At 38.4% G+C, this 235,600-nt stretch overlaps 2 protein-coding genes across 4 annotated transcripts; one reads left to right on the top strand and one right to left on the bottom strand.

Moving 5' to 3' along the window:
• Window positions 1-25,714: 25,714 nt before the first annotated feature.
• On the top strand, window positions 25,715-48,481 carry LOC149795681 (uncharacterized). Its single transcript, XM_089965541.1, has 9 exons — window positions 25,715-25,827; window positions 29,319-29,457; window positions 34,398-34,518; window positions 37,576-37,683; window positions 38,225-38,308; window positions 40,260-40,551; window positions 40,764-40,982; window positions 43,341-43,504; window positions 48,292-48,481. Exons 2-9 carry the CDS (start codon window positions 29,333-29,335, stop codon window positions 48,424-48,426), a joined length of 1,248 nt encoding a protein of 415 aa, XP_089821667.1. The 5' UTR covers window positions 25,715-25,827; window positions 29,319-29,332; the 3' UTR covers window positions 48,427-48,481.
• A 10,462-nt stretch (window positions 48,482-58,943) lies between these two features.
• Window positions 58,944-151,855, bottom strand: LOC149795682 (transcription elongation regulator 1-like). 3 transcript variants are annotated; one of them, XM_089965543.1, is made up of 24 exons: window positions 151,665-151,855; window positions 143,788-144,090; window positions 140,300-140,411; window positions 136,646-136,807; window positions 132,607-132,793; window positions 129,006-129,098; window positions 123,605-123,828; window positions 123,269-123,395; window positions 116,898-117,019; window positions 116,531-116,628; window positions 107,271-107,413; window positions 105,832-105,927; window positions 103,306-103,360; window positions 100,463-100,625; window positions 99,290-99,498; window positions 94,273-94,423; window positions 82,801-82,965; window positions 68,281-68,463; window positions 67,649-67,828; window positions 66,099-66,182; window positions 64,809-64,909; window positions 64,010-64,070; window positions 61,428-61,591; window positions 58,944-59,609 (listed from the first exon to the last, which is right to left on the bottom strand). In XM_089965543.1, exons 1-23 carry the CDS (start codon window positions 151,802-151,804, stop codon window positions 61,448-61,450), a joined length of 3,303 nt encoding a protein of 1,100 aa, XP_089821669.1. In that variant the 5' UTR covers window positions 151,805-151,855; the 3' UTR covers window positions 58,944-59,609; window positions 61,428-61,447. The 3 variants fall into 3 exon arrangements, with proteins under 3 accessions (XP_089821669.1, XP_089821668.1, XP_089821670.1); XM_089965542.1 differs by having other exon boundaries at window positions 123,269-123,398; XM_089965544.1 differs by lacking the exon at window positions 105,832-105,927 and having other exon boundaries at window positions 123,269-123,398.
• Window positions 151,856-235,600: the final 83,745 nt, after the last annotated feature.

A 235,600-nucleotide genomic window follows, 5' to 3' on the forward strand; every position in this document is an offset into this window, starting at 1 on the left:
TTTCTTTTTCTGTAGGCTTTTATTCTTCTGTTGCTGTTACATGTTCTTGAAACCACTGCTCTTTTTCATCTTCTGGGTCTGTCTGGCTTTTTTTGGGAGTGGCTTTTTTCTTAGGGAGGACTTTGCGGGTATTGGGATCCCATTTTAATAGACAGCGACCGATGACACCTCCTAGAGAACCGCTACCTCCAGGTTTCAAAATGATTTGCTTTTTGGTTTAAGTGTCGATGCGGAGATCGGTCATTTTCCTCAAGCCTAGTGTGTTTCTCTCAAAAAAGCGTTTGGTTTGATGTAGAATTTGAATGCCGCCTTGCAGTAATTGACGTGCTGTCACCTTAAACCATCGTAAGACTTCTTTGAGACTGGCTTCTAAGACACGAGCACGTACTTGTGGATTTATTTTGCGACTGATGCTGTACAAGACACGAATCAATTTGACGGGAAGATGAGACTGAATGGATGTAATGTTGACTCTGTGTGAGACAGACCCAAAGTGCCTGAGGTTTTTATAGATTTTTGTTGTTGCTGTTGTTCAGTCGACGATGGAGACGTGTACACGACAGGCCCTCCGTCTTATCACTAGTGATGAAACAAATGGGTACGAAATCGCAAATAATCGGGGGTAGTAGGTTTTTAATCCACGAGTAAATAGGCGTGTGGGGTTTGAGTGTCATGAGTCAGCCAAGGCGTTCCTAACTCTTTGGCTAAGACTTGCACTTGCGATTTATCTCTAAGGCTTTTAAACAAGACCACGTAATGAGCAGTGGGAATGATGTTGTGACGTGCTTTACTTTATTGAAACAAAGTTTGGGTGATGTAAATGACACTGGCATTACGATGATGTCCTTTGCGCGTAAAAAAACAGTGTAATTTCTTCTTCGTCTTCTACTAACATGTCGTCGAAGATGGCCAGATGGGTTTGAATGGGGTCAAACACGATCCCGTCATCTTCGCCATGAATGCCTTCTACAAAAACGATGGAATCGCCTTGACCTTCTCGAAGAGACTGTACGCCGATTGCCACTCTTTGTAACACCACATGATCCGTTGAGGTGGACGATCAGTCAAATGATGTTTATGTTCGATCAATCGTTTGACAAATTCCGTTTTGCCTGAACCGCTAAGTGAGGCGATTAAGATGTTAAAGGGATGGCAAAGATACAAGGCCTCCCAACTAGCATGATCTAAGTGTTCGTCAATGACTTCGAAAGTGGAGGAAGAGGGAACAGAAACAGCAGAGGTACCATAGTGCAGGGAATGTCACTTTTGACACGAATACAGACAAGACACGAGTATTTTTTAACGTTTTTCAGGACATTTCCCCTTTCCCTTCTGTGTGATTAGTATATTTTGGGTTGGTTTTTTCTTCTTCCCGTGTGTGGATAGTAGATAATGGATTTGTTTACGTGTCCGGACGTTTGTATGGATAGTAGAGTGTGTATGCATGCGTTCGCGTACGTTTGTGTGGATAGTAAATTTTGGGGTTTGTATGCGTGCGCGTACGTTCGTGTGGATAGTAGAGTGTGTGTCTGTGTGGATAGTAGATATGGTGTTAGTATGCGTTCGAGTACGTTTGTGTGGATAGTAGAGTGTGCGTTTGTGTTGACAGTAGCGTGTGTGTTTGTGTGATAGTAGAGTTTGTGTTTGTATGCGTTCGCGTACGTTTGTGAGGATATTAGATTTTGGGGTTTGTTTGCGTGCGCGTACGTTTGTGTGGATAGTAGAGTGGTTGTTTATGTGCGTAGTAGATATTATGCTTGTATGCGTTCAAGTACGTTTGTGTGGATAGTAGAGTGTGTGCATGTGTGGATAGTAGAGTGTGTGTTTGTGTGGATAGTAGATATTGTGTTTATATGCATTCGAGTACGTTTGTGTGGATAATAGAATGTGTTTGTGTGGAAAGTAGAATGTGTATTTGTATGCGTTCGCGTACGTTTGTGAGGATAGTAGATTTTGGGGTTTGTATGCGTGTTTGTACGTTTGTGTGGATACTAGAGTGTGTGTTTGTGTGGATAGTAGAATGTGTGTTTGTATGCGTGTATGTACGTTTGTGTGCATAGTATATTTGGGGTTTGTTTTCCCTCCCTTCTCTGTTGATAGTATTATTGGGGTTGTTTTTTCTTCTTTACGTGTGTGGAATGTAGATTTTGGGGTTTGTATGCGTGCGCGTACGTTTGTGTGGATAGTAGAGTGTGTGTTCGTGTGGATAATAGAGTGTGCGTTTGTATGCGTTCGAGTATGTGTGGATAGTAGATTTTGGGGTTTGTATGCGTGCGCGTGCGTTTGTGTGGATGGAATATTTGGGTTTGTTTGGATAGCATAATGTGTGTTTGTTTGCGTGCGCGTACGTTTGTGTGGATATTATATTTGTTTTATATTTTTTCCTCCTCTTCCCGTGTGTGGATAGTATATTTAGGGCTGTTTCTTCTTCTTCCCGTGCGCGGATAGTAGAGTGTGTGTGTGTGTGTTTGTATGCGTTCGCGTACGTTTGTGTGGAAAGTATATTTGTGGGTTTTTTTCTTTTTCTTACCGTGAGCTAATAGTAGAGTGTGTGTGTTTGTATGAGTTTGCGTACGTTTGTGTGGATAGTATATTTGTTGTTTGTTTTTTTTTCTTACCGTGCGTAGATAGTAGTGTGTGTTTTTTTTTTCTTCTCCTCTTCCCGTGTGTGGATAGTATATTTGGGTTTGTTCTCCGCTTCCCATTTTTGGACAGTAGAGTGTGTGTTTGTATGAGTTCGCGTACGTTCATGTGGATAGTATATTTGGGGTTTGTATGAAAATAGAAGAAACACAAAGGCCCTTTTTAAGGACCACTCATAAGCCTCGAAAAGATTTACTTTCTTGCCAAAAAAGTTTTAGTCAATTTTTTAGTTTAGGTGTCATAGATTGATGTTCATCAATCTATGCATATGTGTTATATATGTCTATGTCTATAAAAACAGTTATATGTCCCGCCCCGCCAAGCGCTGTATATTTGTATAGTTTATGAACCAGCTGAACTTGCCCGCCACCCGCTACCCACGGACCTAGCTGAACTTACCCGCTACCCTATACAACAACCCATCTTTCCTTGAATCTATACAGTCCCAATATTCCTCTTGTTAACTTCCTCTTGTCGCTAAACGTGCCCAGAGTGTGCTAAAAAGTATTGTCGCTTAACGGACCCAAGGGGGAGGGGTCTGTAATGTATTTTCTATTGTCGCTAAACAGCCCCCATATACTACTGCCGTCCCTCACTGATAGATGATGAATGGCACGACTTACTTACTTACTTAATTACTTAAATTAGAGCCTCTTTCACCCATCGGGCATGCGAGTCTGGTTTGTTCGAACTTAATTGGATGTTTAATTAATCGTAGGGAGGGAATTCGAGCCACACTCCAGAACGCATTTATGCATACATAGTATACTGTTTAATTAAGTCGAGGTTGGGGGCAATGAAGTCCCATGCGACTATTACGAGTGGGAATAGTACCCGCACACAATCGTGACTTTCTGTACATACGTTGCGTTATAAGACATCGGGTATGATTGGTCGCTTCCCTTCTGACGTCACTCCGGTTCCGTATTTGCACGCTCATCGGGGCACCTGATTTACACGTGTGGGAATCGACCCACATACTTGTCTTGAAAGTCCGTGTTAATAGCGGGAGGCGGAGAGACTCGGCCGCAGGCACCATGCGTCAAAAGAAAGGTTCATGGAACGCCTGGTATACTAAATGTCAAATTATACCCAGATTCCTTACAATCGGGAAGGACCTATTACCAAGTCTGTGTAAGCCACATTCTTAACTAGTGTCACATAGTTTAGTTTAAAAAAATTTCCTAACATTGTTTGTAAAATCCAAAGTACATAGCGTACGTATAAATGTAAAATTAAGTTTAGCAAAATATTAGCTCTAACAGACCAATATACTTTGTACATCGTAATAAGAGATTTAGTTTTTAATTGGGAACGGTGGATGAAATGGTTAAAAAGTGCTATCGAAATGGGATTCCAAGCCAAACTGGAATCTCTTTTAATCAGGCAGCTATAGTAATGAGATCTTTCCTGTGATTGAAGTAATTCTTTGGCATATTTATATCCGAAGAGCAGCTTTGCAAGTGTTTGATTAAATTATGCAATGATTGCCTGATCGCGATGTATCGCTGTGTGTCCACGTCTGATGTTAACGTGAGTAGTATATGGGGCCACCCTAGTGACAATGGGAATTAGCATTACAAAACCCCTTGGGCCACTCTAGCGACAAGGGAAATTTAACATGGAGAAAAACCCTGGGTCACTCTAGCAACAAGGGGAATTGAACATGGAAATTGAACATGGGAATGTCACCTGGGGATCAGTGGGAATTAAACATTGGTAACGTCATAGGTTTATAGGGTCAAAACCTTTTATAGGGTGAAATGTATTTGTAGGGGCAAAGGGTTGATAGGGACAAACATAGACATACAGAAACAAACAAATACACATTGAAACACATAGAAAAGAGGACAGAAATATTCTAAAGAAAGACTCACAGATAGAATAGAGACTCGATAAAGAAAAGTCTGTTGTATGGGTTCAAAACATTTATTCAAGTACATATATACATGGGCTCTCTGGCCTGTGCTTTGGTCTAAGCACTATCCATTAAATACATAAACATTTGAACATAAAAGAAACATATTTACGAGTTGTTTAGTTATTGACTCTAGTAAACTAATGTTTAAAATTAACGTTCACTCCTTTCTAAAATCACTTCATATGCAACGAATTTACATTAAATGTTCGTTTATAAGAAAAAGTTATAACAAAACAAGTAACAAACAATCAAATAAGAGAAAGTTCGTGTTTGTCTCTCTATCCGTTACACACGTTGTTTAAAATCTGGTCAGCTACCACTTGTATCCCAGCATAGATGTTTCCGATCTCGTATTCCCTGTCAGACGTAAATCTGCTGTTACGTCCATCGTGCTAGGTACACTTATCGGTAAGCAGATCAAGAGCAGTGATCGTCTTCTTCCCATGGAGGTACAACATATGCCATATGAATAGTCACTTTTCCATCGGTGATGTCAAATTTTTCTCTCACCGACCGCACGTCTTCAATAGCCCTCAAAAGTTTGGAAGAAGTTATTTCTGCAGGTGTGCTAAATCCGAGACATACAGGCGAGTTCAAACTGTCGTGATACATAGATAGGCTCAAACGACCTTCATCTTTGACTTGGCAATGACATTTGAGTTCCTCTAACAGTGAGTCAAGTAGATCCGTAATGAAACCTGATACTTCCTCGGCTGGAACGTCAGACGCGAAGTCTTTAAATTTCACCGTCTAGGTGTAAGTTGTCGTTCTAAATTTTCTCGAGGTCGCTGTCTGGGTCATTTGGATGCTAAAATACTCCTTTAGGTCTATTGAATCCTTTCCCTTCTTGAACGCACTTTGCTGTGACGGTATGGTGGTGAAAGAGGTCAATGATGTTTGTTCCTTCTCTTTTTTCTTCTGCGTAGAGTTATTCATCTTTCTCGTCGCTTGTCCTCGCAATGAAGTGTTGTTCTTGGAAGTCGTCCCTTTTTATACTGGGTGATGTCAGCATGTCCATAAGGTAAAGTTTTGTGGTCTGGAAGTTTCACTGGTTGCACGTAGTTTGTCATGGCATTAGTACATAACAACTAAGATGTGGTATTGCATTGGTGATGTGATCGTGAGGCATAGAATCACACTCGAGTTTCTCGTTGGACTTGAGTCTTACGCTCTATACTTGCTGTTTGAAAGGATTCATTTTTGTCGATTGGTCTTGGTAGTGACAATGAACTATTGGTCTTGGACGTTGTCCCTTTTTATATGCTGACCAATATTGATGTGACCGTACGGCAACGTAAAGTGATTGGGAAGTCTCACTCGCTTCTGGTACACGATTTGATAGATTTTTTCCAGGGGTCGACTGACGATGTGGTGAGTGGGTAAACGTACAATCTTGTTCGGTTGGTGAGTGGTCACTTTAAAGTTTCCATCCTCTCCCGATTGCAAGGCTTCTTTCAATACCCCAAAGTTGACCACTCGACTGGTACGATAATTCAGAGTCAGTCCTTTCACTTTGCACTCCGTGTGCACTTCTTGTTTGTCCCGGTATTGGTAGCCGTAATTTTTAGGACCGCCACTCGCGAAACTTAGAATCTTGTCGTCGGGGTGTTCGTCTGTCCAGGCTCCTAAACGGTTTTCTTCGATGTTAGGGTGTTGCTGACCCGGTCGATCGATGTAGATGCAACTGTCCGTGTCAAAGTACAGGACGCGTTCCCCTAACAGTTCTAAAGCTTCGTACAATTTTAAGCGAGCATGAGCTGTCACGTAAGCCGCAATGATGACATTTCCAAAAGGGTCGTCTTGTACAAAGTCCAGATCTTCTTCGTAATTGACCAAGATCAAATTCTCTCGAACGACGTCCACGTGTTTCATGTATTTGGTTTTGTCGTGAATCATCTGGAAGTAGCGGGAAGGTTCTGTCAAATATTCCGTCTTGGGTAAACACGGTCGTTGTGCCATTTTACCCCACAAGCAATTTAACATCACTTTGGCAAACGATCGCCTGCCTTCGTTTTTCTCGATGTGGTCTAAAGAGATGCCTTCTTGTTCATAGTATTTCTCTTTGAATTGTATTTGGTCTTCGGGAGTGTGACACCAGGAAGGATAGCCGCTGGCTTCTTGTTTCAGTTTCAAAAAGGCATCCACGTAGTCAGCGAAAATGCCTTTCTGACTGGGATCACCCTTGTGGTATTGTTGTGTCTTGGGAAAGTGGCAAATTTCGTACACTTCTAACAGTTGGTATCCCATGTCCAGAGCTTTGAACAATTCTACGCTGACCCAGGTTCCCGTCAAGGCACGTTCTTCCTGGGTGTGCTGACAAGGTTGGTCTTGGTTGCACGTTTCGACACAAGTACGGCACAATGGTAACATCAGTTTGCCTTGACAATGGTGAGGTAAGACGGGATGGTATAGGTTCGTGGGAGGCAAAACTTTACACTTGATCAAGCCTTCGTATTGTCGAATGTTTTTGAGGTCGATGTGTTCCGTTAACAATTGCGGGTGCCCTACGGGAAAGCGACAATATTTGCACACGTAGGGATACAGCGAACACACGTCCAAGTATTTGATTTCTTCTCCTTTCTCTTCGTCGGCTTGGTACAGCAAACAGGTGGCATTGGTCCTTCCTCCGTACAAACTATCCCTCGGGTTCAGCGGGTCCATGAACTGGTAACTTTCCACGAGGCGTTTAAACTCGGGATCGGTTTTCATACGGTGATCGTACTCGTGTTCCCACATTTCCACCACTTGGTATCCTTCCTGTTCCAACTTTAGGCGCCGCTGACAAGTGTCCTGGTACAAGTCTTCCATGGTTCGTTGTAAAAACTGATTTTTAGTGCTACGATCAGGGTAACAGACGGGACATCCGTGAAATAAGCAACCGTTAAACTCGTACACGATCTTGGGGTTTTCTAAGTCCCAGCCATCTACCGAATACGTTCCGATGGCCTTTTCACCCCCTCCGTTGCGGACATGCTGAATCCATTTGTTTTCCTTGTCGCACAAGTAATGTAACCAACGTAGGGCTTTGACCGAGTATTGACGTTTGACATAGTGGGTCGTTTGAGGGCTGATGACAGCCACGGTGTTTTCAGGCATGAATCGTTGTCGATACACTAAGGAACACGCTTTGGCAATGGTGCAAGCTTCTTTCAAAGGATCGACCCCTCCGTGTTCCATGAACAGTTCTCGAAATTTTCCACAGCAACGCCGTAAAATGTCCACGTCGGAACGACAATACTTTAGCATTTCTTCCTGAAAGTCGAAAGGGTCCGAGGCGTGAGCCTGGTACCAAGCGTAGAAAGCTTCTCGTTGTTCGGTACGCATGTTGTCCGGGTCGTAATAGTGAGCCTCAGGTAAATGGGGTAGAACGGCGTGTTGATTGGCTTCCGTATTGAAAAAGTGTGGAAAGTACCCTTTAGCCATTTCTGTCATTCCAAACGTTTTAGGCATTCGACTCAAAGGCATGGCCAAATAGCTCATCGAATCTTTAAACTGTACTTGTCCCACTTGCATGAAAATGATTTTGGCTCCGTTCAAAGTCACTTTAGGACGTTCGGTGCCATGTTCCGTATAGTATCTGAGAAGAAACTGTCCATCGTATCCGGAGAAATTGTGAGCCATCACCGTGGCATGACGATGACAATCTCCGTAACGTTCGATGTCCTCTTGGCTCCACGTCTTGTCGATGGGGTCTAAGACCCATCGAGCGAAATCGGCTAGCGTATTCGGTCCCCTAAAGATTTTTTCACGTCCTCCAGGAATCTTGCTGCAGTGAGGGCAATGACTGAAGATAGGTTCTTGAATGCACTTCTCGCACGCTCGATGAGCCACGCAGAAATTAGGAATGTGAATGCCAGTCTCTTGCATGCATTCGAAATCGAAAAAGATGAAATTGCTTTTCTTCTTGTGACCATCCTCTTTCTCTGGTTGGGGTTGGTATTTTTGCACGTAGCATTGGTGTTTCAAGTCCACGATGTGATGACAAATGTGACATTTTTTTTTTCCTGAACATACGTGTGCCTTGGTACTATTGGTACGTATGCCTTGTCCACACGTAGGGCACAATCTCAGGAGTTGACAAGCACATTTCTGTTGTGAACCTTGCGTCTTCAGATGTTGTTGGTAACAGGCAGGGCTGACAAACGTGCGCAGACAAGCAGGACAATGCAATGGTTTTTGCCCTTCGCTCAGACAGGGTGGAGAGGCCAAACATCCTCGGCATTTCGATCCACAATGTTTGTGTTGCTCTCGATTATTATAACCACGGTCACATTTCTCACAGTAATATCTGTATCCCAGGAATCCGGGGATGGCGGTAATGGTATCGAAATGTTCATCGTGATAATAGACATGAATGTATTTTCCGTCCTTAAAGTCTTGGCCTCGAAACAACAGAGGTCCGCGCACTTCTTGAGGGTGCACTTTCAAGGTGTATCGTGGAGCTAGGGCATCTTGCAATTTTTGCATCTCAGGAATGCCACAGGGTGTGTCTTTGGACAGTCCGGCTTGTTGTAACAGGAGTTCTGCTTCATTTCGTTGTTTGGCTCGATCGGATCGTTGAATAGTTTTCCAGGTTCTTTTCCATTCTACCGTGTCGTTCTTGTTGGCATAGGTTCGTCCCACCACGATGGCACGGGCTAAACACATCTGGTCTTGAGGGTTGTTAATTCGGACGAGACTTGTTTTGGTGTTGCGAAGGTCGTCCACCAATAAGACCTTTTTGCGCCCAGTCCCTTGAGGAGGAGAGACGTGGGCCATTTTCAGTGTGGCTTTACCATCGGTGATGTCAAACTGATCATTAGATTGTTGTACGTGTTGAATCTTGTCCATGACTTTGGAAGGGGTTAGTTCTGCGGGTCTGCTAAACTCGATCAAAACAGGGGATTTCAAGCTGTCGTGATCTATGGATAGTGTCAAGAAATCGTCTTCTTTGGGTTGACATTGTCGCTTTAGTGTGGTGAGCAAAGAATCCCACATCTCGGTGATAAACCCTTCTGCTTTCTCCAATGGTACGTCGGACTTGAAATCTTTAAACTTCACCGTGTAGGTGTAAGTCGTGGTTCTAAATTTTCTAGAGGGTCGCTTTTCCGTCTCTCGAATGTGATAGTACTTTTCAGGGTTAACTGGTGGACTTTGGTTTGGAGTGGGCTCTCTGTCTGGTCGCAGACGTGGAAGGTGTTGGTTCAGGTTTGCTCATGTCTTCGTTTTGAGCGAACACTTCTTTTCGTGTGTGAGGCGATACGTCACTTCGCTGCCTCTTACGTTCTTCTTCTCTCTCAATGAAATCGTGCGATCGTTTCATCTCGATTGCTGATTCAGAAATGATTTAACCAAGTTCATTCTCTCCATATATACCCTCTCTACCTCTTGTTGTCACAATGACTTGGTATATTTCACAAGGGCAAGTGAAAGCCAAGCATATAGGAGCCCAACGACAGCGGTGCGTCTTAAACACCTCATGCATCTTGATGACCCTTCGATTCAAACCCTACCACGAAAGAAAAAAGTTGCAAGAAAAAAACCCAGACAGTTGGTGTCTTCAAGATAGCTAGAGACGCCGGCACTGTGTCTCTGGGACACGTACGTACTCCAGAAAACTACGCCACTCGACAACGTTGTCTCCTTCTCTCAGTCACTTCTACTTTGTCGCTGAATACATTCTACCAACCCTGTTTTAACACACGTTTCTTCATCTGATATTTTTTAAAAATATACTAAACGCATTTTTAAAAGAACTACCCTTTATCGACAGCAGTGACGGCGTCTCCTCCTGCTGTTACCACTGTTGCTGCACAAAGATGATCTTTCCTTAAGATCAAAATATGAGACAGAGCAAGTAAGTTGTGAAGTTGAGCGGAGGTGTCTAAACAACAACTGTCAAGCCCCTATGTTCCATTTCTGATTGTGATAATAACTTGTGATACTTCACATTTTCTAAAGTGGAAATCTTTACAAACCGTACAAAAGTTATATGACTTTGGCTTCTGACAGTTGTACAGACTCTTCACTTTATAAGTGTCACGAGAAAATAGTGTATCCAAGTTTTACCATTTTCCAAAACACCCACACACTTGCAACGTGACCAGAATCTGTACTTCTTTATTTGTGGATATCCAACAGACCCGTCCCAGCATATATAGCTGGTTAAGAACTGTAGGAATATCACCTCATTTTTTTCAGAAATATCAAAGCTTTTATGTGTATCTTCCCTGTTCCACCCTTTATTAGTGCTTAGGTATATTCCCTAAAAAACACAAACAATTTGGAACAAAATTAAATTTTGAATTAAGGTTTCTCTCTGTTTATACATTTTTTTTCAAGTTGTTGGTACATGGCATATGACATCCAAATACTTTCTCAAACTGAGAGGCATTTCTACACATGTCATTGCCTTTGTTAAATTCGGTTTTGTTGGTTAGTCATCGTTAATCTTTAATTCTATTTTTATGATGTATTTCTTTTTTGCTAGAAGATTTAATTTATTTATGTTGTTTAGTCTGTTGCTGCAAAAAAGAAAATGAATGTATCTATAGCAAAGTGTTTAAGTTTGTTCAGTTTCTTATTTCAAGCTCTACAAAAGTACCAAGTTTGTCTTGCAAGGGGATTGAAACTTTAAGTTACGCGGACGTGAAGGAAAACATACCTTTGTTACTACAATTTGCTGTCTTTGTGTTCGTTCTAATCATGCTTGCCTTATATCTTTTTGTTTTAGGATCATATTTCTTCTGATGCAAATACATACATCAATGGATAGACAGCTTGGGTTATCATCCTTGAGGTTCACTGTACTTTTAGTTTGTTTACTTCATACAAACCCCAAAATCACTAGCTTGAAGGGAAAAAAATAACAAAAAAATGACACCTGGTACTGTAACACATCTGTCTCTGTTGATGTGAGTGTGCTTGACAAAATGTTTGAGTAAGATTAAAAATGTTTGTCAGTTTCAAAACTCGAACCAGTACTGTGGCCGTTTAATATTTCCATGTGGCAAGAAGAAATGGTACAATACGCAACAAAGGGATTGTACATTTACACTCCAATCTGTCTGCACTGCAATGGTAACAACGCTCTTGCGTTGACATTATTTTGCCACACTACCTAAGAAAAAACAATTCATCGCTCATCATAAACGATTTCATTGGCTATACATATTTTCTTACCGCTTTCGCTTCGAATTGACTTCAGTACCTTTTCGCACAGTGACAAGATCGGACGTGTTTTTTGCTTTTTTTTTTATTCTGCGGCTGGTCGCTACACTACTTGCTCTGAATTTACAACCAAACATTGTGTTACGCATTGTAAGTGACTTCATTGGGCCAACCGATATTTTACACTTCTGTCTCTATTCATGTGAGTGTGCTTGTCAAAATGTTTGAGTAAGATTAAAAATGTTTGTCAGTTTCAAAACGCGAACCAGTACTGTGGCCGTTTAGTATTTGATCTGGCAAGAAGAAATGGTACAATACGCAACAAAGGGTTTGTACGTTTACACTCTCCAATCTGTCTGCACTGCAATGGTAACAACGCTCTTGCGTTGGCATTATTTTGCCACACTACCTAAGAAAAAAACAATGCATCACTCATCATAAACGATTTCATTGGCTATACTTATTTTCTTACCGCTTTCGCTCCGAATTGACTTCAGTACCGTTTCGCACAGTGACAAGATCGGGCGTGTTTTTTTTTTTTTATTCTGCGGCTGGTCGTTACTCTACTTGCCCTGAATTTACAACCAAACAATGTGTTGCACATTGTAAGTGACTTCATTGGTCAGTCGATATTTTCCACCGCCTTAGCTTCAAATTGGTTTCACTTGTTATTCGCACCGCGAGATGATTAGACGCGTTTTTCTGTACCTGACCATTAGTCACTTCACAAACAATAAAACTAACACACAAATGATCACGCCATGGGCGACTCATGGAAATTATGTTAGTCATGTTACGAAATATATCACGACTTGTTTGGATGTACTTTTCTGTGGTCACTCTTTAATCTCTTACATAGTCTATACATCGAAATTAAAATACAGATATAAAGTAAAATCACTGAAAACATAAAAGAACATATAGAACATAACAATCACATCCATAGAAAAACTTACACCCTTTACAAAATATCACAAGAGTGAACTGAAGACGCATGTGATTAAAGAGTGACCACAGAAAAGTACATCCAAACAAGTCGTGATATATTTCGTAACATGACTAACATAATTTCCATGAGTCGCCCATGGCGTGATCATTTGTGTGTTAGTTTTATTGTTTGTGAAGTGACTAATGGTCAGGTACAGAAAAACGCGTCTGATCATCTCGCGGTGCGAATAACAAGTGAAACCAATTTGAAGCTAAGGCGGTGGAAAATATCGACTGACCAATGAAGTCACTTACAATGTGCAACACATTGTTTGGTTGTAAATTCAGGGCAAGTAGAGTAACGACCAGCCGCAGAATAAAAAAAAAACACGTCCGATCTTGTCACTGTGCGAAACGGTACTGAAGTCAATTCGGAGCGAAAGCGGTAAGAAAATAAGTATAGCCAATGAAATCGTTTATGATGAGTGATGCATTGTTTTTTTCTTAGGTAGTGTGGCAAAATAATGCCAACGCAAGAGCGTTGTTACCATTGCAGTGCAGACAGATTGGAGAGTGTAAACGTACAAACCCTTTGTTGCGTATTGTACCATTTCTTCTTGCCAGATCAAATACTAAACGGCCACAGTACTGGTTCGCACTTTGAAACTGACAAACATTTTTAATCTTACTCAAACATTTTGACAAGCACACTCACATGAATAGAGACAGAAGTGTAAAATATCGGTTGGCCCAATGAAGTCACTTACAATGCGTAACACAATGTTTGATTGTAAATTCAGAGCAAGTAGTGTAGCGACCAGCCGCAGAATAAAAAAAAAAGCAAAAAACACGTCCGATCTTGTCACTGTGCGAAAAGGTACTGAAGTCAATTCGAAGCGAAAGCGGTAAGAAAATATGTATAGCCAATGAAATCGTTTATGATGAGTGATGAATTGTTTTTTCTTAGGTAGTGTGGCAAAATAATGTCAACGCAAGAGCGTTGTTACCATTGCAGTGCAGACAGATTGGAGTGTAAATGTACAATCCCTTTGTTGCGTATTGTACCATTTCTTCTTGCCACATGGAAATATTAAACGGCCACAGTACTGGTTCGAGTTTTGAAACTGACAAACATTTTTAATCTTACTCAAACATTTTGTCAAGCACACTCACATCAACAGAGACAGATGTGTTACAGTACCAGGTGTCATTTTTTTGTTATTTTTTTCCCTTCAAGCTAGTGATTTTGGGGTTTGTATGAAGTAAACAAACTAAAAGTACAGTGAACCTCAAGGATGATAACCCAAGCTGTCTATCCATTGATGTATGTATTTGCATCAGAAGAAATATGATCCTAAAACAAAAAGATATAAGGCAAGCATGATTAGAACGAACACAAAGACAGCAAATTGTAGTAACAAAGGTATGTTTTCCTTCACGTCCGCGTAACTTAAAGTTTCAATCCCCTTGCAAGACAAACTTGGTACCTTTTGTAGAGCTTGAAATAAGAAACTGAACAAACTTAAACACTTTGCTATAGATACATGCATTTTCTTTTTTGCAGCAACAGACTAAACAACATAAATAAATTAAATCTTCTAGCAAAAAAGAAATACATCATAAAAATAGAATTAAAGATTAACGATGACTAACCAACAAAACCGAATTTAACAAAGGCAATGACATGTGTAGAAATGCCTCTCAGTTTGAGAAAGTATTTGGATGTCATATGCCATGTACCAACAACTTGAAAAAAAATGTATAAACAGAGAGAAACCTTAATTCAAAATTTAATTTTGTTCCAAATTGTTTGTGTTTTTTAGGGAATATACCTAAGCACTAATAAAGGGTGGAACAGGGAAGATACACATAAAAGCTTTGATATTTCTGAAAAAAATGAGGTGATATTCCTACAGTTCTTAACCAGCTATATATGCTGGGACGGGTCTGTTGGATATCCACAAATAAAGAAGTACAGATTCTGGTCACGTTGCAAGTGTGTGGGTGTTTTGGAAAATGGTAAAACTTGGATACACTATTTTCTCGTGACACTTATAAAGTGAAGAGTCTGTACAACTGTCAGAAGCCAAAGTCATATAACTTTTGTACGGTTTGTAAAGATTTCCACTTTAGAAAATGTGAAGTATCACAAGTTATTATCACAATCAGAAATGGAACATAGGGGCTTGACAGTTGTTGTTTAGACACCTCCGCTCAACTTCACAACTTACTTGCTCTGTCTCATATTTTGATCTTAAGGAAAGATCATATTTGTGCAGCAACAGTGGTAACAGCAGGAGGAGACGCCGTCACTGCTGTCGATAAAGGGTAGTTCTTTTAAAAATGCGTTTAGTATATTTTTAAAAAATATCAGATGAAGAAATGTGTGTTAAAACAGGGTTGGTAGAATGTATTCAGCGACAAAGTAGAAGTGACTGAGAGAAGGAGACAACGTTGTCGAGTGGCGTAGTTTTCTGGAGTACGTACGTGTCCCAGAGACACAGTGCCGGCGTCTCTAGCTATCTTGAAGACACCAACTGTCTGGGTTTTTTTCTTGCAACTTTTTTCTTTCGTGGTAGGGTTTGAATCGAAGGGTCATCAAGATGCATGAGGTGTTTAAGACGCACCGCTGTCGTTGGGCTCCTATATGCTTGGCTTTCACTTGCCCTTGTGAAATATACCAAGTCATTGTGACAACAAGAGGTAGAGAGGGTATATATGGAGAGAATGAACTTGGTTAAATCATTTCTGAATCAGCAATCGAGATGAAACGATCGCACGATTTCAGTGAGAGAGAAGAAGAACGTAAGAGGCAGCGAAGTGACGTATCGCCTCACACACGAAAAGAAGTGTTCGCTCAAAACGAAGACATGAGCAAACCTGAACCAACACCTTCCACGTCTGCGACCAGACATAGAGAGCCCACTCCAAACCAAAGTCCACCAGTTAACCCTGAAAAGTACTATCACATTCGAGAGACGGAAAAGCGACCCTCTAGAAAATTTAGAACCACGACTTACACCTACACGGTGAAGTTTAAAGATTTCAAGTCCGACGTACCATTGGAGAAAGCAGAAGGGTTTATCACCGAGATGTGGGATTCTTTGCTCACCACACTAAAGCGACAATGTCAACCCAAAGAAGACGATTTCTTGACACTATCCATAGATCACGACAGCTTGAAATCCCCTGTTTGGATCGAGTTTAGCAGACCCGCAGAACTAACCCCTTCCAAAGTCATGGACAAGATTCAACACGTACAACAATCTAATGATCAGTTTGACATCACCGATGGTAAAGCCACACTGAAAATGGCCCACGTCTCTCCTCCTCAAGGGACTGGGCGCAAAAAGGTCTTATTGGTGGACGACCTTCGCAACACCAAAACAAGTCTCGTCCGAATTAACAACCCTCAAGACCAGATGTGTTTAGCCCGTGCCATCGTGGTGGGACGAACCTATGCCAACAAGAACGACACGGTAGAATGGAAAAGAACCTGGAAAACTATTCAACGATCCGATCGAGCCAAACAACGAAATGAAGCAGAACTCCTGTTACAACAAGCCGGACTGTCCAAAGACACACCCTGTGGCATTCCTGAGATGCAAAAATTGCAAGATGCCCTAGCTCCACGATACACCTTGAAAGTGCACCCTCAAGAAGTGCGCGGACCTCTGTTGTTTCGAGGCCAAGACTTTAAGGACGGAAAATACATTCATGTCTATTATCACGATGAACATTTCGATACCATTACCGCCATCCCCGGATTCCTGGGATACAGATATTACTGTGAGAAATGTGACCGTGGTTATAATAATCGAGAGCAACACAAACATTGTGGATCGAAATGCCGAGGATGTTTGGCCTCTCCACCCTGTCTGAGCGAAGGGCAAAAACCATTGCATTGTCCTGCTTGTCTGCGCACGTTTGTCAGCCCTGCCTGTTACCAACAACATCTGAAGACGCAAGGTTCACAACAGAAATGTGCTTGTCAACTCCTGAGATTGTGCCCTACGTGTGGACAAGGCATACGTACCAATAGTACCAAGGCACACGTATGTTCAGGAAAAAAAAATGTCACATTTGTCATCACATCGTGGACTTGAAACACCAATGCTACGTGCAAAAATACCAACCCCAACCAGAGAAAGAGGATGGTCACAAGAAGAAAAGCAATTTCATCTTTTTCGATTTCGAATGCATGCAAGAGACTAGCATTCATATTCCTAATTTCTGCGTGGCTCATCGAGCGTGCGAGAAGTGCATTCAAGAACCTATCTTCGGTCATTGCCCTCACTGCAGCAAGATTCCTGGAGGACGTGAAAAAATCTTTCGGGGACCGAATACGCTAGCCGATTTCGCTCGATGGGTCTTAGACCCCATCGACAAGACGTGGAGCCAAGAGGACATCGAACGTTACGGAGATTGTCATCGTCATGCCACGGTGATGGCTCACAATTTCTCCGGATACGATGGACAGTTTCTTCTCAGATACTATACGGAACATGGCACCGAACGTCCTAAAGTGACTTTGAACGGAGCCAAAATCATTTTCATGCAAGTGGGACAAGTACAGTTTAAAGATTCGATGAGCTATTTGGCCATGCCTTTGAGTCGAATGCCTAAAACGTTTGGAATGACAGAAATGGCTAAAGGGTACTTTCCACACTTTTTCAATACGGAAGCCAATCAACACGCCGTTCTATCCCATTTACCTGAGGCTCATTATTACGACCCGGACAACATGCGTACCGAACAACGAGAAGCTTTCTACGCTTGGTACCAGGCTCACGCCTCGGACCCTTTCGACTTTCAGGAAGAAATGCTAAAGTATTGTCGTTCCGACGTGGACATTTTACGGCGTTGCTGTGGAAAATTTCGAGAACTGTTCATGGAACACGGAGGGGTCGATCCTTTGAAAGAAGCTTGCACCATTGCCAAAGCGTGTTCCTTAGTGTATCGACAACAATTCATGCCTGAAAACACCGTGGCTGTCATCAGCCCTCAAACGACCCACTATGTCAAACGTCAATACTCGGTCAAAGCCCTACGTTGGTTACATTACTTGTGCGACAAGGAAAACAAATGGATTCAGCATGTCCGCAACGGAGGGGGTGAAAAGACCAGCGGAACGTATTCGGTAGATGGCTGGGACTTAGAAAACCCCAAGATCGTGTACGAGTTTAACGGTTGCTTATTTCACGGATGTCCCGTCTGTTACCCTGATCGTAGCACTAAAAATCAGTTTTTACAACGAACCATGGAAGACTTGTACCAGGACACTTGTCAGCGGTGCCTAAAGTTGGAACAGGAAGGATACCAAGTGGTGGAAATGTGGGAACACGAGTACGATCACCGTATGAAAACCGATCCCGAGTTTAAACGCCTCGTGGAAAGTTACCAGTTCATGGACCCGCTGAACCCGAGGGATAGTTTGTACGGAGGAAGGACCAATGCCACCTGTTTGCTGTACCAAGCCGACGAAGAGAAAGGAGAAGAAATCAAATACTTGGACGTGTGTTCGCTGTATCCCTACGTGTGCAAATATTGTCGCTTTCCTGTAGGGCACCCGCAATTGTTAACGGAACACATCGACCTCAAAAACATTCGACAATACGAAGGCTTGATCAAGTGTAAAGTTTTGCCTCCCACGAACCTATACCATCCCGTCTTACCTCACCATTGTCAAGGCAAACTGATGTTACCATTGTGCCGTACTTGTGTCGAAACGTGCAACCAAGACCAACCTTGTCAGCACACCCAGGAAGAACGTGCCTTGACGGGAACCTGGGTCAGCGTAGAATTGTTCAAAGCTCTGGACATGGGATACCAACTGTTAGAAGTGTACGAAATTTGCCACTTTCCCAAGACACAACAATACCACAAGGGTGATCCCAGTCAGAAAGGCATTTTCGCTGACTACGTGGATGCCTTTTTGAAACTGAAACAAGAAGCCAGCGGCTATCCTTCCTGGTGTCACACTCCCGAAGACCAAATACAATTCAAAGAGAAATACTATGAACAAGAAGGCATCTCTTTAGACCACATCGAGAAAAACGAAGGCAGGCGATCGTTTGCCAAAGTGATGTTAAATTGCTTGTGGGGTAAAATGGCACAACGACCGTGTTTACCCAAGACGGAATATTTGACAGAACCTTCCCGCTACTTCCAGATGATTCACGACAAAACCAAATACATGAAACACGTGGACGTCGTTCGAGAGAATTTGATCTTGGTCAATTACGAAGAAGATCTGGACTTTGTACAAGACGACCCTTTTGGAAATGTCATCATTGCGGCTTACGTGACAGCTCATGCTCGCTTAAAATTGTACGAAGCTTTAGAACTGTTAGGGGAACGCGTCCTGTACTTTGACACGGACAGTTGCATCTACATCGATCGACCGGGTCAGCAACACCCTAACATCGAAGAAAACCGTTTAGGAGCCTGGACAGACGAACACCCCGACGACAAGATTCTAAGTTTCGCGAGTGGCGGTTCTAAAAATTACGGCTACCAATACCGGGACAAACAAGGAGAAGTGCACACGGAGTGCAAAGTGAAAGGACTGACTCTGAATTATCGTACCAGTCGAGTGGTCAACTTTGGGGTATTGAAAGAAGCCTTGCAATCGGGAGAGGATGGAAACTTTAAAGTGACCACTCACCAACCGAACAAGATTGTACGTTTACCCACTCACCACATCGTCAGTCGACCCCTGGAAAAAATCTATCAAATCGTGTACCAGAAGCGAGTGAAACTTCCCAATCACTTTACGTTGCCGTACGGTCACATCAATATTGGTCAGCATATAAAAAGGGACAACGTCCAAGACCAATAGTTCATTGTCACTACCAAGACCAATCGACAAAAATGAATCCTTTCAAACAGCAAGTATAGAGCGTAAGACTCAAGTCCAACGAGAAACTCGAGTGTGATTCTATGCCTCACGATCACATCACCAATGCAATACCACATCTTAGTTGTTATGTACTAATGCCATGACAAACTACGTGCAACCAGTGAAACTTCCAGACCACAAAACTTTACCTTATGGACATGCTGACATCACCCAGTATAAAAAGGGACGACTTCCAAGAACAACACTTCATTGCGAGGACAAGCGACGAGAAAGATGAATAACTCTACGCAGAAGGAAAAAGAGAAGGAACAAACATCATTGACCTCTTTCACCACCATACCGTCACAGCAAAGTGCGTTCAAGAAGGGAAAGGATTCAATAGACCTAAAGGAGTATTTTAGCATCCAAATGACCCAGACAGCGACCTCGAGAAAATTTAGAACGACAACTTACACCTAGACGGTGAAATTTAAAGACTTCGCGTCTGACGTTCCAGCCGAGGAAGTATCAGGTTTCATTACGGATCTACTTGACTCACTGTTAGAGGAACTCAAATGTCATTGCCAAGTCAAAGATGAAGGTCGTTTGAGCCTATCTATGTATCACGACAGTTTGAACTCGCCTGTATGTCTCGGATTTAGCACACCTGCAGAAATAACTTCTTCCAAACTTTTGAGGGCTATTGAAGACGTGCGGTCGGTGAGAGAAAAATTTGACATCACCGATGGAAAAGTGACTATTCATATGGCATATGTTGTACCTCCATGGGAAGAAGACGATCACTGCTCTTGATCTGCTTACCGATAAGTGTACCTAGCACGATGGACGTAACAGCAGATTTACGTCTGACAGGGAATACGAGATCGGAAACATCTATGGTGGGACACAAGTGGTAGCTGACCAGATTTTAAACAACGTGTGTAACGGATAGAGAGACAAACACGAACTTTCTCTTATTTGATTGTTTGTTACTTGTTTTGTTTTAACTTTTTCTTATAAACGAACATTTAATGTAAATTCGTTGCATATGAAGTGATTTTAGAAAGGAGTGAACGTTAATTTTAAACATTAGTTTACTAGAGTCAATAACTAAACAACTCGTAAATATGTTTCTTTTATGTTCAAATGTTTATGTATTTAATGGATAGTGTTTAGACCAAAGCACAGGCCAGAGAGCCCATGTATATATATATACTTGAATAAATGTTTTGAACCCATACAACAGACTTTTCTTTATCGAGTCTCTATTCTATCTGTGAGTCTTTCTTTAGAATATTTCTGTCCTCTTTTCTGTGTGTTTCAATGTGTATTTGTTTGTTTCTGTATGTCTATGTTTGTCCCTATCAACCCTTTGTCTCTACAAATACATTTCACCCTATAAAAGGTTTCGACCCTATAAACCTATGACGTTACCAATGTTTAATTCCCACTGATCCCCAGGTGACATTCCCATGTTCAATTTCCATGTTCAATTCCCCTTGTTGCTAGAGTGACCCAGGGTTTTTCTCCATGTTAAATTTCCCTTGTCGCTAGAGTGGCCCAAGGGGTTTTGTAATGCTAATTCCCATTATCGCTAGGATGGCCCCATATACTACTAACGTGTTGTTCCTGCATCAGCGTTGTTACTGCACCGAGAAATTCTTTGCCAGGATCAACATGTAGCAGTTGTGGCCAGCAAATGCTGAAGCGAGTTCAGTTGCTGTTTTAGTCGATAATGGTTCAGCCTGTTTGTATCTGCTTGCAACAACTACGACCGTCAACGCGTATTTGTATGTGCGACGTTTATACAAGGCATGTGGTAAAAACAAGACAACTGCCTGATGAACTTGATTGGGTGTGCTGACATCAAACCGTTCATAGAATCGTTTTAGGACGTGGAAGATGAATTTGGTCTGTCGTGACAACCAATCTGCGGCCATAGCTCTTGTGACACCTGTTGCATTTGCGAGTCTTGTTTAATTGCTGATGTACCTCTCCAGTATCCGATTGGACTCCAATAAATCGACTCCATTAAGTAATTGTTGGTGCTTAATTGCCAGATCCTAATAATATTGTACATTTCATCGCCGATCTTATCAACCAATTTGCGAGTGATTCTTGTATGTTTTTATTCTTTATCGAATTCAGCGTGTGAAATAGCTTGACATTCGCGATATGTCGTTGTTGTAGATCTGGATTTTTTTACACGACAGAACGAACATGGCACACTTGATCAATCGCATTTACCAGAAATTTGCTTGGTTTTGGTGCACGTTGTTTTGCAAGTCTAATATCAGGGCGAGTTCCAGGAACGCAATAATTATATCCTGGAAGATGTTTCACCAAAGGATACTTAACTCATGGCACTCCAGGTATTTTCTCAAGTGCCTTAGCAATATCGCCGCCCGTTGTTTCAACAGAAAAACTCACAAATTTGTATTTTTTGTGTTATTTCTCAACGTGGTTGCTCTCAGAAATGTCGTGCTAGTGACTGTTGCATCGAACACAATATAAACTCATGATTATAAATCTGATTATATCTGTACAATATGAACGTGATTGACTTTTCAGCGCAAGTACCGGTCAAGCATCATCCAGTGTTAGCAAATTTCATTCGAGCTATTATAGTTGGTCCATCTCGGTTGCGTAAAACTAAGTTGTTGCTCAACCTGATAATGAGGTGGCTCAAGTGGGACAAACTGTATTTAGTAGCGCCATCTGTGGATCACAAACGATGATATCATGTTCTCAAGGAATTTAATGAATCTGCATCGGCAGAGGACGATGTTATTGAATTTATCACAGACATCGATCAAGCACCGTCCGTCGAGGATCTCAAAGGGGATCTCAACAATCTGGTGGTTTGCGATAATGTCATCCTTGAAAAACAAGCAAATCCAGCCAAAATATTTTCAGGGGGCAAACATAAAACACAGATATTAGTTACGTCACCCAGCGGTATACTCTGATTCCCAAAGTGATCAGAGATTACTGTAATTTCTTGGTTATTTTAAACAGTTTCAATACACATACGCTGAGAAATATTCATGCGAGATGGTGTCTCGGCGACATGGATATAGTAAGTTTAAGGAATTCTTCGCAAAGGTTCAGAAAACTCCGCATGGATTCATCATGATAAGTTTACACGATCCAACAACACCTTATCGAATTGGTCTGGATAAAATCTTTTATTAAAGAAATTCATTTGTTGTATAATGATCCAGGAAAACATCAACAAGATTATCTCTACGATAGAACAATCAACGATGATTTTGAGCATTGACGAGAAGATAGCAGATATACGCTAGCGGCCGAGTACAGATTTATCAAATTACTCCAACGCGAAATGGAATTATCATTTGCGGATTTACGCAAACACGATTAAAAAGCTCTATATGTTTCACTGGCAAACGCTATTGAGACAAAATACGATCAAATTTGTCTCGATAATAAGAAACTCGAGTGGCTGTAAGTGCACGTGCGAGACAACTAAAGCGACTGTGTTGGAGTCTATTAAGTTTCCTGCAGAATGAGAAGAATAGCCCAAACAGAAAGAAAAAATAACGACAAAAGAATATTTTTGTGGTTTATTTTGTCACTGGACGATAGAGGCTGTTCGTCGTGGATTGTTTCACGGTGAACCATTTCATGGTCTATCACGCACATAAAAACTAACGACTAATTCTTCCCAAACCGTGTCCAATAATTTACCGTCTTGGTCGGTTAGATTAAAATGTATTCGTGACAGCGATGGATTATGACATTGTAAAGAAACAGGATTAGTGGGCACCGACACAATCAAATGGCATAGCGCGACATTACATTAACGATTTTGTGTTTAAGATTATCATTCGGATATTCAATTATAAACCGCTCAAAAAAAAAACCCCTCAGATTGCTCTGTGCATTTTTATGTTCCTGTGATATATTGTCAATAAATGATTTATAAGAAATATTAGGACAGAATGTTTGAGTAAAGGTATTAAGATTGAAATTTTCTCTAAATTGTATTAAAAGTAAGTTTTAATTAAATTATATTGAAAATAATGTTCCACTAAAATATATTGAGATTAATTTTATCTAATTGTGTAATACAACTTTATGCTATTCTATAAAGATCGCGCTTTACAAGCAAGTGCAGAAATCCATAAACTACATTTCGCTTGTATCTAAAGGTCAGCAATTTAGATTTGGTGGGAAGCTGCTGCACAGGAAAATTATTAAATCAATAATGGATGAGTTACTCAGATGATTCACACGATGTCCCTGGGAAAGGTCGAGAGTTTTGATCTGACTGGACAGAGCGAGAGCAAAAACTGTATAAATAGAGAAGCGGATTTGCGAAGAATTAGTTCGTTCCTCGAGTCAGAACAGCTTTGTCTTTTCCTTACAGCAATCCCGTACCTCATTCCCCAAGATGTAGCCGTATTTACACCGTTATGGGTGACATCCTTGTTAGAGAGCCTGAACTCCTTCTTCTCTCTCTAACCATGGACAAAGACATTTCTTAACTTATGCGTAATCCCTTCTCATAGCAAGAGATGAAAAGAAGGTCATAATACAAACATTATCATAACAGAAATCCCCCCCCCCATTCGTGGCATTGCTGTAGTTCTGATTCCGTCGCTTTTACATCATCATAAAACCAACCGGGGTATATTTCACCTTTTATAACATAGTCCGTCTCATCTTAACGCACGTTACTTTCTTCCAGAACATTCTCAATGTTTTTGTCAGTTTCATAGAATCTTACCAATATTATTCTGCCGTATCTACCAAATCTGTATCTCTTTTTATCTACCTGACATTTCCACTGATAGTGTTGTCTAAGCCCTGAATTTGTTAATGTTGTATATTTGCCTAAAATAAAATCAGATCTTTGTGGTCGTGGTAGTTCAACATAATCAACATAACCTGGTATCTCGATGGCGGCACTCAGAGCTGGATCGTGTACCTTGACAGCGATCTTTGATTTCATTCTACGTTGAAGTGCGTCGTTGATTTGTTCGATTTTATATGATCCTGTTGGGATGGTAACGACCTTCCAGATTGGGGCTTGCCCACCAGCTGCATCAGCTGAGGTTTGATGTAAGAATACCAGTGAATTATTAGCGTCTAATCTACAAAATGAATGTTCTCTGATATTTGGCCAACCATAATAAAGTCGTAATTGTCCTAGTGCGATTTCAAGTGACCTACTATTAGGGGCTTTTATCGGAGTTGGAAAAGCAATATAGACATCTGTGTTGTTGTTGCTAATATCATTGTGGTAGTCGGCGGTGTTGTGTTAGAGACGATCTGTTCCAGTCGTATGGTTATTGCTGCGGTCATTATTATCTATACGGCGGATTCTAAATGTGGTCCTGGTAACGTTGTCAACATTGTTTTCCGCAACGTTGTGTTGGCGTTCTTGTGATACCGATAATAAATATCCCTGATCACAGCGAAATCTTTGTCTAATATTGCATCATCGTTTAATCCCGCTGACAGTATCGATGATATATTTATACACGCATACGTCGCCTCATATGTTACGTCTGTGTGCTCATGCAATTTGTTACTGGTACATGTAGATATTTTTCGAGATGATATTGAGTAAACCAGCAACACTGCTTTCTTGCCTTAATTTTTTTTAGTGGGTTGTATAGTTGCTTGATTGATAGATTAATGTTCATCCATCTATGTCTGTGTTGTATGTGTTATATATGTCTATGTCCTCCAAGCGTTCTAGTTTTTCTCCCGCTGTTTGGTCCAATTGAAGTCAGCCTCTTGCTACATTGTTACCAATGTTTAGTACCATGACATCACCTCACCTGTTCTATTCATATTGTCCATATACAACAACTCTACTTTCCCTTGTTCGTATATACGCCCAATATTCCACCATGTTAAATTTCCCATAGACCCTAAACAGGGCCATGATATCCCCAAGTTAAATTTGCTATAAACCCTATACAGCGCCACGACCTTTTTGACTGCGTTTTACATAGACGCTATACAGCCGCACTATGCTACTGACTTGATTTAACTTTGTTTAAGTCAAAAGAATATTGACGGTCAAGAAACAATTAAAATTTCTTAAGAAAGAGAGACTGTTTGCTTATGCATTAAAAGAATAATTACAACGGGGAAGAACTTATTTGATGTTTGAATTTCAGAAATAAACGCTGAGAATTTGTCCGCTATCCTTCCGCCAACTAAGTAGGTTTTAATCTATGCCGGATGTCACTTTTGGGATATAACTTCCGCTCCTCGTGGAATTGCCCTTCTGCCTCAACTTATCATTCCTTTTTATTTTGTTTTTGTTTGTTTTTTAAGTTCGCCTTTATTAGTAAGTGGCAATTTGGTGAGTATTTTAACCAGTTGAGTATTATGAAATTACATTAGTTGATCAGTATTTTCTTTTGACTAAAATATACGTTAATTCGATTACCGGGCGTATTGTAATGTATTTTCGATTGGTAGCCATAAGATGAGCTATGTGAAAATCTTAGTGGCCGTTTATAATTGTGGATCTGAATCCAAATCTTTGGTCGCTATTGACGTTGAAACATTTTGGAACAGAAATTAGTCCTGCAATATGAGACCTCGACCCGGATATTTATGTTTTGGGCGTCGAGGTCTTACTGCCTAATGCCGGGAATGCCGAAATCGGGTTAAGCTGAAGTATCCTTCGTTAACGAATGAATAAAAATATGTTAAGATTGAAGAAAGTGTTTAGAAAGCTTCATTTCGTTCAGATTTCTTAATCATCCTTATAACCGATTAACTGAAATGTAGGCCAACGGAACATGAAAAAAATGCCCATTTGCTTGTATGGGAATTCGAAGTTATTAGGAAAAAGACATCAGAGTAAGTAAAGTCTGACTAAAACATCATAACTTTAATTTGTCAAAAAGCGCAGATATGGGCGACTGCTGAGGTGGCCTAGCGGTCAGAGCATCTGTCCCAGATGTGGGAGGTCTTGGGTTCAATCCCTGGCCGAGTCATACCAAAGACTTACAGAAATGGTACTAACAGCTGCCTCGTTTGGCACTCAGCATCAAGAGGTTAGTGTTAGGACTGGTTGGCCTGGTGTCAGGTAGACCAGCAAGTTGTTCTCCACCTTTTGTTTTTGTTTGACTGGCGGCGGAGACCAACGTTATTATGCACTACTTGTGCTGAAGCTGTCCACAGATGTATCTGCGGATGATTGGACTGCGCACTATTAATTAATAAATTTATCAAGACTAACCTTTGTATCCAGACGGTAAGTATAATCCCTCTTCTAATGATCCACAGCGTTAAATCTATTAGAACACACACTTTTTTAGTATAAATCCCTGTCAGAACAGAATACCTGTGTATTCATTGGCTGTTGATCTCAGATTTGAATTTCACGCATGCATGTAAAGCAGCATCACCACAAGGTAAGAGTAACGCGTGAAAACCGTCTTGCGAGGCATGTATCACTGGGATCTTACTAATGCTTGGGTGGGAGCTGTGTCGTTACGGCAGAAATTTAGGAGAGAGAGAGAGACAAACGTCATGTCAGAAATATGAGACAGTGAATGATAAATAAATTGTAAAAAGACCACAAACTGTATTCAGATGTGAAAATATGCTACACAATAATAATAATAATAATAATATTAATTTATTATTATTACTAGTGGTAGTATCTTCAATCATATTACTCTTACCTTGTGGTGATGCTGCTTTACAGGCATGCGTGGGTAATTCAGATCTGAGGTCAACAGCCGATGAATACACAGGTGTTCTGTTCTAACAGGGATTTATACTAAAAAAGTGTGTGTTCTAAAGGATTTAACGCTGTAGATCATTAGAAGAGGGATTATACTTACCGTCTGGATACAAAGGTTAGTCTGAATAAACTTTATAATTACATCTGCAGACAGCTTCAGCACAAGTAGTGCATAATAACATTGGTCTCCGCCGCCAGTCAAACAAAAAAAACGGTGGAGAACAACTTGCTGGTCTAGGTGTCAGGATAATGTGACTGGGTGGGACATCACTATAAACTGCCACACTGCAGACATCGTAGCGATATGACTGAAAAATTGTGAAAGCTACATCAAAATTCCAAATCACATGACATCATACATCACATCACAAAACAATGCACAAGTTCAGAAGTAAACCCAACCGTGCATGACAAGAATCCTACAGTACTAAACATTTCTTAAAAATGCAACTTTATTTATTGCTAATATAAATCTCTTGCTAAGTCACAAACAAGAATAGAAAATATTTGCATGATACTACATAAGCCGAAGCTACATAGAAAATACACAAAACTCAAACGTGGTAGTGCAATAGTTATAACTTGTACATAAGAAATTAATAAATAACTTGCATACCTCTACAGCTGAAGATGTGCTTAAAGTCCTTAAAGTACACTGCTTACTGACAAGATGTTCCGTAATATACAGATTTTGTCTTATGGTGAGGCATTTATACACAGACGATGCTGCAATACATGTCTGTGTGCTAAGTATTGGGTTCTTCCCATCGAAAGCACTTTTCACGGGCAGCTTAGGATGAACCAAACTCACTACATGTGTATTTCTAAATCTTTGTACAATATACCACCCTCTGGTATTGTTGTACAAAAAAATGAAACCAGAGCACATGTATTTAATAAATAAAAGGATTTATACGATTCCGTGATATATATATATATATATATATATATATATATATATATATATATATATATCAGAGGTCTTGGAAACGCTTAATTACATGGATTTGGATGCACATTTATTATCTGGAAAGCAGAAAATCACTTGCACAGGAGTCCTTCGTATGCATGCAGTATATGGACAGCAAATTCAAATGGCTTGCCAGTCCTGCTTCAGCCACCTGCTGAGTGAGAAATTATGTTGATCAATTGATCATTTTAGCTGTACTGATATTTACAATGACAGAATTCAGTGGCTGAAAAAATCCAAATGTAGATGTTGTCACTGCCTGAGTACATTGAAAGAACATGATGCTTATCGCTGTGTGGCAAGTTCAGAGACTTTGACTAGCTGTTGAGTGGTGGGAAAATGTGCTGATATTTATGGTGACTGAATTGAGAGGCTGAAAGACCCAGTGATGTACATGTGGTCATTATAAGAGTGCATTAAATGACAACTTTAGCTTTCATTATTGTGTTTGTTTCCAAGTGCAGCCGAATAAGTGGTGCATGTGACCTTGAAATCAAGATAGAGTGAGACTTAGACAAAATGCTGTTTGCAAATTTGAATGAGTATTTTGGGGTTAAAGGGCAAAGATTGTAGTGAGATTCAGCAAAGTGCTAAAGTTGCTATAAATGATAGTTTGCATAGAACATTAGCCAGATGTAAGAAAGTTGTGATGCCTTGCTTAGTGCATGGAGTTAGACCTTTCGTTGGCCTGACATAATTCAGTCTCACTCTAATGGACAAAATGGAATAAAACCCTTCCTTGGCCTGACAATTCAGTCTCACTCTAATGGACAAACAAGAGCTATGTGTCAGTAGAATTCAGAAAATCAAACTCATCAGCAACCACTGGTTCTTTTCATTTGGAAATATATCCACTTCATCTGGAAAATATACCAAACAGGTTTCTGGGAGAGGACTTTTGCTGGTGGGACTCCTATTTTCCCCCAAATAGGAGTCCTAGACTCCTAGTTTTAAAACCCTAGCGAGGCCTGTTTATATATATATATATAAACACAATTCTTCTGCAGTTTCATAAATATTCCAATTTTAGGGAAGTAAACTTTTCAGCCCTGAGACAGGTTGTGGGGAAAAAATTCCATAATTTATGAATCCCAAAATTTTGTTTCTTTTGTCTGATTCACAGGAGAAAGTGGTACTATGGTGGTGTTTACCTGTAATGCATGTGGGGAACCACTCAAGAAGAATCAGGTCGAAAAGCATTACCAGATCAAGTGTCGCAGATGTGAAGTGTTGTCATGTGTGGACTGTGGGAAAGACTTCTGGTATAAATGCAACTTTTGTTTCATCTACTTTGTATATTTGGTTGCCAGTAAGGTCTATGAAGAATATGTTGTTTAACATTTTCGAATTTTTAATAATTCATATATTTGTGTGTTTTTGTTAAATTAAATTTTAAGATTCAGAAAAACTCAAAAGTAATGTTCCAGTTTGTCAAGTTCCTTTTTTAACAACCAAGAGAAAGGTGTAATGACTTAGGCATCTGATTGCATTTCAGAGTAATTTCACTACACCATTTTGCGATTTAGTCAAATATAAACCTCTCCCTCGATAACTTGCACACCTTGGGGTCCACAAACATAGACCACACTATAAGTGAGGGCGCGAGTTACCGAGGGACATCCAAAATTTAAAAAATAAACATGCTCACACATCAAGTATGTGGGAGGGGGTAGGGAACTGGGCTGTTTATTGACCGAATCCTCATTTTACAATCCAGTTGATAATAATTGTTAATAACGCTCTTTTTTTAATGAAGTTGTTCGTTATTCTGTATAAATAACATTTATTTTCAAAATATCCAACATGTGAAAGATCGTTTATATTGGTTTCAACAACCATCACGTGTACCCGAAAACATGTGTATTACATCACTGCTTTTTGTTTTGTTGATCAGTCCTGTTCCTGGAATGGTATTTAATCGCCAAGTCGGGAGTCAAAGCAGCAGGGAACTAGTCTAACTGTTGATACACCTCCAAAAATGAATCCTTTTTTTCTTAAACACTAGCGACATTTATTTTGTGAGACAAATTGTCTACGTCAAAACTCAATTTTTGTATTATTCAGTTAGTACAATATTGATGTCGTGATTTTGTTGGAAGTAATAGTGAAACTTATTATCCTTGAAGATATCTCTAATTGCCAGTTCAGAAATTCTCTGAAACTTGCTTGCCCACAAGGGTCCGTATTGGAAACCATGCTCTTTTTGTACGAAGTATTCATTTCGCTTGGTTGCCTTGTTATCTTTAATCACATTTATGAATGAGTCAGTTAGTTTAAGGTTGTTTAATTATGTTACATACACAATAACATTTGTAACAGCGTTTGATTGATCAACTGAAATGAGTTCACCCGACATACGACTGTGTCCGCTAGATTTTAAGTATGTAGGATTTGCATGCCTTTTAGTTTTTACTTTTCATTTTATTCCACATCCTTTATTTGACTCAAAAGATGCAATTAACGTGATAATACAAAAGAGGCCATCTATTAATTCATTGCAACAATACAATAAATACTTCTGCAAGTCACTTATCAAAACACTGTCGGCACTTAATTAGGTTCTTAGACAAACGCTTGCAGACATAGTTGTTATGGTAGATTGACACATTTTACGTTTAAATACACGTTGCATTTATGAGGAACTAAAAGATAGAATTAAAACACAAATTTAACTTAATAAAAATTATTTAATTGGCATTTAAATATTAATGTACAGCATACACTGCGTAAGTGAAATTTTCACTGATTGAAATTTCCTTGAATATCTTTAATTACGGTATACTAAGTATGTTGTTTGGAAAGAAAATGTAACCAATTATATGACTTCTAATTAAAAGTTGATAATTTCAAAAATGTTGATTAAGATTTCCAGGTCCTATCTACTATTTTTGACCATAAAATGAGTGACATATCAATGTTTCAGTTACCAATTTTGATTGCGATTTTCTTCAACTTCAAGAAATAGGGATGATTTTTGGGGGTATTTTCTTTTTTTTTTAAAATGGGATCCACATCTGACCCCGCATTATAAGCAGGTTTGCGAGTTATCATGGTGTGAGTTATCAAGGGAGTGGTGTAATGTGTATTTTTTGTCCTATGATAAAAATAGAATCTTATATTTGTGCTTGTTTCAAATAAAATTTAACACTCGTTACATTTGAAATGGCATCCCATGTAAGATCCTTTGTAATTTTAATTTTTTAAATTTGGAACTTTTTTGAATGTTTATAAATGTTTCAACATGTAGTGTTATTTTATCCCTTAAATCATCAAGCTAGCAAAAGTGTGACCTTGTTCCAAGTCCATATAGATGCCTGTTTCTTACACTTTATTTCAGTAACAAAAGAAATTAAAGTTATGGTGAAGTATTTCGTACATTTGTATTTTTGATTTATTTTGTATTGATGAAAGAAGAATGAATTAGGTGATAGACCAGAAGAGCTTATGCAGAGATGGAACTTTTCAGTTTTAATCGGAATCCAGCATTTTAATGCTGACAAATTTTCTTTTTTCAGCTTAACTTTTTGTTTTTTATTTTTAAATCAATATATAATAATTTCTGGATATAATTTGAGTCCGAAAGAAAGTATCAAAGCACCATACACTGGAGGTTGATTGTGCATGTGGGAAATTTTCATGGTTTCATTATTTCATTGTGCATTTTGTGCTGCTTTGAATAATGTCTCACAAAGTCCAGATATATTGAAATAATTTCATTGCTTCTATGGAATTTAAATTCACTGAAGGAGGAAAATGTATGGGCATCATTAAATTTGACCAGTATAATAAAATCATTTTAAATGAGCTGGTTAGAGCAGAAGCATATCAATAAGCCAGAGTTATTTTCCAGGGTTTTTGTTGCGGCTGGTTCCATCCCTGCTTATGGTGTGACCTGTTATTATTTGTCTATCCATTTATTAGTACAAGTTGGTTATTTGTCCAAATGTGTTAGTACCAGTTGGTTATTTTTCTAAATGTGTTAGTACCAGTTGGTTATTTGTCCAAATGTGTTAGTACAAGTTGGGTTTTTATCCAAATTTGATAGTATAAGTTGGTTATTTGTCCAAGTTTGTTAGTACAAGTTGGTTATTTGTCCAAATTTGTTAGTACAAGTTGGTTATTTGTCCAAATTTGTTAGTACAAGTTGGTTATTAGTCCAAGTTTGTTAGTACAAGTTGGTTATTTGTCCAAATTTGTTAGTACAAGTTGGTTATTTGTCCAAATTTGTTAGTACAAGTTGGTTATTTGTCCAAGTTTGTTAGTACAAGTTGGTTATTTGTCCAAATTTGTCAGTACAAGTTGGTTATTGCTACTTGCCTAGAAGCACTTGGAGGACTGCCATGAAACTTTACACCCATTATTCCGATGATATAGTAGGTCCTAAATGAAAATTTTGCTGCTCGGACCACAGTGGCCTTCCTGAAAAATGTGATGTCACTTCTCCTGACTCATTAATATGGGGCTTTCACCAAAATACTTTTTATGTCCAGTTTGGATAAAATAAAGAAGTGTACATCTGATATCCATTATGGCCACCATAGCAGCCATCTTGAAAATCTACTTACCACTACACTCTTAACTGAAAGTCATATTGATGTGGAATTTTCACAGGAAGACCTCTTATGATGTTTATTTGGTCCATAATGAAGATGTCACTGATCTGACATTAACTATGGCCATCATGGCAGCCACTGGTCTGACATTCAGTATGGCCATTATGACAGCCATTGGTCTGACATCATGTATGGCCATTATGACAGCTTTTGGTCTGACATCATGTATGGCCATCATGGCAGCCATTGGTCTGACATCATGTATGGCCATCATGGCAACCATTGGTCTGACATCATGTATGGCCATCATGGCAGCCATTGGTCTGACTTTCAGTATGGCCATCATAGCAGCCATTGTTCTGACATTCACTATGGCCATCATGGCAGCCATTGGTCTGACATCCTGTATGGCCATCATGGCAGCCGTGTGAAAAACGTACATAATGCTACTGTCCTAATTATAAGTCATATTGATATGTTTTTTTTGCCAGAAGACTATAGCTTGCTGGTAGCTTCTTGTGAGTCAGTGGTTCTTTCTGGGGTTTTCCCAGGTTCTTCCTCCACCATTTATACTGGCATCCATGTATAGCCTATCTTGTGCTGAAAAATGGTGTTAAACCTTATTACAATAACCAGAAGACTTCTAGTGGTGTCCACCATTAGATTTATGTGATTTTACATCCAAAAGACATCTGAAGATATTTATTTGGTCCTAAATGAAAATGGTGCCAATCATATGTTCAAAACGGTTGTGATGATGGCCATCTTTAATTTTGTTGTTGATACTTGTCCAGAATGGATGGTCATAATAATATGGGGTTTTCACTTACAGACTTTTTTTCTAATGATGTTAGGTTGGTCCTAAAATGAAAATAGTGACTGTCTTCCACATTGGCTAATTTAAAAATCTTGTTATTTCTGTAGAATATCAAAGATGGTTCAACACTTGACACTGAAAATTCTTTTTGGACAGTAAAACATTAATGCCTTTGAGGATCTCTTGTATTCATGGTAAATTTTTTAATTGACACCAGAGCAACGCTTGGTAGGTTATATTGTGCTGAGGCAAGTTCAGTAAGGTGCCATGCCCAAGGTCACATCAGAGTTGTTATTACAGGATCTAATGGTGAGATTTGAACCCACACTTTGATCCAATGTCCAATTCCTTAATGATTGATCCACTGTATAAAGAAGAAATAAAATGAATCAGTGAGAAACACGTTGGTACACACTACCTTGATTTTGATACAGAATTCTGCATGAAAGTCTACATGTACATGATTTATAATTGCCAATAATGCAAAAAGTGCCAACATTGTAATAGCAAAACCAGTAAATCAACAAATAATTTATTTCCCTAGAATGCAAAGTGAAAATAAGTGACCTAAGGTGCAAAAGAATGCCAAATATGTGGGTCATTTCAGATGGAAGATTATGTAAAATTGTCAACAAATTTGATTCCAGAACATTTTAAACTTGCAAATAAGGTTAGGCCTTGAACTCAAATTTGAGTAAATGTCTTAAAAAATCATGACCAAAATCAGGTAGGCATAACCCTCAACATGACAAAATCCAGGTACACAATATAAATTAAATATAAATAACACTTATCTTGATGTGCATTTTTAAACCATACATTTTACTTTCAGGGGAGATGAATATCAGAAACACACAAAGTGCATCAGTGAAGAGGAAAAATACTCAGGGAAAAATTATAAACCCAAACCAAATGCTAATAAAGGAGAGGCTAAACAAGAGCAATGGATACAGGTGAGCAAAATACATTAGTATGATTCTATTGGTGTCATGAGTTTTTCTGTATGGTCATTATACCTAACCCAGCGGAGAAAAAGCTAATATATATCACATTGTCAATAGTGATTTCTAAGTGTGGGTGTATTATCCTTATTCAGTTTTAGCCTTTTACTAATGGGGCTTAAATATAAACTGTTTGTGATAGTCATACCCATTTATAGCCATTTGTAGTTATACCTATTTATACCCATTTGTAGTTATACCCATTTGTAGTTATACCCACTTGTAGTTATACCCATTTGTAGCCATTTGTAGTTACACTCATTTCTACACATTTGTAGTTATACCCATTTGTACCCATTTGTAGTTATACCCACTTGTAGTTATACCCATTTGTAGTTATACCCATTTATACCCACTTGTAGTTATACCCGTTTGTAGTTATACCCATTTATACCCACTTGTAGTTATACCCATTTGTACTTATACCCATTTATACCCAGTTGTAGTTATACCCATTTGTAGTTATACCCATTTATACCCATTTGTAGTTATACCCTGCCAGATCTATATTTCTGTCTAGGCCCTTCTGCAGCTTCTTCCCATCTGAGTGAATAAAAGCTGTTAATTTTCATGAAAATGATTCAGTTCTTTCAAACATTTTGAATTTATAAGCCAGCCTTCTGCATCTCTGTGCAATCAGTCAAATTCATTCTACTCCAAGTGAATTGCTTGGTTGATATATTAATCCCAATCATTGAATTTGGGGGGGGGGGGGAATTTACTTGATAATGTTGAGTAGCTTCATTAAAAAATACATACTGGGATGTTTGATGGGTCTCTTTTTGAGAAGGGTGAAGACTACAGGAATGGCCTGTTTTTCAAAACAGTAGTTTGGGGAAGGATCTGCTCAACTGTGCTTTGATATGGCCCACTCACTCAAACAGTTCATTTGCTTCAAATCAGAAGCATGGGAGGGTTTATTGCAGTCTACAAATGTTCAGGTGACATGTTCTTAGATGTGGGATCTACAAATCGTTCCCTTCAAATGGAATGAATACAATAATATTTGCAATGGAGATGGGGAAAATTAGTTTAAGAATTCAAACTAATTTCATGCAAATTTTAGCAATGTAATTGTGCTGTCACATGTGGATGGAGTACAAGCCTTGGAGGGTCACATAGAAAACTTTAAACAAAGTATCAGAAATAGTGACATTGTCAGATGTGGATGGAGTACAGACCTTGGAGGGATGCATAGAAAACTTTAAACAGACTTTGGAGGGTCGCATAGAAAACTTTAAACAGAGTATCAGAAATACTGACATTGTCAGATGTGGATGGTGTGATGTGATGTGATTTGAATTTTTAACTTAGACAATTTTTCAATCATATCGCTACGATGTCTGCAATGTGGCAGTTTATAGTGATGTCTAGCACTTGGGCATCATGCCGTAGACATGTAGCATGATGTCCCACCCAGTCACATTATCCTGACACCATGCTGACCAGTCCTAACACTACTCTCTTAATGCTGAGCGCCAAGCGAGGCAGCTGTTAGTACCATTTTTGTAAGTCTTTGGTATGACTCAGCCGGAGATTGAACCCACGACCTCCTGCATCCGTGGCAGACGCTCTAACCACTAGGCCACCGGAGCAGTCTCAGATGGAGTACAGGACTTGGAGTGTGAATAGAAAACTTTAAATAACTGCAGTACAAAGTATCAGAAATACTGACGTTGCATGCAAGTTTGCAAGTCACGCAAAAATTGGACATATTTGTGCAATAGGAAAACAATGATACATGAAAACACAAATTAGTTCAGATTCATAAAATTCATTCTGCAGTATACAAGTTTTATTGAACTTTTATAATAAACTGAATACATAGAAAAATCACAAAAAAATTAAATAGTAAGGAAACTTGTCTGTCCATACAAAATTGTGCAGATGTAGGTGTACTAAGTACTAAGAGAAATATATGTGTGCTTGAAATTTGGGTAATTATTTATAACAGACATGCATGTATGATTGAAATTCAGGTAATTATTTATAACAAAAATGCATATGTGCTAACATAAATGCCCATGTACTTGAAGTTCAGGTAATTATTTATGACAGAAATGCCTGTGTGCTTGAAGTTCAGGGCCCTGTTTCATGATGCAGGGTAGAGATGGCTCTCTCTAGTTTATCTCCAGTGTCTTTATTAAAAAATGATTAAGTTTGAACTGGTGTGGCCCATTGCAGTATGACCTTCCAAGGTCATTTGGTAGCGTCTCATTGACATGGCTCTGGAATTTTCACTGTATTGGTGGGTGGGGGCACGATTTCTCAATCAGCCTAATACCTTAGATATGCCTTCTGTGGTGTAAGGGGATTAAATTGCCTTGTTCTCTTACTTATTCTCCTAAAGTATTATGATCTGATAACATTTGAAGAAGACAAATTGTTGTGAGTAAAATGTTTCATCATTTATGTTCACTCATTAAATGGATACACCATCCTACAGTTACGTCCTAATGGTAGAGCATGCAGTCTTCTCCAGTAGGTAACTGAAGTATGGATGGAATTTGGTACCAATCCCTCTGTCCAAGTTAGATCACTCTTGTACGAGTCCCACCTATGTGGGGAGACAACATTTAGCTTTTTGGATCTGTAAGGTAATGGTTGTACTAATGTGTGTGTGATTTGGATTTTTAACGTAGCTTTAACAATTTTTCAGTCATATCGCTACGATATCTGCAGTGTGACAGTTTATAGTGATGTCTAGCACTGGGGCATCATGCCTCAGACATGTAGCATGATGTCCCACCCAGTCACATTATCCTGACACCAGGCCGACCAGTCCTAACACTAACCTCTTAATGCTGAGCGCCAAGCGAGGCAGCTGTTAGTACCATTTTTGTAAGCTTTGGTATGACTCGGCCATGGACCTCCCACATCCGAGGCAGACGCTCTAACCACTAGGCCACCGGAGCGGTTGGTTGTACTAATAAGGTATTAGGATTGCTTGTGTAATAATGAAGAAAAAAACCCAACATATTTTACTCCCAGAATTGGTTTTCTTTGCAGCAAGTCCAGGTGGCAGTAGAAAAGAGCAAGTCAAATCCACAGTTAAGAAACACATTGGAACGCATCCAGGACTACCCCAACATACCAAGAAAAAAGAGCAAGTTTGAGGTATACTTATATCAGTTTGCTATGACAAAAGGAATTAATATTTGTCAGGTCATTTGTGTGTTCTTGCATATATGTGTGTGGATTTTAATGCAGATTTATGCATCAAATTGTGTGATATTGATCTGTTCATTTTAATATCATTTGTACCATTCCTATTGCTATTTTACCTAAATTAGCTGTATGTATTAAAGAAAGGTTTGTAACTCTCAAAATCACTTGGGTACCACTTCATAAAGATATGCCCATATTTACATAATTGTAAATAATGTTTACCAACTTAAAAACTATTGAAAAATCCTGCAAGATTATTTGCACACCCAGAATTAAAACATCTGCATTATCTATAACTGAATGCCAAAAAGGCCCACAACTCTACATCTTTACATAATGTTGACAAACTTTCAAAAAGGAGACAGACAGACAAAATGACTTTCTCTGCATCCACATTCTGCTGCCAAAAATATCAAAGGTAAGCAGTGTGAAACCTGTTCCTTGTTTTAGTCATCAGTTTACTGAATGGTATACTGTATTTTTCTTGTAGAATTTTATGAAGAACAGCCTGAATGTGAGAGATAGCCAAGTGGTTAGTCAGGTTTGGGATCTGCTGATGGTCAACATTGATAAGGTATATGTACCATCAAGCTTGATATATTTAATTCTTTTGGATTCACCAGCATTAGCAATCGACAACACATGGTATATAACTTTTCTGGTGGTGGTGGCAGCAGTGGCAGTAGTGTCAACATTAAGATTTTGTGTACAATTTCATTTTCAAGGTAATCATTTCACATACGTATTGATAATTCTAATACCTGGTGTATTGATAATCCTAATGCCTGCTGAAACTGACTGTCAGAATCCTTCAAAATATACAGTACGTCAGATTTTAAAATCTATGCCTAGGATGAATGTAATGTCATATCTACAGATGACAGATTCTTTAGCACTTGACCACTAAACTTGATTCAGTACTTGTACAGTAGAACCTGTCTTGAATAACCACCCCTTCTGCTGTTATGCACATGCCTTTCTCCATAATTATGTATATCCATATTTTGTACTTAATCCTTGTCCAAAATCAAATTAATGGTGCACCTGACCAGTAACATTTCTCTGTAAACAGTATAATACATAGATTATATTTCTCTCTGATTATACATTAAATATTCAGATAATTATCAATGGAAGTAAACATATTCTGTCTGAATGTACAATATTAATTTTTCACTTGGAAATTCCTAAACTTGTTAACTTTTAATGTTTTAGAGAGGAGAGTGACCTAGATCCTGGCTCTATTATCATGTCTAAGTTTTTCATATAACGCTTTTTGCTTGAAAAATTATTCATAATTGTCTTGGCAGCCAAAGTTCAAAGACAGAATCAGTCTCATTGTTGTGCTTTGTTTTAATTTGGATGGATTTATTTGTTCAAATTATTATTCACTGGAATTAAAAAGTGCTTAGTAATATCCTTGGACTTTCATTAATTTGGAATTATTGTGAATTCAGACAAGGACATTTAAGGATTATGTTATTGGGATACATCACAAGACTGTTAACACATCACCATATCCCAGGTCTTTGGCACAGTAGCACATTTGAGACTACAGGCACATCAACACATTAAATATCAAAATTGATTTGGAATACACCGAATTCAATTTAAACTTCATACATTTGGACTTGTGATAGAACTTTTGTGACTATTTTGGATTTAATTCACAATAGTGGTAGTCCTTTTTAAAAGTTTTACTTTGTATTCTAGGAATATTTGTTGAATTTTACAAAACTTGTTGGTTTTCGCTGTTTTCTGTTGCTTAGTTTAAAACCATAGAGTTGTAACACTGCCAGAAACCAATGGTCTCTCAAGACAAGTGGTCACTCATAACAGATAATAATAATATTAATGTAATGAATAAATCTCTGTATTACCGCTCCGGTGGCCTAAATGTTAGAGTGTCCGCCTCGGATGGGGAAGGTCGTTAGTTCGATTCCCGGCCAAGTCATACCAAAGACTTACAAAAATGGTACTAACAGGTTAGTGTTAGGACTGGTTGGCCTGGTGTCAGGATAATGTGACTGGGTGGGACATCATGCTACATGTCTGAGGCATGATGCCCCAGTGCTAGACATCACTATAAACTGTCACACTGCAGACATCATAGCAATATGACTGAAACATTGTTAAAGCTACGTTAAAAATCCAAATCACACACACACACAAATCTCTGTATTGATAAGCTGGTCTCTTATAACAGTCTCTCAAGACCAGTATTAGGGTTAACAACATAACATTTTGTTCTAGAATTATAAACTTAGATGCTGTTAAGTCAGAATTTTGCAAAATCCACTCGTCTTCTCACCCTGACAAGTTGTGGATGAGTGGTTAAAGACAAGTTGCATTATCTTTGTAAACAGTCAAAAGTTTATATTATGGTCTGTTGTCTAGCAGGACCAGTGACAAGTTAAAATTGGTTGAGTAGGACCAGTGACAAGTTAAAATTGGTTGAGTTGTGCAAGGAAATCATTTAATTGTCTTTTATTTTCATTTTTTCTATACAAAATTATCTGGTAAAGAAAATGGAAGCTGAGAAGTCAACATCGGAGACTAATGGTATGGAAGAGCAACAGCAGCCTGAAGAACTCCCTGCTAAACTGAACAAGAGAGAGAAAAAGGAGGAAAGAAGAAAAAATATGAACAAGAAGGAAAAGAAGGATAGAAGTATTCCTGAAACAGACTCTATTGTAAATGGAAATGGTGAAATTCATCAGAAAAAGAAGACTAAAAGGAAACATGAAAAAATGGAGAGTAATTCACAGACTCTGGAGGAAACAGAGAGTAACTCACAAACTCTGGAGGAAAAAGAAGGTTAGGGCCTCAGTTTTTTCCACCTTATGAAGTAATTTTTCACTGTCATAAGTGAATGTTACTATTAAGTATGAAAAATCTGGTTATTTAGTGGGTCAAGCGTATATGTCATAAGGGGGGAAATAAGAACAGAAATGTTAAGGGTTTCATGTTTTCTTATGTAAGCAGTTTATTGTAGCGACTGTATAATTGGTTTGATTTTTATTAAACAGATTCTGATGGTTTAGAAGATCAGCAGCAGCAGCCTGAAGAAGCCAGACTTAGTAAAAGAGAGGGAAAAGAGGGAAGAAAGAAAGAGAAGAATAGGAGTGATCCAGAAACAGAATCAAGTTGTCTAAGAGGAGACAGTGAAATTCATCAGAAAAAAAAGAAAAAGAAAAGGAAACATGAAGAAATAGAGAATGATTCACCATCTCAAGAGGAGATAGAAGGTTAGAGTTATGTCATCAATTTTCATCCACAGAACTACATAGTCATAGACAGCTTCTTTTATTAGTGGCCTAAACATTTAGTTAGGTTCAAAAATGTACATAGCTTTCGTGCACTAGAATTGAAGAACTTGTGGTACAGTCAAGTTCATTAGCAGTTTAAAATGTGTACATGTTATAAAGGGGATCATAAGTTTTCAGATTTCAACATTTATATGGCAATCAGGTGGACTATACTGATGATAAAAATGTTGATTAGGCAAAAATGTATGTGTGTTTCTAGTTGGCCAACTATCCATGTTTCTCATTGCCAACTAACACTTTTTTCCCGCATGGCAAAAAAAAAACATACAAAAAAAATCACATTAACTGTATATAATGTTTAAAATGAATAAGAAAGAAAAACTTCCTACCTACCCTAATTTTAATTGTTTTTGCAAGATTTAAGTGATTCCAGTTCTCATAATATTTAATTTTCATATGAACATATCAGATAGTGTTCTGATCGAAGTAGGAAATTCTCCATATGATGTTCACTTGTTTGCCAAAGGTTCTGCATAGAAATAATTAAAAAATTACAGAAATTCATGGTTAGAAAATTTCAATTTCTTACTATACAGTAGAAAAGTTGGTCATTGGGGTAAAAGTTTGCAACTGTGGCAGTAAACATTTAATGCAGCATTTAGTTGGAAATATTTGAAAATCCAAAAACCCAAAATGGAATCAGGAGTTACTGTGACTCATAGAAAAATGGTTTCTGCACAGTAACTTGAATTCTTTATCATCTGCAGTTTCCATTAATATGAATAGATATCATTAAATTATTTCTCAAAATCCAGATTTTGTTTAAAGCATCCTTGCATGAAGACCGTTGAATTTTATGCTGATCCACCATCATATAGGGTTTAATGCCATTTCTCAGCACAAGATAGGCTATACATAGCTTTCACATACACACATTGGCCAAGCCTGAGACTTGAACCCGCATGGACAGAGGTGAAAGATGAGTACTTTAAACCAATCAGACCCCCAGGGCCACTCCACTCCCCTGCCCCCCTCCCCATCAAATATGGACAGAAAGCATCCTGGCATGGAGACCTTTCAAAGATTGTACAGATGATGTTGAGTGGCTGTCATTAGTAAAAATAGATAAACTTTTAAAACATAATTGTAAAAACAGCATAAACTGAAAATGAACAAAACTGATGAAGTATCTTGGCATAAATAATATTAAATGTTTGGTACCAATGATGCTAATGTTTTCACAGATCTGGTCACCATTAAAAACAGAAATAAGAAGCCTATGATTTTTTTTTTCTTTTTAAGAAACACAATTCAGAAAAGAATCACGGCACAGAGGCCTTCAAATTTGTATCAGTGATGCTGATTCACAAATATGGCTGCTGTTATAATAAATATAAACTTTAAACGAATTCTCAAAACTAATTTCACAAAAGCCTTTTGGCATCAAGGCCTTTAAATTTGTTACAATTGATGCCAATCAGCCATCAAATATGGCAGCTGTTTATTAAAATTATTCCAATTTTTAAATGACTTTTTCTCAAAAACCTGTGCATAATTTAACCAAATTTGACAGAAAGCATCCTAGCACAGAGACCTTTCAAGCCTGTACAGTATCAAAATGGGCACTGTTACTACATATATGAAAACTTTGAAAGGACTTCTCACAAATAATTAACTGAAAAATTTACCAGATTTTACAAGTGGCCTCATGTGATGAAAAGCCTTTTAAATTCATACAAATGATATCAATCAAATTTGGCCACTGTTTTGAAAATTAGAAAATCTTTGAAATGACTTCTCAGACACTTATGAACAAGATTTGGTTAAATTTGACACAAGGCGTCGTAATCAGGCCATCCCAATGATACTTATCTGCTGTCATTATTAGAAGAAGAAAAAAAACTTACAAATTCTTCTTAAAAACTGCTCTGGTGAAATTACCCAAATTTGACAGAAAGGATTAAGGCCTTTTGAGCTTGGGGTAATTACTCAGACAGGAATCACATGTATATAGCAAGACCGGGAATCAACGTTAGAACTTGGTCCAAAGAGGAATCTTACCGGACAGCTTAGATCAGTAAGAGGTCAGTTGTAGACATCATACAACTGTCTTGTTTTCTTGCAGTACTTTTGCAAAATATGGAGATAAATTAGTATCCAAGAAAGTTTATCCCATTCCCAACTTTTCATGACAAGATAGGACCCCTGGCATATTGTGGAAGAAATAATATAATAGTATTAAAATCTTTGTAATATTGAACAATAAAGGCCAACAGTAGATAAATAGTCCCAAATACATCATCAGATTGTAGAGTAATATGTTTCTGAATACTGCAGAAATCAGCATTGACCAAGGTGATGGGGAAAAGGAGAATGAAGAGGAAAGATGGGGAAAACCTCCCCAAAAAAAGACAAAAGTCGTGTTTAACTGGGAAGAGGTCATCACTCAGGTGCTTAAGTCTAAAGGAGAGGATATATCTATCAAGAAACTGAAGAAAAAGGTAAAAGGAGTTTTAGGGTTAACATCTAGGATTACCAAACAGATCTTTTAACATTATAGAGCAGGGGTGCACAACCTTTATCGGCCAAGGGCCAAATTGCATTTTCTAAGACCACTCGAGGGCCGCAAATGCTAATTTTTTAATAATAATTACTGTTCTCGGGCCAGATTTCTGCATTGTTTTAATTTGCCCTGGGGGATGGACAGAACACGTTCATGGGCTGGGGTTTGTGCACCCCTGTTGTAGAGAAATCTTTTTGTATCCCAGTACTGGTCATTCATGGCACATGGTTGTTAGCTTTACTGGTCATTCATGGCACATGGTTGTTAGCTTTACTGGTCATTCATGGCACATGGTTGTTAGCTTTACTGGTCATTCATGGCACATGGTTGTTAGCTTTACTGGTCGTTCATGGCACATGGTTGTTAGCTTTACTGGTCGTTCATGGCACATGGTTAGGATTAGCTTTACTGGTCATTCATGGCACATGGTTAGGATTAGCTTTACTGGTCATTAATGGCACATGGTTAGGGTCAGCTTTACTGGTCATTCATGGCACATGGTTGTTAGCTTTACTGGTCATTCATGGCACATGGTTAGGGTTTGCTTTACTGGAGAACTTATGCAATGGCATTTTGTCAGTCTAGCATCTGGTGTCTTTTAACACAAGTTTGGGTTTTGTCAGTCTCGTATCCGGTGTCTGTTAAGACAAGTTTGGGTTTTGTCAGTCTAGCATCCTGTGTCTATTTACACAAGTTTGGGTTTTGTCAATCTAGCATCCGGTGTCTATTAACACAAGTTTGGGTTTTGTTAGTCTAGCATCCGGTGTCTGTTAACACAAGTTTGGGTTTTGCTACTACTCCAGTGGACACATCAAATAGTCTAGTTGCTTATATTAAAATATTGACCCTCAGACATCCATTCATGGCAACCATCACGAAACTCTGGTTATTAAAAATTCTGCTGATGTCTAGTTCATTCTATGTGAAAATGGACTGCTTCAGTGGCCTAATGGTTAGTGCATCCACCTTGGAAGCAGGAGTTCATGTGTTTGAATCCTGGCCGAGTCATACCAGAGACTTACAAAAATGGTACTAACAGCTGCCTCGCTAGGCGCTCAGAATGAAGAGGTTAGTGTTAGGACTGGTCGGCCTGGTGTCATCACTATAAACTGCCACACTGCAGACATCGTAGCGATATGACTAAAAAATTGTTAAAGCTACATTAAAAATACTAATCACACACACACACTAAGTGAAAATGATTATGTTTTGACAGTTTATATGGCCCCCATGGTCGATATTATGAAAATCCTTCTGCAGTCATGTTGACATGGGATTTTACTGAAAGACTTCTTATGATATCAGGTTGGTTCTAAATGAAAATGATGCCCTCAGCCCTTAAGTATGGCCACCACAGTAACCCCAAAAATGAAAATGGTGCCCCTCAGACCTTCAGTATGGCCACCACAGTAACCCCCAAAATGAAAATGTTGCCCCTCAGACCTTCATCATGGCCACCACATTAACCCTCAAAATGAAAATGGTGCCCCTCAGACCTTCAGTATGGCCTTTTTATTAACCCTCTAAATGAAAATGTTGACATTTTTCAGCACATGATAGACTATACGTGGCAGCCAGTATAAACGATGGAGGAAGAACCTGGAAAAAAACCAGGAAGAACCTCCAGTCCATGGGAAGTACTGGCAATCTTTCTCTCATACCTACATTGTCAAAGTCCGAGACTTTGACAGTGGTGAGGTGGTAGTGATCGGTAAAGTCAGGCACTTTAGACAATTTGACCCATCTGTCCTCATTGTATGGCCTCTGACCAGTCAGTAGCAGAGTCCCTGTTTGGACTGAAGGTGGTTCCTGGTAATCTTGTTTGTAATGACTGAACAACAGGCTCCCCTTTTATGTCTCCTCATCCCAGATCAGAGGGCCACAGCAGTGGATACCTTCAGTTTAAGATTGGATTTTCTGTTTGCTTACACCTTCCCACCATTCAGAATGATTCCTTTAGCGTTCCATTAAGTCAGGACGTCCACTGCACAGGTCATTCTGATAGGCCGTCTGTGGCCCACTCAACCAGTTGCTAGGCCAGCACAGGACATTACCTCAGAGGAGGGACCAGCTGTGACAGTACAGGGGTCTCTTCTCCTCAACAGCCCCCAGATTGTCCACATTCACACTTGGCTCATCACAAGCTATTGATCCACTGGGACAATTTTTGAGAAGGATGACAATTGCATCACCCAGGCCAGGAGAAGGTTTATATTGAACTCTGATGCAATGTGGAGAATCTTTTATGCAGTAGGAAATGTCTTAATTCTAGCTGTCCCCTCTGAACACAGTGGCAAAAATTCTTCTCTTCCTGTTTGGTTTCTACTGTTAAGGACTTCAGGGCAGCCCTCTTCTATTCAAGTTCTGTACAGGCCAGGTCATTGGTTTAGACCCTGATCTTTTGTATTTTATTAAATATTTTGAGCTGTAAGGACCAGTATCTCACTCACTAATGTCAAAATGGAATCTTGTGTGTGTGGTGGACTTTTTTGTCATAAGCCTCCCCATATGAACTGCTGGGTGAATCTCGCTTGGAGAATCTTAAAACTTTCTCCTTGCTGTCCAGTCTGTGCTGGGAATAATCAAGATAGTCTTCTCTACCCAGTTAGGGCATTATGGTTCTATCTGGCCACAATCTCTAAGAAAAATCTTTTCCTGTATATTAAGGGCTCCACTGATATCCTGGCATCTGTCATTTCCAGGTGGAGTGCCCTCTCTATTAAGAGAAGCATATCAGTCCCTCATTGAGAGTGACCTTTTGTTCACGAGCAATAAAGCCTGTGACTAATTTTTGGGTGTATTTCAATCATGGCAGACTGAGACCACTTTTTGTTCTTTGGCAAAGCGTATTTTCCTTGTGTCCAATGGTTACAATTCAAAACGTGTCCCAGTCTGCTGCCAACTTACAACAGTTGTGAGTATATCATTTTTAAAAATTTTTTTTTTTTTAGGTGACAGGTAATGATTTACAGCTATTAAAATGTAGGGAGAAGGGCACGGTAAAAGTTTAATAATGTAATACATAACCTGTCACTATTGCAAGATTCTCTTCTCCCACCCCACGTTTGATGGTCCAAGCTTAGTCAGGGGCCAAGTCAAAGAGGAAGAGTATCCTGCACGAGCCAGTGATGTGGTAGTCAGACTGGTTCTGGGGACCCAGGGTGGCCAAGTGGTCTAAGGCATTCACTAATACAGATCACTGATATCTCACCTCCGTCTGCATGGGTTCAAGTCTTGCGCTCAGCAGACATGTTTTGAGAGAAAGCTTGCTGGTAGCTTCCCTTGGGTCATTGGTTCTTCCTGGGTTTTTCCTCAAGTTCTTCTTCAGCCAGATTTACTGCTTGCCATGTAAAACCTATCTTGTGCTGAAAATGTGCATGAAGCCCACAAAACCACAAACCAGACTGGTTCTGTGTTCTCTTCTAGACTGTTCTACATAATATGTTAATGAAATTATGGGCTCAGATGATGTTATTTAGTGTTCCTGAAGGCTAGCAATAGTGACTTGTATATTAATAATCAAAATCAGTTATTCTCTCCCCACCCTCAGTACAATCCCCTACATTTTAATCCATTTATTATTATCTCTTCACATTCAGGGTATTGTGCCAGTCCATGGGGCAAGCCAGTATGTATGTATAATGTTCTTGAATTCCTTCTATACCAGTAAAACTAGGTACATGAAGATTGGGTCAACAATAGTATTGTGAGTGTATGGTGGGAGATGATGGGATCGGGGTGGTTTTTCCCAAATTTCAAATAGCTCAAGAGATGTTGACTCTGTCCGAAAATTGACTTATTTTGTAAGACTGACATTTCTGGGTCATGTGTTTGGGTCTTTCCCCATGCCATTGGAGCATAGTCCTTGGATCACAACATAGAAGCACTGGGCATAAAAAGACAAATGTATACATGCAACTGATATTTGCCACAGGAGCCATCCCTACCTAAGGGACTTAGCTCCCGTGTCATACCATGGAGCCTATTGAGGTTACCACCCTAACAATTTTTGGACATAAAAAATTAATGCAACTGATATTAGCTTCAAGGTCCATCTTCACTAAAATCAACCATAAAAGTTCTGTGATCAATACTTGTTTTTTTTTTTTTGGTCTCTGAGTGCAATGAAGGGAACTCTCTTTTAAAATTTTTGGACATAAAAAATTCATGCAACTTATATTAGTTCCAGGGTTCATTCTTTCTAAAACTCAGTTGTAAAAGTTTTTAGAGCAATACTTTTTTATTTTTTATTTTATCTCGGGGAAGGGAATTCTCTTCCATCAAAGATGAGGGCCATTGGTGCAAGAGTTTGATTTAGAACCATGGAACCCTGCTTATTGTATTTGGCCTTGGAACAATTTATGTTGTCTATTTCAAGTGATTAGGTGTGATCCTAGCGATACTGTGGATTCATTTTTTTTTCATTCAATACCAGCTTGTGTGGATTTTCTAAGTACCTCAAAGGATTCATTTTTTTCATGCAACAACAGTTTGTGTGAATTTTCTAAGTACCTCAAAGGATTCATTTTTTTTCATGCAATAACAGTTTGCCACTATTACCATGTTGGTCAGAGATATATTTGTGAATACATGCACCAGCAAAAATATTTTCACAAAACAGTTAATAACAAAGAAATAAATGAATTAACATTAAATAAACAATATGTCACAATAGGAAGCCAGTATACTTGCTTTAATCTAATTTTTTATTTTTGACTATTGCAGGTTCTTGCAGAATATCTCTTCAAAGGAGGTTCAGTCAAGTCCGAAGAAAAACTCTGGGCCAAATTTGATAAGAAGCTTAAGAAAAATCCCAAATTTAAAGTTTTTAAAGACAGGGTAAAATTTTCTAAACACTAAGTTCTCATCAATCTTCATGTGTATCTTTATGTTTTAGTAAAGAATGAAATTTTTATTGTCACCTTTCAGTGTTAATCTTTTACCCCCAAAGTTGTGAAATCAGAGATTGTGTGCCTGCATCATTTTTCTCATAATCTGTGCACCCGATTTTATTTTTTTAAATAGTAGAATAAAAGGAGACAAAATTACTTGGAAAAACCATTCCAGCCAGAAATAAGAGCATCAAGGTGCACAAAATTCTGATCCTGTGAAATAGGTCACAGACACTGATTTTCTAAGACTGAAATAGGTGTATATTGATGTTAACCAAAACCCAGACACTGATTTTACATGACTGAGAATTGGTGTATATTGATGTTAACCAAAACCCAGACACTTATTTTCTATGACTGTGAAATAGGTATATATTGATGTTAACCAAAACCCAGACACTGATTTTTTAAGACTGTGAAATAGGTGTATATTGATGTTAACCAAAACCCAGACACTGATTTTACATGACTGAGAATTGGTGTATATTGATGTTAACCAAAACCCAGACACTGATTTTCTAAGACTGAAATAGGTGTATATTGATGTTAACCAAAACCCAGACACTGATTTTACATGACTGAGAATTGGTGTATATTGATGTTAACCAAAACCCAGACACTGATTTTCTATGACTGTGAAATAGGTATATATTGATGTTAACCAAAACCCAGACACTGATTTTTTAAGACTGTGAAATAGGTGTATATTGATGTTAACCAAAACCCAGACACTGATTTTCTGTAACTGTGAAATAGGTATATATTGATGTTAACCAAAACCCAGACACTGATTTTTTAAGACTGTGAAATAGGTGTATATTGATGTTAACCAAAACCCAGACACTGATTTTCTGTAACTGTGAAATAGGTGTATATTGATGTTAACCAAAACCCAGACACTGATTTTACATGACTGAGAATTGGTGTATATTGATGTTAACCAAAACCCAGACACCGATTTTCTAAGACTGTTTTCTTGAGCAAAAGGTAAAAGAAGCAAGTGTGCACATCATCAAATGAATTGTCTTGGCTTCACAATAAGTCATCCCAGGTATTAAGAAAATCCATTCAACGATTTAGGAAGTTTATAAGCCAATGAAAAAACTTAAACCACAACCATAGTGCAAATTTTCTATGACCCCAATGTCATAGGAGTAAGTGAATATGCTACAGGATGAGTTGTCATAGCTTCAGAAAATTGTAGTGATTATATAAAGGTACTGACACTAATACAAAATTGTAGCGATTAAATAAAGGTACTGACACTAATACAAAATTGTAGTGATTATATAAAGGTACTGACACTAATACAAAATTGTAGCGATTAAATAAAGATACTGACACTAATACAAAATTGTAGTGATTAAATAAAGGTACTGACACCAATACAAAATTGTAGTGATTATATAAAGGTACTGACACTAATACAAAATTGTAGTGATTATATAAAGGTACTGACACTAATACAAAACTTTCTGATGTGTTCATTAGAATGCCTGTATTCAGATTGAAAAGAACAATTGTAGAAAATTGATTTGAAAAAATATGTAAAAAGAATTTAAACAGTCATATGATTTACTTTGGTCCTGGATTATTCTATCTAAAAAAGAGGAATATAGTATGATTATGATGAACCAAACTCTTAGACCAGGTCAGAATTTAAAAAAAGAAACTTCAGCAAATCAGCTTTAAATGTGGTACAAAATTTTCCTGTTAACTTTAAATAAGTAGCAACTACTTTATATAGTCACATATTTTTTTTTAATATCATACCATGGATGGAATCAAACACTTTTTTATGGTCAATGCCTTAAGTTTGTCCCAAATTTTTAAAATTCATTTAAATTCCAGAAACATCTAAGTGAATTCTTTTCAAATCTGTTATTCATTCTTCACAAATGATGACTGCATGATGTACCTCAAGTCACTGAATCCACAACAGAATTGTGATTACAGAATCTGACACATTTTAATATGCCATTCCATCACATATTTCTATATGCAGTTTTTTTCGTCTTTGCTTTCTTGCAACTAATAAAGTTATGAATTAATGATATGTCCATTCTAAAATCCAATTATCAATACCAGCAATTGACAGAGTATATAAACTGACAAATTTTAATATTAATTAATTATACTCAGCATTGACTTATATAAGGATGAAGTATGTAAAGTTTACCAAATTTGCTGTTTCGACTTATACTCCACATTGATTTGTAGGCAGGCAAATATGGTATTGTGAAAAAGTGCGTGAGAAAATATTTCGCATGATGGCTGTTCTTTTGGAAGATATATGATACACAGGGAACAGTTTAAAAAAAATATATGCCAGGGTATTTTTCAGAGTTCATATGAAAATTAATAGAAAATTCAAAACTGCATCCGTGTATAACTACTCCACATTGAAAGTGCCTTCCCCAGGTCCCAAGTATGTTTCTGTGTATGACTACTCCACATTGAAATTGCTTTCCTTAGGCCCCAATTATGTTTCTGTGTATGACTACTCCACATTGAAATTGCTTTCCTTAGGCCCCAATTATGTTTCTGTGTATGACTACTCCACATTGAAAGTGCTTTCCCTAGGTCCCAATTATGTTTCTGTGTATGACTACTCCACATTGAAAGTGCTTTCCCTACGTCCCAAGTATGTTTCTGTGTAGGACTTCTCCACATTGAAATTGCTTTCCTTAGGCCCCAATTATGTTTCTGTGTATGACTACTCCACATTGAAATTGCTTTCCTTAGGTCCCAGTTATGTTTCTGTGTATGACTACTCCACATTAAAAGTGCTTTCCCTAGGTCCCAAGTATGTTTCTTTGTATGACTACTCCACACTGAAAGTGCTTTCCTCATGTCCCAAGTATGTTTCTGTGTAGGACTACTCCACATTAAAAGTGCTTTCCTTAGGTCCCAAGTATGTTTCTGTGTATGACTACTCCACATTGAAATTGCTTTCCCCAGGTCCCAAGTGTGTTTCAGTGTATGACTAACTCCACATTGAAAGTGCTTTTCCTAGGTCCCAAGTATGTTTCTGTGTATGACTACTCCACATTGAAAGTGCTTTCCCCAGGTCCCAAGTATGTTTTACTGGAACAACCATGAGCTAACTTGAAAAAGTATACTACTATGGGCAAGAACTTTGAACTTAATTTATATTAATATCATTCTAGCCAGAAAAGGAAGGAATAATATTTCTTTAGTTTTGTTCATAGCACATGGTGTTAGTGTGTACGTGGGATGTGTGTGTGTATGTGTGTATATATCTATATATATATATATAGCACATTGTGTCTTATAGAAAATCCAATGTTCCCACAGAGGACCTTAATACTTTTAAAACTGTCGTGGGTTGTTGTGGACTGCCCATGTCATGGCTTGTACTGGACAGATTAGGTTTTGTTGCCCCATTTCGAAGTCACAGCAATAATGCAATTGTGGACATCCACTACAGCATGTGGAACTTACCTGTTAGTTCAGTGCCATTTAATATCCAAAGACTTGCCCTCTAAAATGTAATCTCATACATGTATTGCAAGAGATTAAAGATTTGTGAGCAAAGAATGCAGAGATTGTTTAGGTTTTTCACAAAATATACAAAGTTTAATTAGTCATTATAATTATTATGAGAGGGAGAAAAAAGAAATCATATTTAAATATTAGTCGATTTCATTCAGCCAGTGACTTTTGCATTGTTTGCACAACATGTTCCCACACACTGAAATAAATACACACAGTGCTATTCAATGTAACTACTACTAGGCCAGCCCGTTTATTGCTTGCTGCGCAAATGTACATGTCCGTGTGACATTTTCTCAAGGCTATAAAATCTATCGCTAATTGCTATTATTACAAGGCAGCTTATTTTTCACAGCTTTAAACAGATATACATGGCAGAATATGGTTAACTGTGTACTCTGAACATTAGGTGGTTTTGGCTTCAAAGGTTGTAAATCTCTATAATTTCCTGTTTATTCTGAACCGTTATTCTAAGGTTGTAGCGAATATTGTCATTGTATTCACTTTGATTATTGTGACGATTCATTCATCTTTGAACCTATTGCATTTCTGAAGCATTAAGTTCATGCATGTTAATTATGACTAGCTTATACTTTACAAGAAAAGCACTGATATCACAACTGAGCAACTTAGTTTCTCAGTCCATATTAACTTTTACACGATCAACTTTAAACATTTGATTTCAGAAGTTAATGTTTCTTTTGAAACATTTGTGCTAAAAAAAACCAGCCATTCTTATCAAGTGTATCAGTAGATTACAAAGTAAAATTGTCACTCTGGCTGATCATGGATTCATGAGAAAAAGTGACAAAGACCGTTACCTTTTACGCATTAAAATTGTTTTATCATACTCCAAGTCAATGGATGAAAATATTTATATACTGCAAAGTTTCGGTGTGTATCAAGGCCATTAGACCTTTTTTCTAAATTAGGTTAAATGGCTAGTATGGTATCAAATTTACATCTGCCATGGTCGGATTTATGCTGTCGGGGTTTCTCTTTTCTATTTTTGTTTAATATATCAGCTCACAGAGGGAATGCAATAGAATCAGTGTCTGTGCATGTCACAATTCACATTTTCCATAAATTATCCATCTTGGGAGAATGCGCCATTGAAACATACATAGCAGATGGGATCATTATACTTGGACTCACTTCTACAAAACTTTCCACAGGGATGTCCATTCCATAATTGAACTGGCTTTACCATAACTAATGACTAATACTGTGGTAGTTGACAACTGCCTAACACATTGTAGTCATGGTGAGTGAATTTATCAGTGCCACATTATTCAAAGGCTATAGATATATGTTTATACCTACATATTCTCTGGACTTGAACTCCATATAAATGTGTTTTAACCATTTAAAAACAATAATGCAACTCAACAGTTCCAGGAAGAAGGCAAGAGAAATATTAAATATGCATTTTTTGGCTGGCAATTGTCATAGCAATGGATTATTGGAGCTATTTCCATGCAAATTAAACATAAAATTTGTACACTAAAACCCTCTAAAATTTTATGAATGATTGATTGTGGTTTTATAGCACACCAGCACTGTAAGGCTATTTAGTACCATAGAAAAAGTGATGTGCAAGATTAATTACAGCTGTTAAAAGGTTCATTACCAGCAATAATAAGATAAATTAAAATGATGAGATGGTAATATATGGAGCTTCCCGATCAGTGGGGAGTGTAAATGATAATTAGATAAAAATGGTATTTAGGATGCAAAAGTACTCGAGTGACAGCATAAAAGTTATATTTTCAAATAAATGTTCTCTTCCTTCAAGAAGTTCTATAAACTGTCACACTGCAGACATCGTAGCAATATGACTGAATTTTTTTTTAAAGCTACGTAAAAAATAAAAAATCACACAAACATCCTTCAAGAAGTTTAAGATGCAAGAGACAATGCATCAGAATGTTCTTTCATGTGTTGAACATTGTAGTAATGATTGCATGCAGGTTGGAGATCAAACATGAAGTGCTTCACAATGATTGGTTCATTGTAGTAATGATAGCATGCAGGTTGGAGATCAAACATGAAGTGCTTCACAATGATTGGTTCATTGCAAGAAACACTCCAGTCTTCACCTTTAAGTTATGTAAGGAGTGGGTTATAGAAGTATGACCAATTCTAGTTCTTGCAGTGACTACCTCGTCCCTATAAATGGTTCTGTAGGAAGGATCCCAGTCACCTAGGGTTGGTTTGATTATATGCATATTCCATGATCCTTGCTACTTACCGAGTAAAGACTAAAATGAAAATCAGTGTACGGTATTTTAAAATTAGATGGTTGAATGGATAGCACCATTTTGGCAGCATGATCTGCTTTTTCAATACCTTTAACACCAACATGGCTGGGTAACCAACAAAATACTATAAAAAAGAAACACAGCTCAGAATGTTTCATGAGAATATCAGTCAGTTATGAAGTATGGATAGTGAATCGGAGAAGATAAGAATTTTGAAATATGTTTGCTTAGGCAAGGCCTATTCCTTTAATTTCAACTGAAAGAATAATGCACCATCTAGCAAGCAAAACTGTGTGTGATTCCACTAATGAAGGCTGCAGCAGTCTTTTCCTTATCCTTCAAGTCGTCAGTTTAAATTCTTCTGTAGTTCTTAAATTGAGAGAGAAGTTCCTTATAAGAGTTGTGGAAGAGTACTTTTGGTTGTTGCAGTGCCCTGGTAGGTGTTTCGGAAAAGGACGTCTTCTCAGCATGCTTTGGGTTACAAAATCAGAATATCATCTGCTTGGAAATAATTAACTAATTCACTCACATACATACATTCTTTATTAAAGATAAAAAATATATTAAGATTTGTGTAGGTATTTTGGTGATCTGGACAAGTTCATACTGGAGGGACCATAGAAATGGCATCTGGACAAGTTCATACTGGAGGGACCATAGAAATGGCATCTGGACAAGTTCATACTGGAGGGACCATAGAAATGGCAGGACATTTGGTGTCCAGCACATCTGTAGTTGACCTTCGATACTATTTAGGGTAGTAAATTAAATGTGTGATCATGTCATAAATATATCTCGTTACAAATGTCTTCAAAACTAGACCATGAATTAACTCAATGCATGGATCTATCTCCGTACAGAATTCATCAGATATCTTCAGGTAAATCTATTATTACTTTTTCTATCGCTTCCTTCCTTACTTTATTCTCAACCATGCACCACCCATATTTAATAGTCAAGTGTGACTGTGTCAGCGTATTTATAGATAAAAAGCTCAATCAAAATCGGACCAGAAAGGGCTAGAGTCCCTTGAAGGTACTGATGACCTACTGTCTGAAATGAATTTCCACGAGTTCAAAAGCATTTCTTTTTTTTAATTGGCAAGTGTTGAAACCATCTCTATTACTCTAGAGTGAAAGTGTTTTAAATTATCACCCTGGCAGTCATATTGTATGCAGGATCGGCATCATTTTCATTCAGGACAAAGTAGAAGCTACTGTACACTACAACCCTCTTCAAATGTTATGACTGATTGATTGAATAGAAAATACTGCAGTAAACCAGTATACTGGCAATACCACACACATATACTTCAAAGTAAACCAGTATACTGGCAATACCACACACATCTACTTCAAAGTAAAGGAGGTCTCCGAATCCTGCAGTTATTAATGTTTAACATAGGAAAGAGATAATAGTCTGATCCTCTTTCCCCGGCGGGTGAGCAAAATCAAAACTGGACAACTCATCCCTATATAGATTGGATGGTAACAAAAATGGGGGCACTGCAACCATGTGCCTAGACCAGTGTTCAAAACCCAGAATCCTGTTGCTTGATGTGTGGTTTGGTCATCAGTGACCAGTGCTTTAAGCCTGATGATCACTAGTTGACCAGCACCTTGTCAAAGACTGGTTTATCAATCATGATCTCACAGATAAGATAGTCTCCAACCATCAATCAGATGATCAGTGCTCAACCATGTAAGGTTCAACTAGCTCATCCTGGTGACTGGTATATTAACTTTAAGTGGGTACTGCTCATCCCTGGCAGGAAGGTGACTCACTCTTGAGTTCTTTTCTGCCCCTTTCAGGGGCAAAGAACCTATCACTGACTGACACTGATGGCACTGGACTGAATCCTAACCCTAACCAGGGCCTTTCCACATTCCTCCATCTGTGTGGTAACTTTGTCCCCCACAGACAATATTTAGGGCAGCCATCCATGGATGCACAACCAGTGCATGAAAGGCAGGAGATGTATCCCACAAGGCCTTATTTTGTATGTGTTTGCCCACACCCTGCATAATATTATTGCTGAAAGAGAAAAAAGTTTCCCAAAGAGAAATGAGAAACAAGGAACTTGCCCAAATATTAAGGGGTTAACAATGAACAGAATGCCACATGCTGACCAAGTTGCAAAACACCTTCAAAACCAAAGGAACACAACAAGAGTTTCATGATGAGACCAATGCTCTATTTTCTATAAAGAATTTTTATGAATTCAAGACAAGACCATTTCTTTCTTTTTTTTTAACTGCAAAGTGTTTAAACCATCTCTGAAATTTTTAACAACAGGATTTTCAAATTAGGCTACTTTAGCAGTCATACTGGTATGTGTGTGTGTTTTGGATTTATAACGTAGCTTTAACAATTTTTCAGTCATATCGTTTACGATGTCTGCAGTGTGACAGTTAATAGTGAGGTCTAGCTCTGGGCATTATGCAGCAGGCATGTAGCATCATGTTCCACCCAGACACATTATCCTAATGCCAGACTGACCAGTCCTAACACTAACCTCTTAATGCAGAGTGCTTAGTGAGGCAGATGTTAGTACCATTTTTATGTGTGTTTGGTACGACTCGGCTGGAGTTCGAACCCGCAACCTCCCACATCATACTTGACGTAAGATTCATTTTTATTTAGGACAAACTAGACACCATTAGAAAATGTAAGACACTGGCCAGACAACAGGTCATCCCATAAAATCTTTCATTAGAGCTAAAATTCACACAAAGAATGCATTCTGGAAAAAAATACATTGGGTGGGATGGGGGATAATTTTAATAGGGTTATACTTGGCTGTCACCACTGCCTTGCTTACCTTTTCTGGTACAGAAATACCCTCATCTAAATTATATAATTCCATCCTCCTATTAGATGGAAGGTTCCTGAACACCTTGAACACAGACCTAGTCAAACCCCCATCTGGTACAGAAATCATCTTCTTTTACCTGGATCCAGAATCCCATTGGAACATCAGACTGGGTGAAAGGAGGGAATCTTGCAAACATTATGTTTAACTAAATAAAATTGTACAGCACACTCAGACCTTTATTATGCAGACAGTCAACAAAGGAGAAACTTGTAACATCCTCAACTAATCCCAACTAATACAAGGTAATTAGTTCTCTGTTCAGAATGCGACCCCTTGATGACTCGGTGCCAATTGTAATGTACTACATGTACATTTATTTCAAAATGAATGCATCTAGATTGTGATTGCTTCAATGATATCTATTCATCTTTGTCATGCATAATACACCAATAGTTGCATTCACTCCTGTGGCCTGAATTAATATTGCTGCTTGGACTGCTGAGACTGCATCCTTTTAAAGGATTTTGAGAAAAGTCTCTAAGGGGCAGTCAGGATGAGGGCATATTCTATCTGATTGTGATCTGCTAGGAGCAGCTGTTGGTCCCTGAGATTCCAGGGAGGGAATGGGTCCTTGGAAGAATCTCTGCCTCAAAGACAGCGGCTTTAAGAAGGTCCTTACTGTGACCCATCAAGACCTTTGTGTCCTGAGCAACATGGAGGTGAAGCAGCTTGTAACAGCATTGGCATAGATAAAGCATACCTTTAAGTTTTGGTAACAGCCTCCTGCAGTACATTTGGAGGTAAAGACTCCTCCTTCAGAAGACCAACAGAGGATGCTGTAATAAGATCACAGTGTAAGGCTTTGGTTCCTTTCACATGAGCTTTAAGCTCCAAAGGACAGGAACACTTCTCATCACTCTTAGATTATCTGGTAGAAGACGATTGGGTCCCTCTCCTTGTTTGGCTCCACATGAACAGAAGATGTAGGTTCATTACCTGTTATATCCAAACTGCACTCAGGCCAAGGCATGGGTATCCACTGCATCAATAATGGGAAGAAGATTAACTTCCCTGGAATGCATATCCACACATGCTGTAGGGATTTGAATGGAAGCATAAGAAAGGGGGGGGGGGATGCTGATCGATCTCCTTCCCAAGTTAGATGAGTACATGCCGATTCGCTATGATCAGCAGAATGGAGACTGCGGGAGAGGGGGTGCATGGGAGGGTGAGAAGGATGCAAATCTACTCCCTGTACAAATACTGCTGATGGAACTCCATCTAATGGTGACCAAAGACCAATGCCTGGTTAACAACTGGTCAAGCGAGTCTTGTCCCGTGGAACAATAAGAAGACAATTACTATGCACTAGCTTATGATATAGGGCTCTGACCAGGTTTGTGTTCTTTCTGTTGTAGAACTTTCACTCTCATGGAAGGGTGTAATTTTCTAATTTGGACAATGGTAATTTTGTTCAGGAAAAGGTAAGCTAGGCAAAAGTGACAGATAATGTACTACTGCTGTTAAAAAACTCACTGACATAAAAGGTACAAGATTGGATGCAAAGACATTTAAAACAAAAATGAAGGCACATGTATGGTCTTTTCAATTCTGGACTTCCGATCCCTAAGTAAAGGCCGAGATATTTAGGGACTGGGGACTTGACATACCAACACAGCAATATAGTGGCAGGAAATAAATTACAGCGCGGGGTGGGAAAGGTCAGAAACTGTAAGTGAAATATCACAATGACCTTCACTTTGTAGCCAACAGAAATAACGTGGAAAAATACTTTGTAAAAAAAAAATCACATGATGCTAGTGGTATTTAAAAAGTAATATCAGTTTCTTATTATCGACCAAACCAGGTGTCAAACAAATAATAAAAAATATCTTGTACACAAATGGACACTTTATTATCATTTTGTGGATATTACAATTGGATTATGATGTTCATGAAAACAGATGGAGCACATTTTTTGATGACCTACAAATTGAATCAGCTATAACAAATGATTTAAAGCCACCTTTTCTATGAAATGTACATATAATGAAAAGTTAACTGGATTCTGTAATCATTGATTTGTCTACATGGTTCTAATGACATAAAATGCTTCATTTTCAAGTTTTAAAGTATGATAGAACAAAACATAAAACAAAGATTCTATAGATAAAACAAACATCTACATCTAAACATTTGAAGGATACAAGAGACCCCCATTTTCGTCGAGCCCACTTTTTATTTAGCAAGAAATAATAAAACTAACATTAATCTAAAAACCTTTAATACTGATGTTAATCTAGGGTGTGGACAGACATATATGTATGGATGGGCAGTCAAACAGATGCAAAAGTCATCACTAGATCAAGCGACTGTCAAGGCAGGCTCAACAAAGCATTGCTTAGCAGAAACGTTCATGGCTAATGACATCTATCAATGATTTAAAACTCATGAAAACGACTTACAGGAAACTAAGATCTTTATATTAGTAAAATCATTAACAACACTGGTTGTTATGCAGCTGGGTCGTTCAGAATAACTACTTCATTTTCTTGAGTTCTGTAACAGAAAAAGAATAAGTGTATTATAATGACATATGTTTATATACTGTCACAATCTAATGTATTTTTTACATTAACCAATCAGTAGTCAAATCTGGGAACTCTGACTGGCCAATTTTATTTAAGCAAGATTCACATGTAGTGAAAACATTTGTACTAGTAAATGACTGATTCTACAATAATTATTTAAAAAAGTTTTTAAAAAACACCATGAAATTCTACAGATTTTACATACACAACAAACAGATTCTGAACAATTCTATGCCTATATCCAAATTAATTAGCCCATTATTTTGTGTTTGCCGCTACATGACCAAATTAATAAGTCATATTGTCAAAAACCTTCACATTTAAATAAGCATTGCAAATGCTGTCACCGTCTGAAAAGCTGTCGATTTATCATCCATTTTAACTGATGTGGAATAAAAAAAATAATACTGAGGAATGTTGTCAGGACTGTAAAATTTTGTGAATCTGTTCTAAAATGAGATTTAAATTTTGGTCAGTTACATTTTTTGTTTTCAATTATGGTTCTATTTCTTTCATTATGGATCTAGACAGTTTATAATATTTAGTGATTTTCAAATTTTGCCTTGGGCAAGCTAAATGGAAAATTGATCTTGCCCTTGGAACATCTGAGCTTGCCCCAAACATAATTACCCAACATGGGCAAAACAATACAGGATATATAGGATATATTTTAAGGAAATCATGTTATATTTATTTAAACGTTTGTTTTATTTTTATCTTAATTGGCAGCTAAAAACCGTAAGACAATTTTTGAACTTACCAAACAAGATACATGTAGAGAAAGCCAGAATGTTGAGATAGAAGAGCAAAAGCAGATATATAGATAAAAAAAATTAACAATTACCATCTAGTCACCTTGCAATTAGTGACATGCATCAAACTAACTGACAATCCAACTTTTGAGAATGCTATGAGAATTTATTTTCGTCCAATGAATTGTTTTAATATCAATAAGTATTGGCCACCTGTAAATATCGCATCAAAATAGCATATCAAACACCACTTGAGGCTGCACCATTTTTGTGTCATCAATTGTGGTTAGAATGAAATCCATGTAGTTAATTGTTACAGACAAGTGACTTTTATTGCATGCATACTTAACATAGAAATCTCATGAGGTGTATTATTACCAATTAACCTATTCACAATAAATCTGTCAATGTGTCAAAACAATCTTTGAAATGTTGATGGTTTAGAGTCTTCAATATAATATACTACCCAAGGCAAACATAGGACCTAAAAGTCAGTGAATCACAAACATATTACAATCAAAATGTAACTGACAAGTCAGGGGCTTATAAATTTTATTCAAGTGAGCTTGCTGGTCCAAGCTGACTGAACACTTAAACTAGCCCTTGGAAAGACTGAAAACTAGCCCTTGCAAAGTCTGAGCTCGCCCAAAACATAATATCAGCAACATAAGGAATACAATAAGATAAAATATGGTATACTTTAAGGAACTCATGTTATATGTACTGAAACCTTTTTTCCTTTATATCTCTGCTGGCACCTTTCAACCATATACTGACAGTTAAAGTTATCAAACATACACACATGAATAATATATGTTGATAGATATGTTGTTGATCAGGAAGAATTATAGTTGGAAGAGTTGTTGGATTTGCCTGCAGGCAATCACAATGAGGTTGACCCATAAGCTGGGTAATGAGACCATTAAATCATTAGTAGTTTTCCACCACCAAATCTTTCTAATATACAGTATCCACTCATTCATGAACAAAATGTAAAAATTTTTTTGACACCTGTGATACATTTTTAATCTTACCTGAAAAGATCAGATTGCTGCTAAGGTTTTGTACTACGTCTAGAAGGCTCCGAGGCTGTGGGGGGTGGGGGTGCACCTTTACGATCCAAGTCATCCATGTAAGCTACCAGGATTTTCTTCCTTTCGTCTGGTACACAATCCAATGTAAGGTAACGCTTGTCATTCTACAACAGACAATGCAAGTTTTCCATGTAAGTGTAACCATAATGAGAGACCAAAGTGGGCCTGGAATCACTGGATGACATTTGTCTATGAGCCTAATGCAACAGCAGTTAGACAATTATTGTGTGTTGGTAGTTGCAGCCATATTTGATAGCAGACTTGTACTGTGAAAAGTCACCATGGCCTTTTACCTTCTGATGCAAAATCAACAGGTTAGTACTGTGTAAAATCACCCTGATCTTTGACCTTTTGACACAAAATCAACAGGTCTCAATCTTGAGTGTACAAGTGTTATGTATATTTAATTGTTTTTTTTTTTGTGGTTTTTTTTATTCCATTACATGCTATTGTAATATAACATTATTTACTGGATTTGACATTGTCCAGAATAGATTTTTTAAAACTTGTTTTATTTTAATTATAAGCTATTCTGCTAATTAAACATTGTATCTTGTTGCTGACCTTGTTCCAAAGTCAGTGAGTTTTGGTAAACAAGAATGATCAAGTTGAGTCAAGGTCATACCTGGACAGCGTGTCATTAAGCATATTGGTAACTAAACTACTGTTTTTTCCAGAAGAATGAACTCTTGACCCTCATCTGGGAATCTTATTTTGCGTTTTAGTTAGTCTTAAAGCTGATATTATGATAAAGGATTGCCAGTTGGGCTTAAAACATTTGACACATTAAGTTGTATTATGTTGTGACTAGTTTGGGCTGAAATTTTATTTTCTTCAAATTACTGAATTCCATCGATTATTTTCTCTGGAAATACAAAAGCGCTTTGAGATAATTCTTTGATAAAGACATTTGCTGGAACTTATACAGAATTCAAAAACTGGAATAATATTTTCTGTGATTCAACAAGAGATTGCCTTCCATCTTGAATTTCATCAGATTATGAACCGAGATTCACTTAGAACTTTTCATTGATATGACTTGTGTTTTTTAATTCTTAGACTAGAATTTGGATTTAATTGGTAAAACTAAGTTCTTTTTTCTCATTTTTCACTTTGTATTGTAGAGAAATAAATTATTATTTGTTAAATTTTACAAAGCATGTTGTCTTCACTCTTTTCTGTTACTTATTTTAAGAGCACAGACTCGTAACAACAATAAGCGTGTGATCTAGAACTAAAGTTATTATGCAAGAGTCATGTTTCTTCTTTCAGTCAGTAACCATGGCCTTGGCTATTTCGACCAAAAATCAACAGGCTTCTTTCTTAAAGAAAGTGCAAACCATCAACAAACTTTGAAAGTAACTGGTCTAAAGCTTAAGTTCTTGTGCAACCACAGGGATCTTGACATTTTAACATTTGACCTGAAATCACTAAGCTTCTTCCTTACTCCCACTCACAATACAAGTCATACACAGACCTGCCAACAATGAAAAAATCAAAATCAGGAAAGTCACCATTAAAAATCAGGAGGCAGGGTAAAAAAAAGGTCCTTAAACGATACTACATATTGTTTCGACACATCTGCAATGCTTGCACAGTGTTTATTAATGTCATCTAGACCACCACATTGTACTGAGACATGCTGTGAGCAACATTGGCAGAATGCAGGATAGGCCACGTGAGTCAAAGGATGAATGAAAGCAAACTGCTTCTCCCAATCAATCCTATATTTTTGATCCCATTTGTTTTTCTTGGCTGGTGAAAATTCATCAGTTACTTACTTTTCTTCTTTTCTCACTTCTTGCTGAGAAGCTTATCCATTATGTTGCTGTGATTTGCTGATGGGGTCGGATAAAGAGAACCACACTGTGAGACAAACTCTTTGTATTGGCGGATAAAAACCAGAAATCAAGCTGGATATGGTAAAGTACTAGAAATATACCACACACAGAAAAACTAGATATAGAAACAGGGAAATGGAAAATGATGTTTTTGCACACAAAAACGGGGATTTTTTTCTTTCTTTCTCTGAGTTGAAAAATCGGGGATAGGCCCAAAAAACGGTATTCTCCTGATTTTTCAGTAGGGTTAGCAGGTCTGTATATACTAAGTTTAGTCCAGGTCCATGAGGCAGCACTAAGTTCTTATGCTGAAACCATTTTTCTTCTTTAATTCAGTGTACATAATTATTGACCTTTTGCCCCCTGAATTCCTTACCCCATGTGCAAGCCATCCATTAAGTCTGGTTCAGGCATGATGTGAAACTATTGATAGGAAGATAGTATAAAACTGAAGTTACTGTGCAGAAATGAAGAAGATATTTAGGTAATGCCTGCAACTGCATAATCAGGGCTTTACATTAACTACAATGATAAAATTTCATGATTTTTCCATGGCCAAGGTTTATTCCAGCTTCTGTGACAACCCGACCCTGGAACGAAGTGAATAGTCACTCCCAAATTTCCTGCATTTAATCAAATTGCCAGAATCTAGTTTAATATTTGTATGGTAAATATAATTACCTGTAGTATTTTTTCAATATCAGCATAGTGTGACTCATTTTCTTCTATCAGCCTTTTGGATCTGAAAGGAAAGTGATTTTGATATAATTCAACATTACAAATATCCCTTTTATTAACTGGTGTTAAAATATGAAAATGATAATTCCAATTTTCTTTCTTTTCATTACATTTACCTTTACATGTGTACATTCATTTTTAAATTAAGTTTCACAATTTGAAAGTAAAAAAGACCCCCCCCCCCCATGTATTTCTATGATAGTCAGTCACTTCATCCGGAAGTCATGAAACAGCAGTGAATGTTTTAACTTTGCTGCCACATTTAGGAAACATCTCCAATGAAGAATCTCCTAAAACACACCCGTAAAGAATTGCTCTTTGAAAGATCACAACAAACTGAGTCCATAAACGTGCATGCAAGATGTGACAGTATTACTGTCATTAATGTCCATGTTTATCATTCAATTCATTAACAGAACATAAATGAATCAATCAGCTGTTGGCAGTCCAACAACAAATGACTTTGACCTGACATGTATAACTGGTGGAGGGGACTGGAGGCCAAATTTTCAAGAATATCTCACATAGTTTGCAGCCTATATTGCAATCCTGTTTAAACACAAGTTAATATTATATGAAACTGAATTTCAATTGCTTAACCAAATTCAAACCTATTACTACAAAAAAATTTAATTCTGAAATTCAATTTTATGCACAGACTATCTATGGGACTTGGAAAAAACCTAATGCCCTACATCCCACCCACCCCACATATCCAGGGAAAACAATGAAAGCTAAATACTTGTAAGTGATAAGCTTGGTCTCCTTCAATAGCTCTCGGAAGTCTGCCTTGGCCTGGACATATTTCTCTCGTAAATAGTCATCAAATTCCTTCTCCTTCTTCTACAATGAATAATAATAATCACAACAAAATAATTAGTAATAACAAATATAGCAACAACATAAAATAAATTCTATTAATAAAACCGATCCTAACTGCTATTTTGCTATCTAAACTTGTCTTATCCATTTTAAAAAGCAGTATTCAGTTTATTACCAAGTTCAATATCTACTATTCACCATTCTTTCTAAAATCATCATAAATAACAGATCAGTTTCATAAACACACTTGAAACATACTTTATTATGACCTAGAATTCTGAGTTATGTCTGTTTAAACACTCACTGTACCATTTTTGTTTGCGTTTAAGTACAACTGCAAACAATACAGACGCTGATCTGCCATTGCAAAATGCAGAGGAAGATTGGGGTCTGTTTTCTTTGTTCTACTGACTACTCCTTTCGTGTATGTCTACGTGCTCATGTAGGCACATTTACTATCTTAAATTAAATTGTTGTTCTAAAATTTAGTATTATTATATTTGACTAATTCTGTTCAGTGCTCTTCACTTTAAATGTCATTAAAAAGACAAAAATTATTAATCGTTGTGGACTTTTACAGTAGTGGCCAGGTACTAAACTGGGTCAAGAGAAGACGACGGGTCAAATCAACAAATAACAGGGAAGTACAAATTTTTTCAAACACACCCAGCTTTCATTATGACATTACAGCATGTGACATTCAATCCGGTTTGTTTAGGAGGACCTACTCCAAAAATGTCCATGCATTTTAACACTGATTTTACCATAAGTTTTTTTAATGCAGTGTGTATATAATAACCTTCCAAGGAATATAGATGAATTTGAGGATCAAAATAAAGTGAATAATCACCATTTAAAGGCACTATAAATTATTTCTAAAAATTTACACCCATTACAGAAAGTCTGTACAGAATGCCTACATGACCTGTATCACTGTATACTTTCATGAAGTGCAGAGACCCAGATCCAATCTGAATCTGTACAGTTTTACTTGTCAACGAGTACTTGCTTTTAACAAGAATAGTAATTGTTACTCTTTGCTCTCTGCAAATCACACCTTGCAGAAAAGTATTTAGGTTTGTGCATAAAAAAATATGATTTTATTTGTACGAGAGATAGTGGTTAAATTATAGTCTATTCTATACACAGTTTGCAGTAAATAAATTGATTTAAGAATGCCTTACTGCTTGAGGGTACGGAATCAACTTACCCTATCACTTGAAGAGAATTTGCTATATCGAGGATCATCTTTAATCATTTTCTTAACTTCCTTCCAGGATGTGGACAATGTGATCTGAAAAAGGTATTCTTATCAACTTGTGTGCAACAAATGGCAATCCAAAACTAGCAGCAATGTATTGATATGAACGAAAAGGACCAAAATGTAGTTAAAAGCAACCTCAACAAAAGATTAATATGCTGACACAAAATGAAACCTAACAACTGCATCGATTTTCACTTAAGTGAAACCATAAACATGTCATCTGGAGACAACAAATCTGACAAGTATGTTTCAGACCACCTTGGATGGAGGAGATCGTGGGTTTGATCCCCGGCCGAGTCATAACCAAAGACTTACAAAAATGGTACTAACAGCTGCCTCGCTTGGCGCTCAGCATTAAGAGGTTAGTGTTAGGACTGGTCGGCCTGGTGTCAGGATAATGTGACTGGGTGGGACATTATGCTACTTGTCTGCGGCATGATGCCCCAGTGCTAGACATCACTATAAACTGTCACGATGCAGACATCATAATGATATGACTGAAACTTTTTAACGCTATGTTAAAAATCCAAATCACACACACCGGTATGTTTCATTGATCAACTGTACATCTTCACAAACAATCACATTCTAGGAAATGATTTCCTCCACCTTTTATTAGTCTCACAAATTTTAAGTGCCAATAAAATCTGGTTGAAATTCTATAATAATAACGGGAGTTACTGTGTAGAAATGAAAGTGCGTTGGTCTGAACTTAAGGGGTTAATAACTCTGCTACACAATGCACTGACATGAACTCATGGAAATCGAGATGAATACCAAATTGGTGAAAATCCAATAATAATTATGAGTTACTGTTCAGAACCAATAACTGGCAGGTCTGACAATCAGAAGCTGTAATGATGCTAAACAACACAGATTGCTGACATGCAAACTCTGCGAGGTTCCATCGGTATCAAGCTGCATACAAAAATGGAACCTTTGCAAAATGTAGGATAAGTTGGGGATTTCAGTTAAAAAGTAAAGAGAAGCTGAAGGAGTTGTGTGGGGAAAAAAGGTGGAGTCTGACAATCAGGGGCTACAACTCTGCTTAAGAGTGACATAAAATGCTAAGAATGGAACTGTGCTAAGGACTCATTAATAACGAGCAGCAAATTTGGTTGAAATCTATTGCAAAGAAACAAATGTGGGCAGGTGCTATATCTATGCTAAACAATGACTGAGAGTGCTGACAAGAGAATTAGACTAAGTTTCAATAATATCCAGCACTGTATCAAATTTTCTTGAAACTGAAAAATAAATCACTCTGGCAAACAATAAAGGCTTGCAAATGAACTTAGCTTAGGTCTAAACATTATCAAGCAGTATACAAACTTCTGCTGAAATCCAGTAAAATGAAATCAACAAAAAGTAGAAGACAAAAAAATGCACAATTTCCTGCAAACAAATATAATTATCTGGATGCAACTTATTTCATTTTAAAAGAATTCAGCAAAACAATTTTCCATTTATCATGCAAATATTTTGGATTTTCTTACTCCTGAAGTTTCATCCAAAAGCTTATGGAAAATCTCTTTGCTTTTCTTGGACAAGTTCTCAATGTGCTCTTCAAACAGCTTCTCTTTCTCCTCTCGTGCGAGTAGGTCATCTACATCCCATCGATGGTCCTTCCTTAGTTGTTTACGAGTATCTCTCCATGTGGCCTCAGCATTACGTACCTATCACAGCAACAAAAAGAGTAGAATTAATATGCCGTTCAAGGGTTTAGCACACTGTTAGGTAGAGTCTAAATTCAACAGAAAAAAATATTTGATTACCTAATTATGTGCACCTAAAACAGATCATAAGCCTTTGAAGAAAACAGAGTGAAGATGTGCTGATTTGCCAAGGAGACAAACGGGTGGATGTGTGTTTTAGTGAAACTTGAAAAGAGAAATGCAAAGTTTACAATGTTTCCATTAAGCATTCCTAAACAATTAACATCAATTTGACTCATCAATTTTTTAAAACATCTTTCATCACAAGCTTTTAATCATGTAACAATGATTATTGATTCAAATCTCTGTAGGTATTAGACACCTTAAAGTTATTTTATTTTAAACTGGCATTTGCTCTTGATTTCGTAGACAAGTTGCCTTGAAATGAGACTAAATAGTTTTGTTTACTGTACCATATCAGCCAGGAGTGCATTAAATTGCTGAATAGCTTCATCTTTTTTGTGCTGCTCCCTCTCCTTGTCCCGCTCTCGGAGAGAGTTGGATAATGTCTGTTTGACCTCCTCCTCCCGCTTACGGATACTGGCCTCAATACGTTCCTGCTTTTCTCGCTCCTTTCGCTCCTCCTGGTCTGAGTCCTGAACAGTGAGAACAAAAAGTTAAGCAGTGTTGATTTTTTTAAAAATCTGCTGTATCAGGGCCTGAAAATAGTGGTCCATGGTCTCTGACCCATAGTTTTCCCCCCTCAGATCCAAGAGATGATGGAAAGTGACATTCTATTGCTGACAATTCTGAGGCTATTTAATTTACAGCACATCGGAGGCTGTCTATTTAATTTGCAGCACAATGGAGGCTGTCTAATTAATTTGCAGCACATTGGAGGTTGTCTATTTCATTTGCAGCACATTGGAGGCTGACTATTTCATGTCCAGCAAACTGGAGGTTGTCTATTTCATTTGCAGCACAATGGAGGCTGTCTTTCATTTGCAGCACATCAGAGGCTGTCTATTTCATTTGCAGCACAATGGATGCTGTCTATTTCATTTGCAGCCCATGGGAGGCTATCTCATTTGCAGCACATTGGAGGCTGTTTATTTCATTTGCTGCACAATGAAGGCTGTCTATTTCATCTGCAGCACGATGGAGGCTGTCTATTTCATTTGCAGCCCATTGGAGGCTGTCTATTTCATTTGCAACCCACTGGAGGCTGTATATTTCATTTGCAACACATCAGAGGCTATCTATTTCATTTGCAACACAGTGGAGGCTGTCTATTTCATTTGCAGCACATCAGAGGCCGTCTACTTCATATGCAGCATATCAGAGGCTGTCTATTTCATTTACAGCACATTATTTGATCCAAGAATGACAGGCAGCAGTTCCCAAGTGTCAAGGTCATTAAGTTACACCAAAATGGGTGGTATTACAGAAAAGTAGACAGATATTGCTCTACAACGATACCAAATGATCTAGACTTTCAACTAACATTACAAAACATTGAGGGAAAAACATAGTTTTTGAGACCCAATTTTTTTACACCAAAACTTTGCTGCTTCGTCATCAGAATCAGATTTTGTATCCAGATTTTAGACTTTTTGGCCATCAGTTCTAAGGCAGACCAGTCTGAACTGCACATAGACAAGTGAACCTTTGCAAAATGTAGGGTAAGTTGGGGATTTCAGTTAAAAAGTGGTCTGGACATGAAAGTGATGGGTCCAAAAAGCATATAAAAAAATAAGAACTCCAACTTTTACCCTTCTGAACATGCAAGAACGAAACAGCTGATGAAAAACGACATTTTCTAACAAACCAGGCATCTGGCCTAACAGAAATCACTTGGATGCAGATTTTTGGGAATGTATTCAGAAGCAGTCCCCAAAATGTGTTTCCTACTTGCATTTCAGGTGAAAGGACAAAAATCTCCTGGGCTTAAAGAGTTAATGTTGAGCGCCAAGTGTGGCAGCTGCTAGTACTATTTTTATGTCTTGGTATGACTAGACCAGGGTTTGAACCCATGACCTCCTATCTGAGGCAGACACTCAAACAGCTAGGAATGAAATGCTACAACCTGTCCCACATATAGATACAATTCACAATACACAGCCTGCAATATAATACACACAGTAAGACCCCCCATAACGTGCCCCGCAATAACATGAATTTGGATGTAACGTGGTTGTGGCATGGCTCCCAAAATTTCATATATTCATTCGCACATGAAATTTTTTCTCTTTCCAAAGTATGTGAAATAGTGTATACAAAATTTATTATCATTTTGGGGAGGAGATTGTGAATGTATTCGAATAGAATAAGATTGTGGCATGGTTCCTGAAATTTTAAATACATGTACGTGTATTTTTTTCTTACCTGGAAAAATATTTATTTTTTTAAAGTACGTGAAATAGTTGTATAAAAAAATGTATCAACATTCTGGGGAAGAGATTGTGTATGAATTCAAATATAATATGATTGTGGCATGGTTCCTGAAATTGTAAATAAATGTACATGTATTTTTCTCGTACCTGGAAAAATATTTTAAATTTTTTTTAACGATAAATAGTGTGTAAAAAGTTTATTATCATTTGGGGAAAGAGTTCGCCTGTGAAATCAAATATAATACAATCATGGCGTGGCTTTGGAAATTTAACAATTTCACCAGGTTCTTGAAGTGTTATGCCAAAATAAACATTACTGGAAATGTTACTTATTACTGATCCATGAGTAAAGCCAGCAAGTCGTCTTTGTGATTGTCTTCAGTTAATTCTGTCTACAATTGTTGCTCAAACAAAAGCTGACATGTGTTTCTTATTTAACTGCATACACAACTAAACAGCAGACAATGCAGTGGTTGATAAAAGATTATCATAATTTAATAAACATCAAAAGATGAAAGCCGCCAACATGTTTGCTGGGCTTGGTGGTATTATTAGACACAATCAGTTGACCAGTAAATAACGTCCACTTTATTAGCTGGAAATTGAAAGGGTATGAAATTGTACATGCGTTCAGCTTAAAAATCTTTATAGAAGTATTTTTCACATGTTTCTTTCCGTATTAACAAAATCTGAAGTAAAAGTTATACACACACTGAAAGCATGTGTTGTTTGTTAATTATTGTTGCTGTAGTTCTTCAAATGAATAAGCATACATACAAGTATTAATTATTGGGAATTTACAATGGATAAAGGTACATGGAAATGCATCAAAGAAAATTTTAGCAGTATGAAATTGTACAGACACCATTCATAGACTCTGGAGCATAATGAACCATACATGTGCTTCATCTTTCTTAACCTAATTTTGCTGTTAATTTTTCACACTGAATTCAGACAAATTACTGAAAACTTTAAATATGTATGCAATTTTTACATGCCACAATCGTACAGTATCAGATGGTAAGTAAACGGTTTTAATACTCTGTTCATGCTACATATTAGATGCTGAATTCAGACACAATGATCTGTGACAAAATTATTGAATATTTTTAATCTGTGTGCAATTTTTCAATGGAAATACAAGCATTATCAATGTATTGCATGCAATGATGGCATGATAGTAAATGGTGTTGATACCCTATTCATGATATACATTAGACATGAATATGGCATGATAGTAAATGGTGTTGATACCCTATTCATGATATACATTAGACATGAATGTGGCATGATAGTAAATGGTGTTGATACCCTATTCATGATATACATTAGACATGAATATGGCATGATAGTAAATGGTGTTGATACCCTATTCATGATATACATTAGACATGAATGTGGCATGATAGTAAATGGTGTTGATACCCTATTCATGATATACATTAGACATGAATATGGCATGATAGTAAATGGTGTTGATACCCTATTCATGATATACATTAGACATGAATATGGCATGATAGTAAATGGTGTTGATACCCTATTCATGATATACATTAGACATGAATGTGGCATGATAGTAAATGGTGTTGATACCCTATTCATGATATACATTAGACATGAATGTGGCATGATAGTAAATGGTGTTGATACCCTATTCATGATATACATTAGACATGAATATGGCATGATAGTAAATGGTGTTGATACCCTATTCATGATATACATTAGACATGAATATGGCATGATAGTAAATGGTGTTGATACCCTATTCATGATATACATTAGACATGAATGTGGCATGATAGTAAATGGTGTTGATACCCTATTCATGATATACATTATACATGAATATGGCATGATAGTAAATGGTGTTGATACCCTATTCATGATATACATTAGACATGAATGTGGCATGATAGTAAATGGTGTTGATACCCTATTCATGATATACATTAGACATGAATATGGCATGATAGTAAATGGTGTTGATACTATTCATGATATACATTAGACATGAATGTGGCATGATAGTAAATGGTGTTGATACCCTATTCATGATATACATTAGACATGAATATGGCATGATAGTAAATGGTGTTGATACCCTATTCATGATACACATTAGACATGAATGTGGCATGATAGTAAATGGTGTTGATATCCTATTCATGATATACATTAGACATAAATATGGCATGATAGTAAATGGTGTTGATACTATTCATGATATACATTAGACATGAATATGGCATGATAGTAAATGGTGTTGATACCCTATTCATGATATACATTAGACATGAATATGGCATGATAGTAAATGGTGTTGATACCCTATTCATGATATACATTAGACATGAATGTGGCATGATAGTAAATGGTGTTGATACCCTATTCATGATATACATTAGACATGAATATGGCATGATAGTAAATGGTGTTGATACTATTCATGATATACATTAGACATGAATGTGGCATGATAGTAAATGGTGTTGATACCCTATTCATGATATACATTAGACATGAATATGGCATGATAGTAAATGGTGTTGATACCCTATTCATGATATACATTAGACATGAATGTGGCATGATAGTAAATGGTGTTGATACCCTATTCATGATATACATTAGACATAAATATGGAATGATAGTAAATGGTGTTGATACTATTCATGATATACATTAGACATGAATATGGCATGATAGTAAATGGTGTTGATACCCTATTCATGATATACATTAGACATGAATATGGCATGATAGTAAATGGTGTTGATACTATTCATTCATGATATACATTAGACATGAATATGGCATGATAGTAAATGGAGTTGATACCCTATTCATGATATACATTAGACATGAATATGGCATGATAGTAAATGGTGCTGATACCCTATTCATGATATACATTAGACATTAATAAACATGAATGTGCCAATGAGCTGTTCTCTGAAAAAAGTAAATACTGTAAAACCCCACATTAACGCAACCCTGCTATTAACGCAATCCAGTTTCTTGGACCCCAATTATCACGTTATAGCAGGGTTCCACTGTATCAATACACATATGAACTTGATGGTCTTTCCCTCTTTGGATGGTAGGTGGTGCCCCTTTATGTATGTTGACATACTGGTTGCATTTCCAGTATGCAGATTACAGACAGAGATACATATTTATATGCAATTCCCACTGATGACAAGAAAATAAAAATACTTTCAAACAGACTACCTCTTTGGTGTCAGTGAGTTGTATTCAACATTTTAGGACATTTAACAGTGGTCCCATTTAACTCACTTCAGCCACTAGGCCCTTTGTTTTGCATGCATGAATGCTTTGAAAACATCTTATTACCAATTTGATGTCTCAGTTAAACTTGGAAGACATTACAATGTTATCTTCAAAACAAAACAAATAAAGAAATTTCCTCTTGCAAAGAAAATCACATCGAGAACAACTCTAGGCATGGCAATGAGGATGAATATCAACAAAATCTATCACACTGTACTTCCTGCAGAATCAAAAGGCTGCTGCGACCACAAGTACTTGTATTTGTTAGTGAAGGAAAACTATTAACAACAGTCCTTTTCTATAATTTAAATTTTTTTTTTACACAAGGTGATAAACTTGAGCAGTTTGAAATCTGCCCACTCGCTGAGTCTGTGCTAATTTTATTTATTCCATCAGCACCTTCATTGACTGTCTCTGCATAATAAGAGAAACTCCAAACTTGTTACCTATGTACAATTTAAGGAGAGATGCTGCCTGGATTTTATCTTAACGGGGGCACCCATTTATCACCAAAAGAAGGGGAGAGTAAAAAAGGAGGGGGATGAGGAAACAGTCATAGCTCAATATTTACCAAACACTTCAATGTCTTTCTTCCTGCACCACATTTTTAGAGCTCTACTGAAATCATGCAAAGATGTCACCTCTAGCTGTATAAGTATCAATCTGTTTTTTATTTCTGAGCATAGTCTGTTCCTTATCTGTGTATGAACATTTGCCTGTGCTTCCTTCTGATGGGACATGCATAGCTAACTTTGTCAGCTTGAAGATGGGGGGGGGGGAACTGATCTTTGTGGCTGCTATTTACAATTTTCTAGAGTTCATAGATATCTTTTGGATACATCTGCTCCAAAATAGGATTTTTTCACTAAAATAAACTTACTTTCTTGAATGAGTAGTTTACTGACTACCAGACCAGATTTCTTATCTGTTCCATGATGCTGTACACCTCTCCCTCAATAACTCGTGCACAACGGGGTCCACAAACATAGACCGCACTATAAGCGAGGCGTGAGTTACCGAGGGACCTCCAAAAAAATCCCTTTGACATCGAGAAAACGGGGGGGGGTGCGGCATTAGGGAACTGGACTGTTTAATGACTGAATCCTGATTTTACAATCACGTTGATTATAATTTTTAATAATGCACTTTTTCTAATGAAGTTGTTCATTATTCTGTTTAAATAACATTTTTAAAAAATAAATATCCAACATATGAAAGATCGTTTCATCTGGTTTGAACAACCATCACGTGTATGCGAAAATTCTGTGCATTACGTCATTGCCTTTTGTTTTCTTGATGAGTCTGGTTCCCGTATAGTATCTTGCCAAATCGGTAGTCCATAATTTGGGAACTAGACTAACTGCTGATACACCACCAAACAAGATTCCTTTTTTTCAAAAACACGTGACATTTATTTCGTGACACATCTATGTTGAAACTCAATTTTTTATTGTTCAATTAGTACAATATTAATTTCGTGATTTCAGTGGAAGTAATAATGATATTTCTTATCATCCTTGAGGATATCTCTAAATGCCAGTTCAAGAATTCTCTGAAACTCACTTGCCCACAATGGTCTGTATCTGCGAAATCAAGCTCTATATTTTATGAAGTATTAATTTTGCTTGGCTGCCTTGTTTTCGTTGATCACAGTTATGAATAGTCGGTTAATTTAAGGTAGTTTCTGTTATATACACAATAATGTTTATTACAGTGTTTGACTGATCAAATGAAGTGAGTTCACCCGGCATACGACCGAGGCCGCTAGATTTTAAGTTAGTCCGATTTTTGTGCCTTTTAACTTTTCTTTTATTGCACCTCCTTTTGTTTATTCAAAGGACATAATTAACATGATAATATAATGGAGACCAGCTTTTAATTCAGTGCAACAATACAACAAATACTTCCGCAAGTCAGTTATCAAAACACGGTCAGCACTTAATTAGGTTCACAGAGAAATGCTCGTGGACATAGCTGTTACAGTAGAATGACGCATTTAATGTTTAATTACAAGAGAACACATTGCATTTATGACGATTACACTTAAAAGGAACTAAAAGATGGAACTAGAACACAAATTTCAATTGATAGAAAAATTATTTGATTTGCATTTATTTATTAAAGTACTGCCTCCACTTGGTGTAAGTGACATTTTCATTGATCAAAATTTCCTTACATATCGTTAATTGCGGTGTACTAAGAATGTCGTTTGGAAAGAAAATGTAAAAAATTATATGAGCTATTTTTAAATTTGATATTTCATAGTGCTGGTTAAAATTTCCAGGTCCTATCTACCATTTTCAACGATAAAACGAGCGATACATCAAAGTTTCCGTTACCAATTTTGATCGTGATTTTCTTCAAGTTCAACAGATAGGGATACATTTTTGGGGTATTTTCGGGTTTAAAAAATGGGATCCACGACTGACACCGTGTTATAAGTGGGTTCACGAGTTATCAGGGCACGAGAGCTGTGTATTAGGGATTTTAATCCATCAATGCCATAGTCTGCTTGTGCAGACAGAGGTATTCAAATAAATATCTTCACTTCTTAATTTCATTTCTTCATCCTTATTTATTCAGTTTATCTACACCATGATAGGGATATATATGGTTTTGTAGCATATGATCTTCAGGGCTAAACCGATTGATAAAAAATGAAATTGCAGTCTAATTTTAAACTGTTTGTATTTTAATTTGACTCAGTATTCTATATTTTTTACATTTAATTTTCAGTTAACACTGAAACAGAGACTGACTCTCATGCCATCTATTTTATGTCCATCTAACTTGTATTTATCACCATTTTCGGACTCAAAATTACTCACTGGTATCTCCAAGGAACATGTTCTGGTAACCCAAGTTATTATCATAATCGTTAATTTTATCAACCAATCAGATGAAGTCTTATATCTTTGTGTTTGGAGACCGAACAGTGTGGATGAAGAGTATGAATGTGTACCGAATGATATGATTCACAGTTTTCAAAGCTGCTTTTCCATTGGCTAATTTAAAGATCACCAGAACATGACCCTTAAGCAGTCATCTTCAGATCTTCACATAGGACAACAGAGAACTGATGTTTAGTTATATTGGTCTAGTGATAACCAACAAGTGCATGCATGTTTTAACATTTTAAGACGTTTTCCTGTTAAATTCTTGACAGAATTTTAGGGAATCTTTCCTAATGGAACTTTTTTCTGTGTAATGAAAAATGTTGATAAGAAGCCAGGTGAATCAAATGACATGGACAACTGAAGCAATACAATTTTACTGCATATAATAGTGTACACATAGTATAGACAAAACAAAAGTCATGGTAGACTTCTAAGCTCTGAAGCTGCATATAAATCATTTAAATTAACATTCTGATAACACAACACAAAAATACAAATTAAAGCAGAAAGTAGCAATGTATTGAAATTACTGTCACTCAAACACTTTCATAACTAACAGAGCAGTGAAAGTGTCATATCAGAAACTTATGGCCCTGTTATGAATTTATGCCCAATGCTTAGTTAATAATTAAACTATAAGTCTATCAAAACAGCATGAAATACGAAAAACTAGCAAAAATATCAAGCATCACTTCAGAATTTCATTAATAAGAGCTCCATAATGGATGGAGTAAGCAAACATGGTCAAACTCATAGTGACAATAGCATGATGGGACGAAGACGAAATCCTAAAAGGTGACAGAATCACTCAAAATTTGCAGAATTTGTAAAATAATGCACACAACCTGCAGTAGATCAATAAATCTGCACAATAAATCCAAAGGTATTATTGGATGACCCCAGAGCAACCTACAAACGGCTTGATTGTCAGAGGCTGACCTGTAGGATGTGTGGTCTGTATAGCAGTGTAGCAAAAAACTAGCGACACCTGGTGGTGCCAAGAGGAGGTAATGGGCAAGAATTATTGTCCTTTGTTGATATTGACAGGGAAAGATGATTTTCGTCTTTTAGTAAGGCTGGATTCACAAGGTAGCAGGCTAATATTCCTGAAGTAATGTTATTGGGCAAAGTATTCAATGGAGAAAATGCTGTGACCTAAATCAGGTAGAGGAAAAATTATTTATTCCTGCGACAATATCTAGGCAGAAATCATTTATATTGTTGTATTCAGATTTTGATTTGGGTGAAATTATTATTCTCTGGAAATATAAAGTGCTCTATATAATATTCTTGAAATGAAACTTGAATTGGGAATTATAGTAATTCAAACAAGGAAACCCTGGATTATATTCTTGAAATGAAACTTTAATTGGGAATTATAGTGAATTCAAACAAGGAAACACTGGATTATATTCTTGAAACAAGGCTTTAATTGGGAATTATAGTGGATTCAAACAAGGAAACCCTGGATTATATTCTTGAAAAGACTTTAATTGGGAATTATAGTGAATTCAAACAAGGAAACCCTGGATTATATTCTTGAAATGAAACTTTAATTGCGAATTATAGTGGATTCAAACAAGGAAACCCTGGATTATATTCTTGAAACGAGACTTTAATTGGGAATTATAGTGGATTCAAACAAGGAAACCCTGGATTATATTCTTGAAACGAGACTTTAATTGGGAATTATAGTGGATTCAAACAATGAAACCCTGGATTATATTCTTGAAACAAGACTTTAATTGGGATTATAGTGGATTCAAACAAGGAAACCCTGGATTATATTCTTGAAAAGACTTTAATTGGGAATTATAGTGAATTCAAACAATGAAACCCTGGATTATATTCTTGAAATGAAACTTTAATTGCGAATTATAGTGGATTCAAACAAGGAAACCCTAGATTATATTCTTGAAACGAGACTTTAATTGGGAATTATAGTGAATTCAAACAATGAAACCCTGGATTATATTCTTGAAATGAAACTTTAATTGGGAATTATAGTGGACTCAAACAAGGAAACCCTGGATTATATTCTTGAAACGAGACTTTAACTGGGAATTATAGTGGATTCAAACAAGGAAACCCTGGATTATATTCTTGAAACGAGACTTTAATTGGGAATTATATTGAATTCTTTGATGCCTCTTATCATAAATTAACACTCACTGATGCCTCTGGTCATACACTATCATTCAATAATGCCTTTATCATACACCAACACTCTTTGATGCCTCTGATCATACACCAACAGTCTTTGATGCCTTTATCATACACTAACACTCTTTGATGCCTTTTATCATACACCAACAGTCTTTGATGCCTTTATCATACATCAACACTCACTGATGCCTTTATCATACATCAACACTCTTTGATGCCTTTATCATACACTAACACTCTTTGATGCCTCTGATCATACACCAACAGTCTTTGATGCCTTTATCATACACTAACACTCTTTGATGCCTTTTATCATACACCAACAGTCTTTGATGCCTTTATCATACATCAACACTCACTGATGCCTTTATCATACATCAACACTCTTTGATGCCTTTATCATACACTAACACTCTTTGATGCCTCTGATCATACACCAACAGTCTTTGATGCCTTTATCATACACTAACACTCTTTGATGCCTTTTATCATACACCAACAGTCTTTGATGCCTTTATCATACATCAACACTCACTGATGCCTTTATCATACACCAACACTCTTTGATGCCTTTATCATACACCAACACTCTTTGATGCCTTTATCATACACCAACACTCACTGATGCCTTTATCATACACCAACACTCTTTGATGCCTTTATCATACACCAACAGTCACTGATGCCTTTATCATACACCAACACTCTTTGATGCCTTTATCATACACCAACACTCACTGATGCCTTTATCATATACCAACACTCACTGATGCCTTTATCATACACCAACACTCACTGATGCCTTTATCATACACCAACTCTCTCTGATGCCTTTATCATACACCAACACTCTTTGATGCCTTTATCATACACCAACACTCACTGATGCCTTTATCATACACCAACACTCTTTGATGCCTTTATCATACACCAACACTCTTTGATGCCTTTATCATACATCAACACTCTTTGATGCCTTTATCATACACCAACACTCTTTGATGCCTTTATCATACACCAACACTCACTGATGCCTTTATCATACACCAACACTCTTTGATGCCTTTATCATACACCAACACTCTTTGATGCCTTTATCATACATCAACACTCTTTGACGCCTTTATCATACACCAACACTCTTTGATGCCTTTATCATACACCAACACTCACTGATGCCTTTATCATACACCAACACTCTTTGATGCCTTTATCATACACCAACACTCTTTGATGCCTTTATCATACACCAACACTCTTTGATGCCTTTATCATACATCAACACTCACTGATGCCTTTATCATACACCAACACTCTTTGATGCTTTTATCATACACCAACACTCACTGATGCCTTTATCATACACCAACATTCTTTGATGCCTTTATCATACACCAACACACACTGATGTCTTTATCATACACCAACACTTTGATGCCTTTATCATACACCAACACTCACTGATGCCTTTATCATACACCAACACTCTTTGATGCCTTTATCATACACCAACACTCACTGATGCCTCTGATCATACACTAACTCTCTGATACCTCTGATCATAAACAAAGTGTATATGAAGTAGAACAACACTTTCATGCCTCTTTAACATCATAACCAGAAGTCTTTACAAAGATTCGTCTTAAGTGATTTCTTGTGGGACTTGTAATGTTCTCTGTTTTGGTCCTGCAAATCTAGAATCTAATTCTTCATTGGCAGTTTCACTTGTTATGTTTATTTAATTTAACTGTCTGTTAGTTTAAAAAAAAAAAATGAATTTCATTACATGTCATTGTAACATAACATTGTTTGCTGGACTTGAACTCGTCCAAAATTGAGTTCATTTCTGCTTGACTGATTGACTTTTTAAAATTTTTTTAATTTCATTTATGTAAACAACTAAAATTAGCTTCATTACACTCTATGTGTATGAGCTTATTAACCAAATTATTATTATTCACGTAGACAAGAAGTGGTAGATATGTTGATCAGGGTCAGGGTGTTTGGAGATTCCCATGTTAATTTAACAGGTTATTGTGTTGTAAGTAAGTAAACAAGGCTCATTAAGACCATTCTAGAAGATTCTTTTCCATTAGCTAATGGTTGTTTAAAAAAAATGCTAATGTGACCTGAAGTCAAGCAGAGAACTATATTATCTTGTGACAGAGAATTTTACCAGTTGTGCTTTAACATCTGGCACTTATGCTGTGTCCAGTTTGGGCTAATTTTGTTTTCTTCAAATTACTGAATTCAAGTGATTATTTTCTCTGGAAATACAAAAGTGCTCTGCCAAAATTCCTGGATAAAGACATTCAATGGAATTTATACGGATTTCAAACCTGGAATAATATTTCTGTGATTCAACAAGAGACTGTTGACACATCAGCACTTAGCTGACCATAACAGACATGTCATTGTGTTGAATTTTTTACTTTTTATTTACTAGGACTAGTGTCTTTACTTTTTGGATTACAATTATACTGTAAGTTCTTTTTTCTCATTTTTCACTTTTATTCTAGGGAAATATATTTTTTGCAATCATCTGTATTGCTTTATGATATAAGTGTATTACTGGGCTCATTGTATCTGCAATAATTTGTGTTGCTTCATTATATGAGTGTTATTATTGGGGTCATCATACCTATAATAATCTGTATTACTTTCATACTCACAACCTCCCACATCTGAGACAGACGCTCTAGCCACTTGGCCACCGGAGCGATCATCGTCATTTCTGCAATCATTTGTATTGCTTTCATGATAGGAGTGTATTACTGGGATCATCATATCTGCAATAATTTGTGTTGCTTCATTATATGAGTGTTATTATTGGGGTCATCATACCTATAATAATCTGTATTACTTTCATACTCACAACCTCACACATCCGAGACAGATGCTCTAGCCACTTGGCCACCGGAGCGATCATCATCATTTCTGCAATCATTTGCATTGCTTTCATGATAGGAGTGTATTACTGGGGTCATCATATCTGCAATCATCTGTGTTGTTTTCATGATATGAGTGCATTACTGGGGTCATATCTGCAATCATATGTATTGCTTTCATGATACGTGTGTATTACTGGGGTCATCATATCTGCAATCATTTGTATTGCTTTCATGATACGAGTGTATTACTGGGGTCATCATACCAATAATAATCTATATTACTTTCATATTCACAACCTCCCACATCCAAGACGGACGCTCTAGCCAACTAGCCACCTGTGCGATCGTCATCATATCTGCAATCATCTGTATTGCTTTCATGATATGAGTGTATTACTGGGGTAATCATATCTGCAATCATCTGTATTGCTTTCATGATACGAGTGTATTACTGGCATCATCATATCTGCAATCATATGCATTGCTTTTATGATATGAGTGTATTACTGGGTTCATTATATTTGCAATCATTTGTATTACTTTCATGATATGTGTGTATTACTGGGGTCATCATATCTGCAATCATTTGCATTGGTTTTATGATAAATGTGTATTACTGGGGTCATCAGATCTGCAATAATTTGCACTACAACAAGGCTGAATCATATAAATGGATGCAAATGTTTATGAAAACTGCAAACTTCAAATTCTTGTAGCAAAAGTATTAATGAGACCAGGGATTGAAGTCACCTCAGTGTGGTACTTGACTCTGGTTCAAAATCAAGACAATCTGGTTACAGCATATAAAATTATTCTTACCCTCTCAACTTGGAATATTCTAATGTACACCATTATTTCATGATGACAACATGTTATACCAAATGGAAGAACATCTCAACTGAGCAACTGTGGCTTTTTGCCAAAAATGCAAGACAAGAAATCTAGCCATTGACGAGTTTACACCTACTGAACTTTAGAGACACATCCCATCCATCAATCAGCCACTGACAAACTAAAACAGCATTACCACTTTTTGTCGAATATATGATTTTCACTAGAGTCATTTTTAGGACTGGTGACATCTCATTCAGATCCTTTAAAAAATACATGAAACAAAAATTATAGTGCGGCAATGTATGTCTCTTACTACATATCCTAAGTGGCGGGGATTAAGTTTGGGTTCAGAAATTTTAATAAAAGCATCGATAAAGTGTGGAATACAGCGCAGTGCTAAAATAGTTTGAGATATGGGACCATTTACAATTGAACTGGGTCCATTCTTAAGCCCTGAGGACCTTTACAAAATCTTATTAATACAATGAACCAAATGTCAACATAAAATTCCTTACCTCCTCAAGATTTTTCACATAGTCCTTGAACCAGTCTTCTCTTCTGGAGCTGCTATCTATGGCCTTGTAACGAGGGTCTGAGTCGATTTTTCGTTTGATTTCACTCCACCTTGAGTGTCGATCAATATCAGTCTCCTTCAGTAGCTGAATGAAGTCAGTTTTCAACTGCAAACAGAAAAAAAACAGAATCGTATTGAAATTGAGAATCTCAAATTTTTTTCCACCCTGAAATGAAAAATCAATTAAATAAAAGGACAAATCTGCCATCTTTGACAATCCATATTATTTTTACATTTGATCATGCCAAAGTAATCAACCTTTGATAAATTTGTCTTGACAGCAAATTTGTCCAACAAGGATCAACCATGAACACACACATTTAACTGAATGGTTAAATCAAAAAGGTATAAGGACTAGACATGTTAGTCAAACAATTTTGACACACAAATTTCTCTCAAAATTACTTGAAGAGATCAAATTTGCTAAATATTTTTGCAGCAGTGAGTATGATTTAAAAATTGTACAAGTTATGCCACACTTAGTTGTTGCAATAAGTGAACAAAGAATATTATTTTTACTAAAGAAACAGTGAAAGAGATTTATTCTACACCTAAATCCATCAAGGGCTGTTCCATTTAAACATACATGATACCCAGGGAAGGCAGCTATTTTAAATTATATGCCAGGCTACTCTGATTGCTCAAAGAGTTCATAATGAAAATGATACAGAAGTCAAAATTACAACTAGGGGTAAGTACTCCATACTGAAAGTGCCTTCCTTGTGTTCCAAGTATATTCAACTGGAACTGACCTAAGATTGATTTGGAGGTCAAATTAATCATGGCTGATCTTCCTGAAACAGAGATCGGTATTTTAATTATGATGATGAAAGAAGCAATATACACTGAAAGTTGACCACAATGAGAAAATATTTATCTGCATTGATTCTCACCAACTTGAAAACATGTTTACACTGCTGAATGAAACAAATACAATACACACTAAATAACAAATAGCATTTCAAATTAAAGTTACAGGTATCCATATGCGTTTCATACTGATATTAAAAATGTTCATACACATATAAATGACCAACTAACACATGTACAATATACTCTACATAAAGACCGATATAAATTTAAGAAAATTATGTTCTTTTTATTGATTAAACATTTTACATCAAGCCATAACTGTATAAATATTTATTTGCAATGATACTTTTAAAAATCATTATTCAATCTATAATTTCTTCAACAATTGATATTTCAATCATTTTATCATCAACAACAACAATAAAAACTAAAGACATATTTCATATAATGTCAACTAATACTGATTTATCCACATGATTAAATAAACAAACAAAAAAAGACATCCCTAAGAGAAATATGTACGATCTAACAAATTAATGGCATTGTGTAATTTTAGATCAAGAAGATAAATCACGGTTCTTGTTTCTGTTTTTAAACTTGAAAACTCTCATTCTGTACAAAAGTCTGTTCCTCTTTACAACAGTTGAAAGACAGAAAGAGACAGAAAGACAGACTCAGAGCAAGGGAGAAAGAAAAAAGTGATAGAGTAATAACAGATTGCATCAAGTATATTCAATGAAAAGGAATGAAGTATACCAATATTTGTACCATTACAGAATTACTTAACAATGTCACCATAATTTAATAATTTTAAGCAATACTGAGAACGAAGTGTGATGTCTATCAGCTTTTCCTTCTGATATTATTTTAATCAACACTTGATAATGTTTAAATTTCTACTGCGTAAGAATTAACAATAAAAATTGATGGATAACTGACAATATGCAGTGAAAATTTACGTAATGTCTTGAAAAGAGAAAAGCTGACAGAATAAATTCAAAGTGATGCATCAACCTGAATTATAAAATATTTGTCAAAACATTTCCTAAATAAACTCTGTTGCTGAGGGAATAAAAAAGGAAAATACCTGGACTGAAAAGATATTAATGTCAAACAGAGTTACAAATTAAATGTTTGTCACGTGTTTTAATGGAGCAGATTGATAACATCACTTTAATACCGTACCATGTAAAAATTTATTAAATTTCAAACTGAAGTTCTATAAGAAATATCTTGCTAAAGCACATTAAACATTTCTGAAATTATTTTCAAAATATAATACAAGAATTCTGCACACAACTTAACTTAAATTTTGATACATCTTTTGTATGTTTTGATATAATACTAAGTTTTAAATATTAAAAGAACTTCAGTAAGAAATACACTGGTCCTAAAATCTTTATTTTTTGTTAAAAATCAGCTCCTTTTCCCCACTCCTGTCATAAGTCGGATACTGATGGATTTTTCGCATTATACTTAGCCATACATACATATATCTAACTACATATGCACATACAGCTATAACTCAGAAGTTTGAAACGAAGTACCCTTGCGACTATACCGGAAGTGCTTGCACTTGAAGGCAAGTTTGTGGGTTTCGCAGCATCGAATAAGATGTGAATCCTGATATGTGATCAAGACAGCTGATGAAGAACAGATTTCAACCTCGGGACCTTAAACACGGAACTTGGAGAGCTTTCTTCTTTCCAAAATGGACATAGATCAATTAGTTAACACAATAGAATCAATTCTGCTACACATGAGACAAATTATTTTACTTTGATTCAGTGTTTACTTATCATTTCTGTTACTGGTCTAATATTAAAACTGAAATCTTGAAACGTTACAGCTTGTTCTTTGATATCTGGGAACTCAGAACTTGAATCCATCAAAGAAAATGAGATCTTACAACAGATTTTATTGACTGCATAAATTAGGTCCAGAAGATAATCTATTGTGCTACTGAAAATTCTGGCATGTTCACAGTTGGATGTAAGAAAATATATGCTAAATGGATTTTAAATGAACTGCTTTATTATTTAAGTTCAATATAACAGGATCTTTTTAAAAGATAGATAATTACGACTGAATGTTCACAAGTTATACTTTCTATCCTGATGAAGGTCTTTATTAAGACTGAATAATAACTGTGATATTATTGAACTGTTATTAATAGTCATCGACACACATTAACATGAATAAAGCAAATGTCCGATATCTCATTATCTTCAACATTCATATTTACCCTGTCAAATAAAAAGTTATTAGCTCAAGTCAACAAGCATTACAACAACGATGGCAATATACTAATAAAATGGTTTCTGATGGATTGAAAAATAATTTTATCAACATCTATTAATCAGCATAAATAATAAAGTCATTCAATTAGAACAAGTATCCAAATAAGACATTGATAAAAATCCATACTGACGCATCATTTCTGTACTATTAAAACTTCCACGAAACAGTCAATAGCACAAATTAACCTGTCTCTTCAAGGAAAATGCAATAAAAAATTCCAGACTATGGCAGACATACATATATCAACATTCATCAACAATCAGAAATATGTTTATGGAACTTGTATGTCCCACCCATGCCCAAAATAACCTAAATGCAAAACGTAATAAAAGTACAATGACAATAAGCAACACCATATGCCCCTACCACTGTCAAAGTAAGGACATGAAAACTGTTTGATACCAACTTATTTTGTTAAACCAACAAATGATGTCACAACAGATCCAAAATATTTATTTAAAGTCCATCATAGCTATAAAAGTCATATAACTGAATACATACAGCTGTCTATTACTATTGACCAAAATGGTTTTTCCATAAACTGTTTCATTAATGTGTCAGATTCAGCCATAAGAATATAGATGTAAGAATAATAACAAAATTTAATCCTTTTCAATTTGAATCAGGCACTAAACCTATCAAACAATTATTAAAGAGTATCCAGACCCTTGTTGAAAATCACAAATGGCAACAAGGAATGGTTAGATACTTACTATAGTGTACATCACAAACTTAGGCCAATTTGTCTCCAGTATTTTGGCCACCAATGAAAAGTTTCTGACAAAAAAGTTATAGCTTGTTATTTTGATTTAAATAAAGATTGTTCAACAGTATCAAACCAACATCTTTCCTCTCTCACTAAGCGAAATATGGAGTAACAACAACTGTACTGTGAACGACACATTATAAGCCCACTCCATGTTTAATAGTCCTCTATCTAGGCTACAGTAGAGTACAGTTGAGACTACTGACATATGGATCGCAGTGACCTCAATCTTTGTCAAATTATGTATTCCTGAATTAAACCATTATATTCTTATCAGAATAACCCTGACTGTGACCTCTAACCTTTAGATTCCATAATCTATCACAAGTCTGATCAATGGCTTACTCATTAAAAAAGGTTATTCTGAAAACCTGTTTCTTTAAGCCTAAATGACCCTGACCTCTGGGTCCCTAAATCAAGAAAGCCTCTTCCTTATCTTAAGACCTGAGCATTTTTGTGGTCTAGAAATAAGTTATTATCCAAAAATTGTTTCTTCTTTCATTAATAGTGACCCTGTCCTTTTGACCTCGAAATTAGTAGGCATATTTCTTGTCATCCATGAACTTGGCCAGCAACTGACATTTTGTGTAGAAACTAGTTTTCTTCTTTCAGTTAGTGATCTTGGTCTATTGACTTCAAAATTGATAGGCTTCTTCCTTATCCAAGTGAAAGGCATCCGAAAAGGGTCTAGTTCAGGTCTGAAATAATTTTATTTTGTGCGAACAAGTTTTCTTCTTTCAGTGATTGTGACCTGGATCTTTGACCTTTTGTTCCCATAAATGAAGCTTTTTCCTTACCCCAAGTGTGTACTATAAATAAAAATTGATCCAGACATGTGATGCAAAATTAATTTTATTCTGCATAAACTATTTTCATTCTTCCAAAAAGTGACCTTGAACTTTCACCTTTTCACCCAGAAATTGATTGGGTTTCTCTTTATATCATATGCAAGCATTCATAAAGTTTGGTAACTGTGGATTATGGAGAACTCTAGTTACTGTATTTATGTATATTTAATCTGTATTATTTGTTCATTTTTCTTAATGATTTTATGTTATATACATTTGTATTTAATACCTTTGTCCAAAATCAAGGTCATGGTGTACCTGACCAGTAACAATTATTTTGTAAACAACATAATACATAGCTAATATTTCTCTATGTGTCTGGGTTAATCAAATTATTATCAATGGAGGTAAACATGTTTATTTGAGTCGAGGTCAAGAATATCAGATGTCCACTTGGAAATTTCCTAAACATGTTGACAACTGTGAATGTTTTTTTAAAGGAGACAGACCTACATCCTGGCTCTATTATTGTGTCTTTGCTTTTTATTTAATGTTATTAACTTGAAGAATTACTCATTCTTGCCTTAACATCTGAAGCAGAATCAATCTTAAAGTTCTGTTCAGTTTTTCATCTGGTGAATTTATTTATTCAAATTATTTACTGGAATTACAAAGTACCCAATAATAGTCTTGCACTGAAACATTAATTTGGAATTATAGTGAATTCACACAAGAACATTTTGGATTATATTGCTGTAATACATCAAAAATATTTTAACATATCACCACATTCCAGGCCACTGGTAAATAAGCATGTTTGAGATTACAGGCACATCAACACATTCAATATTGGAATGTATTTGGAATACCACTAGAATTCATTTGGAACTTCATACATTTGGATTTGCAATATAATTATTAGGACTATTTGGGATTTAATTCGCAATACAGTTAAGTTCTTCTTTAAATTTTCACTTTGTATTCTAGGGAAATAAATTTTTTGAATTTTAACAAACCATTCTGGTTTTCGCTCTTTTCTGTTACTTAGTTGAAGACCACAGAGTTCTAGCATGTAGGAAACCTTTTTTCTTCCGTCGGTCAAAGTGATCTTGATCTTTGGTCTTTTGATCCCAGGATCTACAAGAACCTCCATACTCCATATGCAAGCCATTTACGTAGTTTGGTAACTAATAATGGTAAACAACTGAAACTATTGTCTTGAAACAAAATTGGCAACAGGCAGAGAGACGGATAGACAGCATCATAACATAATATGTTCTTCCTGATGGTGAGCATATAAAAATAAGAATCTCAGACCTGCCAACTTGAACAAGACACTCTTTTAATGTAAGTTAGACCAATTTTCAGTACGGTGTAATAAAATATCATGTACTGCCAATATCAAATTGGAAAACATGCATTAAAAAAGTTAAGAAGTTCTATTTGAGACTGATGCAACGATGGTAAACATTATTGTCCAATTAAAAAGCTTGTAAAGTACAAAAGTACACTTAGACCTTAATTGTCTCCAAAACAGTTTCACCATCTCCCACAATGAGATGTGTTCATATCAACAATAGTCCAATAAACTCATTTGCTGTCCTTCCTGCTATTTCCACCTATAAATAAGAATATTAATTCTTATTCTTTTGTACTAATAATACTTTTTAAGAGGCTCTTCTTCCCTTTTGTCTTGAACACGAAAATGATATAAGTAACAGCTTCATCATGCAGATGTTTTGCATTAAAAAAAATATGTGCAGTTTAAAGCATCCAAGGTAATCCTGTAAACTCAACTTGGTTACCTGACCGACTCCATTCAATCAAAAATATAACCCGGATCCAAATCAAACAGATGAGCCAGTATTCAACAATCACACTATTGTAATTTTTGCTTTTATTGTGCAAGTCTGTATTTTAAGGGTTGTTTTCATAAGACTTACAGTCAAATCGTACAGGTTGGCAGGTCTGAAATCTTTGCATGTCATAAGACTTACAGTCAAATCGTACATGTTGGCAAGTCTGAAATCTTTGCATGTCATAAGACTTACAGTCAAATCGTACAGGTTGGCAGGTCTGAAATCTTTGCATGTCAAAAGACTTAGTCAAATCGTACAGGTTGGCAGGTCTGAAATCTTTGCATGTCAAAAGACTTACAGTCAAATCGTACAGGTTGGCAGGTCTGAAATCTTTGCATGTCATAAGACTTACAGTCAAACTGTACAGGTTGGCAGGTCTGAAATCTTTGCATGTCATAAGACTTACAGTCAAATCGTACAGGTTGGCAGGTCTGAAATCTTTGCATGTCATAAGACTTACAGTCAAATCGTACAGGTTGGCAGGTCTGAAATCTTTGCATGTCAAAAGACTTAGTCAAATCGTACAGGTTGGCAGGTCTGAAATCTTTGCATGTCATAAGACTTACAGTCAAATCATACAGGTTGGCAGGTCTGAAATCTTTGCATGTCAATAAGATAAAGAATTTAGAAGATAATCTTTACCCAGATAAAAGCATACAATCTCAGTACTGAACTATCTCTTCTTCTGAACTGTTATAATGCATGAAAATTTCCTCCCAATGCAAACTTGCTAGAATGAATGAAAATTTTGATAAATATGTTATATAAACCATTTATTAACTGTTCAATTTGCAAAAGAAACGTGTCCTGATAAATGAAAGTGAACAAAACATCAAAGAGCTGAAATAAATGGATTGAGGGAAATGATTCAAAAGACTGAGGAAATTTTAAACATAAAAATCTTCTGGTAATGATACATTCCAAAAATCTGAACTTGTATTTAAAAAGCAGCAAACGATTATGTTATATTTATTAAAGAACTTAATTTTCAATTTACTTCTACGCTGGCATAAAAGATGTTCCAATAAAATTGGCATGGGCTTCTTAAAAAGCCAGTTTTAAATTCTCATAACCACTCAGGCAAATAATTCAGAATTTCTCATAACTTACTGCATCAAATGTTCTTGGGATGCATATGTTGTACTGCCCTTCTATGACACCATGTAGGATTTAATGAAATAACCTTGTGATTCCTAAGGCAATATTACACTCTAAACAAAACGTGACGATCTAGGCTTTCACTTTTCTGGTCAAAAATACTTAAGATCCAATCAACAAAATTTGAAACTGAGTCATCAAAAGATGGGTCCCGGTTTCCTTTATAAATCTTGTCTTTTTTCTTCTTTTTTTTAAAGTTAACAACACAGAACAAAATAAAATATAATGTAAAATATAGCATACTAAGTCTAGAATATAATGCACTTGATTCATGAAACAATTTTATTTAAATAAAAGAACAGTTTAATGATGGGCATATGACACAAGAAAAGAAAAATCCTTCAAGTAACAATTACTAAATATCTGATTCCATCAAGCAACACCTCTGAAACAGAATATATTATTATGTGGTGAAGGTATGGAAATTGAGAGAATATTCATGACACTATGATAGCAATGACAGTGACATCAGCAACACAATGTTTCTTTATATTCTGTGAATTTTCATTACTCTTAACAATACAAAATGCAACATTCAAAGTCAGCTGTTTCCCATATGTCATATATCACAGCTGTTTCCCGTATGTCATACATCACAGCTGTTTCCCATATGTCATACATCACAGCTGTTTCCCATATATCATACATCACAGCTGTTTCCCATATGTCATATACATCACATCTGAATTTAAGCACGACATCAACTAGAATTATGATAGCTTGGGTTGGTTAAGTAAGTTTTTAATTACACTATTTCTTTCACATATATTTAAAAAAATGTCACTCAAGATCACTTTAAACATGCTGATCTACCTGATTCCCAGTAGTTCACTTTAATGTCAGCCTTTCTGAATGGTCAACCTATGATTCACAGATATAGGGACAATGACCCTTTGATAATGCCAAGTAAGACTTTGTTGGTATAATATTGCAGTGACTGAGCCAGGTTTGACAAAATAAAGGGGGTAAATTGTCACACTTAATTTTGGAAAAGCACACAATAGTGTGATCATAATTGGCCAACCTCATAAAAAAATGATTTATCATTTAAACATTCTATTTTACATGTTATCTGCACACAAAAAACAAACAAATTGCCATTTTACTTCAGGATTTTTCCCTTTAATGATAACCACACTTTAGCAGCATGGAAGAAGTCAAAGTCTACAACATTCTGTCTTGGTAAAGTTTCAGCTTCTAATCAGTTTCTTGTAAGGGTGATTTTTTTCTTCTTCATATTTGTTCAATGGTTTTGAAATCCAAACTTCATTAGAAGGTTCCCTTTTTGTTTGACTCTCATCTTGATTTTGTGTGGGTTTTACTGTTGAATTAAATTTGTGTAAGGTACTGTACTCTCGTGCAAGCCAGTAAGTGAATGTCATTACCAATTGCTGACATGTTCTTATTCCATGTTGCAAGGTAAAGTTCTCAAGACATCAATCAGAATAACTACATCTGCATGTACATACAATGTCACAACATTAAAATTGAAACTACTTTGTACAATGTCTTTATCCAGAGATTACCAAAGATAAATGGTTCACTTGGTTTTGTTATTCTGTTCCAAGGTAATTAGTTTAAAGTGTCTTGTTCAGAGTCACACTATGTTACCAGACTGATATGATGGGAAGATTCTAACCAGCTGATCCCAAGATGGCCTGCTTAACAGAGCCATCATGGTTCCTGCCTATATTAGTCACACTGTACAACATGCACAAAGTGTGGGCTGGATCTGTTTTGTGTCCCATAGCCCCCATTCTATCTTGGACAATGTTCTTACCACAGTTATAAAGCAAGACATGACTCCTACAGAGTGATTTATTTCTAAAAGTTTATTCTGTTCCATTTGTGGATTGCACTGAGAGCTCAAACGTTATGCTCGTTTATATTATGCATATCACATGTAAATGGATGAATTCACAAAATTTGTGATAATTATTTTCACACTACACCATGCAGAAATGTCTTCTATATTTCAGTGTTCCACCAAGAATGAAAATGCAGCCTAAATTTAATGCCGTTTTCTGCTAAGACGAGAATGCCTTCAAAGTGGTAATTACAGAAAAGTGTAAAAGTCCACATCAAAATTGCACATTGCGAGTTTTCTTTAAAGTTAAAAAAGAAATGATTCATAAATGATGTACATTTGTTGAAATATGAATATTTTGGTGGTTATTCAAAATATGACATTTTCATACAAACTTAAATCATTCGTTATCCCCCTGACAAAACTGGGCCCTATGGTGTAGTTTTATGCCTGGATTATTTCTCCAATTATTTTTTTTTAATTGTGTCTTGAAAAATCACAAAAGCTATCAAACATTTATTTTGCAGTACAAAAGAGTAAAAATGAATTGACTCTTTAACAGATGGATATCAATATGCCTTCTGAATGCAGATTTCTCCTGATGTATCTGCCTCCCCACCAAACTAGAGTCCCAAACTCAAGGCTGTCCAACATGAAAACAACTGACTTTGGACTGGTTGCTGACTAGTTTTAAAGTAGCAGCATCCAACTGGATGCCCCTGAAATAGCCTCAGAATAGGTGACAACTTCTTCAGTAAACACTTGCTTGTTGTAAAGAACACACATAGAAATGAAATTACTTGATACAAAAAGAAACTTACAACAATCATGTATATTCAAAGTAACTCATGACAATACCCTTCTTTTAATACAAACAAAACTGATATGCAGTGTTTTTCACCAGATATTCATGAAAGAGGCCCAATAAGATAAGCACGTGGTGCCTTTTGCACTTTCAGGAGACCTTGCCGATTATTTATTACAAGGATTTTTAATAGGACTTGGCAACTATTCCCTTCCAAAAATTTGAATAAAGAATGCCTGTGATGTAAACAAGTTTCCAATAGATTTAAACAACCTGACATACATTGCACAGCAGAATTTTTAAGTTAGCACCACCCATATGAATGTACAAATTTTCATTCAGCAAAGACTGAATTAGTAACTAGTTCAGTCTCAATAATTGTGGGTGGATTTTGCTAAATTCCTTAGTTAGGACCTTTGTCTAATCATTACCTACTCTGATAAAATTTAATACATCATACTGTGACAGTTACCTCCACAGAGAGAAAATTTTCCAACCACTGGACAATGATTTGCAAACGAGAAAATCTGTAAAGACGAAATGCTAACATTCATTTAGGCAATTGTAGACCTCATCAGCTGAAATATCAACCTGATACTGGTATCAGATGATGACAGAAGTCTATTTACATTAATTTTAATTTAAACGTTTTATGGAATTGCCTAATGATGAGAAACTTGCCCCATCACCCACATCATACAATTTTATGGAATTGCCTAATAGTCAGGACATACAAGATGGCCAGTAACACAGGCAGATTTTATGTGCACCATTTCAAATTTAATGCCAAGAAAAGCTACATGAGTGCAGCCTGAAGAAAACACTCAAGAAGCTTGCAAAATTATATTTAATTACTACAGAAAGGATCTGCTTCCCTTATCAGTTAAACAGCATAAATGATTTGTCTTCAATTATAAATATTATCACTATCATCATGTGGAAAATCTGAAACTACTACCTTATTTATATTGAACTTGAAAGAAAGAAACTTTAAAATAACTATTGTGACCCATTTTGAGGCCAAAAAAGGTGTCCAGAAGAGATACTGCTAAAGATATATAAACCTTTGAGATTGATTTCTTGTTACCACAAACCTCTACTTCTCCAAATACATACCTTTTCCTTTTGCTGGGATTTCTCTTCTTTCTCCTTACGTCTTACTTCTGCAACAAAGTCGCTGAAAAGATTTTCACGCTCCCTCATTTTTTCAATTCCTTTGAATTTCTCATCTTTCCCATACTTGCTGGCAAAATCACTAAAGGATGACCTGGAAAGGAAGATCACAGCACTATAGCATTCCTGATGTATCACTACTGATGCAAAATAGAACAGAAATGAAAATGCGAACACTTTTCAGCCCTACCATGAACATTTATTTTGGACTTGCTATGCAATCTGTTTTATTAAAGGAAAATTAGGTCACCTAGTCCTCAAACCAATTAAAATAAATACCTAATTCTAATTAACAATTTTTATTTAGCAAAATGTGCTTCAATAATTACTTACCCCATTAGAATACATTAGGAATGCGTCAACTGTCTCACAAATCCAGCCTTCCCAAACTAAATTAAAGTACATCTTTCAGTTAAACATGCTAGGAAATTCTTCAGGTGGATGTTAGATGAGAGAGGTATCATTTTGCAAAGAACGACTGATGCCAAATTTCCACTCATGCAAATCCAGTACAAGCTGAGTAACCATTTCAATGCTGCTGATTTGCCTCTGAAGCTAACCTGCCGACATAGGTCTCACCAGGTTAAACTGAATCATTTGAGATACAACATCTCTGAGGTAAAATCTAGAGAAAAGAGTCACTGACCTCTATCCAATGCAGAGGAGCCAACCTTCACGAGTCCGTCTCAGTATGGTGGTTGATTTTTTTTCAGCAAGTTTGACCAGTTTTCAGTAAAGTATAACAAAATACCATAAACTGCTATTATAAAGTTGCAGAACATATTCAGAAGTTCATTATTTGACAGTAAACATTATGTTAAACTGAAACATTTGTAAAGTACGTGTAGACCTTATTTACCATTAGTATAGCTGCACAAACTTCAGTTTCAAAAACTATACAGCTCATTGGTTTGTTGCTATCTCTTAACATGAAGTAAAAAGGATAAAAATCTTTCCCAAGGTTGACAGAGTTGGAAGTGAATCTATTCACGATGACACCACTTTAGAAAATTTCAAACCAAAAGGCAGAGATCTGGGGACTTTGTTTTCCCCTTCCTTCTAATGTAAATGATGTTAGTCAAGTGGTCAGACAGAATAAAAATGCCACAAGGTCTCCTACTAAGATGGAAAGGCAGTTGCTATCACCGTCATCTCCAGGAGAATGACACGTAACTATTACTCCTGGTGGGGACAAATCCAGCCAACTTCTTGAACTAAGGGTAGGAGGTGGGCACCCTTGACAGAATCTGATGAGATCGCATTTCTGACATATGATCCTGCAATAGAACGCCCACCAAGTGAGGTTCTTTCATTTGCTGCAATAGAACCTCATCTATCCCAAATTTGATCTGTGGACTAGTTACATTTGCAACTGGGATAGAAGAATCATCTCTGGTGGTCTCAACACAATCTAGAGAGACATGACCATACTTGGGTGGTTATTTAAAATGATGACTGGTCCTTCTTGACTAACTGATCAACTATGCATCCAATGATGGAGTGGGTGGAGATGGATGAAAGACTGTTGGCAAAAAGCTGGAAAACTTCTTCAACAGCCAAGTGGATAGTTGAATCTTCCTAATGATGATTGGATTAGTCATGGAAGATTGTCCTTGAAAGCTTGAATCTACAAACAATGAATATGGGTGATCGAGATCCTCAGTGTGATACAAAATGTTGGGGCACAGTTATCTTGCAACACCGAGTGCATGTAAAGAATTAATTATGACTGGTACAGAGCATCTGGAAATGAAGCATCATTGTATTCCTAAAAGCAAAGTTTTGAAGTCTGTGGCAACATGGGCAAGCACTGTTTGACAAGCTTGTGATGACCTGGATTGCCAAAACTTATTTTCAGAAGGAAAGCTTTCCACCTTCTGGGATTCAGCTAACAGGAATATGTCAGCTAAGGCAGCAAAAATACTAATGGCATTTGATTGATTGTTTATTACCTCTCTCATTTGCCCTAGGAAGTTGTTAGGCTTAGAGGGATGTCCCTACATCCTCAGAGCAACTATTCCTGACACTTCTAATTATATAATGGAAAACAATGGCATAAACTGGTGAAATAAAAACTGTGTATGAAATGGACACTAACAATAACAAAAAAAGATAACAGGATGCTGAACTATGTATGAATGGACAATAATAACAACAAAAATGCCAATGGAAATAATGACCTTACAACATTAATAACAACTTTCTGAAGAACTCATAACAAGGTCATGTACTGGGTTGAACTGAAAGTACTATGATCCTGGGCAGGCAATTAAAATGGTGCCAACAAAGAAAACTGAAGTGTCAAATATTCATCTACAATGAACAGAGGAGCAAACAATGGAGTATACTTCCATGGTGATAGTGATTTGGATTTTTAACATAGCTTTTAAAAAATTTCAGTCCTATTGCAACGACGTCTGCATTGTGGCAGTTTATAGTGATGTCTAGCACTGAGGCATCATGCCACAGATGTAAAATCATGTTCATATTATCCTGACACCAAGCTGACCAGTCTTAACACGAACCTCTTAATGCTGAGCACCAAGAGAGGAAACCTTTCGTGCCATTTTTATAAGTCTTTGGTATGACTCGGCTAGTGTTGGAACCTGTGATCTCCTGCATCCAAGGCAGATGCTCTAACCATTAGGCCCCATGGTGTGAGGTAACTCCAAAGAATCACTAAAATGATGAAAAGTTATTTTATTTAATGTCTGTAAAGTTCACTTTGGCCTCAATTCCAGTTCAGTTTCTGAAAATGCAGTTTCAAACCCCATGGAGGTCAATTACTTCTTGCTACATTTACATTTTTTAATTCATATGGTGTCAACACCCATCTCTCCTGCCACAAGCAATATTCAAATCACCATGTTATTGTGTCCAACAGAAGAAACTGTAACCTTCCCAATCACAGATGGACTTTTAAAGAGGCTGATTGTCTCCTTCACCTTCAACATGTTTTCATTTGCCAGACATTTTCATAAAATGCAAAAGCTTTAACATGCAAGCAATTCACATAAATGGGCTACTTCAATCATCAGATTCCACAATAAAAATTAAAATTTGGTTCCGTAATCAAATCCACCAAGTCAAAGACCTTGAACCAAATCAAGAAAAACTAATATCTGGATTTGATAGCAATAATCACCTTTTCATTTTTTCCTTCTACTGATAAAGTCCTTGATTTATGGGTTGTTAAGGTAAAGTCATAAGAGTGGGGAAGAAAATGGATAATCATGAGGTAAAAATTTATCTCTGTTAAGGTAAAGTCATAAGAGTGGGGAAGAAAATGGATAATCATGAGGTAAAAATTTATCTCTGATGTAAATACCTTATGTTTCTTGTATTCATGTGTCTGACCTATAAAAATGGGTACATAAAAATACTTGATGGAAAAGTGACTCCTATTATGGCTTAGCCTGATTTTTATTCACCTGGAAAATAATCAATGGAGATTACTGGACAATATCTTGATGATCAGGAGTGGTCAAGGTATGTGGTCTTAACTAAGCAGGAACTACTTTTTTTATTTTCTATTAAACTTACCATGACCCTAATTTGTTAGCATCCTAAGAGGAAGCTATTATTGAAGTCTGGTTATGAAATTTACTCAAGAAAAGAAATTACTCTGCAAAACATGGTTTTTCTTCTTCCGGCCACAATGAACCTGACCTTTGACCTCCAAATCAATAGGCCTCTTCCATACCTAAAGTGTAAGGCCTCCACAATCTTTGTGTTGACCTAGAGCTATTATGTAACAAAAAATGTCTTCTTTCAATGAATTACCATAACCTTAAACATTTGTGACCCATAAAGCAATAAGCTTCTTACATACCCTAAAGTGCAAACCATTCTGAAAGTCTGGTCTGGCCTATGATATAATGTTGTGGTGTGGATCCCATTATTATTCATTCAATGAAAGTGACTATAACCTTTCTTCTTTCTATAGTGACCCTGACCAAAAAATCAAATGCCTTTACCTCATTCCAAGTGCAAGCCAATGATAACGTTTGGTCCATATCAGTGAAGCAGAACTAATGTTACGGTATGGAAACCATTCTTTTTTGGTTTCCCATGTCCACTAAATCTAATACGAAACCTGCATCCAAAATTAATACATAAAAGTCATTTATCTGGATCTGACCACAACCATCATCTTTCTGTGATTTCTGTTTATATTCCCTATGTCTGTATTTCCTGAACAAAAGTGTAATCCATCCACAAAGTTTGTAACTGTAGATGATGGAGAAATTGATGTGCAGATATGAAATTGGTATCGATGGACAGACGGACAACAAAACAGACTCCACCTGATGTTAAGAACTTAAACACTGACAGAAAGATATACACATGAATGACAGTGATTATCATGTTAAGAACTTAAACACTGACAGACAGATATACACATGAATGACAGTGATTATCATGTTAAGAACTTAAACACTGACAGACAGATATACACATGAATGACAGTGATTATCATGTTAAGAACTTAAACACTGACAGACAGATATACACATGAATGACAGTGATTATCATGTTAAGAACTTAAACACTGACAGACAGATATACACATGAATGACCGTGATTATCATGTTAAGAACTTAAACACTGACAGACAGATATACACATGAATGACAGTGATTATCATGTTAAGAACTTAAACACTGACAGACAGATATACACATGAATGACAGTGATTATCATGTTAAGAACTTAAACACTGACAGACAGATATACACCGTGATTATCATGTTAAGAACTTAAACACTGACAGACAGATATACACATGAATGACCGTGATTATCATGTTAAGAACTTAAACACCGACAGACAGACACACAAATGACAGTGATTATCATGTTAAGCTCCTGCAAGCACAACAAAATTTGATTTTTTGTTTGTTTTCATCCCCTGGAACTTTAATGCTTGAGACTGACCCTAAATTACAGAGAAGACTTACTTTCCATGCAGTTTAGCCTCCTCCAATAGCTGCCGGAAAGCATCCTTTTTTTCCCGTAGTCTCCTGTGCTTCTCTCGTCGCTCTTCCTCTGCTCTCTCCTTCACGTACTGCTCAAAGACCTGTTTCCTCTCCTTGGATGTCAGCAGGAGGTAGCGGGGATCAAACACGATCTTGTGCAACTCCTTCTCCCATGTTGAAAATGCTGAAACCTGAAATATCGGCAACTACTATGACAATTCTTCTGTGGAATGAATCAGTATTTTTAAACAATTCTGAGGAAAAAACTAGGTTACTGGGCTCCAGTTCTTAAGTAGAAAACACAGCCATCCTAAGATACATTCACACAGCAACTAAGAAGGCAACAAGGTAAATACAAATTTAGATACATGATACATCCTTGTCCCAAGCTGCCCCCATGCAAAAGATATATCAAAATGTAACAGATGTATCAAAATAAAAGTTACAGCCTGATTTAGTTTGGTCTGGTTTGGGACTTTACAGCACATCAACCCAAGAAGGTTTTGTAGTGCCAAGGCAATCTGAGTAATCTAAGTCTTGCCCAAGTACATAACATGGTAGCTAGCCCAGGCTGGTCACATGCTAGGAGTCAAACCTACATGATTTGGGTCTCATGTCTGGCATACTACCCTCAGAGCCACCTTGTCTCCCTGCAGCTAGGACATTGAGAACAGACAAACAGATGGATACATTAACAAATTTACAAAAGTAAATCATGTATTCTGTCCACTTGTATACTAAACAAATACCTTTAGGATAAAGAATAATCGCTCACAAATCAGATGGTTGCATAATACAGGTTAATTTCTTTTCAAATCTTAATGTAAGGGCCTGAGAAAATGTGGCTGTTTAGGATAGGAAATTGTCAAAAACCAAACAGATAGCTGGTGTCACCTGACAATCTTACTTAAAATTTCTAATGTAGAATTAGGACTGTGTAGAATAGGGTTTGTACCTGCAATCAAGGCAAATGTAAAGCCTCCATTTGTATCGGACTTGAATAAAAACCTAATCATATGCTGACTCTTACCAATGATGATAACAATGCTGTCACCTTTGGAAAATAATACCTATGTATGTCTCAACATAAATGTGAAAAATGACAAAAGTTTAGTTTTCAGATTTTTCAGAATATGACAACCAATGCGGACTTACATCCTTTTCTGCTAGCATGTCCCTGAACTGTTTCATCCGGATCTCCAAGGGCACAACTGCACGCTGCCGGGCTGCCTGAACTTCTGCTTCAATAGCTGCCTCCTTCCCAACATCAATCTGTTTAACTTCCTTCTTCTCCTCTTTATCTTCTTCTTTCTCCATTCTGATAAAAGAATTTTTTGTTAGAAATGTGCTTTTAATAAATGCCTGCAGAAGGACTACAAGTAACTGTTCACAAACAGCAATCTACATGAAAATTATACTAGTCATTCAAGTCTACATGAAAATCATACTAGTCATTCAAGTCTACATGAAAATCTTACTAGTCATTCAGTCTATATGAAAATCATACTAGTCATTCAGTCTATATGAAAATCATACTAGTCATGCAAGTCTATATGAAAATCATACTAGTCATTCAGTCTACATGAAAATCACACTAGTCATTCAGTTTACATGAGAATCATACTAGTCATTCAGTCTATATGAAAATCATACTGGTCATTCAGTCTATATGAAAATCATACTGGTCATTCAAGTCTATATGAAAATCATACTAGTCATTCAGTCTATGGAAATCATACTAGTCATTCAGTCTACATTAAAATCATACTGTCATTCAGTCAATATGAAAATCATACTAGTGATTCAAGTCTATATGAAAATCATACTAGTCATTCAGTCTACATGAAAATCATACCGTCATTCAGTCTATATGAAAATCATACTAGTGATTCAAGTCTACATGAAAATCATACTAGTCATTCAGTCTATATGGAACTCATATTAGTCATTCAGTCTATATGAAAATCATACTAGTCATTCAAATCTACATGAAAATCATACTAGTCATTTAGTCTATGTGAACATCATACTAGTCATTCAAGTCTATATGAAAATCATACTAGTGATTCAAGTCTATATGAAAATCATACTAGTGATCAAGTCATCATGAAAATCATACTAGTCATTCAGTCTATATGAAAATCATACTAGTGATTCAAGTCTACATGAACATCATGCTAGTCATTCAGTCTATATTGAAATCATATTAGTCATTCAAGTCTACATGAAAATCATACTAGTCATTCAAGTCTATATGAAAATCATACTAGTCATTCAAGTCTATATGAAAATCATACTAGTCATTCAGTCTATATGAAAATCATACTAGTCATTCAAGTCTATATGAAAATCATACTAGTCCTTCAAGTCTATATGAAAATCATACTAGTGATTCAAGTCATCATGAAAATCATACTAGTCATTCAGTCTATATGAAAATCATACTAGTGATTCAAGTCTACATGAACATCATACTAGTCATTCAGTCTATATTGAAATCATATTAGTCGTTCAAGTCTACATGAAAATCATACTAGTCATTCAGTCTATATGAAAATCATACTAGTCATTCAAGTCTACATGAAAATCATACTAGTCATTCAATCGATATGAAAATCATACTAGTCATTCAGTCTATGTGAAAATCATACTAGTTATTCAGTCTATATGAAAATCATACTAGTCCTTCAGTCTATATGAAAATCATACTATTCAAGTCCACATGAAAATCATACTAGTCATTCAAGTCTATATGAAAATCATACTAGTCATTCAAGTCTACATGAAAATCATCCTAGTCATTTATAATTTTTGGTTGTCCATTAATACCCTTTTTCAGAGCATATTAAGGTAACTGTCACCGTCTTAAGAGGCTTTCACTGAAAATCAACACAATCAGAATTATTTAATCATTTCATTTCAGTATCTCAAAAGAAGCCAGAAACACTGCTCAAATTCTGAGAATGCAAATAACCCATGTTGTTATTTCAATAGTGCCAAGTGAATTTATTACCCATACTACACACAGTATGTTATCATTAAAAACTAATGAATTTGGATCAATCTACATGATACAAATAAAGCGAATCCAAGATTATTTTCTGGTAAAATGTTTGTAAAAATGTCTCCCTAGACATAATACAACATTATGGGTTGTTGCTAAAAAGTACAGATTGAATACATGTTACGACAAAAACATTACCTTCATCTCTATGAAAAAATATGGACTTATCTGGTGAAAATAATGGTATTTGATCAAAACAATAACAAAAAACATTAGTTTTCCTCAAAAATTATCATAAATTTACCTCATGAATTATCAGCATCTTTCTTTCCTCATCTTAGCAGATATTTTTCACCTAACTGATTAGTTTCTTATCAAGTATATTTTCTTTTTTACATCAAGAAAGTAAATTTTATATACCTGTCTATCCCACTAGGTCATGAAGTACTTTTCTCTTTATCTATATCCACATAGCAATTCTTGTTATACAATTTTGATTTTATGGAATATTGTCAATTCAGAATGCATAACTATTTCTTTAAAAAAATTACCAGTTCCCCAAAATACAAAATGGTTGGTATCTATGAATGTGTATCAATTTGAATGCACCTTTACCTTGAAAAGCAGGCTATGGCCAAAATGTCAAGCCTTCACCCCCACCCCCTACTACAAGCTTGAAAACAAGACCCTTTATTTAGCTTGCTAAAGGTAAATGCATACTGAAGCTTTAGTCCAAATCCTTAATGGTACTGAACTAAAAGGAAAGTAAAAAAGCTTTAACAATGAGGTTATACTAGACACACCCTATAGAGTGGATAGATGGACATGCATATGTGCCAAAGTAACTGCTATGTCATACTTCAACCAAGACAGGCTTAACAAAAATGGCTAAATCAATATAAGACTGACACATTCACTTGCTATTAGTCCAACTATAATACAATTTCATCAAGGTGTCAAACACTGCATTTGCTGATGAAAGTAAATCACATACTTTTTCTTTTTAGCCTGAGGTTCTTCTTCTTCTGGTTCTTCCTCTTTCTTCTCTGCTAAAAAACAAAAAAAGACCAATTTGCATTGCTTTGTTAGACACGTTAAAGTTATGTTACAAATTAATGTTCCAGTCCAATAATATAGATGAGCACTCTGTATTTCCAGTGATTAATATTTTGAATAACTAATTCTACCCAACTGAAATAATGAACAAAACAATAAGACTGATTCTGCCTCAGAGGTTAAATGCAACAATGAGTAATCTTTCTAGTAAACTATAAATAAAAGCTAAGACACAAAAATAGAACCAGGATGAGGGTCAAAAGTTAATTTCTTGAAAATTCTAAGCTGTCAACAAGATAAAATCTGTTACTAAAATTATAATAAAGAACATGGTAAACATTAGGTACAACAGGTTTTATCCATTGGGGAATACCAGTGTCCTAGACTCAGATGAAGATAAACAAGTTTACATTAATAAAGATCTGAATATTTAATCCACAATCATAGGAAAAATGTTCTATATAAAGAATACTATTACAATGAATATAAATGCAGACAATTACCCACAAACAAATTTTGTAAGAGAAGTTAGTTTTTTGTAACCACTGTTTCATGAATTGGTCATGACATACTTAAGATGTAAAACTAACAAATGAAAAGACCCGTGTGATGTTTTCAAGGATATACTGCCAATTTATGTATTGTTTAAAATTATCTTAAATATTCATCAGTTGGCAGTGACTCGTGTTATCTGCAGTGTGATAAAAATACTTTGCTACAGAATCAAGTGATTTTAATTTATTTTAGCATGAAGCCAAACTCTGTCATTTTATACACTACATAAAAAAATGTGAATTATCAAACTATGCAGAGGGAAGTGATGCAAGAAAATAGTATGTTGAAATTTAAAGATCTCCAAAAAGGTAACATGAGTGCCATGAATGGCACATTATATGCGTGCTCTGTACTTAATAGTCCTCTATGTATGTAACAAAGTTTTGTACAGAAATTTCTTTTTGCTTCTTTCTGTTAGTGTCAGTGACTTTCAATCTTTTGCCCACAAAATCAACTTCTTTCAAGAGCAAGCCATCCACATAGCTGAGTAATACGAATTTAGAAGTAATGTTATTATGCAGAAACCATTTTTCCTGTTTTCAGCAACAGTGACTTTGGCCTTTTGGAGCCCAAGATCAATAGGGTTCTTTCTTACTCAAAGTGCAATCCATCTTCAGAGTTGGTCACTGTTGATGGTGGACAATTCATTTGGTCACTGTGACTTTCTGATCCTAAAATCATGGGGATTCAAGCTTACACATAATGTAAGCCATCCATAAAGCTTGGTCAACGATAGCTTGTTAACTGATGTTACTGTGCAAAAACCACTTCTCTTCATTCAGTCAATGACCTTGACCATCGACATTAAAAAATTCAAAGGGGTCCTCCTTATACCAAATGTGGTAGCAATGAACAAAGTTCTCAGACATCAAAAGTTATTGTGTGGAAATTGTAATTGATGGACAGACATATGCTCCTACTTTTGGCAGGCACATAAAACCACTGTCACCAAAAATTTAGAGTTCTACCAGCTGCGGTCAAACTGTATGATGCTGATATGCTGAAATTAAACAGACTAAACTTATTTTGATTTAAATATAAATTTCACTTAAAAATTTATGAGAATAGCATTAAGATGTAAACTCTCCTTTAGTTGCACTGTAGTTACGTTCTTTCACAAAAGTGGAAATCATTTATGGTATTGAAAAATGTTATAGTTTTCATTGCTGAAATCAAATGAAATAAAATGCAGTGATAACAGATAATGACTTTTTTTAAATTGTACATTAATATAACATTCAGAACAATATTTTACAAATTAATGAAGTATTACAAGTTGATATTTTTTTTCCTTTTGAAATTATCACTATCAGCCTCCAAAGAACACCACTTTGAATTTTAACAAGTGAAAAACATATATCCTGCTGGAGAGAGAAACCAAGTCACATGTATGTGTACTAAATAGTACAGAAGTTTTGACACCAGGAAAAATATAATATCCATGGAACCATGCAGAGGCATCTAAAACATCATCCACAATAGACCTTTAAAATGCAGCACAGATAATACAGCTGTTTCGAGGGTCAGACTAATGCTACATTAAACAAGGTCAAAGGCATGAATGTAACTTGAGAGATACAAATTATCATATTCCTCTTTTCTATTTGAATGATTCTGTCTTCAGTACTAAATAGAAGCTGTCAAACTATATTACAGGAGGTCATAAATGAGTCTAGTTATCTCCCTTTACATAACTAGACTCTTTATCAAGACCAAAGGACCAATAGGGCTAAATGCAGGAAAGTGCCAATTATTAGAAATACAACAATTTTTAGCAACAAAGATGCCATAAGCTTGAGAGATAAATCCCTCCAAGTCAAAATTCCTTTTTGTTTTCAGTGCTGCACATCAATCCCATTTATTCTTCCCAATTTTCCCCTGAAGCAAATATGTGTACACTCATGCTTACTGTTGGTTTCACTTGAAACTATGGTAGGTTTATTTCTGTTTGGTTCAATTGAGTAAATTTTCATATCGTTCAAGACTGTATGCTGAACGGTGAGAGCTGAAAGATACAAATGAAGCTATACAGGAATTTAAATAAACCACCATATGTAAACTTACTGTTAACTACAGTCAATTTCTCATCAGATATTTTCAGACAAAATAAATTGGTCAAAATCTGCAGATAAGCTTTGTAGTAATCCTAGAGTAAATGATGTCATCAATGGATGTAAAGACAGACTATACCATCACTCATCTAAAAACTTGTATGCATGCAACATCATACTAATAAAAGTCACGTAGTACTGAGCTATGTAATCCATCAGTACGGAACCAGAACTAACTGTGCTCTTGTTTTCTTATTCAGCTTAGTATTTATTTCTAGTTTTTTTTTTCCATGCAGTTTTCTTAAACATTTTCTTTGTTATGATTCTTTGTTATGAGTAATATTATGAGTTTTCTTTGCTTCGTGTAATCTTAATGCCATAAACTTTAACAATTCTTAACATTTGGGAGTATTTATGTGAAGAATAAACAAAACAAAAGAAAGAAAGAATGAAGGAAATTTAAACACACAATGTAATGACAATACAGACCTGCCAACCCTAACAAGACAGTCTCAGTAAGGCAGTTGATTTATTTCCTTAACTCTGACCAGTTTTAAGTAAGGTGTAATAAAATATATACTGTTATTGTAAATTTGGAAAACAGTATTTAAAGAGTTCAGTATTTGAAACTAAAGCAGTGTTGGTTAAAGTACACATAGACCTTATTTACTTTTAGTGCAGTTACAAACACTATCCAGCTCAATGGCTTGTTACTATCTTTCAACCTGATGTAATTCTTGGCATTTTTTCCATTTCACATGATGATAGCAATCATATCTACCACCATGAGACATACTCGAGTAGAAATGTCCAATAAACATAATTCTATCCCTTCCTGCTTTTATGCACAAGAATCTGAATATTCTTTTTTTATTCTTCTGTACTGATTAATATTTTTAAGAGGCTTATTATCCATTTCGTCCTCAACATGTATCGCTGGCTCTACACCATTTAAAAAAAGTTCTATAATCAACAGTTTGATCATGCAAAAGCTTGGCATGAAAAAATGTGTGCTGTTTAAAGCGTCTATGGTACTACTCTACTACTGTAAAGTTACTCTGGTTCCCTGACTAACTCTGCTAAATCTAATATGAAAAACATCACATTTCCATAGTTTTTGCTTTTATTCCAAATTCCGTATTTTAAGGGTCATTTTTATAAGACTTGCAGCAAAACTGTAAAGGTTGGCAGGTCTGACATTGCTGGTCCGTTTGTGTCACAGAGATGGAATGTATAAGGAAACCTCAAGCCTCTCCTATGTAGTTTTGATATATCTAGTAGGCTTGTGGTAACTGACCTTTCTTGTTAACATCTGGTGGGTTTTGTATCATCTTATCAACATCTGCCCTCCCCTGAAGATCTTCTGGACGGTCCCAGACAGAACTACGAGTACTGGGGTTGTAGAAGAACACTCTGCTATCCCCAGTCCAAACAACACACCTGCAAGCAATATGCCAACATATTATGAATACACTATTCTCTGATCAATTGTCACCTCTAGAGGTGAAAATAGAAACCTTAGATGAATGGACTACTTGTGTCTTTCACATAAATGTTTTGTCAGATAAACTGTGTTATAAGTGATATGAAAACAAGACCTACAAAATATTGAAGTGAAAACATGAATGACAGACCATGGAACAACAATCATCCACTTTTTGTTGATCTCATTAATACAGGGTTAGTAGCATATTTCTTTCAAAATTTTCAAAGTTTTTCAAGATTCAAAATATGTTTTTCAAGGTGCATTATTACATTAATTTTAAAGGATACATAAATAAATTATGTAAACTCAAGTTAATACTTACTATTATTCCATACCAGGAACATTTCTTGCAAACTTATTTAAAAAAAATAAATAAAATAAAACATGAAGTCAATAGTATGATCATTGATATCTTTCCCATTAATATTAAACATCCTATATCTGGGCATTAGAATAATGTAGTCACTGAACAAAGTTCATTTTACTCTGTCTACACTACACTATTTACAAAGTCCAAAATATTTTAGAGTGAATTTTTTTTCAGTTCTTGTAACTTGTCATCAAGCTGTTTTTCAAGAGCTCCAAGTTTAGCGATTTTGTCCTTTTCACTTTTCCTCAAATTATTTTGATGTCGTGATAAAGGAAATTTTCCTATGGATCTTTGCTTACAGTGCATAATCATCATCAGCAGCTGTCATTGTCTCAATGTCTTTTTCAGTACCTTCCTTTCTTCTTCACTCATCCCCATAAAAACAAAAAAAGCAAAGATATTTGTTTTTTACAATATCAATTATTTAAAAACAGTGTATGGATGTTTTAAACTATTTCATATTAGATATATTAATATTTCTCTGAGCTTAGCTGTATTCAATATTTTTAGATTGATCTTGTTCACTGCAATTATCACCTGTCCTATTTCTACTCAATCCCAAATTAAGACTATATACAGTTTCTATTTTAAAACTTGAAAATTTACTCATTCAAAATTCAAGTCCAGGACTACTCAATTCATCCTAAGGGACCTGTAGTAAGCACTTCTCAGGTCCTGCAGTTCATTTTCAGTGTAGATCCTGTCTGTAGCTGACCCTGGTCTACATTTTGAAATTATAAGTGCCTCTATTGTCTCTGCACTCAATTTATTCCTGAACTCATTATGGAGAAAACTCCTCACAACAGATATGCCAACCCTAATGAGTCCATTTCAGTAAGGCAGTTGAATTTTTCCCGTAAGATTTACCAGTTTTTAGTAAGGTGTAACAAAATATCAATAACTGCTATTGTAAAGCTGGAAAATGTAATTAAAAGTTTAATGCATCGATGATAAACATCATGTTCAACTGAAAAGTTTGTTAAAGTACGCGCAGATTTTATTTACCAATAGTACAGTTGCACTAACTCTAGTTCCAAACCCTATGCAGCTCAATGGCTTGTTGCTATCTCTTAACTGGATATAATTCTTGGAAATTCTTTTCCATTTCACATGACGACGGCAATCATATCTCCTGCCATAAGACATACTCAAATTGGCATGTGATGTCCAATAAACGTAATTGTGCCCTTTCCAGATTTTATTCACAAGAATCTAAATACTCCTTTTTATTCTTCTGTGTTGACTATTAACAATTTTATAGAAGCTTATTTTCCCTTTCATCTTAAACATGCATCGCTTTTATCTGGACGCCATTTAAAAAAATTCTATAATCAACAGTTTGATCATGCACACGATTTGCATGAACAAATAAGTGCAGCTTAAAGCGTCTGGGGTGCTGCTGTAAAGTTAGTCTGGTACCCTGACTGATTTCTCTAATTCTAAGATCTAAATAAAACATGGATGAAACAATTATCCTGATTTTTCAGCAACGATGATTTTTCCATAGTCTTTGCTAGTATGCCTAAGTCTGTATTTTAAGGGGATTGTTTTGTAAGACTTGCTGCAAAATCATAAGAGTTGGCAGGTCTGCCAAGGCACTGTTTGATGCAATTACTTGAGTGTATCAATACATAAATGAATCATCCCAAGGCAATGCTTGATGCAACCGAGTGTATCAATCACGTAAATGAATCATCCCAAGGCACAGTTTGATGCAACTGAGTGTATCAATCACGCAAATGAATCATCCCAAGGCACTGTTTGATGCAACTGAGTGTATCAATCACACAAATGAATCATCCCAAGACACTGTTTGATGCAATTACTTGTGTGATTCAATCACACAAATGAATCATCCCAAGGCACTGTTTGATGCAACTGAGTGTATCAATCACACAAATGAATCATCCCAAGACACTGTTTGATGCAATTACTTGAGTGCATCAATCACACAAATGAATCATCCCAAGGCACAGTTTGATGCAACCGAGTGTATCAATCACGCAAATGAATCATCCCAAGGCACAGTTTGATGCAACTGAGTGTATCAATCACACAAATGAATCATCCCAAGACACTGTTTGATGCAATTACTTGTGTGATTCAATCACACAAATGAATCATCCCAAGACACTGTTTGATGCAACTGAGTGTATCAATCACACAAATGAATCATCCCAAGACACTGTTTGATGAACTGAGTGCATCAATCACAATAATGAATCATCCCAAGGCACTGCCTGATGTAATTACTTGAGTGTATCAATCACACAAATGAATCATCCCAAGGCACTGTTTGATGCAATTACTTGAGTATCAATCACACAAATGAATCATCCCAAGGCACTGTTTGATGTAATTACTTGAGTGTATCAATCACACAAATGAATCATCCCAAGGCACTGTTTGATGCAATTACTTGAGTATCAATCACACAAATGAATCATCCCAAGACACTGTTTGATGTGATTACTTGAGTATCAATCACACAAATGAATCATCCCAAGGCACTGCCTGATGTAATTACCTGAGTGTATCAATCACACAAATGAATCATCTCAAGGCACTGCCTGATGTAATTACTTGAGTGTATCAATCACGCAAATGAATCATCCCAAGGCACTGTTTGATTGCAATTACTTGAGTATCAATCACACAAATTTATCATCCCAAGGCACTGCCTGATGTAATTACTTGAGTGTATCAATCTCACAAATGAATCATCCCAAGGCACTGCCTGATGTAATTACTTGAGTGTATCAATCACGCAAATGAATCAACTCAAGGCACTGTTTGATGCAATTACTTGAGTATCAATCACACAAATGAATCATCCCAAGGCAATGTTTGATGCAATTACTTGAGTGCATCAATCACACAAATGAATCATCAAGGCACTGCCTGATGTAATTACTTGTGTGCATCAATCACACAAATGAATCATCCCAAGGCAATGTTTGATGCAATTACCTGAGTATCAATCACACAAATGAATCATCCCAAGGCACTGCCTGATGTAATTACTTGAATGTATCAATCACAAATGAATCAACTCAAGGCACTGTTTGATGCAATCACTTGAATGTATCAATCACGCAAATGAATCAACCCAAGGCACTGTTTGATGCAATCACTTGAGTGTATCAATCACGCAAATGAATCAACTCAAGGCAATGTTTTGGCAAAGACATGTCATATGAACTGATGTGTAAACATGATATTTCTTACTAATATTCAATGTACCGAAGTCAACCTCAAGGTAATTTTAAACTGACAAATCTCCCCACTGCTATTTTTAGAATTTGAATAAAGCTACAATATTGCCAGAAATTCATTGTGGGGGTAAATACACATACACACACATATAGTAGTTCTAAATGCAAGCTCAACTCAACTTTTTCCACAGTGACTTGTAGTATTTAAGCTTTCTAGTAGATTGTCGTCCCTAACCAAAACATGTCCATACAAGTTCATGTTATCTTTAATCCAATACTATTAGTCATTTGTCCAAAATGTCTGAATTAAAAAAATAAAAGGTTTAATTATTTAAACTTGCCACATTCCATTAGGTAAAGTTCGCCAAACAGAAACAACTGTCGCATGCTCCATAACAATTGTCCATTTCTTCAACAGACTAATCAGAAAGCATAATACTACACTGCAGGTACTGTCAAGCCAAAGAAACTGCTACCATATGCTAATTAATGACTGGACAAAAAAACAAATTTTTACGTTTTTTTTTTTTTTTAAAGGTTAAGGCTGGTAATATGGAATTATTACTTATATGACTGCCGTCACATGAATTAGTATCACATTTTATCAATAGCAATCACCAGACACTCAACTAAAGATTTGACTTTTGTACTATGCTGTAGGTAACTGAGGGACAACTGGGTGTTTGTTTATGGAAAGGATACAAAATTCCATTATAAGTTTTATATTCAATATATTTTGGCTGCCCAAATGGGCTTCAACACTGGTTGAAAAAGGTTGCTCAGCATTCAATTTTAGTTTTCCCAGACTTCTGGGCAACATATTTTTTCTACATTGGAAAATACATACAGATAAACTAATGCACCATGTGGGAGACTGAGTAAAGCATTTGATGTCCCAGATCAAATGAAATAAAAATTTGTTTGATTATCTCAAGCCCCCCAGCAAAAGGACATTAGCGGCTTGTCATCTGTGTTGAAAGTGTATTGTGTGCTGTTGAAAGGAACATGCTAAGATAATTGTTTTACTGCTCCTTCTAATGAAAACACTAAACTGTTGTTCAAAAACTAACTTTATCATTCTTGTAAATTACAGCTAACAACTGTATTTCATTTTAGGACAAAAGAGACATCATTAGAAGTAGCAAACCTTTGTCATAATAATCACCTATTCAGAGGGAATGGCGACAAGAAGATTTTTACGACAAGATTCATCGCAGCCATATTGGATGTATAACTGACCCCATTTTCATTCAGGACCAACAATGTTTTATAAGAATTCTACCTGTGAAACCCCTTTTAGACAGATCCATCCATTTGGGAGGAAAAGAGACAACATTTTAAAGATAGCCACCATGACGGGATGGCCATATTGAGCATTAGCCCTTTTCATTTAGGACCAAGTAGATGCCATAAAAAGTCTTCTGATGAAAATCCCAGGTCAAAATTACTTTCTATTTATGATGAGCTGCAAAGACAAGAATTTGAAGATGGCATCACATCAGCACCATTTTAATTTAGGATCAACAAAAGACGTCTTTTAAGTGAAAACTCCATGATGATATGACCATTCAGTCCAGAGAAGTGATAAAAAGAACAAGATAGCCAATAAACCCAGATCAGCAACATTTTCATTTAGGACCAACTAGACATCCATATGAAGTCTTTCTGGTGAAAACCCCACATCAATATAAATTTCTGTTCATGGGAGCCAGTGGCTAAGTGTTGGAACAAAAAGGTGAGGGTTAGAATCCTACCATCAGACCATCCTGGTTCAGCTACCTTGGTGTGTTCTTGGACAAGGTACTTTACTCCAATTGCCTCAGTGCTGAAGTACCAAGCCAAACCAAATTTTTGGTTTAGATGTGATAAGATTTTCAAGACGGCCGCAATGATCAGCACCATTATCGTATCAAACAGATATCATGAGAAGCCTTCTTAATGAAAACCCCATGCTGATATGACCATCCATGTAAAGCAGTAAAAACAAACATTATAGCATGTCAGCTGGATACAATACACTTTTGACACGGATAACAAGCCACTGATCTCTGTTCAGGAGATGTGATAAGATTTTCAAGATGGTTGCTGTGGATGCCATATTGGATGTCAACTTCGCAAAATTTTCATTTAGGACCAACTAGACATCACAAGTCCTTCAGTGAAAACTCAATGTTGATATGACTATCCATTCATTATGAGTAGCAACCAGATTTTCAAGATGGTTGCCATGGTGGCCATACTGGATGTCTGAGCAGCAATATTTTCATCTAGGTCCAACTAAACCATGGGATGAAGGCACATGTGTCAATTTCATGGCAGCCCTCAACCATGGGATGAATGAAGGCACATGTGTCAATTTTCATGGCAGCCCTCAAAGTTGTTTATGAGGAATAATGACCAACTGGTGTAATCAGATGGATGTACAATGTACAACAGACCATCTAATAAGCTCTTCTGGTCTATGACCAGTATAGCTAAAAATAAATTGTCAGGTTTGTGTGGGTTCAACTTATTTCAATACATGATAGGCTATACAAAGCAGCCAGTATATTCGGTGAAGGGAGAACCTGGAAAGACCCAATTAGGAAAAAAAAAAAACACCCACAGGAATCAACTGGCCAAGCTGAGATAAAAATCCACATGGTCAGAGATGAGATTCATTGTCAGTAAGACCTTAATGCATAAAGTAATTCATAGAAAAAGAATTTGCTGAAGAATTGTCATGAAACAAATATGCTCATGGAAGTGTAGAATCGTAGTGTCCTTTTTAACAGCAAGTCTATCTCTCTGCAATAAACAATGTTTATCCTAACCAATCATACCAACCATAATTGCAATGCCAGTAGCTGGTACAGGAAAGTAACATTTCCATTGGTCAGAATGTTACCACGTGATCAAAACGAATTGTGTTCATTTCTGTATGAACTGTAAGGAGAACTACTTTTCCACTTCTATAAATAGAGTCACGTGTACAGCATTAGATAAACACCGCCAGTTAAGGCAGACATGAAGTAAGCATTTAAGAAAAACAACATTCTAACAAACAAACAAAAAATAATTGAAAAAATTTGGCTTCCATTGGTTGAAGGACTGGTATTATGATGACCTTACTGCGATCAAGCTGGACATCCCAAGTGCTATAAATAGCTAAGTAACAGAAAAACCACAAACATGTATTACTACGCTCAATTAAGATTTCTTTTTTTTAATGATGCAAACAAAATAACATAGCAAATAATTAAAATTTCAATTATAAGAGTTTAACATTGTTTTTTCTGAGTTCATTGTGGTATAAACTGTCAGTTGCCGACTCACACAGCTTACATAACGCCCTTTGGGCGTTATTTGCCGTGTGAGTCGGCAACTGAAAGTTTATACCACGATGAACTCAGAAAAAACATTAAACTCTTACATGTTCTGTCATTGAGAAATGATATAAAAGTTTGTCACAAAATTTGGTTCTCCTCCTCTACAGAGAAATGCTTTTCAGAACTAAAGAATATATCTCACAAAGATTGGTCAAATATTTAAGTACACTGCTGATCATCACAGTCAACTGCTAAAACTTGTTCAAATTATGGGGCAATGATTTTAAAACATCATAATATGAAAGCTGCCAACACGTATGCATGGCTTGGCAGTGTCGTTAGATGCAATCAGTTTACCAGTGAATAATGTTGTCCGTTCCCTATAAAAATGACCCCATTGTTGATGGAGAATTATTCTTGCTGAAAAAGCATTAATTTGTGGACATTTACAATGGATTACGGTCACGGAAACATAAAGATTTTGAATGGAGACACAAGATATTGCCTATGTTCAAATTCTTCAGTTGAGAAACACGACTGACTCTGCCAAAAGCAAACATGACAGTAACAGAAAGCAGCTGAAAAATCAGTCAGTCTTTCAAAAAACAATAACGTATTATGATTCACAGATCAGAAAATTTTAGCTGTATGAAATTTTATGGATACTGTTTAATGACCTTGGGAGGTACTGAACTGTAAATTTGCATTATCTTTTGTTACGCAATTTTGCTATTTGTTCTAATGAATTCAGACAAATAATGATCTGTCAAAAAATTATTGAATATTATAAATCTGTATGCATATTTACGATAGTATTACATGTACTGTGGATTTACTGCATGTGACATTTCTGCGGATAAGAGTACAGAGTGTTGATAATCCTATTCATGCTATCCATTAGACGTATATATATAAATAGTATACACCTATATATTCCAATGCATAAAGTAAAATATTATATACGCTATCTGTTTTGACTACATGTATATTTCTAATTTAATATGCACTGATTTAAGATGGTAAGTGTGCCAATGAAGCTCACATTTTTGCACCTGCTTTTTGGGGTACATGCATAATTTTCTTTAGCTAAATGACATAGTTATAACATGGTTTCATACATAACATGGTTAGGTTCTATGGACCCTGACCATTGTGTTATAGCAGGGTCACACTGTACTATTTTTAGCATCTATACTGGAAGAAGACAGGAAAGATGCCTATTTGCAACTTAACAGGCTGGAATCAGAAGGCAGTGAAACATAATTCCTAACAATAAGGGGATCGAGTGATGCATTTGGAAATGGAAGTTGGTCTGATGATCAAAGGCTATACCTCTGATAAGCAATGAACACAATCATTTATGCTAACAAAACTCAAGCCAGATCTAATGAAAATTTTGCTACATACTAAATCTGTTAATAATTGAGAGTTCTTGTAAAGAATGAATGTAGGTGAATCCGACAGACTATATAACCATACTAAACAATAAACAAACAGCATGCTGACAATCAGACCAACAATGGTCTTATCAACATCAAGCTGTATTCCAAATTCAACTAAACTCCAGTAATAATCATCATAGTTATTTTGCAGAAGCAAAAGTTGGTGGGTCTGAAAAACAGGGTATAAATAAATAAATCATGATAGCACAGAATACTGACAATCAAACTCAGCCAAGATCTCATCAATGTCAGGTTGCATACCAAATTTGTTTAAAACTAATAAAATAAACTAAGGGAGGGCATTAATGTGTGGAAATGAAAATGGGTGGGTCCAACAATTAAGGGTTAAAACTGATAATAATGATTTACAATGTTAACAATCAAATTTACAAAAGGTCTCGTTATTATCTAAATGCAAATAAAATTTAGTTGATATCAACCAATAATGAGTTGTTGTGCAAAACAATTTATAGATATACAGAAGTAAAGACTGACAGATTGAGGGAAAGATGGCAGAACAAATGGACAGGCAAAATTTGCTGTCCCCTCTTCCAGGAGACAAAAATGTGTCCTAACAGCAAAGGACCATAAATAAGCTGAAGGACTGGTCACAAGCACCTAATAAATATGATAAGAAAACTCTTTTTAGACAATACATGTTGGATAATCGCTGTTCAAATACAAAATGTAAAAGTTCTTCCCAAACGATACTGTTATAGAGATCTGACCTACTCACCATGGTGTTCCAGGAACTGGTGTGCTGGAGACAGGACGTGCCTTCTCAGCAGCCTTCTGTTCCTCACTTTGTTCCTCTTTCTCCTCCTTCTCTTTCTCCTTTAAAAGTTAAGATATATAAAAAAATTTACCAAAACTGGCAAAATATTACCAATCAAAATTAAAATAACTGGAACAATGCTAAACAATGTACTGGTTAATACTTTCAAAATAATTTAGACTTCTCTTTCCTTGGATAAACTTTTGAGACGTACAGGTTATTTGTTTTTGTGAATGGCTGTACTTATTCCAATTAAATAAACATGTTCCTAGTAGAATGCAGTTATGCACATTTTTAATTACAATTTGACAAATTGAAACTGACTTACCAGATTAGGTGGTACCTCTTTCTTTTCCTCTTCCTTTTCTTCTGTTTCCATGGCACTCTCCTCTGTATGATTGACCTTGGCCTGCTCAGCAATGGCAGCAGCTTGCAGCTGGGCAAGTTTAGCTGTCAAAAGAAAGTGAATGATTTAGACAGAACACTACATGGCATATCAGTCTGTAAACTCTGTTCTGTTGACTACAGCAGTCATAGTACTTTAAGCAGTCAGGGGAGAAAATAAATGGAACAATGATAAAAGTATTCATAATGATGTTGTACTTGCATATCAAAAATATTTTGTCCATGGTATTATATATATATATATATATATATATATATATATATATATATATATATATATATAAGACAACATCAACAAGCATAAATAGGTTTAATAAAACAAATTAAAGACATTCATTAAACAAACATCAAGTTTCAAGAAAACCTGGAATTGCATAACCTTAAACTAAAATTTACCTGTATTTAATATTTTCATAAGAAAATCACCTGTGGCAGCATTGCTGATTTGCAAAGTTCACTGCATATAAACAGTAATGAATTGGAGACATGTTTGATGCATAAGAAGGTATAAAAAATTTTTTATACCTTTTTATTCAGTTTTCTAAAATAATAAAAACCACTGCCATGACCAGTTGAACAATCCCTGCACTGGCACAACATAGTCCCACATGTTCACAAAAGAAACAAATCGCAGCACTGATTGCAATATGAAATTGATACGATATTAAAATTCAAGCCATTTTCAACTTTCTTGAATTAGCACTTTACTGACTACTATGATAGAGATGCTGTTCTGTTGTTGTTGTTGTTGTAGGGCTTAACGCCATTTTTCAGCACAAGATAGGCCATATATGGCGGCCAGTATAACTGGTGGAGGAAGAACCCTGGAAAACCCAGGAAAGAACCACCGACCCACGAGAAGCTACTGGCAGGCTTTCCCACGTACCCACGCTAGCCGAGCCTTGGACTCGAACATACGCAGACAGAGGTGAGATGGCAGTGATCCGGAACGGTGAGCGCTTTAGACCACTCGGCCACTCGGGGCCCCCTGCTGTTCTGTAATGCTGTATTTGAATTTCAAGCATATGAATGTCGTTCAAACAGAGGCATAAATATATGTACTTCTTAATTTCATGTTTAGATTCGTATTTAATCGACTTATCATAACCTTTATGCTTGGCTATATGGTTTTGTAGCACATGATCCAGCAGGGCTAAACTGTGATGAGAAAATAAACAAAAATTGCATTCTACTTTTAAAATGTCTGTATTTTAATTTGACTTGCATGTCTGCCTCTTCTACATTTAATTTCAAAATACCACTGAAATGAGGGATTGACAGGCATGCTGTCTGTTTTTGTCCATCCAGCATGAAGTGGACTCTATTGAACACAATATTCTTGTTCAAAATCACTCACTGGTATCTCCATTAATACTTTCCCAGCACCCATAAGTAGATATACTTTGTAACTTTAAAAATAAATTGCCTTGTTTAGCCTGTATTCGCTGAACAAAATCATCATCTCAAGATGAAGCACACAGGGAATCAGCCATTTTGGGTCTTCTATATAGCCTGCATTTTAAATGTACATTTGATTCAAGGTACAAACTAGAACAATGCTTGTTTCAGGACTCAATATGCCAATCAAATTTAGTTTAACAACCATTCATGTGCCAATCAAATTTAGGTTAACAACCATTCATGTCATGCTGAAGAAACCAGATTTGCAAGCAGCTACAAAAAATACACATCATGACAAGCACTAAAATATTTCTATAGCTTGACTTGTGTCATAACAAGCACTTTAGGGCTGAAAGGCTGAATAAAACTGTATACTGACTTGTGTCATAACAAGCACTTTAGGGGTAAAAGGCTGAATAAAACTGTATACTGACTTGTGTCATAACAAGCACTTTAGGGCTGAAAGGCCGAATAAAACTGTATACTGACTTGAATCGTAACAAGCACTTTAGGGCTGAAAGGCTGAATAAAACTGTATACTGACTTGTGTCATAACAAGCACTTTAGGGCTGAAAGTCTGAATAAAACTGTATACTGACTTGTGTCATAACAAGCACTTTAGGGGTGAAAGGCTGAATAAAACTGTATACTGACTTGCGTCATAACAAGCACTTTAGGGGTGAACGGCCGAATAAAACTGTATACTGACTTGAATCATAACAAGCACTTTAGGGCTGAAAGGCCGAATAAAACTGTATACTGACTTGTGTCATAACAAGCACTTTAGGGCTGAAAGTCTGAATAAAACTGTATACTGACTTGTGTCATAACAAGCACTTTAGGGGTGAAAGGCTGAATAAAACTGTATACAGACTTGTGTCATAACAAGCACTTAGGGGTGAAAGGCTGAATAAAACTGTATACTGCGCATAATACATTGTCATATGAGTGACCTGTAACTAAATTCTTGGAATTCTTGCAGATCAACACTTTCCAAGTTTGTTCAAATTTTGTGTGAATCATGTATGCCCTGGGAGCATCTCTGAAACAGCCTATTCTGATGTTTTCTGTTACGTTACCATCAAATGTCCCAATGCATACTTTCTGGCAGGAGGGTTCTATCTTCAACCTAGTAGAAAGTCAAAAATCACCGCTAACTCAACTTATTGCTAAGGCAATCATCCGCAGTGTCTTCAGAAGCACAAACCTCATTCTGCAATGTCAGTCATGTTTATTTGCTTATGCAGCAGTCCCCACCTCATCATTTCAAGTTCAACCAGAGCATTTACAGACAAGCATTTGCTCCAGGTGCCAACATTACTGGGAGAACATTTAATCACTCCCTGCTGTCAATACACTGTCAGAAAAAAATTAGTTATCCACATCATGTAATGAATGACAAGTGCTAGGTATAAACAACTAATGACCCAGCCAGGTGGTAGCAATTTCAAAACCCCTCTGAGGCACAATTACATGTGCACTGGATAATTTCTGGTGAACTCTAATTATAAATTGTGCTAAATGGGACTGGTTTAAGGCAAGTTGTTTCTGGTCTGTTTTTAACACCTTTAGTCCTTTCTTTGGAATTAGCTGTCACAAAAAAGTAAAATGTTTGCACTATTTTTCCATTCTGTCACATATCAAGTATGGCACAAGCTGCATTCATAGGTAAGGCTGCCAATCAGAATTCTGATAAATTATATTCCTCACTGGTATATCGGTTTTACAAGACAGAGCCAGTAAAAACTTCCATGTGTAACAACAAAACAAGAAAAACATGCACAGGAATTATATACAGTTACAAACAATGTTTGTTTTATGCACCACTCTATGTCCGATTTGAAGCATATTTTCCTATTTTGCAGAAATCATGCAGCTGTGTATCCTAGATGTACCTCTCTTATTTCAATAAGCCATGAAATTTGTTTCATTGTGAAATAGTCCAACAATTATAAGCAAACATGGATTTTTCAACTGGTCATGTCACTGTTTTTAAATGTTCGATAAACAGTAAATCTGCAGGTGTATCTGACAAAAATGACAAGAGTTGCTTTCATCTGGCAGTTCTGTGGGCTACTGACCTAAACTAATGTGCTAGTGTTTGTAGCTCTCCATGAAAAAATATTCAAATACTTGTGCCTTTGTAGCTTTCCATGAAAAGATATTCAAATACTTATGCCTTTGTAGCTTTCCATGAAAAGATATTCAAATACTTGTGCCTTTGTAGCTTTCCATGAAAAGATATTCAAATACTTGTGCCTTTGTAGCTTTCCATGAAAATATATTGAAATACTTGTGCCTTTGCAGCTTTCCATGAAAAGATATTCAAAATACTTGTGCCGTCACATCAGATGCTACATGAATTCTTTTCTATTGTTTATTTGTCCTTCCGGAAAATATTAAACACTTTTTTTTGTTCATTACTGCTATATGCAGTAAAAGCCTTGTTTTGCCCTAGATGAATCACTGTACCATGCCACACTGTCCAAAAAACTTAACAAACTGCAAAGGTAAATGCAGAACAATGGAACATGAAATACTGATCACAATGGCCTAGTTCAGACTTGGGGTTTACTCTTCATGACGCACCAACATACCAAGTTACCCGATTCTGTGGGCAATAGTTTCTGCGAAACAGCTAAATGCAAAGGTTAACACAAATCACTGTAGCATGAAATACATGTCACAGCACCTAAATTTAACTGAAGACTCTAATATTCCTCATAAAAACTTTGCTTATGTGGCTCTACAAGTAATAGTGGCCAAGCAAGAGATTCCCTTTTTGTCCAGCCTGTCTTTTAATTAGCATGAAAGTAAACAACTTTAACACTGAGCTTCATCTAGCTTCAACATTAATAACCCTAATCTCGAGTGTGAATGGATGGATGTGCAGGCAGAAACAGAGACCAAAGTCAATGCTACCAAGCTCAAACAAAAATATCTAATGCAAATGATAACAGGGAGATGAGTCTAATGCAAATGATAACAGGGAGATGAGCCTAATGCAAATGATAACAGGGAGATGAGCTTAATGCAAATGATAACAGGGAGATCAGCTTAATGCAAATGATAACAGGAAGATGACCTTAATGCAAATGATAACGGAGATGAGCTTAATGCAAATGATAACAGGGAGATGAGTTTAATGCAAATGATAACAGGGAGATGAGCCTAATGCAAATGATAACTGGGAGATGACCTTAATGCAAATGATAACAGGGAGATGAGCTTAATGCAAATGATAACAGGGAGATGAGCCTAATGCAAATGATAACAGGGAGATGAGCTTAATGCAAATGATAACAGTGGCATAAGCTTAATGCAACTAATAACAGGGAGATGAGCTTAATGCAAATGATAACAGGGAGATGAGCTTAATGCAAATGATAACAGGAAGATGAGCCTAATGCAAATGATAACAGGGAGATGAGCTTAATGCAAATGATAACAGGAAGATGACCTTAATGCAAATGATAACAGGGAGATGAGCCTAATGCAAATGATAACTGGGAGATGACCTTAATGCAAATGATAACAGGGAGATGAGCCTAATGCAAATGATAACAGTGAGATAAGCCTAATGCAAATGATAACAGGGAGATGAGCTTAATGCAAATAATAACAGGGAGATGAGCCTAATGCAAATGATAACGGAGACGAGCTTAATGCAAATGATAACTGGGAGATGAGCCTAATACAAATGATAACAAGGAAATGAGCTTACTGCAAATGATAACAGGGAGATGAGCTTAATGCAAATGATAACAGGGAGATGAGCCTAATACAAATGATAACAGAGAGATGAGCTTAATGCAAATAATAACAGGGGGATAAGCTTAATGCAAATGATAACAGGGAGATGAGCTTAATGCAAATGATAACAGGAAGATGAGCCCAATGCAAATGATAACAGGGAGATGAGCTTAATGCAAATGATAACAGGAAGATGAGCTTAATGCAAATGATAACTGGGAGATGACCTCAATGCAAATGATAACAGGGAGATGAGCTTAATGCAAATGATAACTGGGAGATGACCTTAATGCAAATGATAACAGGGAGATGAGCCTAATGCAAAAGATAACAGGGAGATGAGCTTAATGCAAATATAATAGGAAGATGAGCCTAATGCAAATGATAACAGGAAGATGAGCTTAATGCAAATGATAACAGGGAGATGAGCCTAATGCAAACGATAACAGGGAGATGAGCCTAAAGCAAATGATAACAGGAAGATGAGCCTAATACAAAGATATGCAACAATCACTCAAGTAATGGCAGTAGTAGTCCTCATGAAACATTTAAGTATCAAGACATGTGACTCTACAAGCAATATTGTGTAATATAATGACCTAAATATGAACCTAAACTTCAGTATTGATACCAGATGGATAGACAGACATCATCCATTCATAAGCTCAAGTTGGTTTGCAATGCAGCCAAATATGATAGATATGTGTACTTGCAGCTGCTGTCTTCATTTAAGACATAAAAAATAGATTTAAATTTGGGCTAAGACATGACAATGTGTATGTGATTTTGAATGCAGCTTAAAAATAATTCAGTCACATCACTACTATATCTGCAGTATGGCAGCTTATAGTGAGGTCTAGCACTGATGTATCATACTGCAGAACATGTAGCATCATGTCCCACCTAGTCACATTATCCTGACACCAGGCCGACCAGTCCTAATATTAACCTCTTAAAGCTGAGCACCTAACAAGGCAGCTGTTAGCACCATTTTTATAAGTCTTTGGTATGACCTGGCCGGGGTTCAAACCCGCGACCTACTGCAGGCTCTCTAACCACTAGGCCACCGGAGCGGTCGACATGACAATGAAAATCATATGTGTCATGAACATAATACTGCACAAGTACTGTAGAACTTGCCTTCCCAGTCAATGAGAGCCTGTGGCTTTTCCCATGTGGATTCCATCGTCTTGGTGTTATAGTAGTAAGATCTCCCATCTGAGTTTTTGTGTTCTGACCACTCTGCCACCTCAGGTGGTTTAGGAGTCTGCTGCAAGTAGAAAGTTGTCATGATATTAATATTTGGCTGCAACACAGGACATTAATCTGTTAATTTTTTCATACAATATATTGTTTCAAACACTGACACCACATCATAACATTAAATCTTGCTCAAATTAAAGGACTCCACCATCTCAACCACTATCAGCGAACTGGGAGTAGAAAATTATCAAATCTGAAGTTTAGATTACTGACCTGTGTCTGTGGTGGCTTCTGAGCCACAACTGAGGTATCCTGGGATGGTGAAGCAATCTGCCCATTAACCTGCGCCTGTTGACTGACAGTCTGACCACTACTGCTATCTTGCTGCTGCTGCTGGCTTTGCTGCTGCTGTGTTTGTTGTGCTTGCTGCTGTCCTACTGCAAACGGATTGTTGAAGGTGGGTGGCAGCATGGATGGATTAAATCCTGCTGGCATACCTTTAATGCAAAGATATTAAATTCTATGAAGGCTTCTTCAACTAACTGGCTGGATACATCAACTACATTGCTATAGTTAATAAATTCCTTACAAGTCCTTGGTATCCTTATTGAACTGCATTTAGTCTAGAGACTGTTTATACACCAAGAGTGCAACAAAAAAGTCACTTGCCACTAAGAGAATTTTTGCTGCTCCAGTCCAAGGTGATGCATAAAAAGTGCAATCGATCCACTCCCAGTAACTGAATGTACCACCACATAACTTTTCTTTTTTTCTTTTACATTAGATCATTAAGACACTTACTGAAATACTTACTGGATTAATTCATGGCAGTAAGACAGATGCTAGTTGCCTAGTTACAATATGGTGTAGAAAAACTTTTCATTACCTTTCACATGCTAAGTGGACCTTTAGTAATAATGTAATAATGATGATGTGGACTTTAATAATAATGTAATAATGATGATGTGGACTTTAATAATAATGTAATAATGATGATGTGGACTTTAATAATAATGTAATAATGATGACGTGAACTTTAATAATAATGTAATAATGATGATGTGGACTTTAATAATAATGTAATAATGATGATGTGGACTTTCGTCAAGTCTGTTCTTGTAGTCAAAATAGGCGAGTTTATTAGTTCCTAGATGGGGTGTACACATGGGCGAGGTCAGATAGGTATATTGGACTGTCAGTCAGTCAATGAAATATACTATAGCACACTGACAGATTTTAAGTTGATTCTGGATCAAAAGGGTAGCCAAAGGAGATGACAGAGCAGAGAGGGAGGTAAGCTCAGTTCTTTGTAGTCTAACAATAATCTGATCAAATGGGTCTTGAACTTTTTGAAGTTTCTGTAGTAGATACCGATAGGAACCAGATAACTTCAATGGTCCAGTCTTGAAAGTACTAAGGAACACAAAATTTTTTTATTGGCATCAACCCAAAAAAAACCTGCAACTGGAGCTGATGAGTCTCAGCCCCATATGTGCAGCCTTGCACATGTTCGTGACATCCTGGTGTAATGAGAGTACTGTCGAGAAGGACGCTCCGGTTTCATACTGCGTGAATTTAATTTTGGCACTGACGATACTTTTTGTTTGAGGTAAGGGAGGTGAATGATTAAGTCTTTGGGTGATGATTATGATGGCTTCAGTTTTATCATCATTCATCTGCAGCTTGTTGCATGTCATCCATCAGAAATGCACATATCCACACCCTGGATGGCAGCCAAAACTTCAGCTGGGCAGCTAGATTTGTATATGTGTTGTCAGTATAGAACTGGTGAGACAATGGATCTCAATCTATGACACCTGATAGCGGCTGAGTGTAAAGATTGAAGAGAACAGAGTCAAAAACATAGATTAACTGGGCTAAAATGTTTTCCATTTACAGACACAATTTGTATCCTGATGACAAAGTCAGACTTGAACAATAATAAGGTTGTATTATTCCCACAGAGAGATTAGTGTATTGATAACATTGGTTACGGTAATATTGAATCTAAGTACTCAAGTAGCAATGATGTTGAAATTGAAAAGAGTTCACATGACTTTGGGGCACTCTTCATCACAATTGTACGTATCAAATCCATAGAGACAGGTTTAAATGCTGTTAAAGGTTGCCACTGATATTCTGTATCACAACTGTATGGTGATGACGAGTCAAACGAATAATCAGTGGCAGGCTCCAAAATAAAGAAAAGGTAAACATGCACTCTTGATTTTATTTAGTCTTATGTTGGCAAAAATCATCAATCACTTTGCTGTAAGATCATAATAATGAACAGACCCTGAAATTGATCACAAACCAGCCTGCACCAGGTACAGACCCCAAAAATTGACCATGAACCAGTCTGAATCAAATCTGCTGAATGTCAGTCTAACTCCATTGAAAAAGTTCTGTACAAAGGCATATTATAAACCCATTCCAATAAACATCAATAACTGAAATTTTTGTACTGACAAAATGTTTCTTCTTTCATAATAATGTTGACCTTTTTAAATGTTTGATCCCATAATCAATAGGTTTCTTCCTTATCCAAAATGCAAGACAACCAAAAATTTTAGGCAAAGATCAATCCAAGACATCAGGAGACACTGAATAACAATTACAGTTCAAAGCCCTTGTCATGTGATCAACGGCTGCTGTGCATTTATCCTTTGTTAAATCTCCATCTAATTTCCTTATTTTCTATTTCTAGTAACTGTACATGAAACTGTTCCAAGAAAACAGATGGATTTCTTCAATGTGAAACCATGTATCACAAATTCATTATACAGTGTGACCTCGCTATAGCATGCTCCTTTATAACACAAATTCGGATACAACATGGTTGTCATGTGGCTCGCAAAATGTCATATACATGTATTTTTGTCATACACGAAAAAAATATTCTTTCTTAAAAGTACGAAAAAAGATGTAAAAAGTATATTATCATTTTGGGGAAGAGATAGCATATGAATAATACAAGATGACCATGACATGGCTCCTGAAATTTTATACGTATTTTTCTAAAACATGAAAAAATAGTTTCTTCTTCTTAAACGTGCAGGGCTTCGCCAAAGGTGCAAATTGCGATTTTTTTCCCTTGTTATTAGCAGCAAAAATATACCATCTGGCGAGTTTTTAAATTTATTATTGGCAACACTGTTGGCTGTTTAAACCTGTATATACAACCACTGGTTTGGAGTGGAAATATTCAGAGGCCAAATGAAAGGAAGTTGAAAACTTGATATATAATGCACTGAAATTTATATATTGTTACATAAACAAATTCTTTGTCCATATAGACAAATCATTTAAACCATACATTGTTATATCATGATCAACTTATGTTGACATCTAGCATGAGTACTGTATGTTGTGAGATATCAGCTTTTTTTTGTTTTTGACATTTCTGGTAGCAGAGATCAAATGGACGAGGCATTATCTCATAATCTATCTTTTGTTGGATTTTCGGCCGCTGGCTAGTAATTAATATATTTACAAAGACTGACACTTGTACGTGGATGGTAAGTAAAATTCCTCTTCTTTTCACTCAGAATTAAATCCTTCAGAACACTCACATCGGTGTCGTCAGGCCAGAACACCTGTGTCTCTATCATCCATTGACCCTTTTTAAATTTCTAACATGTGTGGAAGACAACATTACTCCGCTACCACAAATGTAAAAAAAAAAAAAAAACAAAAAAAAAAAAAAAAAAAAAACAAAGCAAACAAGATATTATTTGTTGGTCTATTCAATAGACAGGAGGAACACTAACTACAATCAAGCAAATAATGGCCAATTCCTTTTTTAAAAATGTACCCAGATAAAATAGTTTGCTGAAATTTCAAAGAAAACATAACCTTTGCAGCACCGATTGTTATGAAAATAATCAGTCTCAATCATGCAATACAATTATTTGATGTTGCTGCCACAATAAGAAACGGGCATTTTTTTGTTTTCCGTTTGTCCTTTAGCAGTGACTTCAACAACGCATGCACCTTTCATCAAAGAAAGCTGACTACAATCTTCAATAAAAGCAAAGAACCTTTCATCAAATAAGTCAGTACCAAACTTGAATAAAAGCAATGGAATCTGATGGATTGTTTCATTTTCCAATGTGTCTGGAACACATTTACTATGGCACTTTCACTGCAGCTCGTAACATATGAATTTAAAACTATAGGTAAATGGATATAGGGATCTGGAAAACGGGGCTTCAAAGACTAATATAAAAAAACTGGACTCAGTCCTACAATGTAAGACACTGACCCTGATAATTAGGATGTAGGAATGGGTGGGAGATACAGCCTCTGACTCGTCCATCTTAACTTTCAGGGTCAATGCCTTCCACTGTTTGACTTTTGGGCCCCCATCACTTTAACCATTTACTAATGGCCTTATTTTCAATCTTAAGTAGCTCCTGTAGGTAGCCTACACTGAAAACAGATGTAACAAAATGAAATGTCTATACAATAATGATTCAGCCAAGACACAATGAACTCATGAAAGCTTCAAATCCAAGAGTCATTCATATGTCAAACAAAACAACACATTCTTTGCTATGAATACTGAACTTCTACTCAGATCACATATGCCAATTTAGTGTCAAACAAAACAAGACACTCTTTGCTATGAATACTGAACTTCTACTCAGATCACATATGCCAATTTAGTGTCAAACAAAACAAGACACTCTTTGCTATGAATACTGAACTTCTACTCAGATCACATATGCCAATTTAGTGTCAAACAAAACAACACACTCCTTGCTATGAATACTGAAATTCTACTCAGATGCCAATTTAGATAAAATATTAAGACCATGCTGAGGAGTATTAAAAACCTTAGATTGCATATTATTGGTAGAAATATGTGTTTGATTTTGAGGTAACTATTACATTACAGATGGAGAATCCCGTGTTCTATAAATAACCAAGTAGCAGATGCCGTAAACAAGATTTCATATGCAATAATAAAGCTCTAGAATTGATTGGAAATATCTTTAAAAAACAAAATAAAAAATAAAAACAACATTAACCTCTCAAATAATTACAAATCTTACAATTTCATGGCCTAGAATAGAGTCTTAAACAATCATGAATCTTGTCCTTTCATGGCCAGAACAGACTCTAAAATAATCATGAATCTTGTCCTTTCATGGCCAGAACAGACTCTAAAATAATCATGAATCTTGTCCTTTCATGGCCAGAACAGACTCTAAAATAATCATGAATCTTGTCCTTTCATGGCCAGAACAGACTCTAAAATAATCATGAATCTTGCGATTTCACAGCCTAGAATAGACATTATAGCAAACCAAACTTTAAAGCTTCTATCTTAAACCAGATGCAAAATTAGGTATCAAAACAAATACCTGTGCATGCATGCATAGAAAGCTAAGCACTATTGATCAGATTTAGTTTTTGTGGGTTTAATGCCATTTTTCAGAACATAAAAGGCTATGCATTACCGACAGCATATTTGGTGGAGGAATAACCCAGAAACCCCCCCCCCCCAGAAGAATCAATGACCCACTGGAAGCTACTGACAAGTTTTCTCACATACTGCAAAGCAGTACTGCATAATCCCTTGTTACACAAACAACACTTGGACCTTTACTCTCTTTAATATACACACACAGTAACACGAATACACACACAAGTACATGCTAGTTAATACCTGGGAAAGTCTGTGTACTGGGAAATGACTGCTGACTACTTTGTGGCTGTGATACTGCCGGGGCTGTCTGTACTTGACTACTGGCAGCTTGAGCTGAATAATAAGACCAGAGAAAATTAAGGAAATGTCACTCTCAGCCGAGGTTTCTATCAGCTGATTATGCAAAACTAAGTTAAAAATCTATTTCTGATCATTAAAACAAGAGTCCCTTGAAAGAACCAGTGTTCTACTGGCTGGAAAGAACTTCCAGGAAATGAAGATAGGACCATTTCTTCCTTATAACTGATGACTAGAATATTCTTCAGCGATTACAAAATTTGCAACTTAGCTGCAGTGGATGTCAGATTTGCACCATTTGCATTTATGACCAACAAGACATCATACGAAATGTAAAAGTTGGAGGTTTTTTTGTTGTTGTGCTTAACGGACCCATTATTTTTGTATTGAGACCACTCATCATTCCAAATGCCCATAATATCCTACTTTTTGCAAAGGTTCATCTGTCTGTTTGCAGTTCATACCGGTCTGCCTAAGATCTGAGACCAAAATGTCTAAACTCCTGACACAAAATCGGATTCTGACCACGGGCGAATTTTGGGTGTAAAGAAAAATTGAGTCCAAAAGATGAGGTTTTTCCATCTATATTTTGTAATGCAACTAGTTGTTGTTCTAGGGTTTAACGCCATTTTTCAGCACAAGATAGGCGATATATGGTGGAGGAAGAACCCTGGAAAACCCAGGGAAGAACCACCGACCCACGAGAAGCTACTGGCAGGCTTTCCCACGTATCCATGCTAGTAGAGCTCTGGACTTGAACCCACACTGACAGAGGTGAGATTACAGTGATCCGGAACTTCCAGATTATTTGGTATCATTGTAGAGCTTCATCTGTCTACCTTTCTATAATACCACCCACTTTAGTGTACCATACATCACCTTGACGCTACAGAGCTAGGCAGTAGGCTACAACCTCCTGCCATGTAAACTTGTTGCCAGGGTTTAATGAGTTATGGGGCAATAGTGATGAGAAGATTCTCAAAAACATCGTAAGAAATCTTATGGTGAAAACCCTATGTCAATTTGACTTCCTATCAATTCAAAAGTAGCAGTGATAACAAGATTCTCATAATGGATGCTGTGGTGGCCATATTCAGTGTCATTTTTAATTTGGACTAACTAGACCATGAAACAAAAATGTATATAAAGTTTCATGGCAATCCTCGAATTTGTTTGGGAGGAGTAATGTTAACAAACTTGTTCCAACAATGAAATGGAGACCATTCTATATGCTTCTCTGGTCTATGATAGCAGAGGTGGGAAAAAAAAAACATCCACCAAGGGGAAAAATCACATACATTGTATTGTACCAATTATTGCTGAAATACTAATACTGAAAATGTAGGGATGGAGGGCTGGGGGAAACAAGTTTTAATAATTAAATACTTTCTTAATACTTGCTGCTACTATAGCATTAACATTTCCTGGATACCAAATCCGCAGTCCAAGCTAAATACTCCCCCCTGTAGGCCTACAATGAGAAGAACATGATCTCAATCAGATTCCTTTTACACAGCCAACATATAATACCTTCCTATTTTGACTTGGACCTACAGGACATCAGAGCAGGGTGCACTCACGACCAAAAGAATAAAGGCCTTTCTTTTTGTATGCCAAAGATAAAAGGACGAAATGGTAGTGTGAGACCACCAGAAGTTTCCTGTCTAGGGGTGCAGTCATGACCCATGGGCTAAAGGTCTTTGCTTTTGTATGCCAAAGGTAAAGGGATGATGTGATGTGATGTGATTTTGATTTTTAACGTAGCTTTAACAATTTTTCAGTCATATCACTACGATGTCTGCAATGTGACAGTTTATAGTGATGTCTAGCACTGAGACATCATGCCACAGACATATAGCATGATGTCCCACCCAGTCACATTATCTTGACACCAGGCTGACCAGTCCTAACACTAACCTCTTAATGCTGAATGCCAAGCAAGGCAGCTGTTAGTACCATTTTTTAAGCCTTTGGTATGCCTCGGTCAAGGATCGAAAACCCACGACCTCCCGCATCCAAGACGGACGCTCTAACCACTAGGCCACTGGAGTGGTCGTAAAGGGATGAAATGGTTGTATGAGACCACCAGAAGTCTCCTGTCTCTTTTGACTGGACCGAGAATACAGGACATCAGATCAGGAGGAAATCTTTGCAGGTAAGCATTACATAAGGTGACGCTCAATTTACACCACAGATGCATACCTGTGGTTACAATTTCAATCAAAATTGCTATAAATCAAAAGTAATGATAAAGTGATGTGATGTAGCACATGAACATAAGCAATGCATGATGTAAAATCAAGCACAGCAACACAAATTGAATGTTATTTCATCATTATAAATGGTGTTAAAATGAAAGCACTCAAATCAAGTTGGCATGTTGCAACCATCACCTGTAATTAAAATTAGATTTATCAGCCCAAAACTTAAATTTAAATAGCAGTAATACATTACCTGTTACTAATGCATTGCTGAATTTACCAGTTATAAGAAGCTGATAGCCTAAAACAAAAACTGGAATAGGAAACCAATGCATTTACCATTATGGTAGCAGAATGCACAAATGAAAGATGGTAGATGACTCTGTCATATGATGCAGTCAAAACTTAGATTAAACGCCTACTTTTGCATGCAAAAAACCAAAAGTAAAAGGATGAAAAAGTTTGAGACCGCCAGATGTCTCCTGTCATGCTATCCAAAAGTGAAGTAATTTAAGCTGATTCAAGATGTGGAAATAGCCCATACCTCTTGGACTTTAATTCTCAAGAAAGACCAATATCTCATGATATTAAGGACAATCTACATGCAAATGCTGAAATATCAGAAGAACCATAAGGCCCTAACAGCAGAGTTCTTTACTCTCTGTTCCAAAATGCTACATTAGAGTTTCAAGTCTAGTAATGCCATAGCCTGCTTGTTCAGAGATACTGTGATCAAATAAATATCTGTATAAATATAACTAAAAATATTATACTGGAATAAAATGCTGTTGTTGGGTGAAATTCTACATTTTTTTTAAAGAAACGATGTGTTTTATAAATACTTTGAGAGGAAACTATTTTTTCATGGAAAGATAATCCTAACACAAACACACTTGCAAATCTGGGACAGAAAATGACATTTTTAGGTACATTTAATAATTACATATCTCAATGTTTACTTCTTTTATTTCATAACTTGTTACATCTCCTTTAAATTTTGGGGAATACGGCTGGCAAGGGCCATCAGAATGCCAGGATCCCTATCATTGTTATCGTTAGTGCTGAATTCAGTGATGATGCCCGTCAATGTTATCGTTAGTGCTGAATTCAATGATGATGCCCGTCATTGTTATCATTAGTGCTGAATTCATTGATGATACTGGTCACTGTTATCGTTAGTGCTGAATTCAATGATGATACTGGACACTGTTATCGTTAATGCTGAATTCAATGATGATACACCGTATCAGCAATCTATGAGAAGATCACCTACTGTATATCAAAGGTCATTTCCAACCTGTACAAATGTTTCAAAAGGGGAAGTAAGTGGAATGATGACAAACCTTGTGCAATGGCAGCTTGTGCAGCTGTAGTTGTTCCCCCTGGTGTAGCCATTGGGGCAGTTACATTGCTGTCTTGACCCTGTGTCTGGGCTGCAGCCATCTGTTCCACTTCTGCCTGCGTTATTATCTTTACATTCTCAGGCTTTGTCCATGCAGATTCTCTTGTCTTCGCATTGTAGTAGTACACCTACAACATAAATGACCACTGCCTTACACCTTGTACAGAATGTGCATGCAGAACAGAGATTGAACATAATTACAATGCATAATTTTTTGACAAAAGCATAACTTCTATTTCCATGCAACATTCATGAGACCTTTAAAATAAATAAAAATGTATGTCAACACAGTGGCAGGATGACAGCGATCTGTGCCCCAACATCACACCATCATAAAAACAAATACATATGACTTCAATGTCAAGCATGTTAACGACTAAAGTATATTTTAATCAAACAAGAGAACACTCATTTTCCTCTACCATCATCATGTGTATCAAATGTCATAATAAATTATGTAAATCAAAGCGAACTATCTCATCGATACAATAAAACACAAAAGCTTTCCTATGGTGACCTCAACCTGATGCATCAGATCCCGTAAACAAATGCACACTAAACACGGATAGTGTCGATTCAGAGCTGTTGGTTGTGACATAATGATTTCAAAATTCCAGGACTATGGTCTCCAATTGAATACGAGCATGTAAAGGGTGTAATGGCTACTTGGCACAATATAAGTAATGAATGAAAATAAAGTTCTAAAACAAAAAGATACAATATTGTAAATAAAACCACTAGGAGTATAAACACTGCCAAATCATGGTAAACATATAGTCCAACAATATGAAAGATAAAAGCTCAAGAACTACAATCCCTGAAAGGGTATATAAAACAGATGGTAAAAATATAGAAACCTTAAAATATAGGGTTACAAATATCCATTAACTTTTTAAAAGATCAGGTTTGTACATACATCATCACAAAGATTCTTATATGAATGCACATTAAAACATTCCTTCTCACATGGTTGAAATCAAGAATGTTTTCTAATGTAATTGTACACAGGCAAGTTATGCATTCTGTTGAATTTCATCTTGCACGAGTCGGGTATGTCATATATGCAATCAGCACAATACCATATCATCTCTGCAATTTGTTTTATATGAGAGATACCACTCTGCAATAATGGATTTGATATTCCAAAGTTTGTTTGTGGAGTTTTCATTACACAGAACTTGCCAAGTACATTGAACATGCCAATTCAAATAATATTTGAAGTTACTACATGGAACCTTCCATTCATAAATGGCTGACTACATGGCAGTTTTGGCAGCTTCATCATCTTTAATACTAACTTGACTAGAGGCAGCCTTCTGGACACAATGCTTTCTCCAGATTGTGTGTGTGTGTGATTTAAACTTTTAATGTAGCTTTAACATTTTTTCAGTCATATCTCTACAATGTCTGCCTTGTGGCAGTTTATAGTGGTCTGGTACAGGGGCATCATACTGCCGACGTGTAGAATGATATTCCACCCAGTCACACTATCCTGACACCAGGCCGACCAGTCCTAACACTAACCTCTTCATGCCAAGCGCCTATCATTTTTATAAGTCTTTGGTATGACTCGACTGGGGTTCAAACCCACTACCTCCTGCATCCATCTCCTGATTGAATAAGTATTATCTAGTTTCTTTAAGATCTCAAATATTAAAGGAATGCCAAAAAGAAATCTAGAATGAACAACATGAACCCATTATCTTCCAGTGTTTTATCTAGAAATTCCAAATTTGAAGACAACCACAGACAAAATGTGTCATAAAATGAGACGCAGTGGCTGTTGTTGTTTTGGGGTCAAGTCCAGCTGATGATAGGCTATGTATGGCAGCTAGTATAAATGGTGGAGGAAGAACCTGGACCTGGGAAAACCCTGGTAAGAACCACCAACCAATGGGAAACCATTGGCAGCTTTCTCACATTCCAACATTAGCTGATCCGGAGACTCAAACTCATGTGAACATTGGTAAGATGGCAATGATAAGCAAAGGCAAGCAATTTATACGACTCAGCCACCCAGGGACCCTAATTAGAAAAGCAGTTCAGAGTCATCCTAATAGCAGGAGATATTGTGTCCAATTCAGGGGACAAAAATATTTCAAAATGACAAAGATAAATACTGTAGTTATTCTAATAGAAGTATGTCCCCGTTTTTTTCTATAATAAAATTTCCTACCTTATCGAGGCTTAAAGATCTGTATATGTCCATTATGGTGTGTCCAAATAATAAAAACAGTACACAAGTAATCCATCAACTGTTAGAAAAATCAAAATAATTTACAAATAGTTTGTCAAAAAGTGGTTACCATATTCAAAAGAAACCCCCCCCACAGAAATTACATTGCTACTTTGGGCATCTACTGGAAAAAACAGAGTAGATACTACTTAATACACTTGTAGTAGTAGTACCTGCCAAAGGGGGGGGGGAATAAACTTGTATTCTTTGGATGTTTTTCCACCTGAACCTTGTTATCTACCTCTCACTATCATCTTTTCCTTCAATACTTACATTATTGTTGTAGATGTTTTAGCACAATACCTGGTTTACCTGAAAAGAGCTGCATTAATGGAATTTTCCTTTCTGGACCTTGCTCATATTTAACTTAATCATTCCCTCTTTTTAAAGTAACAGTTCACCAATTTTAATGCCAAAATTCACCCATCCCTTTCTGTCAGCACTGAACTCAATAATGTTCTACTTGTGGTCATCAATGACTCTGCAATGCAACTTGGCAGACTACTACAACGTTGAATGTTTGACTGAAATGGAAATTAATTACCTTCTAGAGTTTGTATCCCCTTTTGCAACACTGCCCACTGCAAGAGCCAAACAAAGTATGTGGATTTTTTGTCTTTTCCCTTATGAAAAAGTGCATCCATGGAAGTTGAGAAGATTCCTAACTTGAGGAAAATGACAGCCAACACGGGAACCTGATCTCAAGGTGCAACACTGCAATCTCGTACAACAAGACAAAAAGATACAATGCTTTTTATTCAGAGCACAGCACAGGAGTTTTATTCTTCTTGAATCAAAAGTTCACTCATACTTCCATAAGTTTCTGAATGTTATTTTTGTTAAATTGGCTAAATGTCCCAGTGACTGTTACAAATCATTGATTTCCACTCCTCTAGCTTATAACAGGTGGTATATCAATGATTTGACAATGTTTTCCAAATGAATCTCTGAAAAAGCTTTGATTACTTTAATGACTGATATTCATTTCAGTGCCAATTTAATTTAAACACCATTAACCAAGACAGGGCATCATCTATCTGCCAAACATTCACAGGTGCTTAAATGCACACTCAATTATAAACAGAACATCGATTTCTTTGAAGTTACGAAAACTGCACCCCTATTATCAGTTGTTTCAGCCGCAGAAGAAGTTTAAATCTGCTTTTCTGATGCAGATGACAGTGATGACAAAGAATCAGATGTTTTTAGCGCTGACCCTATGAATGCTAACCATAAAACAGTAGGCTCACATATTTTCATTAGTTCCAAGTGTTTCTTTCCTTTTGCATGGCTACTTGGAGCAGCAATGCACATTCCTGCAATATATATGTTTCTCTTGCACACTTCGCAAAGTACTCAGTACCACAAGGTTGCATCTTTCCTCTGCCACTATCACTCAATTGTTTTTTTTTCTCAGGCATTCTGCGATCATCACTTGCTCAAAACACTCTCACAAATCAACAGTTCTTGCTTGGTGGAAAATTTACAACTTTGTGAAGTGAAAAAACTGCACATGCATTAATGGTACCATATGAAAGGGGAGCTACTTCCTGTGGACTCTGATAATGGAGGAATGGTGTGCATTTGACAGAAAATCAAACCATACTGTCTCCCAATCGTCACGTCATGTAAAATAAATGACTCAAAAGTAAAATTTTCCATCATATTTTATTTGTAACCAAATCTCACAAATTATATGCATAGATAAAATTTTATTGGAAGTTATTATTGAAAAGATGAATACCTTTCCTTCTGGAGTCTTGGTTTCAACCCAAAGTTCTTGTGAAGGGTCAGGCTGATTCTGATTTGACATGGGTCCTGACTGATTTGGTGGAGGAAACCCAGGAGGAGGCATTGAGAAATTGTGATGGGGAATTCCCATTGGTGGCGGCATCATAGGTGGTCTCTGTAATGGTGAACAAATTTGTCATCAGTATATATTCATTGAACATATACTAAGAAAGAATTTACAAAATACTTGAATTATTTACCTTTTGCTTTTGCACTGGGAAATGAAAATGTTTACAAATGACCATTATAAAATGTTCTCCACTTAAAATGTTCACTTTGTACCAATCACCTAAATCATATATTCAGTTAAGACGTATTTTTTGTTTTGACCCCATATTTGTCTCGTTTCCAATTTGTAGCTATATTTAATTCACACATCTACTTAATGTAGATGGTGGGATATAAACCACTGTACAACAGTCAGTACACAAGTATCCATCAATGTAGATTTTGGCCATGCATTATGTCTGTATCTAGCTATATCTACCTCATGTAGCAGATGGGAGACAGAACACTGTACTACATCATATACTTGTGTTTCACCAAAACCAAAATGTTACATGTATCCTGAAATTTGGAATAGGTGTTCTACGTAATATTCAGAATTACATTTTTTCAAGAAAATATCCACCAGCAACCTACCTCAGCTTGTCCCATGGAATATTTAAAAAACTGCCCTCAAAATATAAGAAGAAAAAACCTGCAGTTATTTGTTTATATCAGTATTTACATGACCTTTTCCTTGGTTTACTGAAAATATTCTTTGGACATCAGCTTTCATTATGTTTTCTTCTAGCTCCCCTTGCTAGCGTTAAATATTGAATTGGCAAATGCAAAATCGGTTTTAGTATTATCACTTACATAATCACTTATCTGATCCATGCTTTAACTTAGTTATGTGTTATCATGTTGCTGATGTTGTGGGCTTGATCATCACATGATAGGCTATACACAGCAGCCAGTATAAGTGGGAGGAAGAACCCAGAAAACCCCCAGGAAGAACCAATGACCCACTGGAAGCTACTGACAAACTTTCTCACATACCCACATAGGCTGTGTCCAAGACTTGAACACACACGACAGAGGAGATATGGCAGTGATCAGGGCAAGCGCTTTAGACCCCTATGTGTCCTCTTGAATAACTCTTTACCTTCTGCAAGTACTTACTGCCCTACCTACTAAGCCTGATAAGCAGCCTGCCTTCTAGCAGCTGTTTGTAGGCTGACCCCAGAGCATTATAATGGCTGCCTTAAAAACTTTCACTGGAATCGTCGTCAGAATACATGAATGTTGCCACTGTTTCACTTTGACAACTGACCTCGTTTTCAAAGGTAATTCCCACTTATATGCTGTAAAACTACTAATAGAACACTTTCATCATTTTATGTTACGACTACTATCATTGGCTAAATATTGTTAAAAAGACTGGATGTTTACGATTTCATCCAATGCAAAGCTTTAATACGAAACGTTTATATGTGTCTCTGGGGTTTCCCAACTCTTGGCCTGAAACGCATGTATGAGCCAGCCTGGACAGAGAAATTATTATTAGCAGCTTGTACATGCATCTCTGGGATTACAAGGCTATTTTTAACATCACATATATGCGTTAGCAGAAGGTAAAGAGATAAACAACTCACTCTTTTTTTTTATAATAACAGAAAATGGTCAAGAAATGTCTCCGCTTACAACTCTTGTACAACAGACTAAACATTACCTCAATTATATTCCCATGGCTTTAAAATAATTACTATGATTAAATTCATTTGAAAGAACTGAATCACATGTCCTATTCATACTTTATCCTATCAATGAAGTAAACATTATTAGACTGATAACCATGCAATCAAGTTTTCTTTGCATCCAAAAGGAAGTTTAAAATTAATTCAAAGTTATACTATCATGTGAGAAATTAATGTCTGTAGTTGGTGCATATGTAAGAAAGATATTTTGTCTAAATCTGCTGCTTCCAACCCGTAATAGTACAGTAAACAGTACACTGTAAGCCTATCCCATGTTTCATATTACAGTAAACAATACTATGTAAACCCATCCCATGTTTAATAGTACAGGAAACTGTAAGCCTACCCATGTTTAATATTACAGTAAACAGTATATTGCAAGCATACCCATGTTTGAATAGTACAGTAAACAGTACATTGTAAGCATACCCATGTTTAACAGTACAGTAAACAGTACATTGTAAGCCTATCCAATGTTTAATATTACAATAAACAGTACACTGTAAGCATACCCCATGCTTAATGGTAAACAGCACACTGGAAGCCTACCAAATGTTTAACAGTCCTTTATGTAGATAACTGAAATTTGTGTACAGAATCCATCTTTTTCTAACCCTAACTGAAATTTGTGTACAGAATCCATCTTTTTCTAACCCTAACTGAAATTTGTGTACAGAATCCATCGTTTTCTAACCCTAACTTAAATTTGTGTACAGAATCCATCTTTTTCTAACCCTAACTGAAATTTGTGTACAAAATCCATCTTTTTCTTCTAATCACAGTGACCTTGATCTTATAACTGAAAAATCCACAGGTGTCAGAAACGTACGCTATCGATAAAGTTTGGTCCTGGAATGTAGTACAGAGCTATTTTATTGTAGAAACCATTTCTATTCATTCAGGACAAAATTATTTATTATTGGAATAGTGAATTTCCAGCAGCGGAAAGCTTGCATTAAAAGCTTTGTGATTGATTTGAACATTGCTAGAATGTGTTGTTACAATCAGCCTTTGACTCTAATAAGCAACTACTGTATGGCATCAATGTCAAATATTGTGTTCCTAACCATGTCTCTAATGATCCACTACTCAAATCGGTCCATGCCAACTACCAAATAAATCTATAAACACACCATGTCAATCATGGAGGTAAGACATGACAACACCAATCTTCCTGTCATCTGTTGCTGTCCAAGTGTGATTAAGCAAAGTTTACTGTACGCTCATATTTTGTACTTGTCATGCAAAACAACATAATGAAGTGCTCAAATTCAGCCCAAAGTGCATTAATAAATCACCAAAGAGAAACAATCGGTCACTGTCAGATGCCCATTGTCACTGACAGACCTGGTCTCTGTCTGATGCCCACTGGCATAATGCAGTTACTAACAATGTCCGTTACAACAAGTGATGCAGTTAGAAAGTCAAAACACTGAACCTATAAAGATTATGCAGGTAAGAAATATCAGACTTTGCACAAACACAAAAATCCACTAAATAGAATACAAAGGTATTCTTTCTGAATCAATGGAAAATGGACTGCAGACAAGACTGTTATTTCTGATATTTTGTTCTTTAGAATTGCTAAAAGTGTGCTGTACCTGTTTCTGACAACAACAAAAATGACATATGGTTGAAACAAAATGCATTAAAAATTTGGAATGGATTTCATTGATAAATAGTAAAAATAATAAAAGGACATGTTGCAAAGCAAAATGGGGATGGGGGGAGGCAAAATCTTGTTTAAAACCAAACCAAACCCTGAAAAATGACAATTACTTGCGTAAAGTTATGGATGGCTGAACAAATTTTAAATAAATTCTAATTTCACTGGTCTCTTTATAGACAGCCAGTACTATACTCACCATGTTAGGAGGTGGTCCCATCCCATGGGGAGGCCCCATATTGTGGGGCGGTGGACCCATGCCTGGGGGAGGGGGACCACCCATTCCTGGTGGAGGAGGGCCCATTCCCTGTCTGAAATAGAAATAAATAATATTAAAAGTACTTCCTGGAATCAAACGATAAAAAATGTATGCATGTAAGTATGGCACATCAGCACAAATGTGACTATGTAGTGCCAACAAAAGGCTGTTTAAAAAATGTAAAAATTGAATTGCAAAATAAAAATGGAAGACAAAGCCTTCCAAAAAAATGTATAACAACAAAAATAAAAAATAGAAACATGTAAAATGTATTTACAATAACATATAAAGGTAACACATTCATTACAATTTCTTGTCTAAACTGCTATCTCTTAAAAATTCCAAGAGTTTCCTGGGTGGTACATCCTTGTACAGTTTCTCCAAGCAGTTCACGTAAAAATACTTCCATCTCACAAGGCAGAAATTGACCCATTATACAAGAATGTCAGTGGACACTGGCATGGTACACACGCCGACTGAGGTTCACCTTTCTGTAGGTATGCATGAGACACGTGTCCAATAAAGGATCAGCACAACACCATCCCATCTCTTCAGTTTGTTCTATACAAGAGATAGTGGGTTTGACATACTTTGTGGAATACTAGTTTGTAGCATTTTCATTCCGAATATTTTGCAAAATATGAGACACACCAATTTATACAAGATTTTAAATCCGTATATGGAATCTTCTATTCAAAAACAAGTGACCGCAGGGAATCTCTGGCTCCTTTATCGGCCCTTTCAGGACATACAGTACTAATTGTATGAAAAAACAGGAACCAGCATGGAAATGGATAACATAAAATAGATTATATTAGGGTTTGACTGGCCAGGATTGGTTAATAATGTTGGTTATTTTTTGGGGGAAAGAGAATCTTTTGTTGTTGTTGTAGGCTTTAACGCCACTTTTCAGCACACGATAGGCCATACATGGCGGCCAGTATTAATGGTGGAGGAAGAACCCGGGAAAACCCCGGAAAGAACCACCGACCCACGAGAAGCTACTGTCAAGCTTTCTCACATACCCACATTGGCCGAATCCGGAGAATCTTTTGAGATCTTATCCTAGTTGCAAATTAAAAAAATAGAGACACTGTTCTATTGATGGAATTTCAGCCCTTTAACAGTCTTGTGTTTGGAACACTCAGTACTGAAATTAGCACCAGACTCTTTGGTGCGGAATCGAAAGCACATGTTTCAAACACATGCAGGTCCACAAAATGCAGTGGCTCATATCCTATTCTCTACACAGAAGCTGACATACAGGTTTGATCTATACTGATAAATGTAGGTTTGATCATAAGCACTCAGAAGTTTTAGTTACTGAATTTTTTATATCATGGTGTTTGCATAGGATTGCTATGGCAACTAAATTAGTACCCTGAGTGCTTCATTACCTTTTATAATGATGTGACTAGGCAGCCAAAAGTAATGAATACATTTCCAAAACCAAGAGAACATCATCTTTCTCTAGTACCTGGAATATTACAGGGGTTATCAAATTTAACATTCTGCAGGGCTCTCAATGTTGAAAGGGAATCCCAAAGACAGTGTAATTGGTATTTTGAGAGGTTTCAACTATCCTTCAATGCTTTTGAGTACAGCTGTAATTTCTGCACTAAAAATGTTTGGGTTCTTCTGGTGATTGGCATGAGATTGTGAAATGGATGTCGCTATGGCATCTCCAAACTGTCTTCATCATTCAAACATTTATTTATACAGGGAAGCACAGCTATAACAGAAGATCTCATTTCAATGAATTTACTCTGAAAAAGGAGAGAATTTGTTGAAGACTTTTTGAAAATTGTTTTAGGAGGTTCTGATAAACTGGGAGGTGATACAGAATTTTGCAATATATCTAACACTGTCTTCTGGCTGTTTCTAAGTGGAGACGAATTTGCATGTAAATGATAAAGAACGGTCCAAAAGCATTTGTAAGTACATTCATTAAATAATAAAATGGCGGTGAAAATCTGTAACACCAGTTTTAAATGAAGAAAGTACAATACCTCTTCATGGTGACTTTTAAGTCTTGCCCATTTCTTCCAATAAATAAATAAATAAACAGGATCTTATGTTTGTACAATACATAATCCCTGATTGCAGACCAGAAAATGTTAAGTTCACGTGCATACTTAATATCAGATTAAAACCATTGTTGTTTAGGAACAACTACACCTTGAGATGAATGGGCATGTAAAACTTCATGGCACTCCTCCAAGCAGAATAGAGATAACAAACATACAAACAGATGCATATCAGAAGATTGATATCAGACAAGAGTCAATGGAGATAAGACTATCCCATAAACTCTTTTGGTCTGTGACCAGTAGTACTTAAAAACATGTTTATATCGTTCTCTCTCCAGGTTGCTGAAATGTGATTATTCTCCTACTGGAAGGTCACATTAGCAAAATCAGTATTCTGGACCAATAACAAGTCGTCTGGTGAAAACTTTACATTATGACTTTGCATTTAAGGGTAGTATAAAGATTTTTTAAATGACGTCTGTGGCAACCATACTGGATGTCAGATTGGCACCGTTGTCATTTATGACCAACAAGACATAAAACATCTTCATGTGAAAACCTTATGTTGATTTGACTATCTGTCTAGCAGAAGTAGTGTTAACAAGATTTTCACTGTGGTGGCCATATTTGATATCCAAGCAGCACCATTTTTATTGAGAACCAACTAAGCCAAGGCATGAATGTGTTTGTGTGTAAATTTTCAGTAGTTAGTGATACAGAAAGGGTAATAATTGCATGATAAATGAACCTGAAAATAAGAAATCTTCAAAAGGGATGATGACTACATGTAACAGGCAATTCACCAACCAATTATGCCAACTTAAGCTTGTTAAAAAATGTGTGAACAAACAGATGGACAGAAAAGAAGATAAGGCTCTCTCATCTCAATGTTTGATCCCCATAAAATTAAACGGGTTTCCATTGCTTCATACTCTGTTCAAGACAATGTTATTCCAAATCAATGACGAAAGTGAACCAAAAATCACACCATTCTTGCAAAAATTATTTGTATGCCATTCAATATGTTCAAACTGTTATGTTGCCTAATTATCGTTTGCCCATGCACTGTCCTATCTGGGCACATTCAATGAAATTCACTTACCCAGATGTCTATGCCAATACAGTAAAATCCTCCCTGAAAACAACTTTGACACCACCTATCTTGAGACCAGGTTCTCAATACAGATATCAACAATATAGTGTTGTGACCTGTCATTAGAAACGTCTTGCATGCATTCTTTCAGCAGAATGGACAGTCTTTCAAAACTGCCTTTACTGTAACGAATAGTTTAATATAAATTTATCCATCTGATTACATCTCATTAAAGTTTAAACTTTAATGTAAGAATCCTTTGTCTATTTTGAATCTATTTATACTGAGAAATTAAATTCACTTACCCGGGTGGTGGTCCGTGCCCTGGCCCTGGTCCATGCCCTGGAGGTGGCATACCTGGATGAGGTCCGTAATTTGGATCATATGGTGGCCTGCCTGGTCCTGGTCCAAAGTGTGGTGGCCCATGTGGTCCTGGAGGTCCATGGTGTGGTGGCCCCCGTGGTGGTGGCCCTCTCATTCCTGGGGGAGGGGGTCCTCTCATACCAGGGGGTGGAGGACCACGCATTCCTGGTGGGGGAGGTCGGAACCTTGGTGGAGGACCAGGAGGGCCAGGGGGACCAGGAGGTCGCCCAAATGGTGGTGGTGGTCTGAAATGAATAATAAAGTTGCATATCCATTTGTTATAAAGGCAGCTGTTTAAGTCAAGCTAGTACTAGAGTTCTATGCCTCTGACGAAAGAACACTAAAAATATTTGACTGTCACAAAAACCACAAGATCAAATGGAACTATGTTATCACTGGGAATATTTTCTGGTGAAATCATAGTTTTAACTTCACCTGGCAATGAGAACCCTGAAAAACAAGACCTTTTACAAACAAACTCAACTATGTTCTCCAATCATTTCTTAGTATCTCAAATATATGAAGATGAAGCTGTGTGGAGCTGACCACCTTGTGAATATATGAAAATTGCACAAGTTATTCGGTAGAAGTTTAGGAAAGTTTTTTTTTTTAACAGCAGGCTTATTTAACAATGTTCTATACACCAGTTTTATAGCTGCTACAAGTAAATGCAAAATCATGACATCTTCATACCATGCAAATGGTTTGTGTTTTCTCCAGGATGATTAACCACTCCTTTGCTAGGTGTAAAACAATAAACCTCTTCCATGCATCAATATGATTCACTATAAACAGCTTTTTATTTGATACACATATTAACTTGTCTTTTCTTCTTTAGGTCTGTCAGTGGTAGAGTGGTAACATTTGTATGTGCTGATATACGGTTTTATTTCCAGTGTACACACACACACACACACATCATTGCTGATCAAAATGTATATATCCATATGCCCAGGACATGTGGTTTCAGAAAAGCCAATTGTCCCACCTTACTTTTCACTTGTATCAAAATTGTAATCTCTTGCCAAGATTAGACAAAACTGTATGCATGGATTTTAATCCACTGAAAGAACAAATTTTGAGACACAGTGCTTGATATTATGCATCACTGCTTTAGATATAATATACAAGAATTACCATCATTAAACAAAGAAGGAACGAATAAATATACCAAGCAGCATATGTGCAAAAAACATTCGCTCTATATGTTAATTAGCAAACAGTGTTAAATGCCTTAAGAGTTGACCAGAAGTAATCAAGGTGGGGTATATCTTGGGCGTTATCTAAAAAATTAATTAATCTTCGTAAATGTACAACACCTTAATACATGTAGCTTAAGAGTGCAGATTTAAACTGTTGTCAGAGTGAATTTATGCTGAAAGTTTAAGGGTCTGATCACCAATCAAACAAAACTTTCACCTCTTGTGTGTGGTATTTTTTTCTTCCTTTTTGTCAGGTCTGTTTGCCAAAAAATGAACAGAGATTTGTACAAGTAAGAAGTCAACTATTCTGCTCCCCTTTAAAGTCTCTATGTAGTGATACTTTGGAATGGACCTGTACTTAAATAGCAGGTGTTATTATTATTATTATCAATTATTAGACAAATCATCTTGAAATACATTTGTTATGTAGATTTATTTTATTTGCTTGACCTTAGTCTGTAACTGAAGGTAGAGTACGGTAGTTATGGTGTATAGGACTGATATGTTCTGGAAGAGAACTTTTGACACACATCCTGGTCATTTTATTGTGTCTTAGGTTTTTATACAAGTATCAGGAACTTCCAGAATGGATTGTATTAAAACAACCATTCTCCACCAGCACTCCAGCACTTATGTCAGGAAACATGGGCTGAGAACAATTTGTTGGTCAATCATTTTTCCAGCCTAAATTAGCAAGATCTACTCCTTGTTACCCCCTTAGTCCTATAATGTAAGATATTGGCAATTATATGGAGGGGAGGGGGGTATATATCTTGTACCAATGGCGCATGTTCTGACATCAGTCAACACTAGGCCAAATTTTCAAGAATATCTTATATAGCCAATAGCACATATTGTAGTATAAATGCTTTAATTATACTGTACTTACATTAATAATAATAATAATAATAATAATAATAATAATAATGAGGACATTGTATAGTGCCTAATCTTTAGAAGCTCTAAGCGCCTTACAACATTAGACAACAGCTATAACATAAAAACATATATAATGATACGAGTACAAAAAACAAACACCATGAAATTAAAAAACATTAAAAAACATGCTGAGAATATTTAAGGTAGGAAACATTATTACGTTTTTAAGTTTGTTCTTGCAGTTGAAATAAATGAGTTTTGAGAGCCCTTTTGAATGTGATCACCATGTCTTTGTGTCTAATTTCAATGGGCAATTCATTCCATGTTGCTGGGCCCTGATATGCAAAAGAACGCTGTCCATATGCCTTTGTTTTCATAGTGGGAATAATGAGTATACGATTGTCAGAAGAGGAGCGTAAGTATCTTGCTAGTGTGTACACATGGGTGAGGTCGGATAGGTATGTTGGACTAGAGTCCAACAGTGAAACATAGCACAGAGAACAAATTCTGTATTTGATTCGGGATCGAATGGATAGCCAGTGTAGGGTACAAAGCAGCGGGGAGGTGTGCTCTGATCGTGGTACTCTAAGTATGATCCGAGCAGCTGTGTTTTGAACTTTTTGAAGTTTCTGGAGCAGATATTGAGATGAACCAGACAGAATTGAATTACAATAGTCCAGTCTTGAAAGTACTAATGAACACACAAGTTTTAGTGGCATCAACTGAAAGATATTTGAAAATTAAGCTGATGCGTCTCAGCTCAAGATATGCAGCCTTGCATAAGTTCATGACATGTTGGTGCAATGTGAGAGTGCTGTCCAGAGTAACACCTAGGTTTTGTAATGATTGTGTGAATTTAATGTTGGTGTTGCTGATATTTATTGTTTGAGGTAAAGGTTGGGAATGAAAAAGTCTTTGTGTTGTGATCAGAATGGCCTCAGTTTTATCATCATTCATCTGCAGCTTGTTACATGTCATCCATGATTTCACATCAGAAATGCGCCTCTCTACAACTTGGATGGTAGCATCAACTTTAGATGTGTGGCTAGATTTGTATATTTGGGTGTCATCAGCGTACAATTGATGAGACACTGGATGATGATCTATGACACTTGAGAGCGACAGAGTGTACAGAATGAAAAGAACAGGTCCAACAACAGACCCCTGTGGAACACCACAACATAGATCAACTGGGCTGGAGTGGATTCCATTTGCAGATACAATCTGTGTCCTGTTGACCAAGTAGGACTTGAACCACAGTAAGGCTGTATCATGAATGCCAAATACATGCTGGAGACGGTGAAGTAATACATCATGGTCTATTGTGTCAAATGCTGCAGACAAATCAAGGAGGGTGAGGACTGTAATCTTTCCGCTATCCAACGCAGAGAGAGAATGTCATTAACTACTTTTAGAAGAGTAGTTTCAGTACTGTGGCAAGGGCGATATGCAGACTGTACATTGCTAAAAAGACCGTTTGAATTTAGATGAGATATAGAACAACTTTAAGATTTTTTATATGAATGGGAGATTAGAAACTGGGCAGTAGTTCTTTAAATCATTATAGTCTAGTGTTGGTTTCTTCAGCAGAAGCTTTACAATGGCAGTTTTGAAAAATGATGGGAATTCCTCGGATGAGAGAGAGGTATTAATAACATCAGTTAGTGAAGGCAATACTGGATCTAAGCACTCAAGCAGCAGTGATGTTGGAACTGGATCAAGTTCACGTGACTTTTGTGCACTCTTCATCAGGACTGTACGTATGGAATCCATGGAGACAGGTTCAAATGCTGCTAATGGTTGCTGCTCAAATTCTGTATCCCAAATGTATGGTGACGATGAGTCAACTGAAATTGTGGTGTCAAGCTTATCACAAATGGTTTGTACTTTTTCACGGAAGAAATTTGCAAACATGTCCGGAAGGTCGACTGGAGAGAAGGTAGTTGGAAGTGGTGTAGATTTGTTCCTTGACATTAGCTTGTTAGTAATCTCGAAGAGTTCTTTGCAGCTGGAACTTTCCATGATCTTAGTAGTATAGTGGGCTGATTTCGCTGCATGGACTATATTTATATAAATGGGTTGACTGGCGAGTATCACGTGATGGCGGTTTGTTAAAAACAAGACAGCTGAGAAAAAGTTGAATTGTTCTCATTTCTAAAACAAGGAGATGAAGAAACACATACAAATTTAACAGCCAATACATAATGAACACAATAACGTAAATTTAAACTAGCAACAAGCACAAATATAATGAAAACAGCACTAAAAACAGAACAGCTGCTTCAAGCCGGTTTAGTGATAGTGGCCATCTTGTTTTCCCCAATTAATGTCATTTTCCTTACTTGTGTATATCTTAACACAACCAAATGGTTCCATTTTCAAACTCACTGCAGGTTTCTGAACAGCGACATAGTCAAGGAATACGCCCAAAATCTGGCTGAAGCACGGGTTAATTTTCTTTCATAAAATGGATATAGCCATTCACAATGGGACAAATGTTATCAGACATATTTGCGTAAGAAAATGTGCAAGTTAACCAATTTCAGCATTCCTTGGATACCATCAATCTTCAACAAGCTGAAACAGTGTCCAACAATTTTAAAATGCAACCACTTGATTGTGTCTGCATGTACTTCAGTAAGGAAAAATGCATTATTGCACAAATGCACATCCTAATGTGATGCTACTCATTGCACATCCTACTGTGATACTACCCTAATTTGATGCACAAATTTCCAGTTCTCAAGAGAATGCATCTATATGTGACATCACAACCACTTAATTTGTTTGATAATGGGAAGAATGATGATAAAATGAAAATTATACCCTACTCCTGTCACTTTGATTAACTGCACTTCTAGAGAAAAAATGAAGGATGCAAAACAATTAATTTCCAAAAACAGTACAAAGATTCTTCAAATCAACACTGCCAACTAAATTTACAAAAATAGCTCATATGCAAATGTGATATTTTTTATTACAAGTAAAGTTTTATTGCAATACCACAATGATTTTTCCCAATTTGTTTTTTCAGCTCTTGAGACAAAATCTGTTAATTATAACAAATATGTAAAAATGCTAAATTTCTATGTGATCCAAGAAATTTCAGTGCAATTGATGTTTCTCTACAATAAAAAATATTTTGTTGCTTCAAATGCACAAGAGTGACAGGCAGCAGGTGAATGTATGACGTGCATAAACAAACAAGTGACATTATAGTCCTACGTGTAAGACCTGAAGCTGATATTTATGTTGTGGGCGTCAGGGTCTTACAGCCTAACTAATGGCGCTGTGTAGTGTGTTTTGATGACAACTAACATCGTTACGAAAGTAAAATTTTCATGAATATTTCACACAACTGACAACTAAAATAACGCTTTTCTACAAAGTAAAGTTATAATGTCTGAGTTGGGCTTTACTTACTCTGATGCCTTTCCTCTAATAAATTCAAATTCTCACAAAAGAAATGGACCCGTTTTCAAGTTTCTTTGCAGGGATCGTCCTGGGCTTCGCCAATGTCGCAAATTGCGATTTTTTTTCCTTATTGGCAACAAAAATATCCCATCTGGCGATTTTTTTGGCAACATACTTTTTGGTTATTTAATTTGTACATACAATCATGGATTTGGACTGGATAAATTAAAAGGCAGAACGAAAGGAAGCCACAAACTTGACTAAGCAATGCATTGGAATCAATCTGTTACACAAACGATCCTTTGTTCTTATTGACAACCCCATCTTTACAGTGCATTGTTACATCATAATCTGCTTATGCTGACATCTGGGCTGAGGACTGTATGCTGCGATACAGTCAATCATGCTACCGCACTAAACCTACAACTGACCGACTTCTGAAGACGCGAATAGAACAGATACAATTAATTGTATGGCTAATCCTTCTGTTTTTTTTATACATATACCAATACAGTAGTTTTGCTGAACCTTCATAGAAAACTGATAACCTCTGAAGTACCGACTACTGTGTATAAATACAAAGCAAATGGAAAAAATCTCAATCACAATTACATCTGTCGCCAGTGCAGCATTTTACTCATTGATCTTTTCCTTTTGCCATCAGTCCCGTGTTACGGCTGTAGAGACTTAAACTCCGCAACAAGAAATAGCAAAAAAAAAAAAACAGTTTTGCATAGTTAATAATAATTATTTATTTCTCAAAATACAGGAGTGAAAGAATCCCTAAATTGGGTGTGAATTTATGCTTATATATACGGTCCAGTATTGCCAGGTGTTGACTCGTGTACGTTTCATTCGTGGGAATGGAGATCCTATTTTTCTTGTCGAGAAAATTTATACAGCATTCAGTGATCATTCTTGGTACTTAGGAAGCAATTCGCTACAAGCTTTGTGAAGCTAGCCATGGGGGGGGGGTCTGCTGAGAGACTACTAGTGTCACCTGTCAGCACTGTAGACTGTGAACGTGGATTCCGTATGATGAACCTCATAAAAACTGACATCTGAAATAAGCTCTGCATCTCATCTCTCGAGAATTTAATGAGAATCAGCATGTACAGATGTGAAAAATTAGACTTTGAAACTGCATTCAACAAGTGGGCAGCCCTAAAATCGCGACGGATCTTCATGTAACACTTTGTAACATTTTGTTAATGCTTGTTGTAATTAAAGTATTAACTAACCCATCTTTTGTAATTTTCATTGCCTGTTACATTAATAGACTAAATTAACACTTGGAAAAATGTACACTACTTGTTGTGGCGACACTTTTTGAAAATTGGCGACAAAACATTGAGGTTGGCGATTTTTTTTGCGACAGCTTTTTAAACGCCAGGACCATCCCTGCTTTGGCCTAAATTTCAGTTGGCTGGAAAGCGATGAAAGCCGAGAATGCCGAAATTGGGTTAAGTTGAAATATTATTTTTTAACGAAATGAATAAAAAATATATTATGCCTATTGGAACTGTAAGCAACAGTTCGTTTTGTTCAAGAAACAGATCCTCAACATGAACCTACTTGAACTTACTTCGGCATACCTCGACTACTATCGCATTGCAACAAATTCAAATGTATGTCAACGGAACGTGAAAATGCATCCATTTGCTAGTGTCATATTTTCATTCCACCTGGATAAAGACAGCACAGAAAATATATTAATTACACATAAATTAGTGGAAAAATGTTGATATAGGCTGCCAAGTGTGTGAGATGTTCCTGAAACTTTGATTACTCATTCCGATGTCAACAACATCGGAACACACTATGCAAGGCCGTTATTTGGCTAGTAAGACACAGCACCTAAACACAATCAAAATGTGCTATGTCTTACATGTAGGACTAGTGACATTACACAAATGTGTCGACACTGGGTTATTGGGTCAAATGTAAGCAAAGTATGTGGGAATATATCAGTCATCTGATATGCATGCTTTTCTAAACTAATAGATTTTTGAAAATTAAATTAGAGATATCACAATGAAAGTAATATACTTCTGAAAATTGAACTGTAAATGCACAAGTGCGTCAAAACTGAGGAATCCAAATACTTTATCAAGTTTGAATATTCCACAATGTGGATTTCAATGGGCCAGCATAACCATAACTGTGTATTAACAAATATTTTATACTAGTTGCAAGAAAACGATTTCCAATCCAATTCTAGTTAATAATGCTACTACTGTTTGTTTGTTTTTCGTTTCTTTTTAACAGGGCCGTATATTTAGGTAGGGGTGGGTGTGCTGCCACAACATCGTTTCGAATGTCACCTTGGTCCTCTCATAAATCCCCTCGGACCTCTAGGACCCGGTGGCCCTGGAAATCTGTGCATCTTTTGGTCATAATCATATCCTTGATCGTGCATGTCAGGCCCATCTTCGTAATTGTGATGTGGTCCGTCTTCTTCCATTCTGTCCACACACGCTAGATCAAGCCTCGAGTTGGAGATGTCTGGTCACGTGTCAGGATATCATAGCAATATATAAAACTATGGTCTGCAACAGACAAGGGCTACCGACTGACGATCTCGCAGCAATCATTTCATTTTTAAATAGAAAGAAGAAAGTATTTAAAACCCAGTCAAAACGGATTGATTTTTTTGCATATATAAACAATATTACACAAAGCCATAACTCAGGCATATATGATTTCGTTAATATATGTTTGACAAATAAGTATATCAGGTATAGATTAACAACTAAAATGCACTGATTGGACAAGAAAATAAAGACTCAGTTCTTAAGAATTTGATTAGCATATGTACAATTGTATCTTTCTTAAAACTCTGAAGAGCGTAAGTTATTTTAATTAAAAATGTTATGATTATGACATTAAGTAAAATACAATAGATAATTGTGCATAATATTTTCATGCATAAAAATATAATTCATAAATAAACAAACCAAAATTATTAAAATAACACGCAACGAACGTTCGGGAAAAAATAGTTATTGGTGATGTATTTAATACCAATATCAGCGATGTTCATTTATAAACAAATCTTACTTCTTTGAATAAATAAGTAATTTAAAGCATATTAAAAAAGGAAATCATTTTGTAAGATATTGCCCTATTGAAATTCTAAAATTAAACATTAAAATAAAGTCGCAGAGACAATTATATCTAGATTTGTGTGTGTGTGTATGTATGTATGTATGTATGTATGTATGCGTGCGTGGGCGCGCGCGCGCGCGCGTGAGAGAGAGAGAGAGAGAGAGAGAGAGAGAGAAGACTTTTATTGAACCATCAACATTTTTAATTCTAACATAAACGTACATTAGTGCATAGTCGCACATACATTCTCGAGTAGTGAATGGGGGCCACCCTACGTACAATGGGAATTAGCATTACAGGGACCCCTGGGCCACTCTACGTACAATGGAAATTTAACATGGCGAAAAATCGTGGGCCACTCTACGTACAAGGGGAATCGAACATGGTGAAAAATCGTGGGTCACTCTACGTACAAGGGGGAATTTAACATGGGGGAATAGAGTTTGGGTTTGTCTAGGGACAAGGGGAATTGAATATGGGATTTTTTTTTTTTTTTATAAAAATTTAAATTTAAATTTAAATTTAAATTTAAAAAGGGGTAGGCAATGGAAAGGCTATCTCTTTTCGAGAAATATGGCTGGCCCTGAAAAGGGCCTTTGGGTTTATGTTAATGTATCCATTAACATAAAGGGCACCGCATTGGTCTTCTTCTTCTTGTTCTTAGGCTGCGTCTCACTGTTGGTCCGTAAATCAGCACTCTTTTCAGGCATCCTTGTCTTTCAACGTAGATCCTACGTATCCACAGATTGGTGTTTGTCCTGTGGACAACGGTCCACTTGGATCGGACATACATGGGTATGTCCGTCCTAAACATCATGGAAGACACAAGGGTGCATGACTCAACTGTGGTCCACATCTTGAAGCGACGAGAACAGGTGAATCAATGTAGTGAACTGCGCTTATTTATAGGCAGAGGTAGGATTGAAACGGATTGAGTTCATTCACCAATCCGAACACGCGTTACAAAATTCAGTCAGCTCGCATCCAATCCGAAGAGAACAGTTTGTGACGTCACGTGGTCTATATAGATTCGCTAGCGCTTGTGTGCAGTCAATCTATGCGACAGTGATTCAACATGACGGAAACTCAGAAAACGATCCATTGGGGTGCATCAGCAGGGGAGACTGCCCAAGGGAACCCGGACTTACTTTCAGAAGAGGTACATTGGGATTTTGTGGATTTTCTTACCTCGCAAGAATTTGTTCCGGAACCTTCGTTACCTTCTTCATTACCGCAAGTGGAGAATTTTAGACAGAGACAGAAAGAAGAATTGGAGAAATTTATACAACGACAAAAGGAAGCGGAACAAGCTTTTCTCCTACAGCAGCAGCAGCAGCAGCAAGAAGAAGAGGTAAGAAAAAAACAACAGCAACAACAGCAAGAAGAAGTAGCAGCAAAGAAACAAGAGGGTGAAAATCAAACGGTCACGGTACTGTTGGACATTTTAGCGGAGTTAAGAAGTCTGAAACAAATGTATCAGACTTCTTTATCACGACCGAAGAGAATACGACCTTCCCGAGCTAAACACGTCAACCCTGTGACTAAGCCTACCGTACCACCTTTAGTGATTTCAACTCAATCATCATCATCAACATTACGCAGTTCAGAAGTAGGCCTTAGCCGTGGCAAAGGCTTAAGGCAGTTAAAGTTGATTGGTTAAACTCACCCCTACACCAAAAAAGGCCCTTTTCAGGGCCACCCACATTTCTCGAAAAGAAATACAATTTCAATTTGCCAATAACTCAAAAAAAAAAAACAAACCACTCATTTTACCCTTATAGTACGTGTCTGTGTATGAGTGCGTGAGTGTAGCTTCTTATTTTAAAATCAAAACTCAAAGACACTTACCTTATATCATTAATGTATTCTTTTCTCCATTTTTTACAATCCAATTCACAATTCACAACACAACACTTTAATTAAAAGTTCATTAACTTCTTCTTTCTCCTTATTTAGTGTCTCTGTTTTTGAATTTCTTCACCGTCTTTTCCTCATTTTCTTCCCTTTTTCTTTTCTTCTCCTGTTTCTTTGCCTCTTGTAAATAGAATTGTCTTCTTTCTTCCTCTTCTTCCTCTGAAGAATCCCTCTCTTCTTCCGAAGAATCCCTCTCTTCTTCTGAAGAATCCTTCTTTTCTTCTGACTCCTCTTGTTTCTTTTTTGGGCAATCTGGAGACCAATGTCCTTTTTCTTTGCAATAATTACAGGTATCTTGACTTTTGTCTTTTTTAGCCCCTGTTTTTTTTTCTTTTTTGACGGTCTGGACACTCTGAAGACCAATGCCCTTTCTTCTTACAGATATAGCAAGTATCTTGACTTTTATCTCGAAAGGAAGGAGAGTAGTCCGTCGGCTAGTCTGAAGAGAATTTTCTAATGACCCCTCGCAAAGCTCTGACGAAACGTTCGATTTGGTTAGTCTCTTCCATCGTTGTGCTAGGCTTGAGAGTGAAATGAATAGTGAAAAGGACAAGACACACACCCTTTTATATACGCTGGTCTGCCATGACTATAAATTAGTCTATGGTGTTTAAACTTGAGTCATTTGACGTTTTGCACTCAAGATGAAACGATCCTATTCATTCGAGAAGAAAGAAGAAGAAGAAAGTAAGAGGAGAAACGTGATCTATCGCCTCGTACCAGGGCTGAAATCTTGGCACAAATTCATGCCAGTGATTTTGAAGAGGACATGAGTGAACCAGAATCCGAACCCTCTAAACCAAGTTCACCACCCTTAGTCAACCCTGAAAAGTACTATTCCATTCGAGAGACGGAAAAGCGCTCCTCTAGAAAATTTAGAACCACGGCTTACACCTACACGGTGAAGTTTAAAGATTTCAAGTCCGACGTACCCTTAGAGAAAGCAGAAGGGTTTATCACCGAGATGTGGGATTCTTTGCTCACCGCACTCAAGCGACAATGTCAACCCAAAGAAGACGATCGCTTGACACTATCCATAGATCACGACGGTTTGAAATCCCCTGTTTGGATCGAGTTTAGCAGACCCGCAGAACTAACCCCTTCCAAAGTCATGGACAAGATTCAACACGTACAACAATCTAATAACCAGTTTGACATCACCGATGGTAAAGCCACACTGAAAATGGCCCACGTCTCTCCTCCTCAAGGGACTGGACGCAAAAAGATGTTATTGGTGGACGACCTTCTCAACACCAAAACAAGTCTCGTCCGAATTAACAAGCCTCAAGACCAGATGTGTTTAGCTCGAGCCATCGTGGTGGGACGAACCTATGCCAACAAGAACGACACGACAGAATGGAAAAGAGCATGGAACACTATTCAACGTTCCCATCGAGCCAAACAACGAAATGAAGCAGAACTCCTGTTGCAACAAGCTGGTCTGTCCAAAGACACACCCTGTGGCATTCCTGAGATGCAAAAATTGCAAGATGCCCTAGCTCCACGCTACACCTTGAAAGTGCACCCTCAAGAAATGCGCGGACCTCTGTTGTTTCGAGGCCAAGACTTTAAGGACGGAAAATACATTCATGTTTATTATCACGATGACCATTTCGATACCATTACCACTATCACCGGATTCCTGGGATACAGATATTACTGTGAGAAATGTGATTATGGTTATAACAATCGAGAGCAACACAAGCATTGTGGATGGAAATGCCCAGGATGTTTGGCCTCTCCACCCTGTCTGAGCGAAGAACCAGTGCCTTGTTCGACTTGTCTGCGCACGTTTGTCAGCCCTATCTGTTACCAACAACATTTGAAGACACAAGGTTCACAGAAGAAATGTGCTTGTCAACTCCTGAGATTGTGCCCTACCTGTGGACAAGGCATACGTACCAATAGTACCAAGGCACACGTATGTCGAGGAAAGAAAAAATGTCACATTTGTCACCACATCGTGGACTTGGAACACGAATGTTACGTGCAAAAATACCAACCCCCACCAGAGAAAGAGGACGGTCACAAGAAGAAAGGCAATTTCATCTTTTTCGATTTCGAATGCATGCAAAAGACCGGCATTCACATTCCTAATTTCTGCGTGGCTCATCGAGCGTGCGAGAAGTGCATTCAAGAACCTATCTTCAGTCATTGCCCTCACTGCAGCAAGATTCCTGGAGGGCGTGAAAAAATCTTTCGAGGACCGAACACGTTAGCCGATTTTGCCCAATGGGTCTTAGACCCCATCGACAAGACGTGGAGCAAAGAGGACATCGAACGTTACGGAGATTGTCATCGTCATGCCACAGTGATGGCTCACAATTTCTCCGGATACGATGGATAGTTTCTTCTCAGATACTATACGGAACAAGGCACCGAGCGTCCTAAAGTGACTTTGAACGGAGCCAAAATCATTTTCATGCAAGTGGGACAAGTGCAGTTTAAAGATTCGATGAGTTACTTGGCCATGCCTTTGAGCCGAATGCCTAAAACGTTTGGAATGACAGAAATGGCTAAAGGGTACTTTCCACACTTTTTCAATACGGAAGCCAATCAACACGCCGTTCAACCCATTTACCTGAGGCTCGCTATTACGACCCCGACAACATGCGTACCGAACAACGAGAAGCTTTCTACGCTTGGTACCAGGCTCACGCCTCGGACCCTTTCGACTTTCAGGAAGAAATGCTAAAGTATTGTCGTTCCGACGTGGACATTTTACGACGTTGCTGTGGAAAATTTCGAGAACTGTTCATGGAACACGGAGGGGTCGATCCTTTGAAAGAAGCTTGCACCATTGCCAAAGCGTGTTCCTTAGTGTATCGACAACGATTCATGCCTGAAAACACCGTGGCTGTCATCAGCCCTCAAACGACCCACTATGTCAAACGTCAATACTCGGTCAAAGCCCTACGTTGGTTACATTACTTGTGCGACAAGGAAGACAAGTGGATTCAGCATGCCCGCAACGGAGGGGGTGAAAAGACCATCGGAACGTATTCGGTCGATGGCTGGGACTTAGAAAACCCCAAGATCGTGTACGAGTTTAACGGTTGATTATTTCACGGATGTCCCGTCTGTTACCCTGACCGTGGCACTAAAAATCAGTTTTTGCAACGAACCATGGAAGACTTGTACCAGGACACTTGTCAGCGGCGCCTAAAGTTAGAACAGGAAGGATACCAAGTGGTGGAAATGTGGGAACACGAGTACGATCACCGTATGAAAACCGATCCCGAGTTTAAACGCCTCGTGGAAAGTTACCAGTTTATGGACCCGCTGAACCCGAGGGATAATTTGTACGGAGGAAGGACCAATGCCACCTGTTTGCTGTACCAAGCCGACGAAGAGAAAGGAGAAGAAATCAAATACTTGGACGTGTGTTCGCTGTATCCCTACGTGTGCAAATATTGTCGCTTTCCTGTAGGGCACCCGCAATTGTTAACGGAACACATCGACCTGAAAAACATTCGACAATACGAAGGCTTGATCAAGTGTAAAGTTTTGCCTCCCACGAACCTATACCATCCCGTCTTACCTCACCATTGTCAAGGCAAACTGATGTTTCCCTTGTGCCGTACTTGTGCCGAAACGTGCAACCAAGATCAGCCTTGTCAGCACACCCAGGAAGAACGGGCCTTGACGGGAACCTGGGTCAGCGTAGAATTGTTCAAAGCTCTGGACATGGGATACCAACTGTTAGAAGTGTACGAAATTTGCCACTTTCCCAAGACACAACAGTACCACAAGGGTGACCCCACTCAGAAAGGCATTTTCGCCAACTACGTGGATGCCTTTTTGAAACTGAAACAAGAAGCCAGCGGCTATCCTTCCTGGTGTCACACTCCCGAAGACCAAATACAATTCAAAGAGAAATACTACGAACAAGAAGGCATCTCTTTAGACCACATCGAAAAAAACGAAGGCAGGCGATCGTTTGCCAAAGTGATGTTAAATTGCTTGTGGGGTAAAATGGCACAACGACCGTGTTTACCCAAGACGGAATATTTGACAGAACCTTCCCGCTACTTCCAGATGATTCACGACAAAACCAAATACATGAAACACGTGGACGTCGTTCGAGAGGATTTGATCTTGGTCAATTACGAAGAAGATCTGGACTTTGTAAAAGACGACCCTTTTGGAAATGTCATCTTTGCGGCTTACGTGACAGCTCATGCTCGCTTAAAATTGTACGAAGCTTTAGAACTGTTAGAAGAACGCGTCCTGTACTTTGACACGGACAGTTGCATTTACATCCATCACCCGAGTCAACATCACCCTGACATCGAAGGAGACCGTTTAGGAGCCTGGACAGACGAGCATCCCGACGACAAGATTCTAAGTTTCGTCAGTGGAGGCCACAAAAATGACGGCTACGAATACCGGGACAAACAAGGAGAAGTGCACACGACGTGCAAAGTGAAAGGACTGACTCTGAATCATCGTACCAGTCGAGTGGTCAACTTTGGGGTATTGAAAGAAGCCTTGCAATCGGGAGAGGATGGAAACTTTAAAGTGACCACCTATCAACCGAACAAGATTGTACGTTTACCCACTCACCACATCGTCAGTCGACCCTTGGAAAAAGTCTATCAAATTGTTTACCAGAAGCGAGTGCGACTTCCCAGTCACTTTACGTTGCCGTACGGTCACGTCGGTATTGGTCTGTATATAAAAAGGAACCCTAGGCAAGATCGATAGTTCATTGTTCATTGAAGTAACTTACCATGTCGTTGACGAAGAAGAAACCAGATTGGTTTGGTTTGGACCCAAGAGGTGGCCCAGTATGCACGAGAGTTGTTCAAGGAAAAAAGTTACTTTTCAACCCGTGTTAGTGACGGTGCCAGAAGAACCGGTCACCCAGGACGGGACTGTCGTGGACAGGCCTGAAAGACCCTTTCGGGAGGACACTTGTGTGACCTTACCCCCTACGATAGAACTGGTTAGAACTTTACCCAAAACATGTGGTTGTTGTACAGACACTTGTTTTTATTCCACGTTCGTGGCTATCATGTGCCTTTTATTCTTGTACTTAAACCTTTGGCTTTTATGTATTTTTGTCTTTCGTATTCATGTTTGAAAAAAACCATTCAATAAACGTGTTCTGAAAAAAGTATATAAACTCTTGTCTTGTCTGTTTTCGTGTCACAAGTGACATTTCTCACACAATGGCTACCTCTGCTGTCTCTGCTCCCTCTTCGTCTACTGTCAAAGTCATCGACGAACACTTAGATCGTGCCAGTTGGGAGGCTTTTTATCTTCGCCATCCCTTTAACATGCTCATTGCTGGACCTAGCGGTTCAGGCAAAACCGAATTCGTCTAACGTTTGATCGAACATAAACATCATTTGATCGATCGGCCACCTCAACGGATCGTGTGGTGTTACAAAGAGTGGCAATCGGCGTACAACCTCGTGCGAGAAAGTCAAGGCGATTCCATCGTGTTTGTGGAAGGCATTCCTAAAGAAGACGACGGCATCGTCTCTGACTCCCGTCAAACCCATTTGGTCATTTTCGACGACATGTTAGGAGAAGACGAAGAAGAAATTAAACTGTGGTTCACGCGCAAAGGGCATCACCGTAATGCCAGTGTCGTTTACATCACCCAAAATTTGTTTCAACAAAGTAAAGCCCATCGCACCATCAGTCTCAATGCGCATTACGTGGTCTTGTTTAAAAGCCCTCGAGATAAATCGCAAGTGCAAGTCTTAGCCAAACAGTTAGGAACGCCTTGGCTGACTCAGGCGTACGACGATGCCACTCAAACGCCACACGCCTATTTACTCGTCGATTTGAAACCTACGACTCCCGAGGATTTGCGATTTCGTACCCACTTGTTTCACCACTGGTGCCAAGACGGAGGGCCTGTCCTGTACACGTCTCCGTCCTCGACTTCATTTCACTCCCCATAAAAAAATCTATAAAAACCTCAGACCCTTTTTCGTCTGTCTCACACAGTGCGAACATGACGTCCCTTCAGTCGCATCTTCCCGTCAAATTGATTCGTGCCTTGTATGGCATCAGTCGAGAAAAAAATCCACAAACACGAGCTCGTGTCTTAAAAGCTAGTCTCAAAGAAGTCTTACGATGGTTCAAGGTGACGGCACGTCAATTACTCCAAGGAATCATTCAGATTCCTCATCAAACCAAACGCTTTTTCGATCGAAACAAAGTCGCTTTGGTCCAACTGGCCGATCCCCGCATCGACACTCAAACCAAAAAACAAATCATTTTGAAACCTGGAGGGAGCGGTACTCTAGGAAGGGTCATCATTCGCTCTCTCTTAAGATGGGATCCTAATGCCCCCAAAGTTATCCCCAAAACAAAAGTCCAACGAAGCCCCAAGAAGAAAAAGACCAGGTCCCCAAGGAGAACTTCTCCAGTGGCAGGACCCTCCTCTTACCAGACACCCCCACCCCGGAAAAAGGAAAGAAGCCCCCAGAAAAAGAAACAGAGAAAAAGTCCCCAGAAAAAGAAAAGTCCACAGAAGAAAACTAGTCGCATGAGAGGCATTTCGGCCAGGACGCAACCTTACACTCGCAAACCACGATCTGCCACGGCAGTGACTGCGTCTCCGGCATCCTCACGTTTGTCCACTTCTCCGTTGATGTCACCAGGAACTGAAGAGTACTTGGAGACGTTGATCACACCAAGAACTTCTCCGTTGATGACCCCCAAAAGAACTTCCCCAGTGGCAGGACCATCCAATTTAGTGGCAGTGGCTGCTGCTCACAAAGTACCTTCTCCCAAAATCAAAGTCCATGAAAGATCGGGCATGTTACAAAGTTTACTGGATTTGTCCAAGCAAGAACTGGCTCGATTTAATCCGTTGCGTACCCCTGCACGACGTGTCATGCATGTCCTCAAACTGATACGACGTAAAGACAATCAGTGGCGACGCGTTCCAGTATAAAAAAGGCCTGTGACCGAGTAGGGTATCAATGTTTTTTTGGTGCTCCTGAAGACTCAAAGATGTCACCCTCCAGAAAATCTCAAGGAAAGAAAAGGAAAGGACTGCCACCACGTTTAGCCAAACATGGGGACATGTTATCTGTCCTGTCCAAAGCTTCTCCACCCCTACGAAAAAAAACTCATTCAAACAGCCTCCAAAGAGGTCATCGATACCGTGTGCGAATGTTGTTTGAACGTTTTGAAAGGCACGAACCCTTTGTCCAAACACCAGAAACAATGCTTAGGCAAACATCGTCACGTTCTTCGCCAAATGGTTCAAAAGAAAATTCCCATTCGTCAAAAAAAGAAGATGTTGGTCCAACGTGGAGGCATTTTGCCTCTCTTGTTAGGCCCCATACTGAAAGGAGTCTTGGGAACCATGTTGGGAGGACTGGTGGGAGCAAGATAAAAAGGCCCTTGGAAGTCCCAAGATCTCAGAATCGACCCCTGACAACCCCATGGAAGGACGAAAACTAGCTTTAGTGGCTTACAAACGATGGATGGAATACCATCGGTGGCAAGAACAACACACCCCGCATTTACCTCCCAATCCCAATTTGAGCGAGATGTCCCAGTTACAACACGAATTGCAGTCCTTGATGGATCGCCAAGATTTGTCCGAAACAGAAAAATCGCAAAAGTACGGTCAACTCTTGCAACGACTGCAACTCTTTCACCAGAAAGCTTTAGACGAAACAGCTCTACCCACTCTGAAAGACCTTGATGAAAAGTCCAGCACCATCACCAGTACCAGTACCAGTACCAGTACCACCAGTACCAGTGACCAAGACAGAAAAAGGAGAAGAAGAAGAACAAGGGTTTCAAACTCCACCCGAAAAAGTACGCAAGTTAACAACACCACCTACCTTCAGAATTGGATGGATTAAAAAGATGATGGCCACCCCTTCTTCATCACAAGAGAAAAAGAAAGTGAAGACAGAATTGAAGACAGAAGTGAAACAAGAACCGATATCCCCCGCTCAGACATCCTCCTCTTCGACACCTATTGCCGGCCGCACACGCAAAGCATTGCAATCCAAGAAAGTACCCCAAGAGAAAAAGAGTATCATCCTCCAAGAGTGGGTGTCTTATTAACACACCAACCAACACAAAAAAAATGGAAAAAGTCTCAACCAGCATTTACTACGATCCCTCCCATCCTGCAGGTTACGCAGGAGTTCAAAAATTGTATCGTGCTGCCAAAACTCGACTGAAAAGTCTCCGTTTACCTCAAGTGCAACGATGGTTACAAGAACAAGCTACCTACACTTTACACAAACCCATTCGACGCAAGTTTGCCAGAAGTCGCACCCGAGTGGAAGGCATCGATCATCAATGGCAAGCCGATTTAGCCGATGTCTCTCATTTGGCCAGCTACAATCGTGGCTACAAATATTTGTTTTGTGTCATCGACGTCTTTTCCAAATTTACCTGGGTCGTGCCCTTGACTTCCAAATCGAGCAGCGAGTTAGTGCGAGCCCTGCAACGGGTGTTGAAACAAAGCGGTCGTCACCCTCTTCGATGGCAAACGGACAAAGGCACCGAATTTCTGAACCAAGCTTTCCAAAAAGAATTAAAGAAACGTGACATTCATTTTTTTACCACCGAGAATCCCGAAACCAAAGCCAGCATCGTGGAACGTTTTCAACGCACTTTGAAAGAACGCATGTGGAAATATTTTACGCATCACCACACTCTGAAGTACATCGACATCTTACCACACCTGGTGCAAGCGTACAACCAATCTTACCATCGAAGCATCGGACGTGCCCCGCAAGACGTGACTCTCGAGAACGAAGTGCTGGTGTTTGAGCGTCTGTTTGGTACGTCCCCGACGAGGGCTGTCCCCGAGAAAAGTGGAATGTTGGCCGTAGGAAATTGGGTGCGCATTGGCAAAACCAAACGCACTTTCGACAAAGGTTACTTACTTAACTGGACGACCGAATTGTTTCGCGTCACTGGACGAGTGCATGGTCGTCATCCTGCCGTCTATAAATTGGAAGACATGAACGGAGAAGTGCTCAAAGGAACGTTTTATTTGCCCGAGTTACAACGTGTGACCAAAAAAGAAGACGACGTGTACGACATCGAAAGCATTCTCGAACGCAGAACCCGTAAAGTGGGCAAACGACGTGTCAAAGAAGTCAAAGTACGTTGGAAAGGATATCCACCCAGTTTTGATTCTTGGATCGACGCTTCGCAAGTCATCGACTATAAAAAGAAGTGACCATCATGCCCTTTCACACAGCAGACGCAGCTACGTCGACCACTCCTCCTTCACCTAGTTCTTCTGTGCAAGATTTACAAAAACAACCCTTGTGGGTGTGGTGTGGAGAACGTGTGCCTAAAACGCAAATCGTCTTTTTCTGCCAAATCTTCGTGGTGTATTGTGTCATCGTGGCAGCCATTGCCAATCTGAGTTTGCAACAAGGAGACAAACAATTGTGGACCATTTTATTGAGCAGTTGCATCGGTTACCTGCTTCCTAATCCCTCCCTGAAATTCTCCTCGAACTCGGAACCCCGGGAACCTTGTGTCCAGTGCCAGTGCCAGTCACCACTTCAACCACAATCAGAACCCCATTTTAGACGGAGACACGCCTCTGACGTCCAGTAACCCCTCAGACAGCCACAGAACTCTGGAATTATGAGTCACCAAAACCAATTTTACTTAACTTTACCCAGTGACAGTTCCATGGAGGTGTTTCAACACAACACGTTGTGCTGTTACACGGCCAAATTATCTCAGGCCATCCCCTTAGATTACGAAGCCCATTGGGAAGTGGCTTTAGTAGAAATCATTCACCCGACCCAAGTCCTCAATATCCTTCCCAATCAAAATTTTTTTTGATGTGGAAGTTCATGACGAGCAAATGCAACAGTGGATGGATAGCAATGTCAAATATGATAAGAAAACCCGTACACAAAATCAAAAGTACACCACCTATCACTTGTTCATTCCCCCAGGCTATTATTTTAGTGGTCAACATTTGGTCAGCACCATAGCCTCCAGGTTTAATGTCGTGTTTCTGAAAGCTTTGGAGCATGTCAACAAAAGTGTCACCCTGGAGTACCACAAAGCAGCTCGTCGCTTCTTGATGAAATTTGAACGGAGTAAAATCATGTCCATTTTATTTTGTCCTGAATTGTTTGACATGTTGGGCGGAGACATGGACATGAGAAAGGCCATGCTCAAGAAAAACGAATTACCCATCGTTTACGACAACGAGTCTTTTAGCAAGTTATTTCGTGCCCCGGTAGAATTGAACCAAGGACTGAATTTGATGTTCGTGTATTCCGATGTGGTGGAGTACAACGTGGTGGGACACACCTCCGTACCGTTACTGCGTGTCATTCCTTTCAAAGTGGATTCTGCCACGGACGCTGACGAGGAAGGTGGAAACACTTACCACGTCCACCGCGAATTTGTCCATCCTCACTATTTGCCTGTCAGTAAGTCGTATTTGGACACGGTCAACATTGCTATAAAAGGAGATCTGGGACAAAATATTCCATTCACCAAAGGAAAAGTCACGGTAAAACTCCATTTTCGAAAACGGTTCTCTCACGACTCGTAAGTAAGTCATGTATCCAGTGTACCGAGGGGTTGCTCGACAGCGAGGACACGGTTTAGGAGATATGTTAAAATCGGCCTTTCGTTCGGTGGCCCCGGTGTTGAAACCGATGGTGACACGCGGATTGCACGCCTTGAAAGATGCGGCATTGACGCAAGGCAAAGAATTTCTCCAAAATGTCATCATCGACAAACAAAACCCTAAAGAAGCCTTCATGAGGGCAGGCAAAAATGTCTTGCTGCAAACGGGCAAAGACATTTTAGGCCGACAAGACACACCTATAAATGCCCTGCACGCTACCGAGTCAGGCATTCAGCAAGGACAAGGCAGAAAGAGACGACGCAGAAAACACCCTTTCACCAGACTTCAAGCGAGAAAGGCCAAGAAAAGAAGAACCGTTCGAGACTTAGACGTTTTCGATTATTGAGAAAGAACAAAAAAAAAATGATGCACCGAGAGTCTTGCGCTTGTTCCAAGACGGAACTGGATCTGTTTGCCATGCCCCCCACCATGATGACCATGCAAGAATCCCAATGGGTGGAATTTCATCCCGTCTCCTCATTGGCTGATTCCGCTCCCATCGAGTTTGAAATCAAAGGACAGCCCGAAGATTACATCGATCTGAGTAGCAGTTACTTGTACCTGAAAGTCAAAATTCTAGATAAGACTGGAGGTCCTATAGACGATGAAGCAGTAGCTCCCGTCAACAGTTTCATGCATTCCTTGTTCAGTGGAGTGGGCTTGTACTTGAATAACAAACTGGTCAGTAGCAGCATGGATACTTACCCTTATCGTGCCTACCTGGAAAATCTCTTGACGTACGGAATAGATGCCAAGAACACTCATCTCAATGCCTGTGTGGTATGGGAAGCTGACGAACCTACCAAGTTTGAAAATTTGGAAACTGATGAAAAGAAAGACAACAATGACGGATTTGTAGAACGAAGAAAGAGAATCACGGGAGTCGACACAAGTTTAGAACTGATGGATCGTTTGCATTTGGACATGTGGTTGCAAGAAAAGTATTTGCTGAACGGGGTGGATGTCCGTCTGAGACTGAATCGTAGCAGTGCCGCTTTCCATTTGATGGCTGATAGTGACGGTTACAAAACCAAAATCCTAGAAGCCAGACTCTACGTACGCCGTGTGGAAGTGTTACCTAAAGTGGGAAACGACATCAGTCAGACGTTGAGCAGAACGACTGCCAAGTATCCCATACGACGCGTGGAAGTGAAAACCTTCACCATTCCCAAGGGACAGCGATCCATGATCGAAGATCATCTGTTCCAAGGACAGTTACCCAAACGTTTGATCGTTGGTATCGTCGAGAATACAGCCTTCAACGGAGCTGCCGAAAAAAATCCTTTCTACTTTCAACACTTTGGCGTGTCCAAGATCGAAGTCAGTCGCGATGGCAAGACCTTGTGTACCAGACCTTTCGAACCTGACTTTGCCAAGAAGAATTACTTGAGATCGTACTTGTCCCTGTACGAAGCCACCGGCCAGTTAGGAACCAACACCAGTCACGGTATTACGTACGAGGATTATGCAGGAGGCTACGCTTTGTGGGCTTTCGATTTCACTCCAGACCAAGGCAGCGACGAGGGACATTTCCACCCTATAAAATCCGGCCAGATTCGTGTGGAAATTCAGTTTAAAGACCGAGACCCTGATGAAACGGTGAACGTCATCCTGTATGCAGAATTCGATAATACGATAGAAATCAACAGTTTGAGAGAAGTCATCCTAGATTACTAGAAACCATGGAAGACTGTTGTCCCTCTTTACCTAGTGGAGAAACTTTGGACATGAAATGTGAGGAGACCGTGGAAAAAGAAGAAGTGATCATGATGAAGTCAAGATGGCCAGAACAAGAAGCCCATTTAGTCTCCTGTTTTGCCAAACACTTGGTCGAAAAAATGACGGAATTGATCAAGAAAAATTGTTATGGATGTCAAAACGATCATCCCAGTCAAATTCAACACGATAAATGCCTGATGTTAAGTCAAGAAGAAAAATTGGACGAGTATCTGGACGAAGCTTGGAGTCTCATCTCGAACAAAGACGTGTTGCACCAGTGGTATAAAGACTTGCGTGAACATTCTTGTCCACCATTAACCACTCAAGAGATCCATAGTATCGAAGCTCTCCTGAATCAGGGTGAGGAAACAGAACGAATAACCGTTTATTCGTCAGACATTTTCAAGCAAAAAGTCAGGATCGAATTGACGACTTATTATTACCTGTGAAGAAAAAAAAAACACACAGACAAATCAATGGATACCTAGGAACTTTATTACCTTTTGAACCACAGTTCGTATACGGCTTCTTGGAATCCTGTCGTCTGTGCTAAAGATGAACTCCCTCATCGCAAACCTAAAGACCATCAAGCTTACGTGATCAACACGGACGAAAGTCATCTCCCAGGAACCCACTGGGTAGCCGTCTACTTTCCTCAAGAAGGATGTGTGGAATATTTCGATTCGTACGGATTACCCCCTTTGGAAGACGATATCATCGACTTTATGAGAAGAAATGCTCAGACCACCCGATTCAATAACGTGAAATTACAAGGCACAGATTCCTTGGTGTGTGGACAGTACTGTGTGTATTTTCTGCATCATCGCAGCCTGCGCAAATTCCTTAGAACATTTAGTGACTCATTTTGATCCTCGTTCTTCTACTAGAAACGATGTGAAAGTAGATCGATGGTTTTGTGACCATTATGCTTATCTTTTGTCTCAAGCTAGGAAACGTAGTGTCCATCAATGGCCTAATGACTTCCAACAGTGGAAATCACAATTTCATTCACAACGTTGTCAGCCCTGTTTAAAGTAGATTGTAAAATTGAGAAAAAAATGTTGGTGATTTGAAAAAAATTGTTTGATGTTATAGTGTTGGATTATTGTTAAAAAATGTTAGAGTTGTTGTTTAGTGTTAAGTGATTTTTGAATAAAAAATGTTGTGTTTTGAAAAAAATGCCTTTGTGGTTTGTTTAGCTATAAGAATGTTGGATTGATGCTCTTTCATTTCTTACTATCCCTCTCATGACACTCACTGTACGTTGCGGCTCGAAAACCGTGTGGGGGATGTTTTCCTTCACGTCCGCGCTTTGACTTTAAGAACCGGGGGTTGTTTCCAGTCTAACCATCCATTGTCGACTCATCCTCCTACGAAGATGTGCTCCAAACTAGCTAAGCTCAACGAAGCCTACGTGAATTTGCATAGGGTCAGACACAGTCTGATACCGAAGCCAGAAGAAATAGAGAATGTGAGAATGTTAAAAGTCACTGAAGACCTGATAGAAGAGCTCTTCAGAGAAGAAATGAACAGGGAGAAAGAAGAATGGACAGAGAAGTACAGACTTCAGAGACAGCAGCAACAGCAGCAACAACAGCAACAACAGCAACATCAGCAGCAACCTGAAGCTGACAGAGGCTTTGTCGATTGTCGTATCGACACCAAAGAGTTCTTCTTCTCTTTCCGAAGAAGCAGACCTATCGCCAGAAAGTCTATCCTCAGAGGACATCGCATTCTTAGAAACTAAAAAAAGAATGCCATAGCAAACAAAAAACAGCCCTTTTCAGGGCTACCCAATACTCTAGAAAAGAAATAACTATTAATTTGCCAATGTGTGTAGGTAGAGTAGTGTGAATATAAACTCTTTTTTAAAAAATGTGAGGGTATGTGTTTGTGTGTTTGTGTTTGTAAGTGGTTAAGTACGTTGGTGTGAATAGTAGATTAAAATAATGTTTTTTTGGTGTTTGAGGTGTATATTTGGGGTTAGATTGGATTGCTTTGCGTATGTGGATAGTCTATTGAAGTGATTTATAAAATTTTTTAAAATAGTGATGGGTAGCATAAAAAGTGAGTGAGTGTTTCTTTTAGGTCCGCGCGTTGTTGTTTTCGGTCATGATCTAGGTAAGATCAATTTTATGTTTTTTAGGGGGATGTTTTCCTTCACGTCCGCGCTTTTAGTATAAATTAAAAACTAATCGTCAGTTGGGCTACCCATCGTCGACCTGTTAACAGCAAGACAATGAATACAAGGATTGTGAAACTGCTAGAACTCCAGATGCACCTGGAATATGCCAGGCGCATAGTAAATGAACTATCAGCTGAGGCTATCTTAGAAGAAGCAAGAATAAAGAAGGAAGAGGAGGAAAGAAGAGAAAGGGAAGAGGTGGAAAAGAAAATAGGAGAGAGGATGACTTATAAGATACCAGAGACAGAGGATTGGGGTGTTGAAGCGAATCATCCCGCCTCTGCACTCTCAAGACAAAAAGTAAAAAGAGACTGGAGTCGAAGATGTGTGTGTGGCGCCAGGCCTGGAAGGTGCAACCATGAGATAGGTGCATCTGGAGTTCAAAACAAAAAAACAGCCCTTTTCAGGGCTACCCAATACTCTAGAAAAGAAATAACTATTAATTTGCCAATGTGTGCAGGTAGAGTAGTGTGAATATAAACACTAACTCTTTTTTAAAAAATGTGAGGGTATGTGTTTGTGTGTTAGTGTTTGTAAGAGCTCAGGTATGTTTGTGTGAATAGTAGATTATGGGTTAATTTATTGTTTCTTAGCGTATGTGGAGAGTATAGTTTAGGTTTTATTATATGAAATGAGAAAGTAGGGGATGTTTTCCTTCACGTTCGCGCGTTGTTGGGTCATGATCTAGGTAAGATCAATTTTATGTTTTAGGGGGATGTTTTCCTTCACGTACGCGCTTTAAGTATAAGAACCCACAAGGTTTGATGTTCGAACCATTCTAAGGAATAATAAAAAACGAAGATGGTGGTTGCAAGTGACTTGTTCAACAATTTGGTACATATATACAACTGGATAATAGATGTTATCTATGTAGTGGAGAGACTAGAAAAAGAATGGAAGATAGCAGAGTACCTGGACTACGCTAAATGTCTAAACGTAGCAAAAGAAGTGATAGCAGGAATGATAGAAGAGGAGGAAAAGAGATTGAGAGGTATGATAAATCCCACCTATGTCAGAGTGGGAAGCCTAAAGGAAGCACTTGACAATGCAAGCAAAGTCAGGTGCTTTCTTGAAAAAATGTCACATGGGACAGAGTGCTCTTATGTGGAGAGAGGCCAGGAAAGACTGAGGAAAGGAGAGGAGTTGATGAGAAAAGTGATGGAAGTAGAGGTCAAGAAGATTAAAGAGAGATGGTATAAAGAAAGAAAAGATCAGGAAAACAAAAAGAAACAGGCAGAGTTTGATAGGCTAAATCAGAACTGGATCAAAGTCCAGGAAAAGTTTAGAGCCTTGGGCCATCCAGACTGGATGCCAGAGGAGAAAAAGAAGAAGAAAGGAATAATGGAAAAAGTGAGGACTTGGTGGAAGAAGTTAAGGAGTTAGAAGAAGAAGAAGAAGAAGAAGAAACCCAAAGGCCCTTTTCAGGGCCAGCCATATTTCTCGAAAAGAGATAGCCTTTCCATTGCCTACCCCTTTTTTTAAATTTAAATTTAAATTTAAATTTAAATTTAAATTTTAAAAAAAAAAATCCCATATTCAATTCCCCTTGTCCCTAGACAAACCCAAACTCTATTCCCCCATGTTAAATTCCCCCTTGTACGTAGAGTGACCCACGATTTTTCACCATGTTCAATTCCCCTTGTACGTAGAGTGGCCCACGATTTTTCGCCATGTTAAATTTCCATTGTACGTAGAGTGGCCCAGGGGTCCCTGTAATGCTAATTCCCATTGTACGTAGGGTGGCCCCATTCACTACTTTCTCGCGTGAGTAGAATAGCCTCAGTGGGAATTAACATTTCAGACCCACTCTAGCAACTATAGCCTCAATGGGAATTAGCATTACAGACCCCTCTGAGCATGTACAGCCTGAAGACTTTGAAGTACACCCAAGGGGAATTTAAAATGGGAATATATCGTGGGACTGTATAGCGTCAATGGGAATAGAACATGGAAAATACAGGACCGTCACTTTGGGGACAATGGGACTTACCATTACAAACACGGTCCCATCACTCTGGTGACAATGGGAATTGAACATGGGAGATTTATATAACACAGACAAGAGACAAAGATTGACACAACACACAAAAAAATTTTTTTTGAGGGTTAGGCAAGAAAACAATTACTTTTCGAGGCAAATGAGGGGTCCTGAAAAGGGCCTTTGGGTTTATGTTAACATCATGTCTTTAACACAGAGAGCAGCAGAGAGGGTGAACAGACCATAAAATTCCGACAAAACAAATAAAACAAACAAAAATAAAATCATCTCGTAGAAAGGTCAAGATTTTTACAAATGAACTTTTCCTTGAAATGTTTTATTTCTGTAAATGACCGATTATACTAATGAAACCCCAGTTCGAAATAGTAGCTGAAAAATAAAGTACTCTACGTGTTTATTTATTCTTGTTTATTTTTTTGACGACCAACGTTGGTAGGTACCCTCTCTGCTGCTATTAATTTACCACCATACCAAGTTTGATGAATATTTTTCAACGCGTTCTCGCTGTCGTTTTTCCTCATCTGTTTCATCTTTATTTGTTTCATCTTTATTTGTTCTATGTTTCAAGTAATATTCAATTTCTGATGGTGGTTTTTCTATTTTTGGATTTATGTTCTTTCTGTGTTTATAATATATCATCAAACTTCTGTATCGATCTCCACCGCAATTTTTGCAAATCTGATATAATCCTCTAACGCCGTTGTTACAACCAACACAACTTCGTGGACCAGCATGAAGGTTTTTCTTTATAAGATAATTATGTTTCTTGCAATATTCTCCACGGCATTTTTTATTACATTTGTTAGTGGTTCCTTGACGCAGCCACGCACAGTTGAACGATATCTTTTTAATTAAATTTATACCTCTTCTGCTGCTATGTTAATTAAAAAAATTGTTGTATTAAAATAATGATACATCCATAATCTCATACTGCAAGAATAGCTCGAGAACGATTAGAAGCAATTAAAAAATTTCTTCCTGTCAGAGACTCATTCAGAAAAAATCTACAAGCGCAGCAAGAAGCACAAGTTGAGTATGAAGAAGAAGCTAAAAAACTATTTAAGCCCGTCACTGCAGCTACTGAGAAAGTTACAACTGTCATCAAAGAAGATCTTCTTCCGGTATCAAAACAAACTGCAGCACAGACTAAAAAAATAGCAAGAAGAACTAAACAGGCAAGGAAGATTTTACGAGACCTTCCAACTGACATAGCTGCAGCTCAACCTCCACCTGTTGGTGAGGAAATACTTTAAGAAATTGGAAAACTTCGTACTGATCTCGCCGACGTTCAAAAAGAACATATATCTAAATCCAAACCAGCAGGAGAAAACTTAAAATTAATTGCAAGATTTAACGAAGGAGTTGTTGATACTATTAGAAATACTAAAAGGGAAAAATTACCTGAGATGATAATAAATAATATATTTAACAAATCTAATATTTTAAAACCTCTTCATAAAAAAACAGATAATGATAATTTCATTAAATGGATATATCGCGTATATTACAACAAAAAACAAGCTAGAGGTCCAGAATTCAAAAGACTTAATGAAGAAGTAGAAAGACTTTACAGAGAGAGACTAAAACAACCAGAACAAGAAGAATTCTCCCAGTATCAGCTTCCTCCACCTCTGCAACAAATATAACAACAGCAATTGATGTTAAAACCATCTAGAGAGAAAAGGGAGCAGATGGCAAAGGAAATGAAGCAAAAAGTAGAAGAAAGATGGAAACAAGAAGAAGAAATATTTAGAGATATAGAAACTAAACAACAGGAGAAATTACGTTCACTGGGTAAAGAAAGAGATCCTGATGATGATGATCCTCCGAGCGCTGTTGGAAGTGGTTTTCTGACTACATCAGAAGGAAATAATTTTATTTGTCCTGATAACATCATCAATGACGTGTCACGTTTAGAAGTTCTCATAGGAGGAAAACGTGTTGGAAATAATTCACCAGAAATAATTAATGAAGCAGCTGATATTTGCCAGCGATTATTTCGTGGCGGCATCATGGATATCGGCGTTTACCGAGAACTTATTGATGAACTTGTTGATGACTAGTTGTTAGATAAATGGTAAATAAAAATAAGATGATCGTACATGATAATCATCGCAAACCTGTACAGGTCAGAGCGGTAAACTCACGATTACCAATCTATAGAGCTACTTACGGAGATGGACTTGGTGATGTTATTCAGGGATTATTTACAAGGATAGCTCCAAAAGTAACACCTGTTGCAAAACAATTATCGATGAAGGCTATTGATATTGTTCGTGATAAAGCTCCTGGTGCAATTGTCAATGTTGCTGGTAAGGCGTTCTCGGCGATCAAATAAAGACTAGCACGATTATTGCGACGAAAACAACAACCACCAGTAAAATTACCAAGTACTGAGGTGATGCCTGCAGATGTCAGTAAAATAATAAATCAAGCTGCAAATCAAAAACTAGCGGAATTATCTGAAGAAGCGGAAAAAATATAACAGCAAATTTAATAGCAGGAAGCGGTCTTCGTCGACGATGATCATCATTTGGAAAAATGATAATTATAATAAAATGTTTAGACGCATATCCGACCCAGTATTTGATATGGAGGCGCCTGTCCTTAAGTATGAATCTATACGTGATTATCAGTTTTATTCTTATGACGCAAGACAACCAAATCAGCGGGGGAGAATCGAATTACAGGTTCAGGATACAAGTAGATATTTCTTGCCCGCTGAAGCGTTTATTGAAGTAGAAGGTAGACTTGTAAAGGATAATAATATGGCATATGGTGCCAATTTGCGTGTTGGTTTTGTCAACAACGGGATTATGGTGTTGTTTGATAGCGCCACATACATGATTGATGGAAAAAATATTGAATCAATTCAGAAGGATGTTGATGTTGCTACAACAATAATTGGTCTAGCGAGATATTCTGACGACTTTACAAGATCGGCAGGTCCAACAATGATGTTTGCTAAGAATATCACCGACAACGCCAACCATAATCAGTATATCAAGTTACTCACATCACAGAATACTTCTGTTGCTAATCAGGCAGAAGCTGCCAACCCCGATCGTGAAACTAGACCAGCAGGTGATTTTGAAATCATAAAAGATATTGCCCCGACTTACAACTTAGGGTTTGCAGCACGCCGAGCAGCGCTGTCAGGAGATAATAGAAATTTTTCATGTGCAATTCCATTATCTCACATCTTTGGATTTTGCAGAAATGTTAGAAAGGTAATCTTTGGAGCTAAACACACAATTGTGCTTGTAAGAAAAGGTGATGATAATGATGCAATCTGGCGAGGTACTGGTGTTGCTGATGATGGTAAAGTAGATATAACAAAACTTTCATTGTGGATGCCAGTAATGACACCATCTATTACTGAAGAACAAAAATTACTATCTTTTATGGATCAAGGCGGTAAATCATTGCTATCATGGTTAACAGTAACCACAGATGCTATTCAAAGTAATGTTAATGGTTTATTTACATGGCATACAGCATCACAACAGGGTGTTTCTGCACCACGACATAATGACCGGATAAATAATCAACAACGTTCACATATGATATTTGATAACCTTGGAGTTAATGAAGTTTCCTTGAGGATAAATGGACATCAAGAACCGGCTGAGGATATATTGTTAAATTTTAATCAAAATCATGTAGCGCGTGCATATCATCGTTTGATGTCAAAATGTGGATACCGGTTTGCAAATATCACAACTAGATTTTACAGGTCTATATCCGATTTATTATTTTTCGCTGGAGCATCTTGATTTATCCAAGCAATCTGTCGTTGATATACACTTTCCAGCTCATGTTACTAAATCGCCAGGTGGTGGTGCCTTCTACAGAGCAATCGCGGTCATACTTAGCGATAAAGCCATGTTACTTGAAAGTGGTAGTGGTCGAATGAGAGTCGTTGACGCACCAGTAGAAAATCTTTAATTATTCAGAAAAAATATTATTTATATAAAAATGTCGTATAGTCATGTTAATGTTACTCTGACTCCCGGTCAGATCAAAAAGCTTCAATCAAAAACCGTCAGCAAATGCGGAACTAAAATATCACTAAAACGAGATCAGATTAGTGGTGGTCCAAACAAATTATCGTTGACAAATAATCAGATTAAACATTTCAATAAAGCTCTGGAATTAAAAACTGGAGTTCAAATACATCTTTCTCCGAGCGCCATCAAAGACATGATTAAAATAGGTGGATTTTTCCCACTATTAGCTGCAATACCAGCACTACTTTCAGCAAAAGCAGCTGCGTTACCTGCGATAGCCGCAGCTGCTGCTCCAGCCGTAGCAAAAGCAGCCGCGTTAGGTGTTGCTGGAGCGGCGGGTAAAAAATTTTTTGATAAAATTACTGGTGGACGATATAGCAAAAAAAAGGGACGCGGTCTAAGATTGCCAGGATCTCGTTGGGGGAGAGGTCTAAGGCTTCCAGGATCACTTCGTTAGACGTTCCAGCATCAAATATTGATTTTCTTGATGCTGCTAAAAAATTAAAAATAAAAGCCTTTAGAGGTGTTTTTATGCGAGATCAATTACCGAAACAACCAAACAAACTCGAAACAGGTATTATTAATCTTGACGAACGTTCCGGACCCGGTACTCATTGGGTATCATACGCGGTTGATCCACGTGGAATCGTTTATTTTGATTCGTATGGGTTAGCTCCACCCGTTGAATTTATCAAGTATGTTGCACCACTTCACGCAACAACCAGAGTTTGGTATTCAACGCTACCCACACAAACAATGACAGATCCGCCAATATGTGGCCGTGAAGTAATTAATGTACTCGACGCTATATCAAAATCATCCAAACCACCACATAAAGTTGTGCATGATTATACAAGTAACCAATTCGTTGCGCGTAAAGCGTTTTAAACAACAGGTCTTATTATAATGGTTGATATTTACGGAAGATCTTCTACTAGTAAGAAAATAAAATCCGACGTTGATCTGTCGAAGTATGCGACTAAAGATGACCTTGCTGATATTATGAACCTGGCTGGAGTTGACCCAGATGAGGTTGTTATTTTTCAAGATCGATATGGTAAACTAAAAACGAGCAATATCAAATGGAATGATATAGTTCGACGAGTACTTGGTGCAGTTACGGATAATATTCCCGTGTTTACTGATAGCGGCAAAATCAGAGATTCAAGTATATCATTAACAACAATTAGAAATGAAATTGCAAGAAGCGTTGCTAATCGTGTGAGAAATACCGGTGACACAATGACGGGTGAACTCAGCATGAACGGAAATAAAATAGTAGTTTTAAGAGATCCAACATCCGACGAAGACGCAGCAACAAAAAAATACGTCGACACCGTAGATGGTAAATTATCCACGTTGCGGGCTGAGTATGATGTTCACGTGGGCTCTTTTGCAAGATTTCGAAGAAATTTTCAAAAAACCGACGAATCCATTGATAAATTCTTTGGCACTCCGCACACCATTGATATAAAACTCGTTGATATCAAAACTAACCTAGACACGATCAAACAAACACAGCAAAACATCGTAGCGTGAATTCCTGAGATTGTCAATAAAACCAGTCTGATTAAAATTCCAGCTGGAATAACTCCCGGACATATCACAAACATCGTATGCACGGTATCATCGGGATTTGCAACATGGTCCAAACAAAATAATACTATCAAATATACCGCAACAGTCACTGGCGTGTACAGGCTGTCTGTGTTTAGTGCTGAAAAATTTGAAATATTTACAACGTTTCCATGGCGTCATTCCACAGACAGGTTTTCCGGGGTTGTATTTGTTATATTAAATAGCGGAACTGAAGAAATTTTTATCCTGGAAGCAGCTGATAAGAAATTAACCGCAACATCTTACTGGTGGTGTTTGGAATTTGTAGCTGAAACACCTCAATTGGTTACTGCATAAAAATATATACGGACGGTGCACAATACAGGTACAATCAAGCACGTGAATGGCAGGCGGCGCTAAAAGATCAAGTCGATCAATATACAGTAAAAGTAAAAAAATATCGACGACGATTAGTTATCGTGGACGTGATTGTTTATTCAGTATCCGCTGTTGTTGCTGGAACCGGTGTAATATTATCAGCGTTGACAACGATGGCACCAGTAGCTGTAACTATTTGTATTTCAGCAGCAACAACTATTGCAGGTGTGCTTAATATCATCACAAAAAAAATATGTACTTGCACGAACGAAAAATTATCCGATTACAAAATAAAATTACATACAGCGACGGTAGCATACTCAAAATTATCCTCGTTGTTATCAGCGAGTCTTAGTGATGGAATTATATCTGATTTCGAATTTTCAATGATGACCAAAATATACGACGAAGGTATCGGTATTAAAGATACAAGTATTAATAATGACAGAATTACTCCAGCAGATTGTGACCAACAAAACTCCGCCAAAGATAACGATGATCTTGGTAAGTTCGTCTAATCCTGAATTTAGTGTTAATTTTCCTACTGCAATTCCAGTAAAAGAAATAGCACTAGCACAATTACGAGTATATTACAGCTGGCCAAATATCAGATCAAAATCATTTCATGGTACACCAGCAAATAATTCGCTTGTATTTGCTAGTAAAAATAAACCCAATGGAACACCTGACTGGGTTGTTGTTGGAATACCAACTGGCAGTTATGAGGTCGAACAAATCAATAAGGAATTTCAGCGTAGAATAAAATCAATAACCGGAAAAGAAGCAAAAATATCAATTAATGTTCATGAACCGACCTTGTCTTCTACAATCGAAATAAACTCGCCTGATTACGTCGTTGATATTTATCAGTCCACGATAAGATCCGTACTAGGTTGGCCTGATATCATGCCAGAATATCATGGACCATCAGAACCGAAGTTAGGTGAATTTCTCACAGACGAAGCAAAACTTATAACAGTTCCAGGATATCGATTTTCTCGCCAGTATCCAGCATGGAGAGATTCTGTTGCTGCTGCTGGTGGAAAACTTATCACACCAGTATTTCCTCATTTTGTTGTTGTTGATGTGACAGCTTCAACCACAACTGTTGGTGAGGAATATGTCAGGATTGTATCCGACGAAATTAAGGCCGAGTTTACAAATGCATTAACGACATTAACACAGTTGTTTAAAAATTATATCCTGGAGTATCCTAATAACAATCTGAAAGAAAAAATTATTGAAAAAATACAACATCTGAATCAAATTATATCAGATCTTAAATACGTTAATCGATATTTTATTGATGTCATAAATGAAAGTGTTCTTCCGCTTAAGACGGGTAAAAGTACTAGACAAACCTATCTTGATCATTATAAAATAACTGAAGCGGATTTATTAGATTTTATACTACCAGGATTTGCCACCGACGACTTGACAAAATCACTCAAGGATCTTATCAATGAAAACTTTCATAAAATAACCGATGCATGGAAAAAAATAACTCCACCGGAGTTTGTTCTTAGATATGATAATGATCCACATGGCGGCGGGAGACATGTATCTCCGGGAATCGTTAATATAACGTCGACGATCGCGGTTAATCTAGTTTGTGACGTAATCGATGGCAGCTATCAAATAGATCTCGGAAGATCAAATCAGGATCAGCAAGGATACATCCTGTACATGTTCACACCACAAGTTTCCCCTGGAAGTTTAATCGTGCAAGAACCAACTAATCCTGTGTATCTACGGTGTCACAATAATATGTTAACACGAATAAATTTTAAGCTCACAGACCACCTTAATCGCTTAATTGACATACGCGGAGAAGAACTTGTGATAAATCTGTATGTGAAATCTTAATACCAGCACGTGTTTTTTTATACACTAAACACGAACACGAGGATTTCAGACTCAAATTCGATCAACTTAAAAAAAAAAAATAAAAAAATATTTTATTATTACTGGCACAAATTAATCAGATTTTGTGTTTGGTACAAATTAATCAACCTTGCAAAAAAAATTATTCAGGAATGTTTTTATTCAGAAATATGTTTTTATTTTTTTTTCTAGCCCACGCGTGGTCATCGTTGACAGGGACCCCAGTTACCAAAACTTTCATTTTCATTATCACCAGTAACGGGGTTACTCTGGATCGTTTCATCAGTAACGGGGTTACTCTCTGACATAATTTTTCTTAATTGTCTTATACGAGTACTAATCGTTTTCTTTGCCTCGTACTCGTGGGATAATAGCGATTTAATTCTTTCCACGGCGGCAGAGAGAGGAACGAACTCCTTCACATGATCATCTTCTACGGTAGCTAGCGACTGAAACATTGCCGCCTGAATCCGTTTCATGAGCTTGTATTCAGATGATAGTGTGTGTGTTCCCTGGTTTTTACGTTCTTGTAAAATCTCAAAATCAGAAACTATTTTTTCAGGATTTAGTTCATCGGATATATTAATTCCATCTTTTTTCAATTTTTTAATAGCAACAATTACATCATTGATATTTTCATGGTTCATTATATAATATATAAATCTTTAAAATAAAAAAAAATATCCCTAGAACCCTTATCGAGTCTTTAGCGAGTTCGTCGGGATGTTTCAAGGACAGCACAACCAAGAACTCGTAGCTTGCCACCGCAATCTACCAAGTTCATTAGGCAAATATTCCCTCTACGAGAGCCCCTAACCCGCCAAACAACGGTCTAGAAGGCCCAAGAGGGGGGACGGCACAATCCTCATTAAACTCGTAGCTTGCCACCGCAATCTACCAAGTTTAGAGGATATACACATAACATATAACTTAACTAAGGACGGCACAATCCTCATTAAACTCGTAGCTTGCCACCGCAATCTACCAAGTTTAGAGGATATACACATAACACTCAATGAATGAAGGACAGTACAAACATATACGCTCAGCAAAATCCCACCCACAATAATTAATCCAGTGGGAGATACGAAAATATGTATCAACCACCAGTCAATATGATGGTTGAATTTTGCTGAGCGGGGGGTTTTGCGGTTCCCCCATTATGATAAAAATCGCAATTATGCGCACCACCGACAAATTGTCAGCCATGGGGATTCGATCCTGGACCGCGATCGTCACAGTCCAATACCATACTGATTGAGCTATCGAACCTTGTTACGAACATATGTTTCGGAAGTTAATACATAGCTAAGGAACCAATACAATTCTGAATTCAAGAAATACGTTTTCACCAAACAAGTTAGATTTATAAAAGCTGGATTATTTACTATACCACGCCATCTAACTGTTAGATGTTTTCATCCTTCCTATAATATAACTGTTAGATGTTTTCATTCTTCCTATGACTATACGAGATTTTCAGTCCTCTCTATGTCTGTTCTATGGAGAAATATATATTACGATATTTCCCACTCGTAAATCTGTATCGTGGTCAAGGGAGTATTTAGTTGTTAATATTACCCGATGAAAAAAAGTAACCACACATACGCACACACATACGTATACAAATATATTTTGCTTTGAACAAGGAAAATGCAATTGATTTTTCATTCCAAACACTATATACATGTATTTCTGTAATCGAGTAAATGCATGCAGGATCCCTGTACTGTAGATCTAAAATTAACCCGCCACGATCGATACATACTAGACGCTGGATTCTGCATTCAGTAAGCTGGCATATAAATGTCGGTTTTCTGTCTTTATAACAACAGTTTCTGAATATATAACAACAGTTTCTGAATATAAAACAGCGTTTTTCCGAAGCAGACTGCGAATCAATAATGACAGCGGTCCTAAGCGGCATGAACACACCTGCAAATCGATTTATACCATAACAACGGTTTCTATTCTGTACCTATATTACAGCTTCCTTGCGGATCAATAACATTGCCATGATTTCTCGTAATGTTGTATGATGGGAAATATTTAAAAACCATAAATAATACTTCTACGAGTAATTAATTACGTCGTAATTAGTTAAACTGACTAATTACGATCATAAAAAAAATAAAAAATCTACGAAGAAAACTATATATTAAAAAAATAATCTCCCCTTATATAATCAAAAATTCAGTAGTATACGATCAGACAGTACTGGGTCCCATCAAATAATGATATAATTCAATGTGGTGATGATAATTATTGATACTGAAAGGTGATTTTCTGTTTATATTTTTTCGAGAAAGCGGTTTTATATATATATTTTGCCACTTTTTGCACTGAAGACGGATTAATATCAAAGTATTTCGCAGCTGAATACATTGAACGAAATATTATTTCTTCACCAGTTTCTGTGTTTGTGGAATTTACCGCCCTCTTTCCGATTGTTTTACATCTTCCTGTATTACCACATGCAGAGTTCACGCTTCGTGTGACAACTCGAAGGTTGTGCAGGGAGTTGTTCTGAGGATTCCCATCAATATGATCGACCACTAGACCGTCATTGATCACTCCAAAGAAACATTCGTAGATAAAACGATGACAGAAATAATGTTTCTTTCCCCCCCGTATGTGAACCTTAGATAACCATGATTATTAATACAACCAACTGGTTTTTTTAACCTACAGTGTCTGATGACACCATTAATATCTGATTCGTAATTCTTAATGACAGGATGTGGGACAAATTTATTTTGCTCCATTATAATAATATTATTTGTTTAAATCATTGTTTGTCTAAAATCTTGATATATAATCCTCCACGGATTTTATAGCGTTTTCACCATTATTATTTTTTTTGTCATAATATCTTTTAAGTTCTCTGAACCGTTTTCCACCGCACTTTCCACATAATCGTGTTTTTCCTCGCACTCCAATACCACACCGCAGACATGGTATTGGTCCTAGACTTCCTCGTCGTATGTTTTGTGAGTGCATCCAGCAAAATTCCTTTCTGCAGGATTTGTTGCATCGATTTACTGAGCCGATCATCAACCATCTGCATTGAGACATTGTATATATAATATTTTTTATTTTAAATATTTGTTTTAATTATATGAACGAGTTTGAGAGATTATCCCAAACTAGGCCTGTTAAATATAAATTCAACCTCGACAGATTATCTCCAGATTTGCCAGTGCGAGATTTGGTTGATCCGAAAAATAAAAGTTTGATCTCGAAAATTCACGACGCCAAGAAGGAATTTTACACGGATGGTGCATCTCATACATGGTCAACGTTCAAGATTATACGCAACGCTGACAAAGTCACGGACGCCACAATGAACGACAAGCGAGCGGCAACTATCATCAACTACATCGCTGAATACGAGGGCAATCAAAAATATTTCTTCAGAGTAAAATTTATTGTATTAATAGAAACAGGTAGTTGGATTATCCGTGACAAATATGATCCTGTCCTTGGCAATAATAAAACTGTCATATTAAGTAAAAATTCCAGACCGGGTCTACTGACGGGTATTGACAAACCGTATTATGAGCGAGCGTATCCTGTAACAGCGGTTATTTATGGAATCTATGAGATAAATAAAAAACCCAACGTTGATAAACTAGCGCCGATGAAATTTTCAAGGTTAAATTGTGTAGCCGAACGAGTAATAGAACACTTTACAAACGCGATGCGTGGAAATGGATTAACTGATTTAAGGCGTGAAAAAATAAACTCGTGGGCTGATTCAGTTAAGGATACCGGTGCTACAATAAAAGATGTTGCTGAACTGGGAAAACTATTAAAATTTCCAATAACCGTAGCGACAATAACTGGAGAGGTACTGTACGAATCTAAATATAAATCGAAAGGAGCTCCAATAAATATTATCGATCATAACGCGCACGCATGGACTAGTGCAGTAACAATATTTCCACGTGATCGAACTGTTAGATTTTACTCCGGAGGTATGTTTGATTTTATTAACGAAATAAGTAAAAACGATCCTGTATCGGTATGGTTATTTAAAAGTAATGAGGAAGGTGAATTTGATCAGTTTGTCAGACCAAATGGTGAAGTATATCGCACAGAATCCCTCCATGACGAGATGAAAAATCTTGCGGAGATGTTTTTAGAGTGCAAGCACGCGGAAAATACTGAAAAATTACTAACTAATTGTTTTACCGTTCCATCTGTTGCGGCTCATTTCGCTAGAGAAAAAAATTCATGGAAACCAACACGATTTGATTTACTCGAGGACGTACGCGCAAGTTACGTCGAATACGGACATGGAGGATTATGGAATACCAAATATAATTACAATGATGTTATTTCGGTTGATATGGTTGCATGTTATCCAGGAAGTTTTCTGGGATACGGAGATTGTTCTGTGTACTTTGAAAGATTTGGTCACCCAACAAACGAGATGACGCGAGTGGCAATTAATGGACCATTACCTGATTTTGATCTGACTGGATTCGCCTGTATTGAATCATTCGAGTTTAACGAAAATCTTCACAAGATTTGTTATGTTTGGTTTGGTAGACATTTTTGTGAAAAACGTTGGGCACCTATAGTTTTGTTACGATATATGCTAGATTGTATGATACTGACATCGTTGGTGGTCAGTGAGGCGATTATATCATATCATGCACAGACCGAAGTTTGGTTGCCCATGTCAGATTCTGAAGTTATTAGCGAGTTTAAGGATGATATTCCTAATAAACTCAAAACCGCAAAAGATCTCGGTAGAAAAATTATAGGTAAATTTACTCAAGGTGGTGCATATGATTATAAAAGACATCACGCACGATTAATTTTAGATGATGCCGAGTACGATTTTATAATTGCTGATACAACAGCGAGAAATATATTTGTAAATCGAGAAAGTGTTTATTTATCCGACGGAACAAAATTGGGTACGATCGTTAGTTACATAAATGACGTCTCCCCACAGTATACTCATCTAAGATCTTCCTTGTTGGCTTATGTTTCCATAAATTTATTATCGATGATTAATAGATTTCCTGAGACCGCAGTCAGAGTCGCAACAGATTCGTTTTATATTTCAAATAAATATTTAGAACCTGTTATGAAATTTACAAGTAATGATGAACGATGGGGTTCGTGGAGAATAAAAAAGGAACTATTACACAATTATACAGAATCAGCAGATGTTCCAATGAGTGATTTTTATCGTAAGGGTAATGAAATATCAGAAATGTCGAAAGTACCATCGTTGAGTGATCCAATAACTAGATATAAGACAGTATATCTCAATGGACCTGGTGGATGCGGCAAAACGACTCGATCGATTAATGTTTTTAGAAATTCAGATATTATCGTGCTGACACCCACACATAGACTTGCACGTGAGATGAAACAGCGGCAAGTACAATCGTGTACGTATCATAGTTTCTTTCGGTGGCGCGGGGATACGTGGACTCCTGAACGGATGGGAGAAAAATATATACCTAAAATAATTATTTGGGATGAGATATGCACGGTGTCATTAGATACATTAAAAACGTTTCTTGATTGGTTGTTGACGAAAAATACCGCCATAATAATGTGTGGTGATCATGGTCAACCGCCGCCTTTTGTTGGACCATCTCCACATGATTGGTTAAAAAATTTCGTTGATTATTATGAGGAAATAGATGATGATCATAGAGCTCTTGATGCAAATTTGAAGGAGTTTAAAAAATTAATCAGATTACAATCAAACAAAATTCAGTGTGAAATAATACGTGGAGTGATCTCAGAGACCTCAATGAGTGATTTTTTGAAATTATGGAGACTCACCGATTTGATCGTAGCAAGTAGAAAAATAATCAGAGACGATTTACAACAGCAGTTATTTCAACTACATAAAGAAAAATACTCAGAATTACCCGTACCGTTGTGTTATAGACCATCAGATACACGAAAACAGAATATTAATGTTGATATTCCAGGACCCTTGACAGAGTCAAGGAAACAGAATCTCGTATTAAATGATATTGTCGCCGTTGATATCAGTGTGGTCGAAGATGCATTACGCGCTGACAAATCTCCATGGGTGTTGGGATACGCCATGACGATCCACTCGTCTCAGGGATTAACTATTTCTGATACACGAGTCTGGATTGTAGACGATCGCATCGAGTGGTCAAATTTAGTTTATTTAGCGGTATCGAGGGTCAGAAATATATCTCAATTACGTAGAATTATAATTCCTGAAATTGTTGATAAATTTAACATCATCGATGATGATATAATAAGAAAAAAATTAATCGGATACAAACAATCTGATAAAAAAAATAAACACGACTTTGATCTTGATGTTGAATTTATTATTGAGTTAAAACAGCAGCAGAATAATCATTGCGCAAGTTGTAATTGTATAATGTTATGGCGGTATTCGAGTAATGATTCAAGATAATTTACCGTAGACAGAAAAGATAATAGTCGCGGTCATACACGAGAAAATACCATGTTGACCTGTCTTGAGTGTAATCGACGTAGAGGCGCCAGCGCCTTGGGTGCTAGTTAAGTGATCGAAATCACTGAAGTGATTTTGGCGGTAGTTGTGTATCCGTGGGAATTATTTGTAGTTGTTCACGTACAAATCCACGTTGAGGAGCAGCCGAATCTAATCTGTAGATTGCAGGTCTACCTGAGGATCTTGTCACGGTAGATATTTTGTGTGTGGTAACACTCCAAATAGGATCAGTCGCTCTCGCTTTACCACCTTCAAGTTCACCAGGCTCATATAAATATCTAACTGTAACATCACCCAATATTTTTTGTTTTTCAACATCTTTTCATTGTGTTGGTATATTTTTTTTTGTAATTACATTAATGGGTTTCATGTTGGTTGTTCGTGTGATCTCATTATTTAATGCAGCTATCACGCTTGGTAATCTTGCAACCCATTCGCGAGATCTTTTATCCTGAATAAATTACCTCGCGTATTGATATCCAAATAACCGCTCAGCAAGTGTTCGATTAAATCGCTCAACAATTGCTTGATCACGGTGAATTGCAGTATGACCTCGTCGTATTTTGGTATTATGTTGTTTCATCAACGATGATACTGGACCAAGAAATTCCTTACCAGGATCAACCTGTAGTAGCTGTGGCCATCGCAGACCACCTCGTTGATAAATTCGTTCAAACGCATCGGCTACTTCAGATGATGTTTTCGCTGATAGCGGCTCTGCTTCTTTATATCTACTTGCAACATCAACTACAGTTAACGCGTATTTGTATGTTTTTCCACGCACAGTATCATGCGGTAAAAATAGAATATCAGCTTGATGAACTTCATTAGGAACACTGACATCGAAATACGCGTACTGAATTCGTTTAGGACGTGGTAGATAAATTTGCCATATTGTTTGTTTGGATAACCACGTTTTATCAGTAGAATGTTTAACCGCTGCTGCATCAGCAAGTTTACCAATTGCTACTTTGCCTCTCCAGTATCCTCTTGGTGAATAATAAATCGATTCCATTATTAATTACCAGCCCCAAGCGCTAATTTACCTTTCATCGAGGATCTTACTAACCAATTAGCTAATGATTCTCTAATATTTTTATTTTTTAATAGAATTTAATGCATGAATTAATTTCACATCTGCAATATGTCTATCTTGTAGATTTTGACTTTTATAAGCTACATCATGAGCGTGACAAGCTCGATCAATAGCGTTTATTGGTTCCTCGCCTGGTTTTGGTTGATCTTGATTATCGAGCCTGATATCAAGTCTGGTACCAGGACCGCAATAATTATATCCCGGTAGATGTTTTTCTCCACTGTATTTAGCCCATGGAACACCTGGAAACTTTGACATCAAATTAGCAATATCACCACGACGCTTATTAGGTAAAAACGAAAATTTCTTTCTACCGCATACAGAACATTTTTCACCATACGCTATTTTTTTATTTTTTGTTGTAACCGTAGCTAAATCAGTAGTTGGAGTTTTAACTCTACAACGTAAGCAATATAAATTCATGACATAATATATATATGGATATAATTGATTTCTCAGCAACAAGAAAACGAGAGCCAGTTAAACACCATCCTGCGCTACCGAATTCCATCAGAATGATTATCATAGGACCATCTGGATCGGGTAAGACGCAATTATTACTTAATCTGATAATGAGATGGTTGAAATGGGATAAATTGTATTTAGTAGCACCATCCGCTGATGATCAACGATGTTATGATGTACTTAAAGATTTCAATGAAAACGCGCGATTACTGGATGAAGATAATGATGTTATAGAGTTTATAACCGATATTGATGAAGCACCATCCGTAGATTCCATAGACGGATTTATTAATAATTTAGTTGTATACGACGATGTGATGCTAGATGAACAATCAAATCCAGCCAGAATATTTTCCCGAGGTAGACATAAAAATACAGACGTGATCTATGTTACGCAACGATATACACAAATTCCGAAGGTGATCAGAGACAACTGCAACATTTTAGTTGTGTTTAATGGCGTGGACACACACACACTTAGAAATATTCATCAAACTTGGTGTGGTGGTGACATGGATATAATTAAATTCAAAAATTTCTTCTCACGAGCGCAAGCTACTCCGCACGGATTTATAACAATAAATTTACATGATCCAAGAACAAGATATCGTGTGGGTCTTGATAAAATATTTGGGTAACAGGGGTGATGATAAAATTAAATTAAATTAAAAAGATATCGTTCAACTGTGCGTGGCTGCGTCAAGGAACCACTAACAAATGTAATAAAAAATGCCGTGGAGAATATTGCAAGAAACATAATTATCTTATAAAGAAAAACCTTCATGCTGGTCCACGAAGTTGTGTTGGTTGTAACAACGGCGTTAGAGGATTATATCAGATTTGCAAAAATTGCGGTGGAGATCGATACAGAAGTTTGATGATATATTATAAACACAGAAAGAACATAAATCCAAAAATAGAAAAACCACCATCAGAAATTGAATATTACTTGAAACATAGAACAAATAAAGATGAAACAAATAAAGATGAAACAGATGAGGAAAAACGACAGCGAGAACGCGTTGAAAAATATTCATCAAACTTGGTATGGTGGTAAATTAATAGCAGCAGAGAGGGTACCTACCAACGTTGGTCGTCAAAAAAATAAACAAGAATAAATAAACACGTAGAGTACTTTATTTTTCAGCTACTATTTCGAACTGGGGTTTCATTAGTATAATCGGTCATTTACAGAAATAAAACATTTCAAGGAAAAGTTCATTTGTAAAAATCTTGACCTTTCTACGAGATGATTTTATTTTTGTTTGTTTTATTTGTTTTGTCGGAATTTTATGGTCTGTTCACCCTCTCTGCTGCTCAGAGGGCATGACATTGGTCTTTTCCTCAAATTTTGCCTGACTTCTGGTCCGTAGATCATAACTCTCTTTAAACAGACAATCTCCACATAAATTCTTCTTTTCCAAACGCTTGTATCCGTCCTCCTGACAATGGTCCACGATGATCTGACATACATGGGTAAGTCTGTACGGAACAGCATTGACGATAGGTGAATAGAGGATTCTACGTCGGTACATATGCTTGTGAAGAGAACATGCGAAGGAATGCAGTGAACTGCGATTATTTATAGGGGAAGGGAGGATCGAAACGGATTGAGTTGGTTGACCAATCCAGACACGCGTTACAAAATTCAGTCACCACACGGAGTCATTCGTCCAATCCGAAGAGAGCAGTCTGTGACGTCACATCCCCTATATAGAGGCGCTAGCATCTGTGTGCAGTCAGTCCATGCGACACCGTTTTGAATCATGGCGGAAACTCAGAAGACAGTGAATCGGGGTGCACCGGTCGTGGAGATGAGAAGCGATGAAATAGCAGCGACTACCCAAGTCAATACGGACCTACGTCCAGAAGAGGCTACTTTGAATTGGGATTTTGTGGATTTTCTTACCTTGCAAGAATTTGTTCCGGTACCAGTACCTTTGCCAGTATCTTCTCCTTCTTTACCACGCGTGGAGAATTTCAAACAGAGACAGAAAGAAGAATTGGAGAAATTTATGCAGCAACAAAAGGAAGCAGAACAAGCTTTTCTTCTTCAACAACATCAAGAAGAAGAAATAAGAAGAAAACGACAGGAAGAAGAAGCAGCGAAGAAACAAGGTAGTGAAAGTCAAACAGTCACGGTACTTTTAGACATTTTAGCAGACTAAAGAAGTCTGAAACTAATGTATCAGACTTCTTTATTACGACCAAAGAGAATAAGACCTTCCCGAGCTAAACAACCCAATCATGTGACTACGCCTGTCGTACCACCCTTAGTGATTTCTACCCAAACATCATCGACAGGACGCAAACCTGAAGTAGGCCTTGGCCGTGGCAAAGGTGTAAGGCAGTTAAAGTTGATTTAAACAAACAAACACACAAATGCCCTTTTCAGGGCCACCCATTTATCTCGAAAAGAGATACTATTTCAATTGCCAACATCAATTAAAACTCAAAAAGCCCTTTTTACCCCTATGGTATGTGTGAATGTACGAGTGTGTGAGTATAGGTTCTTATTCTAAAAATCAAAACTAAGAGCACTTACGTTTCATGCCTTGTCTATTCTAATCCAAATTTTACAATCCAATTCACAACATAACACTTTAAAAAGTTCATACGTTTCTCTGTCTGTCTTCACTCTCTCTGTTTTTTAAATTTCTTCACTCTCACAGTTTTTTCCTCCACTTCTTCTTCACTTTCTCCTCGTCTTCTTTTCTTCTCCTGTTTCTCTTTCTGCACGTGTCTGAGTTCTTCCTTGGGAGAGGGTACCTCTTCTTCCTGTCCATAACCCCTCTCTTCTTCTTGCTCCTGTTGTTTCTTAGGGCATTCTGAAGACCAGTGTCCTTTTTCTTGACAATGATAACAGGTATCTTGACTTTCGTCTCTTCTAGTCCCTGTTTTGCTTTTTTGCCGGCCTGGGCACTCTGAAGACCAATGCTCTTTCTTCTTACAGACATAGCAAGTATCTTGACTTTTATCTTGAAAGGAGGGTGAGTAGTCCGTCGGCTTGCCTGAAGAAAATTTTCGAATGACCCCTCGCAAAGCTCTGATCAAAAGTTCGATCTGTGAAGCCTATTCCATCGTTCTGCTCGGTTTGAGAGTGAAATGAATATGGGAAGGTAAGACACACACCCTTTATATATACGCTGGTCTGCCATAGATATAAAATGACCCATGGTGTTTGACATGTGGTCATTTTGCAGTCAAGATGAAACGATCGCATCCATTCGTGAAGAAAGGAGAAGAAAGTAAGAGGCAGAAACGTGATGTATCGCCTCGTACAATAGCTGAAGTCTTGGCACAAATTCATGCCAGTGATTTTGAAGAGGACATGAGTAAACCAGAATCCAGACCCACAGAGTCTTCACCTAAGCAAAGTTCACCATTAAGCCCAGAAAATTACTATCACATTCGAGAGACGGAAAAGCACTCCTCTAGAAAATTTAGAACCACGGCTTACACTTACGGGGTGAAGTTTAAAGATTTCAAGTCCGACGTACCGTTGGAGAAAGCAGAAGGGTTTATCACCGAGATGTGGGATTACTTGTTAACCACACTGAAACGTCAATGTCAGGCCAAAAAAGACGATCGCTTGAGACTGTCCATATATCACGACAGCTTGAAATCCCATGTTTGGATCGAGTTTAGCAGTCCCGCAGAACTGACACCTTCCAAAGTCATGGACAAGATTCAACACGTACAACAATCCAATGACCAGTTTGACATCACCGATGGTAAAGCGACACTGTCCATGACCCACGTCTCTCTTCCTCAAGGGACAGGACGCAAAAAGGTCTTATTGGTGGGCGATAGTAGTAAGTAGGGATACCGTACGTACAATGGGAATTAGCATTACAGACCCCCCCCCGGGTCAATATACGTACAAGGGAAATTTAACATGGCGAAAAATCGTGGGTCAATATACGTACAAGGGGAATTTAACATGGCGAAAAATCGTGGGTCAATATATGTACAAGGGGAATTTAACATGGGAATAAATCGTAGGTCACTTTACGTACAAGGGGAATTTAACATGGGGAATAGAGTTTGCGTTTGTTTAGGGACAAGGGGAATTAAACATGGGATTTTTTTTTTTTTAAAAAAAAATTTTTAAAAAAGGGGTAGGCAATTGAAAAAGTCATTCTCTTTTCGAGAAATATGGGGGGCCCTGAAAAGGGCCTTTGGGTTTATGTTAATGTATTCATTAACATAAAGGGCACCGCATTGGTCTTCTTCTTGTCCTTAAGCTGCGTCTCACTGTTGGCCCGTAAATCAGCACTCTTTTGAGGCATCCTTGTCTTTCTACGTAGATCCTACGTATCCACAGACTGGTGTTTGTCCTGTGGACAACGGTCCACTTGGATCGGACATACATGAGCATGTCCGTCCTAAACATCATGGAAGACACAAGCGTAGAAGATTGCACATCGGTCCACATCTTGAAGCGACGAGAACAGGTGAATCAATGCAGTGAACTGCGCTTATTTATAGGTAGAGGAAGGATTGAAACGGATTGAGTTCATTCACCAATCCGAACACGCGTTACAAAATTCAGTCAGCTCGCATCCAATCCGAAGAGAGTAGTCTCTGACGTCACGTGGTCTATATAGATTCGCTAGCGCTTGTGTGCTGTCAATCTATGCGACAGTGATTCAACATGACGGAAACTCAGAAAACGATCCATTGGGGTGCATCAGCAGGGGAGACTGCCCAAGGGAACCCGGACTTACTTTCAGAAGAGGTGAATTGGGATTTTGTGGATTTTCTCTCCTCGCAAGAATTTGTTCCGGAACCTTCGTTACCTTCTTCGTTACCGCAAGTGGAGAATTTTAGACAGAGACAGAAAGAAGAATTGGAGAAATTTATACAACGACAAAAGGAAGCGGAACAAGCTTTTCTCCTACAGCAGCAAGAAGAAGAGTTAAGAAAAAAACAACAGCAACAACAGCAAGAAGAAGTAGCAGCAAAGAAACAAGAGGGTGAAAATCAAACGGTCACGGTACTGTTTGACATTTTAGCGGAGTTAAGAAGTCTGAAACAAATGTATCAGACTTCTTTATTACGACCGAAGAGAATACGACCTTCCCGAGCTAAACACGTTAACCCTGTGACTAAGCCTACCGTACCACCCTTAGTGATTTCAACCCAATCATCATCATCATCAGCATTACGCAGTCCAGAAGTAGGCCTTGGCCGTGGCAAAGGCTTAAGGCAGTTAAAGTTGATTGCTTAAACTCACCCCTACACCAAAATAAAAAGGCCCTTTTCAGGGCCACCCACATTTCTCGAAAAGAATAGCCTTTCAATTTGTCAATCACTCAAAAAAAACAAAAAAACAACCCCATTTTACCCCGTTTAGTACGTGTCTTTGTATGAGTGCGTGAGTGTACGTTCTTATTTTAAAATCATAACTCAAAGACACTTACCTTATATCATTAATTTATTCTTTTATGAATATTTACAATCCAATTCACAATTCACAACACAACACTTTAATAAAAAGTTCATTGACTTCTTCTTTCTCCTTGTTTAGTCTCTCTGTTTTTTAAATTTCTTCACCGTCACACTCTTTTCCTCTTCTTCCTCCTCGCTTTCTTCCCTTCTTCTTTTCTTCTCCTGTTTCTTTTTCTTCACCTGTCTGCTTTCTTCCTCTGAAGAATCCCTCTATTCCTCTGAAGAATCCCTCTCTTCTTGTGAAGAATTCCTCTTTTCTTCTGATTCCTCTTGTTTATTTTTTGGGCAATCTGGAGACCAATGTCCTTTTTCTTTACAATAATAACAGGTATCTTGACTTTTGTCTTTTTTAGTCCCTGTTTTTGTTCTTTTTTGACGGTCTGGACACTCTGAAGACCAATGTCCTTTCTTCTGACAGATATAGCAAGTATCTTGACTTTTATCTCTAAAGGAAGGAGAGTAGTCCGTCGGCTGGTCTGAAGAGAATTTTCTAATGACCCCTCGCAAAGCTCTGACGAAACGTTCGATTTGGTTAGTCTCTTCCATCGTTGTGCTCGGCTTGAGAGTGAAATGAATAGTGAAAGGACAAGACACACACCCTTTTATATACGCTGGTCTGCCATGACTATAAATTAGTCTATGGTGTTTAAACTTGAGTCATTTGACGTTTTGCACTCAAGATGAAACGATCCTATTCATTCGAGAAGAAAGAAGAAGAAGAAGAAAGTAAGAGGCAGAAACGTGATCTATCGCCTCGTACCAGGGCTGAAATTTTGGCACAAATTCATGCCAGTGATTTTGAAGAGGACATGAGTGAACCAGAATCCGAACCCTCTAAACCAAGTTCACCACCCTTAGTCAACCCTGACAAATACTATTCCATTCGAGAGACGGAAAAGCGCTCCACTAGAAAATTTAGAACCACGGCTTACAAATACACAGTGAAGTTTAAAGATTTCAAGGCTGAAGTACCCTTAGAGAAAGCAGAAGTGTTTATCACTGGGGTGTGGGATTCTTTGCTCACTGCACTCAAGCGACAATGTCAACCCAAAGAAGACGATCGCTTGAGACTTTCCATACAACACGACGGTTTGAAATCCCCTGTTTGGATCGAGTTTAGCACCCCTGCAGAATTGACCGCTTCCAAAGTCATGGACAAGATTCAACACGTGCAACAATCTAATGACCAGTTTGACATCACCGATGGAAAAGCCACATTGGACATGACCCACGTCTCTCCTCCTCAAGGGACCGGACGCAAAAAGATGTTATTGGTGAACGAGCTTCGCAGCATTAAGCGTAGCCTTGTTCAAATTCACAATCCTCATGACCAGATGTGTTTAGCCCGTGCCATCGTGGTGGGACGAACCTATGCCAACAAGAACGACACGGTAGAATGGAAAAGAACCTGGAACACTATTCAACGTTCCTATCGAGCCAAACAACGAAACGAAGCAGAACTCCTGTTGCAACAAGCTGGCCTGTCCAAAGACACACCCTGTGGCATTCCTGAGATGCAAAAATTGCAAGATGTCCTAGCTCCACGCTACACCTTGAAAGTGCACCCTCAAGAAGTGCGTGTGCCTCTGTTGTTTCGAGGCCAAGGTTTTAAGGACGGAAAATACATTCATGTTTATTATCACGATGACCATTTCGATACCATTACCACCATCACCGGATTCCTGTGATACGGTTATTATTGTGAGAAATGTGATTATGGTTATAACAATCGAGAGCAACACAAGCATTGTGGAATGAAATGTCCAGGATGTTTGGCCTCTCCACCCTGTCTGAGCGAAGAACCAGTGCCTTGTTCAACTTGTCTGCGCACGTTTGTCAGCCCTACCTGTTACCAACAACATTTGAAAACACAAGGTTCACAGAAGAAATGTGCTTGTCAACTCCTGAAATTGAGCCCTACCTGTGGACAAGGCATATGTACCAATACTGCCAAGGCACACGTATGTCGAGGAAAGAAAAAATGTCACATTTGTCACCACATCGTGGACTTGGAACACGAATGTTACGTGCAAAAATACCAACCCCCACCAGAGAAAGAGGACGGTCACAAGAAGAAAGGCAATTTCATCTTTTTCGATTTCGAATGCATGCAAAAGACCGGCATTCACATTCCTAATTTCTGCGTGGCTCATCGAGCGTGCGAGAAGTGCATTCAAGAACCTATCTTCAGTCATTGCCCTCACTGCAGCAAGATTCCTGGAGGGCGTGAAAAAATCTTTCGGGGACCGAACACGTTAGCCGATTTTGCCCAATGGGTCTTAGACCCCATCGACAAGACGTGGAGCCAAGAGGACATCGAACGTTACGGAGATTGCCATCGTCATGCCACGGTGATGGCTCACAATGTTTCCGGATACGATGGACAGTTCCTTCTCAGATACTATACGGAACAAGGCACCGAGCGTCCTAAAGTGACTTTGAACGGAGCCAAAATCATTTCCATGCAAGTGGGACAAGTACAGTTTAAAGATTCGATGAGCTATTTGGCCATGCCTTTGAGTCGAATGCCTAAAACGTTTGGAATGACAGAAATGGCTAAAGGGTACTTTCCACACTTTTTCAATACGGAAGCCAATCAACAGGCCGTTCTACCCCATTTACCTGAGGCTCACTATTACGACCCCGACAACATGCGTACCGAACAACGAGAAGCTTTCTACGCTTGGTACCAGGCTCACGCCTCGGACTCTTTCGACTTTCAGGAAGAAATGCTAAAGTATTGTCGTTCCGACGTGGACATTTTACGGCGTTACTGTGGAAAATTTCGAGAATTGTTCATGGAACACGGAGGGGTCGATCCTTTGAAAGAAGCTTGCACCATTGCCAAAGCGTGTTCCTTAGTGTATCGACAACGATTCATGCCTGAAAAGACCGTGGCTGTCCTCAGTCCTCAAACGACCCACTTTGTCAAACGTCAATACTCGGTCAAAGCCCTACCTTGGTTACATTACTTGTGCGACAAGGAAGACAAATGGATTCAGCATGCCCGCAACGGAGGGGGTGAAAAGACCATCGGAACGTATTCGGTCGATGGCTGGGACTTAGAAAACCCCAAGATCGTGTACGAGTTTAACGGTTGCTTATTTCACGGATGTCCCGTCTGCTACCCTGACCGTGACACTAAAAATCAGTTTTTACAACGGACCATGGAAGACTTGTACCAGGACACATGTCAGCGACGCCTAAAGTTAGAACAGCAAGGATACCAAGTGGTGGAAATGTGGGAACACGAGTACGATCACCGTATGAAAACCGATCTCGAGTTTAAACGTGTCGTGGAAAGTTACCAGTTCATGGACCCGCTGAACCCGAGGGATAGTTTGTACGGAGGAAAGACCAATGCCACCTGTTTGCTGTACCAAGCCGACGAAGAGAAAGGAGAAGAAATCAAATACTTGGACGTGTGTTCGCTGTATCCCTACGTGTGCAAATATTGTCGCTTTCCTGTAGGGCACCCACAATTGCTGACGGAACACATCGACCTGGTCAACATTCGACAATACGAAGGCTTGATCAAGTGCAAAGTTTTGCCTCCCACGAACCTATACCATCCCGTCTTACCTCACCATTGTCAAGGCAAACTGATGTTTCTCTTGTGCCATACTTGTGCCGAAACGTGTAACCAAGACCAGCCTTGCCATCACACCCAGGAAGAACGTGCCTTGACGGGAACCTGGGTCAGCGTGGAATTGTTCAAAGCTCTGGACATGGGATACCAACTGTTAGAAGTGTACGAAATTTGCCACTTTCCCAAGACACAACAATACCACAAGGGTGACCCCAGTCAGAAAGGCATTTTCGCCGACTACGTGGATGCCTTTTTGAAACTGAAACAAGAAGCCAGCGGCTATCCTTCCTGGTGTCACACTCCCGAAGAGCAAATAGAATTCAAAGAGAAATACTATGAACAAGAAGGCATCACTTTAGACCACATCGAGAAAAACGAAGGCAGGCGATGGTTTGCCAAAGTGATGTTAAATTGCTTGTGGGGTAAAATGGCACAACGACCGTGTTTACCCAAGACGGAATATTTGACAGAACCTTCCCGCTACTTCCAAATGATTCACGACAAAACCAAGTACATGAAACACGTGGACGTCGTTCGCGAGGATTTGATCTTGGTCAATTACGAAGAAGATCTGGAGTTTGTACAAGACGACCCTTTTGGAAATGTCATCATTGCGGCTTACGTGACAGCTCATGCTCGTTTAAAATTGTACGAAGCTTTGGAACTGTTAGGGGAACGCGTCCTGTACTTTGACACGGACAGTTGCATTTGCATCCATCACCCGAGTCAACAGCACCCTGAAATCGAAGGAGACCGTTTAGGAGCCTGGACAGACGAGCATCCCGACGACAAGATTCTAAGTTTCGTCAGTGGCGGTCCCAAAAATTACGGCTACGAATACTGGGACAAACAAGGAGAAGTGCACACGACGTGCAAAGTGAATGGACTGACTCTGAATTATCGTACCAGTCGTGTGGTCAACTTTGGGGTATTGAAAGAAGCCTTGCAATCGGGAGAGGATGGAAACTTTAAAGTGACCACCTATCAACCGAACAAGATTGTACGTTTACCCACTCACCACATCGTCAGTCGGCCCTTGGAAAAAGTCTATCAAATCGTGTACCAGAAGCGAGTTCGACTTCCCAATCATTTCACCTTACCGTATGGACACGTTGGTATAAAACATTGGTTGTAAGAGGATAGTCACCCGCTAGAAGGATGACTTCGCCACAGCAAGAATCGAGTGAGAAACCCGATGAGAACTCCAAGTTCAAACCCTACCATTTTCCAGTCTTCTTACGTGACTATTGTGATTGTGCTCGTCGACTGGACACGTTTCAGAAATGGCCTGCGGATAGGGAAGGATTACCTTATTCGCATGTTTTAGCTAGAACAGGATTTGTCTACTTGGAACCTGAGTCTTGGATTGGGATATGAAGTACAGTGTTTCGCTTGCGGACTGAAGTTACGAATGGATCTATGTATCTATAAAGATTCAGCTATTCTGGAACATACTCGATGGTCTCCGCATTGCCCTTACCTTTCTATGGCCTTTCCACCCATCACACTACGGTACAATGTTGACGGTACCTTAGAGACGGTACCTTCCAGAACAAGACATAAAAAACGTAAAAAAGGAAAGATGTACAAGCTGGAGACTGCATTGCGACTAGTATAAAAAGGGGGTTATGGTCAAGATCGATAGTTCATTGTGACTACCAAGACCGAGCGAACAAGATGAATACTTTCAGAGAAACACAAAACAAGCTGTTTAGAAAGGCACAATTCAAGTGTGAGGCTTCTGAAGTGGAATGCGATTGTGAGCCTTGCGATGGGTACGATGCTGTACGTTGTGACCTGAGCGATGCCGTAAAGCATCATGGGAACTTTGTTCTCACTGCCCCTATCATGGAAAGTGATGCTGTGCGTGTCAAACCTGAGGGATGCGAGAGTGATGCCGCTCGTCCTCTTGGACATTTTACTGGGTTTCATCTTAAAGGGGAATGTTCACCTTCACGTCTACCCCCCTACGGATGTCATCCAGCCCTGAGCAAACTCCTGCCCATGTCACTCAACCCTCATCGAAACGAACCTGTGAAAGACGAATATTCGTTTCCTGTGCGTTTGTCGGAATACTGCGACTTTGAAAATCGTCTTCAATCGTTCAAAGGAAAATGGCCTAAATATCTGGGAGGACCGACCCCCGAAGAATTAGCCAGAGCCGGATTTTTCTACTTGGGGGAAGGAGATAAAGTCAAGTGCTTCAGTTGCGGTGTGTCACTTCACCACTGGGAACCGCAAGATTCGGCCTACGTAGAACATGCTCGATGGTCACCGAATTGTCATTACTTACCCTTAGTGGGACCGAGACATTGAAGTAACTTACCACAATCTGTTCATGGATACTTTACAAGAGAACATTCGTGCTTTGCCTGTGGAGTTGAGAGAACGCATTTACCGAGAGCTGGTCAAAATACAAGTGAAACGTAAAGAACAGTTGCGTCCGTTACGTCACCGGTGTTTGAACCACTGGTACCTGAAGGCTATACAAGGATTGATTCAATTGAAAGTGTTCCATTGGACAGACATTGATCAACGATCCCCTGGTTTTAAAAAGGATTGGTTTGTTATGGACGATTCTATCTACTACATCACTGTAAACTTACTACATCGAATTCCAGAGGAAGAGTTAACGAATTACCAACATCTTGAACACAATGTCAACTTAGTGAAGGAGGTCTGAACGAATTGTAATGTGTAAATTAGTGACTAAACGATTTAAATTCGACACTGAAGTAAAACCATGTTTGTGCAAAGAGTACATTTCTTGTGTCAGACCAAAGAGGATTTAGTATGACCTATTCATGGATACTTTGCTAGAGAACATTCGTGCTTTGCCTGTGGAGTTGAGAGAACGCATTTACCGAGAACTGATGAAAATACAAGTGAAACGCAAACTCAAAGTTATTCATCCGTTTTTAAATTATGCTCTGTTCCAAAGTACAAGAAGACTGATTATGAATGGATATTACATTAGGCACAAAGTTAAACGAGGCTATTGGCCACCACCCAAGGATTCCAAAAACAGTGTATATACTTATGGATACTTTACAAGAGAACATTTTGGGCTTGCCTTAGGAGTTGAGAGAAAGGATTTACCGAGAGCTGTATTGCTTCCGAAACAAAGAGACTATAAAATTAGGCTGCCATCCCACGGATTATGTCACATATTATTGAACAGATTCCGTGGAAGGAACTCAACGACCATATTCAAACCGTGGATCATTACCATCGATTATTACAAGAACTGTATCCATTCAATTTGGGTCGACAAGTGGTGTGTGTCTTAGTGACTTGTTTTCTGGGATTTCGTTTACCAGCCGATTCTTTGTGGACTCTTTACGATCAGTACTTACCACCTCAATGGCCTTAAATGGTCACGAAAAACTCCTTTTGCTCAAAGCCTTGCGTTTTCATCTGGATACTTCTCGACCTCAACAGGAAAAAAAGATTCGTCAACTTTTAGCTACCCAAGACGTGTATGACGATGTGTGTGTAGCTTGTGACTTACATCCCCACTGGACAGATGTCCGTGCCTGGAAAGAATGGGGTTTTGAGGCTTGGACCCAAGAAGTGGCCCAGGAAAAAAGTTACTTTTCAACCCGTGTTAGTGACGGTGCCAGAAGAACCCGCCACCCAGGACGGGACTGTCGTGGACAGGCCTGAAAGACCCTTTCGGGAGGACACTTGTGTGACAATACCCCCTACTATAGAACTGGTTAGAACATTACCCAAAACATGTTGTTGTACAGACACTTGTTTTTATTCCACGTTAATGGTTATCATGTGCCTTTTATCCTTGTACCTAAGCCTTTGGCTTTTATGTATTTTTGTCTTTCGTATTCATGTTTAAAAAAAAACATTCAATAAACGTGTTCTGAAAAAAGTATATAAACTCTTGTCTTGTTTGTTTTCGTGTCACAAGTGACATTTCTCACACAATGGCTACCTCTGCTGTCTCTGCTCCCTCTTCCTCTACTGTCAAAGTCATCGACGAACACTTAGATCGTGCCAGTTGGGAGGCTTTGTATCTTCGCCATCCCTTTAACATGCTCATTGCTGGACCTAGCGGTTCAGGCAAAACCGAATTCGTCAAACGTTTGATCGAACATAAACATCATTTGATCGATCGGCCACCTCAACGAATCGTGTGGTGTTACAAAGAGTGGCAATCGGCGTACAGCCTCTTGCGAGAAAGTCAAGGCGATTCCATCGTGTTTGTGGAAGGCATTTCATAAAGAAGACGACGGCATCGTCTATGACTCCCGTCAAACCCATTTGGTCATTTTCGACGACATGTTAGGAGAAGACGAAGAAGAAATTAAACTGTGGTTCACGCGCAAAGGGCATCACCGTAATGCCAGTGTCGTTTACATCACCCAAAATTTGTTTCAACAAAGTAAAGCCCATCGCACCATCAGTCTCAATGCGCATTACGTGGTCTTGTTTAAAAGCCCTCGAGATAAATCGCAAGTGCAAGTCTTAGCCAAACAGTTAGGAACGCCTTGGCTGACTCAGGCGTACGACGATGCCACTCAAACGCCACACGCCTATTTACTCGTCGATTTGAAACCTACGACCCCCGAGGATTTGCGATTTCGTACTCACTTGTTTCACCACTGGTGTCAAGACGGAGGGCCTGTCCTGTACACGTCTCCGTCCTCGACTTCATTTCACTCCCCATAAAAAAATCTATAAAAACCTCAGACCCTTTTCGTCTGTCTCACACACAGTGTGAACATGACGTCCCTTCAGTCGCATCTTCCCGTCAAATTGATTCGTGCCTTGTATGGCATCAGTCGAGAAAAAAATCCACAAACACGACCTCGTGTCTTAGAAGCTAGTCTCAAAGAAGTCTTACGATGGTTCACGGTGACAGCACGTCAAATAATTCAAGGAATCATTCAGATTCCTCATCAAACCAAACGCTTTTTCGATCGAAACAAAGTCGCTTTGGTCCAACTGGCCGATCCCCACATCGACACTCAAACCAAAAAACAAACCATTTTGAAACCTGGAGGGAGCGGTACTCTAGGAGGGGTCATCATTCGCTCTCTCTTAAGATGGGATCCTAATGCCCCCAAAGTTATCCCCAAGAAAAAAGTCCAACGAAGCCCCAAGAAGAAAAAGAAAAAGACCAGGTCCCCAAGAAGAACTTCTCCAGTGGCGGGACCCTCCTCTGATCAGACACCACCACCCCGGAAAAAGAAAAGAAGCCCCCAGAAAAAGAAACAGAGAAAAAGTCCCCAGAAAAAGAAAAGCCCACAGAAGAAAACTAGTCGCAAGAAAGGCACTTCGACCAGGACGCAACCTTACACTCGCAAACCACGACCTGCCACGGCGGTGATTGCGTCTCCGGTAGCCTCACGTTCATCCACTTCTCCGTTGATGACACCAAGAACTGAAGAGTACTTGGAGACGTTGATCACACCAAGAACTTCTCCGTTGATGACCCCCAAAAGAACTTCCCCAGTGGCAGGACCCTCCAATTTAGTGGCAGTGGCTGCTGCTCACAAAGTACTTTCTCCTAAAATCAAAGTCCAAGAAAGATCGGGCATGTTACAAAGTTTACTGGATTTGTCCAAGCAAGAACTGGCTCGATTTAGTCCGTTACGTACCCGTGCACGACGTGTCATGCCTGTCCTCAAACTGATACGCCGTAAAGACAATCAGTGGCGACGCGTTCCAGTATAAAAAAGGCCTGTGACCAAATCGGGGGTATTAGTGTTTTTTTGGTACTCTTGAAGACTCAAAGATGTCACCCTCCAGAAAACCCCAAGGAAAGAAAAGGAAAGGACTGCCACCACGTTTAGTCAAACATGGGGACATGTTATCTGTCCTGTCCAAAGCTTCTCCACCCGTACGAAATAAAACTCATTCAATCGGCCTCCAAAGAGGTCATCGATACCGTGTGCGAATGTTGTTTGAACGTCTTGAAAGGCACGATCCCTTTGTCCAAACACCAGAAACAATGCTTAGGCAAACATCGTCACGTTCTTCGCCAAATGGTTCAAAAGAAAATTCCCATTCGTCAAAAGAAGAAGATGTTGGTCCAACGTGGAGGTATTTTACCCCTCTTGTTAGGTCCCATACTGAAAGGAGTCTTGGGAACCATGTTGGGAGGACTGGTGGGAGCAAGATAAAAAGGCCCTTGGAAGTCCCAAGATCTCAGAATCGACCCCTGACAACCCCATGGAAGGACGAAAACTAGCTTTAGTGCCTTACAAACGATGGATGGAATACCATCGGTGGCAAGAACAACACACCCCGCATTTACCTCCCAATCCCAATTTGAGCGAGATGTCCCAGTTACAACACGAATTGCAGTCCTTGATGGATCGCCAAGATTTGTCCGAAACAGAAAAATCGCAAAAGTACGGTTAACTCTTGCAACGACTGCAACTCTTTCACCAGAAAGCTTTAGACGAAACAGCTTTACCCACTCTGAAAGATTTTAAGACCTTGATGAAAAGTCCAGCACCATCACCAATACCAGTACCAGTACCACCAGTACCAGTGACCAAGACAGAAAAAGGAAAAGAAGAAGAAGAAGGGTTTCATACTCCACCCGAAAAAGTACGCAAGTTAACAACACCACCTACCTCCAGAATTGGATGGATTAAAAAGATGATGGCCACCCCTTCTTCATCACAAGAGAAAAAGAAAGTGAAGACAGAAGTGAAACAAGAACCGATATCCCCCGCTCAGACATCCTCCTCCTCTTCAACACCTATTGCCGGTCGCACACGCAAAGCATTGCAATCCAAGAAAATACCCCAAGAGAAAAAGAGTAGCATCCTCCAAGAGTGGGTGTCTTATTAACACACAAACACACCAAAAATGGAAAAAGTCTTAGCTAGCATTTACTACGATCCCTCCCATCCTGCAGGTTACACAGGAGTTCAAAAATTGTATCGTGCTGCCAAAACGTGACTGAAAAGTCTCCGTTTACCTCAAGTGCAACGATGGTTACAAGAACAAGCTACCTACACTTTACACAAACCCATTCGACGCAAGTTTGCCAGAAGTCGCACCCGAGTGGAAGGCATCGATCATCAATGGCAAGCCGATTTAGCCGATGTCTCTCATTTTTGCAGCTACAATCGCGGCTACAAATATTTGTTTTGTGTCATCGACGTCTTTTCCAAATTTGCCTGGGTCGTGCCCTTGACTTCCAAATCCAGCAGTGATTTAGTGCGAGCCCTGCAAAGGGTGTTGAAACAAAGCGGTCGTCACCCTCTTCGATGGCAAACGGACAAAGGCACCGAATTTCTGAACCAAGCTTTCCAAAAAGAATTAAAGGAACGTGACATTCATTTTTTTACCACCGAGAATCCCGAAACCAAAGCCAGCATCGTGGAACGTTTTCAACGCACTTTGAAAGAACGCATGTGGAAATATTTTACGCATCACCACACTCTGAAGTACATCGACATCTTACCACACCTGGTGCAAGCGTACAACCAATCTTACCATCGAAGCATCGGACGTGCCCCGCAAGACGTGACTCCCGACAACTAAGTGTTAATGTTTGAGCGCTTGTTTGGTACGTCCCCGACGAAGGCTGTCCCCAAGAAAAGTGGAGAGTTGGCCGTAGGAGATTGGGTGCGCATTGGCAAAACCAAACGCACTTTCGACAAAGGTTACTTACCTAACTGGACGACCGAATTGTTTCGCGTCACTGGACGAGTGCATGGTCGTCATCCTGCCGTCTATAAATTGGAAGACATGAACGGAGAAGTGCTCAAAGGAACGTTTTATTTGCCCGAGTTACAACGTGTCACCAAAAAAGAAGACGACGTGTACGACATCGAAAGCATTCTTGAACGCAGAACCCGTAAAGTGGGCAAACGACGTGTCAAAGAAGTCAAAGTACGTTGGAAAGGATATCCACCCAGTTTTGATTCTTGGATCGACGCTTCGCAAGTCATCGACTATAAAAAGAAGTGACCATCATGCCCTTTCACACAGCAGACGCAGCTACGTCGACCACTCCTCCTTCGCCCAGTTCTTCTGTGCAAGATTTAGAAAAACAACCTTTGTGGGTGTGGTGCGGAGAACGTGTGCCTAAAACGCAAATCGTCTTTTTCTGCCAAATCTTCGTGGTGTATTGTGTCATCGGGGCAGCCATCGCCAATTTGAGTTTGCAACAAGGAGACAAACAATTGTAGACCATTTTATTGAGCAGTTGCATCGGTTACCTGCTTCCCAATCCCTCCCTGAAATTCTCTTCCAACGGGAACATTGTGTCCAGTGCCAGTGCCAGTCACCACTCCAACAACAACCACAACAACAACAACAACCCCATTTTGGGCGGAGACACACCTCTGACGTCCAGTAATAACCCCTCGGACAGCCACAGAACTCTGGAATTATGAGTCACCAAAACCAATTTTACTTAACTTTACCCAGCGACAGTTCCATGGAGGTGTTTCCCAACAACACGTTGTGCTGTTACACGGCCAAATTACCTCAGGCCATCCCCTTAGATCACGAAGCCCATTGGGATGTGGCTTTAGTAGAAATGATTCACCCGACCCAAGTCCTCAATGTCCTTTCCAATCAAAATTTTTTTACGGTGGAAGTTCATGACGAGCAAGTGCAAATGCACTTGAATAATGTCAAATATGATCACAAAAAATATAATGAAACAACTCGAACGTCGACCGACCAGTTGTTGATTCCCCCAGGCTATTATTTTAGTGGTCAACATTTGGTCAGCACAATAAGCGCCAGGTTTAATGCCGTGTTTCTGAAAGCGTTGGAGCTTGCCCAAAAAAAGGTCACCATGGAGTACCACAAAGCAGCTCGTCGCTTCTTGATGAAATTTGAGCTGAGTAAAATCGTGTCCATTGTATTTTGTCCTGAATTGTTTGACATGTTGGGCGGAGACATGGAGCTGAGGAAGAAAGTAGAAAAAGAAAAAAACGAATTACCAATCATTTACGACAACGAGACTTTTGCCTAGTATTTTCGTACCCCGGTAGAACTGAACCAAGGACTGAATTTGATGTTCGTGTACTCCGATGTGGTGGAGTACAACGTGGTGGGACACACCTCCGTGCCGTTACTGCGTGTCATTCCTTTCAAAGTGGACTCTGCCACGGCCGCTGACGAGGAAGGTGGAAACACTTACCACGTCCACCGGGAATTTGTACATCCTCATTATTTGCCTGTCAGCAAGTCTTATTTGGACACGGTCAACATTGCTATAAAAGGAGATCTGGGACAAAATATTTCATTCACCAAAGGAAAAGTCACGGTGAAACTCAACATAGATAATTTCTTGCGAAGGACCCAATACCCCGCAGCAGCAGTGACACTTCTCCTCCTTTTTACGTTTATCACTTTAAAATTAACTCAGGCCATTATTTTAGTGGTCAACATCTGGTGGAGGCCATCGCTGACAAATTCTATGCAACATTTGACAAAGTTCTGACCGGACTAAAAAAACGTGTCACCCTTGAGTACCACAAACTGTCTCATCGTCTACTCATCAAATTTGAAAGTGAGGAAAATAGGATACGTATTAAATTTTGCCCTGAAATGTATGACATTTTGGGTGGAGACCTCAATTTGGTCACGGATAAAAAGACCAAAAAGATTGAGAAAGCAGAGATTGACAACAACGGGCATTTTGCGAGGTATTTTCGTTTACCGGTAGAACTGAACCAGGGACTGAATTTGATGTTTGTGTACTCCGATGTGGCGGAGTACAACGTGGTGGGACACACCTCCGTGCCGTTACTGCGTGTGATTCCTTTCAAAGTAAATTCTGCCACGGCCACTGACGAGGAAGGTGGAAACACTTACCACGTCCACCGCGAATTTGTACATCCTGATTATTTGCCTGTCAGCAAGTCGTATTTGGACACGGTCAACATTGCTATAAAAGGAGATCTGGGACAAAATATTTCATTCACCAAAGGAAAAGTCACAGTGAAACTCCATTTTCGAAAACGGTTCTCTAGCGACTCGTAAGTCATGTATCCAGTGTACCGAGGGGTTGCTCGACAGCGAGGACACGGTTTAGGAGATATGTTGAAATCGGCCTTTCGTTCGGTGGCTCCGGTGTTGAAACCAATGGTGACACGCGGATTGCACGCCTTGAAAGATGCGGCACTGACGCAAGGCAAAGAATTTCTCCAAAATGTCATCATCGACAAGCAAAACCCTAAAGAAGCCTTCATGAGGGCAGGCAAAAATGTCTTGCTACAAACGGGCAAAGATCTTTTGGGCCGACGAGACACACCAATAAATGCCCTGCACGCTACCGAATCAGGCATTCAGCAAGGACAAGGCAGAAAGAAACGACGAAGAAAACACCCTTTCACCAGACTTCAAGCTAGAAAGGCCAAGAAAAGAAGAACCGTTCGAGACTTAGACGTTTTTGATTATTGAGAAAGAACAGAACAAAATGATGCACCGAGAGTCTTGCGCTTGTTCCAAGACGGAACTGGATCTGTTTGCCATGCCCCCCACCATGATGACCATGCAAGAATCCCAGTGGGTGGAATTTCACCCCGTCTCCTCACTGGCCGATTGCGCTCCCATCGAGTTTGAAATCAAGGGACAGCCCGAAGATTACATCGATCTGAATAGCAGTTACTTGTACTTGAAAGTCCAAGTTCTAGAGAAGGATAATGATAAAGTAGAAGACAGTGAGAATATAGCTCCCGTCAACAATTTCATGCATTCCTTGTTCAGCTCAGTGGATTTGTACTTGAATAACAAACTAGTCAGCAGCAGCATGGATACTTACCCTTACCGTGCCTACCTGGAAAATCTCTTGACGTACGGAATAGATGCCAAGGATACTCATCTCAATGCCTGTGTGCTGTGGGAACCTGACGAAGCGACCACGTTCGACACATTGGATGGAAGCAATCCCGGCTTTGAGCAAAGAGAAAGCAAAATCTTAAATAAGAAGAGTTTAGAACTGATGGATCGTTTGCATTTGGACATGTGGTTGCAAGAGAAATATTTGCTGAACGGGGTCAATGTTCGCTTGAGACTGAATCGCAGCAGTACCGCTTTCCATTTGTTGGCTGATAAAGCTGCTGGCAATCCCAAAAGCAAAATCGAGGAGGCCAAACTCTACGTACGACGCGTGGAAGTGTTACCCAAAGTAGGTAACGAAATCAGTCAAACGTTGAGCAGAACGACCGCCAAGTATCCCATACGACGTGTGGATGTGAAGACGTTCACCATTCCCAAGGGACAGCATTCTATGATCGAAGATCATCTGTTTCAAGGACAGTTACCCAAGCGTTTAATCCTTGGTATGGTCTCGAATTCAGCCTTCAACGGAGCCTTCGCTGAAAATCCATTCAACTTTAAACACTTCGACGTGAAGAAAATCGAAGTGAGTCGCGATGGCAAGACCTTGTGTACCCGACCTTTCGAACCTGACTTTAGTGACGAGAAGATGAATTACTTGAGATCGTACTTGTCCCTGTACGAAGCCACTGGCCAGTTAGGAACCAACACCAGCCACGGCATTACGTATGACGATTACGCAGGAGGCTATGCTTTGTGGGCTTTCGATTTCACTCCAGACTAAGGCAGCGACGAGGGACATTTCCACCCTATAAAATCTGGCCAGATTCGTGTGGAACTTCAGTTTGCAAAAGAACTACCAGCAACAGTGAACGTCATCATGTATGCCGAATTCGATAATACCATAGAAATCAACAGTTTGAGAGAAGTCATTCTAGATTTTTAGAAGCCATGGAAGACTGTTATCCCTCTTTACCTAGTGGAGAAACTTTGGACATGGAATGTGAGGAGACCGTGGAAAAAGAAGAAGAAGTGATCATGATGAAATCGAGATGGCCAGAACAAGAAGCCCATTTAGTCTCCTGTTTTGCCAAACACTTGGTCGAAAAAATGACGGAATTGATCAAGAAAAATTGTTATGGATGTCAAAACGATCATCCCAGTCAAATTCAACACGATAAATGCCTGATGTTGAGTCAAGAAGAAAAATTGGACGAGTATCTGGACGAAGCTTGGAGTCTCATCTCGGACAAAGACGTGTTGCACCAGTGGTATAAAGACTTGCGTGAACATTCTTGTCCACCATTAACCACTCAAGAGATCCATCGTATCGAAGCTCTCCTGAATCAGAGTGAGACGAAACGAAGAAACGGTTATTTTTCAGACATTTTCAAGCAAAAAGTCAGGATCGAATTGACGACTTATTATTATCTGTGAAGAAGAAAACAACACACAAATGGATACCTGGGAACTTTATTACCTTTTGAACCACAGTTCGTATACGTCTTCTTGGAATCCTGTCGTCTGTGCTAAAGATGAACTCCCTCATCGCAAACCTAAAGACCATCTAGCTTACGTGATCAACACAGACGACAGTCATCTCCCAGAAACCCACTGGGTAGCCGTCTACTTTCCTCAAGAAGGATGTGTGGAATATTTCGATTCGTACGGATTGCCCCCTTTGGAAGACGATATCATCGACTTTATGAGAAGAAATGCTCAGACCACCCGATTCAATAATGTGAAATTACAAGGCACAGATTCCTTGGTGTGTGGACAGTACTGTGTGTATTTTCTGCATCATCGCAGCCTAGGTTATTCCTTAGAACATTTAGTGACTCATTTTGATCCTCGTTCTTCTTCTAGAAACGATGTGAAAGTAGATCGATGGTTTTGTGACCATTATGCTTATCTTTTGTCTCAAGCTAGGAAACGTAGTGTCCATCAATGGCCTAATGACTTACAACAGTGGAAATCACAATTTCATTCACAACGTTGTCAGCCCTGTTTAAAGTAGACTGTAAAATGAAAAAAATGTTTGTAATTTGAAACAATTGCTTGATGTTATATTGTTGGATTATTGTTAAAAATGTTAGAGTTGTTGTTTAGTGTTAAGTGATTTTTGAATAAAAAATGTTGTGTTTTGAAAAAAATGCCTTTGTCTTTTGTTTAGCTATAAGAATGTTGGATTCATGCTCTTTCATTTCTTACTCTCATGACACTCATTGAACGTTGCGACTCGAAAACCGTGTGGGGGATGTTTTCCTTCACGTCCGCGCTTTGACTTTAAGAACCGGGTTGATTCCAGTCTAACCATCCATTGTCGACTCATCCTCCTACGAAGATGTGCTCCAAACTAGCTAAGCTCAACGAAGCCTACGTGAATTTGCATAGGGTCAGACACAGTCTGATACCGAAGCCAGAAGAAATAGAGAATGTGAGAATGTTAAAAGTCACTGAAGACCTGATAGAAGAGCTCTTCAGAGAAGAAGTGAACAGGGAGAAAGAAGAATGGACAGAGAAGTACAGACTTCAGAGACAGCAGCAACAGCAGCAACAACAACAGCAGCAGCAGCAGCAACCTGAACCTGACAGAGGCTTTGTCGATTGTCGTATCGACACCAAAGAGTTCTTCTTCTCTTTCCGAAGAAGCAGACCTATCGCCAGAAAATCTATCCTCAGAGGACATCGCATTCTTATAAACTAAAAAAAGATTGCCATAGCAAACAAAAAAACAGCCCTTTTCAGGGCTACCCAATACTCTAGAAAAGAAATAACGATAAATTTGCCAATGTGTGTAGGTAGAGTAGTGTGAATATAAACACTAACTCTTTTTTAAAAAATGTGAGGGTATGTGTTTGTGTGTTTGTGTTTGTAAGTGCTCAAGTAAGTTGGTATGGATAGTAGATTAAAATGATGTCTTTTTTTGGCGTTTGAGGTGTATATTTGGGGTTAGATTGGATTGCTTTGCGTATGTGGATAGTCTATTGAAGTGATTTATAAAAGATTTTAAAATAGTGATGGGTAGCATAAAAAAGTGAGTGAGTGTTTCTTTTAGGTCCGCGCGTTGTTTTTTTGGTCATGATCTAGCTAAGATCAATTTTATGTTTTTAGAGGGATGTTTTCGTTCACGTCCGCGCTTTCACTATAAATTGAAACTCGTTCGGCAGTCTAGCTACCCTTGTTGATTGATCAACACCAAAAATGAACACGAGATTGGCGAAACTGTTGGAACTTCATGTGCATCTGGAATATGCCAGGCGCCTGTTGAACGAACTGGCCGCGGAGGCCATTGTGGAAGAAGGAAGGATGAGAGAGGAGGAGCAAAGAATAAACAAAGAAGAAGATATAAAGAAGAGGAGGAAAGAAGATACAAAGACGAGGAGAGAAGATACAAAGAAGAGGACGAGGAGGAAAAGGAGAGAAGAAGAAATTTCAGAATCCCAGAAACCGAAAATTGGGATTCTGAAGCCACATATCCTGCCTCTGCTCTCTCCCCCCAAAAAGTAAAAAGTAACTGGGGAACAAGATGTGTATGTGGCGCCAGGCCTGGAAGGTGCCACCTTTAACCAGGTGTCCATGAAGTTCCAAGAAAACAGCCCTTTTCAGGGCTACCCAATACTCAAGAAAAGAAATAACCATCAATTTGCCAATGTGTGTAGGTAGAGTAGTGTGAATATAAAGACTAACTCTTTTTTCGTAGTGAGAGTGTATGTGTTAGTGTGTTTGTGTTTGTAACTGCTCGCGTAAGTTTGTGTGAATTGTAGATTATGGGTTTCTTTATTGTTTCTTAGCGTATGTGGAGAGTATAGTTAGGGTTTTATTATATGAAATGAGAAAGTAGGGAACGTGTTCCTTCACGTCCGCGTGTTGTTTGGTCATGATCTAGGTAAGATCAATTTCATGTCTTAGGGGGATGTTTTCCTTCACGTTCGCGCTTTCACTATAAGAACCCACAAAGTTTGATGTTGGAACCATTCTAAGGAATAACTGAGAGAAAATGACTCAAGTATCAGTTCTATTTAATCTATTGAGAGACATCTATTTTTGGATAATGGATGTAGAATATGTTGTAGGAAGAATAGAAGAGGAATGGAGGCATGGAGATATGAAAGACTTTGTAACCAGTCAAGTTCAAGGCCTAAAGACAGCAAGAGATATCATAGCAGGGATGATTGAAGAAGAAGTCAATAAGTCAAGAGGCTTCATTAACCCACCTTACTTCAGAGTGGGAAGTTTGAAGGAAGCACTGGATCATGTCATCCAAGTCCGGTGTTTCCTAGAAAAGATATTATACTGGACAGAGTGGAGGAATGTAAAATGGGGGTTGGACAAGGTGAAGAAAGGGGAAGATCTGATGAGAAAAGTAATGGAGGAAGAAGTGGAGAAGATTAAAGAGAAATGGAGGGAAGAAAGAAAAGATGTGGAAAACAAAAAGAAAAAAGAAGAGTTTGAGCGGCTTAACAACAATTGGATGAAAATCCAAAACAAGTTCCGAGCCATGGGTCACCCGGACTGGATGCCGGAAACAGAAAAGAAGAAGAAGAAAGGAATGATGGAAAAAATAAGAGGATGGTGGAAGAAGTTAAGGAGTTAGAAGCAGAAGAAGAAAAACCCAAAGGCCCTTTTCAGGGCCCCCCATATTTCTCGAAAAGAGAATGACTTTTTTCAATTGCCTACCCCTTTTTTAAAATTTAAAAAAAAAAATCCCATGTTCAATTCCCCTTGTCCCTAAACAAACCCAAACTCTATTCCCCATGTTAAATTCCCCTTGTACGTAAAGTGACCCACGATTTATTCCCATGTTAAATTCCCCTTGTACGTATATTGACCCACGATTTTTCGCCATGTTAAATTCCCCTTGTATGTATATTGACCCACGATTTTTCGCCATGTTAAATTTCCCTTGTACGTATATTGACCCGGGGGGTCTGTAATGCTAATTCCCATTGTACGTATGGTATCCCTACTTACTACTGACGATCTTCGTAGCATTAAGCGTAGCCTCGTCCGAATTAACAACCCTCAAAACCAGATGTTTTTAGCCAGGGCTATCGTGGTGGGACGAACCTATGCCAACAAGAATGACACGGCAGAATGGAAAAGAGCCTGGAAAACTATTCGACAATCGGACCGAGCCAAACAACGAAATTAAGCAGAACTCCTGTTACACCAAGCGGGCCTGTCCAAAAACACATCCTGTGGCATTCCTGAAATGCAAAAATTGAAGATGTCCTAGCTGCACGCTACACCTTGAAAGTGCACCCTCAAGAAACGCGCGGACCTCTGTTTTTTCGAGGCAAAGATTTTAAAGATGGAAAATACATTCACGTTTATCATCACGATGACCCTTTCGATGCCATTACCACCATCACCGGATTCCTGAGATACAGATATCACTGTGAGAAATGTGACTATGGCTAAAACAATCGAGAGCAACACAAACATTGTGGATCAAAATGCTCAGGATGTTTGGCCTCTCAACCCTATATGGAAGAAAGAAAAGAACGAGTGCATTGTTCAGCTTGTCAGCGCACTTTTGTCAGCCCTGCCTATTACCAACAACATCTAAAGACGCAAGGTTCACAGCAGAAATGTGCTTATCAACTGAAGAGATTGTGTCCTACCTGTGGACAAGGCATACGTACCGATAATGCCAAAGCACACGTATGTCCAGGAAAGAAAAAATGTAACATTTGTCACCAAATCGTGGACCTGGAACACCAATACTACATTCAAAAATATCATCTCCAACAAGAGGAAGATGAGGACCACAAAAATAAAGACAATTTCATCTTTTTCGATTTTGAATGCATGCAAGAGACTGGCATTCACATTCCTAATTTCTGCGTGGCTCATCGAGCGTGCGAAAAGTGCAGCAAATAACCTATCTTAAGTCATTGCCCTCACTGTATCAAGATTCATGGAGGACGTGAAAAAATATTTCGGGAACCGAACACGTTAGCCGAATTCGCCCAATGGATCTTAGACCCCATCGACGAGACGTGGAGCCAAGAGGACATCAAACGTTACGGAGATTGTCATTGCCATGCCACGGTGACGGCTCACAATTTCTCGGGATACGATGGACAGTTTCTTCTCAGATACTATACGGAACAAGGTACCGAGCGTCCTAAAGTCACTTTGAACGGAGCCAAAATCATTTTCATGCAAGTGGGACAAGAACAGTTTAAAGATTCGATGAGTTACTTGGCCATGCCTTTGAGTCGAATGCCTAAAACGTTTGGAATGACAGAAATGGTCAAAGGTTATTTTCCACACTTTTTAAATACGGAAGCCAATCAACATGCCGTTTTACAGCATTCGCCTGAGGCTGACGATTACGACCCCGACAACATGTGTACCGAACAACGAGAAGATTTCTACGCTTGGTACCAGGCTCCCGCTCAGACCGTTTCAACTTTCAGGAAGAAATGTTAAAGTATTGTCGTTCCGACGTGGACATTTAACGGCGTTGCTGTGGAAAATTTCGAGAACAGTTCATGGAACACGGAGGGGTCGATCCTTTGAAAGAAGCATGCACCATTGCCAAAGCGTGTTATTAATGTGTACCGCCATAGATTCATTCCTGAAAACACAATGGCTGTCATCAGTCCTCAAACGACCAACTTTGTCAAACGTCAGTACTCGATCGAGGCCCTACGCTGGTTACATTGTTGTGCGACAAGGAAGACAAATGGATTCAGTATGTCCGCAACGGAGGGGGTGAAAAGACCATCGGAACGTATTCGGTAGATGGCTGAGACTCAGAAAACCCCAAGATAGTGTACGAGTTCACAACGACCCATGGATGACCTGTACCAGGCCACTTGTCGAAGACGCTTGAAGTGAGAACAGCAAGGATACCAAGTGGTGGAAATATGGGAACACGAGTACGATCACCGTTTGAAAACCGATCCCGAGTTTAAACGCATCGTGGAAAGTTACAAGTTCATGGACCCCCTGAACCTGAGGGACAGTTTGTACGGAAGAAGGACAAATGGCACCTGTTTGCTGTACCACACTGACGAAGAGAAAGGAGAATAAATCAAACACTTGGACGTGTGCTCACTGTATCTCTACGTGTGCAAATATTGTCGCTTTCCTGCAGGGCACCCACAATTGTTGACGAAACACAGCCTTGCCTCCCACTGACTTGTACCATCCCGTGTTACCTCACCATTGTCAAGGCAAACTGATGTTTCCCTTGGGCCGTACTTGTGCCGAAACGTGTAACCAAGACCAACCTTGTCAGCACACCCAGGAAGAACGCGCTTTGACGAGAACGTGGGTCAGCGTGGAATTGTTCAAAGCTCTGGACACGGGATACCAACTGTTAGAAGTGTACGAAATTTACCACTTTCCCAAGACACAACAATACCACAGTGGTGACCCCACTCAGAGAGGCATTTTCGCAGACTACGTGGATGTCTTTTTGAAACTGAAACAAGAAGCCAGTGGCTATCCTTCCTGGTGTCACACTCCCGAAGATGAAAGGACATTTAAAGAGAAATACTGGGAACAAGAAGGTATCACTTTAAACCACATCGAGAAAAACGAAGGCAGGCGATCGTTTGCCAAAGTGATGTTAAATTGCTTGTGGGGCAAAATGGCACAGCGACCGTCTTTACGCATGACGGAGTATTTGACAGAACCTTCCCGCTACTTCCAGACGATTCACGACAAAACCAAATGCATGAAACACGTGGACGTTGTTCGCGAGGATTTGATTTTAGTCAATTACGAAGAAGATCTGGACCTTGTACAAGCCGACTAATTTGGAAATTCATCATTGCGGCTTAAGTGACAGCTCATGCTCGCTTAAAATTGTACGAAGTTTTAGAACTGTTATGGGATCGCGTCCTCTACTTTGACACGGACAGTTGCATCTACATCGATCGCCCGGGTCAGCAACACCCTGACATCGAAGGAGACCGTTTAGAAGCCTGGACAGACGATCACCCCGACGACAAGATTCTAAGTTTTGCTAGTGGTGGTCCTAAAAATTGCGGATACGAATACCGGGACCCACAAGGAGAAGTGCACACGGAGTGTAATGTGAAAGGATTGACTCTCAGTTATCGTACCAGTCGAGTGGTGAACTTTGGGGTATTGAAAGAAACCTTGCAATCTGGAGAGGATGGAAACTTTAAAGTGACCACTCACCAAACGAACAAGATTGTACGTTTACCCACTAACCAAATTGCTAGTCGACCGTTGGAAAAAGTCTATCAAATCGTGTACCAGAAGCGAGTGCGATTTGCCAACCACTTCACTTTGCCGTACGGTCACATCGATATTGGTCAGCATATAAAAAGGGACAATGTGCAAGATCGATAGTTCATTGTGACTACCAAGACCAAGCGAACAAGATGAATACTTTCCGAGAAACCCAAAACAAGTTCAGACAATCACAATTCAAGTTTTGGGGCCTCTGAAGTGGAATGCGATACAGAGCCTTGCGATGTGAGCGATGCAGTAAAGCATCATGGGAACTTTGCTCTCACTACTGCTACCACCCCTGAACCTATCATGGAAAGTGATGCTGTGCGTGTCAAACCTGACGGATGCGAAAGCGATGCCGCTTCTTATCGTGGACACTTTACTGGTTGTCATTGTGGATGTCAACCTTCATGGCTACCACCCTACGGGTGTCATCGAGCCCTGAGCTAACTCCTGTTGATGTCACCCTACTATCATCGAAACGAACTTGTGAAAAACGAATATTCGTTCCCTGTGCTCTTGCCTGAATACTGCGACTTTGAAAATCGTCTTCAATCGTTCAAAGGAAAATGGCCTAAATATCTGGGAGGACCGACCCCTGAAGAATTAGCCAGAGCCGGATTTTTCTGCTTGGGCGAAGGAGATAAAGTCAAGTGTGCCGGTTGCGGTGTGTCACTGCACAAATGGGAACAACAAGATTCAGCCTACCTGGAACATGCTCGATGGTCTCCGAATTGTCACTACCTACCTTTAGTGGGACGGACTCATTGAACTGACCTACCATGTCGTTTAAGAAACCAGATTTTTAGTGTTTATTTTTAAAAATCAATAAACGTGTCCTGAAAAAGTATATAAACTCTTGTCTTGTCTATCTTCGTGTCACAAGTGACATTCCTGACACTATGGCTACCTCTACTGTCTCTGCTCCCTCTTCCTCCACTTTCAAGTCATCGACGAACACTTAGATCGTGCCAGTTGGGAGGCTTTGTATCTTCGTCACCCCTTTAACATACTCATTGCTGGACCTAGCGATTCAGGCAAAACCGAATTTGTAAAACGTTTGATCGAACATAAACATCATTTGATCGATCGTCCACCTCAACGAATCGTGTGGTGTTACAAAGAGTGGCAATCGGCGTACATCCTCTTGCGAGAAAGTCAAGGAGATTCCATCGTGTTTGTGGAAGGCATTCCTAACGAAGACGACGAAATTGTGTCTGACCCCCGTCAAACTCATCTGGTCGTTTTCGACGACATGTTAACAGAAGATGAAGAAGAAATTAAACTTTGGTTTACGAGTAAAGGGCATCATCGTAATGCCAGTGTCATTTACATCACTCAAAATTTGTTTCAACAAAGTAAAGCCCATAGCACCATCAGTCTCAGTGCTCATTACGTGGTCTTGTTTAAAAGCTCTCGAGATAAGTCGCAAGTGCAAGTCTTAGCCAAACAGTTAGGAACACCTTGGCTCACTCAGGCTTACGACGATGCCACTCAAACTCCACACGCCTATTTACTTGTCGATTTGAAACCCACTACCCCCGATGATTTGCGATCTCGTACCCATTTGTTTCACCACTGGTGTCAAGACGGAGGGCCTGTCCTGTACATGTCTCCGTCCTCGACTTAACCCAAAAAATCTATTAAAACCTAGGACACTTTTCGTCTGTCTCATGCAGTGTCAACAAGACGTCCCTTCAGTCTCATCTTCCTGTCAAATTGATTCGTGCCTTGTATGGCATCAGTTGCGAAAAAATCCACAAATGCATGCTCGTGTCTTAGAAGCCAGTCTCAAAGAAGTTTTACGATGGTTTACGGTGACAGCACGTCAATTACTGCAAGGCACCATTCAGATTCCTCATCAAACCAAACGCTTTTTTGATCGAAACAAAGTCGCTTTGACCCAACTGGCCGATCCCCGCATCGACACTCAAACCAAAAAGCAGATCATTTTGAAACCTGGAGGGAGCGGTACTCTAAGAGGTGTTATCATTCGTTCCCTATTAAGATGGGATCCTAATGCTCCCAAAGTTCTTCCCAAGAAAAAAGCCACTCCCCAAAAAGCCAAACGAAGTCCTAAGAAGAAAAAGAGGAAATGTGTCAAGACAAGGTCACAACCCCAGAAAAAGAAAAGCCCCCAGAAAAAAACAACAGAGAAGCCCACAGAAAACAGTTTCAACCCGCAAGAGAGGCACTTCAGCTACGACGCAACCTTACATTCGCAAACCACGACCTGCAACGACGGTGACCGCGTCTCAGGTAGCCTCAGGTTCATTCACTTCTCCGTTGATGACACAAAGGAAGGCCGTGTCTCCAAGAAGTTCTATTCCAGTGGTGACACCCTCCTCCTCTTTAGCTGCAGTGTTAGCTGCTCACAAAGTACCTGCTCCCAAAATCAAAGTCCAAGAGAGATCGGTCATGTTACAGAGTTTACTGGATTTGTCCAAGCAAGAACTGGCTCGATTTAGTCCATTGCGAACCCCTTCACGACGTGTCATGCCTGTCCTCAAGTTGATACGACGTAAAGACAATCAGTGGCGACGCGTTCCAGTAAAAAAAAGGCCTGAGACAAAGCATGGGTATCAGTGTTTTTTTTGTGCTCCTGAACTCCGAAAGATGTCATCTCAAAGAAATGCACACCGTCACCATCGTCATTCTCCTGTCCCAAAAGGAAAGAGACAAGGACAGTCTCGTCATCAGACAAAACGCTTAAACAAGCATTGACGTTACCCCAAGAAAAGACATCGTAGTCCAAAGAAAAAGAGGAGTCACCAAAGGGGAGGATTCTTTGGAAATTTTGGAAAACACATTGTCACTTTTTGACGAAGCGATAGTAAAAAAAGATAAAAAGGCGTGTGCTAAGTCATCGACGTTAGTATATTTTTGGTTAATGTCCCGGAACCAACAAGCAAAGATGTCACCCTCCAGAAAATATCCCTCTTCTAATCCCAAAGGAAAGAAAAGGAAAGGATTGCCTCTTCGTTTAGTCAAACATGGGGACATGTTGTCTGTCCTGTCCAAAGCTTATCCACCCATGCGAAAGAAACTCATTCAAACAGCCTCCAAAGATGTCATCGATACCGTGTGCAAATGTTGTTTGAACGTCTTGAAAGGTACGATCGCTTTGTCGAAACGCCAGAAACAATGCTTAGGCAAACATCGTCACGTTCTTCGCCAAATGGTTCAAAAGAAAATCCCCGTTCGTCAAAAGATGAAGATGTTGGTCCAACATGGAGGAATTTTGCCTCTATTGTTAGGACCTTTGTGAAAGGAGTCCTGGGAACCATGTTGGGATGACTCGTGAAAGCAAGATAAAAATGACCTCTGGAGTCCCAAGATCTCAGAATTGACCCTTGACATCAAATGGAAGGACGAAAACTAGCTTTAGTGCCTTACAAACCATGGATGGAATACCATCGCTGGCAAGAACAACGAACCCCGCATTTGTCTCCCAATCCCAATTTGACCGTGATGTCCCAGCTACAACACGAATTGCAGTCGTTGATGGATCGCCACAATTTGTCCGAAACAGAAAAATCGCAAAAGTACGGTCAACTCTTGCAAAGACTGCAACTCTTTCACCAGAAAGCTTTAGACGAAACAACTCTACCCACTCTGAAAGATTTTAAGACCTTGATGAAAAGTCCATCCCTCACACCACCACCACCACCACCACTACCATCCCCAGTGGTCATGAGAGACGCTACCCCACGAAAGCCGGAGGAAGAAGAGAAACGAGAAGTTTTTCAAACACCGGCAGCAGCTCCCATTTCTAGTAAGATTTCAGCGTCCTTGTTGACCCCTTCCCCCACACCCCAACAAGAAGAAATGAAAGCTTGGGTTAAAAAGATGATGTCCACTCCTCCTTCGACAGAAGTGAAAAAGAAAGAAAGGAAACTAGAAGTGAAAAAAGAAAAGAAGACCAAAGCCATTCCATTACCACGTCCACCACTAGCTTCAACTTCTACTCCCATCGCTCATCGGACACGTAAATCCGTTTCCAAGCCACCCTTTCGCCCCATTCAAAGTAGTATCAGCGAAGAGTGGGTAACTTATTAACGAACAAAAAAAAATGGAGAAGGTGTTAACCAGCATTTGCTACGTACCATCCCATCCTGCAGGTTACGGAGGAGTTCAGAAATTGTATCGTGCTGCCAAAACTCGACTGAAAAGTCTCCGTTTACCTCAAGTGCAACGATGGTTACAAGAACATGCTACCTACACTTTACACAAACCCATTCGACGCAAGTTTTCCAGAAGTCGCACCCAAGTGGAAGGCATCGATCATCAATGGCAAGCCGATTTAGCCGATGTCTCTCATTTTTGCAGCTACAATCGCGGCTACAAATATTTGTTTTGTGTCATCGACGTTTTTGTTCCTAGTTTGCCTGGGATTGTGCCATTGACTTCCAAATCGAGCAGCGAGTTAGTGCGAGCCCTGCAACGGGTGTTGAAACAAAGCGGTCGTCACCCTCTTCGATGGCAAACGGACAAAGGTACCGAATTTCTGAACCAAACTTACCAAAAAGAATTAAAGAAACGTGACATTAATTTTTTTACCACCGAGAACCCTGAAACCAAGGCCAGTATCGTGGAACGTTTTCAACGCATTTTAAAAGAACGCATGTGGAAATATTTTACGCATCACCACACTCTGAAGTACATCGACATCTTACCGCACCTGCTTCAAGCGTACAACTAATCTGACTGTGACACAGGACTTGCATGAAAGGATTGGACGTGTCCCCAAAGATGTGACTCCCGACAACGAAGTACTGGTTTCTGATCTCCTGTTTGGCTGTCCCCAAGAAAAGTGGGGTGTTGACAGTAGGATATTGGGTGCGCATTGGCAAAATCAAATGCACTTTCGACAAAGGTTACTTGCCCAACTGGACCACCGAATTGTTTCGTGTCACTGGACGAGGGCATGGCCGTCATCCTATCGTCTATAAATTGGAAGACATGAACGGAGAAGTGTTACTTACCCGAGTTACAACGTGTCACCAAAAAAGAAGACGACGTGTACGACATCGAAAGCATTATCGAACTCAGAACCAGTAAAGTGGGCATATGTCGTATCAAAGCAGTCGAAGTACGTTGGAAAGGATATCCACCCAGTTTTGATTCTTGCATTGACCCTTCACAAGTCATCGACTATAAAATGAAGTGACCATCATGCCCTTTCACACAGACGCAGCTACAGCTACCACTCCTTTACCCAGTTTTTCTCTGCAAGATTTACAGAAACAAACTTTGTGGGTGTGGTATGGAGAACATGTGCCTAAAACGCAAATCGTCTTTTTCTGCCAAATCTTTGTGGTGTATTGTGTCATCGGTGCAGCCATTACCAATCTGAGTTTGCAACAATGAGACAAACAATTTTGGACCATTTTATTGAGCAGTTGCATCGGTTACCTGCTTCCCAATCCTTCCCTGAAATTCTCCTCGAACGGCAACAACGTGAATCTTGCGTACAGTGTCAGTGACCACTCCAACAACAATAACAACCCCATTTCGGGTGGAGACACGCCTCTAACTTCCAGTAACCCATCGGACAGCCACATAACTCTGGAATTATGAGCCACCATAACCAATTTTACGTAACCTTACCCAGTGACAGTTCCATGGAGGTGTTACTCAACAACACTTTGTGCTGTTACACGGCTTAATTACCTCAGGCCATCCAATTAGATCACGAAGCCCATTGGGAAGTGGCTTTGGTGAAAATCATTCACCCGACACAAATCAAAAACATCACTGAAAAGCAAAACACTTTCCAGGTGGAAATCCTGAATGCCCAATTGGAAGAAGAAATAAACAAAATCGGGTTTTTAGAGGACACAGGACCAGCAAGCAATCCATCCTTCAGTATCTACACATTGAAAATTCCTTCAGGTTATTATTTTAGTGGTGAACATTTGGTGGACACTATGGCGGACAGGTTCGACTTAGCCTTTGGTAAAGCCCTGAACAGAGTCAAAAGAAGTGTGAAGATTGAGTACCATAAAGTGGCTCATCGCCTCATGATCAAATTTGAGGATACGGTCACATTGTCCCTCAGGTTTAATGGTAGTTTGTTTGAAATTTTGAGTGGACATGCACAAATGGTAGCAAACAATTTGAGCCCCAAGATCAACAGTAATATGGATTTTTACAGGGCTTTTGGAAACCCGGTAGAACTGAACGAAGGACTGAATTTGATCTTTGTGTATTCCGATGTGGTGGAGTACAACGTGGTGGGACACACCTCCGTGCCATTACTGCGTGTTATTCCTTTCAAAGTGGATAGTACCACGGCTAATACCTATCACGTACACCACAAATTTGTACATCCTCACTATTTACCCGTCAGTAAGTCGTATTTGGACACTGTCAACATTGCTATAAAAGGAGATCTGGGACAAAATATTTCATTCTCCAAAGGTGAAACTCCATTTTCGAAAACGATTCTCTAACGAATTGTAAGTCATGTATCCAGTATACCGAGGCGTTGCTCGACAGCGAGGACACGGTTTAGGAGATATGTTAAAATCAGCCTTTCCTTCGGTGGCTCCGGTGTTGAAACCAATGGTGACACGCGGATTGCACGCCTTGAAAGATGCGGCATTGACACAAGGCAAAGAATTTCTCATCGACAAACAAAACCCTAAAGAAGCAATCTTGAGGACAGGCAAAAATGTCTTGCTGCAAACGGGTAAAGACATTTTGGGCCGGCAAGAAACTCCTATAAATGCCCTGAACGCTACCGAGTCAGGCATTCCTGCTTCGCTGACGCCACAGTAAGGACAAGGCAGAAAGAGACGACGAAGAAAACACCCTTTCACACATCTTCACACTTCCAAACTAGAAAAACAAAGAAAAGAGGAACTGCTCCGGACTTAGACTTTTTGATTATTAAATTATAGAGAGACAGAAATGATGCACCGAGAGTCTTGCGCCTGTTCCAAGTCGGAACTGTATCTGTTTGCCATGCCACCAACCATGATGACGATGCTAGAATCCCAATGGGTCGAATTTCATCCCGTTTCCTCTTTGACGGATTCATCTCCCATTGAGTTTGAAATCAAAGGACAACCCGAAGATTACATCGATCTGAATAGCAGTTACTTGTACCTGAAAGTTAAAGTGATCAAAACGGACGACACTGCTTCAGGAGCCGATGCTAGGGTAGCTCCCGTCAACAATTTCATGCATTCCTTGATCAGTGAAGTGGATTTGTATTTGAATAACAAACTGGTCAGCAGTAGCATGGATACTTACCCTTACCAAGCGTACCTGGAAAATCTCTTGACGTACGGAAAAGAAGTCAAAAACTCTCATCTGAATGCTAGTGTGGTAAGGAAAGCTGACACAGCAGGTGAGAACACGTTTAACGACACAACCCTGACAACAGATGACGATCCTCACAATGTAGGTATTCACCACCGTAGAAAGAAAATCCTGCAAGGACGAAGTTTAGAACTGATGGATCTTTGCATTTGGACATGTGGTTGCAAGACAAGTATTTGCTGAACGGTGTGGATATCCGCATGAGACTGAGTCGTAGCAGTACCGCATTCCATTTGATGGCCCATGCTAACGAGTACAAAAACCATCATCCAAGAAGCCAGACTCTACGTGCGTCGTGTGGAAGTGTTACCTAAAGTGGGAAACGACATCAGTCACACTTTGAGCAGAACGACGGGTGGAAGTGAACGAAGCTTACGTGAATTTGCATCGTGTCAGGCAAAGCCTGATACCGAAGTCTGAAGATACAGAGAATGTCAGAAGTCACTGAAGACCTGATAGTTGAGTTCTTCAGAGAGGAAATTAACAGGGAAAAAGAAGAATGGACGGAGAAGTACAGACTTTAGAAACAACAGAGAGAACAGAGAGAGCAACAGCAACAGCAGCAGCAACCGTAGCTGGAACCATATAGAGGTTGTGTCGACTGCCGTGTCGACACCAAAGAGTTCTCATTCTTTTTGCGAAGAAGCAGACCTTATCCTGTGAGAAAGTCTGTCACCAGACGAGGCCACAATCTTAGGCCATAAAAGATTGCCATCGTTCCTCGTTCACAAAAAAACAGCCTTTTTCAGGGCTACCCCATACTCTAGAAAAGAAATAATCATTCCATTGCCAATGGTTTATTAGTCAGTTAGAAAAAACAGAAGTGCGTCTATAAGCACATGATTTTGCTTATCTTGGTTATGAAGTGTGACTCTAAGCCCTTCGTTTCCGTAGCTTGTCAAAAAAGTTCATAATGAGTGATTGTCAGTAGAAAAAAGTGAGTGTTTCTTTTAGGTCTGCGCGTTTTGTTTTGGTAATCATATAGGTAATGTAAGATTTGGGTCTTATGGGTGTTTTCCTCCACGTCCGTGCTTCACGTATTTTTAGTAAATCGTTCATCAGTCTGGCTACCCATCGTTGATTGATCAACAGTACAGAATGAGTAGAATGAGCAGCAGACTGACTAAGTTAATGGAACTTCAGATGCACCTGGAGTATGCCAGGCGACTCCTGGACGAGCTGGCAGTGGAGGCTATTGTGGAAGAAGCCAGGATTGAGAAGGAGGAGGAAGAGAGAAAAATGAAAGAAGAGGAGGAAAAGAAGAGAGGTATCTGACCTCACCTGTTTATGAGGACAAGATGTGAGGCGAAGCCTATGGTGAGGGCACCTGAAACAGGCAATGGCTGCACCACAGCCAGTAGCTGCACTACAGCCACAACGTGAAAAACAACAAGAACAACAACAGTACAGGACCCACAGGAGGCAATGAGACCAGTTCATCTTCGAGTGTGGCATAGAAGACAAAGAAGGAAGAGGGAAAAACAAGTGTTCACTATTCCACAAACGGAGGAGTGGGATAGTGAAGCCACTGAGCCCCCGTCTGCTCTTCCAACCACTCGAGTAAATTGGAAGAATGATTGGAGTCGACTTGTGTCTGTGGTGCCAGACCCGGAAGGTGCCACCATTAGCCATGTGCCTCTGGAGTTCCAGATAAACAACCCTTTCCAGGGCTAACCAAAAACCTAGAAAAGAAACACTACTCAATTTGCCAATGTGCGAATGTGGAGTAGTGTGATTATAAACACTTACTCCTTTCCTGATGTGATTGTGTTTGTGTGTGTATGTGTTTGTAAGCGCTCACGTACGTTTGTGTGGATGGGAGATTATTGGGTTTTGTAAGCGCTGAAGTAAGTTTGTGTAGATAGTAGAGAGTATGGTTTTTTTATACCTTCCCTTGTGTGGATAGTATATTATAGCTATGTTTCTACTTCTCCGTGTGTGGATAGTAGATTGTGGTTATGTTTTTAGCTTCTCCCGTGTGAGGATGGTATATTTTGGGGTTTGATTTGGCATCTCTGCGTGTGTGGATAGTAAATGGTGTTTTAGTTCCTGCTTCTTGGCTTGTGAGGATGGTAGATTTTGGGTTTGATTTGGCTTCTTCTCGTGTGTGAATAGTAGATTAAGGTTATGTTTTTGCTTCTCAGCGTGTGTGGATAGTAAATTTTGGGTTTGATTTGGCTTCTTCTCGTGTGTGGATAGTAGATTGTGGTTAGTTATTTGTCTCCTTACCTCTGTGTGGATAGTAAATAATATGAGAAAAGAAAAAAATAGAGGTTGTTTAGATATAAAAACTCAAAGCATTCGTCGTTCGCGCCATTCTACGGAATAAGCAGAGAAGATGGCAGTGTCAGCTTTGTGCAATGATTTAAGAAATAGTTACTTTTGGATGGTGGATGGTGAATATGCAGATCAAAGAACTGAAAGAGGATGGATGTTAACAAAGAGCCTTGTCTATGTTAACCAACTGAAATTAGCCAGGGAGATGACAGAAGGGATAATAGAAGAAGAAGTGAAGATGTTGAGAGGATTAATTAATCCCCCTATGTCAGAGTGGGGACAATAAAAGATGCTATGGATAAGGTAATAGAAGTAAGATGTTATTTGGAAGAGATAGAGCAATGGTAAGAGTGGCCCTTTGTCAAAAGGGGTGGTGAAAAACTGAAGAAATCGGAAGAACAGATGAGAAAGGTGATAGATGTAGAAGTGAAGAAGATAAAGGAAAGTTGGTTGAAGGAGAGAAAAGAAAGAATATATAAAGAAAAAGGAAGAGTTTGAGAAGCTGAACCATAACTGGATCAAAATCCAGAACAAGTTTAGAGCCATGGGCCACCCCGACTGGATACCAGAGTCCCAATAGAAGAAGAAGAAGACAGGAATAGTGGGAAAGGTCAGGAGATGGCTGAAGAAGTGGAGGATATAGAAGAAGAACCCAAAGGCCCTTTTCAGGGCCCCTCATGTGCCTCGAAAAGAAATTGCTTTCTTGCCTAACTCTCCAAATTTTTTTTTAGTGTGTTGTCTCAATGTTTGTCTCTTGTCTGTGTTATATAAATCTGCCATGTTCAATTCCCATTGTCGCCAGAGTGATGGGACCGTGTTTGTAATGGTAAGTCTCATTGTCCCCAAAGTGACGGCCCTGTATTTCCCATGTTCCATTCTCATTGACGCTATACAGTCCCACGATATATTCCCATGTTAAATTCCCCTTTGAAGCAAGAGTTGCCCAGGGTGTACTTCAAAGTCTTCAGGCTGTACATGCTCAGAGGGGTCGGTAATGCTAATTCCCATTGAGGCTATAATTGCTAGAGGGGGTCTGTAATGTTAATTCCTATTGAGGCTATAAATTTTGAGGCTATAATTGCTAGAGGGGGTCTGTAATGTTAATTCCCATTGAGGCTACTGTGGCCCACTATACTACTCGCGTGTATCTTCAGAATTATCATAAATTATATGCGTGGCATCCCATTAATATCCACTTTTGATCACACGTCTTTTCCTTATTTATTTATTTATTTATTTATTTATTTGAATTACAGTTTATTGTATACCATTTTCCTTTCTTTCTTACATTTAAACCTAATTACAATTGCTAAACATATCATTTTTCAAAACTGCCATTGTAAAGCCTCTGCTGATGAAACCAACACTAGACCATAACGATTTAAAGAACTACCGCCCAGTTTCTAATCTCCCATTCATATAAAAAACCTTAGAAACGGTTGTTCTATCCCAGATTGTTATCTCATCTGAATTCAAACAGTATTTTTACTGAAACTATTCTTCTAAAAGTAATTAATGACATTCTCTCTGCTTTGGATAGCTGAAAGATTACAGACCTCACCCTCCTTCATTTGTCTGCAGCATTTTACACAATAGACCACAATATACTATTTCACCGTCTCCAGCACGTATTTGGCATTCATGATACAGCCTTACTGTGGTTCAAGTCCTACTTGGTCAACAGGACACAAATTGTGTCTGCAAATGGAATCCACTCCTGCCCAGTTGATCTATGTTGTGGTGTTCCACAGGGGTCTGTTCTTGGACCTGTTCTCTTCATTCTATACACTCAGCCGCTCTCAAGTGTCATAGATCATCATCCAGTGTCTCACCAATTGTACGCTGATGACACCCAAATATACAAATCTAGCCACCCATCTGAAGCTGATGCTACCATCCAAGGTGTAGAGAGGTGCATTTCTGATGTGAAATAATGGATGACATGTAACAAGCTGCAGATGAATGACGATAAAACTGAGGCCATTCTGATCACAACACAAAGACTTTCTCATTCACATCTTTTACCACAAACAATAAAAATCAGCAACACCAACATTAAATTCACACAGTCAGGACGAAACCTAGGTGTTACTCTGGACAGTACTCTCACATTGCACCAACATGTCAAGAACATATGCAGGCCTGCATATCATGAGCTGAGACACATCAGCTCCATTCGCAGATAGCTTTCAGTTGATGCCACTAAAACACTTTTGTGTTCATTGGTACTTTCAAGACTGGACTAGTGTAACTCAATTCTGTCTGGTTCATCTCAATATCTACTCCAGAATCTTCAAAAAGTCCAAAACACCGCTGCTCTGATCATACCTAGAGTACCACGATCAGAGCACACCTCCCCGCTGCTCTGTACCCTACACTGGCTATCCATTCGATCCAGAATCAAACACAAAATTTGTTCTCTGTGCTACGTTTCACTGACGGACTTCAGTCCAACATACCTATCCGACCTCACCCATGTGGACACACCAGCAAGATACTTACGCTTCTCTTCTGACAATTGTATACTCATTATTCCCACTATGAAAACAAAGTCATATGGACAATATTATTTTGCATATCAGGGCCCAGCAACGTGGAATGAATTGCCCACTGAACTTAGGCCAAAGACACAGTGATCCCATTCAAGAGTGCTCTTAAAACTCACTTATTTCGACTGCAAGAACAAACTTAAAGACTTAATAATGTTTCCTACCTTAAATATTTTCAGCATATATTTTATGTTTTCTAATTTCATGGTGTTTGTTTTTTGTAATCATATTATTATATATGTTTTTTTATGTTATAGGTGTTGTCTAATGTTGTAAAGCGCTTAGAGCTTCTAAAGATTAGGCGCTATACAAAGTCCTCATTATTATTATTATTATATCTAACACCCAAACCAACCCGTTCTCAGTGTTTGTGTACATCATTAAGGATTGTGAACCTAAACTTTATATAGACCTATCAAGGCACGGGACTGAAGCTGTTGTATTGCAGAATTACCAGCGCCACTACACCTTTCAAACTGTCAAATATCGTTGACAAGTGCAAACAATACCTGTGTGTGTGTGTGTGTGTGTGTGTGTGTGTTAACGAGGCTAAAACAAAGCTTGGTGGGACACTGAGGAATGACGGCCCGACACCAACATGATTGTCTCGGTGCCTGTAACCATATCCAACTTCAAACAGTCAAAAGTTAATGTTTCGATCAAATTTCACAAATTGTTCTGCAAATGTATTATTAAATTTATGTATTATCAAATGAAAAACTCAATATTTTTCAAGTAGAAAATGTCATGCTCATATACCACCGTTCCTGCAATTTCTTATAGTCTCTGAAGATGCATAGTAAACGCGGTGTTATTATCAGAATTATTTGAGAAGTGCCTTTCCAAATGTCACTTTAAACAAATCTTTTAGGACATGGTTGAACTTAATGGGTATTCCACAAAGAGGACAGTTTCTTGGACCCAAAAATAATATGTCGAAAAGACAACATCTTTTGAGATATTTACAGTCATTATCTCTAAAACTTCGAAATATGTTAAAAATGTCCAAAATGTCCAGAAATGTAAAAAATGTCAGGTTGCAAAGCATCAACACCAACGTAACGTGATGGAGAAGTGTTAAATACATAACCAATGTCGGTTGTTTAGCTTCAGAATGAAATTATTAAACACAAACAGCATACTTATGATCAGGTGATATTATAAACCTTGTCACAGACAGGATACATAAAACCATGTGATAATATAAACCTTGTCACAGGCAACATACATACAACCAGGTGATAATAACATCCTTATCACAGACAGCATACATACAACAAGGTGATAATAAAATCCTTATCACAGACATCATACATACAACCAGGTGATAATAAAATCCTTATCACATACAGCATACATTCAACCAAGTGATACTATAAACCTTACTTCGCTTTTTGTGCATACAATTAAATGCATTACCATGCACACGACCATGTGATATTATAAAGCTTGTCACAGACAGCATACATACGACCAGGTGATACTACAAACCTTAGAGCGTCGCAGTGCTCACCTGCAATACAAGCGATCCCCCCCCCCCCGCCAGAAGACACTACAGGCATACAGGTCTACCAGAAGCAAAGTGCAGAGATTAGCAGGGCAGTGTGCCAATGAATACTGGCTTCAGCTCTGTCAGAGGATCCAGTCAACAGCAGATATTGGAAACATCAGAGGCATGTACGATGGCATAAAGAAAGCAATGGGTCCCACGAAGAAAGTGACAGCACCACTGAAGTCTGCCACAAGCGATACCATCCACAACAAGGGAAAGCAGATGGAGCGTTGGGTGGAATACTACTCCGAACTGTACTCCAAAGAGAACCACGTGACCAAAGATGCCCTCAACGCCATTGAAAACCTCCCTCTCATGGCCGAACTGGACGAGAAACCTACTGTAGACGAACTAAAGAAGGCCTTAGAGAAACTGTCCCTAGGTAAAGCCCCAGGGAAGGATGGTATTACAGCAGAACTCATCAAGTACGGATGTAGCGTGCTGCTCACACACCTGCACGACCTCCTCTGCCAGCTCTGGGACGAGGGTGCAGTGACTCAGGACATGAGAGACGCTAACATCATAACCCTGTACAAGAACTAGGGCGACAGAAGCGACTGCAACAACTACAGGGGCATATCACTTCTCAGCATCGTGGGTAAAGTTTTCGCACGCGTCATCCTGAACAGACTGCAGGCGCTTGCTGACAGAGTGTACTCAGAGTCGCAGTGCGGGTTCCGCGCAGAGAGGTCCACAATCGACACGATCTTCACTTTCAGGCAACTGCAAGAAAAATGCAGAGAACAACACAGACCCCTCTTCCTGGCCTTTATAGACCTCACCAAGGCATTCGATCTGATCAGCAGAGACGGACTCTTCACAATCCTGGCGAAAATTGGTTGCCCTCCAAAGCTGCTAAGCATAATCCAGTCCTTCCACAATGACATGAAAGGTACAGTGCAGTATGATGGCTCAACATCCGACCCCTTTGACATCCGCAGTGGAGTTAAACAGGGCTGAGTCCTTGCCACCACGCTCTTCGGCATCTTCTTCGCAGTCCTGCTCAAGCACGCCTTTGGGACGTCCACAGAAGGGATAGTAGTGAAGGGGGGCACCCTACGTACAATGGGAATTAGCATTACAGGGACCCCTGGGTCAATCTACGTACAATGGAAATTTAACATGGCGAAAAATCGTGGGTCAATCTACGTACAAGGGGAATTTAACATGGGAATAAATCGTGGGTCACTCTACGTACAAGGGAATTTAACATGGGATTTTTTTTAAATTTTTAAAAAAATTTTTTTAAAAAAGGGGTAGGCAATGGAAAGGCTATCTCTTTTCGAGAAATATGGCTGGCCCTGAAAAGGGCCTTTGGGTTTTCTTCTTCTTCTAATTTCTTCTTTTCCTCCACCAAGTTCTTATTTTATCTCCTACACTCTTTTTCTTCTTTTTTTCTCCTCCTCTTCTTTCTTCTCTTCCTCTTCTTTCTTCTCTTCCTCCTCCTCCTCTTCTTTCTTCCTCTTCTCATTTTCTTCTTCTTTTTCAATTTTTTCGTTCCATTTTGTGACGATCGTCGATAAATACCTATGTATCTATAATCAGCTGAAATTCCTATGAAATCCCACTATCTATTTATAGCTCCAACTTGTGGGTTTTTCCTTTGGAAAATCCCACTATCTTTTTATAGTCTCAGCTTGAGTGACGTTCCTGTTTATGAATTCTAGTATATATGTATAGCTACAAAATGTGGAAATCCCCAAGTCGATATTTATAGTCTCGAAATTTCCAGCGTCAGTGACGTCACTGTACTGAACACTAGGGATAAAATATCAACGGTGTTGCAAGTGGCTGACCTGAATACGCGCTGCTGCAGGTAGGTAGGTAGAGTGTATCTGATAGGGATAAAGTGAGTTTTATACGGACAAACAGAGACCAATAGACACACACAACGTACGCGCGCAGACACACACACACACACACACAAACACACACACACACACACACACACAACGTACGCGCGCCGACATACTCACACACACACACATACTCTCTCACACACATACTCACACACACACACATAAACACACACACTATAAAATAGATAAAATTAGTAACTACTTACAATATCAACTTCTGTGACGATCGTCGATAAATACCTATGTATCTATAATCAGCTGAAATTCCTATGAAATCCCACTATCTATTTATAGCTGCAACTTGTGGGTTTTTCCTTTGGAAAATCCCACTATCTTTTTATAGTCTCAGCTTGAGTGACGTTCCTGTTTATGAATTCTAGTATATATGTATAGCTACAAAATGTGGAAATCCCCAAGTCGATATTTATAGTCTCGAAATTTCCAGCGTCAGTGACGTCACTGTACTGAACACTAGGGATAAAATATCAACGGTGTTGCAAGTGGCTGACCTGAATACGCGCTACTGCAGGTAGGTAGGTAGAGTGTATCTGATAGGGATAAAGTGAGTTTTATACGGACAAACAGAGACCAATAGACACACACAACGTACGCGCGCAGACACACACACACACACACACAAACACATAAACACACACACACACACACACACAACGTACGCGCGCCGACATACTCACACACACACACACATACTCTCTCACACACATACTCACACACACACACATAAACACACACACTATAAAATAGATAAAATTAGTAACTACTTACAATATCAACTTCTGTGACGATCGTCGATAAATACCTATGTATCTATAATCAGCTGAAATTCCTATGAAATCCCACTATCTATTTATAGCTGCAACTTGTGGGTTTTTCCTTTGGAAAATCCCACTATCTTTTTATAGCCTCAGCTTGAGTGACGTTCCTGTTTATGAATTCTAGTATATATGTATAGCTACAAAATGTGGAAATCCCCAAGTCGATATTTATAGTCTCGAAATTTCCAGCGTCAGTGACGTCACTGTACTGAACACTAGGGATAAAATATCAACGGTGTTGCAAGTGGCTGACCTGAATACGCGCTACTGCAGGTAGGTAGGTAGAGTGTATCTGATAGGGATAAAGTGAGTTTTATACGGACAAACAGAGACCAATAGACACACACAACGTACGCGCGCAGACACACACACACACACACAAACACACAAACACACACACACACACAACGTACGCGCGCCGACATACTCACACACACACACACATACTCTCTCACACACACACACACACACACACACACAGAGAAACACACAACGTACGCGCGCAGACATACTCACACACACACACATAAACACACACACTATAAAATAGATAAAATTAGTAACTACTTACAATATCAACTTCTGTGACGATCGTCGATAAATACCTATGTATCTATAATCAGCTGAAATTCCTATGAAATCCCACTATCTATTTATAGCTCCAACTTGTGGGTTTTTCCTTTGGAAAATCCCACTATCTTTTTATAGTCTCAGCTTGAGTGACGTTCCTGTTTATGAATTCTAGTATATATGTATAGCTACAAAATGTGGAAATCCCCAAGTCGATATTTATAGTCTCGAAATTTCCAGCGTCAGTGACGTCACTGTACTAAACACTAGGGATAAATATCAACAGTGTTGCAAGTGGCTGACCTGAATGCACGCTACTGCAGGTAGGTAGGTAGAGTGTATCTGATAGGGATAAAGTGAGTTTTATACGGACAAACAGAGACCAATACACACACCCACACAACGTACGCGCGCAGACACACACACACACACACATACACACACACACACACACACACATACAGAGGGAAGAGGAAAAAACAAACCCCAAATATACTATGAACACAGAAGGGAGATGATACAGACCCCAAATAAACTATCCACACAAACGTACGCGAACGCATACAAACCCCAAATATATTATCAACACAGAGTGAAGAAGTAAAAGTTTTTTGAAAGCACCTAAGCCCTCACCTGCAATGACCAACTCTGCCAAACACCTACACCCCATCCCACCCCACCCCCACTCCCAACACTACAAAACCCATTTAACCCGTTATTTTATGGCATCAGTGTGTGATTTAGGAAACATCAAGACACAAAATAATGGAGGAATAGACTGACTATTGTTTACCGACTTGCATGCCTAAAGAGCGTGCGTGAAGGAAAACATCCTTCCATTTCAATTCTAACTAAAACATGATCCAGAGGGATAGAGATAGGTGAAAGGGCACAATTTCATAAAGTGTGAGTAGAAAACAAAACACGCCATCCTTATTATACAATGTCAAGACCAAGAGACACGTACGTGTTCTTTCTGGTCTATTCTCTTTTAGAAGGTAGTATGAAATTTCACATCAGGGCCAACGCATCGGCTCACATTGTCAATTTTTCCATTTCCATGTCTTTACTGGCACAAGTTCTTCATCATCTTCAATTTCTTCTTCTTCTGAATCCCTCTTCTCTGTTTCGTCTTGTTTTTGTTTCTTCTCTTTTCTCGTAGGGCACTCTGAATTCCAGTGTCCTTTCTCCTGACAACGATATTAGGTATCTTGACTTTTGTCTCTCTTTCTTAGACGAAGCAGGTATTCTGGAGACAAATACCCATTTACCTTTGCAGATATAGCAAACTTCATTAGCACTTACACACTTTCGTATGACTCTCATCAAATCAACGATCAAAAGAGTAAGTTTTGTTGCCACTTTCGCATGTGAATTATGCTTTCGTATGACTTTTAGCAAATATTTGACCAGCAGGTCGATCTGTGCTGACTCTTCCATCTTCTTGATCGTTTGAGAGCGGAATGAATACTCTGACGCTAAGACACTCTCCTTATATACAGGGACCTGCTGCGTATGAAACCTAGTCAAATGTAATTTTGCAATAAGATGAAACGATTTCATTGAGGAAGTAAAAAGCAATGATGTACCGTATCGCCTCACACAAAACCTGAAGTGTTAGTTCAAATCCGTGTCAGCGATTTCGAAGACGACATAACTGAGCTTTAATCAATGCTCTCCAATTATGCCACAAAACCACGAGTCCTGATTCACGCCAAAAGAAATTTCGTTCGGTCCATAAAAAATAGTTTCATATCTGAGAAACGCAAAAAGGAACTTCCAGAAAACTGAGAAAGACGGCTTACACCTACAACGTAAATGTATGAGTTCAAGTAGTGCGTAAAACTTAGTCAAATTAAATTTTTATAGTCAAGACGAAACGATCTCTTTTCGAACAAGAAAGCAGACACCAAGCGACAATGGCAATCCGTGTCACACAACACTTTTCAAAATGTATATTATCAGAGGTTTGTTCTAGCGATCTGCACGGTTAAACTAAATGTTGATGTATTTTGCAATAAGACGGACACAATTTCCATGGGATCGCCCATGGTACGAATGTTCGTGCATTAGTTTAATTTTTAAAAATATTTTTTTTATATAAATCGCCTATAGGATAGACCCAGTAAAGCATGGCCATTCTCGTCACTGTCTGAATAGCTACTCAAGTCAATTCGAAGCGAACGCGGTAAGAAAATAAGTATAGCCAATGAAATGGCTTACAACGGGTGATGCATTGTTTTGTTCTAGGACTGTGTGGCATAATAATCCCTATGTTCTTGCGTTGTTACCATTACAGTGCAGACAGACTGAAATGTGAACTTACAAGCCCTCTTTGTGTGTGTTGTACCATTTCCTCTTACCACATCAAAATACTGAGCGTCACAGTATTGGTTCGCGTTTTCAAACTGACCATTTTTTTATATCTCACTTAAACATTTCGACATAAACACTCACACTCACATCGGTAGAGTCAGAACAGACGTGTTACAGTATTGAGGGGCATGTTATCTTTTCGTTTTCAAACTAATAAATTTGGGGCTTGTATGAAGTAAAGAACCGAAAGTACAGTGAAACTCAAGGATGATGACCCAATCTGTCTGTCTATTGATGCGTGTATTTACTTAAGAAGAAATATGACCTCTAAAACACAAAGAGATACGGCAAGCATGATTAGATCAAACACAACGATGTTTTCCTTCACGCCCGTGTAATTTAGAGTTTTAATCGTCTTTGAAGACAAACTTGGTCTCCTTTTGTAGGGCTTGAAATAATAAAAGAAACTGAAAAATCTTAAGCACTTTGCTATAGATAATTTCATCAACAGACTAAACAACATAAATACCGTTACAACAATAGAAAGCCTTAAATCTTCTATCAAAAAGAAATGCATGAAAAAAATTAAAGATTAACGATAACTAACCAATGAAACCGAATTTAACAAAGGCAATGACATGTGAACAAATGCCTCTCACTTTGGAAAGGTAGGCGAATGTACTCTGTCATGCACCATCAACTTGAAAAAAATTATAAACAGAGAGAAACCTGAATTCAAAATTCAGTTGTTTCTTTTTCTTCAAAATTGTTTCGTTTCTTTTTTCTTTTTTTTTGGAACAAATCTAAGCACTAATATAGAGTGGAAAAGGGAAAATGCACATACAAGCTTTGATATTTCTGAAAAAATGAGGGGATATTCCTAACGTTCATAACCACCTATATATGCTTGGACTTGTCTGTGACTTATCCACAAAACAAGATGTACATATTTCTGGTCAAGCTGCAAGTGTGTGCGTGTTTTTGAAAATGGTAAAAATGGGATATACAATTTTCTCGTGACACTTATAAAGTGAAGAGTCTGTGCAAGTGTCAAAAGCCAAAGTCATATAAGTTTTGTATTTTGTACGGCTTGTAAAGATTTCCACTTTAGAAAATGTGAAGTATCACAAGTTATTATCACAAACAGAAGTGGAACATAGGGGCTTGCAAGAAAGAAAATAACCCAGACAGTTGGTGTCATCAAGAGTGCTAGAGACGGTACCCGAACTTGCTTGCTTGCTTACTTGAATTAAAGTGATTTTCGCTCTAATGGAGCATGTATCACTGGTTTAATAACGCACCGCGTGATTTTTAATTACTCCTGGGGAAGGAAAGAGAGCCTCATCCCCCCAGGCTTTTATGTACTCACAGACTACATTTAAATTTAGCCAATCAGGTGTAGGACTAACTAGTCCTTAACAACCTGACTGAAAGGCTTTAAACATGAGTGGGAATTGTCTCACCACACACTCATTTTTCTGTCCGAGCGTGGTAAAGGAGGAAAAAG

Source organism: Sinohyriopsis cumingii, chromosome 7 (genome assembly GCF_028554795.1).
Source record: "Sinohyriopsis cumingii isolate HCF-2022 chromosome 7, ASM2855479v2, whole genome shotgun sequence".
NCBI classification, from domain to species: Eukaryota; Metazoa; Mollusca; class Bivalvia; order Unionida; family Unionidae; genus Sinohyriopsis; species Sinohyriopsis cumingii.

Coding starts and splice junctions, on each gene's coding strand:
- LOC149795682 (XM_089965542.1), bottom strand. CDS start 151,804: ATGGAAGAAGACGGACCACATCACAATTACGAAGATGGGCCTGACATG. Junction 103,361..105,831: donor AGTTTCAAGTGAAACCAACA/GTAAGCATGAGT, acceptor TTTGTTTTTTAG/CAGAGAAGAAAGAGGAAGAA. Junction 100,626..103,305: donor CCTCAGGCTAAAAAGAAAAA/GTATGTGATTTA, acceptor TTCTTTTATCAG/AATGGAGAAAGAAGAAGATA.
- LOC149795681 (XM_089965541.1), top strand. CDS start 29,333: ATGGTGGTGTTTACCTGTAATGCATGTGGGGAACCACTCAAGAAGAAT. Junction 29,458..34,397: donor GACTGTGGGAAAGACTTCTG/GTATAAATGCAA, acceptor TTTTACTTTCAG/GGGAGATGAATATCAGAAAC. Junction 38,309..40,259: donor TGATGGTCAACATTGATAAG/GTATATGTACCA, acceptor TATCTGGTAAAG/AAAATGGAAGCTGAGAAGTC.